Raw genomic sequence first — 259,118 nt, forward strand, 5'->3', positions numbered from 1 at the left:
AGGAACGGAGGCGCTTGTGGTTAGCAAAGCTTAACCAAGATCTACAGGGAAAAATCTGGACAACATCCGAATTTGTTCGACACATTTCTTGTCAGGTAAGTGAAACAGAGCGCAACGGTTTAAGCTCATTAATGACTTCATATGTTACTTTGATCATTCATAAATGTTTAGCTTCTACAGAAACTTGAATTTTTCTGTCCCCAGCCTTAAGAGATGTGTTACTCCTGAAGAAAACATTTTGTGCTAGATTTTTAAAGTATTTTATGTAAAAAAAAACAACAACACATATTTCAGCTATTACACTATTTGTAGCCATCAGCTTGGTAATATTTGCATTTTAATCAATTATTTAGAACCCCAACCCCCACGAAAGTGCTGGTCCCCAGTGAGGGTCCAGGAGGTGGGAGCCAACTCCTACGGATCTTTACCACCAATAAACCGTAGCTTCTCGAAATATCAGACTTTCTCTTGTAACCCAAGGCCTTCCCGATATTCCTTTGCTTCTACAGTCCGTTTTGCTTTCGACATGGCTGAACGCACTCAAATTGTTCTATAACACACAATCGCGACTACTGTCAGTATGATTGTTTACACTGAGTATCTCCAATATGGCGGCGCAGCGAGGGTACTGCCCAAGTCGTGACGTCGGTGAAAACCGTCTATAGTAAATTCACCTCAAACTGACCCCAGAAAGACAGAACTAAATGTGATTTACAACGATCAGAAAATAATACAAGGAATCACAAAGAAAATGAACAATGATACATAGAAAAGCCAAAATAACCATGATGAGACAAAACCATGGAAGCTTTGTCACAACAGCAAAAAACAAAAAACCTGAAGGCACAACCACAAAAACATGTTTTATTGTCAAACATGCAAAAAAAAAAAAAAAACTTACAAATGTGACTGTAAAAAGCAATATCTACTGCTGCATTTACAGCCAAAAAGAGTGACTCAAAGGATTATTATCAATTATCATTGATGAATAAAAACCACAAATAATAGAACAAAAGTCAGAATTCAACAGTGAAGCAAAATGAGAAGTTCTGCTTAAGAAAAACAGATGTGCCACTTAATTATGACAAAGTCATCTGAAAGAAAACTCTGAGGAATGTTCCAAATGTGCCCCCCCACCCACCCACCTAAAAAAAAAAGTAAAGCAGGCAAAATAGATACATAGGTTACTGGAGAAAAATAACTTCAATCTGGAAAAAGTGACAACCACAAAAAGTAGAGAGAAGACAATCCAAAATAAGATCCGGAGTGTTATATCAACAAACATCCAACCAGCTTCTCTATCCACCACAGGGGGAAAACACACACCTACATTCACACATCCAGGTCATTCATGGCCACTTGGTCACCTCACACACGTGTTTGGACTGCGAGAAGAAACTGAAGGACCAACAAAGGGGAAAACATGCAGACTTGACCCTGATGCAAACCCATGACCTTCTCATTGTGAGGGGACTGCTCTAACCACAGCGCCACCAGTGATTACAAACAACAAATTGAAGGTCGTCAACTATTAAAAAAAAAAAATTTGATCGATCAAAATGTCTATTTCATAGATTTCACTTTTACCTTTTCTCTTGCCTCTATTACAATTATTATGTTCTTATTCTTTTTCACTTGGTCCTCATTTTCACATAGTTTTACAAACATAGTTGTTATGTTATAGATATGCTTCCAAGTGCCACCTGACTCACTGTTCATGTATGCAATGTTTAACTTTCTGTAGTTATTTTGAAAAAAAATGTGAAGAAAGGAGGAAGTGATTAAATATAACAGGGTTAGGGAGAAAATATGAGTTATTTTGCAACTTCTGCACACCTAATCAATTTTCTAAAAGCTATAAAGAACTTCTTTTTCCCTTTGTGTTTCATGTTTGAACGATTTCACCTTTGGTGTCGGCTGTGCGTCAGGTCAAATCAATGTTAGTGGCTCCGCTGATTAAAACACTAACTACTTTTTCTTCGACCTGTCAATTCGTGGTGTGAAATCTCATCTCTCTCCGCCGTGGAAATGCTCATGCTCAAGTATTAAAAGTAATCAGCGTCTTAAATAACAGTTCTGATCGAATCAATTACGGGTGCTTGGGGGCCTTGTAAATAAACATGAAAGTACACTCTTTTCCTCTGCCTTCAATCCAATGTTTCGGTGTACTGCACAACAAAGTCCCCTGAGGGTAAGGCGCATCCAAGCCATCTGTGTCACACGTTTCTTTAGTTTTTGACCACGCTTCATTGGCAGTTCATTCAGTTGATTGATTGATTTCCTAACAATTACCCCTAATTATTTTTCTGGGTGAGAGAGGGAAAAAAAAACTAATTTACTGCATGGGCGATCGCACTAATTGGGAGAAATGACATTGTCCAAGTTTCAGAGTAAATACAAATTATTGACTTCATTATTGTTATCTGATTGTATATTGTCCCAAGTACACTTCACTGACAAAGGTAATTAGTGTCCCGCTTCTTTAATGGGGCAGCCAACGAGCGCAAGGTCACCACCACTTTTTTGACATGTACAAATCAAAGACCGCCTCAAACAAATAAGTTGATGCCTGCTTTGCCTCCATCGACATTGAGACAAACTGTCTGACCCAAACAAGAGTGCAAATATCCACACCGCTGCCTTTGTAATGAGCTTTCTTTTACTTTTCTTTTTTCTTTTCTTTTTGTTTTTTTTTTTTTACACCTCCATTGATTCTTTGGCTAATCAATTATTATGACCTTGTTTGGTCAAACAAATACACTAATGAATGTAATTAAAATGGGGAGATTGGATTACCTAATTGAATATGTGACCTACTGAAGGTGCAGTTCAATTTTATTTGGAATTGTAAGCAGTTCAACTGAAAATTTGTAGTTTTTTTCTTTGTATATTTTCTCCTCACGTGGCAGTGAGATCTCGCTATGGCTTTTATTCATTAATATTTAACATTAAATGCAAGTTTACTGGAAAGACAATAATGAAAATTGACTACTTTCTAAGCAAACTAGAAGTTACATATAAAATCTAAAGCATTTGAACAAGAATAATCACATCAACATCTGATGATTTCTTTTTTTTTATAGATGTAGATGGAGGTCAATGGTTTCCACAGTATGGTATCACGGTTTTCATCTCACAGTAGGGACAATCCCCGTTTGATTCCAGAGTCAGGGACCGTGTAGGGATGTCCCCATCACACCTTTTTGTCCCTTGACACCGATGTGATTTTTCGGATTTGAGTATCAAAAGATACCGACTCTTTCCTGAGCCGATATTTACATTGTTCTTGCTGTATTGCGAATATTCATATAGTATACTGTAGTAGCAAATAAGTTGTATTAAAACTAAAAGCTCAACTGGGAGATGCTTTGTTTTTGCAGAACTCACCTGTTGAATAACAATTCTTCTCACAATTTATTTTAACTTGATTCAGTCATAAAAAAAAAATCACAATTTCTCTTTGTTTCCTTGGAAAGAACAGAACATTTTATTTTAAATCTCTGATCCACTCAAACTGTTATAAACAACTTGAGCTGAATTGTGAAAACAAATGAGCATTCAAAAACATGAATTACACTTAAAAGTGAAAAAGTTTGACTAAAATATACACTCTGAAAAACTACAACGTAAACAGTAGTCAATTAAAATGATCAGAAAATCATAATTCCACTTCAAAGTGGCTTCCACGGGTTAGACACGCCTTCTCATTCCACGTTTTTTTTTTTTTTTAATTCTCATGTCGACAATGTAGATTCTCACTGAAGGCATCAAAACTATGAATGAACCTATATGGAAGTATGTAATAAATAAAAAGGGGTACGTTATCCTTTTTATCTTTAAGTTTGTTGCCTCGGTGCAGCCCTTTTGTTGGTTGTTGTGTAGTCCGCTGTGTGTTTGCGTTTTGAGTGTCTTATTAAATTAGCTCTGGTGCTCCTGCCTCTTGAGACTGTGGCTGTACAAAGATTTCAACTGACCTTTGAACGGTTTTCGTTATCTCTCTTAATAAACACTTCCAGACTGCTGTCATGTCAGCCACTGGCTTGTTAATGTTTTTTACGGTGTGGGTGTTCGGCTGGATTTCCCCATATTCCATCAATCAAAAGCATCAATAATATCGGACGCAATCCGATATCCTCTGATCGAGACTTCTCTACTTTTAGGTGTTGAGTATGCATGTTCTCCCTGGGTGTGCATGAGCTTTCTCAGCGTGCTTTGTTTTCAACCAATAGTCCAAAATACATGCATTTGAGGTGAATTAGTGACAGTAACCGCTCTGTGGTGTAATCTACCTTCACATAGATTCTGCTCTGGTTGTCTCCAGCCGACCACTACCCCAATGAAAAGCTATTAAAGGTGAATGAATGGAAGCTTGTATCAATTATCTAATTTCACAGAGCAGAGGTGTCAAACAAGTTTTAGCCTAATTTCATCTTGAGCGGGCCAGATCGGTAAAATAATGTAATAATAACCCTTGAATTTAAACTTTAAAGTTTTTCTTTGTTGTGGTTGAGAGGATGTGCGATGGAAATGTCACAAAATCAAACAATTACTCCTGAAATTACTACATTCTCAACATAAAGCAAATTTCATTGAAATCCAGTGAAATGTCCCAAAAGCATGATGTTGCATGATGCATGTTTTCACAAACTCACCCTCATGTGTACGTGGCTTCTTGTTTGCTTTCCAAGGACATGCATAGTAGGTAAGTTAGTGTTTCTAATTTGAGTGTGAAAGCGAGTGTTTGTGCCCTGTGATGGACCGGCAGCCAGTCCAGACTGTCCTCTGCCTCTGCCCACCATAAGCTGGAATTGGTTTCAGCCCTCCCTCGACGCTGTGCGTTGGACAAAGCGGTATAGCAGATGGATGCATAGATCAGTGGTACAACGGGATTTTGTTTCATTGCCACTGTCTGAAAGATTTATACATTGCGTTTCAGGCAGAATTTCCCATCTAGCCACCTTCAGCCGAAGCCAGAATTCAAATTTAGGATGAAATATGCGCTCCTCTGTCACTCCATATCTTCAGAGAATTTTAAGCCGGCTGATTCAGATCTACAATCTGGTTTAAATGACAGTTAAAAATTACAATCGGCAGTCCCCGGTGAAGCCCGTCTTGACAGCACCTAGATAAAAAAAAATTGAAAACTGATGACTGCACAGCCGGATAATATGTAATAACAATGTTAGTTTGAATAAAGAAAGCCAAATCTAGATTCAAATGTAATATTCATTTTAGGGATATGAACAACAGGGGAGTAAAGGTTAAAAAAAAGAAAGAAAAGAAAACATCATTCAAATCCTTCATATAGCAATAGTCTTTCCTTATCCCCGAGGCTGGGGACGGGCTAAAACCTCAATGCAGCAATTATTTGCTGTAATGACTGCAGTTCAAATAAGCCTGGAGATTTTATTAAACCAAATGAGAGAATCATCTGTGTATTATCACCTGGTGATTGACAGTGACAAGTGTTGGGCAGACTCGGATGTGAGCATGATGAAGAAGCTCTCAGCAAAGCTCTCGATAATGTTACCCCCGATGAAGTTGCCGGGAAAACCTCAGCCAACATACGGAGACGGAAAGCTCTGCGCATATTAATTCCAATTGTCAGATCCCTCCGGTGGGGTAAGGGGAGGGGGCGTGTGGGAGGTGGAGGAGCAGGAAGGGGCCAGGCTAGTCTGGCAGGCGGCCCCGACTGCCCCCTCCATTCTCTGACTGGCATTTTACACAACTAATGAAAAAGAAATCCATTGTGCTGATCATATGCATAGATTTCACTCTATAATCACGACGAAATAGAAATATTCATATTAAAAGGAAAGGTCACTCGCCGATGCAGCTAAGCTTCCTAAGCTGCAACCTTTGCAGGAGCAGTTGTCAAGTTCCAGGAACCCAACAGTGAGGAAAAAAAAAGGGAAAGGCGTGATGTTTTAACCCTGCGGGGGCCAAGGGGTGGGGCGCGGCCGCCAAGCCACTGCCACCGACCGAGGCCGCCCGCCACGTGTTTGTCTTCCTCCAACTCAGCACAGTTCCAGACCCACCCCGATTCCAACAGGTCCGTCTCCTCAGCGTCCAGCGCGATGGGTAAAGGTCATCCTCGCTGCTGTAATTTACACAGTCCCCCCTCTGACATGCGGTACCACAGCTAGTGTATACACTGCTCGGGGATTTGTCTCGTCTAGTTAATAAAATGCAGGGAAATATGAAGAGCCGCCTCTCTTCGGCTCCCCCATCCTTAGCGATCTCTGCATGTCGGTCACCCGGGCTTCTCCGGGAATATGAGCGGCGAAGCACAAGAGGTGGAGAGAAGTCATGTCTCACCTCTGAAGGACACTCGCAGCATTATTATTGCCCGCTGCCACTTCCCGTGCTGAGCCCCCCGTCTTCATATGCATCGTACATTGGCATTTATTAGTGCCATGCACTAAGTACAGGCCATGTTATTGAATTTGAATATCAGCTCCTAGCCACATTCTCAGGCCCTGGAAATATATTATATTAAGATGAAGCAATCTCATTTAATAACGCCCAAACTAATAAAAGGAGAGCAGATTGGAAATTAAATTTATGAATATTGCTTGGCAGCAGCAGTGATCCAAAAAAGCTCAGCTTGGTCTGTCTTATGCAGATATTTCTCTGGCTGTAAAGCCCAGGTGTTGGAGGAAATTTCTGACTTCCTCCCCACGGGTAACGTGTTGGGGAAGCAGCAGGTATGTTTCCGTTCCTTTTCGTGTTTGTCTTTGTTGGAAAGTAGAGAGCCGCGCCGGCTGCTACCGAACCAAACAGGAGCGTTTCCATTTAGCAAACAGCGGGAACTTTGAGGAGAACCTGCATCACAAACACAACAAGACAAAAGCCAGGGTGGGAGCAGGATAATTAATGGCGCGTCGTTCTGCGCGCGAGCTCCCACTTTGTTCTGGTTTAAGCATAATGCTGCTCAGATTTGGTAATGATCGTGTTAGCCTTGTTAAGCTGAAGGTGTACATCTTGTGAATACAAAAGTTATATTTAATCAGTGACACAATATGACAAATGTACACAGCTTGCCACTTTAAAAACAATTTTTGTCAAAAAAAAAATTGAGAAACTAGCGTTTGGAGGTGGCATTCGCCCAGCAGCCGTCATATCAGTCTGTGCCAGAGCTCAGCGGCTCAAATTATGGAGTGTCACTCCGTCACTTTACAGATTCGGCTTCCCACAAGCTCGTAATTTTCCCCTCTTGTGTCATTGATGGACAACATTCTGTCGGCCCCGTGCTCTCTGAATCACGCGTGTCGCTGCGTCCACGTGCGTACGCACCGAAGCCTTTTTTGCCAAGACATCCGACGGGCCCGGCCCATCTGTGTGTAAATGTTGACTCCCGGCGGAGCAGTGACTGTCACTCACTGGCCAGTCAGCCCGGTGCCAGCCATTGATCGCTACATATATCTTGCTCTGTACTTCCCCAAAACCTTCATCAACAGATGCGGCTGCAGAATTGATTAGCAGCAAGTCGATGACCAAATCTCTTTGGAAACATTTTTATTTATGTGTGTGTTTATGTGGATAGCTTAGAGGGCCATTAGCGGGATTACCTTTGAGGCTTGGCTGAACAACAGATGTTCAAGGACGACTCAATCAATTTGACTTACAAGAGGCTGCAGTTGCCGGAAACAAGTGATAAGTCTGAGTGTGTACGTGCGTGTGTGTGCGCGCGCGTGCATGCATGCGTGTGTGTGTGTTAAATAAAAGCAGTTCACTGTGGTAATGAGCAGGTACAGCAGAAGAACAGCAGAATTAAACGTACAAGAGGTCCATTATTTAGAGTGAGATCAGCGGCAGGTTTTCTAAGACGAGAGCACACAGTTAATGAATTGAAATCCTCTCGACGTTGACAAAATGATCAGAAGATTTGGTGGTGCCATTTAAAGTATTTAACCTGATTCAAGTTCCTGCTTTAAGAGATTGAAGCTGTTTCTTATTTTCTTCCAGATTTTGTAAACAAATACCCTTTTTTCTCCTATTAGAGTGAGCAAGTTCAAGAGCTTGGATTGGTTTTTGAAAGCTGAGTCATAACAACAAAAAAGACACTTTGGCCTTTTAATAAAGCAAATGTGTGTGGTGCTAAGCAAATGTAATAAATTGATTTCAGCCGAAACAGAACTGCATGGATATACATAAAGTGCTTTCAATAGGCAGCCTCCAGAAAGTCCTGTTTTAATTTGTGCAGAGTACCGCATTCAATTACACAAGCATCTATATTGAATTCAAATTAATGTTTGATAGGGATAATTTTTTTATTATATTTAAATAATCTCGATTCAGCAGAAAAATTGATTATTTTCTCAGAGAAGATCATGTTCTTTCATTCTTTTCAATTTTCCTTTTTCCTCTCATGAATCAAGTAGCGAGTAAATGTGTCGCCGAAGACTCGCGATCTGCCTTTCAAGTCCGTGCTTATCTGCAAACTTATTAAAATTAAGTCAGAACACAAAATGCTATTTAAAAAGTTTAAGTGAAACAATTTGCATTGGGAGTGTGCGAAAATGCTAATGCATTCTCTCTCTAAGCCTCACAATCGCTGTCATCCACTCTGAGCTCTGATTGTTTTCCACATGGATGCCTTCATTCATTATTGCAAAATTATAAACATAAAGAATATCTCTGTATTAATATTTCTGCTTTTTGTTAATGCTCAATCAACCATAATGTCCTAATTTTTTCTCTGTGAACCTCATTTTATATTATCTCACTACTCAAGGAATGGATGTCCCAAAAGGGATTTATTTCATTTATCAGGATTATTGAATTAAATTAAACCAGACACTTACCGCAAGCCCAACAGAGGTACCTTATCCACTTAAAAGGTAGGGTCTGATCTTCACTGCTATTTAGGCAAACACATTAGGCAGCAAATGCTTTTTGTTGGCTGAGCCTAGGTTACTGCATAATTCATTTGTTCATTAAGGAAAAGTGTTGAAAGTGCTTGAGGTAAGTGGAAAAGGTCACGTATTGAATGGATCTTTAATTAAGGTACTTTACAACCACAGTTACAAGACTGATGACATGTGCATCATGTTTGTTTACAAGTCGAGCTGAAAGACAATGAGCGCAGGAAAAAGACGCGAATGAGAGGAAGAAAGCTGATATGTCTGCATCGCAGTAGTATAAATGTAATAACCTCAAAGGAATGCGTGTATATGTAATGCACGTTTGGATTTATCGCAACATCAGATGGCTTTAAATAAAGATTTCTTTCACATATATTTACTCACGTGCAGAAATTTCATGCGTCTGTCATGAAATATTTGTCTCAGAAGGGTAAACATCAGAGAAGCAGAATTCTGAAGGGGTTTTTCTGAAAGCGTGCCTGTTATACTGGTGTCCAGCAGCAGATGGCAGGCTGTTTCCACACATGAAGTGCCTCTGGCCTCCTGCACATGCTGAACTTCTGTACCCCGTCGCTGTGATGTTGGCTTCCTAGACCTCGTTGCTCTCGCCTGTGAAATGCATTCCCATTAAAAAGGCATTTTTAAAGCCAACGCCAGTGCTATAACAATCATCTCCCCAAAGCCAAGCCTCCACACCCGGGAGCGCGGCGCTGCCACACAGGCAGACATGTGGCGGCTGCCACAAACAAAGGCCCCGTCCCCTCTCTCTCTCCCCATTCCCGCTTCCCCCCCTAAAGTCCCCACATGGTTACAGGGCCCGGCCTGCCAGGGCCAATTACACCCACAGCCCCTGTGTGAGGTCTCACAGAGACCCCAATCACCACTAACAAGATCAAGGCTAACTCTCTATCACATCACACGGACTACAAACACACATACACCTTATGTGTGCAAACAGTCTGTCCCCTCTCTCGTCACCCTGCCTCGCTCTCTCTCTCTCCCTCGCGCTCTCTGGCACGCTTTGAAATTATAACACATTTTGAGTGGCTGTGGAAAGTATATAGCTTTTTTTAAGAGCAACAAAAATAACAGGGTGACAATCACAGTGTCAGACGTGGCTGTCTCATTTCTCCATATGTCACCAAGTTCAAGACTCGGTGACACTGCAGCAAAAATGTTTCATGACATGTGTCCATGAATATGTGGACTACTGAAAGATCAGAGCCTCTTGATTTGCTCACACTAAAAAAGACCGAGTTACAAAGTCAGAGTGAGGCCCAGCCAGGGAAGCCTTCAGCTGGAACAGATCCATTTTTTTTTTAAAGTTAGTGCCAAATAAATAGCTGTGTCGACTTTAAATAACAAGGTTAAAGGAATATGTCAACATTTTAGTCAGTTTAAAAAAAAAAAAACAATACGTGTAGATAAACAATATTAATATTCTCTTGAAAATTTAATGTCAAATTTTTCTGTTGAAACTGAAAAGTTAGCCAACAAATCCCAGTCTGTCCAGTCTTGTAATTCCAGTTTTTATCCAATGTGTTGTTGCAGTGACTCAATCTAATATTGATTTGTCCTCAGTCCGAGAGAAAAGAAGAGGCAGCAGGTGGAAACACAGAGATAAAGAGGCCATTTTTAGGATGTCTGAAACCTTCACTGATGATGAACACAAAGTGAGTGCAAACTGGACTCTACAGCAACCACACTGAATGGACAAAGGTAAACTTGCATTCATTGTTCCTACAAATAATAAAATGTAATATGTTTTGATAAAACATAAGTGTTGATTTTTGTACAAGTTAACACAAGTTTGTAAGTGTGAGTAACTTTCATTATCCCAGCTAACATGTATGTACGGACATCATTGTGGTGGAATGACAGAAATCTTCTTCAGTTGCTAACGTTGCTCAATTTAACTCAGATTATATGGAAACTACTTAAATTTCAGTTTTATGGACACCGAGTTCTGAAACCTGTGTGTGCATTTTTCCAGTGTACTCTCACTTGTGGTGTGTCAGTTTTTTCAATCAGGGGGAAGATATCAGATTTTGTTTTGTCCGAATTTGCCACAGTTGATTACAAGGGCGTACATTTCACCTCTCTTATCAGAACAGGCCGACGCGGACAGGCAGGATGGGTGACAGGTAGGGAAACTGTACCTCCGTGCACTGATACAGCCATCAATACCCATGAGGCAGTGTGTCATGCGGTGGGGAGACTGTGCGTAGGTTCACATACCTCCTGTGGTAGGCGACCTCGGTGTGAGCCCGCGCTTCATGTACTCACACCAAGCGCTGATGTGGCAGCTCGCTAAATAATTTGTGCTTTTTTACTGGGGTCATTGGATAGAGAATCTGGCCCCTGAATAATTAATTGAGACACAATCTAAGCAGCCGACTTCTGTTTCCTCTTCGCTTCAGCCAGATTGTCTGCCGCTGTCCCTCCACAATCACTCCGACTCGCCACCTAATTCATCTGGATTTGAAGCCTTCATCACAATAACGCTGTGAGCAGACTAGTGTAAAGAGGATTGTGTCCTGAGTGTGACCCACTCGATCTCCAAAAAGAAAACCACACACACAGCCACAAGAATCTATTTTCATTCACTGGATAAAAATAAAACAACAGCCTATTACCGCCATGGCTTTGTTTAGCTACATAATTGCTTTTCATTATTCAGTGCACAATTGATACCCGCAGTGTAGGTTGAAAGAGGCGCAGTTGTTCGAGTAAGGCTGGAAATGAGATCTTTTATTGATACCGCTGTGTCTCAGATCTGATTCTTACAAACGCTGAGTGATAAAACTGGAGCCTGATTGTCTGTCAGTCTTTGTGAATACTAATGGCTCTCTTCGGGCTGCTAAGATGGGCTCATGGTAGCCCAGAGGCTGGAGGCAGGCTTGTTACTGAAACATTTCCCGTTCAGGGCACCAGACTGGCTCAAAAATCTGGAACAAGCGAGTAATGAAAATCCTAACTCTCACCATCAAGAGCAGCTGAGTGTTTTTGAAAGTCGGCTCTCCAGACTTACATTCTGCTGAATAGCAATTTAGACAGCAGAGCAATAAAACTATCATATCTTTAAGTAAATAGAAGTTCGCTCCAAACTGGTATTTACCTGAGTGCAGCTATTCCTCAAACTCAAGAAAGGCAAGGCCCACTTAAAAACCCTTCATTCTTTTGGCGCCCACCCAATATTAAAATCTCAAACTTGATTGAATACTGAGACTGAGATGGTTTTAGTAGAACAAGCCTATATACATCCCATTTCTCAATTCTCTCTATTCAACTATTCCCCTCTTACTTTTTTTTCCTCCATTCTAGAGCAAGGTGTGGTTCGAGATCAGAGACAGCCTGACCTTCTGATGGAAAAAACCAAGCTCAAGACAAACTGAGTGAGTTTAGATCAGAGAAACGGAGAATGACGCTGAATCGCCCTGTGTCAGCAGTCCGGATGATTTTCTGTTCAAAATATGCATCTCCTCTTATAGTCAGATCAAACTCATTCACAAAGTTGTGGGGGCACGACAAACAGATGGAGTTGACGTCATCACACAATATCCAGAATATTAAAACGCAGTTGTTGAATCTAAAAGTCACTCAGAAATATGTTGCTTTCATTTCAGATATAAAATATAATTTTATGGAGACAGTCATTCACTGATAAGTATTACACAATGTTAAATCATGTTGAAGAAATGTTGTCCTATGCCAAAAATGTCCAGGTTAAACTTGGAGGCCTATCGGTGTGGAGTTTGCATGTTCTCCTTGTGTGTATTCTCTGTGCATACCAGCTTACTCCCACAATCCAACTGAGGTTTTTTGGGGACTAAGTTTCCCTTAAGTGTGAATGTGAAATAGTGTTTGAGTTTGTGTGATTGGTAACCTGTTCAGGATGTAATCTGTCCCTGGATAGAGCAGAATAGGCGACGGAAGAGATCAGGCTAAGCTATAGCAATCTTAAAGCTCTATCAGGGTCATTAGTGAACATCAAGTTTGGTATTAGTTGGTTATCTATTTCCACTCCTTGTACCAATTCTAACCAACCAGTTGCAGTCTTTAGCTTCTTATTCACCAGATGCAGTAGGAGACAGTCAGGTCAGAGGAGCAGGAAAGCAACAACTTTTGTTACAAGTGGTGAAAATATGAGAATTAGACAAATGCACGAAACAACAAACTTTAACGGTTTAATCATCACAAAGTCACTCTCAAATATATTTGATGAAACATGAAGCAGCATACAATGAGTTCGGTGTTTTATGAAGGATTCTTTCAGGGGAATAAGCAAGATGCTATTTCAGCCACTCGCTCCAAAATCTGTAGAAAATATGACTGAAAATATATAAAAAGGTACATATGCACTGTGTCCAACCTGTCTTGTACTAGAAGCAGGGGAAACCTCATTAAGCTCTGAGGGATTGTCCCAGAAATTTTTTTTTCACTTTTTTTTTAATATATTTTTAACCTTCTGCAGTATATGTTTCTCAGTGCTTAAGGTTGTAAAGTTCGTATTCATCTCTTTATACATGTTGTTGATTTGATTTTGCACAACTGAAATAAATCCATGTGTCCGGCTGGCACTTTTCAGCAAGTAAATATGCTGAAAGCGAAAAAAAAAGAAAAGGAAAAAAGTGCATGTATTTCCCTGCTGTACATTGAGTCCGTCAATATGACTGACCTCAATGGGAATAACACTTCTAAATCTGGTGCATTTCAGAGGCATGCTAATGGTATCATCATTGAGGAATCAGACCCCGACAGTCAGACCCATGTCAGCGAGGCTTAGCTTCATTATTTTGGTCTCCGGAACCAAGACTGCGGATCTCGCGTGCGCGTTCCTCAAATATTTCCCCGTCACTGCAAATCCCGCTCACACTTAGCTGTCGCCGTGCTCACGGCTGATAGCCCTCCATGTCTCTTCAAGTCCCTCACACTGATTTACGCTCCAATATTGTCCTTCTGCAGTTGTTGTGAGGAGATGTGATGTCTGACCAGGGCCGCCAGCTACAGATCATACGCCAACATGGTTGTCAGGGTCTGTGTCCTTTCAGAGCAGGCGTGAGAGATACGGCTATAAGTCTGAGGCATACGGCAAAAAGGACAGTAAGAGATAGAGCTCTTTAAAAAAAAAAAAAATACACCAAGACAGGAAGAATGACACTTAGCCCTTAATCATCTCCGTGTCTGCAGGGATCCCCTGTACTTTTGTGTCTATTGCAGATAATGGTCTTTCCTTACTTGACAGCATGTCTTTGCCGAGCCGGAGCTCTGTAACCAATGCTTAAGTGTATCAGGGTGACAAAGCGTTGCTAGATTCGGCGGTGTCACAGCTCATCATGTACTGACACCGCTGACAGCTGTGGTGTTAAGACTGGGAGGATGTTGAATGGAGTCAGAATAGATTCTAGTGCAGTAGACCCAACTTCCATAACAATGCCTCCCTCTAAGGATCACGCTGCAATATGCAATCCAACAACACCAGCTGGAACCACTGGAAGACAGGGAGGGGAAGTCATGGAAATCTGGGGGTGCAAAAACCGAAATGCAGCTTCAAGTTATTGGAACACATGGGCGCTTGTGTTTCGGGAGAAAAACCAGAGGCGAAAAAAAAAAAAAAGGCCTACAAGAATGACAATGTTTTTTCGTGGGACGACGCTCTCACGCGCCGCAGTGGCTGGCAGCCTGTCCAAATGTGCTGGCTCCCTCCTCAAAAAAACGAGGAGGAAAAGTCCCCACCATCACTTATAACCACACCATCTTGAATCTGTCGAACCTCATCACTGCTTTTCTGTGTGCTCGTCGGAAGAGACGCGGCACTGCCAGTTTCCTCTCCGAGCTTTCAAGGACTTCCTGTTTGTTGAAAACAGCACCGACAAATTGTATAATGACAAATGGTGGCCCAAACATCATGGAAGCATGCTGCCTTGGGACCTCAAACTCAGTTGCAACTAATTTTGCCACAACCCCAAAACAAGCAGAACAACATGACAATGACCAGGCTTTGTCTGTTTCCACACAAAAAATGTTCTGAGGTTTGGCTGCATGCGAGGAGAGCTGTACTTGTTGCTATCCGCTTTCTGCTACGGCTGTGAACAACGTTCATTCATCTTGACCAAGAATTGCACATTTTCTTCCTCTTTTGTTTTTTTTTTTTTGCACATGGATCATTTGTACAAACTATAGCTGAAGGCAGAGCGCCCAGTTTGGTGTCTTGAAATACTTGAGAGTGCTGAACTATTAACTGGATTCCAGTGTTGATGTTTCTCATCAGGAGTCTGGATTAGATTACTGTCATCTTCTTTTCGAGAAGATGAGATACAAATGTTGAAAATCAAGGTTCTTAGTCATCTTTCCATCTCAATGTATCAAATGATAGAGTCCTGCGTGTGTACTTTGTGTGTGATTTATCGTCAGCTTTGGATTGTTTGCCACATAATTCATAAGAAAGGCTGCTGACAGGAATGATGTCATGCAAAAAAGCCCGACGGCGTCGGCTTTTCATGTTCATATATCGTATAAAAATGTCACACATAATTTTGACCTAAACAGCATGCTAATATCGCTCGTGTGACATGAATATATACGTATATCTTTGGTCCAGTAATTGTTAAGTATGAGACAAAGTACTGAACATACCAATCGTAAAAAGGGTAAATTATTCAACATCTGTGTTTGCGATAAAACTTGTTAAATGGGATTCGGCGTAATATTTTAGATGTGTTCAAGATGCATCCTGATTTGAAAGGCCTCAGAGACTCAATGCAGAGGAACTAAAGAGCTACATGTGGCAGGCACCTCGACCTCTCGCAGTCATAAACAAGTTCTCTTTACTGCTCCCCTTGATCCTTTGATTAACTATTTGCAAGGAACCGCCACTATCAGCAGGTCAAAACTTATCAATATTCAGTTTGTAATTTGACTCCAGCATCCCAACTCATAAGCTTTGGCTGCTGTATCAACAGCATATCACTATGTAATGTACCATACGTTTCAGGTGGAAACGCTTCTTTTTGCATTTTCACTTCAAGAAAGTGATGTGTTTACATGGCAACGTGTTGAAAACAATATCTGTTTACACCAAAATGACTGAATTTTTGAAAACAATATATATTTAGCCTGCCAGGTCACCAGTGGGTGTTGTTGGTCATTTTTGTAACGAAGCCAAAGTTCAGTGTAGCTTGAGAAATCGTGAGGACGATATTTGAACTTACATATAATCTTTAAATGAAAGACTTTATGTGTCTCGTCTGAATTTTGAAGCAAGAGTGGCATCAACATTACAGTCATACTATGTTCGATTCGAGCCTAATTCTGTTCTCTGGCTGCTGTTTTACCAAAATATCTAAGTTTGGTATCAGTTTTATTTTTATATGTTGAAACATTTGAAAATTTTCTCATATTTTATTTAATTATTGTATGTATATATATATATATATATATATATATATATATATATATATATATATATATATATATATATATATATATATATATGCAAATAAATGTGTCCTTTAACTGAATGCTTGAACATTAAATAAGTGTCCTGATGTGTTCAACCACTAAGTGGTGTGTGATGTAGCAACAGTACAGCAGCATAAATGTCTCCTTAGCGCAGCGCCGGGGCTTCCACGCCACAAAGCGTCCGTCTCCTGAAGCCCGATGTGTGTTTAAACAGGTCTGTGTAATGACGGTGCTGACCGTGTGCTTATATTTGGCTGCTGAACTGTAATGAATGTTGTGGTAATCTATTTCATCCCCCAGCCATTAGCAGGCTGTGAACACTCTCTAATACCGGTCCGTGCCTCATTTTCCAGGCCTCTGATCGCACCGAGCAGTGGGCACCTAATTCGCTCAATGAAATGGGGCTCGCGATTACTGAGGCAGAGATTTAATATATCACGGAAAATTAGGTCGATTTTAATAAATTACCCATCCCACTGAATAGTCCACATATGCTTACGGTGGCGGCGGGAGGGGAGGGGCTGTTTGTGCTGGTGGGAGGCTCTCTTGTTCTAACATGTGCATTAAAGGAGGAGGTGGTGGTGGGTGTCCCGGCAGTGGGGTGCCTCCTCCCAAATAAGGAAAGTCACCAATTCCTGGGTGCAAAGTGACTTTGTAGTACTTGTAAACAGGAGCAATTAAGACCCTGGTTTTATCTTCAGTCGTCTTGTGCACTACACGGACCTCCACGTCTAAGTGATGTTTATTTATAGCTTCCTGGACCTCCCAAAAAGCCACTGGACCTTCTATTGGCACACAGCAACTTGTCACACAGTGCCTGAGTAAATAAAATATGAGTTAGTACATTTTCACCATGTAGCACAGGGTGTATTTTACTTTTATGGCAGCATATTTTGCACATGATGGAGGGCGAGCGCGAGAGAAGCCGAAATGCCTCCATAAATCATTCCCCTGCGTTCTACCTCAAAAATAGTGCTCACATGATAAATGCGAGTTTACTGGAAGCATTTTAGCTCCGAACAATGAGTCTGTGTGTGTGTGTATGTGTGTGTGACAAATCTGGAAGCATTTTATGGTCAGCCGCAGAGGCCTCTGTGATTGGACAAGCTGTGTCACTCCTGGTCTTAAAAGGCTTTTGCACAACAGCGAGGGCATCCGCGAGTCATCCCGACATTTGTGGGATGAGAAATTCCACAGGATTCACCACACAGCTCATTTCTATCCAAACTGCTTATTCTGTCTGCAGTCTCTTTGCAGACGCACGATTCAGCTCGGTAATTTGTGATTGTGGTCCTTAATCGATATCCGCGGATTTCTGGAGCTTCACACTGGCTAATCTTGAAATGGATTTGTCATTGTTGTAGGAAGATAGCTTTGAATCACATCAGTGATTCTGTAATGTGTGTGTGTGTGCGCGTTACTCTGAGCCAAGTACAGAGAACCACAGCTCTTCCACTGTGAAATTTATCATTTTTATGTCAGAATAACTTGGATACAGCACTTTCCAATGTCGAATGTTGTGTTCATGCATTAGCTATAGCTCAGCGATGGCTGGCGTTGCTGACCCAACAAGTCCCGTTCTTCAATCACATTTTCACCATGAGTCAGACTGTCTACGTCAGGCGTTCTCTGTTTCTTTACCCTGTGAATCTACATTACTTCTCCCATCTTGTGATTTCACTGTATGTACATTAGACAACGGCTGTAAAGGTTTATCATAACCATAATATCTAATAGCTAATTATTTTGTACTATATTTTATCCAAGCCAAGTACGATGCATTGTCATTGGAAATGTTTAAACGTTGGCTAAAAATCACAAACAACACAAGACCAACTTCAAACATAGATGTGAAAAAGCTCAACTTGTCCTTCATCTGTGTTACCGTGTTTAAGTCTTTTGAATAAGGTGAAAAAAGCAGCAATAAGAATAAACAATGACATTCAGATGAATTGATCTCTGTTCCGACATTTTAAACTGATGATGTTTTCACCCAGTTCACTGTGTCAGTGGTCCTCAAAGCTGTGCTTCAGTAATGCAAGAATCATCTGATAAATTTATGCAGTCTCTAAAGGTTAAAGTTTTCAACTATTAAAATGGCCTTTTGTGTTTGTGTTGGTGTGTGTGTGTGTGTGTGTGTGTGTGTGTGTGTGTGTGTGGGGGGGGGGGGGGGGGGGGTGTCACAAGAATCTGTGAATATCTATGGCCTCATGAAGTTTCTGTGTCAGCCTTAGTGACAAATAAGAGTTGAATTTCAGTTTCAATCAATTTCAGCTTAAAGTACTAACTCTCAAAAATATAATTGGAGCATTTGCTTATAATACTTATTTAGATTCATTATTTTGTGAATTGCATGGAAAAAATAAAGATTTTCAGTTCTCAATTGGTTTAGGAATGAAAACATACTGTTTAATCGTGCGTGTAGGAATGAGTTACAAAATAATTTACATGGCAAGAGTGTGTGAAGCAGCCTGCATTCTGCTTTCAAGTGTATGTATATGAAAGGAAGTGGAATTGTGTGTCTTTTTCATACATCCCAGTTTTTAAATAAAACCACTTTCATGAAATGTTGACACATCCTCTCTTGCTAGTGGATGTTTGGCGGTTTCTTATAAGCTCTGTGAAAGGCACGCAGGGCTTCCAGAATTCTTCATATCGCCACATTGCTCCTTCTGTATTTCACAAACCCATTCCAAACAACACCCCCCTCCCCTCTCCATTCAAGATAAATATGAAACCAAAAGGAGAAATTCATGCTTGAAGCAAGAGAACTAATCTCCCTCCTGCCTGTTTCACTCCTCTGTGTTTAATTGATAGAAATTGCACGCATCAAAGAAAACGCACACTGAGATTTAATGGGCATAAAATGGACATTAGCATTTTAAAGAGGTGGATTAACACATTAATCCGGGCAATTTTCATCCAGCACTTCCAATGAGATCGTCACAGCGCGCGGGCTCCTAATGGGGCTTAACTGGCTTTCCGCTTTAGTGCTGCTCTCAGGGATAACACCAAAACTTTTAGTTTTTGGAGAGGGAGGAGGGGGGAACCTAAGGGGCTTAATTTGCGTGACGGCTCTTTCAGAAGTGAGCTTTTACTTCCAAGCGAACAGACGTCCACATGACACATTACACAAGTTGCAACAGTGCCACGGGTGTACTCTGTGTTTGTGCTGAGCCGAGACACTCGAGAGACGCCGGGCTTCAGATGGTGAAATTGCCCGTGCCTAAAAAGCGGCAATCAAAAGAACAGTTGTTGGACGAACATCACGGAGTTGACTTTTTTTTCATCCATGCCTAACATGTGTGGTTTCTGCTCAAGGAGACTCACTTTGATTGTGGAGCACAACAACTGTACGCACAATAGGGAGTGAGTGTATTTTTTTGCCGTGATGTGGTCTTGCTTTTACCATCAAAGGGTGTCCAATGTGTTCTCCATCCAGCCAGATGAAACTCATTTGGGTTGATTTTTCCGTGGATCACATCTACAGATGCACGCTGGTTAGCGAGTCCCACGCCCAGCCCCGGAGGTACCGGGATGCTTCGGATTGTTGTGACATACAACTTGTCAAAGCTCGCCGAGGAAAGTGGCTGCCGGTTGGTCCCAGAGGAGTGTTAGCTGTGTTTCATGTGTGAGGGACGAACTCCATGAGCATGTATGCCTTCGTACACATGCAGATAAACACACACACACACACACACACATCTGTACGTGGTAACCAGCACATCATCAGTGACACAAACCCTCAGTGGTGGGTGTTTAGATTACACCGCGCTCTCTTGATGCTGTGCGTCCCCCTACAGTGGTACACACTTTCATTTCCGTCCCCGTACGGCTGCTCCTTCCCTTTTGTTCGAGTCATTTACACCGCAGTTTATGCACACACCACATGTAAGCCCGCTGTACCTCCACGCAAAGAGAATGTAATGTAGGTCATCAAACGGAGCCGGCTGGGAGAGTGCTGTTGTTTGTGAGCAGCGAGGCAGCCTCCAGAGTGAAAGGACTGATGTGAAAGGGAGGAGTGTTAAAAAAAACAACACAACCCAAAAAAAAAAAAAGAAAAACACAATGGAACAAACAAAAGCTCCTTCGACAAACTGTTAAAACGTAGAGTGCGTCTGTTTTGGGTGTTGTCGCGAGCGGATAAAGGTATGGAAATGCGGAAACACTGCTTTCTCTCATTCCCCCTCCACCTGTCTCATGCTCTCTGGTGAATAGTTTATGCCACGTACCTCCTCATTCACCTCTCCCGTACTTTCCGTCCCATTATCGCTCTGACATGAGATTGCACTCAAGACAATGTTGGAATTTTTGATAACACGGATTGTGAAACTGAAACACTGTTCTGAATTAATAAACAACATAAGTCTGGAGCTTTTAGAGAGGAATCCACCCTTTTCCTGCCTTGTCGCTGTATTATTAGTAATATTACTTTTTCATTTTCTGCCTGCTGTCCGGTACCATCTGAGTACGATTAGAGAAAGCTCTCAGCTTCCTGGACTGGGAATCCGGGATGGGTGTTTCCTGAAACATGCTCTGGCAGGGTGCTGTGATTTGAGTAACCCCTGAATGTGCAACACAAATGACATCTGAAGAGACGGGCTGCTCTCAGGGCCCCCATTCTCCTCTCTACCTTTGTCTAAAAGCCTGCGACATCTCCAGACGCAGGTGCTGTGCTGTAAGTGTCCAGGTCGCACTCTGGCCCAGATCGCGAGCGGAGAGGGAACATGCTATTCTCATCCCCTGTTCACTGCCGTGGACACAAACATGTCATAAATTTATAGGGGCTTTATTAAGCCCTTGCAATCTGAAAAATTGATCATTGGGCCAAAAAAAAAAAAAAAAAAGTCTTTCTTGGATTTTCACATTTCTTTTCGCCTTGGATTTAAACTCTGAGAACAGCGATCTGGTGCATTTGATAGAGACTTTCCCTGACATATCAGCCACAGTGACTTTAAGTTTTTACCCCCGATCACCATTCATTAAAGGTGCTGTAGGCAGGATTTTGCTAGTCAATGCTAATTTTTCTGTGTTTTCTTTGGATTAAATGTTAGAGTATCCATTGATAATCCTTTAGGAGTGTAGCATAATTGCTCTACCGCGAGGGCGCAGCGTTTCTATCTGTCTCTGTTCTGAGCTGAAAAGGAATCTCGACAGCTCCAGGTATCTTTGACCAATCAGAAGAGCCTATGAGGCTCTAACCATGATTGGTCGAGGGGCGTTCGTTGCACGTTCTTGTGGGAGGGGCTTAACTTGCGTGAGGGCGTGATGTCAGAGAAAACAGGACAGGATTGGCTGTGCTCGGTTTCAAATCGCCATCTTAGATGGGTCAAATCCCCATCTTGCTTAGGTAACCCTAAGCAAGATGGCGGAGATGCGGAATCCTGCCTACAGCACCTTTAATTTCAAAATACCGCCAAAGTCCCCAAAAAATACTGAACATTAGCTTCTTTTTATTTTCCTTCAAGAAAAGTAAACGGACAAACAAAGTGCAGTGACAGTCTGTTTTAACTTTGAAAGTGTCATTTAAATGAGGCCTAAAAGTAATACAGCTGTGACGTGTCCCACTGCTGTCACAATGACGTTCAACACTCACTGGCTCAACCAATCAGATTCTTCATCAGAACTGACTCAATATCTATCAGAATTTGATATACCTGTTACCTACGAGTGCAGGGTATTAGGTGAACACATAACAACACACAACCTTTGTAATAAATACAGACATAAGTCCAAGACATTGTATTTTTTGAACATTTTATTCTGTTTAGTTTGTGTTTGTATTCTTTGTGCTTTGAGACTTGTTCTTACAAATAACAGTGCTCTTTCTCTTGCCTCTAATTTACAGCAGTTATGAATGGGTGTGTTTCAGGAGCAACCATCTGTTGTCTTTGACCATCTCCCCTGGATTATTGTTCTTGTGATTTCTGCTCTGTCTCCTCCGGGTCTGTAAAAAAATATGAGCTTGTTGTAGAATTGCATGGAAACAGTCAGTCTTTTGCTGTATTTACGGTACATTGCACATGTTGATAACTATAGAAATCTGTGATATATTGTGCAGCCCATAGATATATATAGAAACACTAGATGGCTCATGCGCGCTGTAACCCAATGGGGACTAACGTCGTCACATGGCGGCCATCTTGGTACAGGGCCGCTCACTCACTCATCATATTAATGTCAATTGAGCGTCAACTTTGAAATAGCCAAAGATTGCTCAATTTTCAATCGATTTTCAAACGACTTGGTTTGTTATAAACGTCAGACATGTAGGCATTTAACTGCATGCAAAAAGAAAAGTTTTGATATTAAAATTTAATCTGCATCATAGCAACGTAACGTTAGTAATGAATCAAACTGTCTGTAAATCCATGAAGAATTCAGTGAGTTGAGTATTTTAATTAGTGTAAATCACTCACCTTCCCTTAGATTACACAGAGCGCCCCAGAGTGGTCCACTGTCCGAAGATGGCCGCCAGTGAACGACGTTGCTGACTCCGCCTTAAGGCATCTAGTTTTTATATGATATCTATGGTGCAGCCCTAATGACAGCAAATTTTATTGAGCTAGGCTAGAAAGTATCAATCACAGTTGCAAAATCGCCTGTATTTTACCCAATATTATCACTATCGAGATTGTTTTTAGTGTTTGCTCTGCTTCCTGTCTGTGTAAATCAAACTAGCAATTTGAGCTAGACCAGACATAAATAATCAGAAATGAAGTTCATTATACAGAAGTCATTTTGTTTAGACAAACGTTACAAATCTGTTTGACTTTGTTTCAACTTTTCTATTTTGTTTATTGATCAATCAGTGAGTTTATGTTCGTACAAGACGATTGTTTGTTTGATGAAGTTCAGTCATCAAAATTGGTCTGAAAACATCCAAGCACTGATTATTTTTCCACAGTCAGAATAACACATTTATGTCTGAGTTGGCCTGACCTATTCCAGAACCGTTTTGAACGTCCTCCTGCCATAACCTCACACATCCCATATAAACACAGCCCCTTCAATCAGCCTTCTATTTCCAACACATATTTACCAGATAAAGAGAAAAAGACCACTTGGCCCCGTCTGTCAGAGATAATGTCCACATTCCTGTGGCAGCTGCTGCGTCATGCTCAGCATTTTCCTCTCAGGCAATGAAACACACAAGTGTATCGTCCTTACAGCAAATAACATGAGAGGACCTTTCCCTCAGTGCGAGTGGCACCTCTTACTCCTAATTTTATAAAAAATGAGGACTTTCTGTTTTGAAAAGGCAACGTAGCGTTGAACTGTACCTAGTGAAAAGAGATTTCCTTGATTAACAAAAGAACCCAAATAGAACATCAAATATGGGGTTATATTCACCCAGGGTTTGAAACAAAGTCAAAGATCTGTCCTCTGTCCTTTGAGAATAATTCCACTTACTGTATCGGCTGCTCGGTCTGATTCGTGTTAGTATCCTGAGAGACAGCCAAGACACTTGGACGGAAAGGACTGAAATTTATAGTGCAACGCTTGTCTTTTCATTTGCCTTGGCCGGGCTTTCGACAGCTCGAAAAAGCTGGTAAGCTGCGATACTTTGAACCACGCGATAAGGATCAGCCCGAGTCAGACAGACGTGAGGCAGAGAAGAATCCAATTTTACATAAGGGCTTTCAAAGAAGTGCGACATCTGTAATTGAATATGGAGTACCCAGATAATGTGATCAAAGCAGGCAGCTTGCAAAGTTAATGAAAATAAATAAAGCTAAAAGTGCATTTCTCTTTACTGACAGAAGGGTTTAAAAGGATGCTGTTTTATCCTCAGCACCGAGACCTGTTTTTTTTTTTTTTTTTTTTTTAATAAGGATCATTATGAGGGGTTTCCTTCTTCCTCTTCTTATTTTTTTCTGGAAGGAAAATAAAAGAAAAATCACACGACTGCGAATGGAATTTGATTAGGACAGCCAGCTCTGTTCGCTGTGTATGTGCGCACGTGTATGGATGTGAGTGTGTGGAATAGATCCATCCATTCCTGATGTGGCTCCCAGCAGTCGACAGCTCTGCCAACCGTTGTCATTTTCTGGCAGCCAGATTACTCTTGGGGTGGCATTTTCACAGTTGTCAAGTGAGGATTTAATGGCCAATTATCCTCAGATAAATATATCTCTGCCGAGGAGAGGGAGCCGTCGTAGCGAGTGGGAGACTATCGCTTCTAATTGTGGGGCTAAAGAAAGAGGAAAACATGTCTGGTCAGAGCCTCCAGAGACTGGCCGACTTCCTATATCCCCGCGCTGCCACTTCATCATCACCCGGGAAGGCAGTCCGATCCCTGAAAATAAAATCCACTGTACTGTAAATCAGGTGTTACGCTTGTGGCACAAAGTACACCGTCGTCGTTAAACAGGGTGTCGCCATCCTCCCTTTGACCAGAGCCATGCTGCCGATTGCTTTTTTGTTTTTTTCCCCCACTTCCTCCCACACTATTGTGCATGACAGGGGAGAAAATTGCTCACTGACGAGACTGTTTAGGCCAGCAGGATGGCTGAGAGGAATGAATGATACGACTGTGGGACCAAAACATGGAAAAACAGACTTGGCAACTGGCTGCAGTGGCGACAGAGGCGACATCCCCAAACATGAAAACTACAAGATCACAGGTGATATTAACAGCTGCAGTTCGTAAATTATGCCTTTATAAATATGTTTCTCTTTTATCTTTTATTAGGAAAGGTTGAATAATCACTTGTTTCTTTTGGCGTATTTTTTTGGATTGATGTTTTTGTGTTGTCCTTCCTAAAAAGTTTATTTTTTTTAAAAAATTTCTCATTGTTTTATTTAGGTTTATTTTGATCAAGGATGATCATATTTATATATAAATATATACATCCCAATTAATAAATCAGGCAGATATTCAGAACTAATCTCAATAAAGTCTATATGTTCAATTTTTATTTATGTCGTCGTAACTCAATGACTTTCTCACATGACACTCAAAAGGATTATAGACTGCTACTATTACACGCATTTAATATCTGCCTAAGACCCCGTTTACATGATATTTCCAGAGGAAGAGCATTGTTTTTGCATTTTTGTTTCAGAAAAGTTTAGTGTTTACACTACAACATTTTGGAAATGATGTCTGTTTAGCAGAAACCCTATAAACAACGTAGTTCTCCTGTAGAGCCACTAGTTTGCTACAGCCATGGTGAATATAGCAGTAGCAGCATTTCTACTGTCAGTGATTTTAAAAGAATATATACCAACCGATGCGTGGTGTGACAATGTCAGTCATTCCTCGTCTTCCCTTGCCGTGATCCATGGCTCCTATAGGGTCTGGCTTACGCTGCTTTTGACCAAGGAACTGAGCAAAGTTTTGCTCAAGACTGACAGCAACAGGATGGTCTCGGGCTTCAGCGTCATACAGACACATGTCTCTGTTGCTGGCAGGTTAGCGGAGTGTAGACGTCAATGGGGATCGGGGCTAACAGGGCTGAGCGGCCCGTGCCGACGTCACCTCAGGTTAATGACAGCGACAGTCTCAATCGCCCGGCTGGTGGAGGAGATTTAATGCTTCCCCTTTGGCACCAGGAAGTGCTGATAATGATGCTGGGTGGCATGGAGCGTGTCTCTTCTGACACCAGCAATGATTTAAACCCCTGCAATGGTGAGAAGGTTCTTATGTGCACAGCACACACTCACACACACATACATGGAAATGGGCATGCAGTCATGATACCTCCCCTCCTCTTTATTGTTTTCTTGAAAGACCCCTCACTGTAATCGACAGAATCTACCCGCTGAACTTACGTTAAAGTGAAGAACCGAATGTGTAATATTGAGGCATGCTCTACCACATGCTAACAAAAAGTAGCATACGCTATAGCATACCAACAGTAGGAATATTGAAGATTTCTGTGTGATGGCTCTTTTGGATGGATTTCAATAGAAGTAATTGGCTTTGTGACAGCAGCCTTCAATTTTTCCGCAGCCTTTTTTTGAGCTAACAAGCTACCTTGCTAACCAGCTATCAGATACAAGCATGTGCAATGACCTGTGCTACACATGTCACAGTCTAAGCATGTCAAACCCGGAGCCAGACATATTTTATGCACATAGCTCATTATTTTCAGATTGTAACATACAATTCAGCGGTGTTTAAGGAAAAAAAAATCCTCTTCCAGTTCAACTTTAGGATGTCATATTGCACATCAATATGCTGTAATTTGACTTATTAAGCTACTTTTGCTGTCAATTATTGAACATTGCCAAGTACGGTCAAGCTAATATTAGCTTAAAGTAATACCTTTGTTCATTAAACTGCCAGTGGTGCACAGTAGACTTGATGGCAATTGTAGAAGATGACCTATTGGCAAACAGAATAAGGAGGCAGACTGCGAAAACTCTGGGTTCTAATTTAGGACAATAGAATTGTGCTTCATGCTATGGTCTTTTTCCGGTTTTACACTGACACAGTTGTCATTTTTCTTTTCGTAAAATTAGGTGTGGTTAGAAGCATTGACAGTGCATTGCAATTAAAAGCAGGCCAGCTTTTGCCCTGTTAACACCAGATTTTAAGCCAGTAGCATAAAGCTTTAGTGGTATTTTAAAGGAGTCGTTCACAACATGCATACACTCAATGCGTTGTAAGTAGCTCGTACTGTTTGCTTATATATGATACATTTTCTGAATCAGACAGCAGATCTTCAAAGCAGTGGATGTGTGCAATTACATGCATGGCAGTGGTAACTTTATTAGTCACCTATAAATGCGAGGCACAAATAACTGGACCTGACAGCGGACAATTTTGAGTACATCTCTTCATCCACTCAAGCTATCACTCGGTCACAGTTTATTTGTTATACAGTGGCTGTCTGAAGTCCTATGCGGTGAGCTGTGGGTATGATTGGCTATAGATGTCAAATGGTGTTTTGCCTCATGCATTCAGCATGTCATACAAAATGCACACATGATGAATTGATGATTGCACTGAGCAATGCATTAAGATGAACCACCCGGTGAAACAGTAAAAGTGAACTTGAATCTTCTCCAAAAGAACATACTTTTTTTTTTTTTGCTTCACTTCTGCCTTCTGACCAAATGTAGCTGTTGGTGGATTTTCCTCAAAAAGTTCTGCCCAACCTGAAGCGATCTGTGACATTTCCAGGCGAAAACAGGTGTGACTCATGTCGTCTTCCTACCAGCCGATGTGAAGTGTAACCCCGGTGTGTCTGATCAAAATCAGACTGAGCATTTTTCCCTCCCTATCATTACAATGTTCATGCTCGCAATCATTGTTTCCACTCTGGAAGTTGAGCCTTTGCCTATCATTTTCCTGCCCTACTCGGCTTCCTCTTCTTCTCTGCCTCCACTCTTTATATTTACATTATCATCATTGACACTGTAATGATCGGTGTGATTATGCATGCGGACGGGGCTGTGAACGGGTGTGTTGACACGGTGTTGACAGGCTGGCGCGGTCACATCTCTCCCACTGTCTCAGGTGGGAGCTCTGGTTATGCACAGTCTTCATTTAGATTCGATTACAGTGATGCACGCCTTATGGGTGTCACTTCTCTTCCGCTTCACAATTTAGGGAGAGAGAATGGGCAGTAATTGTGCTACCTGGGCGCTGAAGCCCTGGTGGCAAATCAAGCAGTGTGCCGCGCGGTGGCATATTGTCTGGCTGCCTTTTTCCCGGCTCATTTATTTGCCTCCAGTTGTCAACGCGGGAATATCACGGTGTGCAAATTAGCTAGCCAGGCCTTCAAGGAGGCAGAGCGACTCTTTCCACCCACTCTGCTCGAATGAGGCCTGTTATGTCCCATTACACACCCAGTAGCTGTGATTAGTACGTATAAACAGCAGTTCCAGCGCAGGCACTCTGTGAGTCTGAAAAAGGATCAAACTGATGCACAATAAATACGCAACTTTATCCAATTCTGCTTTTATTACTCACAATTTCTCCCACTCTCAATGTGGAGTTGTGTATCCCCTGAGTTTTTAGCCTTATTCTGTGCAGTAAAAAGCTACCAGATATTATATGAAAGACTATATAAACTACATGTATTCAACATCCTCTCTTATAAATGTTACAATATAAGTTTGTTTAGAGAATCTGAAATTAAGCTAAAATATGTAATAAAATAAGGCAAGACTGGGGATAGGAATCGAGAACTAGTATGATGTTTGTTCAATCCTCCAAAGATTCGTCCTACTCCTTTTCAAGCATTTCGTGGCAACGGTTCACATCCTGAGACTGGAAGTCCACAGTGACAGAAAGCATCTCCGGGTGGGTAAAACTGATGGTTTAACAGTTTATTAGTTTAAAGTCTTAACTCTCAAGAGAGATAACGCTATGCTTCATTAATGTATAATTGATTTTTTATTTTTTATAGAAAATTCTACTCCTTAACTATGGCATCTCAAAAACAATTTTGTATTGTGATGCCATGTTGTACCATAAGACAGTGCACTGATTCAGAAAAGCTAGAGGCAGCAGGTACCAAAACTGGCAGGTAAAACGGAAAATTCTCAGCAGTGGCTGAAGTTCTTGGTAACTTTTTGCTAAAAACATGACAAAATTGTGACAGCTGGATTTGAAGATTGATTAAATACTGCTGTGACTCACAGACACACAAAAGTGTGAAAATTCCTACATTCTACACTTTTAAAACTGATTCCAACATGCACAGACATCATGCTAATAATGCCGTTATTTGACACATACCACAATGACACATATTCCCAAAGTAAAGGAATCTGCTGGGAAGCGAAAGATCACAGTTTTTCTTTAGTCAACAGAGTGAATTCTCATCTTACCAGTTCCAAAGCCTTTGGGTATTGCATATTGCAAATAGCCTACAGCGGTGCAGTTATGTGGAACAGAATAGGAACGCATGCACGCTGGTTTTGCATGGTTAAAAATGAAATGTCAGATCTGTAGCGTTTACTGTCGTACAGTTGTTGTTATTTCGGTCTGTGGATATTTGCGGCACGGCTCGAGCGGAGGCAGAGCAGCATTACTCAGGCTCTGGCCACATGTGAGCCGCACATTACGACAAGCTGCGCCGGGCCTCTGACCACCTATGCTCTTAAAACTGCAGCGAAAAACAAAAGAAGGCGAAGAGTTCAAAGCCTGGTCTGTTTTGTGTGTAGTCATGGTGGCCTGCCGTCGGAGGCTTTCATCGCATCTCCCGGCTAATGCCGCAACTGCCCGGAGAGGGGGCGGTGTCACGGCGGGGTCACTGTCATATATGAAAGAGAAGAGTTTCGTCTGCCAAGGACTTTTTTTGGGGGAGAGAAACGTTCAACCACAAAATGTCCTAAGATTGGAAGCGAGAAGGCATCAATTTGGCACGTTTTGCAAACACGCCTCCGCCTCGGCCCGTTCACAGTCAGCCAGAGGCGGGCCTCAGCGTCCGGGGATGCAGATAGTCAGCCACATGCTTCCGTTTATGTCTCTGTCACTCTTTGTCTCTTCTTCTCAGTCTATCTGGAACACAGTCAAATGGACAAAGTGCTCCTGCGAACAAAGGGAGCATTGGTATCCTCAGTGCGCCGCTTACCGCTCGGAGCAGCTGTGGAAATGTCAAACAGGGCTGAGATGAGAGAAGTGTTGCGAGTGGGATGAAACTGCTGACACCTCATTTCCTTTCATTCCCAGTTCTGAAGCTACTTTTGTCACAGGATGTTTTATATATGTGCGGGCCCCTATCTCTCGTCACTTGTGCTTTTCACCCAACATCAACCGTAGGAACACAGCACATGCTATCACGCAAACGGCTCCTTGTGAGCCATTTGTTCTGCCGCGGTAGCGTGCTCTTTGTTTGAACCCCATGCCGTCTGTTTCTCTCCAAATTTACTTTTTTGGAGGAAGTACACAGAGAAGACACTGTTTTTCAAGACTGGCTGAAGGTTTTTCTTTTGTGTGTGTGTGTGTTGTGCCAGGGTGTGTGTGTGTGTGTGTCTGTGTGTGTGTTGTGATTGCTGTCTCTACTATCACTATTCTTTTCTTCCTGAAACGTAAATCTCATGTTTTAAAGATTCCTTTAATGGGAATCAAAGTCTAAATATTTCAATACAGCTATTTTATTATTCAGTAGACTCACAGGCATTTCCAGCCATCTGACTTTGAGAAATCCGTGTGCCTCACGTCTTAGCGGTGCAGGTACATGGCTTCAGCTGGCAATATTACAAGGATTAGTATGGCATATGAAATATTTAGTGGATTTTTTTTCTCCCCTCCTTCTAAAACCTAATAAATCAAATGACTGCCAAATGTCATTAAAGTGATGGTCTTTGACTGGGTAGGAGAGAGTCGCTTTTCATATTCAAATTTTGGGCTGGAAGAAATGAAAGAGCAGAAAGGTTACTTGGTTTAGCTGACAACCCCCAGCGCCCCGACGCCGGTGGGTGAAGACTTGAAGAAGGGCAGATGGAAGGAGGAAGAAGGAGAGCAGTCCTGGACGCGGTGACAGAGATGGTATTGTCTGACGTGCCAGCCGGGCGTCCTTGCGGCGGCACTGGTCTCCTGTTGGCACAGGCGGGGAGTCTGGCCTGCCGTTTTGATTAGCCTAAGATATTTTTCCCCACTTTCCTTTCTGTCTTTCTTTTTTTTTTTTTTTCCTCTCTTTTTTTTTCCTTCGGAGGAGGTGTCACCTCACAGTGGATCACAGGCAGGGGCTAGTGGGACAACCAGCTGTCTCTGTCACCAACTGTCACCGGCATTGTCTATCCTCCCTCACTGGCTGAACAGATGACGGACATTTGAATGGCAAGCGCCCCTCCCCAACGTCTTCCCGCTCCGAGGCGAGCAACATACAGGGGAATCATCGATATTCATCCCCTCGCCCACCTCCAGCCTCCCCTTTCTCTGTGTTTTCAGTCATTCATATGTAAACTCCGAGATAAAACATATGGCGCTAATTTGCAACAAATCAACAGTGACCCAGGCTGACTTTTTACTCCGGATGTTCATAGTGAGAGTTACGAGACGCCCAGCACCTGTCTGCGTTTGAAGCGTTGCCTTATTCATTACCAAAGTGTGTTGGCAAAGAGTGTCAACAAAGGCACAGCGGGCCTGTAATTTGCATTCTTCCTACAAGGTGACATAATGATGTAAATTATCAAAGAAAACTGATTTCATGTAAGATGCCGAGGTTGTTGTAATGGCATTGGCGTTGGTCTCACGAGACGATTTGAAAAGGAAATTATAATAGATACACAAGGCACTGTTTGTTACCTTAACTCTTTTGGGAAATCAGCTTCAAAATCAATGTGAACTCCTTGAATGGCAGCTGTCCTCATGTCGGCACCTCATCAGAAATGACAACGCTGATCTAAAAGGATGCAATAAGCCAAACAAACTTTGATTTCACTTCACTTACATCATTAGAGCCACTCGTAAGGTCACAGCGTAGGGAATCAGATTGACGAACATCATGAAAAACATCGCCGGATTAGAAGGGAACAGCCTTGACAAAGTTAATATCCATTATACATCAAATTGATAATGTTAATTCTGAATAAGTCAAAGGTGTGAAATATTCATGCGATTCATGTGGAGCTGTCCAAAGTTTTTTTTTAAGTTCCTCTTCTCTCCTCCTTCTTTTTCTCTTCATGTTGACTTGACTTTCTTCTCCATTAATTATCATGCCCAGGAGGTTTTTCAGGGAGAGGAGCAGCCATCAGGCTGAATCATCTTGACAAGGCGGCATGGCCCAATTACACCAGTGCTCCGCCGGGCTTTGATGTGGCGGAAAAGCAGAGAGATAGGGGCAAATTGCACAGCCATATTATGGTAATGATCTGATTTAATCCTGCCACTAAACTTTATGTAGCTTGTTTAAAGAAGATGCTAACGCTAATTACAGAGGTGTGCAGAGGTGCTGGGTGGGATCGGGTGGAGAGGGCTGAGCCGAGGCGCTGGAGGCGGTGGCGGCGGCGAGGCTGGTGCCGCGGCTGGTGGGAGTTTCAAGTCTACAAAGTGCAGCTCATAAATGTTGTAAATGAAAATGAGACAAAGTGGACTTATTTCTGTTTAATTATAGATCTGGTACGGGTTAAAAGGTCAGGGGTAGAGGAGGGCACGCGTGCAAGCTCGAAACCTGTTGGGCTACTGTTGCTAATTAACACGTCTGAGGAAGGGAAGTGGAGTCGGTTTGAGACGGAGGTTGAGACGGGGAGGAAAGGCAGAAGAGGTGGGGGGGGTTTCGGGATGGGGTGTTACAAGGAACGCACGATAATATCAGCCTGTAATTAACTTGTCACTTCAATTACAGCCCCTCAGATTGGAATTGTCTTGGGTTATGGCGCCGGGCCCTGTCTGTATGGTTAATTAGTCTGATGAGTAGCCACCACGCTCCTCTTCGCTCTCCACGCCGTCACGCTGGCAGCAACTCGGTTTATTGTTCCCCATGATTGACTAGCATGGAGCGGAGAGCCGATCGAGCTCAAGAGGAGGAGCGCGACTGATCGGCAGTCAGAGGTAAACCCACTCCATACTGTCCTCTATTATACTTTAATGGCTGTTAGAACTTCAACCTCTTTGCTTTTCTTTTCTCTATCAATTATTCACTGCTGTGTGAAATGCATTATGACTCCGAATGTGCTTGAACTGAGCAGAAGTTGATAGTATCTTCAAACAGGAGGAGACAGATGAGCGGCGGCGCCGCCGAAAGCGAGTTCGGTCGGGGAGGAGAGGTGAGCTTACCTTGAAGTGAACTCACTTGTGGACCGCTTTCTAATGTTCGAAAATGACTACCTGCTCCCGACACGAGCTGTGGAGTGAGACCGTGAGAAACAAAACAAGCACATTAGAGATTGCCACTCTTTCTCTTGTTTATCAGACCACAAGCCATTAGTGCCGGCGGATATATCAAAGCGAATATAAATATCACACTGACAAATTGCAGACTAGAGAGCAGTCAGAAAGCTTCCTTGTAGGAACAGGCTTATCTTTGATACTGTCTGCTCTGTTCATAAGGAAAAGCGTGTATATATCAATAGACAGAAGAAAAGTAAACACAATTATCTATTTGCATTAGGCTCAGAAGGAGATCAAAGATATTTAGCATTCTTAGATAGGTTTTTAAACTTTTTAAATGCCAGTGAAGTGCTATAAATATACATTAGAGAGGCAGTTGCAGGATGTGGTTGGGTTTGTCCTCTCCGTTACCTCTCTCTCTCCGTGAAGATGAGGACATCTCCTGGGATGCTGAAGGCCTCTTTGTGAAGATTCCTCACTTACACAGGCAGTTGTGTGTACTATCACAGCTTGTGGTGTAACTCTTTGAAATCGCACTGTTATGCAGAACTTGCACTTGTGAAGGACTTGTGAAGATGTGTCAGGCATTTTGACACAGGTATAATCCGCACTGGGCCGGAGTGAATTGGTTTTGTTTTTTTTGTATTTTTTCTCTCCTCGGAGTCTCAGAGGAAACTTTGACAGCTCTTCCTCCACCGGATACGAAATGCATTTATTTCAAGAATAAAAAAAAAAAAAAAAACTTTACAAAGAACCTTAAAATGACAGTTGCTAAAGGATTCAGGCTCAATTACTGAGCTTTGCTTAATACTTAAGCAACAATTCTATCAGATGTGCCTTTTTTTTCTCATTGCACTCAGTCCTGTCTCCGTCAATTCATGTGCAGCTGTGCGCTGAATGTTCCCGCCAGCAGAACGGCACTGCTGTGATGCAGCAGCATAAATCCCCCAGCCACATTTCTGCCTTCCAATTTCTTTAACTTTTTGCTTCCTTTCTGAACTCTGAATGTTTGTTCTCGTGTGGTATTATTACAACCCACAACTGAGGAAAATTAAAGAAAGACGACAGCAGTATTGGCAGAGTTAAAGTCTCGACACTGACAGGCACAGAAAAGTGAAACTGCTAACAATTAAATTCATGCAAAGATGGACCAACCAAGCATCGTTTGAACGCATGGTCATGTCTTTGTCACTATTAAAGTGAGAATATCTTAGCGTACATACACAATGAAAACAGTTTTTTTTTCCCTTTCCGCTCCATTTACCCTCTTGACATATACCCACAATGCACTGAGAGGACGCATTAGCTGTCCACTGCTACAAGTGAAAACGATCCTGCATGGACACCTGTTTAGCCCACACTCCAGGTCAAGACTTACCTTGATGCACCACCAGGGAGGAAAAAAAAATCTATATTTTACAGTCGGCTTTACGGGCCACACCGATGTGTTTAATCTGCAATGCATAAAAAAATACAGTGTCTGGAGGGTAAATTTCAAGTTGAAATGTAGAGCTCACTACCAAATACAGTAAAACTACAGAATTTTTTTATCTTTGAGGAATTTATAAAACATTTTTATTGTTTTTATGGTTTGGGTTTATTGCAATAGGGGCTTAGCTGGTCCAATAAATCATCAGTACAGGATGCCCGGTAATCCTACACATGGGTCCCTAAATGAGGTACAGCAGGTTGTTCCCAGTCAGACGCTAACAAATAAACTGCCTCCAACATTAAACTCTGAATGACTTTCTCTTCACTCCTGAGGTGACAGCATACACATGGTTTACACAGTTTTGCCTTGTATTGCACATTTTTATTGCTTCACTGGGCTTGCACTGGAAATGTTTTATTCAATTCATCATTCACAAAAATGTATACACACATATTGTTGTGACTTCTACATCGCCTGCTGGAGGATTTCCGTCCCATGAGTCCAGTGACTTTTGGGCCTTTTCTTGCTGATGGTGCATCAATGATATGATAGTCTGACATGCTATGAAGTCAGATTCAGGCATGAAACAGAGAAGTGTCTGGCTCTGTGTCAAGCGGCTCAATGACGGAAGTGAAGCACGGCTGTCTTCTTCCAGGCCCAAGACCTCCATGACCCTGAGCCGAGACATGGCTGAAGCCCCGCTTTTGACATATCATGTTTTAAACCATTAAGCTGAATAAAGCCGGCCGTAAAAGTAAAGACTTTCAGGGATCAATACACGAGCGATAAATCAAACAACATGAAAATCAACTGGCACATTTGATGGCATCCAAGTCTGTTCTGCAGTAATGGTAGCATGACGAAAACGGCCTTTTAAGATCCAGCATTAATCCTTTAATCCCATTCAAACAGCTCACACATGGTAATGCATTTCACCAGACTTCATCAGTTTGAACTCGCAGAAAACGACCTGGAGATTGATGGACTCCAGTCGCTGCGGAGTTGCCGGTGATAAAACATAGCAGTTACACCCTTGTTCGAAAAAAACAACATTGTGTTTGTATGAGCGTTTGCCATGAGGGTATGTCATTCGCCTGAGGTTACTGGAGCCCGGTCACTGAACAAGTCTTGGCTCACGAGGGGCCGGGGTGGCGGTGGTTGCATGCAGCCATGATGAGGCTCCCACTCTGCCTTGTTCTCCGGCGTGTATCTGTCAGCTTGCGGCCTTCAGAACTGAAGCCCAGAAGGCCCTCTGGGGCTCGTTCTGTCTGACACTGTCATTACTGGACAACATACAAATGTTGTGGTTTACAAGATTGAAAACACAAAGAAATTGTGTCTCTCTTGCTTTTTTGTTTCACTGGAGAGAGGCAGTGTACATATTTACTGGAAACGAAACGATCCGTGAAAAGAAATGCCTGAACTATCAATCAAATCTGGCAACAGCTAGTAGATAAAAAAGGCTCGCTGATTAGTTTCAAACCCCAGAGAGGATTTATGATTCCTCCGCCGTCCGTTGCAAACTCATTGTTTGAGGGGTTCATGGTTTTCCTCTTTTTTATGATTGTTTCCATATTGAATTTCTTTACTGTTTTCTGCCTCTTTTTTTTTGGTCTTTAAGGAAATTAAGTCCTATCAGGTTGAAAGGGTGATAATTATCTGACTGCTCTGGTTTTGATAAACATGTAGTCATCCGTGTGAAATAAACTTCTCCTGAAATGACACCAGCGGTGGGGAATGCACACCTCACAGTTAAAACTGGCACGCCGAGACTTGCGCTGCAAGAGGACTAAAAATTTAAATAAGCTTCATTATGAAGCAGCTTCATGGTCGGCTGCTGCTGGCATGGTCCATAATCCACAAACAGCAAACCTTTGATCAGTCACAACCCAAAGTGGCAAAACTGCTCACAGTGCAAGTAAGATTCTTTTAAAAGTGAACGTACTGATTTGAGTTTCTTTCTTTCTTTGAGTTTAAAAATAAGTATGTTTCTGAAAAGTATTCAACCTCTTCTGGAATCACTTATTGAGCTGCATTTGAGAATGAAAATTGTAACCTTTAGTTTTTTTATGATGGGATGATTAAATTATTTTCACAGTTGTGATTCTATTCCAGGTCTTAAATATATACTATAAAATCAGTTTTAAACTTTAAAATGGAATAAAAGGAAATTTATTCCCTAATTTGCAGCGGAAAACCTCTAAAGAAAAACAATTTAATGTCTCATTTGCAAAAAAATGACCCAGTTATGACTCACTAGAAGTACGAGGTGTATCACAGTGCACCCAATCAAATATTCTGTGAGCTTTTCCAACATTTTTTTAAGCAGTAGGAAAGTTTAATGCAGAATTTGTCATATTTCCATGAATTTTCCAAGTTGTACATAAAAATTTGGCGATGCTTGAAAAGAGAGAAATCGAGGGAAGCACCAGACAAGGTTACTTTACCTGTAGAAAGTTACAAGGCACAAAAGTAAAATGATGAAGGTGGAGTTCTGGATTTTTTTTTGATCTACCCCAATATAAATGGAATTTTTATGCTATTTATTACAGTGTTAACTTTTTTTGTTGTTCGAGCAGGTAAAAGGTCAATACATTTATTTAAAAAAGATAAAGACAAAAGTATTTATCTTCATATAAAACCATTCATGTAATTAGCATGATAATTGTAAAGCAACAACCCCCAACATCTGCATTTTGATTAATATCAAAATCAAAATGAAGCAAAAACATGAAAGAGTTTACATCCAAAAAGCGTTGACCACCTTCCTGATTCATGAACGCATATTTGCTTTGTGCCTTGTTGCTTTTCACAGACAAATACTTCACCATGTAAATTGTAATAGTTACAACTGTAAGATGCAAGATTTTTGTTGCTGATTTTTGAAGGATTGGTTAAAAAATGAGGCTCACTTTTGAAGCCTTTTTTGAATACCCGTTAAAAAGTCACTTTGAATGCCTTGAAGATTTTAGCCCTGCTGGTTTAAAGCAGTCGACGCTCGCAGCACTCAATACCTTCTTTTGCCAAGTTTGAAGAATGGACAGAGTAGAAAATGCATATATTTGTGCAAAAAATAAAAAGTCGTCAGTGTACAGTATTTGCACTTTGTTCCATATCCTACGTCTGGTAAAAATCAATACTGTAGCGGCACCGCAGACTTCGTACTGTTCTTTTCCATTTTGCAACTTGTTTACAAGTTATTAAAGAGCCTCCTCCCTCTTTGTAGCTGTCAGTCTGCCTAATTTTCTCTGACAGTACAGTTTGGCCCGCGACACTCGGGACATGCCTGCGAAATGAGTTGAAGACAAGGCTTTGGAAAGATTCGAAACCTGCAAGGGAATTGGGTTAAAAGGCAAAATTAGCCTGACAATTACTTTGTGTTATGGTGCAGTTGAGTCGATGCAAGAAAGACGGGAAAGAACCCCCACAAAAAACAAAAGGTACTGAACTGATTAAAGTGTTACCCTTTATTCTTACTCCCTGGGAGGATCAAACGCACCAGTTCAGCCAGATTCTTTTAGTGCTGCCATAAAAGTGTCCCTTCCCTCGCAGACATGATGTGAGAGCGAGAAAAGCTCAATCCCTCATATTGTTTGAAGATTACAAAATATTTATGCGAATGTACCAAAAAAAAAAAAAAAAAAATGAAGCGACAGCTCTTGTATTAAAATAGCCACTGGTGTTTGAACCCACATCATTTTAGTCCCACACGTCTCATGTTGGTGCCGTTTGGGTTGCGGCTTTTTATTCATGCGCTGTTATCGTGCACGAGGACAGGAATACTCCGGATATTCCTTAAGTTCTCCTGAAGAGACTACAGGACTACATAAAGTTGTCACAGTTCACAAACTGTGTCGATCCGCTTTATGAGACGACGCCACAAATACCAAACCTGTCCGTTATTGCAAGTGACATTGTCATTATGCACTGACACAGCATCCCTGCTCTAGTGGGGCATAAAAATGTCCTACTAAACCGGCAACATAAACACGCTGATAAATTACATTTATATGCCATCAAGCTGCGACATTTGCTGACACCAAAAATGTTTCTCTGGATCTGCCGTTGCGATGGTTCTCATTATCCAGCCGAGGAGCGAGCGCCGCTGGGTTGTTAATGAAAAATACACAGACAGTGACCTTTGTAAAGTCTCCCTGCAAATGACAGAGTTAACAAACTCCAGTCAGGGAGCAGTGGAAGCTGGAAGCAGGGAGAGAGGAGAGAGGGCCTCGCGGCTCCGGGCGACATGGAGGGAACGGAAGGTTCCAGCCGCTCCGATCTTCAGGTTGTCGTGTCGGATGGGCGCTGATGGGGTCAGAGAGGTGCCGGCGGTCGCTTAACTCATTCGTCTGCTTCAGAGGACATAGCTGTCGAGGGTGGAAATAAAAAGAAAGAAAGAAAGAGGACTGATCCGAGGCCGGGGGAGTTGGAACAACTCAAAAGACTATGGTTTTGACTCCACAAAAGACTGTGGAGGAATTTCTATAATGGCTAATGTCTTAATTAGCTCATAAGATATAATAGAGCCCAGGACTGAAACGCAGCCCGCCAAATCATGACAAAATGGCAGTTACGGTTCACTGAGATTCCTGAAAAACATGCAACTCATTAAGCGTCAGGGCAACAGGCTAATTTCCCATTTTGCAGACAAGGTTTATAGGAGACAAAATCAAATGCAAAACTTTATTAAACAAAGGCGTGTCCAGCAGACAGAACATAAAAATGATATTTTGTTTCCTTTTATGTATCCAGATATGCAAGCTAGTATTCTTGTGGTATTATTGTACAACTGTGAAGGCACATTGAAAAACAATTAGAGGATTTACTGCCAAGTATCAAATTAAACCGCCTGTGACCTCTGGGTTCACTCAGTCATTTTCATAAATCCTGCCTTGGACTGATTTATTGAAAGACCTTAAGACGGGTTACCAGACGAACTGTGAATTCGCTGACTTGGTGATGGCATCGTGTTTTTTTTTTTGTTTTTTGTTTTGCTTTAATACCCCCGCCTATTAGGCTCCCTTTGGAGCTTAGCTGATCGCTGCTGATGAAAGGGTCAACGCAATGACAGTTGCTCTATGAGATGCAATCAGCCCTGGGACCATTAATGCTGGGGTAATCATCCTTTATAGCGCTAACAGTTTATAAAAGATGTACACAGCAATACCAGCAGACTGTGCTGAGGGATTATTGTAAGTGCAATAAACTCAAGACAAGATGTAGGAGGAGTGCGGTACACTGGGATCACTGAGTGCAAGTACTTAGAAATGAGATCTGGTTTTTTCAGTCGTCCTGTCTTTGTTTATGTGCATAAAGTTGATGATAAAAATGAAGAGAAGACCTTATTTTGGTATTATTTTGCTTGGTGGAGTATTTGGGGCAGCAGTGGTTGGCGCTCTCGCCTCTCAGTGAGAAGGTCATGAGTTCAAATACTGGCCGGGCCTTTGGAGGGTGTGTGTGGAGTGTGCACGCTCTTCTCGTGTGTCCCAATCCAAGTCTGGGCATTGGGACCTTCAGTGCACGTTTCCTCCCACAGTCCAAAAAGATGAATTTGAGGTTAACAGGTTGCTCTGGCGACCTGTTGGAGACGTGCCCTCAGCCCGCTGGGACCGGCTCCAGCTCCCTGCAGCCTGAAGCGAAGTCAGATGGATGAATCATCTTAGAAGAAACAAAATACTGCATGGATTTCCAGTGTCTCCCTTCTGGACCTTTGAAATCATCGTCATGGTTTCCAGTCTTCTCTTTGCCTCTCGCTCAGTAAAGATACTTTGCTCATATTGAAAAGTAGTGACAACCAAACATCTTATGGGCTTTATTAAAAACACCTTTCTCTGACCAAAAAAAAAAAAAGACAGAAAATGAGCTTTTTTTTTATGAAAAGCAACATTTCAAGTAGGACAATGATTTTGATGCAAATGTTTTTTTGCTTTAGGGACACCTCAAACATCTGAACAGTGGCTTCCTTCTAGAAAACAAGAAAAACAACACAGAGAACGTGATTTTGACAGCAAATCATTTATTTACATATATACATGTTGAAAATGTCAGAACCGTTTACACTTATGTATATATGCTGTCAGAGTGTGTGTGTGTGTGTGTGTGTGTGTGTGTGTGTGTGTGTGTGTGTGTGTGTGTGTACCACGACTCAGACACTGTTGGAGTGTGAGCTCTGATGGTGTTTGTTTATTTTGTGTTCTTCTAATGCGATCGCCGGCTCATCTCTTACCCACTGAGCTTACTCTGCCACCTACATTTTCAGGTCTTCAGTGCACTAAATTCTCTGTTTGCAAGTCACGAATTTATGCACAAGGTCCTCCAGGCCGTCTCCCGGCCCCACCCGCTCAAAAACGTAATGGCACTCAGTGAGTTAACAAAGTCATTCATAGTTTATTTCAAAGTTAAATAACCAGGGCTGTCAATCGATTAAAATATTTAATTGTGTATATTCGCATGATTGTCCATAACTGTTGATTAATTGCTAACTGATTGCACATTTTTTCATCTACTCTAAATGTACATTAAAGGGAAAATTTTCCAAGTTCTTCATACTGTGGATAAATATGCTTGTTTTATGTAAATGCATGTTTGCTGTTGTTGCCACAATCCAGAACAATATCAAATACTGTCCAGAATAATCTCCACATAACCTCAAACATTCTGCAGGCTCAAAAAATGGGCTGGAAGAACATTTTGACCTGAATGAAACATCATTTCGCAATAATCTGACCACATAGTGTCTACATTTCCAGTTTTCCGAACATTTTTCAGCAGAAACTGATTGAGCTCATGCGTCACAATAACAGACTCCCAATCCAGCAAATCCTCTTGGTCAGTAATCAAATAGAATTACCTGGAGCCTTCATAAAAGAAAAGAAAAATAAAATCAACAGATGATTTACTTGAAAATCATAGTCTGGTGAAGCCAGCACGGTTGTAGAAACTAGTGACAGAGACGAAAAAACATGTCCTGAAACCAGGTGCTTTATATGTTTATTTGCACTCTGAAAATCTGAATTTTTGAATGGGTTCCTATGAGACCCTGGTTCCTTTTGAAGCCAACATCATCGTCCCCTGCTGGAATTTCCTTGGAATTGCAGCTTTTGTTGCACTCGCACTTTATTTTCATGTTTTAAGAGCGGAGGTTGGCGCTTGGAATGAACGGAGACGCTGCATTCACGCTACAGCGGCCATCTTGTGGAGGGGCCACTCGCTGACATAGTTTGCCTGATTTCTCCTTCTTCTTTTGTTTTGGTGGATCACAAACAGCTTCAAGGTGCCGCCACCTACTGTACAGGAGTGTGCAGTATCACATCACGTACCTCTCAATTTCCCAAACTAGGGTGCAAGATGACGGTTATAAAACGTGCGCAAGTTAATCGCGTGCCAAATAAATTAGTGGCGTCAATAGGAATTTGATTAACTCATTATTATCGTGCTAATTTTGACAGCCCTATAAATAACATCACATGTTTGATAATTTAATCTTTTTGCTGTGTATCCAGAACACTGCTGTGTTTCAACGGAACTGAAGAAATGGCGTTCAGACCCTCGCTGACTGGGCTTGTACGCACTGATACTGGCCTCAGACAGTTTTTTTTTTTTTCTTTTCTTTTCTTTTCTTAAACTACTAAATGTTTCAGCACTGCTCTCTGCTCCATGGCGGGTGCCCTTTCTCACGCTCTCGCCGGGACCATGTGAGCCGGTCCAGACCCGGCCCCGGCCCGGAGCAGGCCCGCCGTCTGCCAGAGCCCTGTCGCACCTGAGCACCGAGATCAAAGCGGCCCGCGGGGCCCGGCAGCCACACAGCTGCTGCACGTGCCGAGCCTCCCTCTCTGCTCCGCTTCCTTTGCTTTCAGCACATGTGTTTCCAAGGTTGACCACTAATCCTCCATTTATGTGCATTATCGACTCTCTCGGATTCGCCGGAGTGACAGCTCTGGAAACCCTCAGTTGTGTCGTTTGCGTCCTCTGGGATGTTCTCCCCTCTGCTCGGCTCGACTTCTGTCTCCTCCTCGCTCTCGTTCTCTGTTTGTTTGTTTGTGTTTGCTTGTGTGTTTCCATTTAACTGTGGAAAGCCACATTCGGAGAGTGGGAACACGAGGAGAAATCTGGCCTAATCTCACCCGGCCAAACCGAAACCAACGAGGCATAATTGTCGTTGGGGTTTCCACTTGTAAAACAATGGCTTTGGCCCGGGATCGAGCCAGCTGAAGAGGCGCGAGTTTTCTGTTCGGTGCTGAGTTAAATCTCCAAACTGGGACCGTCATTAGTGCGTTCCACAGGGACTGCTAATGATGCAAAACGCCGACCCACTCAGAAACCTCTGGGGCGAATATATATTCTACATACAGCCATGTGTCTGAGCAACAAACAAACAAATTAAAAATATCGCCGTCTGATTAAACAGGAGAGAGAAAAATATTGATTGGCGCTCGGCTCGCAGTTCTCTTTTTAATTTGAGTCGACCACTTAGTGTAGCAGACGCTGGCTTGCGGAGGGACAACTTGAAATTAAGCTCTTGACTTGTGCAGCTTAGTCATTACCCTGCAAGCTGTGTTTAAGTGATCCTATTGACTTCTGCAGATGCATTCTGTCTAAGTTTACTTTTTGTTGCCAGGATTGATTGAGGTCTCCTTAATACTTGAAGCTGCATTTATTTCCACAGGGAAGTCTTTCTTTGTCCATTTAATTCCAGCGAAAAGTGGATTTCTTCACTTGGCTATCTCCTTAATGAAACCAGCCACAAATTAATTGTTGATAGAAATTTTTAATCCAGGGATATTGTTCATAGTTGTCCTGTGGAATGTGTAATATTTTACTATATCTGTTAAAACAGTGAAAATAAATTCAGAGAATACACTATTGTGACACAATATGATGTGAGGTTAGCCAACTGTGAAACTTGTTGTGGTGCAACTTGAATTGTTAACATGGCTACCCAGAATGCTTTGTGGATTTACCGGCAGACGTAGCTGTGCTTGTTTTCCTGTGAGTTCACAGTGTAGCAGCACCGCACGGTTCATCATCACCAGGTGAAGTTATTGTTTCAGGAGCGTGAAAAATGCAATTCTGCAGCTCAATGGGAAGTTCTGAGCAGTCAAGGCACTAAGTGGAGACTAAGAATAGTTTCAATAGCAGTGAATTAGAGTATTTTGTGGTTCCCACTGTCCCTAAAGTTTCTGAGCAGGCCCAGGATACCCATTCACAGGCAGGTTCCAGAGGTCAGATTGTACCTCGTTGACCACAAAGACACACAAAGCTTCCACAGAGCGACAATAGATGTCCATAATAACAAATTGTGGTCACAAATAGACACAGAACATCTGGAAAGAAACACAGTTCACCACAAAGTGACACAATATGCCACAAAAGGATAGAATAAATCGACAAAGTGGGAGATGCGAGTATAAAATGAAAAGACAGAAAACAATTACAAAATTAGTATAAAGAAACATTGTTCTTGCAAAACACAAATCACCCCAAAGCATCAGTACACATAGAACTAATACAGAGGCACAAAATGGGCATTATGAAAAGACAAGACATTCTTTATTTGACCAAAATGAAAAACAAGACAACTTCAAAGACTGAAGAAACTAAATGTCTGCAACTGACAGAAATCACCTTCAATGAGATGCAGATACACAAAATGATCGGAATAAAACAGGAAACAACCACATGGATGACAGTAATGAACACAAAAAGACATGAGTTACCACAGACATCACGCAAAACCCAGTGTTTGGAGGCTTGGTTTGTACTTTTACATGTTTTTGCCTGTTGTCTCATAACCCGCCCCATGTACGCACTGACCGAGGACAGATGTGATCAACAACTTGCTTCGTTTTGCAGGAAAGAATGTTGGAAGAAATGAAGCAGATCATAAAATCTGAACATATTCGTTTGTGATCCAGGCAGTGGCAATCGTGTTTACGGAGCCGCGTAACAAAGAAATGCTGCAATTATGCTGATAATTTACTAATGATCCTGTTTAAAATGTGGAACTCATGATAGAGCGCCGTCGGTCTCTGCCCAATATTTTGTATCAGATGCAGCTGTATGCTTTGAATAAATCATAACTCGACGGAGGAAAAAAAAAAATCAAAAAACAACGCAAAGCGCTTGCTCGCATAACTGATACTCACTGTACCATTACCGAGATGCAAGCAAGGCCACGCTTGCGTTTTATGATGCAGATGTTTATCAGAAATGAGTCACAGCTCCTTGGCACTGGAAAGGCTGCGCTGTGATGCAGCGGCGCTGTTGTCCCCCTGCCAAACGCAGCGGCCTCAATCGAATGTTTTCATGACAACTGTTAAATCTCGGCGAAGCCACAGCGTTAACATATCCCTGAGGTCAGCTGTGGACCACCGCTCCGGAGTTTTCCGTCCCAGAGTCGCGTTCAAGATGTTCCAGAATTCCCCCCCCTGAAATGAGATCTGCAGGGCCTGTATGAAATGATGCCGGTCCTTGATCTGCCTGCCCACAGCTCTGACAGCAGGATGTAGGGATGGACGGACTTGGAAGAGGACTGTTTATTCTGTTTTAGTAGAATATCAGGGCAACGTGGAATGATTAACTTCCTTTGGAGTTGGCGATAACACCAGCACCCTAAGTTGGATGAAGCATGTGTGGAAAGATGAAGGGATCGCAGCATTTTCACATTATAGCGCGGGGAAAAGACATGAATTCAGTCTTAGCGTTGACTTCTTTCTCACCATTTGCAGACGCTGCTCACACGTGTAACAGATCCCAGTTCACAGTATAAGGCCTACGCTGATTTACAACTTATCACTTCAACATTTCAAAGGGTTAACTTCAAAAGTTGTTGAAAAATCACTGAGAGGCAGCGCGGCCATTTATCCGGGCTGTTACTGGCAAGTCGCACCACCTCCGTTCATTCAAATGATGCACTATAAATCTGCGGGGTGCTGGGATTCCAGAGCGGATATAAGTTCAAATACCACAAACCTGGCTGACAGGAAAGACTTAGAAAAAGAATCCCGCTTGTAAATCTGTGGTGTCTTAATTAAACATTCTTGACCCAAGGAAAAAAAAAAAAGAAAACTTTCTCACTCGGTAAATTTAAAGTCATGTAATCTGGTAGTTTTAACCGTCTCCTTCACATTCTGCGAAATGGAACGGACCAATAAGAAGGGGTGCTTGGAGCCAGCTTTTATGAGGGGTTGTAGTATTGTATCTCCAACCACAAGCAGTTCTTGGAGAGGCTGGATGCATGTCACCATGAGAAAATTGGAAACCAGGACATTTACGGCGTTGTTTTTCTACCAGCGACTCGTGCAGATGTTGAGGGAGAACAACAACTTCTCCGAGGTACGAGGACTTGAGAACAACTCAGGCAAGCTGGGCTGAGAATGTCAACAGACAACATTTGTGTCTGTCGTTTGGACGACGTGTTTCCTGTGGGTTTGTCGGCGGAGCTGTGAGAGGGGTGGGATGGGGATGCACCAATGGGATCCAGAAGGTTTGGGGGTCATTTGGGGAATAGCGACAACACGCCACTCACCAGATCAGCTCTGCTCTCTCTAATGTAAGAATTAACCGTTCGCTTTATGCCGACCGCAGCGGATTTGAGAGTGGCCGGGCTTACACGGTTGTGCAACGCTCCCTTCATAATTCAATAAGGATCGGTTTCACTACAGAGAGCGCTGGCGTCAGGGAAGGGAAATCTTTAGAGCAACACGACGCGGAATGAAGTGCAAATGCTGAAGCCCGTCGAAAGGTTTCGATTTTGGTTGTCATGCGCTCCGTGTTAGACCGGGGTTGAGAGCATTTGGTCCGTCGCCTAATGTGTTCGTGTTGGCACTCGCCGTCTCACCCGAATGGGTGCCAGATGTCCGCTTTCCTTTTGTTTTTCAGTTTTTTTTCTCTATTCATGCACCGAGGACCCGAAACACAGTGGTCTCGTGCTGCTCCGACAACCACCAGCAACATTCACAGAAAAAAAAAAAAAAAAAAAACTGGCACCATTTAATGAGTCACACAATTGCTTCAAAGTGAAATTACATCCATTTAAACCTGTCCTACACATCACCCAGAGAGACGCGGAGAAAAAGCGTCCACCTTCAATTTATAGCCGAATGAAAACCGCAAAGACAAAAGTGGGACATGTGCAAGTTATTATGGATACACTCTATTCACAGTGATGAGAGCAGCATGTATAAAGTGGGGGCTGCTGGGAGGGGTGGCATAATCTTTGCCCGGCATATTTGTATGATACCAGACTTTGAAATGGAAAAATCAAAGCAGAGCTTTTTAGAACAAAATGTGAACTTTCTTGCTGTCTCCTCATGACCAGGCACTGTATGTAATAATAGTTTCAGCTGTATGTTGGGGCCATCAAAGCCTGCGTTCTCCGTTACTGTATCGCAGGTGATCACAGGCAAGTCGGGAGACATGCTCGCCGAATAAAAGCAGGCAGGGGGAAAAAGTAAAGTCGGAGCTGCTGACAGAGTACAAAGAGAGCAGATTGTTTTGGCACGTTGAACCTATAAGTGAATATAGGCCTATAAAGCCTTAATACAACACTTGGGAGTTATGGAGAGAAGCTGGTGCGTGGCCCGTAGCTGGAGGTGCAGGGCCACCGTGTCCCAACAGCTGTCCACAGCTGCGTGGGCGGCTGAAGCGGCGGCGACGGCACTCACGCTGACATCGAATTTGTTCGCAGTGCTACAGAAATGTACAGCGACTGTGCAGTCAGTGCTCGACACGCTGTGTGTGTGTCTGTGTGTGTGTGTGTGTGTGTGTGTGTGCGCGCGTGCGGTGGTAGTCCTTGTAGCGAGTGTCAGAGACATTTCCCAGAGACAGGCAGCATGCCATGTGAGTTTCTATTCTTACCAACGGCAGAATGAACATGTGATAACACCAGCTGGTACGAAGGGATCTAATAAAAGAAATTATTAAACACCAAATGCAGAAGAAACTAGAAAAGCTGCCTCGCGGTTGCTCTTGTCCCCCACCCAGTAAAGTTGTAATTGAAAGTTTTGTTTGTCCAGATTGTACAAAAACATGAAAGACATGAATTCACGTGGATAACAACTTTTGATCTTTTGGGTCTTTTGGGATGTATGAATAGCTCATTTTATCTCAGTTTTCAAAAATATTATGCTAGCAGGCTGCAGGATTTTAACGTATGGATCAAAACTCAAAGAAACTTAGTTTCAGCACATGTTGGGATATTATAAGATGAGTTTCCTTTTGATCTTTGGCCTCCAAACTACATTGTGTTTATAAGCCACTCTTTTTGCAGTAGTTTGGCTACTCTCGGGACAAGAAGTGACTTGCATATGAAAATATACAGGTGCATACCGTCTGTCACCACTAGGTGTCACTGTGTGTCAACAGAATGCTGCTACAGCGCCAACAAAAAACCACCATGCCATTCAAGTGAAGGTGCAAGCAAAATGTTGCCAAAATGAAAAAGCTACGCCTAAGAATTTTTTTTTTTTTATCAAAAATGATCAAAAACGCAGAAGAAGTGGAAACATCGCAGCAGAAAGAGAGGTCAGAAAACTGATAGAGTGATGAAGAAAACAAAGAAGAAGTACGATGAAAACATAACAGTCTGAGGAACAAATTCAGAGATGGTTCTCAAAGTGAGAACTGCTGCCCGAGCTTCATCAACTGTGCAATTATGTTTGTGCTTGAAAACCAACTATGCATTTTTTTTTTCTCATCATTTCCACTTACCCTCAGGTGGGACCTGTGGTCCAGAAAATATGGTAAGCAGCTAATTGTTTAGTGAAGCTCAACGTGGCAACGTTTCCTTTATAATAAGCTCTGGCGATAATCTCCTAACAGGAACGGGACGGACTGAAGTAACTGCAGACAACCTGAAGACACGGTGCTGCTGCTGTCGAGACAGCTGCAGCTTGGAAGCACAAAAATAAAATGAAAAAAGATCAAAAGGTGACAAAAACAGAGGAATGCCACAGTCTAATTCTGTTTCTGTCCCTGACCAAATACAGCAAGTTCAACACAAACAACATGTCATGCAAAGGCACAAGGCTGATTTATGCGGCTCCTGCTTAAACAAAGGAAATACGCTATAAGAAATGTGCTGCGAGGCCTTTGATATGACTTCTGGTTTCCTGAGACTTGCCACGCTCTCATGTCTAGCAGCTGGGCAAATAAGTTGACTTTAAGGGCTGAAGCTGGACTTTAATGCCTTCCATGCCTTCGGGCGGCAGCGCGGCCTCCATCCTGCTGGAGAAGAGGAGAGGAATGAGAGCTGGAGGAAGTAACACCTGGGTCCCCGGAGCCCCATCGAGGGCCTCCGGCTGGGGATAACCCGCAAAGTGCCACTCCCGAGTCGCCCGACGCTGAAGTGTGTTAGCAGAACGACCGGCCGAGCCGGAGATCTGAGGCCAGGCGCGCCTGACGGTGACATCTGAGCGTGGAGGTGAGAGGTGGAGCGATACGGGGAAGAGAGAGCGAGTCGAAGAGCGTGCTGTGAAGGTGTGTGAGAGCTCGCGGGGTGAAATCAGGTAACCTGGCCGCTAATAAATCTCTGTGTCCTTCGCATGTGTGACGCAGACAGACCGTCTTTCTCTGGCAGCCGCCGTAAAACTATCAGCCGCAAGACGGGAAAGTCCAGCCAACACCTTCTCTGGTACACACGCGTATGACATGCCAGTTGAAATATTTGATGTTGAAGGTGGTACCAACACACACACACACACACACACACGCAGGCACGTGCACGCTCGCTCGGACTCTGCTCATCGACTTCACAGGCCGCGTTCCCTCTCCCACTGCGTTAAAAGTGGAACCACACAGAGCTGCGTCCGCACATCTGGAGGAGCTGCCGCTCTTCCTCCTCCTCCTCCTCCTCATCATCCTCAGCCCCGTTATAAATCCCATCTCACTGTGTCCGTAATTATTCCGCACATGCTTATGCAACAAAGCAGTAGCCGAGCCAAATGACAAACAGACCCGAGTCATAAATTAAGACCTATTTCTTATTTTTAATGGCTGCAACTCTCATAATGTCTGCCACTAATTCTGCGCTGCAAAAAAGTGGCAACAGTGCACTTTTTCCCACCGTGCATCACTCTCATTAACGCCACGTATCTTAGCAACACAGCAAATATAGCGTGCGTGCGCAGAGCATAAAAAAGTGAGAAAACATTTGTTAGCCGTTTGTAAATCAATTTCTGAGAGGAGATTGAATGATTCAGTGGCTTTAAAGTCACAGTTAGCCGCAAGATTTTCATAATTGGTGTCATGAATCCTCACACACAAATAAGCAAATGTCAGTCATCTCGATCAAGAGGAGCATTCAGTAAATCAGCAAACAGAGAAAAAGAAAGAAAAAAAACCTTTATTTAGATATTCAGTGCTACAAGTATCACATAAATTTCTCAATTATTCCAGATCTGTGCGAGGATGAGTAGATGCTGTTGTGAAAATCAAATCATTTTTGCTTCTTTTTTTTTTACTTGACACCACATTGAAGGGTGAAGAATGAGATTCTTGATCTGTTCTCACTTTGCAGATGTTCACTTATTCAAGACAGGAGCGCTCCTGTATATCAAACTTTGGTATCTGCAGCGTTAGGATCGAAGAGCCAAAACCACGGACTAAAAACTGAAATTATGTGACTGACATTTTTTTATTGCATCAAAAAATGTTTATACTTTCTGAGTTATTGTAAGAAACCAAAGAGAATACACAGTGTAATTTTTTTGAAATTGTGAAAAAAAAAATCTTTTGGGAGAAAGTACCCTGAATTCTTTTAATTTATAGTAATTTGTTCATTTTCATGAATAAGGCGACTTCTTTTTTAAACGGTTTTGGGCAAGTTATCTTATAAAAGTGCTTGTATAAAGCTGTTACTACTTTACTTCTTCTTCTTAAGAAAAAAAAAAGCAGAAGAGTCACTAAAAAAAGTTACTGTCAAAAATAACTATAATTTTATTTGCTTCAGATGTCTTGAATAACAGCAAAAGGTAGCATTGCACACAGCTGAGATAACTGATTTACGAGTATTACATTCACCTGAATTTTGCTTTGGAAGGGAAATGAAGGAGCGCACAGGCTGCTTTATTTTTAATTAATAAGTTGTGTTTTCTTTCTTATGACAAGTTGATAAAAATTTCAGCCGTGAAACGGAACTAAATGTGAACGGCTGATCTTGATAGAAATGTAATTAATGAAGATGGACGACATGAAGAAGCAGCAAGAAACAGCTGAAATGAACTGCTGAAATCAGGACAGCTTTTTTAGAGGTAAGTTTAATAAGTTTAGTAAGTGGGAAGTTTATCTCCAGCTAGGTTGGCTAATGTTGGCTAATGCCAATAGTAATCAGTAACATTACTGTATTGTGTTTTTTTTTTTTCAATGCTGGTTTCCAAGTTGAACATTCAATAATTACCGTTGTTCTGTACAGATTTTCTCACTTATTTTTGGGGGGTATTTGTGATTCAAAAATAACGTGTCCATTATTCAAGATGGTCTCACCAAACATGTAGATAAGTACATTTTCAGTCTTCTTTCCTGCTTGGATCTAAAATTAAAAACCCGTCAGCTTTTTCCAGGAGGACCATAAAGGTGACTCCTCGGTAACTTTCAGGTCAGCCAATAATAACACGTCATCCCCACAGCACTTTGTAAAGAAAGGGAAAAAAAAGTGGCCTTCTGACGATCTGCTACAGTTTACCTCTTTATTCGAAAAGCCTGACATGCGAGGAAGCCGGATGAAGGACGGGGAGAGGAGTTCTTCCATCCCGAGCCCGAGGCCTGTCATTCAGCCGTACCCGGCACTCTCTTAATCAAGCAGGCATGCGGCGCGGTGCGGTACTTGTGCCTGGGCGCATAAGTACATGTCTTGTGGTTTACGCTGGTTTGAGAGGGGACGGATGTGGCACTCGTGGCAGCCCGTCTCAACTTGTTCCTGGCATGTTTGTTTTGACAGTCAGCTAAGACCCCGTGGGCAGGCCGTCCTCGGCCCGGCCGATCCAAAAACACTCGATTTTCAGACACAGACATGGAAGCCACGTTATCCTTCAAATATGGAAAGTTGTTGCCTGGAGAAATGTTTTTTTTTTCTTTTTTTTTTCTTTTTTAAATAAAAGTCATTAATTTTTTTTCTCCATTCCTGCCTCTTGCCTTCTGGCTTTTGAAGAAGAAGTGAGACACTTGCACAAAAGCAGTTCAGCTGAGCGCGCCATATGTACGAGTATTAATCAAATGTTTCTGGGCCTTGCCTTCAGTCACCAATTCGCAGCAGAACAAATGCTCCTCGGAGCAGCACATCTGTAGAGGATGTCAATAAGGGACTTTGAAATGTACACCGACGCCGACACTCGGTAGACAAGAAAAGGGGGCTTTGGAACAGCTCCCACTGGAGGTGCTCAGCAAAGGAAAGACCGGCGGGGTATTGAAAAGATGTCCGTCTCCCCAACTTTTTCTATATGTAAATCCACGCTCCCCACGGGTTCCGTTTCTCAGCGAGGTATCTATATATGGAGCCACTTTATTACGGACAAATCCTCTTTAATGTTCTTGTCGGAGGAAGAACAGCTGGAGCGGAGATAAAAATGAGGAAGCAATCTGCACCAGCTGTTGAAGTATTAATACAAAAATTAACTACTGTGTGTTGGTTAATTGCTTTCTGCTTAATGTGCTTTCAAAAGCCTTGATTCCTCTTTTCTGTTACACAATCGCGACTGCGGCGGGATATCAAGAGGCCTGTGAAATTAAAGATTCCATTTAAAGGAGCCTCCCTCCTCCTGTCCCCCCCTCCCCGCCGTTCTTCTCACGGCTCAGCGGTCATAATGGACTCATGTGTTGAATAACCAAAATGGTCACATTAGACACCTGCTACTGTGGTCCTGGTTGAGACGCGGAGAGGGAACTCTCTCAGAGCGCGGCGAACACAAGTGCCGCTCATCCGTCAAGAGCCCGTGCAAACATTTCCATAAGTGAGGCAGCGAGTTTATCATGCTCCACTCTGTCCCATCCCGGCCATCGCACGCCCCCGCACAGCCGGCCGAGCGGCGGCCGGCCGCTTCAAACGGCGCAGCTGGTAGGTCCGTTTTAACTGCCGCGTGTTTTATTTGCATTATTATCTGTTGCCACCTCACTCCTCAGATCTGCGCTGACGGAGGCCACATGGAAGCAGTTAAGAACAACGTGTCCCTTCACGGAAAACAAAGACTTTTTTTTTCCCCCTTCCACTTCTTTTTTCTTAAAGAGTCACAGCTCTCCTCCTGCGCGGCCCCTGGACATGCATGGGCCGTATCACTGCAGCGCATTTAATTCCGAGCTGTAAAAACGTTAATCAGAGCCAGAAGTGGGCAACAATTCGAAGACATTATGTTTTTTCTTTTATGGGCGATTTGAGGTTGTTTATGCAGGAAAAAATGCGAAAATAAGGAACAAAAGTGCACAAGGCATTAATCTTCTGTATTTCCTTCATTACAAAGCTCTAAACTTCATCACCTTTGTGATAGATAGATAGATAGATAGATAGATAGATAGATAGATAGATAGATAGACTTAACTTTTTTCCACTCTTGTCCATTAGATGGCTTACTTGTACCATTTACGCTCGCATTTCGGGGCGGTCGGGGGCCCGTAGTTCACTATCGGGCCGCAGTTGACGTCTTCCAGGAAAGCAGCGCTGGGTGAGAGCGCTGTGTGACATACGAGAGGTCAGGGAGAGGGCTGCCTCTGCAGAGCAGCGAGCCAGAAGATGGGGAAGGGGGCAAGCCAATTTGACTCACATTATCGCTCTCTCTTTTGCGCAAACACAAACACACACACACACACTGGTTTGTCCATCACTGTATGCTGCCAGTGCTACACTCACAAAATGCTCAGTTGTCAGTGCACATAAAGCAAAACGGTCAGTTGAAATAATTGATCAGATGCAAGCAAGTAAAATACAAATTCACATTATTTACATGCGCATTGAGGAATGTCTGTATAAATACCAGACGATGCACAAATGGAGCAATGTTGAAAAATTATCACCTCGCTTTGTGTCTTGGATTCATTTGCTCAGTCTTGCTTTCCACATGTGGAGAACCCAATAAAAATTGACTCAGACACATAAAAAATAAATATTCAACATCCTGCATTTGTTTTTGTTATCAGAATTTTGACAAATATTCATCCCAGTTTCCAAAATAGAAGCTTGCTAGAGTGGCTAAACAACATGTGACACGTTTCTAGAAAGTCTGAAAATTGTCACATAAATGCTTCTACTCATCCGCCATCGATACAGCTTTTTCTAATTCAAGATGACTGGATGCTGGAGGTGCACACCATTCGGGTGCGTTTGGACTGTGAAAGAAATACCCAGTGGCTCAGTCTGGACTTGAATCGTGAGATTTTCGCCTTCTGCTGTATATATGACAAATGCGAAGCGTCTAACAATGAATAATTGTGTTTTGTCCTAATTTTCCATGTAAGCTCTTCAGTATACAGATGTACATTGTTGCATTTAACATTAATATGAAGCGTTTAGAGAGGATTGCTGAAGTGATGCAGCCAAGGGAACATACGAAGAAACCAGCTCATCAATGTTCTGTGTAGGAAGTTGTCAGCACACTTGAGATATTAATAAGAACATTTATAGTTTATGTATTTGGACTCCAACCAAATAAATCCATGATTCATAAATTAGCACGACCTGTATGAATACTATATTTAGGTTAAAAAGAATGGAAAACAAATCCCTTGTGGATGAGCTTAGCTTGCAGACACGAACTCGCCTGAGGTCAAAGTAGCTTGTTCTCTTAAATAATCATGCTTGAGTGATGTATTTTTGTTTTATGTATTTTTCATTTATTTTTCCATGCAGTTGCATACTCAAGGGTAAAACAAGGACATTCTGAGCGGTTGCTTTTGAAACTTCCACGTCAGACGGACAGAACGTGAAATTTTCCACCCTGAAACAGAGCAATAACTCAGAGCTAGGAAACAGTGAGAGGGCTGTTAAATCAGGGAGGAAAAAAAATCAATTTTGTACATGTTTTTTTTTCTCCCAGTGAGGTGATTATACAGATGATAAGATAGCAGGGAATCCTCACCTTATCATACAGGCCAAGTTTTATATGGAAAACTCCCCTCCTCCCCTCTGCTTTGATATTGCATGTGTTGCAAACATGGAGTCTGTATCTCTGTTCCAGCGGCACCACCTCGAACTGTCATTAAAGCGCATGTCCTCAGGTGGAAAATGACTTCTGTGGGGGAGCTTCTCCAATGATAACATGGATTTGCTCTAAAATACGCTGCTTTTCTCGGAGCATCATGAATAAGTAAACGTTGACGAAAACCTTTCGCATTTTCACTATCGTTCCTAATGCTTTTGCTTTTAAGATGCATATTGCGGCATGCATAAAACATCCTCTTTTTACCCCCACCTCTCTCCTGCCGCCGCAGTGAATGATGGAGGAAAGTTATGCACACATAAACCTCTTCATGGCAAAAAGAAAACAGACGAAACAGACACAACCAGGAAGTCTGAGAGTGTCCTCGGCCGCAGTTTGCACCCCGCTGCTCGTCCATTCAGCTGTAGGAACCGCACGGGTATCACTGCAGTTTACTTTGGCTGAATGAACTTCATCAGATCTTTCAATTCATCCAATTGTCACTGTTACCCTGGAAAACAGGCCCTTTCATTTTAAGTCCTGGCATTGATAAGTTTTTCACTTTGCATTGAGAGGATTAAATCAATTATGTTGATTCTGTATTTACTGCTTGCATGCCCACAGTCGTTTGTAATTAGCTTATTGCTTTTGATCTGATGTAATGTGATGAAATGCCTGGAAGCAGCTCTGGGAGCCCGCTTGGCTGGAGCGACCGGGGTGGGCGCCGCGTCCAGGTCCCCGCTCAAGCACATCCGATTGTCCGAGCAAGGAGAGAGGAGGGGACCTGGGGGCCGAGGGCCGGCGGAGGCGGGGGGGGGGGGGGGGGGGGGGGGGGGTTGGGGGAGGACGGGGTCCTGGGCGACTCGCGTGAGCAGCCGCAGACAGAGAGGCAGTGGGATCGGTGTCGGAGTGGAGGGAGGGACCACCCGCTGAGATGGCAGCATCCTCCAAACCTCATTACCCTCAGAGGCCTTTGCTTCACATGCATGTGTAATTACACCCCACCCTGCCCCGCCAAAGCTCCCACAACACCTGATACCCACAGGTAGAGTGCCATGGGGCGGGGAGAGAGATGGAGGGGGTGGGATGGGGATGGGGGGGTGGGGGGTGTTCCTTTGCAATGATAGGGCTCCGAGGCCTCGAGGGCCCGCTTAGAGTGACTACCATTTCAAGTCTGGCCACCCACATCAATCAAAGACCCCATAACACAGAGAGTGATCATCTGTTTTGGAGAGAAAGAGCTGTTTATTCATGGAAAGCTAATTGTTGTGCCTGGCCACTGTTGTGCATCCAAGACGCTACTACAAAGCACAAAGGGATGGGGGGACTGGATTCAGAAAATTGTCCAATATATTTGGAGTTGCCTGAAGGACTGGATGTTGCCTGACAGTTTAAGGACAGAGAATCCTTTTCAAGTAAATTCTGTCAACCTTCTGGTGAACAGACGGACGAAATCTTTGGCTTAGCTCATACAAGAACGCGCTGGACCTCAGTTGAATGCAGTTTCAAGTGCTGCCCATCTTTCTTCAAAAGGAAACGGCTCCAACATGACTTCCATTCAAAGCACCCCAATAGAAACCCCACCAACGCCCCTCCCAAAGCGGCACATTCCCCCCCCCCCCCCCCCCCCCCCCCCCCCCGCCAACACACACACACACACACTTCTTTTGCTTTCCACAAACTGGGGAAACAGACCCGTGGTGCTCTGCAGACTGTTCTGTTTATGAAAGAGGTCAGAGTGCCACATATGGCCAGCGCGTTAAAATACACACGGCTGCTGCCGCGGCTGCTAAAAATGTATTTGCGGCTGTCTGTACACGCTGGAATAAAATAAACTCTGGATGTTTCGGCAAGCAGCGCTGAGAATTTAATGATTGAGTATTTGAAACTACGGTCGCATTTGAACATGAAAAAGCAGGAAAAAAGACACACACGCCTTTAAAGGTCCAAAGATATTGGGTTAGACGTCAGTAATATGCAGAGTTGTTTGACTTGGCAGGAGGGGACGCTGCAGATTTGCCCGGGATAAGTGTGTGTCACACGCCATCCGAGAGGATCGCAGGGCCGCAGTAAGCCGTAGGAAGCTCGCGGTGAAACTAAACACATGCAATGACAGCCACAGGCGGTCGATGCGAGCCAGGAATTCTTAGTTCCCAAAAGACTGGCCCGAGGCAGGGAGAGAACCGGGCTACTGATAAGTGGAATAAAGAGCAAATATATGAATACCTTTCCCTTCAAAGAAAACCATTATGCGCCACTAAATTATGATTGTTTTAAGTGCGATTCGGGCGGTTATTTCTCTTGGCTGCATGAAGCGCTTCTCTGGCCGCGAGTCAAATTTGTGGCTTTACGTTTCACCTTGGCAGCAAACAGAACGTGTTTAATAAGGCCGAGGTTAGAGATTACACCATAGATTGTGCGGGTGTTAAGAGCAATGCTCCTCGTGGGTTTTTATGATCATCACGCCATCAATAAAACCTCCTCACACGCCAAAGACAAAAAGCCCTAACACATACGTGCGCGACATCTATGGGCGCCAGCGACTGTGACAGGAAGGTCAAGAGAGTCTCGGGGCTTAACGTGGGGTGTTGTTTGTGTTTTTATGACAAAAACGTAAACTCGCGAGTTTGATTCCAGCGTTTCGTCCGTCACTGAAAAGATTGCGAGCACCTTCCTGATCCAGCTGGCTGCTGATTCCAGCCTGCGGGGCGCAAAGCACCAAGTTCATATTCTCTCGGCGTCTTTAATTTGAAATGAAATATTAAATTAATGGAAGTCCCCATACGGAAAAAGAATGAGAAGTTGGTGTGGCGGTAACACGAGGCGCCAGTTGGTGCGAACACAAGTTCAAGAGGGCATCGGGAGGCGTAGGGCTGGGTGTTGCTCTCCGACGCCCTGTCTTTATGAGATCAGGCCTGGTTTTTTGCGTGATCCACTGTGACCTGCGGCGGGAAGACCGTGTCCACTTCTCAACGCCGTGATCCCTTCCCTTACACCTAGCAGTTGTGGGCAGTAACCAGCCATAATTCCATCTCCTGCCGGGCAGTGGAAACCTCTGCTGCTGCCCCTTCATTTGCTGCTCTCTTGTTTTTTTTTTTTTTTTCCATTGAGGGTCATGGGCTCAGCAAAGCATTGTGGGAAGAGAGGGGTGACTGAGGTGGTGAAGGAGGAGGAAAAGTTTTGGGGTTGGTGGGGGGGTTTGGTTGTAAAATAAGAATAAAAACACGTGTAATGAGAAAACATGTGGTGTGTAACTATTGGAAGTCATCAACAGCAGAAAATAATAATTAAAGTGCAGGATGGAGAGAGAGGGGGGAAAAAAACTGAAGCTGTCTTTTCGTGGCTGGGAGACCACTGTCATCATGTCTCAGGAATTAGGCAAACATATGCTGGTCTGCTGCTGTTGAAACCGAGGCGCCTCGCTCAGGCTGCGGTTTGGGAACATGAAAGGCTTTGTGGGATGAGCAGGAGGACTGGCCCTAATTCAAGGCCTCATTGCCAGGGAAGCTGGCAGCGAACTCCGATTGTGGGACAGGGAAAGGAATTTGGTTACATATTCCAGCAAGGACCGCAGCTCCAAACAAACCAAAGCAACAGGCTGCTGAGCAAACCATTCTGTCTGCATTCAACCCCCCCCTGCCTATAATGCTGCTGCCGCAGAGACGAGGGACTCTCTCCCACCTGACCAAGCCTCCCGGAGGAGTCCGAGGAGGGCAGAACGTCGTGGCACCACGGGAATGCAGGGGGTCAGGAGGTCCTCATAACTGAACTTGAAGCTCTGCTATCCTGCTGAGATCTCGGCACGGGATGCTGGCAGCAGACTCCATCATTTGGACGGGAGTGTTTGGAAAACAAAGCAGGCTTTGTGTCGTTTTATTACAGACAATTAAACTCCAAAACTCGATAGCTATCTCCGAGAGGATGCACAGAGGTCAACCTGAGATGTGCAAGGGGGAACCAGAGAAGTGGGCAGACAGTTAACAGGTCTGAATAATCCCCCTGCTCTCCCCAGGCTCCAGGTTCCACTGGGCTTCACGCAGCGTGCCTTCACTGTAACCTGATCAACTTAGCAAATTGGATAAAACTCTTTCACTTCTATCTTTTCACAGCTGCTGCAATGTATATCCGCCGGGGCGAGCCCGTCTTGATTGGCTTCCAGCAGGGGAGACGTTTTCTGGCATTTTCAGACAGGCAGGGATTAGATTAATCATGTCTCCGTTCGGGGCACATATGATTATGGTTGACTGTTTACAAGTTTCCTCAGATGTGCTCGCCATGCCAGGACATGGTGGTAGAGCCTGAAACTCATTCACGCATGTGGTGGTCTTGTTTTAAAAGCGCGCAGCAGAGAAAAATCATTCACTTTTTGACAGTGGAAAATACAGATGTGAGGCAACATTGGATTTGCACCTCCTTGTTAGCATTTATTTAACTTGTCGGGGGTTCCAACGAGTTCAGGCTGCGCCTGTGGAGTGATTTATTATCGTTCTGTGGCACATGAATTCTGCAGTTAACTCCGAGCGGGTTAATGCAAACGTTAAATGAATGACTTTTTTATTAAATGTTTGCTTGAGAGTGAGGATGCAGTCGCTGTCAGTATCGTGCCCAGCCAGTGGGAGGCAGCACAGACTGGAGGATCAAGAGATCCACACACACACACACACACACACCCACACACACACACACACACACACACACACACACACACACACACACACTTGCATGCATACATGCATGTACACACAGAGGTTAAGTCACTGGAGTGGTTGAAGGTGACCATATTTCACATCTGGGGTGCAGCCCCAAATGTCTGATGGCGGAGGAGAAGAGCAGGATCGGTGGCCAGAGGAGTGGTGACATGTGGCAGGCAGAGAGAGAGGAGGGGAGGGAGGACGAGCAAGACCGCATCCAGTCCCTGCCTGTAATCCTCCCGCCTGCACAGAAATGTTTGGTTATGGTTAAAGGCACTGCTGTCCCACATTTTCATCCACTTCTAATTACAACGTAGCCGAGGCTCGGCGGCAGCCAGCGTGACTGTTGTTGTTGTTCCTGTTTGTTGACATTACGTACCCGGCACACACACATGCACACACTCCGCAACACACTTGTCACACACACCCATCCCGACCGAGCCATTTGCACCCATGTGCGACACCACTGCACGTGTGCACAGACACACACAGACACACAGACACACACACAGGAGACCACATGCCATTTTTAGTCACTCTAAAACTAACACGCTACAGGCAGCTTTTACACGCACACACAAAGATACACACATCCGTCCACAAAGTGATCAACATAGTTGAGCGGTAACCATCGCCGAGCCTGATATAGAGACTCAAATCTGTTTGGTGCCACTGGGAGATTAGCCGAAACCACACCGTTAACCTAAAAACACTATGTAGACATTCTGGTGGACCGGATATCACAACTTGTACGTATGTGAGAGAAATCTGGTGTGGTGTGAGTCAGCTATGTGTCACATACTAACGGCACGATGCAAAGGAGTTACTGCTAACTAATACGTGCCAGACCCAGAGAGACCTGATTCACAGTCAGTGCTTAAAAGTCAATGCAACGTGTCAAAAAATTTTAAAAAATGAAAAAAAAAAACAAAAAAAAAACTGCACACTACAAAGGCCCAGATATGACATCTGAAATAAAATTTAAAATTTTGGCCACAGATTAAGATTTCATGGGCATAAATTAATATTCGGTTTGCATAAATTAGCCCAAATTTGTTGGCACAAATGTGTTATATATAAATAGATTAGTGCACAAATAGTGCATTGGCTATTTTGGCTGCTATAATCAATCTGTCGCACATCATCGGTTAGTATGCTAAACTGCAAAACTGACAGATTGATCGTGGTTTATTTCAAGCTAGGAATGGGTTACAAAGATGCTCTCAAATGCTTGACATTTTTTATTAAAAAGTCAGAAACAGGACATCTTCCAAAGCATGCATTACAGTTTTACTGTGGTCTTTGCTTTGAGTTGATCAGCCACCATTTCAACGAACTGAAAATGCTTCAATTTACACCGAATGTCACTAAATACGTGTTTGTATGAGTGTGGAATCTCTTTTGAGACTATAGATGACTCTCCAGATGTTGTTGTGACAATCTCAGCATCATTCCCTGATGAATTCGGTCACAGGAAAGACCTGCTGTACGCTGTAAAGATTTTCCCAGTGAGATATCCGTTCAGTAACAAACCATCCTGATCGTTTCCTTTCAGACTGAAGCAGAGCATTCATCCTTTCACTGAGTCGCTCCACGGATTCAGCAATTTCAGCTTTAGTGACTGTGTAAAACTTTAGCCTCCAGTTTTGCCAGAAAACGATGAATTGATGCCTATCCAACCAAGTTCGTACAAAGGGTCTTAATTTCTAACACAACACAACTGTTACTTGCCCCCACAGTCCTGTTTTCATTCCCATTTGCTCGTGCAGTGTCTGCAGAAGCTACTTTTCTTTCCATCGATGTGACAAATTGCAGCTGTTCATAATCAGATTGATTCATGTCTTCGCGTGACGTCCCTGACAGCCTTCTGAGGGACGTCTTGGACACATTTAGAAGTTACAGTTATTGAACTTGAGCCCTTCCTCATCTCCTCTCGCTCGAGACTTTAGACTTTAAACTGTCCGTATCCTCTGGCTGAATTCAGTGACTGGAATTTTCAGTTTAAGTTGTGAAATGTCGTTTGTCAGGAACATATTACAGTGAATTTCTAACCTCGGCATGTGTCATCAGACTGACTGAAGACATAACAACAGAAGAATTAGCTTCACTAATACGCAGCTGCAGATCACACCGTCTACATGCTCACATTCACTTCTCCTGCTTGCTGATTGTTGTTGAATTTGACCTTATTTTAACTGACTGGACAACGCACCAATGTCCCTCTGCAACCCTGCGGCATCAAACACCTTCTGCAGCTGCACGGGTGTGCAGTGAGGTTAAACTTTAAAAGAACTAAAAGAGTGAAGAAAGCTTTTCTTACAACATCTCCTCCTCCAGATCCAGCTCTGTTTTGGACTCCATTGGTTTCTGGAACTTCTAGCTGGAGGTGGAGCTCCTGTTTCTTGTCAGCATTTGGAGAAAAAGAAAAAAAAAAAAGCTTCATTTTGACCTGGTATTGGTGAAAAATAGATAAAATAAAAAAGCCAAAAATATTCATGGTGAAGATTCAAAATATAACGATTCACAAACAGCTTGAACATATTGAAATGAGTGAACAGGATATAAAGTTTAATACTGTCCAGAGTCGCGGGGCCCTTGAGCCAAGCCCAGCTTACTGTGTGTGACGGCAGGATGCACCCTGGACAGGTCTGGATCAAAATGTATTCATTTCTTTCGACAATTCGTAAATTTCAAATATTTTCACTGCGATCTTTGACTGAAGTTAATACAGTTTCCCACAGGTCAGAGTAATGGGAAAACAAGATTATACAAACATTCAGAGGAAAAAAAGATGACACCGAGGCTCCAGCAGCGAGTCTGTCTAAAATACACTGTACAGTGTGCGCCGCAGCTTCTCAGTCTGTAATTTAATGTTAGCAATTAAAAACTCATGTGCCGTCACACAGAACGCACAATTTACTGAATCAACGCCCTTAAATCAGGAGTTTCCCTGTGTGACAGACTCGTGTCTCCCGGAGGAATTCGCCATTCCAAACCACAGTCTGCGATCCCCGCGCTGTTTTCGCTCCCAATCACATGCTCCATCTCCAATTGCTGACTAATTACCCAGAGCTGAGGGGTTATGGGAAAGGCCCCAAAATGACAGTGTGACGGTTGTTTTTGTGGTTCGGCATTTTAGATTGCCTTCATTTTTTTTTGTGTGTGTTAATTTAGAGTGAAGCTGGGTTCAGATGTGAGCTATAGGTCAAGATGAGGTCAGGTTTTCTATTTTTTTTTTAAATACATAAAGACAATGGAGGAATGGGGTATGATAGGACACAAAATATAACAAACATTTCTCTGTTTGGACAAAAAAACTCCCAACATCTTAAAATCAAAGTCCCTGACATATTTTAAAGTCTCATTTCGCCGCCACTGATGTGCGTGCGAAACACCTGAGGTGACTGACTCATATAGAAACACTGTGCGGTGTGACATGTACGATTCTCCGGAGAGGGGGAGGAAGGGGGGGGCGCCTAATGCCTCTGTTCACCATGAAGCAGCGAATTATGGAGACAGGGTGTGTCATCTCATTCTCTGCTCCTTTCATCATAATCTCCCCCACTACGTTCAGAGAAAAGCCCACTGGAGGCCGTCAGCCCCCGAACCGCAGCCGGGGGAGCGTCCCACTGAGATCTACCTATGGCCTATTTCAACAGTTCACCAGACAGACAGCTCGCGGATTTAACAGCCCGCCGTCTTTAAAGCCGGCGGAGTGAAAAGTACAGTCGGAACGGAGGAGTTTGTGGAGGAGCGTCACCTCCGTCGAGCTTCTGTTATTTTCTGCACCGGCTGGCCAGCGGCTGCTCGCGCTCAGGAAAAACACACCAAAATGTGAAAAACACACACCCTAAAAATTGTGGCTGCAACCAGGAATCTTTCCGTTACCTTGTTTGTTCAGAATAACTTCACTACTCTCTAACTTTGACTTCATAAATTTAATAAAAAATGTTTTGTTTTTTTTTACTTCAAAACATAATAAGCTACTGATAAAAATATATAAACACAAGGACTTAAAAATAACTGGTTACTTAAAGTACTAAACAACAGTTTGACATCTAAAACAAGTACGAATGCTTTTCTATGCTTGGTGATATTTTATTTGTTGCAGGTAGATACTTACACAATATAAAATATAAAATCTGCATCAGGTTTTTAATCTTCAAGCATTTTATGCTTACTTTAAAATATATTTAAACATGTTTATGATCTTTTTTTTGTTTTACCTCCATGTGAAGTAATTTGAACTGTGTCATCTTGAGTATGAAAAATGCAAAATGCAAAACATTTCATTTAAATTTAAATGTAATTTAAAACACTTAAAACACTTCATCGATACAGCATTTAGAGATTTATGTTGGGAATTGTGAATCAGTGCAACGTTAAATACTAGTTGCTGACTTTTCTTATACATATTGCTTCAATATTCTGAAATCTTTTATTATCATTAGAAAGAATAAATTAATCTTTATTATTTAACATGATACAACAAACTGTAGTTGATTGAGGAATAAAAATACATTTTCCTGTTAACTCCAATGGAAAAGACTTAGATTTGGACTCTTTTCACTTACAGAAAGTCCCCAGTGAAAAGGCGCGTACTGTATTTTTGTGTGTGGCCATACCCTGCACCACAGTTGAGCCTAAAACTTGGCCAACTTCCATCACAACAAAATTGTTGCCTGCTTTTAACATAATTATATTTCTGCTGCTTTGATTCCAGTCCGAAGTAATAAAACACTTCTAACCCAAACCCCTGAAATCTATCCACAACTACAATTAAAGTTAAAAGTGCAGTTGTTTTATGATAAGAGCTGTGGGGTTTGCAGCCACCGAGGCCTGTTCCACCTGCTTCTGATTGGCTGGCGGCATGTTATTTTCCCCTCACACATAACCCAGCATGCACTGGGGTTTATTTATTAGGAATAAAAAAAAAAATAGGAGTCACTAATCTGTGCTCGGTTCAGACAGCGGACTCCCACTACACACACACACACACACACACACACACACACACATCTGTGTACCAGCTGAGCAGGGAGCAGTCCCACTGTTAGGCTTTCACATATCAAAGACAAACAAGCAAAGAGCTCGGGATGCGTTCCAGAGCCGCCAGTGTTGAAATGGGGATTTGGCTCAGTGACATATATGATCAACGTGTGTAAAAAAAAAAAAAAAAGAAAAGAAAAAGAAAAAGAAAAAAGAAGTTAACGGACACTTTTTTTTTTTTTTTACAGTCAGCATTTCAGCTCGGTTCCTGACACTCCAGCCTCACGGGGATGTGACCCGAGGTAAGCAGCCACACTTTTAGTTTTAGTGATGTCCTTCATATGTTTCTCAGTGTGAAGATAAAGGTCATTGACGTACTGAGTACTGCCTCGGAAGTCTTTAAATTCAAAATAAAGTGGAACTTGAATACTTAAACAATCTCGTCTAGTTAAAATCTGCAGGCGAGGCCTGTGTTAAACTGAAGAGGCCTTTTGTGAGGAAATCATCTTGAAATGATGAAACAAAACTTTCACCATAAATGTTACGTTGATGTCATTTCTTCATTATCAAATTAATAGTTAAATTTTCAGATCACATGATGAATAGAAGTTAACTATCTAAGTTGCATAGTTGAGATAGTAGTAACAATGATGTTATTGCAGTATTGGCAAGCAAATTTATTTTTAACAGTACTAATTTAGTTTTATCAGTTTTTATATATATAAAAAAAAAAATCTGCTTTTCATTGATTGCTGTAATTCTTTGTCACAATGCGCAGGTTAAATGTTTTTGCACTGTGGATTCTGTAATGCTTGCAAGAAAACCCAAGTTTATTACATGAATTTGATTAATGAAAAAGAAAAATATCTTGAAATTCCTATGCAACATGACTATTATTACATTTATTTTTATTTTGTTGGTTCTTGTAAAAGTCATGCTGACTTTCTGGTGTGAATGTTGTTGACCTTCTGACATTTGTGAAACTGCTGGAACATGTTAGGTGCCACATTTTAAATTGTTCCAATGGGAAATTTTATGGAAAGGCGCACACTGAGTTCATTGGCTGACATGCCATTGAAGCTAAACAACCAACGCTTACCCACCTAGTATCTTTACATCGTCTTTGGAAGTCCAGCAAAATGTTACACTGATGTTTTTAATTACATGTACGTCAGGATATTTCAGCATCGCAGCTTCATTCACCAATCGTTTTGGTTTCATATGATCTGATTTGATCGATTCCACTTTCATTTGCTTCAGATCAGTTTAAAGTGTTTCAGCTGTGGGATGAGAGAGCTTCAGAAGGTGTTGAACACAACAGACAGACTCACCAGTGAAATGCCATGTGCTTGCATGCTTATAATTTGCACCAAGAATCCTTTTTTTCCCTCTTTTTTTTTTAGAACGGATGCAGGAAGTGGTGACATTTACCCGACCAGCAGTGAAATCATTAGTTCCTCATGCGACCGACACTCATTAATTCATTCCCGTGCATCTTAAAATGATCACAAAAGACATGGTAATGCCACACATAGAAACAAATCGCACACATCCAATCTGCGCACCGCAGCACAAATACAAAACACTACTTTCAGCAAATGGAAAACGAGACCCATTTGGGATCAAAGCGCCTAATGGGTTCTGGATAACCAGAAGCTGCTGTCAGTTTCTGGCCAAACCAAACAGACATGCAAACACATGTGGCTCTGCATCCAAAAAGATTTTCTATCGTGCTCAGAGAATTATAGCTACATTACATCTAATCTGAGTTTCCTCCGCTCTCACAGACCTGCTGGTCGGGACCGTGGAGTTTAACGGAACGACGGCCGAGTCTCGAGGAGTGAATGAAAGCAGTTCTCCGGTTCACCTTGGTCTCAAAAAGGAGAGGATGATGGGCAAACAAACTGCCGAAGCTTGAAGTCACTCTCTTTCAGAGGGTGTCTGTACTCTCTGAGTGTCGAGTTCCGATGTTCAACTATAAACCACCCTGTCATTTATTCAGACGTTCAGTAATCAGACATGAAGGCGGCCTCCAACTGGACGTTCCGGGCTCTGTGGACATGAGGCTGGGCGCGATTTCAACTTTTCAACCGGTGTTAAATGTACCTGTCACCATCGGCACGCTCCATAACGTCAACTAATTTGGGAAATGAGGAGAAACGTACATGGATAAATAAACACATTTCAGCGTTCGTGTCCGTGGCGGCGGGGGCGGGCGGGTTTTTTGGGGGGCACTTTGGGCTGTCAGATGAACTCTTGATCAGCTGCCAGGCCCGAATCAGTCTCACATTCATCAGTCTCACATTTATTAGCAACAAATGGAAAGATTAATTCAAAGAACGTGTGTGTAGCCTGTAAAAATAGAGTACAATACAATAGATCTTTATGAACCAGGAGGGGAATTTTGATTTGCACATAAAAAGACGCCGAGCCGCCGTTTCCCCGCAGCACTACCAATATATGTCCGGAGTGTGTACTGACAACTGCCGGCGTATGTGCACCGTATGTGCATCCTCCGACGGACCAGACGAGCGGTCACACAGCGAGAACTAAACCTGGCAACACTGACTCAAGGGGAAAACATGCACATTAAAGACCAGAAAAGCCCTAATAAAAAGTCTCTAATCCGAAACAGTCCCCATCAAAGAGATCGCTCTCAATATTTGCTGCACTCTTACATATCATATTAATACCATTTCAGCCTTTGTTCGCTCGGGCTGCGTTTGATCTGCGGGACTGCTATAACTCTGGGGTAATAGGAGTGCTAATGAGAGGAGTTGGCACTTTATAAACACTGTCAAGAGCAGGTGGAGCCACGGGGTCACACGGGGCCATCGTGTCCACCTCAGCTGGGCCCATTCAGCGGGACTTATTTTCTTAGATCATGGAGTATTTTGACAAATCAGCATATTTCAGGCAGATGTTTTGTTGAAAGTTAAGTCTGGCGTGGGTGATCGTATCGCTCCGAACAAATGTGCAATTAATCTGCTGAGCTATAAGAGACAGGCTTCTCTCTGAGCGTCTCCCTCCACAAAAGATATCCCCCCCCCAACCCCGACGGTGCGCCAGGCCGGGACACACACGGAGGATGTATGCTTCTGTATAGAGTTTTATAACGTCTTTCAGCCCGACAATGTGCGTGAGATTTAAACAGGGGCTCTTTTGTATGTCAAAACCTCTTTTTTTTTTTAATGGCGTTCTTATAAAAGCGCTCGGTGATCATGGTATTCAAATCACGGCAATAGCAAAGCACTTCCTCGTTTGGGTGTCTGGAAATGATCCCAGTCAAAGAGGTGTACCACATCTTAGGCTGAGGCCGCACGCTCTCTCTGTTCGCTAACCAGAGGATCCCGTCCTGCGGTGCTACACCATCATTTATTGAGGCTTAATCAACATGTATTGAATGGTGCATGTACTTTAAGAAGCAGTTTGAAGGCCCCTCAGGGTGCTTTAAGCCCTGGCCTCTGGGTTGTAAGGATTTTAACAATTTAAGTTGGCCATAAAGTGAAACTTGGTTTCCTGAAGTGCTTTCATAGTCGCTGGAAGAAACTATTATTTTATTTCCTCATGCAGTTGAAAACAGTTTGTCATATGAGTCCATTTTCACAGTTGAGGTGAAGGACTGAGGAAAAAATGCAAAATAAACTGGGAAAGGTTAAAAAAGTGAAGTAGTCTGTGCATGTATTTGAATTATAAACTAAAGAGCACATATATGTCAAAATATAGATAATTTTATCATCATGAAGACAAACTGAGTTCTTATTTACACAAGGATGTTTTCAAGTTAAAAACAGCGTTTTGGGTGAAACGCTGCTACTGTGCATATGCACCACGACGGTAGTTCTCCTTCACATGTGCAAAATAGATGGACAACAACAGCAATGGTGGCCTCCAGTTCATATTCTTGGTAGTTTTAGCGCTGACAGTCATTGTAATAGCAATCCAAAGTCTTCTGCCCATACAAATGTCTGCCTGTTCGCCATTGTTCTCTGCTCGCATGTGTGATTTCATTACAAACAAAACCAACAGCCGCCACTAGTGGCCCTACATGTAAACAATGTTGTTTTCGAAACTTTGCTGTGTAAAGTGTGGTCATGTAAACTGGGCCTAAAATTACAATGTAAGCTATATTGACAACAACATGTGCAACAGGTCTGACTGGTTTGGGTCTTATATCAGGACCGGCCCACAGAACCCGCTCTGAAAGTCCATCTCCTATAATAATTTTTTAAAGATGCCAACAATCAATAGCTAAATATTTCACTCTGAAATTAATTACGAAGTAAGAAATCAACCAGACTGTGTGGTCTGCTGGTTAGTTAACCCACACATTTCATTACGTCAAGACTTTAAGTGATTATTCCATAATTGACCTGAAGCCCAGTGGAAATCCAACAGTTATCAGACACTTTTTAAAATGAACTACTAAATTACAATCAAGCCATCCAGACAGAAAAAGCTATATTAAAAAAAGAAAACATGCAGAAGAGCAAATAGTAATCTTGTTCATTACATTTGCAGAGCTCCTCTTAATGCCCTGCATCTGGCGGGCCACCGGGCGTGAGCCACACAGGTACCCCGGTGCCACAGAGGAGTCTGTACATGAAACGTCTGGGGCGCTTCAAAGAGGGTGAAGTGGAAAGAGTCAGCAAGAAAAGAAAACCTTCCTCTGAACGAGGACATAATGGTTTGGAGGACTCCAGCACGTAACCTAAATAATACATTTCAGGTTTTGATATAACTATTACTGCCTGTGAAGAGCTCTTTGATGCTAATTGAAACCAGTGGGCAGCAATCTGCTTTATAGCAAGGACAAATAACAGTTTCCTACGGCTAAAGAAGGAAGGGTAGGGAGCAGAGGAGGCACATACTCGCTCCATATGCTCATTCCATATAAATAAAAATTTAAAAGAAAAGAAAGGAGCCTGTCTTCACGGAGGTTGAACAGTGATGGGGATCGTCCCTGGATGAAGCTGTGGTGAGTGAAAAATGCTGTTTACAATTCTTACCAGTACCTTCAGCAGAGGTCCTGTGTGGTGCACGACAATGCTTCACTGTATTGTTTTCCCCGTTCGCTTCCTCTCTTTCATACACAAGCCACAACTTGATAGCACAATAATAAAAATCTTGGTGGTCCAATAGAAGCTTCTGCATCAGAAAGATATCATTATTTGCCAAAAAAAAAAAAGAAAAAAAAAAGGCCTGCCTATTGTATTTGAGATTCAGGTCGAACAATAGTTTGAAGCAGGATGATTGCGGGGCCGTGGGCTCTGGTTTTAATACAGAGACAACACAATAGTCTCTGTCTTCCTTTACCGAGCTTTACTACATTCTGGCACCGTGTTTTCTTCATCTTTTATTCTTCCTTGGCTGTTTTAGACGCTCATTATATGACAAAAAGGGAGCCTTGTCAAAGGGTCATCCGGAGCTGATGCAATGTGCAATAACAGAAAACATACCGCCGTCGTGAGCACAAACACATTGGCCAGATCAGTGGAGAGGGCTATATAATGATAGAAGAAGTTCAAAGTCTTTCTTCTCCCCCTCCCGCTCCGTCCCATATGATACCACATCAGAGTGCGCACAGGAGCGACCTCGCCTCCCGCCGAACCCCACAGGTCATCATGTGGGGGGGAAAGAGGTGCCCGCTTCAGAGCCTGATTCACTGTCGGACAAATGACAGGCATTGTTCAGGGAGGTAATTGGCTTGTTTCCATGTAAAGAGGCTGTACAATATGATTGTTCGCAGAGCTTCAAATCCAAGCATCAAACGGAGAGAGAGCCAGGAGAAGTTTCCCATCAGGATGATTGACAGCGAGAACATGTGAGCGATCGCTTCACTCGGTCTGTAAAGTCACGCTCCGCAGTAATGGATCGGACATGAAAGAAGTGCCACGGGCCCCAATAAGGGTTCGACATCACCTCCCACTAAAAAATGGAGAGGATCTATAATGTTCTCCACTGAGTTACAAGATGATAACATACAGATATTTAGACAAATTCTGTCTCGAACTGTAAAATAATAAAAAAATACTTTCTGGGAAATTGGTCTATTAGCTCTCATGCTAAGTGGAAGGGGAAATGAAAACCACTTGTTCATGCATCCAAACACATACTGTAGATTGGAATAGGACAAAGATTTATGTATTTCAAACTGTATGAAAGCAAAAACTAAAAAAAAAAAAATCTAGCAATGCGCTCTATCATACAATCACAACAGAGAAGTCAAGTTAAAGCAGCTGTTTGTCTGTCATGACTTTATATGTCACTTTTCTTAGTTTAATTAGCTAAATAAATCAAAACCATGATTCAAACAATGTGATCACAAACCACCAAGTTTAGCCATCCTTTTGTGAGTTACTTCATTCATGAGCACTGATTACTATAATGCAAAGGTCAAAAGTCATCTGATTAATGATCCAAGTGATTTGATTTTACTTTTTCCATCTTTAGAGTGAAGACACCATGCGAAGCCTCAGGACGTGTTTCATACACGAACGCATATTACCGGTACAATTTTTTTTTTTTTTTTTGCGTTTGTTTATCTAAACACCTGAACAGTTCATCCATCTGTAACACACGACAACAGCCAACCACACACACGTACTCACATTTAGAGCAGTTTAGAGTCACCAGTTAACATCAGGCACATAGCTCTGGATGGTCAGGGTTTTAGAAGACACAGAGAAAGCCCACATCCAGCAAGGGAGAACTTGCAAACTTCACTCAGAAAGGCCTGGTCCAGAAACTCACTATGAACAGAGTGCTAACAACCACATCACAGTGCAGTCTGACATTAGAGTTTATCTTATAAATGATATGTGTGCTTTGAAATGTGGCACTCTTTGTTTGAGCTTCTTGAAGGAGTCCCTCAAAAACAACGCAGCTTGGTGGTTTCACACTATTGAATAAGTGTCAACTGGCATATTCAGTTAGTTTTAGACAAAATGAGGGAACTCGTCCCATCATGGCCTCAGTTTTTTTGGTGAGATAATTTTATCTACATGATCAAAGCAACACCACATTTCCCCACCTCTGAACCGGCACCAGAAACCCCCATTATCGAGGCCTAGGTAAGATGATTTGAACGATATGTATGTATATGTTGTGAATAATTCAACAAAGCCTATATAATTCTAGACCCATGGGGATTGTGAAGACTTTGATACCAATCCATTAATGGGCCACCAGTGGTGGAAATGGGATTAGAAAAAACAAAAAACAAAAACAAATTCCTGCAGGATTTGTTTGACAAGGTGAGGTGACTGTCTGCCATTAAAGACCCTATACATTCTGTTGACTCAAAGAATTTCCCGTCTGACTTCTGACTTAGTGAGCCAGAGATGTCAGGTGAGGAACCTCCTTAGAATGTGAACCATAAACATGATTGGCAGGTGGAATATATGAATGATGGTTTGACACTTAAAAGGAACGCGGCGCATTGATGGATTGGGGTGATCCAGGTTGGATGTGGGCTGATTCTGACATTGTAAGATTAAAAATGGAGAAATTATTTACAACGCCATAAGTCTTTGCTTTCCCTGGTAGTAGCTCTAAAAAGGCGCCACAGTCTGGCATATGTTCATGTAAAAAATGGTGTACATGCGTGCACATGGATCTAGTTTTCACAAAACGATCTGGAGGATATTTTTCAAACATGGAGGACCAGTACAGGGGAAAGGAAATGTAGGTTATAAATAGGAATCAAAAGAACCCCCACAGTTTATTAGTAAGGGATGCCGAAGACACTGACATTTTTTAAAGTGGGAAAGCTTTTTGAGTATTTTACAAGACAGGTGAAAGAAACATGTGTGTTAAATCACTGCACCCGGCTCGCTTGGGTCAGCTCCATCATAAAAGAAGAGAGATTACAAAGGGAACTAATGAAGACACTGATCAAAGTCTCTAATGGTAATATGTAGCAGGTGGTTCGGACCTGCAGACCGCCCTCCCACTGCCACCACCACTCCATCCGTGAAAACCTCTCATGTATTTCACATGTGCTTTGATAGAGAACAATGGACAGAACATATTTCAGCACCGTTTCAGATGTTACGAGCAATCTGGTTCGACTCTCACAGAGGGCAACTGCGGGGTGATACACTGAAGGCAGCCGCGTCGAGGTGCATGTGCGTTTACGGTGCACTTTCATGGTCGGCGGTGGCGAGTTGAAAAGGGCTGACGTGCATGGCTGAAGCCCACACCGACAGAGGCGGGCACCTGGAGCCGAGATGCATGCTAGGGTTCAAAGAAGGTTGAACTGGAGCACGTTCAAAGCATGATTGCTATTTTTACACATAGACTGAGATGAAAGTGGTTCTGGTTTTGATTTGTGAAAAAGGGGAAGACATGGAATATAGTAGATGGAAACAAGCATTGGTTCTTATTAACATTTATATCATCTTTTTTTTTTGATTTCGCAAAATAGCACTAAAAGGCGCAAGTGGTGCAATGTATTTCATTTTGCATTCACATATTTTATTTGCACTTTGTTTTTATGGCACAGCCATTTTAAGGACAAACTCTGAAATCACTGATCTACAAACGTTCTGCTCTGCCTTTTGGCTATTTGAAACTCTACACCTGCGCAGGACCTGCGCAGCGCAACATCTGGAGCGTCCCAACGCTACTTCCGCCTCCACCTCGCAGCCGCGTTGGGATTTGTAGTTCTCACTGCACCCCTCTTCCTGTTTCACTCCACAGCCTCCCCGACAAATATCACTTTCCACAAAAAATCTCGACTGTCTGTCCCTCAGAGAGATGAAATAAAGAGACTTAAACGCGTTCGCTGTTTCTGTCACGGAAACGGGCGGAGGCGTCGCTCGTTCGTGCACTACAACGACCACCATCTCCCCGAATGAACGCGAGGCGAGTGTAAACACAACTCCAGGAACATGAAAAGATCGGGTGACAGTGAGGGGGAGAAGAGAAGAAAGGTATTGATGGCGTTTTTCTCCGGTTAGGTCGGGCATATTTGTCAGCCCTGTCGCTCGGTGAATGTCTGTCGCTCCGGATGCGGAGCCGCTGGCCGCATTTCGGAGGCTGTGGAGCCGCGGATGTCAGCGCATACCTCACCTTGCTTGTTTTCTTTATTGTGTTTTCCATTCCCTCCCCTTCACCTCCAGTCTGCCACAATGGAGAAAAACAATCATATTAAAAACAAAAAAATGTGTTTTTTTTTTCTCACGTAGATGTACGCTGCCCGCAGCTGTCAGGATTGTCAGCATCCCATATGTTAAGTGAGAAATACTGTATGAATCACAGCTGGCAGTGGGGAAACATTTAAAGTCACAATTATTTTATTAGGGGTTCGTCATTTATTAATTCAAAGAAACAATAAAACAGAGAAAGAGGGGAGGTTTGATTGTGCTGATATCCTGGCGTGGTGAATAATGCGTGAGGTAGTTGTTGAATGTGCTGCAGTAAGTACAAAACAGCTGAGTGTAACTTTAAAAACAAACGGTAAAGTTGGAGTGTAAGTGGGGTTTGGAAAGCTGCCAGCCCAGCAGCCTCCAGCTGCTCCAGGCTTCACTGCAGATGCAGCCCATAATGACTGATCGTCTGACGTACAGTCAAAATGACCTGATGAATGTGCAAAGTGTAGGAGCCCACTGGATCCAACGCTGCTTTGTACGGGGATGGGTGTGTTTCCATGCGTGTGCTGATGCACCGTCGAGCCGGGTTTCGTGCTGACCTGGGCTTAATCTGGCTTTTTAAGTTGCTGTGTAATCATAACTTCTGCGGTTTGTGGAGACGCCGAAGGAAGGGAAGGAATCAAGTCTTGTGTGCCTGGAGGCTGTTTCACCTTCAGTCATCTCCCTCACTGTCTGTCTGACTTGTCTGTCTGCCTCTCTGTCTGTTCCTGCTCTTATCTCCTGACTTGGACGCCGTCTGCTGCGGCACATGTGTTTGGATCATGTCAGACAGCAGTGAAACTATGTAGGACGTGGTTCCTCCTGTTTATGAAAGCAGCTATGGCGGCCAGATGAGCGGCTCAGAGAGAGAACTCATTCCAGCTGGCCCTCAGGCACTCAGGCAGCACGGCATGGACCTAATGGCTGAGCTTCCTTTCTCTTTAGATAAATAAAAGGATGAGCTAGAGAGGAATTGTAATTGCAAAATGACTGTATGACTGTTTTGCAGCCAAAGACGGAGCCACATGCATTTTGGCCACATTTCATAATATCAGCAATTGAATAATGACACAGTCATTATGTTAACTAATACCTTGGATATGAGGGTTGTCTTTTCCAGTAACTGGAGTCTGTTTCCAGTGCTGCACAAAGTGAGAGACGCACTGTGATGGGTGCACTGTCTTTCTGAGTTATGGAATGCAAGCTGCCTCAGATTAGTGCCAAATGAATACTCAGTCTCCATGGGAAAACCCACCCCAGCAAGACGCTGTAGCTAAGACAGGTGGACTGCTCTCCATGTACAGTATATATATTTTCAACTGGGATATAATATTATAGTTTTTTAAATGCATTAAGGACATAGCCACTCGATCACATTAGCTCTGAATTGGCATGATTATATGTTATTTATCGCTAAGGCTCATTTGAAACACTGGAGACATTATGAATTAAACAATCTCTAGATATTTTGACATACAATAAAGTTTGTTCCTCATAACAACATTCAACCTACTCTGTGCCCTAATAATTTGAAAAGTTTGGATTGTTGTTGTTGTTTTTTTATCAGTACTGTCATCACAGGATGAATTTGCACTTATAGTTTGGTGAGTGTGAAAACAGCTCTGACCCTGTTCCGTAACCCGATGTCCTTAATGCTGTGTTTGATGTGAGCTTGCCATTTGGACTGTGACGACAAGTATAAAGTGCTGTGCTGAAACAGGAAGTGTGTGTGTGTGTGTGTTTGTGTGTGTGTGTGTGTGTGTGTGTGTGTGTGTGTGTGTGTGTGTGTGTGTGTGTGTGTGTGTGTGTGTGTGTGTGTGTGTGTGTGTGTGTGTGTGTTTGTGCATGTGTGTGTGAGTGTGTGTGGAGAGAGAGAGTGCAGCAGGCTAAGTAATGATCACACAGGGTCACCAGATGTTGTGAGGTCCTGGTGCTAAGCTCAGCCCCATTGCTTAGATCAGCCTCATTGGTTTGCTCTGGTTGTGGCACCTAGTGCAAGCTGTTTAGGGTATTTAATTTCTAAACACTCATTAAAATGGTTTGTGTTTCCCCCGGCGATTCTGTTAAATTAACAACTAGCGAGGTAAAAGCTGATTATGTGGCCACACATCCAGACATGGTTAATCAATTCTCCCCCACAAAAATGTTAGCCAGTGAATTAGTGTAAAGGAAACGATTTATGGCGACTAATGCCGACGTCCTGTCATGTCAAGCCCGGTGTTTTACCAAGAGGGGGGTGTTGGATTCAGCACATTCAGCAACTTTGTGCTCTGCCGGCCATCTTTTTCTCTTGCTAAACCCAAGCTACATGCTGCTTGCTCTATTAATGAGCCAATGATGGAGAAATAATGTTCGGTGCTGACATAAAACATGGGTATGGATACCTAGGGCAGGGTATCACATAAGCTCCAGCAGAGCTAGATTTACACCTAGGCTCAGTGTAGAATGGCAGAAAGGCTAACACTCGGCATGGGGGCTCCCGCAGCTTCATCAGACCCCCGCCGGTTGAACTGTGGAAAAGCCAGGGCTCAGAAAAATACGGCTGTGGCAGATAATGATACCATTACACTAATGGAGCTGGCAAATGAAGGAGAACCCAGATGCCCTGCTTTATTACCAGAGGGGGTCATTTCCTCGCTGCATTCCTAATGGCCTGAGCACACAGTATTGATCAGGCTATCATTCTGCTAATCCTCTACAGAATTACTTATCGCGGGCTAGGTGTCGATCCGCCGAGAGCCCTGCGCTGGCCTTGCCGCTGGGCGGCCGCTACACGTCCAGTGGGGACCCACTGGGCCGCTCACCCGTTCATGATTTAGGGCCAAGCGGGGATGGCGTCTGGGAGGTCTTCAGCGGTGGGCTGGTTCGTTCAATGTAAAAAAAAAAAAAAAAGAGAGAAGGCAAATGAAGCTAACAGCTTTCATTTAATTAAGGAGCAGGCAATGATGTGGTTCCTCCCTCTTTATGGCCCCATTGGCCACTGCCGAGCAGGGGAAGCTGTGAGGTTATGTGTTGTTCTCGGTAATTGTGCTGCGCTGTAAATAAGAACGTCTGCCGTCAACGGTGGCAGCAGCATGTGTTGGCCTGGTTTGATTACAAAGTGTTCGACCTATAAGAGCTCCGCCTCAAGAATCCCTCCTGCAAAGTTATTTTCTCCAGCTGTGATTATGACAGAAAACAGATTGTTGAAACGGTCCGAGGTAGACATTATTTGAACGTGACAAAGAATGATCTCGCCCTGACCCATCGTCATTAAAGCCAAATGAATTGGACTGTTCTTAGCCCAGGGCACGTGACCCATCATATCCGTGGTCACTTTACTGGGCCCCTGTGTGTATCAGCATCCTCAGGGCCGTTGGAATCAGGCCATCTAAGCATCGGCAGACCTCTTTTGTCACCTCTGGCCTTGGCTAATCAAAGAGTTTACCTTAAGGGGGGCATTTAGCACTGTTTGTTAGTGCCACGCCAGTAGCCATGAAGACGTATTTATATATTTCCATCTGAAACAACCTGTCGTAGCTAGGGAAACGAGCTATTGATCCAGATATTTAGTCATTTCTTTCTGCGTGCACCATCAATATTGCGCATACATCCGTCCAGGCGTCCGTGTGAGAGTTGACCTCAGCCCCTGCCGCCATCTTTCACTCCCATTGGAGTTCAGTGATATACTATTCTGAAAAGTAAAATCAATGAATGAATATGAAGTTTTGGTATGTAATATAGCGCGGGCCCAAAGCCCCAGGTCCTTCATTGATCGGGTGCGTGAGCGTCGGAGGGGGCTGATTAGTCTGCTGCTGAGCTTTTCTTCTACACGTCTTTACCTTGTCTTGACTATTTGATCTTTGCTCATATATTTGGACTGAGGTGTTTACACATCAGAATGGTTTGTGAAGCCCTGAAATTAATTCAGCAGGAACACTAAAACTGTTTCAATGATTAGAGGAATCCGATACCAGCGCAGGAATGCTTGTGCCATTATGATTTTATTTAATAGCTTAATGGTAGAAGTTTAGTTTCAATCAAATTGTAGTGTGTTATTAGAGATGGAAACTAGGTCCTAGCTTCATAATTGTCATCGACGAAATAATTAATTATCGTTTAAATGTACATGTGATGAAATTATTGACTTCAGTGAAATCGAAGTGGAAATGTCTTTTCTCTTTTGGTCCTCTCCAGAAAAGTTGTAGAGCTCTGAGATATGTTGTTTTCTTCGTTTTGTTTCAATTCAATTGAAATTTGGCACAAGTGTTCCTGTACTCTTACCCAAAGATAAATTCATTAGTGATTGAAAACTGAAAGTCGAAGGTAACATCAGGATTCTCATTAATTCAGGAAGAGATTTGTGCGACATTTCCAGTGATTTTCTTGGACATTGGCACATCAGCTGATGCCCACTGAAAAATGAACTCCCTGGATTTTTTAGTCAAAGGTCAAGGTCACAACAATGACACACATGTCTTACTTTTTTTAATGAATTGTTTCCATTCACTGTACATTCCTGCCCTGCAAATTCAAAAATGACATTTATAAATACGAAAGAAAAGTGTTTTTATGGGAAAAACCCTAATTTTTGCAAATAACTAATTAAAAAAAGTCACCCATTTACTTTATACCATGTCCAAAAACATCAAAATAGACATGCTAGTTAAAAGACATGATCTGTTTGCATCTGTCCGAATTTTAATGTTATCACATATTGTATATTTACCTGGTATCCCACAGACTTACTCTAAAGAGTTTTTAGAAAACACTGTCATTTAAGCATTTAATGTTCACTTGTGCTCAAGGACAAACTCATCGCATTTTGGTTAGCAAAGGTCAAAGTCAGTAAGATTTAGTTGGTTCTTGGGGTCTGTTTTGACAAAAATTTGGCGATACAATATGTATGACGATACGGGGGCAACAGTATGATATATTGCAACATATTTCAGTGCTGTTGGCATGACGATATAGTGAAATAAATATATTGAATGAAATTGATACTGTGCTTCTGAAGATCGACACAGTATCATGACACAAAATATTGCAATATTTCCAGTACCTCCAGTTAGTTCCATTCTTTTGAATAAAATATGTCAGGAAAGTCACGTCAACACTTTCAAAATGTCATTATTTTTTAACTTTCTTGACGACTGCCCTTTGTTTAGCGAGCCTGGATTGACATTCTAGTTTTCACAAGTTTATGATGAAAGAAAAGTTGGACAGCTCTACTTGCTCTTGTTGTTCCGCTGACAGCTTTTGGAGGGTTGTAAACTCACTGAAAATGCCACGCTTGTTTGCACCAGGTGGTGCCACCTTGTTGTTCACCTTGTCATGAGGGAATGTTTCCACTGCCCAGACATTCAGCCGATGGAGTTGGGGTCATGTCCATGCCGCATGCCAAATAAGTTTTCATATGCTACATTCTTTGTAGCTCAGACTGCCACCTCTCCCAACATGGCAACCTGATCCGATGTGTTTTTCCTGCTGCACATATCCTTAAAACAGCTTTCTGCTTTTTGCAATGCTTTCTAATTCTCTTTGTGGTGCTAAACACTGTTATTTTGTTTGTGACTCTGGAACAGTGAACCACTGGGCTTGTACTCCACTGGCGGAAACCCTGGTTTTCTCCTGATTACATGCTGTTATCATTCTGTGTCTGAAAAATACAATCTGAACAAGTTTCTTGTCATTGCCATCTACTTACCCAAGGCAGCGCGAATCATTTTTCACCTACATGCAGTCACGCTTATTTAGTTTCCTCTGGAGAATCCTGGCTGCCATACTTTTACAGCTTTCCACCCAAATCGATGATAGCATGCTTGCTTCAAAATTGTAAACTGCTTACTATACGTGCCGGTTCTTAGCCTGCTGTTTTAGCATTTACCTCCCAGATTGTTTTCTCCTATGGAAGCTGTCAGTGGGACTGTCCAAACAGCCCCTGACAGCTCGCATGTTTGACAGCCCCTACTGAGCACCTCATATTAGTGTTGAGGCATTAGCCAAAGATGTCAGCGCGCTCGCAAACAAGGCCGCAACGTGGCTCATGAAAACTGTCCGACCAGATCAGCCGTCAGATTCAATGAGATTACATCGAGTGTGACCTGCCCACGAGGGTTCATCTGTCATGCATGTGTCCCGTCACAAGAGAGACATAGAATAATCAGTCCAATCAATAGATGGTGGTGGCTCATTGGACTTGTGCTGAATAAACATGGGAGTGACCCTCTCACCTCATACACTGAGGCTACAGCCTCCAGGGGGTTCATTAGCCACAGAAGGCTATGATCCAAGCAAGTCGTTATTTTCTGTTTCTGTTTTTTTTTTTTTTTTTTTTTTTTTTTTGGGTGTGTGCATGTGTTGTGTATTGGGCTTTGACAAGTGTATTCTTTGAATTTTGAGCGGTGTGTGTGTGTGTGTGTAGGACATTGTATGTGTGTTGCGGTTACTGTTAAAAGAAAGAGTGATAAAATTCTTCAATAGGCACCACAGATGCTGGAAAGATTAACAATCGCAAAGGTAATATTGAATCAGTCGGAGTCTCGGAGTACATCCTGTCTGCCCGGCGGTTGGTAATTTTAGCTCGCGCCAATAAAAATCATTTCACCATTCAAAGCCACCTGCACTGGACAAAGCAGTGCTCATGCTGTTTATTTGTGAATTTATTTTCCTTTGTAATGACTCACCTTTCCCCACAAAATAAATGTGCCTACTGCTGGAGCGTTGCACCACATCTGGTTCCAATGGCGAGTCCAAAACCCTCTATTCACAAAAGCTGCTGGAGGCCAGGTTCACAAGGCGCCGTAAATAGTAACCGTTAATTTGTACATCATAAGTTCTCTTCCATAAACGCGGGCCATGAAAGTGTGTTAAAATACCTGGAATTCAGCTGGTTGCTTTGTAGAGGCTCAGCAGAGGAAGCACCTCGTTGAAGCAACGCCAGACTTCAGCGGGGATATTCACCGCTCCAGCTGGAGGTGCCCTTGGACTCCTCTGTGAACCACCATTAACAAAACCCCGCAGGTAATTTGTTCCTGTTAAAGCAAACAAAATGTTGTTTATTAGTTTATTACTGTTACTTTATAGGGAGTGTATGTTAATAATGGTGTCAAGTTTACAGTTTTGTTTTCTTTTTAAGAGAAAAAGAGGGAAAGGAAAAAAACCTTACAGAAAAAGTCTTTCAGTTAAACACATTGTGGCATTTAACAGATTTTTTTTACATTTTCTGAAAGGCAAATCAACATTCGTCTTATTATTCTACTCTTTTGGTACTGGAAATATGCATTCACTCCTAATACTGCATTGATAACTGTTGTATAAACAACACCAAGGTTATGATTGTTTAAGAGAAGTGAAATCTTTTTTGTGATCAATAGATATTGTCAGGCATAAAGCAAAATAGATTTTTACAAAAAGAAAGTGCTTGTTCACTGGTGTTGCAAGGTGTTTGACATCTATAGCTCCTGGCACAACATGGATAGGATTGTTATTTGAGCATAAAGTGCAGCTGTCTGATTGATTGGAGCGCAAACTCATATAATTCCGCATTTCAGCATAGTTGATGCTCCAGACCTGATTATGAACCAGGTTTTGGTGTTTCATAATTTCAGACATAAACACATTATGTTTAAAACATGAAAAAAAAACTTTATGCTGAAATCAGAACTTTCGTTAGCACAGGAAGTTTTGTCGCTGGTGGTATTTAACCGTCCATGAGGATATTTACATTTCGATCCAGTAGTCTCCACTGTCGTGATTTGGACATTGAACTTGTACCTCTTCTTTCTTATCTTGGATTCTTTTGGTAGCCGCCTTCACCTCGGGCATCTGCGCTGCCTCCCAGTCTGAAGGTGTCCTGGTTATTCTGGATTCGCCTCTGTGGAGCTTTTTGTATTGCTCGTTCCAGCATTTACTCTGCATCAAGTCTTTGAGAAGTGTCTGCTCACTTCAGGTGGTCTGTTCATGTCTCAGTGATTCCTGCTCTGAAGCCCCCCGTGTGTTTTTTTCTTCATCAGTCTAACTTTTCCTTGCATATGCGAGGGAGCCAACGACAGCTTGACTGGCATGCTGTCAGCCAGGCGATGCCTTTCCAACGACGGAGCATCAGCCCTTTCCTGAGAGCTCGTATGTGCGGGTGTGTGTTGAGGAAAAAGTGTGTGTGGGGGGGTGGTGGTGGTGGTGGTGGTTTTGTCAGGACGTGACCGGCACACTTTGCATGTTCTCCTCGAGACAGGTGCTCCTGGGCGAGCACTGGTGCATGACAGTTGCCTTTCATCGCTGTCTTCTCTACACTTAACCCCTGACCGGGCCTCCTCCCTCCTTCCCCTGCCTTCTCATCCTCTTCATTTCTCTCTTCCCTTTTTTTTTTTCCACCACGTCTGACCTCTTCTCGCGGCGCTTCCCCCGGCCGTCCTGAGTGACGGACTGCGAAGGCTGGTAGGCGGCTTTGTATGAGGAGGTGGTGTGGTGCGGCAGGCTTGTCACAAGCCCAACACTGTCAGGCCTCGAAAAATCCAGCTGTCCAGACCCAACCGCACACGCACACACACACACACACACACACACACACACTCGCGCCCACGCCCCAACTTTTTTGTTCAGCAGTCCGTAATTCCATCCACCGGTGCTGTCAAGCACTTGATCAAACGTGCATAAAGAATGGAGCCCCTTGGCTGAATCTCATCTTCTCCCTTCCTATCATAATGTAGGCAGATTTTCCCTCCTCTGCCTGTTTCTCCAGCTCTGTTTATTCAGATGAGCCTGACTGGGGGGCAGTGGGTCACATCCACTTGCCTGGCTAAAACGATCCTGAATTGAGGGTTGTCTCCAGTGAGATGGAGAGAGAAAAAACACGAGGAGGGGTTAGGAAGGGCTGCTGAGTGGTCATGTCAGGGGCTGTTTTCGATGGAGGTGGGGGAGTGGAGGGTGGCGCTGGCGTGTCTGTGTGTGTGTGTGTGTGTGTCTGTGCACGCCGTGGCAGGGGGTAGGGGTTGGAGTGTTTGAGGGTTCACTTGTCAACCTCTGTGTCATGCTTGCCCCGGCCCTGTTATGTAGAGGGCATCCACTGTCATTTGTTGCAGGACTGTCTGAAGTGGAGTGAGCCGCAGGAGCATGAGAAGCAGTCGGCGCACGGCGAGCTCTGAGGTGCCTCCACCTTCATTTAAATGTACAAACTGTTACACTGCAGGAACTAATCCTTTATTAGTTTGACACCCTAAAGTTTATGTCTTATCTTGCTCGTTGAGCGCAGGTTGGTTTTAGAAGTTTGCCTTTTAATCGCCATCATTATTGTGTTGTTTTGGTGGTTTTTTTTTTTCCAAGATGGAGACTGATCCTAATGTCTCCCCGCAGCACGGTTAGCATTGTGTTGTTCTTCTCTTTGTTCTTTGAGCGTCATCACGTTAAGTGAAGTTTGTGGATTAAAGTCATTGTCTAAGCCAACTTCTGGGGAAGACATACACAGTTTAAGCTTCTTGCACTTTCAAGTTTTTGTTATTTTTTTTAAGTTTATCCTAGTGTGAGTTGTCGCTGTAGGTGTACGTGCGCGCTTCATCTGACGTACATCTCCCACATTCATTCAAGTGAGGGGAGAAAAAAAAAAGGCAAATGGTTAAGACTCCCTAAACTTGTTGTCGGAGTGTCAGCGAAGACGTGAGCGCCGCGCACAACGTGAGCTTAATCCAACAACAGCCCGTCTTGCCGTACTGTACGCCCCGCTATCTGCCAGCTGAGTGGACCCCTTCCTCGCCACAAAAAAAAAAAAAAAAAAAGGGAAAAGAAAAACCCATTGTCATGTATGGCGGGGTGGAAGGGGGGGGGGCATTGTCACATGTGAGATGGACTCATGTAAATGCGGTGACAGGCGCGTGTCTCGGCTGACTGACAGCACAGAGGGATTGGGCTAATCTGAGTGACTGATTTGAGGCGCGCGGCGGCTCGCCTGTCCCCATAACTCCTGAGAAATAGACAGCTTCGGCGGAGTTATCTGTGTTTGTAAGTCCTTCTGCTGCGCCGGGATGACAATAGGGATTAGTGCCAAGGTTCTTTAAACTGTTTTTTTTTTTTTTAATATTTTATTTTTGGGAGGGGTGGGAGAAAAGAGGGGGGGACTCTTATCGGTGTCTCGGCAGGATGCTGCCGCAGCCAGTTTTCCTTGACTGTCAATTAAAGAGAGGATCATTAACTTCAAGGGTATAAATGTTCTAACACTGGTATTACGTTTGGAAGCTAAGTCGCTGACAGATGTTCCAACTTTAATTCTCCACTTGTTTTTTTGTCCTTTAATTAATTTATGTATCACTCTTCGGGTTTTAAATATTTTTTTCCCCCTGTCTGCTCTTTGTTAGCCTGTAATCTCAGTTACCATGGTAGTCGCAAAGACGATTGGGCCTTGTCACTCGCCTGTGTTTCTTAGGAGGTTCAATCTGCTAATGTATTCAATATCATTCAAACTGAAAGGTAAACAGTATCTAATGGTGTGTGTGTGTGTGTGTGTGCGTGCATGTGTGTGTGTTCCCTGCGATGCCTCCGTGCAGCCAGGAGGCGCCGGGGCGGGAGGAGAACGGCGAATCTGCCTCCGGTGCTTCCGGCTCGTCTCCAGGCCGGCCGGCTCCTTTTTTGGATGACGCCGGATAAAAACAAAACGAGAGCGCAGCTTGTATCTGTGTACATGTGTGGTTCTTTGCGAGGTAAACAAAAGCTAGTGTACTACTTTGGGGTTTTTCTTTCGGGAGCTTTGTCGGCAGGTTGTGAAGCATGAGTGTGACAGCTGCGGCTGAGATTCTCCGGCGCCGGGCTGCGGCGGAGGCACGTATAAGGTGTGTGGTGTAGGTAGCCGCACGGAGAACGAAAGAAAGAAAGAAAGAAAGAAAACGTGAAGGAGGGGATACGTTAAGGGGAGTGGGATAGAGAGGAGTAGGCGCCAGAGACTCCTAATGGGCAAACTCTCTTCATCCACAGCCACTGCCGTCACCACCGCCACCCTCTTCTTTTATGACAGCTCCTTCCCTTTGTTCTCCACGTCGGCCCACTCTCTGCTGGGGATTCGTGACAAGTTTTCGCGGGCTGATCAAACGCCGCAGTGACACCTGATTAGGATATAGCGCATGTTTACAGTCTTGCATGGCGAGGACCCCCCTCACCCACCACCAACCTCCTCAGACAACAAGGGAGACTTCACCTTGACTAATTAAATTTGCACCTGCAATGCCAGCTGTGACAGCCACTGCAGGGCTGCATTTATTTATGTCACTCCATACATACTTCCTGTGACGTTTATGGAGGCTGAGTTTGCACCAGCTCATCTGTTTTTCCTCTCAGTGTGGGTTTCTCCAATAGCCGCCTTTATTGTGTTTATATCTGTGGAGGAGGTGGGGTGGAGGCGGGTGATCGTACCCGCCGATGCGGAGCCGCTGTAGATTCAAGATTGTAGCGCTGGAGAGGGAGGGCTGCATGTACTAAATATCTAAATTTATGCAAATATACAGTATGCTGTGCGTGTAATATCACAGCTTTCAAAATTGCTTGTGACACGTAAACATATTTTCATTTGCACATTTTTGCAGCATTGGGTTTTCGCCTCTGATTTAGTGATGCGTTTTTGTCGGTTTTGCATAATATGCCGCTCTTTGTGAACGTACAGTTAGATGCAAATTTTTAAACATTTGTCATGATACAGGTTTGTGGGGAAAAAAAACAACATTATTTTATGAAAAAAATCAAATAGGAGATGCATAATGAGATTTTTATTTTAAATCAACAATATACACTGAAAAAAATCATTAAGTTAAAATGACAGAATTGTTAAGTGTGAGAGTGTGTCAGTAAAGCAAACATGTTTTGATAAAAAACTGATTTTATGCAAGTTGTATGTAAGAAAGCTTTTATTTGAAATAATAGAGGTAGTTGCAATTTCTTTAACCGGTTTTGTGTGCCACTTAGTTCCAAAGAAATGCCCTTTTTTCACCAGTTTGGACAAAATGAAACATATTTTCACAGCTATAGCCAGACATAGTTATTACTGGTCAAGCTGACTCCCACAGGATCCCAAAACAACCTTGAGACCAACTTGAAAATATCCTGTGGCTGAATTTCCATCAAATTTTGAATTTCTGTTGGTTGTTTTTTGGAATTTTAATGATTTTTTTTCTTTAATATTTTTTACATCATTTTGAACATCACACATTATAATAACTATTAAAAACAAACCCCTGCGCTTTTTAAGAGTGATCAGCTGAAACATATTGATTTGAAAAATACATGAAAAAATGCTTGATCAATTTAAGTTGTGTCATGTTTTGCACAGCGTTAAGCCTCAGATAATCTGATGACATGCCAGTTAAATTAAATCTCCTCTTGTTGTGTCCTGACGAGTTTAGATGTTATTCTGAATTGCCCTTCGCTCCCTTGTTTAAAATAATGTGATTTGTTCTTGGCTGCGGCGTGTGTGTGTGTGTGTGTGTGTGTGTGTGTGTGTGTGTTTAATCACTCATTAACTTGTGCACATATTGCATGTGCGCCTGTACATGATCTGCCTTTCAGGGCCTGCGTGCGTGTGTATCTATCTAAATCAGTGTTGAGAGTGTAAAAGGCCACAGCTGAAGTGAGCAGGACATCAGTCACCCGGCAGCAGGAGACAGGGCCCGGTAATTTGTGGCTCTGCCCCCTCTCTTCTCTCTCCATCCCTGTCTCTCTTTCGCTCTCACTCTTGATCTCTCTCTCTCTCTCCCCTCTCTCACCACAACGACCCCCCCCCCCCCCCCCCCCCCCCCCTCCAAAGCTGCCTCCCCAGCCTCAAATTGACCAGGCTCGACTGCTGGTCATGCTGTATTACATGGGTTAGATGAAGTAATTATTTCTAGGCCACTGACTACAAGCAAGATTAATAGTTTTTGAAACGGCCATAATGGAGGGCTGACCCGCCGTGACATAAGCATTATTTCAAGCTCACCTCCACTCTCATCCCTCTCACCTCTGGGCACCAGCGGAGTGTGATTTATACCTGGGCTAATGAGGGGAGGGGACCTCGGCGCCCCGGGCCGCCGGCCTATCAGTGCAGTGTTACTGGGTGCTCACAGTGAGGCCGGTCCACTGCGACCAGTAATCAGAATACTTCATTTTGTATCTGTTTATATCAACTGATCACGTTCTGGAAGTTTGCATCAGAGAAGATCGGTGCCTCCTTTAAAACGTTTCCTGTTTGTACTTAATCGCGCGGTCCTGTGCCGATTCATGTGCGCACCGCCTCTCACCCCTGATGCTCAGTCGCCGGGAAGATCAGAGGAGCCGGAAAGTTGTCACTAGGTGGCACTTGGACATCATGTTATCAGATGCGGTCTCTCCCCCTCACTCCATCAGCCGTCTCTCCCTCTCTTCCTCCCCCCTCTGTGCTAAGTACACCTCAGATGTCAGGGTGTTTTATTTTTATTGGATGAGGGCAGTGTGTAATGCATTCACCTCCGTTCCAGCCAGCTGTTAAATGCCCCGGAACATGGCTTGGCTAGGCTCCGCCCCGTTAACCCCTCTGATTGGCTGTAATAATTAGCAGAAGTGAACAGTAACTGTGGCGCCCGGTGAGGGTTTGGGACAGCTTGCGACGCCTTGATACCTACGTGAGAGCGGCTTCAGTAACTTAGGTCCGGCCAAATTTCCCCTCCTCCCCCTCACTTCCCGGCCGGGGTGTAACCTGGCTTTAATATTAACCCTTTAACTTGAACACATGCCTGTAGCGTGGCATCAGCAATTACATTTTCAAATGGCTGGGTTTGTGAACCTCGAGGATGTTAATCTGTCACCATTCAGGCTACCGGGAAGAGTGAAAAGAGGATTAAGCCATTCAGTTCCTGGTAGAATATTTCCCTTTGTTCAGAATGAGTGAAGGGAAAATAAATAAAGAAATGAGGCGGCTTCTCAAGCAAGACAAGTGCTGTCTGCTATACTTCAGGATTTGGCTAATGCCATTATTGCAAACTTACTGGCTTCATGACTCCAGGAAGACAGACTGACTGTAGTGTAAACAGCCAGAAATGTAATGTAGCCTTTAATTTAATATTAATCTGAGGTCACATCATAATGCCAGCTTATGTGGGTCAAGAACTACATGAGACGGCATTAGGCCTGTCCTAGATGTCCAGCCCACATCTGTTTTACGCCATATGTTTTTTTTTTTTTTTTTTTTAGTGGCTAAGATGATTGTCTGGATTTAACCTAACACCATTGCTCTGGCTTGTAAATAATACCTTGTAGTAAGAAAATCAGTTTTTTGCTAAATAACGTCAACTGATAATTCGAGAGGTTATTCCAGTTGTTTGTGGAAAACCTTCAATCATTTGATGCACATCCTGCTTCATCAAACAGATGTCCAATTTCTCATGATACAGCTTTAACCTTCAAACTGTTTTCATCTAACCCTATATAATGGTCTAATAATGCTTTGTCCTCTAGATACAGTCCAGTGGAAAACTATGTACACCTCAGTCAACATCACCTATTGCAAATTTGAACGATGAAACTCTTGGTTGTCCCTGAAATGTCTCATTTTAAACCCCACCAAAACATTTTAAATTAGTAATGCTGTTATTATGCCTTATCTGATGTGACCCTCAGCTCCTGTATCCAGTGCAGATGTCCAGACTCTGTTCAGGAAATAGAAAGTGGGACCTTTCTCATTGAAACGTCTGACATTTACGCCGTGCTTTCACTTTCCCTTTGAAGCGTGTGGTGTCACTGACCACTGTGAGGCCTTCAGGAGCGATGAGGGGAATGTGTTTGAGGCTGGTAAAGCATGCCAGAAGATCTCTGCCGTCGGGTACAAAGTTGATTCGTTTTTCAGCTCTTTTCTTTTAACCTGCAATTTTAAAACAGGATTTGCAGGGCACTACTATCACTTTAAAACTGTTGTGATGAAAGTTCACGTGTCCATGGTTAGAAGTGGATTACACAAGTTTGACGTGTCCGTGTGAATATGACGTATGGAACGCACAGAGAGACGCGATGCTTTCTGTTTTTGATGTGTTCTGTGATCATCAGATTTTTTTTTTTTTTCCCCTGAAAAATGGATCTGTCTTGTGTGGGAATGTGACGCACGGCTGAGTTGATGGTATAATATCCTTGATGTGTTTTGTCAAGCGACATACTGTATCAAATCTTATGTTTAGCATAAGGTTATAATATACCACGCGATAATTGTCACAGCTGTCAGCCAATCAGACACGCTACCCTTCGTCTCAGCCCCTCGTTTACCCTTGACTCGCGGCCTCTCGGGTCGGATTGCGCGTCATCTTTATCCCCAGATGAAGTACCAGACTTGGTAGTGTCAGGAGATGATCTAATATGGAGCGGAAAAGGACACAGAGCTGGGAAATCGTCGTTATTTGAAGAGGTTGCTTGTCACAGGATGGGTTTGATCAGCTCGCGCTGCAGTACACAGAGCCGGGTCTTTGCACTGTCTAACAGTGGTACTGGATTAGAGACACAAGCCACTTCCACTGTGATCAGTCACTCACACTCGGAGACATGCGGCAGGACTGAAATCCTCCTCGCAGGCTTCATCCACATCATGTGCAGCTTCTTCCTCAAGCCTACTGTATGGAAATGAGGACCACTGCTGTTGACAGTGATAGTCAACGCCGGCATTTTCTTTCTTTTTTGAAGTCGAATTTGAGACTTTATTTCTCTAACTTATGGTAAATAGCTGCAATAATGCAGGTGCCGCCTTTGAGTGAGACGCAACAGCAGTGTGTGTTGGTCTATAAAGCTGCCTGACCTGCCCGAATCCCACTGATCTGTGACATGTTGAGACAGTGGCAGCGTGTGTGAAGAGCCTGGCTCTACAGGCTTCAGACACTGTGTATCGCTAAGTGCTATTGAATTGTTTGCTGTCACAAATCACAAACCTTTCAATGACCAGGTGCGACCAGCGTACACCCACTCATCTACCCATCCAGCTGCTCCGCCCTGAGCGATGCGCTGGTCGGCTGGGCCCTGAGGAGCGTAGCGCCGGCTCCCGGTGCCGGGGGATTTTAAACGCTCCACCTGATTATCGATCTATTCTGGCTGGCTGAGCCGACCGGGGCCGCCGAGAAACAGAGAGAGGAGGGGAGCGATGTGGGAGAGGGGAAGGGCAATCTGGTGGCCTCTATCCTGCAGTCCTCAGGTCCGTCCTTGACACCGCCTGTGGGACAGGCCTGGAGGACGCCTCTTGTCCCCGCTGTAAGCGTTTGCAGCCGGCCCTTACAGCTCGCCGGCCCTCCCCGTGGGCCAGCCTGCACTTTGCACGGCCGTATTGATTTTTTTTTGGAGGGGCAGGAAAAGTGTGGCTGGATGGCAAGAGCAAAAGAGGGAGAGAGAGAGAGGGGAGGGGCAGAAAAAGAGGGGGAAATGGAGGGAGCCTTCTAAAGCACTGACTTCTCCTTGACTGCACCTCGAGACGCGACAACCCTGTTAGAACAACTCGGTGGCCCTGATGCCCCGCTGAAAACTGCTAATCTCAGTCTTTCAATCAACGCTCGCCATCCTCTCCCCGCGTCCCTCCCTCCATTCCTCCCCGCTCTTCATTTTCTCACTCCTTTTTCCCCTGACTGAACCTGGACCCCGCCTGAATACCAAAGGGACTGTGTCCGCATTAAAACCGGCCATTTCACATGGAAAACAGCTGACCTCATGAAAGCGTGGCGTAATTTGAAGGTGAAAACTAAAAAGCTTTCCTCCATCGACATAATCTTAATGGAAACATTACGCCTTGGCCACAAACTAACAATTAAGGCAAAATGGCCCCTGCGTATCGGCGGCTACAGTCCACTCGCTTCTCAGGAGGACACAGCTGCTAGTTAGAATCCTGCAGATGCCCTTGAACCAGACTTTTTTTTTTTTTTTACACCTAGTTACCTCAGTGGAAGAGCAAAGAAACTTTTTATTGTCCGTCAGAAATCTTCAGATGTCCTGAGCCGTTCCTCTGTGTGAAACGGAGCAGCCGGCGTGTTTCTGATAAAAAGCGTGCTCAGTCAGTCTCTCCCGGATAAATAAAAAGGTTATGTAAGGCACGCCATCGACAGATCTCTTAAATCCCTCTTCTCTCCTTCTCCTCTTTCCCTCTCTTCTTCTCTCCAGATTTGACACTTGCTAAAGGTCACAGAAACATCTTTTTTTTCCCCCCTTTGAGGTGTAGATAAGTGTGAAATAGATGTTGACACCACAGACACATTGAAAAGCACTTAAACAGAGTGGCCATGTGCCAACCTGTCTGAGTCTGGCTTTGTGCATTTGTAAATACTTTTGAGTGATTGATCTGGAAACCTGGGTCTCTCTGTAAGCCTGTCAGGTGCAGTGAGACAGCCGGAGAGAGGGGGAGTTCAAAAAACAGATGAGGTCCGACACTTTTTTTTTTTTTTCTCCTCTGTCGGACACACGTGCGCACACGCTCGCTCCACCTGACGGAATTTCATGTAGCGTGGGATGACTGGAAGAGTAGCTTTGACCAACTGCGTGTGTGTGTGTGAACGTCTGCACACGGCACACAACAGGAAAGGATTTTTAATGTCGAATGGTTACACCAGCTGTGTGTTGGTGTACCTATCTGCATGTCACATTTTTCAAATGTGACTGAGAGCCAGTAAAGGTGGTCATATCGTGTGTGTGTGTGTGTGTGTGTGTGTGTGTGCGTGTGTGTGTGTGTGCGTGTGTGTGTGTGTGTCTAATTAATGACTGGCAGTGGTCCCCCACAGCTCTGGTAATGTGCTTAGATCGGTGTTATAAACAGGGCGTGAAAGGTCTGCCCAGCACCAGCCTTTTAAATGACTGGCCTCTTGTTCAGATAGATGGATGGAAATGTTCTAATATTAATGATCGCGTCCCCCGCCGACCTGTCGCGAAGGTGAAATGAGCAGCACAGCCTTCAGCCTCCAACGACAATTAACGGGGCGCGAGCCGGGCGCGTCTGCCATCCGTCATCACTTACCCCACCTGTGCACCCAAACCGAACACATGCTCAGCATGTCTGTCGATACATACAGAGTGTTCCCTTCACTGATTTAAACAAATATGCAGTGGTTAATGGCAGGGCGGTTCTCTTTCTCTTCATTTGTTTCAAAACAAAAATTAGAAGCAAAACTGTGAGTTTGAATAGTTTAATGTGATGCAAATCGTGAGAACTTCGTGTGCAGTGATTAGACATTTTGCCTGAAAGCAGTGTGTGTGTGTGTGTGTGTGTGTGTCTCTGTTCTCCTCCCACCATTCAATAACGTTAAGGTTAAACGGTGACTCTGAAATGGCCTCTATATGTAAATGTGTGTGATTGTCCGTGTTTGCCATGTGATGAACTCACAAACTGTCCCGGCTGAGCGCCGCCTCTGCCCTTTGGAACTGTTCACTCATTTGACGCGTTCAGATCTTCCTGCAGCTGAAGCACCAAAGCCTTCCCATGGCGTGATGGCAGCTCCACACTGTTCTACACTAGGCTGACTGGACTGTTCTGTCTGGGTTCATTAACAACGTAATGCATTAAATAACTGAAGAGATTTAACCCTCAGGTAAATAAATTTTGAATTATGTATCCCCAACCAACATGGTCACTTCATTCACATCGGAAAACCCAACTTTTTCACATGAGAAACTAAAACTGTTGCATGTTGTCTTATTTTATTCATTTTAAGTTTGTTTATCGGACCATTGTTTTTACCAGACTGTCCACCTATTTCCACTCTGACTTTGTGACGTCTGCCACACACATTTTAACCTCCGTGTCGTGAAGAATTGTACATATTAACAGGAAAGTTGTCGAAATCAAGCTATTTTAGGATATGTCTTGAACCATCCCACAGTTTAGCCTCTGGCTCTCACTGTTCCAATTCATATTCAGAGACCGGTCCTGAGCAGGAGTGTGTACACAAAAGGTTACACATTACCACTCGGAGGTCAGCTCTCACACATTCCTGTTAGCCATTGACCAGTCTGCCCAGTTAGCCATCACACACACACAGTCATCGAACACAGACGCGGTGTTCCTGAAGAGGAAGGACGAGAAAAACAGTAGCTGTAACAAAATGTTGGATGTGAGAAATGTTTTTTTTTTTTTCTTTTCACCATAGCATTATTTATATGGAGTAAAAAAACCACATTTGTGACATTGTGACGCCTGTTTTTAAGACATTTATATTTGCAGCCTAAATTTGTTTTACACTGTTTGGAAAAAAAAAAAATGAATCCAAGAAAACCCAGCCACAAGAAAAAAAAGTGAAAAAAAACTGTATGTTCTTTGCATGTGTGCGTGTGTCTCACCTTAAAAATGCTTATTTGTCAAGGAACTCCTTGTGTGCGGTGGCACCTAGGTGGTGAGTTTTCTCACCACAGCTCTAGTCAGTATTATATCCTGTAGATGAGGTAGTCCTCCACCCACACACACCTTTGAAAGGACACGCTTGACCACATCGGCCAAAATCCTTTGGGGTTCCCGGTGCAGGTATTTATCGTGAAATTCGTATAGGTATGTCTGTCTGGTTTTCCGAGTTCAAAGCTGAATTTGAGACTCCTTCACACAGATTCAAGAATCACACATGTAAACACAAATGTTCTGGTGGAGTGGGCACACCCTGCTCTCCTCCGCGGCCCGTGTCGCTTCGCACAGCCTCGCCACATTCTCCGATCCGGTGCCAAATGGGCCGGGGCAGGAAGCGCCTTTGATGTGCGTGGACGGCCCGTCTGTTTGAATCTGACGTTTTACAGTCGACTTGTCAAAACTGTTGATTCACAATCACTTTGGCAGAAAGGGACCAGTTCTGAAATGGGTGTCTGACATGTTTCAATGGCTCGCTGTTTAAACACAGCGCTCTATTACACGGCGATCTGCCGGCTCCTCGTCCGCGGCGCTGTGGAAAGCTCCTCTAACGTCCAGGAGTGTTTTTTTGTGTGTCTGGCGCCTGAAATGAGATCATTTGCAGAGGTGCTGCCCTCATTTGGCTGGAGGTTTTGCAGAATGTTTTATCTTTAGCAGTTAGCTACTATTTTCCTTTACATTTAGACTCTGTGGTGTTGCTCCAGGAAAATGTCTAATAGGCCCAGTATGCAACAAACGATTAGATGTGGGTTGGTGAAAACAGGACGTTTCAGTCTTCTAATAGAAAAAAAGTCTGCAATTGCATCTTTAAGTATCTTGAGGAAAACCTCATAAATGATCAGGTTGTGCGTAGAACGATTTGCACTTCTGCATGCCAGGGTTCAAGTTTTAATATTTATCAGCCAAATCCTGTGACTTCCTGTTCTGGTCTCAAAGGAACGTTTTTTTTTTTCAAAATGGAAATCCCTTCAACGTTTCATACAGTCATTAACTCGTGCTGTTATTTATACATTTTCAACATGCTTTGTTTCTCTTCTGATTTTCTTTAGCATAAAGTGAAATATAATATTGCCTTTAGATCCAGTTCTTTTGAAAGAACAGCTACAAAAAGTTACACAATATAATAGTAATATGTAGCTAAATATGAAAAACATAAATATGTAAGTGTAAGGATTAAACAAAGTTTTGTTGAATAAGTTTTTTTCCAGATGTGGTTGGGTCAACCTTTCCTGGAAAGTGCAGCATAGACTCAAAGGAATGCAGCAGCAGAAAAACCAGGAGGTCAGGAGGATGTCCAGTATCAATCCAAGTTTTCAGAAGCATTGATGACAAAAAGAAACAAGTGTGAAGAGCTTCAGTGCAAAACCTGAAGTGCCATGCTATGACAGTTGCAGACTAAGACTGATTTTAAATGAAAAACATCTGAGCTTGGATTCAGCCCAACATTTCTTTCTTTTATTTTTTCTAATTTGCACAAAATAAGAAAATAATACAGAACTACAAGAAAAAAAAAACTCTCTGTTGCAGAAGAAGAAAAGAAGCCCCAGGGGTTTATATGAAACCCTCCATCAATAAACATTACTGAAATGGAAATAGAAATAAAAAAGCATCAAGGAACAACAAGCAGAGAAAACTAACAAAGCAGTTAATAAAATCAGTCACTTAAACCACATAACATAGAAACTCAGAATCAGTGGGATACTGTCTGGACTGGAGAATATAAAATCATTTAGCCTTGAAAAGAGTCCAATAGGAAACTAATTTAAATGACTGGTCCATGAAGTTCTACAGTTGGGGCCCATGAAATTTGATGAAAAGTTGGAGCTTGGAGGTACGACTAAGCATTAAATGAAAGTTTTTGTATTCCTCGCTGCTCAAGAGTAATCACCTGATGATAATAATGTTTTTTTATATCATATTTCAAAATAAAACTTGAACATTAAAAGTGAATGTTTTATAAAGTGGCTAATGAGCACAACCACTTTAACTATGAAGATTTTTCCGCCATGCATCAGCCAACACAGAAGATCTTAGAAAAATTTCTGTTCTGGTGAAGACGAGTATTCATGAACCACGCACCCTGGAAAACACAAGAACTTGTCTTACTTGGGGTGACACTCCGTGACACAGCTTACTGAACACTGAGGCTTTTATCTGCAGTTTATGATGCATCAGCCAAATCTAGACAAGCCCGCTGGAACGCGCGCGTCCTCCGTCAGCAGTCGTCGCACATGCAGTACTTTGCAGCCGAGCCTCTGGGGCCGGCAGGAGTCAGACTGGAGGTGTTTTTATCCCCGCAGCAGTGCAGTTATCTGGCTATTTTGAGCTATTGATGCTAAGCGCCGGACATTAATCTACTCTGCGAGGATCGCTTTGAAGAAAGTGTCCGTTGAAGTGTCACAGATGGGAAATAAATGAAATTAATAAATATATGGTACACAGTTTGATATCTCTTATAGGCCAAGATCAAAGCAAACCAATTGAGTTCTATTCTACCTAATATGTTTTTCTGTGATAAACAGTCCGGCTGAGGGAGTAATCCCATCAAGGAAGAGAGAGATTAAAAACTGGGGAAAAAAAAAAAAAAAAAAAACCCATCAGATATATCACTCAGCACAGACGGTTGGCACAGCTACCGTGAAGCGTCCACGTTATTATGGAATTGGTAATCTCGTTTCTTGGGTCTGAGTGGAAACGCAGGCCTTTCTTTCTCCCCGCTCCTTCTAGAATCAGGTGCAGACACAGAGACAGGGAGACAGACACAGCGGTTCTCTGATACCGCGAGAGTCCATCTGCTTCTGAGGACTCGGGTAACTTCTTGTCTTTCGTTTTTTCTGTGGAATTTCTGAGTAGCTTGATGTATTTGACACGTGTGTGACAGCCCCGGTTGTGTGCGATTGGGGCTGAGGCATCACGCTCACATACCCCGGCTGCGCGTTTTTTCAAAAAAGGGCATGCATGTGTGTGCGTGTGGAGCCGCCATGTTTTTTGTACACAGCTGTGGTTTGTGTATTAGGAATAAAGCATGCTGTAATAATATTGCGTATGTGTACTCAAAAGGTAGATGGATGGAGCTATGGATTTGTACAGTCTCAATAAACACACACACACACACACACACACACACACACACACACACACACACACACACACACACACAGATCCACATCCATACAACAGTAGCCCAGAGCCTCACCTTGATATCTTCAGCTTCTGTCATGAGTTCGAATTTGACACCAATGAATGTGTGTCAGGTTGTCAATTTCTTCCTCTGCAGCCTTTGAATGCAGTCTGGCCATGAATAGTGCATGTTGTTTTGTTTTTCAGATTCCAACTGTCTGCAGGTCTGTTTTTGTTTGTTCCAGAATAACTTGGAAGGCCTGTACACTCAGGCGCATCCTTTAAGAAAACTTTCAGCAGGTGTTGTGTTGTTTAGCCTAAGGTAAAGATTCAGCCCTGAAGGTAAATTCACCAAACTGCCTCAGATCAGATGCCCTCCCATTTCTTCTACCTCCGATATTGGGTTGTGTTTCCTCCCTACTGTCTTTAATGCTCTCGCTTTCGCCGCTTGCTCCGATTTTTTTGATCCATCCCAGAGTTTCAAGTGAGGACATATCTTTTTATACCGGTATTGTAATAATAATATGAACAGCCAGACTTGTAAAAGTCAGAATATATTTCAGCAGCCAGATCCTGTATTAGTTGTTGCATGCCGCACGAGGCCCCTGGCATTGTTAGTCTCATCCATTGCAACTCTTCGGTTGATAATGTGTGAAACACTTGAAAACGATGTGAAAAGACAATGACTTGTGGTGTAAACAGTAAGGTACGAGCCCCCACACATCCAGACGTACACTACCCACACGACGCTTTTTTTAAATCCAGAAAGAGGCCGGCCTGAGAAGCGGTTGTGAAATTTATTTGGGCGTATAGTTTTTATGCCGGTTGCCATTGGATTTACAGGTCAGAATGGAATGTGGCCCAATGAAAGGTACTTTGATCCGTCCGCCCAGGTTGACGGTTTTATTGACGGAGCCCCGTATGGCGCAGGGCATCTTTTATAAGGTAGCGAGAAACCCACCGGCAGCTTTCACAATATCATAAAATCAGGAGACGTCCATGAAAATGACTGCTTACCACTTTACTGTAATACTTTGGTCACCTCTGAAAGCGTCATTTGTTTGAACCAGTTTGCTGATGTAAGCTGCACCGACCTGCAGATTCAGTTTGCATGATTTGATTTGGATATTCTGATCCTGGCTCAAGACAGCCGGAGGCTGGAGGCAGTAGGTTTTTGTTTAGACTTCCCATTTTCATGGAAGATGCTACTCTGGATGGTTTTCAAGAAATTCCTTCAATCTTTTTTAACTCTCATTCAATGATAAACGGATCAGAACTCAGGGGTTAAATTTGAAAGCTCAACAATCAGTGTAAATGTGGCAGTGTCCTGTCTATGTCCTGTGATTGGAACAGATTGAAATGGCTGTAGATAAGAGATCAACGATATTATGATCTGTTTATATCAAAAGCAACCAGACGGATTTCATTTAAATTTCACATACAGTATTTATTCTCACACAAATCTAAGTTTTTGATTGGTTGAAGTCAAAGGTTACCGTCAGGATTGACACATTTTATTAGTATCTTTGAGTTTGTAAAGTCTTTTAATACCTTGAGCAGCTTTAACGGTGTGCGTAATATGTGTCTGAAAGACATTTGTCAGTTTAACTTTATTGGTTGGCAGATGCAAGACTATAATCGCAGTCTTTAGCTAAGTGATGCAGCATTTTGGTCTGTTTGGTGTTCATGCTGTTTTGTCTTCAGGTCATAACGTCAGATACTGAGGACTGAAACAATTTAGCTCACTTTACTCATGGAAGTGTATTCTCTTGAAAAATGGGTTTCTTAAATTAGAAAAGCAGAGTTCAGGACTCTCAGTTTTCCGTGCTTGTAGAAGGCATGTGTCAGTAACTTGTTGCCTGTTTGATTGTGTTGTGTTCCAGAGGAGGAGGTTACTGCATGAGTTGGGGGACCAAAAGATCCCTTTCCTTGGGCCATCGGATCGAGGCTTTCAGCAACTGGTGAGTCAGCCCCACTTCCACAGAAAGGACAAAATCCAGTCACATCAGGTCACCTACTGATCTGTCTTGAAGAATATTTTGCTGAGAAGTAGAATACATCATACTGATGAGTAATGCTGCATGTTTTCATGTTTCATGGTCTTGGTGGTCAGAGTTAATGCTTCTTCCGCAGTGGGACTCCAGTTACTCCGGCCTGGTGCTGAGGAGATCTTGCTCGCTACCTGCGGAGCTCCACAGCCGGGTGCAGGCAGCTCTGCTCACCCTCAGAGGAAAGGGCTGCCTCCTGAGGGACCTGGTTCGCGTCCGTGACCGAGATGTCTTCACCGCCGTCTCACGGGCCCTGCTGGGCGAGCCGGGCCACACCTATCGCTATCTGGACACGCGGCTCTTCGCCATCCCCTGGCACAGCGAGGACCCTGAGGTCAAAGGACAGAACTGTTGTGACGCAGATCTGAGAGCCGCGTGCAAAGCATTGTGGGAGCTGAACACCTTTTTCTGCTCCGATGTGTCTCAGCTCAAAGAGGGGGACAGGTTAACACACTGCGGGAAGGGAGATGTGGAAGCCAAGCAAGGGGAAGAGGGGGACACTGAGTCAAAACACAGTGAAGACTCCAAGAATAGTGAGGGAGGGGACTCAGAGTCCAGACAGAGCGAGGAGGGGGACACTGAGTCCAAGCACAGCGAGGAGTGGGACATCGAGTCCAGACACAGTGATGAAGGCTGTTCTGGGACAAAACATGAAGGTGAGTGGGAGTCCGAGCTCAAACACAGCGCAGAGGAGGGAGAATCCTCTCAAAGCAAACAGCACAGCGAAGGAAAATGTCCCGCTTGGGGCACGAAGGACGTCAGCGGCACAGAGACAGAACCTGCGGGACTCGGGGCTCAGGAGAAACCTGTCACCGAACTGAAGCACAGCCTGTCGGATTACCACATACAAGACACGGACGAACCGACGAGCAGGCAGGGCTGCTCCCAGCCCAGCCCTCCACAGGTATTCACAGGCCCGGTCAAGTTCAATGTCACTTTGCTCAACTACATGGACCCGGGAGCGGCCCCCCAGCTCAAAGAAGAGCCCTACTACGGCATGGGGAAAATGGCAGTGGGGTGGCACCACGATGAAAACCTCATCACTCATTCCCCCGTGGCTGTTTACAGCTACAGCTGTCATAATGACAAAGGTAAGGGTCACAGCTAAAGCCACACACTTATAACCTGAGACAGATGGATTCAGCAATTAGGACGAATTTTTTTTCAGATTTCAATCCAGAGATGTTATGCTAATCATTAGAATTTTCCTAAGAAACGCAGAATTCTCTTTTCTCGCCACAGCAACTTATCTCCGTTGCTTTATGGCGGATCAGACGCAGCTAACCTTGTGTGTTACAGCCCTACAGCAGCGCTGTGGCAGCTGTAGACATGGCCTCTGGTGCAGCAACCATCAGATCCATCTCGGCGATAGTGTCAGGGCATTATCAAATGTCATCACCAGTTCGCTGCTGACAGTCTTATCGCCGGCCGCGCGTTAGGGAGATCACAGACATTCGGATCGCAGCTCTTAACATGCACTCAATGGCGCAGTATAACAAACAGGCCTTATCACGCACACGGCATCTCATCTAAATCATTTCCCCGAGAAATGATCGATGTGCAATTATCTGATATGGAATAATGAGCCGCGCTTTGATAAGTGTTCCTAGACTGTACTGTATAGATGATACGATGTCTCCTAATTATGGAATGCAGACTCTTTCCAGAGCTGATAGTATTTGCTGATTGAGTTAATGGAATACCTAATTTAGCAAAGTTCGACTTCTAGACAACAAACTTACTAAACTGCTAAGTAAACTGCTGCCATTTCAGAAACTATTGAAACAAAGGATTAATGTAGGTTCCCCAAATGTTTATATATTCAATTTCAAACAAGCCTGGCGATGTAGTATGCTCCAAACATAAATAATATTATACACATCCAGCAGTAATACTAATTTAGAATTTCATTTTGGCTTTAAACATTAGTGCTGTGATGAATCATAGTTGATTCATACAGATCGCCGCTCTCTGAATATTTTAACTGCTGTAGTGATAAATATAATTCTGTTGCTGCTTTTAAATTTTGACCCCTAGATGGATGGATGAATGGTAATCCACTGTCCCCTGTGCAGCATCAGACCAATCCCGACTCACCCCTGAGCCGAGATGTTGACTTAATGCTTTCCTGTTGGGTCCTGAGTCGAGGGTGCAGCTGCAGTTCAGACAAGTCACGCTACGTGTCTGATAGCACTGAAGGTTTCAGCTCTACGCTCAGTCCTCGTCTGTGTCTCCAAACTGTTTTACAGTACGACACAGGTGCAACCGCTCTGACACCCTGACACACTATACAGCTGGGCTTTCCTTCATTGGGCTTTTTTTTTTTCTTTTTTAAGTAGAAACACCTGCTTTAGAGGCCTGCTTTAAGGATTTGCTCCGAGTCGTTTCAACTCTGACCCTGTGAATACAGACTCCCAGCTCTGCAGCGTTGCACCTTTTCCCGCTCAGCAGCCCCGTCTCCTCCAGCTCTGACCGACCCCACAGCTCCAGACTATCAGTTCTAGACTCTCATTCATGTTTCAAATTATTAGACGACTGTTCCTGACAAAAGAGAAACGCAGCGCTTTAGATTGTTTAGCTTTACAAAGGCAAGATGTCTTGTGTGACACCTGCTTTCGTAGCTTTGACTCTGTTTCAGCTGCTTTGTTGTTTTTTTTTTTTTCCCCTCTTATTTTTTTGCTGCAAGACTTGTGTTTTTCCCCGCTGCTCTGATCCAAAGGAATCTGCCACGATGGAGCATTTTCCGGCACAGAGGATGATCTTCCACCATTCCTTAGGCCTTGGGGAGTGCTGTCATTAGCTGGCTCTCAGAGCACAATGGCTGGAAATTAAGTTACTATTTATCCGTGCTGAGCAAAGGAAAAGGCAGCTGTGGGGCAGAGAGGCCCAGAAAGACTTTAGTATTGATTTTGCTGAAGGGTGTTGGCCAGCCGCGCCAAATCTTGTTTTCTTAGCATGGCATGTAAGAATGGAAGGAGAGAGGAGACCAGGGGAGGCGGTTGCACTGAACGGGGCTCAGAAACAGGAATATCATAGGATACATACCGCCCAATAACAGACTCTCACACACCCACTAAACTACATCAGGGGCTTTTATCCAACTATTTCCTCTTGCACAGCATAATGATAGCATAAAGATCCTGTGCTAACAGCCAATATGACCACAGCAACACGTATCATCTTTGCTCAGCTGTTAAGTGATTCTTACTTTCTGGAGACAAAGGCTTACATCTTACATCTATTGTTTGGGTGGTATTGATTTAATCATTGCTCTCCTTACTTTTGAAACCTGCTAATCCTTCATTTAATAGGATTTTATTTCACTTTCTGGCTACATCTTTGGTGATGTATGGATATTGTTTTCGCGCTGCATTACCCACTTGTAACGGTTCCGGATATAGAAGGAGTGTGGTTTCAAATAGCCGTCATTAAAATCTAATAATACACAAATAGGCAGAGGCGCAGTGCAGGCTCGCACTCGTATTCACTGGGTGAAACCGTCAACCCGAGGCCCAAAATGTGAATATGAATGTGATATGCAAATGTGACAGTGAAGTGGGCTGTGTGTGACTGACAGGTGAGAGCGGTGAGGGAGGCAGCGGCGAGAAGGCGTGCTGGAGGATCGGGCTGAAGGTGGCCTGGGACATCCACACACCTGGCCTCATCCTGCCGCTGGAGTCTGGAGACTGCTACTACATGAGAGGTACCGGAGTCTCCCTGTAAACACACGCGCACGTGTAAACATGCAGCGTGCGCTGCCGAACGGCACTCGTGTCTCACTCAAAGGGAAGGAAACACTTTTATTACCCCCCCGTTTGAGCGTTTCTTGTACTTTTGTCCCAAATGACCCGTGCCAGCAGGATGCACTTCACTCCCACTTTCATGCCCTGTCCTCTTCTCCCACCTCTCTCTGCATTCGAAACTGAGCCAAGCTCTGTGTGTGTGTGTGTGTGTGTGTGTGTGTGAGAGAGAGAGAGAGAGAGGTTACTCGGCCTCCACACAGAGCTTTAAGGTTCCATGAAATTCTGTGCATTACAGAGGTTAGGAAAACCAAATGTTATTTTTTGACGTCCTGTGACCCATCGCTGACTACGTCTCTATGGGGAGAATAGACGGAGAGCCACAGGGGTGTAAATCATGGCTTTAATGCCTCTGACTGCAGCAGACACCTCCACCCTCCTCTCGCCGGTCCCTTGGGCCCTTCCAGGCTTTCTCATATTTTCTGAGTGGAAGGACATTTATCCACATCACGGAAGAAGCTTGTGTTACGATGTACAAGAAGTTAGGACCCCTTGTTGGACGGGTGCGGGATTTATTGTTTTTTTAAAGGCACTTTGCTTTCATAAGTATATAAGGATGGACATAAAGCACAATCTTGTCTCCAACAGCTTGATAGATGACACCTCTTTTTGTAATAAAATATGACAGTAAATCCCGCCTTGTGTATCTATGTATAGACAAAATGTTTCCACATTTTTTGTTGTGTCATTTACACAGTTTGCACAGTCTTTTTTTGTTATTTTTCCCCTCTATTAATATATTATGTGTAATCTTCTCATTAGCTGTCCATTTTCATCTGCGTCACACTGCCCCACATGTCCCAAACTGCCCGTCTCCTCACGTCAGCTTGAATTTCACACCGCACAAATGTGGCAATATTTATGTCCAAGTCAATATAAGAAATGAAATTCCTCATTCCCTCATTATTTGCTCTTTACCATCCAGTCTGGTAGCTGCCTACATATGTGATAAAAAATGTGTTTGACCTAGTGATTAGAGAGACTTTCTTGTGATTAAAAGATCACCGGTTTGATCCCTGCAGGAGCAAACAACCTATATCCATCTGGTATACAATAGCATGTGTCAGTGTTTTTTTTTTTTTTTTTATGAAGACACTGAACTCATACTTATTCACTGCATAAATGTCAAAATCAGAAATACAATCTTGATGCATTCCATACAATACAAGGATTTACAACAACTTTCAGCTTTTGGAATTTTTTCTCCACCGTGTCCAGAATTTGAAGGCAGGGTTGTGGAACTGATGTGATCTACGGGTCTGGAGGAAACATGCCTGGGAAGGACGAGCTGTATTTTGTTTGTGTGTATTTATTCATGACTTTTTGTTGAGGTTAATTTTTCTGTGTGTTGTTGGACCTCAAAGCTTACAAGGTGCGGCAGGATTCAGTGTGCATTCACCTGAAGAGCTAGCCAGAATTATTGTTTTCTTCATTTCATATTTATAAAACAAATTTGGAGCTCTAAAGAATTTGGTAACTAAATCTGTATGAAATAGATTACACCAGGAAAGCTTGAAAGAGAAACCAAAAAATGTCTTCTTAATTCAAGTTATTTAGTTTGCTGTATTCTCTCGTGACAGTTTACTGTAATAAGCTTGTTCAATGTAGCATTTCATCAAGCTTATGGTGTTTCATTCATTGTAGTATTACAATGAGCATGCACAACCAGTTATTTTGATTCAAAAAGAACTTGAACTTCGACTTGGCTGTATTTGAGACACTATATCTGATAAATCCTCTAGTATTTCTATTAGCAGGCAAAAAAAAAAAAAAAATCAAATGTTCTGACCAGTCTTGAAGAAATCTGTCCATTTCATTGTCGATTTGGAAAGGATTAGTAAAAATATCCTATAGACTGAAGGCAAAACAATGAAACATGCACATCTGGATGAATAAAGCAGGGCTCTGTTTCACAGGTGCAGGACAGGTAAACTACCTGTACTGTTGAGATTATTGTTTTGTGAAAAAAATCAATGTCCAAGAAGAATCTGAGCAATCGCTGTTTTGACAGTATCCAGAAAATGTGTAAATTCTATAAGCTGCTTTCCTCTGCAATCTAGTTTCACCTATGTCTGCCTCCATAAGCTCTAAGCTCCTTTAACAAACAGAACAACTCCTTCAGAAGTCGTATCATCTGTCAGGAGTGTGAAGGTTTGATTACTGGGTCATCAACCGATGCTCATTTCCAATATTGATTTTTACATTTGTTTTCCAAGCACAGATTAATTGTGTTTAAAATTGCAGAGAAATGTTTCCCAAAGCTTCACATGTAGCTTCTAATCTCAGCATGTAACATGTAGCTTTAAGAAAAGACGGATATCAAAATATTATTGTCTGTTGTCAATTCATAGCGAGCAGTTTGTTTGGGATGTATGGTTTAAATAATGAAAAAAAAACTAGCGCGTAAATGAAGATATAGTGATTTCTAGAGGTAGAAATTAAACGATGTCGACTAAATGAGATTAAAAATTCGATGTTTGCATTTTACTTTCTATAAAAGGAACATAACTCCTGTGATTAGGTGTTACAGTTTCATTTATACTCTCTTTATATGAAATTGGGTTGAATAGTTTAAAATAGGCCAAGAACAAGTCAGAAAAAGGAAAGGTTTTAATGAATTCCTGACGTTGCCTCTTTGAAGAAGCTATGTTTTCATCTGCGAGCAGCAGTGTCTGTACCTAATATTCAGCTTGACAGGGCTTGAAGCCGACCTCCTTTAGCTGGATAAGATTTACAATAGAACAGTCAGTTTCGGGCCAGCCATGATAATAGAGTGATGGGCTGTTGTGCAGACCATTCTAATGGGACTTGACTGTCGCGGATCAGTGGGGATTTATGCTCCACTTGGTGAGCACGCCCTTGAGAGGCCAACTGCTCCGCCACGATAGCGGCGGCTCGCGCCGTCCTCGGGCCGTCTGTCGCTTTGTTGGGTCCACCTGAATTAAACACTTGGCACAATGAACAAACATATGCACTCGCCTATAAATTTGCTCCGAGTCGCGTGCGCAACAAAGCACACCATCGCACCCGCAGGTCCAGGGTGGAGATCCCACCCCGAAACGTCCCAAACACACACAGCCGCCACTGAACCGAGCGTTAAAATATACGCTACCTGTGTTCGAGTGGCACACACCGTATGATAAGTAGCTTTGTGGTATTAAAAGGGAAACTACGACGGTGTATAACCACAGACACCTTAATGTATTTTCAGCACCATTTGTCGGCGGCCGGCCCTTTTGAACTGCTAATGTCTGAGCTGCTGGAGGCAAATTGAATCACCATCATTTCCACCCAAATGGAATTTCAGTGGTTAAAAAAGAACAATGCAAGTCTTGACACCAGGCCTGTTCAATAATCAGATTTCCAGCTCCCAATGCACGGGGGGGGGGGGGGGGGGACTGGAGAAAAGAGTTGACCCAATATATTTAAAAGCCTGCTTCCTGGAAAAGGAGGACAAGTGGCAGCAGGCACAGGGGTTGAAAGAAAGATAAATATTTATTACAGTTATCGAGTTTGCCTCTACTCCCTCCTGATCCCACTGACGCATCAGACGCGCCAAGAAAAGAGCAGATTGATGGAGATAATTTGTTATTGGATATAAACAGTTTTAAAGACGCAGAGTAATTCTGCCCAGAGACCTAATCCTTCACAATCTCATCAGGGTGAAGAAAACACCGGCAAGTTGTTTTGTTTGTCACCATCTTTTTTTTTCCCTCCCACCAAACAATAATATCCTCCTCCCAAAGCATTTGGCTGTTTGACTTTCAAATCACGGGCATTAGCCGGTGTACTCTTGCTCAAGGCGGGTGTAAATATGCACATGTGCTGTGAATGACAGCTCTGTCATGGCTAAATTAATTATTGGTATGAGGCAAATAATGGCAGAGCTGAGAAACATCTATACACACAAAGAAACACATGGAGGGATACACAGGAAACAGCAGTAAGGCCTCTTTGTAAAGCTTGTGTGATATTGGACAAATGTTTGTTGGTATGGCTCTTCCATCTTGACAGATTGAGCGCGATCTGGTTTTGTTTGGTAATTAAAATTATAGTACAATGCTGCTCATTCTATCTGATGCGGTGCTGGACCGAGCGCGATCTGTCTGAGGGTACATGATGATTTACTTGTCGCGTTTGCTTCACTCATCTGTTTTTCCATTGTAATCTCTCCTTCTCCTTTTATGGTCCGCTCAATTCTTTATCGTAATTAATCAAAACCACACAATCAAAATGAGATTTACACTCCTGTCTCTTCTGGTGTTTACTCTCCCCCCCTCCTGCTCTTTATTTGATGATTCTCACTGGCATTGTTGGCGAGTTCTTATAATTTTGTCTCCACTGTGTTTCGCCAGATGACCTGAACAGCACACACCAGCACTGCGTCCTTGCCGGCGAAGCCGCGCGCTTCAGCTCCACGCACAGAGTGGCCGAGGTGAGAAGTCAGAGACCGCCGTGTTTCCGATGTGTTGTGAAAATGCCGTATGCCGTGCCAACAGTCTCCTCCGGTTTCATTCAGGAGGATGGAAGGAGCCGTTTCAGGGGTAAAGAGCTGTGTTGTTTGGAGCAAAGTACCGTGCTCCTACAACCCATTTAACATCCATTTGAGACAGAAAACATTTTAATTTCAAACTTTAAACAAAAGGTGAATAAACTTAATGGAATAAACAAAAAAATGATCCATATCCTTGAACAATGTTAATGAGTTCCTCGCATTCCGGGAGCTGTTCTTCCACGGCTGCAGCTTCCCCGTTTGGCCTTGTCTTCCGCGGAACATGTCCAGGCCCCTGGATGAACCCCGGCTCTCAGCTGTGTGCGCTGGCTCTGTCTCGCTCCCCTCAGTGCTCCAGTGGGACCCTGACCTACATCCAGTCGCGGTGCCAGGAGGCCCTGTCCAACCTGCACACTGACCCCGAGACGGGCTCCCACAGCCTGCTGGCCCTGCTGCCGACGACGCTCCAGCACTGTGAGGAGATTCACAATGAGGTGGGGGCACGCACCTCTGCACGTGCAAATTCATCCACCACCTTTGGATTGTGTTCATTTCACTTTGTTTTGCTTTCTTTTCTTACCTTGCGTGATTCGACCGGTGTTAGTTTTTGTTTTTCTGCTTCAAAAATGAGACTGGACAACACCGTTTGTGAATTTGTTCCAAACTAAATTTGACTGCAGCGTTGCCAATCTTCAAAAGTTTTGATGTATTTGTGCGTGACTGGGAACCTCGCGGACACGATCTGAATGGTCCTGATGCTGTAATCCTCATCCATCTGGTGCTCCAAAGAGGTTAAACACGACTGAGAACCATCTGTAAACACAGCGAGATTTCATCCGGACAGCATCCGCTAAACTTGTTCTAGAATACCAGGAAGTATTCTCTAATAACACTTTAGATGATTTAAAGAGAGCTAATTAAAGAGTCATTAGCATGTCAAGGCAAACATGCGCTTGTGTGTTTTACATCATGCAAATTTGCACACTATTTGCATAGAGTCCAGGAGACAGACGTAGATGATGATTCATCTATAAGTTCAGCTTTCTTCCAAATGACAGTCAGCCCAAAAGACGACCAAAAACTTTTGATTTTATTCTCATTTAAATGCACTTTGAAAAAAAAAAAAAAAGTATTATTTTTTTTGTTCTCATGCTCTTTTAGGATATTCAGTTTTGGCAATTTATCCTCTGCCACTTTTGACTGAAATTTAAATTTAAATGAATATTACTTTAGAAAAACATTGGCTTTGCTTTTTAATTGCAGTGCGATTTTATTTTGTGGCCCACAGTGGGAGTCGCCTGACAGCAGGTTAAAGCTCCATAAATGGCAGAACGGGAGCTAACCAGCGATCCACCTTCTACTTACCTTGTTGTTTCCGCTCAGGGAAATGCCGACAATATGAAATCCAGGTTGTTCTCATTTGTCCCGGCCTGTGATGGATCGTAAAGCAATAGCTTCCCCATATGTTTTCTAAAGATGGAGTCGTGCCCCCTCTCTCCCTCCCCAGCCCCCCCCCCCCCCCCCCCCTTTTTTTTTTTTTTTTTTAAACAAACGGCACAATGACTGATGCTGGCCTGGTGTACTGAGGGATGGAGTGAGGTCAAGACAAGAGGAGCGTGAGGGGCCGTCCGCGGAGCCGCCGGCCTCCTGCGTTAGCTTTGCCGCGGGCCAACAGTTAATATAGCACTTCACCTCTCCCCCCCTCGCTCGCACCCCTGGGCCCGGAGTGCACATCCAAGCCGGCGCGAGCGCCCGAGCCCTCTCAGCAGGATGCCGTGACAGATGAGTCTGACGTAAGGTTGTTTAAAGGTTGTAGACAATATTAATTATTCAGCACTGCCAAACAATGGGGCTGTCTGTGTTGGGAGAACTGCTGCGCTAGTTGAGCTAGCAACACCTGCTAGTTTTTTTGCCGCATAGCACCACAGGATTAGCGAGTATAGGCCCCCACCAGGAGGGCAAGGCAGGTTTATTTAGGAGAACCGGGAGCTATTTATAATAGAGCAGGTGTATGTTTGTGCGAGTGTTTAACTAAGAAGTGGTGGGGGTGGGGCGGCCGGGGGTTTTGCTCTCAGAGGCTCCAGCCTACCTGGCATTCGCAATGATCGATGTGGCCATTTGTTTGGAGTTGCCCACAAGAGCAGAACACCCACTTAAATGATGTATTGTTGGCGGAGTTATTTATGATGGCGGCCTGCTTCGACGCTTGGTGGGCGCATATTGCGCGGGTCGTGTTTGACATGGACGACCGAGGAGCGAACAAGGCTGAGACGCGCAGGCAGCCTGACCCGAGCGGCGCCTTGTGGGCCTTTCCTCTAAAAACCGCTAAACAGCAGCAGCGGAGCTCATGGCGCCTGACGTTTCCACACATGCCGTACAACACAGCCGGTTGTTGAGGGGATTGCGGGGCGGGGACCGACCCCGATAAGACGGCGCGTCTGCCGCCGATGGAGGGCGGCGGGGTATCAGGTTGAAGCGGGGCGCGATGGGACACGGAGACAGAAATGAGGAAAGGCGAAGATCCCACCTGTTTGTTAAGCGCGTTTCCTTTCGCTGTCTCCTTTTAATCTTACCTCCTGTCTTACGTGGCGGGGGTAGTTGAGCACGTTTGGCTTTGAAATGCTAATCCCAGGCACAAGTGTCTTGTTTCATTTAAAGCCACTGTGTCACATCCCAGGTGGGTGTGTGACAGAGTGCCCTGAGGGACCCCTTCTAATGATGCCAGTCCCCCTCCACACTCCTACAGTAAATATTGAAGGGAGGGACGAGGATTTCCCACATGTTCAGTCAGAAAGTAAACTGTGCCGGAGCAGGTGTGTGTGACCTTCCACTCGCCTGTGTTTGTGGACCGAGATCTCTCCCCAGGCTCTCGGCTCTGTGCTTGCATTCGAAACAACTTTCCCAAAAGAAGGAATCTCACTGTCATCTTGTTAAAATAGAGCAGTTTGTGCTTATTATTCCTGCTGCCTTCACCAGTTTCATCACCCTTTTTGAGTAATGTTATTTATTCGTTTGGTTCTTCATTGACTGCTTCGCTAAATAAAGATACAACCTTCATGAATTGAAATGTATGCGGCAGTCTGTGCATGTACAGTGTAATCTGGCTGCTGTATGACCAGTCAGAAAAGTGTATGATGAGTGTAAATTGCATGCCTGGTGGTTCGCAGAAAGCTGGGGGCGCCAGTTATCCTGGCTGATGTGTGAGGAGGCCGAGAAAGGTAAACAGAGGACGGCAGAGTGGGATCGATCACACTCTCATCAGCTCTCACCTCGGGGTCCGGGCCCCGGAAATTGATTGGACCCGCTCAGGGAATAGCGTGAAGGTGTGGAAAAAAAATAATAATAAAAAAAATTGCGCCTCATTAACCTCAGGGAAAAAAAAAGGGGGGGTCTACTCGGCTTTAGCTGCGGAGTTACCGCGGTGGGCGGCCAGTCGACTAATGTGAGGCTAATGTGTAGTTAGTGTGTCCATCACCTGGAGAGATGACAGCGACTGCCGCAGGGGAGTCACCAGCTCCCCTCTCGCTCCCCCAACGCCATCTCTGAGAAAAAGCTAGGCCTAACAACCGCTCTCTCTCTCTCTCTCTCTCGCTCTCACGCACACTTTCGATCTGTCTGCCTGGATAGGTGGCATTTAGTCAGAGTTCCCCGCCTGGTAACTCTCAGCTGGGTGGCCAGACTCCAAATGCCATGTAGCCGGCGCTCCTCAGTCGCTTCAGATGGCCTGCTTTGTGGCAGCCGCTGGCCCGCGCGGCGGGGGACGGGCAGCCATGTCGGCTCAAAGCAGAGACACAGGTTGGTTTCTTCTCACTAAAGGACAGGCAGACAATCAGAGAGATAGAAGGAGGGACAGACTGGGAGAAAAAGGACGTCCGATATCGGCGCTGCCGGCTTTGTTGTGTGTTTGAGCTGTTAGTGATCGAAGGGGAGTGGATTTGGAGTGTGTTGAAGGGACCATAAAGGATGACATTTCTTTGAAGGGCGGGTTGTATGGAGTGACTGAGAGGCTGCTGAGCAGTGCCACTGGCTGTGTATTCTCCCTGACATGCCCCAGTCCTTGCATGTCATCCCCGCTGTGATCAGAGCCTTTGGGAAGTAAATGGCAGGATGATTCTGTGCACAGCGTCTCGTCTCCCCAAGACAGACTTCACTCAGGTTGTTTGTGTAAATAGTTCTGCTGTCTTTTAAGGGGGTGGGGGGCTTGATGATAGGTTGCCTGCTTCATAATACAGAGCAGTAAAACCAGCAGCAGTTGCAGCATAACCTATTAGACCTCCAAAAGTATGAAAACTATAATCTATAACCAAGCTATAATTATATTACAGGATCAAATAATGGGTCATTTAAGTATTTTTACCCAATACTTTCCGAACTACTTAGTATCTATTATTATTTCAAGCATTAGTTCCAGCTGAACCATGATCCATTAGAGTAAAATCCAGCCTGTCTGACATTTACCAAACAATTAACATATTAATGGAACGTTAACTTCAGTATGTTATTGTTAACTAACAATTTAATAGTTTAAAATTAGTGATTAACTCCTGCTACAAAGAATTATTGGGTTGAGCCTTTTGATTCAACTGATTCAAATTGGTTTGCAGATTGAGAGACAAACTACTGCTCATGCTAAGGGTCCATGTCCCAATGCCTCTCATGCCTCTTTAAGTTCACACATTGACATTTGGGATCTCACTGATCTCCAATGACAATGAAGACGATTCTGATTCAGAATCACGGTGTGAAGTGAATGTAAGTGTTCAAATGTTGATTTCAGAGTCCCACTAACACAACGTTTGAAGGTAGACGTACTCGTTGTTTTTTTTTTTTGTTTTTTGTTTTTTTTGAAAAAAAGTTGACTAAACTTTTGGTCATAGATGACAATGATTGTAAGTGGGTGTAAGTCTCTGTGAAATATCACTTTTCCAAGACAGTTTGACCAAATTTGATTGCTTTGAGATATTATGTTCGTGGAAAAATCAGAATATGCTCTGACAAAGAACTCCAATGTTTAAAACGAACCTCTAATAGTCATTTGTTTCATGATTTTCCAGATTTGGTCAGATTGAAACAAACCCCGTTCTAATAGTGTTGCGAATGCACCTGGAAGTAGAAGGCTGCCATTGGTCAGAGACCCTTCTAAATACAGGACCTGGTTTCTCCATCAGCTCTGGTGCAGTTGAAGTGACATATGAACCTTTACAGACCAAATACTTAGTTTATCAAGGTAATTAAAAATATAAATTTGTTATATGTTCTGATCACATACTAAAAAAAAATGGCATTCAAAGCAGAACAACAACCAATCGAAAAACAATCCAAACCTTTGTGTTTTCCTTTAAAATTTGGTCTGGACGCCGTGCCTCAGCTCAGTATCTCCATTTTATGGAAACAGAGTTGCATTCCAGCCACTGACCGGCTGAAAACATCTGCATCCTATGAATGGATTAACATGTACAAGATGTATTCATGGGGAAAAACACTGGAATCCAAAAATGCATTTTTTCCATTTTATTTTTGTTCAATTTTCTGGGAGCTCGTAGACAGAATTATTATGCTGAAACCTTGTTGCAACTGTTTGCGCGTTCCCATCTGTGAAAAGGCTCGGCGGTGTACTTTGGTTTAATGCTCTGTTTGAGGAACAATAAACAAAATAGTTTTCAGAAAAGGAACAATAGTTCCCCCCGTCCCGTTTGATATGCACACCATTGTATGCAACTGCATTTTGTTGTCGTACAGTTGTCTGCGTCAGTGTGAAATGGAGCGTGCATTGTTTTGGCTGGATGATGCTTTGTAGGACGTTTTGGGGGAGGGCAAGCCTCCGCGCCGCACGATTATGTTGGCGGCAATTGGGGCAATCTTTGACATGCACGTTCGGCAATTGTATGCAGAGACATTAACAAAGCCCCTCGCACCGACACGGCGACGCACAAACGGCACAGACACAAGCGCACGGACGTACACGCGGAACGACACATTTAGAGGCAGATAGGCTACACCTGGCTACGCCAAGCATCCTAGCGAGGATTAAATCAGCACTTCAAAAGAGCAGGAAACAAAAACACTCCCAGTGGAGGAGAGGGGAGCGGCTCGGCGGCAGAGACTGTCATCTCCAGACGGAGCGGGAGGAGAGGGAAGGAGGAGACGGAGGAGAGGAGGAAGAGGGCGGAGCTCTCAGGTGTGCTCGCTGGAAGGTGTTTGTGTCTGAACAAACATCGTCTGTGTGTTTCCTCGTTCGGAAACCGTGATCTGTTCATCCCGTCAGTGTGCCGATGACCGTCACTGGAATTCTCTCCTTTTACATGTAGTGTCTGCATTTTGAAATTATTTTTATGATTTCCAGTGAATGGAAGGGTTCATTAGAAATATATTGTCATTGTCATTTGTTTGTCTTAGTTTCCTTTTCTTGTAGTTTGGAAGGCCGGATATCTTTGTTTTTTTTAAAGTATATTTGCACTTTTTTAAAATAGGTATTGTCATACAAATAAAAGTTTTTCATATAATGACAGAGCATTTCTGCACAAAGTATGTAGTAGCCTTCTTGTAATTTAATTAAAATTATAAATATTTTATTTTAGAAAAATACTATTATGGGGAAGTTTCTGTATTTATTTTTTTTTTTTTAATGTTAGAAAGACTTACCATTGAAGTACTCATTTGTGTGTGTGTGTGTGTGTGTGTGTGTGTGTGTGTGTGTGTGTGTGTGTGTGTGTGTGTGTGTGTGTGTGTGTGTGTTTTATATTTGAAGTAGTTATTCACTGTGTACTTTACTGATACTCAGCCTGCAAAATCATGAGCTACTGAAATCTGTTATCATCGGACTATAAAATCCCTCACTAGTTTTATATGATAGTTCTCTGTAACAGTTTTGTCTTTTCCGTGCCTGTGTGTGTGTGTGTGTGTGTGTGTATGTGTGTGTGTGTGTGTGTGTGTGTGTGCAGGTGGAGTTCGAGTGGCTGCGGCAGTACTGGTTTCAGGGCCAGCGTTACGCCCGCTTCTGCAGCTGGTGGAGCAGCCCGATGGAGCAGCTGGAGCGGGACTGGAGGCTCATGGAGACCATGGTAAGCCCGGACTCACACTCTGTAATCCCTCAGAGGTCAAGTAACTGCACGTCATAGAGGTTTCAGCCCACTTGTACACACTACTATATACTGTGTGTTAAACATACTTCATCAAAATTATATTTCATTGACCGAGATGTAGTTTTAAAACTACAAACTTCATGCCAAGCCGTGCAATTTCCCAATATCCGGCGAAGTTTCCTGGCCAGAGGAGGCACTCTGTCATGTAATAATAAGCGTTTTCACCTTTCTAAATGCTCGACATGCCTTCGCTTGTGCTTCTTAAGCAAACTACATAAGTGTTCTGCTGTCCAATAAAAGCTCCTCATAAGGGTGGGTGTGTTTAAAAATTACATGATGGATTGTCTAAGTTCTCGCTGGCCTCCATTATTAGGGATGTGTCATGTGTTTAATCGCAGCCTGGCAGAAGTTTTTATTACAGAGGAACGTGGGCACGCAGCTATTAGTTAGACACCACAGTAAAGGAATCACTTAGTAATGTCAGACTCATAATTAAGTCACCTTAGTCACAGCCCTGCTCAGTACATATGTGCCACACACACACACACACACACACACACACACACACACACACGCAAATACACACACCGATACCTGCTCGGTCTCACTTTCTTTCTCTTGCCCCCAGACGGGTTCTGTACACAGTCCCTCTGTCATAGATGAATTTCAAAGAGTGTGTATGTGTGTGCGTGCGTGCATGTGTGTGTGTGTGTGCCTTTAACATCCAGACACCAGAAGCAGCAGGGGGCACTCTTGTATCACTGTAGCTGCAGTAGAGCAAACGAAGGAGGCTGTGCTCCTCTTTTTCCCTCTCTGCTCCCTCTCCTCTCTCTCTCTCTCTCTCTCTCTCTCTCTCTCTCTCTCTCTCTCTCTCTCTCTCTCTCTCCCGATGTCTCTCACCCGCTCCTGCTGTCTCTGGGAGCTCTCTGTCTCTGTCAGTGTCGAGCGCTGAGCAGTAATCACATCTAATGCTCAGGCGGGGATAAAGACAGGGGCTGGAGGAGAACAGTGCTGCCGACACTGCTCAGCTCCAGTCATAGTCTCTCTCTCTCTCTCTCTCTCTCTCTCTCTCGCTCTCTCTCCCTCTCTCTCTCTCTCCTTCAGCCTGGCAGAAGGAAGGTGGGTGTGTGGGTGGGTGGTTGAGGAGGGTTAGTCGACAGAGGCTAAACTCATCTGGAGCTCCACCTCCGGGCCCAGATGAAGTGTGCGATTCGGACCTGTATTTAGAAAAGGGCATCAGTGAAAAGTGAGGTCTCTCTCTCGCTCTCTGATGCCGTGTCTCTCTCTAATGGGCAAAGCCAACTGTGTCCACTGTCTGCCTTTGCGCCTGCCCTTTTTTTTTTTTTCTTGTTTTCCTCGCCCATCACACACACACACGCACACAGAAAAATTGCATCAGGCTCATTATGATGCCGTTTATTAAGAAAAACCAAAATCATCCAAATTCATGAATTAAAAATATGCTGAAGTATGTGGATGTACATTGGATGTGCTTTTAGTGCTTTTATATTTTTAATAGCTCAAATTGCATCGACACGTGTTTACCCGTGCATTCACTTCACAGATTAAATTCTTGGGCACAAAATTGCAATTAATGACAATGTTGAATCACACAAAAGCAAGTATGTCTTGTGCTGAAATACATATTGAACTTATGCGAAAATAATGCGCCTGTGTGCGCATAAAGGGAATGATTCACTATTGTGATGAAAGACAACATTATTGCTCTCGCCAGCAATATTTACATACATGCATCGACCTCTGATATGCTGATGAAAAGCACTTTATAGATGTGACTTATAGATTTTCCTTTTGGAGGTTTTGATAGCGGTGCTCTTTTCTTGCTGTTAGATTAAAACTCATTCCTTTAAATTACTTTGAGTTATTTAAATTATGTTCCCCTCCCTCCTTCCACATTTCTTTATTGCATATATTTTATATTTTCAAGCTGGCAATTGACAGCACAGTGTAATTTAGTAAAATACAAGTGACCCACTGTGTGCGCACGCGGCTCCCATTTTATATTTGCGTAGATTTTTTTGTGCGCCTGCACGGCGTGTTTTAATACAGCATTATTTTTTTTTTTTTTGTCCAATATGATATCCACGGGTGTTTTAAAATAAGTATATGTCTCTTTAAATAGGATTTTATAAAATCACGCTGTATTGTTTTATACACGGCGCTGTAGCAATAAAACAGCCTATTGCTTTATCCGGCTAAAATAGCAATACAAACAGCCAGCCTTCCTCTCTTTATTGTCATATTTAGCACACAGTGTTGTGGGATGTGTGCGTTTGTTAGTCTGTGTGAAGAATATTGCAATATTGGGGTGGAGGGCGAGGGCTGTGTTGGGGGGGGGGGGGGGGGGGGGGGGGTGCTAGCTCCTGTTTATGGATACTGTCTCTCCCTGGGGCTCCCTCTTCTGCTCCTCAGCCTGTTGTCATGCAAATGTTCATCCTTCCATTTGAATGACATTCTGATAAAATACATAAATAAATAAATAAATAACGGCAGCCCCGAAACAAAACAAGTCCACTTGCTCGCTCGCCTCTTTCCGGTACCTCATGAATTCACGTGGTTCCTTGATAGAAACAAAGAGGCGAAGCTCCTGAATAATCTTCAAGTGTGGGTAAGTGTGTGTGGCATGAGTGCACGCTCCTGTGTGTGTGTGTGTGTGTGTGTGTGTGTGTGTGTGTGTGTGTGTGTGTGTGTGTGTGTGTGTGTGTGTGTGTGTGTGTGTGTGTGTAGGGTGAAGGTTCTGGAAGGTGCAAGAAAGGGCATTAACTTAAAGGTTTTTACACTCCCTTGTGATCTAGGGTGCTGCAGTCCGTTTAGACGGCGGCTGGCTCGCGGCCGCCGTCTCCCTCAGGGCCCTCGCTATCGCCGCTATCATACAATAGTGACATTTCCTTAAACTAGCCACAATGAATAGCTACCGTCTGAGCGACAATAGACCCAGAGTCTTGGCTTTATGCAGAATATTTTAAATATCGGTGTGTGTGTGTGTGTTTTTTATCTATTCTTTTTTTCACTGTGGGGGAGAAGCGACAGCGAGCCCATGAGCACGTCTCCCTCTGTTTTCTTTCTTTCCCCCTCTGTCCTGTATGCGTGTGTGTGTGTGTGTGCGTGTGTGTGTATTTCGGAGTGTACGTGTGAGCCATTGATGTTAATGTATGCACTCGGCATGACTTTAATTGATTTAGCAGCTCTGCTTGCACAGTACAGCTTTTTCCCTAATTTGTCACTTTCCTGACTTCTGTGGCTGCTCATCTCACAACTTCAAAAGCCGCCGGATGCAAAGAGATTTCACCGCACTCTGTCGCCGTCTTCCTCTCTTTCCCTCCCTCTCTCTCTCTCTCGCTTTATGTTCTTTCTTTCTCTTGTTTTCTCCCTTTCTCGCTCCCAGTATCTCGCCACATCTCTGTCTCTCCCCTCGCCTTTTTCTCCCTCACTTGACAGGAGAACGAGCCTTGTAGATGGAAATCTTTTCAACACATATCAAGGAAATTAATCCACTTTCATAATAAATGGAATCCACTCAGTTGAATACATTTGTATACTTCAAGATGTACAAAACAGGAAGTGGTATCGGGGCCATGTCTTCCCTCTACTCTGTTCACCCAGCCTGTCAGTCCCTGTTTTCCAAAGGTTTGGTCACACACACACACACACATACACACACACTCACATATACATACACACACTCTCTATTTTCCCCTCCTTGCCTCTATGTATAACAAAATTTACTCCCTCTGATTTATAATGGAAGGCTTTCTTTTATGCATGCATTCGGGCATCTGTGTGTGTTTGTGCATGTGCGTTTGTGTGTGTGTGTGTGTGTGTGGAGATGTGCTTTGGTGACCATTTCATCTTCTCCACCTCCGCCATAATAACGGTCTTCGGAAACAATCTGCCTCTGCTCAGGAGGGTTGCGCCGCAATCACACACAGCCCGGCCCGGTCGCCATCAATAGCTGATTAGGTTATTGAGCAAACGTGCCAAGGAGGAGAGCAAGGAGGGATGTAGGGATACGGATAGTCTGTACAGTCAGAACAGAGCCAGAGAGGTTGAGTTAAAAAAAGAGAGAGGGTGTGTGTGTGTGTGTGTGTGTAGGGGCGAGGAAGGGTAGCAGGGCTGGGGAGGAGGAGGAGGAGGAGGAGGGGGGTCAATGTAAATGTTATTGCTGTGTGAGCTCATTTGATCAGAGTCCTGGAAAGGTTAAGCGAATCCAATCTGGTTTTGTATGGCAGAGTGGAGACACAGGCGCTGGGGAAGAAACCCCCAGGACGGAGAATGGATTATCATATTGGCGCTGGAGTAGCAGGGGCCTCCGACGGACAGTTTACTCTGCCCGTAATGCGTTTAGACAGCAATTGGCCTTAATAACCTTTATTGACTTCAGCGGGTCAGTGCCAAGAATCTAATTATCAAAGTGTATCAATTTCATTGGAGTTTAGAGTTGCACCGCTCAAAATAATTATTTTAAGGTCGGGCCGGGGCAATTAATCCCCTCTCCACTTATTTGATGGCTTTGTAAAACATTATAAATGTTATGGTTTCTGTTGTGCGTTTCACTGTAAATAATTTTAGGGAGTGATTTTTTTTTTATAACGTGTGTGTGTATTAGGAGTGTGTTGCATGCCGAGGTCCAGGTGAGAAAGACAGGAGAAAAAAGAAGCAGTATTTTGGAGGCTGCGGTTGAGTCGCGCTGCAGATGTTTACCAGCAGTCATTTTTCTTGCGCGCAGCTGAGCCGACTTTTATTCCCACTTTATATGCACACATGGAACCCAGATTAATTATAAGTGTGAACTAAGCAGTAAACTGTTTAAAGAGGCTTTTTATTGCTCATTATGAAGCCATTTATTATCTCTTACATTAAATCACACTGCGTTTATGCATCATATTGTTTTGTGTGTGAAACTCCGTGCGGCGTAAATAGGCTTAAGCGTATATTATATTCCGATTCTTTGCGGTTCTTTCATATATTCAGTGTGTGTGTCTGTGTGTGTGTGTGTGTGTGTGTGTGTGTGTGTACGGATCGGTTTGTATCCGGCTGTCTGTGTGTGTGGGGATGGTGTGTCCAAAGTGCGAATGAAGAAAGTAAATGTGCAGCTGCACAGTAGTTTATCCTTCATTGACAGTCAATATGTGCTGTTACCTGGATAGCAGCAGCTGTTTTTCCTTATCGCACAACATAGACTAGAGGCCTAATCCATGCGTTCATTATTGCATGGCCTTGTTTACCCGCAGCTGTTTATTAGTGTGCTTGCTTTGCCCTATTTAGACTCGGCTGTATAAAAGAGAAATTACTCACAGATTATTGTTATTATTCATTTAAAGAGGAAATATATGACTGATAATACATTTTACATCGCGCAGCGGCTTGTGTTTGGAAATATAAAATGAAAAGAAGCAGGAAGAGACAGAAAGAGAAGAGGGGGGAGAGAGAAAGAGAGAGAGAGAGAAGAGAAAATGTAGCGGTGCAAAGGTATTTGCAATTCTCTTTGAAGTCCCTATTCAACAGGGTAAGCTGAATTTTCGGCAGTGCCTGATAGTGTTTCTGCGTAAATGCTTAAACCCCTTTAGAGAATTTTCATGGGCAGATACGCGGTGGCTTGAAGGGAGCGTTTATGTTACCTGGAGCCAATGCAGCCCGCAGCTTTGTACCTAAAGATGTACACTAGTATTGAATGGAATCCCACAGAGGTTTGTCTATGACAGAATCTCACAGCAACATCGCTGGTAAGCCGAAGCCAGGATGGAAAAAAAAAAAAAAAGCCTGGAACAGAGTTAACCCTGTCGCCGTATTGCTAAGCTCTCACGTACGTTCCCTTACGAGGACGCAGACATGAGGGTGGACTTACAAACACACACACACTTCTACACTCCAATAACTCCTTCAAAGGGCCTTTAGCCATATGTCAGTGTGTCGTCCTGAGAAAGTAAAGGTTTGAGTTTGGGTTTGTAACGTCCTTCAATCAAGCTTTAATTTTTTGGATTTGGATCAGGAAGGGAGTGTGTTGTTGAATGGTTTTTAAAATCACTGTCACTCACTGAGATACACAACAACTCATTGAAAGGGCTTTTAAAGTACATCAGTTTACTTGAGAATTAAATTTTTGAGTTTTGATTAATAACTTATTTTATTTACCTATATGTAAAAACAGTAACTTAATTTATTTTTAATGAAACAAAAAAATTGTATTGTCGATGGCTTATTAAAATATTTGCAAATACAGTCAAGTTAAGATAATTACTACTCCTTATTTAAAATATAATTCAATATTGTGTTGGTCCACTACAAGTATTTAGTATGACTTCACAAAACTAAAGCAAAACCCTGCACAGATGTGTGTCTCTTTCTATAAGCTGTAAGAGTTTGTATTGTTGAGAGCGTCAGTGTCCATTTCACACAGTTTGGAAGAAGCTTTACAGTGAAGTTTATTATGTAAGTAAAAGTTTTATAAAGAGACTGTGTTGGCATTCTTAAACTTGGATTTTTTTTTTTCAGTGCATTTGTTGCATATATATTCACATTTTGAAGCTGCACTGGAATATTACAGTAGTTGTTTATTTTTGAATGTGATAGTAGAATAAAGGCAGTGCATACAAATAAGAACATGCTCACACAACGGGTTGAGAAAGTTCACAAAGTTACTCATTGTCCTGAAACTTCACCCCGAAGGATTTTTTTTTTTTTTCATGCGCACATCAGACTCAGACCTGAGGAAACTTGTTTCGAAGCTGCGGATGACTGAAGCTAAATCGTACTATATATTAGAGGAACCTGGTCATCATTTAATGAACGCCACAAAGTGGAAGCAGGAGAAAGAAAACAGAAGCTCATCCACATGAGCGCCAGCCGCCGTGTACTCTGCGCCCCGTCTCCCACAATGAGGGGGTGGGAAGTTTTATTGACAGCAGTTTGGATAATTTATTTTGTTTGTCTGTGAATTGTGATGTTGACAGTGTTTTTTACTGTATCAGTGGGCTTTGAAGGCGGCTTGTCTCGTCTTCTTAGAAAACAAATGAGCACTTTACAGAGACTGATCTGCCTTATCCGCTTAGCAGCTCGCTCAATCCCTGCATTTATTTATTTACTTACTTATTTACTTACTTATTCATTTACTTACCTCTGTATGGATTTGGTTTGATTCACCCCCCACCCCCCCCTCACACACACACACACATCCACATACACTCTCCCTCTCCTCACAGCCAACCCCCCCCCCCCCCCCCCCCCCTTCTCCTCCGCTGCCTCGCTTCATCCTTGGCCCCGATCAGCAAGATAAGCCTTCAGAGGAGGGGAGATAACATCCATTAAAGTGGTAAAGAGGAATTATGGGGCAGCCCAGATTAATCACTGCTCAGCTTAATCGCATTCAGTGCGGACGCCGGGGTTGGCTGCAGGGCCCGGCTTCTTCCTGTGTCATACCAGCACAGAGAGAGAGAGAGAGAGATGCAAGAGTGTGTGTGTGTGTGTTGAAAAGTGCCTTGATCGGAGAGAAAGTATAAAAAGATGAAAGAGAGATTTCAGAGCGTCTCTCAGCAGAGCCCGCCCCTCTTCTAGCTGACTGCAGACATTACTACTAACCAGCACTTGACATATAATTATTCCAGGACTTTGATCCAGGTGTAATTGTTTACTCTCGCTTGCAATCATGTCAGAGTGGCTCAGTGAAAGATGTTGCCACAGACGCAGGGAAATACACTGATTTGTCAGTAAAAACAAAGAAAAGAAGTTAAGATCACATACAATTTAATGTAGTTTTATGTTGCTTTATAATAATCCTCTGGAATACTTAATATATGGACAGAGTTTGCTCAATATTTCCCGGGTTCAGAAATAGAGGTGCGCATATTGCGATGTGCTGTTGATATCCGCGAGCCGGAGTGAGCAGAAATAGAGCCATCTCGGTGAGCCCGCTTCCAATAACATCATTTAAATCAGAGTCTGGATCCTCATCAGGCCCTGCAGTTTGATATCCTTATTATTGTTTATCTGCACGTCATTTCAGCTTCATTTCACATTTGTTTGTACAGCCCCCTAATCCCAGTCACAGTCTCCCAGGGCTTCGTCTCGCCCACACCTACTCAAACAATAAGTGAAACCAATTAATGAAAATGAAAACAGATCACCTTGACTATAGATCCTCAGTGTGAACCACAGCAAAAAAAAAAAAAAATTAAAAAAGGCTCTTTAAAAAACTAATCAGGCACAACAACAGGAACTTGAGAAAGCTTTCGTTTTTCAATGTTTCTACAAGCGCGTGACGTCCTGAGACATTATGAAAAACTAATTTGTGACGTAGATACAGTAAATGAAACACAGTCAGGCATGACCAATTGAGCTTTTCATCTTTTCATCTGAGAGGCAGACTTCAACATAATTCATGGAGAGCGGTGATAATTTGATCCACGATCAGTCTTTTCTATCTGAACATTGCAAGTAGTAGGAGGAAATAGCAGCTGCGTAACACCTCGCTACCTCGCTAATTCTTTAAAATCACTGAAGCAGCGATCGGGGTTTTTAAGTACCTAAAGCCCTCTTTGAAAACAATGAGCGGAGAGAATGGTGCGATTCTGATGGGAAGACAGTGTAAAATTGTCTGATTCGCTTGGAGAATCGCGGAGAAAAGGGGGAAATATGGAAGGAGATCTTTGATGATAATTTTTTTTTTTTTTTTTTTTGAGTGTAGGTGTATTGTGTGGATGGGGCTTAAGGAGGTGGAACAAGACGAGGGAGGGCAGAGGTTCCGCTGAGGAGAAGAGAGAGATCACGGCGGAGGATTAGCTAGAATCAGAGATTTCGTGGTGAAGTAAAACAGAAAGAAATAAAAAAAAAAGAAAAAAAAAAGCTGATGCTGTAAACACAGGGCTGTGAGCACAGTCAGGAGGAAGTACAAGTCCTTGGAGCATTGTGGGAAGTTTTTGTCTGCACACCTTTCAAAACAAGACATGTACAGTATGGAGAGGATAACCCAGCAGAGATCAAACCTGAGATGTGTGTTCTCCAGCTAAACAAAACACAGCCTGAAAGGAGAATCCCGTCTTTTTTTTTTTTTTTTTTTTTTTTTTGCGCTGCCTGTTTTTGCAGTTTTAGCCATCAATCCTCTTCGCAGCGCCCGGAGCGGCCTTCCCTTCGAGGCATCTTCCTTCTCCTGCAGATAGAGCGATCTGATGGGTGGTGTTAAATGGGTGAGATGTAGGACAGTGTAATTAACGCCAGTCCTTTAGTCGGCCCCGCCTCGCTCTGCTGGGAGCACCCGATATAGCACTCATTAATTCCTATTTGTGTGTAATGAGAGGGTCATGTTGGATGTAATAAATGGCTCTTTTATTTGGGCGAGAGCTGCAGGGCGGCATCCTCTCCTGGCTAACAGTCTCATAAACACCCTTTAGCCGCTCTCGTCAGCCTCCCTCGGCGAGGAGCAATCACACGCGCACGCACACACACAACACGGCGGGAGGGGAGGTGTACTGTGTTACAGTGTGTGCAAAAATCAGGTGCGCTTGGAAAAGCTTGTGTCACGTTGAACGTGTGCTTTTTGTCTCCGGCCAGCGCTGTATGTTAAAAGTCTGGCAGTTGCAAAATGAATTGGTTTTCTTTAAAATTCAATCAGCAATCAGAAAACACAGAGATTAGCTTCATCTCAGTCGTGTTTGTTCTTCACAGCACCGTCAATTGATAAGGTACTTGATCTCCATTTATTTGAATATACGGGATTGTATTTGAAACAACAGATTGTTTGAAATGTCCTCGGGGGGACTTTTTGAAAATGCTGATCAAAACGCTTTCAACGAGAGTTGGCCACGGACCAGCGTAATAATAATTAAGGGCTATTTTGTGGAGAGATGAAACCAAATGCAGAACCACTGAGCAAACCCAAATGTCACATAAAGAAAGAAAGTCTGAACTCCACTGCCTTTTGATGTTAGTCTACAATGTAATATAGATGTTTGATTCATCTCAATAATTAAGCGGTGTAACTCAATCCAAAGTGAGCCGTGTTCACTTTTAATTCCCTTTGCTTAATTAGATTATATCAGTGTTCTCCACAAACTCCTGAGACCGTCCGCCGGGCTGCTGAACACGTGTTGCTAAGGCTAAAAGCTGCCGGGGCGTCTGTGACTTCCTGGCTAGATTGAAGTAGACAGCATCTTATAGAGTACGGGAGTCCATAATCCACTTTTATGTAACTGCTTCATGGTGTGTGCCATTGTCTATTACTGTACAGCGGCGTGGCGCGGGGAGAATCGTCTGAGGCAACAGGGCCGCCGTTGGTACGCACGTATAGGAACACTGTGAGTTCATATCTCATCTTGTTTCTCCTACCTGATCTTGGAAGGAGAATGTGAGTAAAATCCAAACCCTTCAAGTAATGAACGTCTCTAAACCCGGGGCTGCCAAAACATGTTGGTTGCAATTATGTTTAATGAATGTAATAAACGTTATACGGCTCTGAAGAAAACAAATCAGTTAGATTTCACTTCATTTAATTGAAATCAAAGCAAAACACGACTTTTCTTAGTAAGAACCTATGTGGCAGCTCAAAGAAAGAAAGAAACAAACAAAAACAGGGAAACAAACATCTGGCAGGTTTTCACTCATGTTGGCCGTTGTCTGCTCCAGTCGCAGAAGTTGGAGCACAGCGTTGGCCTTTGAAGCTGAAGATGATATTAATAAGCATGTGATCAGGATAATATCATTGTAGATGCACTGCAAGAAGTTTTACAAAAGAAACAAAACAAATCAAACTTTTCTTTCATGACTTGACCATTGAATCAGGTTGAATCCAAGTTCGTTATTTATAAAAATGAATGAGTTGATCGTCATATGGCAGCTTTTATACAAGCATTTTGAGGAATGCTGCTTCAAAAATCAAGAACATAAATTATAACAAAGAAAGAATAGAGATGGAAAGAAAAGCTTTGGTAATATATGAAGTTGACATTGTTATCAACCGTGCAAACTGAACTCTGAAAAGTCCAGTGCACCTTCACGTCCATGCTTTTCTCCATGTGAGATCTCAGGACAGCGCTCAAATATGGCTGTTCAACCTCAAATAGAGAGGCCAGCTATCAGCTGTTTGTTATGGCGTAAACACTAGAAACTTTTCCTACACCTTCTCCTGTTTTTCTTCTTCCACTTGTGGCACACAGTGAAACAGAGTGTAACCTGGTCAGTCTCTCTAACAGGAATCTCTCACTGCGTATTATCATGAGTATTTTTACCAGACTGCAAAATCTAAATTATTAATGAACAATTTGAAATGAACAGGCCGTCTCTTGTCTATACCTTATTTGGTAATAGTTCGATTTGATGTGAACTATAACATATATGAGAATGTTCGGGTAAAAATGTAGGAAAAAAAACCAAACAATAAATCATTTCTCTTCAGGCTTCTGGTAGTCAATCAAAACTTGGTGAGCAGAGCACTTCAGCCCCTCCAGGCCTACCCCACTCCCTAAAACAGCCCTTCTTTATGTGAGCACATCTAGATGGATAGCAACCCTTTTTATTGGTTTAGCATTTTTAAAGAGCTGAAGTACGGTGCCGTGTGTGTAACAGTGTAACTGCGGGGCTTAGGGAGGCTGGCTTTGGCCCCAGTCAGCAAAAAGCTTTTTACTGGCAGCAGACTGAGGTGCTGATCGCAATCTGCTATCTCGCTCGAATCTATACTCAGCTTTCATATAGTGAAAGAGAGAACGGCGGTTTTAACAGAACAGAAGGTGCTTGAGTGTCACGCTCATCGCAAACATCTCTGTCCAGCCCTGTCTTCATTGTCTTGAATTAGTCAAAGCGCCTCTCAGAGCCTTCTTGTGATGGATGGATTACACATTCAGGCCGGGCCGGCGGAGGAGTGCGTGCGTAGCCCCCCGCCTCAGCGCCGGAGAGCTCATTCAGGCCCAGAACTATGTGGTTTAGCCATTAAGGCCAACTGGATCCACACCCCTTATCATGAGACGGAGACAAAAGCCCCGCAAGGAAACAGACCGGTGAATTTTTATGTGATATTTGTGGCCCCATTGGACGACGACTTGACAACAGATTTGCCTTTTCTTCTCACCACCAAAAGGGAGCAGCACAAAAGCCTGTGAGTTCTGCTCCATTTGACCCCGTGCAAAGCATATGTCCTTCCATCCTGCTTGTATTCTGTCCAGAAGATGGACTGCCGTGGGGGCCATAGAAAGCATCCCTGCCCACTTGAGTGTGCTACAATGCCTTCAAACAAAATCACTTGTCAGGGGTCTTCCCTTTTTGGGACTGTCTCTATTCCCCCCCAACCTTTTGTCACTTCAAACATGTTACTCTGATGTTTCAGACACATTTTTCTAATGTTTTACACTCCATATAATCTGCTGTGTGTAGCAAAGCCTATTTTACTGGCTGACATAATTGATGGTGCCCGCGACCTTGCAAGGGTCAATCTGGCAGAAAGGCCTCGGTTTCTGTCACCACGGAGACACACACACACACACACACACACACACACACACACACACACACACACACACAGACACACACACACACACACACACACACACGGAATACAAATAAGGGTTCTTTAATGTTCTAAAAACAACATTTTTCCTCAGAGCATACACACACACACACACACACACACACACACACACACACACACACACACACACAGAGTTATGCAGACAGGCTTTCAGCAGCTTCATTTTAAACATCTTAGGTATTTCCTTGTGTACTCACAGGCCTTGATTGAAGTTGTGATCTTTGCGAACAAAAGCGATTATGTCTCTCTTTCTTCATTATTTTACAGTTGATTTATTGTTAGTAACTATAAAGTATTGGGAATTGATTATAAACTCAGTGCTCTATAGGTTTTTGTAGTACAACTGTTTAAAGTTGTACAGAGAATTCAAAAAGACACATAAACGTAACAAAGGAAAAAAAAAAAACATCTTCCCTGGTTGATCTTTGAGTGGACATTTTTATAGGATTTGCTTCTCTCATTTCTTCACTGTTTCCTCTGATAAATCAGAGCCGTGGGCCTTCCAGGTCTGGGAGACAACCCTGACCAGCAGTGTTGACACCCTTCTCACTCCACGCACGCGCGCACGTGCACACATGCACACACGCAGAGACTTTCAAGCAATCTTACGTAATGGGAACTGAGTAAATTTAATTTCAGATACGCCTCAATTTTGAGCCATCTGTAATCATGTGACAGCAGGCAGACAGCAGGAAAAGAAAACACATATGTGGACGTACACACACACACACACACACACACACACACACACACACACACACACACACACACATACACACACATACACACACACATCTTTATGACTTTAACTGTGATGTCACCAAAAAGTGAATGTGGTGTGGGCTTATTTCTTTCTGGGCTAATATAATTTTCCACTGGTAAAGCCCCCCCCCACCCTTCCCCACACACCTCAACACCAAGTGCAAAGTAACTCAGCAGTGGCACACACACACACACACACACACACACACACACACACACACACACACACACACACACACACACACACACAGATCCCCTTGTCCAGACTGGAACTGGCCATGGCAGGATCACAGCTCCCCAGTTGTTTATATCAGTGAGTAGAAGCTATCCATTACAGAGAGCAAGGTGCCTGATGCCTTTTTCCACCAGCGGTCAAAGTGATATTAGTTTCTCGTATTAGCTGGAAGGGGGGGAGTTGCCGGCAGCTGAGCGTCTGCCAAACTCCCACTCCCAAGGCCTGTGAAATCAGGTGTCAGAGCAGCTGAGCCTCAGCTGAGGCAAAAGTCCATGGAGTGTCCGGAGATGTGCTCGCCGTGCGCCTATAAACTGCTGCTGTGTGTGACGGAAGGTATTTTAAGTAGGGCTGGATATTCACTTAAAGGATTTTACTTCATCACTAAGTTCTAAGTCGTTAGTATAACCCCAACTCAAACTCATTTTCAAACTGTTTTACTCAAGTGTAATCTTTTAGTTGATTTCTCACATTCACCTATAATCCTCAGATGTCACCTTACAGATAGATATGATTAATTTAATTAGGAATTGTGAAAGTTCAGCTTTGTTTTCAGAATCCAGAGCGACGGATCAACAGTCTGAAACAAGCGGATGGATTAGTCATCTCCTGCCTCGGTGCAGGCTCAGAGACGAGCTGGCAAACGGGAGTTTGCTGGCTTGTTTCTTGGCTCTTACTCGTGCTGGTGGCAAGCAGACAGACTCGGAGGTTGCCAGTCGTACAGTCAGAGGTGCACTCAAGGGGGAGGCACCAGCAAATTAACACCAGTCTGAACTCTGTAATGTTTAGTGTAGCAGTTGCCTTTGTTTACCTCTTTCAGATGATGTGCTCCGGTGCAAAAACTGTGGCTGATTATCAAACTGGTTACAGAAAAAAAAAGGAAGTCAGCTCTGGGAGTTGTAAACGTTTGTGGCCAGCAGACGTAAAAAAAAAAAAAAGTTTCCTATGTAAGAGAGTGCCAGTGATCTTAAGAGTACTATGGGTCCCCTGAAAGTCCTGCTCTGGAGTCAGCGGAGGCATTTCATGGGGTGTTAATAGTTTCTCAGACACTCTGGTGGTCAGCTGGTAGCTCTGTTTTATGGAGTGTAAACTTTCAATTCTGCATGCATCTTTTTTTAGCCTCCCCGCCTTTTAGCGTCTCGGCTATTATGTGATGGGTGACAGCTATTCGGTGGAGCTTCAAAGGGATGCAGCAATCCACCTATTCCTTACTGTATTTTCCTTTTGCTGAATGAGTGACATGTTGTTATTTGATAGAAAAGACAGATGCTTGTTGGTGTTAAGATACAGTCCTGGCTGGAGGTGTTAGTGAGCTGCCCCAGGCTTCCCTCCAGCCAGGCTTCACTTGGAACACTATCATCACTCCAACTCTCCACCAACCAAAATATCACCTCAGTCTCGCCGCACGATTGTTTACCTACCCTGCCTCTGCACAGGCCCGGAAATGTTTATACCTATCTGTAGCAAAATAGACAAGGTTGGATTGAGAGCCTGGAACGCAGGGGTTGGGGGTACCCATGTTCTCCCTGTCCTCACGTTCACCTCGGGATGTGGCCTGGGTCAGGAGGACATCTGTGGTCAGCGTTGGGCTGGGAGAGGTGGAGGCTGAGGACAGCTACTGTCATCGAGAGGTAAATAGAAAGAAAGAGGGGGCTGATTAGTGTTAACACAGAGCCGGAGATAAAGGGACTGTGGTCTGGCCGAGGCTGGCTGAGGCCGGGCTTGACCAGTAAACAACCAGTGGGGTGTGTAAATGGCCTGGGGATCAGCCTGGGGCTAAACCTGAAGGCTTCTCTCAGCACCGGGTCTTCTAAACACAGGATCATACGTGCACACAGCTCAGGCACACAGACACGTGCACTCATTCTCACAGCAGAGAAACATTCAGAACTGGAAGGCGCATCGCAAAATGTGCGAAAAAGAAACGCTTTCATGCACATTCACAAATGTCCAGACACAAAGCAGAGGTCACGGTGTGTTTAAAGCACTTGACAGAATAGGAATATGCAGACTTCAGTGGTGTGAGTGTTCATCTCAGTGTCACTGATAAATCTCATCACTTTTAGTGAATTTATTGAGTGGCTATTACTGTATTAGACGGGTGATGTTGTTTGGTTCATTTCTTTTCTCATCCCTTTATTTCTTGCAAAGTTCCCCAGAATTCCTTGAGGGAGTTTCTTCAGGTTTACTGCATACATAGTTCATTAGATGTTTCATGGTAAATCTCATGTTTACTGATGCCGTGTGTGCTTGTGCATGCATGTATGTGTGATTTTTTTTTTTTTTTTTTTTTAAAGGAAAAATCATTGAATCGTGAGTAATGTCCAGCAGTACAAACTGGAAAAAGCATTAAAGAGGATTTCTTGTTTATTTGTGTTTAATTTTATGATCTTGTTGTGTTATGACAGCTCTGGCCTCCACACCAAGGTTAGGTTTGTTGAAGGAGTTGTATTGAGGATGCAAGTTATTTGGTGACTTGTCTTTTTGGTAGTTGGTCCTGGTCTTCGCTTCCAGTTAGTCTTTGTTCCCCCAGCATCAGCTCCAGGTCAACAGTGTTCATCAGAAGATGGCAGATTAATTGAAACTAGCTGGATTTCTGGAATCAACAGGTCGAACACTAACAGTATAACCAAAGTTTCCTAATGCTAGTTATCAGTAACTAATTTTCACCATTCGTTTGAATTATGTAAATATTTGCTTTGTATAGAAAGTGAGGTAAACATTCTAAAACTGCCACACATTTTAATTTTAGTATCAGATATATATTTATATAAAACAAATCACTATTTTTGTCCATTTTAAATGTCCCCTGTTATTAAGTGACATTTGAAGGTAACTGAATTTATTTTTTTATTTTTTTGTGTCAAACATGACCTGTAACACTATACAACTGTTTCAGATTTAAAAAAACAACAACAAAAAACTCTCTTCTATTGTTGAACATTCATTTGCCTCCTTTTTCCACCTGTCCCGTTCTGTCCAGGATGCACAGCGTTTTGGTCTCTTCTTCGCCTTCCTAGAAGATTCTAATAACTTGTGTATCTTTTCTTAGTTATTCCATTCATTCATTCATTTTATTCAAGCATGCTCAGGAACATGTTGGAGCAGGTCTCAGATCAGCTGTAGGATCACTTTCTGCCCGACGTGGTGCTGAAACCTTGAAGCCGCTCGGCCGGCATGGCAATGCGTCGCCTCGCAGCCGAGATGGTGATACAGTCTGAATGCACTTTCTGGCACTTTCTCAGCCTGCCACTCATCCCCGGAGGACGGGGTTTGATCCAAACCGAAAGGCACAGCTTCCATAGGGAGTACAGCCGGCCCTGCCTCCTCCCTGGTCACTGTAATCTTTGGTGTCTCCTCCGAGTCAGGTGTAATCAGTCACACACTGCCACATGTTTTGACACCTGTCCTGTGCGGTGTAGAGGAAGTAAGCATATTACTTCTCTCCTTTGGAAACACACACACAGACAATCAGACCCATCTTCACATGAATTAAGACAGACAGGTGGATTGTCAGAGAGGGATTAAAAAAGAGGGAAGAGGAGGAGAAATGAAGGTTCCCTTACATTGTGGGTTTTTTTTGAAGAGACGGCTGGATGACTGGGGAGGCGAGTGACTGTTAATGGGAAGAAATGAACGCGCTTGACTGGTGGCTGTGACAGGAAGAGACTGTTCTTAACAAGGCGTCAGAGTCAGTCAGAGTTACAGATCCATCACTTCTCTGAGGCTGGGAGAAGGAGGAGGGGGGGGGGGGAAGACATTTAAGGATATTCAGAGAGGGAGAGAGTCTGTGAAGGGTAGAAAAGAGGAGCGAGACGGTGAGGGGAAAGAGGGATTTGAGTGTGGCTGACAGCACTGCATTTAATTTGGGCTGCCAGATCCTTTTTCATTTGACTCTCTCTCAACCAGCTTAGAGGCTGCGGAGGACTTGGAGGCGAAGGTTTGCCAGGATGTCTCCGATTAGCACTGATGTGCCACGTCACACTTTAAGCCGGCCTGTAATTCATGTTCAACAGGGGGATACTCACACATTACACTGTGCTGTGCAGGACGTGATTAATTGACTCACACTCTAATATTGGGTGTAATTTGCCCGTCCTCTGATGTGAAACTGACTTTATACTAGACTTACTGTATGCAGCCGTCCCTGGGATGTTATAATTGAGTCTCTGCTCAGAGCTGTGTGATTTCTAAACTGAGGATAGAAGCTGGAGGACGGCGGGCATCGCTTCAGGTAGTCGTTACTCTCAGATCTGTGTTGTTAAATGTGTAGGGTAAGATTTAATAGAGCCAGACAGTTTGGATGGGCCTTAGAGCTGGATGTAATGAGAATTCACCAATCAGTGTCCTACACTGTTCTAAGAAAAACGTTTTCCCTTATAAATAGTAGGAATTAAAAGTTCAGAAGATTTTTCTTTTTTTCCCAGTGCTGTGGTTTCCAGCGGTGAGGATTTTATTGAACGTCAGTCCACGTTTGATATTTTCTACCTAATGATCCAGTTTTCCATTTCTGCTTCTATTTTTTTTTTTCTTTCTTTTTAGACGATGCTCTTCCTGGCTACGGTGGAGGAGGAAGGCCGAGCTGGGGAGGGGAGGAGGGAGATGGCAGAAACCCTGCTGTCTGCCTTGACAGACAGACACCAGCAGAGACAGACATGGAGAGACAGGTAACACAGCGTACCACCAACTTTGTTCCTTCCGTCGGTCTCCGGAAAATAAATTTCAGACTCGTATTTGAAGGAAACGGAGAAACTCAACGAAGTCGGAGCTCATATTCAGAATGGAAACGGCATCACGCACACACTAAAAAAAGTTAAACTACAGACACTGTGAAGGAAACTAGCTGCTGAATAGTACTAAATATTACTCATAGTTTTGTTAAGCTGTCACATCTACATAAGCAACAACATTGATTGCTTATACAGAGAGTTTTTTTTTAATTATTTAAATAACTAGCGAAACTAGACTGGGCTTTTATTAGGAGCTGCTTTTTGAGATGTGTTTGAAGTTTCAGTTGTGCTAATTTGCAATATGCTAACATGAAGTCAGGCACCAAGGGGAGATCAAGATATTTTTGTTTGACTTTTCACAACATTGAAGGAAGCTTCTTATTCAGCCTGTGGGTAAAACCATTTCCCAGACCATTGTGATTACTTCGCCATCATGAATTAACACATGATAAATGAGACTCGGCTAAGCTTTGATGAACCCAATAAACAAAACAAACTGAGGATGCAAACAAGCATGCGACAGCTTTCACTTGTAAAGACAAGAGGCACTGACGTATTGAACCGATATACTCTTAAGAAAAGCCTCATTTCAATTACAGGTCGCTGATTCTCTGATCATGTCATCAAACAGAAATAATCAGGAACAATCACATTTCTCCCGCTTTGATTCGCCGTCCTCCTGAAGAGCTTCTCAGCGTTGCGGTTTGTGTTTGAGCTTCTCAGGCCTGGCAGCTATCGCAGCGACACGTGTGTCTTGGATAAGGCCGGTCGCTTCCTTCCTCCCAGATAAGGGCCTGAGAGCGGAGGGATTAAGAACACTGGCCATTCATTCAGATAAAGGAGGGCCTCACACATGAAACTCAGTGTTATTTTAACTGTTTATTTTCATGGGCACTCTCCCCAATCTGTGCCAGCAAGGACACAAGCACAGACGCTAGCGTTCACGTACACGCTTGCGCAGCGTGCCCTGCTTATTGTCTCCATCAACAGATTTGACCTCGGTGTCTCACACACACAGTCTGGACCAGACATGATCCAGAGCCTGGAGAAAAGCTAAAGTGCCAGAGGCAGAATCCACAGACTCAAACATCTTTTCAGTTGAAAAATATGTGTTAACTTCCTGCAGTGGTGTTGCCCTCCTCTTTCGGTGACACCCCAGTGGTTTCAAGTCGTCCCCTCTGGTTGACCTTTAGCTCGGTCCCATCCAGATGAGCCGTGTAAACAGGCTGTTTCCACACACCTTGGTTTGCTTTGTCGACGCCCAGCGCCTCACGGCTCTGATGTAGGGCTCGCTCTGATAGCACATTCCAGCTCCACGTGCTGAAAGCTAGGAACCATCCCGCTGTGACCCCCCACCCCCCGAGCCCCTCCATCAGCTGAACATCAGCGCCGTCCCTCCACCACCACCCACAATGCAATGTTACCACCTATCCTAACCATGTCCCACTCTAGACTTTGCTCAGCCCACCCTAAGATCCCGACAACCGGTATCTCAGGCCGGCACAGGAAATGCTCCGTCCTTGTCGGCAGGGCACACAGACGTTTACTCTATCAGCAGTGAAAGACTGATTAGATTAGCTCTGGCGGAGGGCAAGCATCCCACACAATGTGTTTGAACTCCAGCTGCTCCCGATACCTCATCTTCCCTTTACACTCATTTTATGTCTGCTCCGAGCGTCCAGGGCCCCCACTTACAAAAAAGCCAGGGGTCATTCTGTCAAGTGGCTGTCAACAGATAGCATTTGCACAAAACTAAACACATGGCCGCATGTGCAATGTTAAGTGGATCGCAGTGGTCTGGATACGAGATCACATGAAGGGTCAAGAATTGCTTTTGCAGATTTTTTTTTTTTTTTTTTTGTGATGGGAAGAAAAGGTTTAATTCCCTTTTAGCCAAGAGGCACAGCCATTGTTTTGAATTAAATATACGGTATATTACTGAATACGACGCATTCTCAGGGTATTCAGTTCACCTCCGTCAGACGTACTCTTACCGTCATTTATTTTCATGAAAGCACTCACCAGAATAAGACTACTGAAATTAATTTGCTGATTCATTTTGCAGCTTTTTTTTTTTTTTTTCATACATATATATTTTGCGTCCTAATTAGGTTTCCACACAATATTCAACAGGCAAGCTTTTATCATAATACTGCCTTTTGTTTCCATGGTTTCCATTCAGCACATAATACTTGCAAAAGGATGAAAAAGGAAAGAAAAAAGCGTGATTGATGACTCCTGCTAGAGGCCCATAAACATAAACAACCGCACTGATTGATTAAGTTTCTCACTGACTTTTTGTTTCTTAAACACCAGTTAAAGCTGCACTCGGGAACTCGGGCCCGCTTGCTGCTATTTTCTACCTCCGGGGCTTTTTTTTTTTTTTTTTTTTTAAGCACCAGCCAAAAGAAAAGAAAGAGGGAGCGCACCCGTTGACCAGCGGTTCTTCAGGAGTGACTTATAGGCACTCAGAGTGAGTGATGCTTCGACTCACCGTGCTAGCGGAAGCAGTCCATTCATTCACTCCGAGCCAACGAAGTTATGAGAGCTTTTTTATTCTTATGAGCTTTTCTGGTAACTGGGTTTTACCCGATGCACACGGCGAATTCTTTGATAGATGCTTGCCTCTGCGTCCCTTCGGTAAATGCCCCGCGAGTACACTGGAAATAGATGGATTATTACGTGGGTGGGTGACTGTACTGCAGCAGAGCACTTCTGCGTGCCACACAAGGAGTGCAGATTGAAGAGCAGGCGCAACCTCCCGGGAGCGGCCCTATTAGGCTCGGAAATGGTACATCCCAGCGGCGCAAGGGAGGTTTTAGGCTTTTAAAAATTCATAGATCATGTTTTATATCTGTGTAATTACAGGTAGAGACCGCACTTATTAAAAATGGACAGTTTTCGTCCCCCTTATCTGCTAGTTTACAGTATGGCTACCCTTGAGATGAAGTAACCTAATGCTGACCTTCTGAAGCCTAGAGGCCACGGCTCCGACCAGCAGAAAAAAAATACAACAAAAAAAAAAAAAAAGCTTTGTCACAGCCGGCGAGCAAACACTGAAGGGAACAGCTGCGAGTTTTGTACTGACCATGCAAACTGCTGTAGGCTTTGTAAGGTCATTATATGATAATGAAAATCATTACAGAATTACATGGGGGTTTAGGACATGAGAGCAGCAGGGAGGGGAGGGGAGGGCCACATTGGGTTTGATAAATGGACTGTGAAGGTGCCCATCTGGCCCTCTCTATGGCTTTTTCTTCCTGCGTTTTTATCCACTCTTGTCCTTTACTACCCCTCTTTCATTCCCCTTTTCTGTTCTCCACTGGGCCAGTGTGAAAGCGAGCCGGCCCGTAGTGAAAGATTAACAGAGTGCCAGCCTAACTTATCGCCGTGGAGGGGGAGACAGGCAGAGGTGTTTATGACCCAAAGCGGGGTTTTGTGCCTGACTTGACAAACCCTGTCCTCCCACCTCCCAGTGTGTGTCGGTAGGAGAGTAGGCAGCCGCTGACCTTTGGCATCAGAAACAGTTGGACTGCTCCGGATGTGTGAATCCGTGCAGTTTCAGGACACTGGGTTGGTAATACATTACAGGGTTTAAAATAACCCTTTGAGTTAGGGTAACAGACCTTGTCCTCCTCAGAATATAATGACAAGAAAACAAAGATGGCAAATGGAAACAAACTAGTTACCGAAAAGGACTTTACAGTGCTGCTAATTTGTATTTTTACCGAGAAGAAATGAAGGACAAGCAAGTGGAAACACAGCTTAGCCCAATAAGAAACTCTAAAACTTGAATATGTCATGTATTTTGTTTTATGTATTTACATTGTTTTTGCTGGTACAGTTGTCAAGACATGTGCACTGAATATGTTTTAACTTTTCAAGTTATTCAGTGTTACTGTGAGTTTTGACTGGGAGTTATAAACGTGTCATAAATGTTGTCAGTTGTAGGTTTTTCTGTGGACTAATGTAATATTCCATATAAACTATGCACCCATAAACTGTAATGACTATTTCATGGTTGTAGAACTCGATTCCTCTGCTTTTTAAAGTGGTCAAGGCAATACTTACGAGAAGTTTGCATGTCACATACGGTCAGTGGTGACTGAATGTCTAAAAAGAAGTTGTGCACCTGTTTAACCCTCCGATCGCGTATGCTGAATGTTTAATTTTAAATTTAGACTTCAGCTGAAGATTTTTATTTTATTTAAAAAAGAAATCATGTAATTTTCTATTTTTTTGTGTAATTAAGCTAAAATTTTCAGTTGCAGTTCTGATCCAGTGACTTTTGGACAACAGGGAGTTGACCTCTAGTTGGTTAGGGTATGGCTCTAATAGCAGTACACTCCATTCGGCGTTGCTGTACATCTGTTGCCTGTGTTGATGACTTTTCTTCAACGTGTTGAGAGTTGGTGAGGTCTTTATCCGAAGACAAAGGAGCCATCAGCTGACATGGCAAGCAGAACCAAGGGATAGAGAAGGAGGTCCACGTGTCTGCAGCTGCACCCATCACTCAGCTGTCCGGTCTGACCCCTGACCCCACCGGGGTTGTCTCCCAGCCTCCGTCGGCTTTATGTTTCCTGCCATTGTCATCTTCTCTTGTCCTCACCTGGACAGGCCGCTGTCACACAAAAGATCCAGTCTGTCATCAAAAGCAGGGGTCACTGGGGGCCAGAGGGGGACCAGAGAGGCCGAGGTTGAAGCTGTGCCCAGCCGAGGATGACCCCAGCAGTGTTGTCAGCTACCAGTTGCACCCCTGTGGAGATGCATAGTGACACAGAAAAAGGAAGGAGAGAGATCCTCGTTGGTTTGCCGTTTCATTCCAGGAGTGGTGACATTTCCTTTTGTTGTCCCTGACAGACCCCGCCCTGATTCCTGCACCGGGGCGGGAGAGGGAGCCGGGAGACAATGGAGGTCCCTCTGGCCCAGATGGGAGTTGGAAACATTGTCAGTGGTGTCTTCACAATAAAGATGGACATATCACAACCCCGTCTAATGTAGAGGATGACCTCCTTAAAACCTCAGAAATGGTGTCACCATGCTGCATGGGATTGCTATTGTGCAAATCACTCTTTGTAAACGCTTGAGGGTTTGCAGGGAACAAGTTTCCATATGTTCCTTTCAAAGTCATCTTCTGTTCATCTGTCACTTTTCTAAAGACTGTGAGGAAACTTTTAACATGAACACAAAGTGTCATTCATGAACTTCCCTCTCATTATGTGGAGTCACATATAATTATTGAGCTGGAAAATCCAAAATTATAGGTGTTGATTTCCTCCCTGCCGGTCAAGCCGACTGCCAGACGTTCAATGGTAAATACAATAAGATGCTGCAGAACCTCAACAGAAGAGCCGACCAAGATGTAATTTGAATGATCTCTAACAACCTGGATTAGTTTAGAAAAGAAAACCTGCCTGTAAAGATGGGGTGTTCCAGGTGTTCAACAATTCCCCTTTCACTGTCAGGAAGGTAGGATCTGACAAACCAGCAGGACTTTTTGCCAAATAAGCCCACCTTGAGTCGTAGCCCACCACTTTGCCATTCAGTGCTCACACAGCCAAAATACAAGCCCACTCAGCTTCAGCTAACTGGCCGATTATTTCTAATGACAGGTTACAAGATCACTGCACAAGCGCTTCTCCTTCATCATGCCCAAAGAAATCCTAGAAAAACAAATTATACTCTTGATTTAAGGTAGACAACTCAGTTTGAAGCATCAAGTCAAATCTTGACCTTGATTATGTGAGAGGGAGGTTCAGATCCTGCAAAAAAGTCTCACTGCATTCTCTCAAGTTGCATTGAGTTGCTGCGATCACCAATGTAAAACCAGAGAAAGGAAGAAAAAGTAGCACTCAAATAAACAATCCCCAACTGGATTTGCAGCAAATGTTAAAAGAAATAAGAAAACTTGAAAACATGCATTGCAGTGTCTGTGTCCCACACCAATCCACGAAGTAACAGATCTTGAGGTGTAGCATTAAAAGTCAACACAATTTTTTTTTTTAACCTTTTGATTTGACAAGACCTGTTAATGAGAAAGTTTAATTAACGACGGTATCGATGGACTCCCAGCTAACTTCTCTCTGGCTGTGCTCAGGTCGGCCTGGACTTGTTGTCAGCAGGCTTGTGTGATGTTAGTTTCAACTCAAGGTGACAGGTTAATCAGATTTCCCAGACAGCAGCCCCACACTACTGTTTTACAAGCGGAACAGACAGGGCTGCCTCCTCGGCCTGTTTTCCTTGGCATGAATTAGCAGTCGAAAAGTTTTTTTTTTTTTCTGGCTGCAATCTTTGTTTCACTTTACCTCAAGCGGTTTGTTCAATCCAGTTGTGGGCAAACACCTGTGTGCGGTGGGTGGAACTCCCGGCCCACAGCCGTGTTGTCTATGGCTGTTTTCTTTGTGTGTCTTTCTTTGTACCGCCTTGCTTTTGCCGTCGTGTACGTGGTTGTGTTTACTTGGTTTGAGGCACTGAGGGAGAAAACAAATAAGGACATGTCATCTGCCTCTTTCATCACTGGCCAGCCTGTAATTAGCGCAAGCGCAGTGGTTAGCCTTAGACGCTGTCGTCTAATTTGTCTGTCTTTATCTAAAACATGTCTGTGTGGTCCCCCTTAGCCTGGCTGAGTTCGTGCAGCTAGATTGCCTGTGGCCTGGGTGTTTGTAAGGTGTGTGTTTGTGTGCGCTTGATTGTAAATTATGAATTCTTGTCTCGTGCACCCACCCCTGTTAAGCAATCAGTCAGTTATGCATGACATGCCCCGACCTCAGCAGAACCTCACAGCTGCCGCCGCCGTCACAGTCGTCCTCCTGTCCCACTTTGTTCCCAGGCTTGGGAAATTATATCGGCGTATGTCTTATTTTAATGGGAACGCTCTTTGAACAAAATGACTGATGATTTCATTTTCTTTGCCTTCTACTTACTGCACAAACAAGTTCTACCCATGTAAATATGCACTTACCTCGATCTGGCCTTGGTTCTCAAAACAAGTCAGTAATTAGCCGTTGAGATACATGCTTTCTCTCGTTCCGCGGTCGGCTGTGTGGACCGAACGCCTTGCGACTGGCGGGGATCGGTATCACGCTCACACACTTTCTTTCGGTTGAAATCCTCATCTCATCCTCTACTGGAGTCGCAAGTGAATTAAATTATTTACAGGTTTTAATGGAAACAGCCATTTCATAATGATCCTTTTCACAGTAAAGAGTTTGGCAATGAGATGTGGCACAGAAAGGGAGAAGGAGAGAGTTGAAAAACGCCATTAAAAGTCCCACACTCGTTTAAACCTCGCACTTGTTGCTGAGACAGTTGCCCATTAAATGCTGCCTTTTTGTTTAATATGGAAACAAGATTTGCGTTTGGAAAAGACACTGTGGTAACGTGGTGGGAGGGGGTGCCGAGATGGTTTGGGCCCCGTTTTACTGGTAGTTAGAAAAACCAGGACATTCTTTCTGGTCAAACCCAACATCCCAAAGAGCTGATGGAGCATGATGGGGTGAGGGTGTGTGTGTGGCAGGCATGGGAAACAAATGAGAGTCATGGGACGACAGCGGCTGGATTCACCAGAATCTCATCTCATTCCTGTTTCTTCTTGAAGTTGAGGGAGACTTCTGTCCTGCATAAACGTTACAGCGAGCTAATGAGCACAAGTGTAGCGGCCATGATGGAGTGTGATGGGAAGTGTGGGCCTCAGTAAACACACACACAGCCTGTAGACCAGATGCTTATAAAGTTTCAGAATTCCTTGCATGGTGTTTAATGCAAAAGCAACTGCAGCAGCGTTCAAACACAAACACGTGCACATTATACATGCATGTACACCACATGCTCCATCCTTTTTACCTCTATGCGCACACATTTCACATAATCAACCCACTTGGGCAGCCCACCCTCCTCCCCTCCTGACACACACACACCTTCACCCCTCCTCCCACTCCATTTATACACACACACACACACATCTTTCTCCCCTTCTCTGTTAATTATAACCTACACTGCTGGAACACTTCATTTCATAGCAAGCATATTGTCTCTTCAAGGCTGGCAGGCAGGTCATAAATTATCCTGAAGGTGAGGATGGAAGTTGGAGGAGATAGTTATGAAAATTTCATCTGTCTGCCGTAGCGGCCGCAGCTGCTCCTGTCACTAGCCGGTTGCTGGAGGAATTACACCGGGTCAGCATGTGCGCACGTGCGCGTGGGTGTGTGACAGTGTGTGCGTAAGCCCGAAACACATGTGAACAGGTACAGGGCGGCCATGCACGCACGCCTTTGTGTGCCTGCGCGTCGGTCGGCGCTTGTTCGTCGCGGGGCCAATGTGTACAGCAGGTTGGCCAGGTAAAGACCTGCCTGTCAGTGTGCAGAACATCTCTGGCGCTCCTGTCACCCCGGGGCCCCCGGCTCTGCCCCGAAGCGGGGAGGCTCGGAGGAAGGAGGAGGGGGACAAACTCTCAGGGCGGTCCCCAAGCTGTCTCTGTTCATTACAGCTACAGAGATGGGACGTGGCCGGCAGGTGGCCAGACCTTTAGTCCCTACCTACTGTGATCATCTGCTGCTCCACTCGCTCTGCGTGTGTAAACGGGCGGCTGTGCATGTGTGCTCCGGAATAAAAGAAAAAAAAAAAAGACAGGGAATCCATAACTGATGTATCTGAACAGAGAAGTGCATTTTTTTTTTTTTTTTATGTCTTAGCTGTGAATTTGTGTCTGTGACAGATTATTTCATTGTGAGCGATGTGCCTGTGTGTGCACATCTTTAAATGCTTATGCTTACATATTTACAAAATGTACTGTAATTCTGCCTTCGGAGAGAGGTGGAGTGCTGCTGTGGCACTTTCTTGACACAGCGTGGAGCGCTCCTTCTCCACAGACAGCCGCTCAAAGTGGCAATTAGTAAGAAGTGAATAAAAAAAAAAAAAACACTCTGAAAATCTCCTCTTCATCCCGCAGTCAATTCGCAGTTTCCAGCTAAAATTCTATTAGGGCCAAAGTCCAGAGCTGTTAATTACAATTCTAACTAGCTTGCCTCCTGACGAATGGATGGCTTCAGCAGCGATGTAGGATAAAAGGGATATCAGCGATTTCACTTCCCCATACAAAGGCTGCCTCTGAAATGGGTCATCAATCCCATAGTGATAAATGTCTGGTGGAGTAATGACTCTCTTATCGGCGCCGGATTACTGCAGATATTTGTAATTAGTGTAGCCACACAAGTCCCCAACAGATGTTTTCCAGGCGGCACAATATTGGAGCTTTAGTTTAGTGCTAAATGGGAACTTTCTGGAAATAATAGGGATAGCGAGAGCCATTGTGTCGCAGCAGACATAGGTGAATCCCACGAAGATGTGCTCTGCTGTACAAACACACACGCATCACACACAAATGTATGCCATATTTAAACACACACTGACATTCATGACGCGCTAAACACACAGCCCGCGGTCCATCCTTCAGATATTGTGCTGGGTGGTCACATGATTTGGAGAGCCAGGGGGCTCCTCTTCTCCTCCTCTTCCTCCTCCTCCTCCTCCTCTTCCTCCTCCTCCTCCTCCTCCAGCCCTAGAGGTAGGCACTGCTACGCCAGGGGGAGTGAACGATTCACTTTTAACTTCCATTTCTCCTGTTTTGGGTCGAGAATCACTTGCCGCCCTGAAGTTTTTTTTTTTTCTTCTTCTTCTTCTTCTTTTCCCCTCCTCCTTCCTCCTTTTTCCAGCGCTCATGAAATTGCAATGTGATGTATTCAGCCTGAGGTGTAGCTCTATTCACAATGCAGTTTGACACTACCAAGCCCTGCTCCCTCCTGTTTTCACAATACATCCGTACAGATGGACCACCGACAAGCCTGCGCCTCTAATAAAACCGTCCTCATTTCACTTGACAGGTATTTTATAAAGCTGTTTAATATCCAACTGAAAGTCCGGACACCTGTGTTTGGGTGTTTTCTGTGCCCTCTCCTTCATACGTGTATATAAATACAGAAGCACTGTGGAGGCCTGGTGTCACTGAACTCTTTGTGTCTTCAGGCCTGCGTTCTGTTGCCAAAACACACTCCCAAACCCAACATCCAACATACACAGACCCACACACACAGACACACACACACGTGCTGGCCGGCACTGACAGACGTGTAAGCAGATGCAGCCAGAACTGGTAATGGCAGGTGATTATAAGTGGCACACGTGCCAAACTAATTAAACCCCTGGGTTGACAGCAGCATTTGGTAGCACTGGCATTCTGGCATGCTGGCATTAGAATAATTGTAGCAGCAGCACATTTCACCTGCGAGACTGCAGCTAACAGCATCATTTATTTTACAGCAGGCTGCACCGGATGCTACGGCACAGTTCAAGTTTGCTTTAGGTCTGACATGTATGGCAACCTCTGGTGCAGCTGGGACAGCCTCTCCATATTTAAGATGCTCTCTTTCAACACACCCTTTGCTTGGGGTTACAATATTTTTCGTAGATTACAAAGTGCAAGACTGTCTCACTTATTTCATCTTTAATTAAAAAAAATAAACTATACACTTATTGTCTAATGAGTAGATATGACTCGAAGTCTGAAGGCAAGCAACACAAACACATAAAACCCAAACAAATTATAAAACATAGAGAATAGAATATATAATATAAGCAGGAAAAAAAATATTTAAGCAAATCCACCAATTTGTTTGTGGTTTTATTTTAGCAAACTGAAATACAACACCGCTGAAACATTGTTTACTGTGTTTTACACATTTTCAACCAGTTTATCAATAAATGTCATTGGAGTTGTTTTGTATTTTCACTAGTTTAGACCAGTCCAAACAATGGGTTAACTTGGATTACTTGGATATAATTTCTGAAACAGTCTTCTCTTTTTTCTAACCATGGATAAATCATAGTGGTGTTTGTATTCATTAAACATCATAAGATACCTCTCAGTCTGAACCTGAATAAAATCCATCATTATTTTTTAACAACCAACGTTGAAAATAATAAAGTATTAAGTTTCTTTCATTGATTAATTATATGTAAATGCTAAAAGCATCGGAAGACTCAAGCAAAAATAAACAGATGTAAAGATCCATGTGTGTATGTACACAACTTTTTCACTTATTTGATCTAAAAAAACATCAAACCATTAAATTGCGACTTTTTTAGAAGTGATCTGAAGGATAACTTCAGTCAGTCTGAAGGCCGGCGGCAGCCTGACCCGGCTCTGCGTGTCCCCCGATCAGGACACACTGCAGCAGGAAGGAGACAAGGACGGGAGGACAAGTCTCCGTGAGCTCAGCCCCGGGGTCATCAATCCTCCAGCTGGAGGCCTGGAGCGGTGTGTCCTCCTCACAGAGGTCACAGCCGTGTCAGGAGGCCAGAGACTGCAACAAGAAACCCACCTGCACGCGTTTTGTGCATCTCCCCACGTACACCTATGCCTTCCTTCCCACACACACACAGACACACAGACACACACCTGGATAATTGTGTAAGAATTCAGACATACCTGCTGCTCTGTGGAAACTAGTCTGGTTGTAACTGACTTGACTGATTCATGCGATTGCCTTGCATGACGTTGCAGGTGCGGCCTGGCCAGGTGTGAGGCCGCCGCCGCTGCATCTCGAGGTGTGTGTGTGCTTTTTCTCGGGGCGAAAGGTTGATCCGATTCAGTATCTGTCAGGGCAGCCGAGTGCAGCGTGAGGCGGGATATGCCAGGTATTTAGGGTCAATGGATGTATTGTCAGATTTATGGGCTGCGGTGTATCCACACTTTGATGTGATCTTCATCTGAAACCGGCGTTTCTCTTTCGTATTTCCAGGCTGTAAATCACAGCGGTGACAAATAGGGCGCATGCAGCTCCCACACATTTCTCCCAGAGGCTGCACTGTCTTGTCCACTTCCACATAATTGCCTCTTTGCACTGCTGCATATATATCACTTGCTTGAACATCGCTTACTTTTTTTTTTTTTTGGTCAGGTTTTATTGCACTCCCTCAGACTGCGCGCACCCTCGATAGCTTCTGTGTTAAGCTTGTTGTAGAAGAAGTGAAAAATCAGCTCTTTGAAGGCACAACTAAGTGGCCGATGGCAGCTGATAGCTGGGGCTTAGTGGATCCTCATTATGTGCTGTAGCAAGCTGATTAAAACGTTTGATTCCCTCTCAGAGTGCATGCGGGCGTACAGTGGAGCCGATGTGTGCGCGCCAGCATACATGCGCACGTGCTCGTGTGAAAGCGTGGGCCTTCGGGCTGCCGCGGCGTGTTATCTATTTTTTCAACCTTGTCATACTAATTACAGTCCATATTTACTTACATTCTCTTTTTGTTTTCTGCCCTCGATAGGCATCTGTGAGCGCCTCTGTCTCGGCTGTTCTCATTAACAAACCGATGAAGTGTGATAGGTCTATCTCGTGATGATACACGGAGCTTTCCCCAAAAAAAGAGGTCACGATACAAATGTTGTCAGCTTTTTGCCACCACAAAGAATTACGTTCTCGTTATCAGTGACGCTGTGATTGCAATTTTGCCAGCGAGTGTTGGCGGGGAAATGCTGCTTGTTTGAATCAAAGCCGAACGAGAAAGGTATCACCCGAAGCTTCTGTTGTTACCTTATTAAATTTGATTTCTGCCCATATTAAATCAGCAGCTTGCGACTTGTTGTAAAAGATGCAACAAGAGAAGGAATCTATTCCTAGTAATGAATAAAAGTGGCACACATTGCAGTTAACTCTACTCCATATAGCAGAATGGTCCAAGTCTAGATTTGGAGTATGTGCAGTTTGCATGTTCTTCCACTTTTTTTTTTTTTGTTTCTCCACACAGTAAGTTACTTTATTTATATAATCTATATTTGTCATTGAGGGCGAGTTCAATGAAGCTGCTTAGAAGATGTGGCCTTTTCCCTCGTTTAGCTTTTTCATTTGTGTTGCACTGTTGTCATGTAAACAGTCTCCCAAAATTCAACGAAAGTCTTTCATTTTTTTCACGTAAAAACTAGAACATGGAGCCCAAATAATGACTTTGACAACAAATTAATCTGAACATGTGGCTTCAGTTTAGGCATCACTGATATAATTTTTTTGCTCCTTATTCAAGTTGCTTCTTCACTTCATCCTGTTAATTTGACATGACTGGATAGATCAGCCCAGCCAGCTAATATAAATTAATACTGAAGACATAGTTAAGTTAAACATCTACCTATTTATGAAGAATTTGATTAACCCCCTCTGTTAAAAACCTGCTAAGTTCCGATTGAACCCTGGTTTCTGATTAACTGGAAACTGTCTAGTGAGCTAAACTGGCCACAGCATGATCAGGGACATGATTCTACGTGGGTTCAGAAGCAGAACTCGACTGACTCTCAATAGAATTTGTAAATGGTTAAACTGGACAGGAAGCTGTGTGAGTGTTCATGGTGGGGTGAGCAGGCTAAATCACAGACAGCTGAGTTTTATATGGCAGAGGTGGGTGGTAGGGTGTTTCAGGCAGAGAGGGGGGAGTTGGTGTGAATGGGTTTATATGAGTGCGAGTGACTGATTCCCAGACACGGAGCACAGTGCATCCTGAATGGTTAAATGGCATTTATTCAGCCGGTTAGTCTGGGAAAACATATGGTGCCATTTGGAGGCCCAGACTGGTGCACGCTGTTCTCCTGTAATTAGACTGGCCCAGCAGAGCAGCTACATAACTGCTTCATGATAACCACCCCTACTGTAGACGACGGTGCCGCTGCCACCCCGGCCCCGGCTGCCTGGCTGCAGCACAGGACCGGCACACCGCATTACACATCCTGTTAACACTCTGTTCGACACCAGTGAACACCAGCGACACCGCAGCTTTGGCAGCTGCACGTTTCCACTGCGGGCCAAATTTACTGTACATATTTGATGGCAGGAATAAATATAGCTAACGTACCTTTCGTTGTCTTTGCACTTCTGCTTTGCATAGATGGTACTTTTAGTGTTTGTGATCATAGACTAAAGCTAACTTTAACTACTGCTCGGATACATTTGGACTTAAAAAAGAATTATGGTGAGGTCTTCAACCAAAACTCTGATTATCAAGTTAAAACGAACCTTTATCATTCACAGTTCATTGTTTTTTATTCTGCATCACACACACTCAAAGAGCTGGACTCTTCACCCACTCTGCACGACTCACCTGAGTTTAGCTTGCTCTCTTATTTTACATTGTCTTTGCTCTCCTCCCTGCTTTTTTTAATCACTCCCCAACCCTCCCTCCGGCAGGATCAGGGGAGCAGATTGTGGGTCGAGCGACGAGGGTTGTGTTGGCAGAGCCGTGGGGGTGTCAGCTGGGCTGTTGTCCCGTCAGAGGGGCGAGGTGGGGTGGAAGACAGGCTGGCAGCCCGGCGGGAAGGCCCTGTTAAAGATGCACTGCTGGGAATCGGACTGAACCAGTGGCTGGTCCAAACAACGCACACACACACACACACACACACACACACACACACACACACACATACACACACACACACACACACACACACAGTAGCTTGTCACACACTGGGAGGGATTGGTGAGGAGTTTGGTGGGGGCGGGGATCCAAACCAGGGATAAAGATGTTTCCTCCCTCATTTATAACATCTGACACCCCGAGTCTGCCCACTCCTCCCTCATCAACTTCTCCTCCGAAAGATATCACACACACACTCACACACACACACACACACACACACACACACACACACACACACACGTGCACGCGCAGGGAAAGAACTGCACTTCCTCTCATGACCACAAGATGCTGCCTCAAAAAATTACAGATATAACTTAGAAGTTACATTAATTATCTTATCCAGTGCGATCACGAAAGTTCAATTTGCTTCTAATTAGTTCATGATTTCAACATTAGTTTTTTAAATAGTATATTTCTACTCTGTGTGCTCGACCTCTGCCCCACACAGGCCCCTGCTGGATTTTATTTAGCCTACGTTGAAGTGATCACGTCCCACACCTGACACTCAGAGGTACCGTAGCTTCACAGATGTCCCTGCTTGGCTTTTCCATGTCGGCTTGTACACAATTTAAACATTTAAACTTGACAGGATGTGGAAAGGCACGGCGAGCATTGTTGCTCTACTCCCCACATTGAAGGCCTGCAGTAGTATATGCGGCTGACACCCCCTCAACACGCACCCGTAGAGTTACATACTGTACTACATACCCTCTGTGTCCAGAAGGGCCTTTCTACGTGGCATGCTATTCTCTTGTTGTCTGTTTAGCAGCTACAGCATGTGAGCGGACCGCCGGATTTGCATATGCCGCCATGTATATTTCAGTAGCGTTTAAGACACACATCACCGGCAGTGAATTATGCATGGGCCTGCTACAGTGGAGGTGCTTATTTTATGCTCTCATGAAGGGAAATTTAACTGTGTTTTCTTGTGCTCATGACACTCAAGGCCCAGGGCCCCATTAAAGTACACGGCGCAGGCAGCCTGTAAATGGACTGGCAGTGTACATCGTATTCCCGTCTAACAAAGGGGGCCCGGCACGGGGGAAGGGAGTCCAGACAGGTTCTGACGGCTCGGTAATAGGATTCCCACCTCTCCAAGGGGACCGACCGAGGTGCTGTTGTAGTATCCTTGTAGACCACGCTTGTCTTTTCATATGTGAATGTGCATGTGTGTTTGTTAAATGTGGCTCTGTGGCAGAGATGAGTGACTGAATAATTCAAAACTGGCATGTCTCACAAAATGATGCAAACCCGTGCATGGATTGTCAGTGGGAGGAATAGAGTGTTGCAGTAAACACAGCCTAAAAGGGTCTTATGCATTATAGACAAGCCTTTTGAAACAGTTTTCTCATATGCAAATGGAACACACACAGCTGCAAAGGCTTAATATGAATCTCCCCCCATTCACTGCAAATCCAAATGAGGCCTAGGACTGTTTATGTTTTTATTGTGTGTCTGTCCGTGTGAATATGAGAGGGTGTTGGTCGAAGGACATGGAAGATACAATAAAAGACACAGTTCTGCTGCTGTCTCTGTTTACTTTTGAGGAACGAGTAGTTGGAGCTGTGAATTCCTCCTGCACACAGCAGTTGTGTCCTCGTGAGCCTTTTTTTTTTTTTTTTTTTGTTCTGGACTCGGGGAATAGACTGCCTGGGATGAGCATCATTAGATATGTCATTTAAGACACCTCTGCTCTCCCACTGCTCTATATTTATCCACTTGCAGGTCTCTAACAGGCCCTCGGGTCAACACATTGTGTCCCTGCCTGTCAGCTCGGCGGTGGACGGGACATATGTGGTGGATCCAGACAATATGAAGCCACCTGCGAGTCACCCTGCCCTCGTCTCTCTGCTGCCCGCCTCCTCTCCTCCTCTCATCTTTCCCTCACCTTGCCACTGGATGCATTTGTGACAATTCGTGCTTGCTTTCATGATAGAGCGTCCATATTCTTCTTTCAGCATCCTTGTGTAGCTTGGCCTAGCACCAGTGAATCAGCTGTTTATAGAGTTCGTTTTAGCCACCTCTGCATGGTAAATGATGATAAGCCTAGCCTGTAATAAACAATCTCGTAAACAGCTCTGCAGCTCAGCTCTTAATGGCCTTAGGGGCTTGTAAGAGCTTTATAACACATTTATTACCCTTTTAATGGCCTAGCAGCTTTGAGCCATAACATAAGCTAACGCTAATTTAATTTCTTGACGTATATTGACTTTACGTTATCTTTAGGATTTGGTTGTTTTGCCACCTTGATTGATTTGGTACCCATTCCTGTTTAGGACCTTCTTTAATGCATTGCAACAGACAAAAGAACCGTATTCAACTCTTGCCTCAATTATATTGCCACTTGGTATTCAGAGTCTGGTAAGAGAAGAGGAGAAACCATTACTTTGTTAGCCAAAAGCACACATCCACTCCGAACAGACGAAAGGGCCAGCATGGGGAATAGAGATATTTGATGTTGAATCTCCCCCTATTTACAGTAGGATGCCTGAATAAACGTGTTCAGAAGCTGGAAAGCAGCATTATGACCCATCACCCCAAGGTATTTGAAATGGAACAGCAGGACTTACTTTGAAAAAGAATAGGAGATGTGCTCTGGGCTCACTGTTTATACCTTGATGTGATTTGGACGAGAGAAAAAAAAAAATCAGTGTGTGTGTGTGTGTGTGTGTGTGTGTGTGTGTGTGTGTGTGTGCGTCCTTTGAGTTTTAGTGTCTAAATCTGGTGAAAAATTATTCAACAAGTAATATCGTTTGAAGTTGTTGTGACTTTTGTTTGCTGCTTTTCTTGTCACTGTCAATCACTGATCAAACCAGGAGAGTCACTCAGTGCTCATTTTCACAGCTGCTTTAAAGACATGTTGTATAAAACAGGGCTTTTTTTACAAGGTCCACATTTTCCATCACACAACTGCCCTTTCTGCACCGCTTTCTCATCATGGTTTATTGAACTCACACTCTCACCTGGCTTTTGGTTCCAGTGCTTCTTTCTCCAAACACCAATTTCACCCCTTCCTTAATTATTCTTTTGTCTGCGGAGAAGCACGGTATCAATCTTTCATGTTTTTGGAAAAACCTGATGAGCGCTATTTGCCCGGACCTCCTGCTCAACAAAGATTGTGGCTCTGGCGTGTGGAGAGATACACCAAATTGCTGAGTAAATCAATACTGGGCCAGTAATGCTGGGCGGGATCCTCTTTCAAAGAGCAGGGTCGAATTTGTCCGCCTTATGTTTTTGATCTCTTACTGTACTCATTTCATTCCAGACGCAGTTGTTATCATAGTTGCTGTTGTTTGTATGTTATTCCAGCTTCTTTCCCAAGTAGCTATTTTGCAATTTGGACAAAAATACAATTAAAGGTCCATCTGTTTCCAATGGTGCTAACGTCAGACAGATGGGGCTGTCTATTGAAGCCATACCGGGATCTTTGGCAGGTCAGGGGCTTCAGTAATGAACATGCTAAATATGCGACCAGGCTGATTTCATCATAACAAGGTCTGCACGGGATAGAATGTGTAAATATTCTTTTACATTGAGTTAGGCAGTTGCACTTTAGCCTTGGCGATCATCTCAAAGAAATCCAGGACCTGTGTTTATAGATGTTCGGCCTGACAGCGTAGCTTTCATTTGCAGTTGGGACTCGTCTTGGTCGCGCTCCTAGGCCCCGTGAGACGGCTTCAGTCATGATTTTATTGTTGACAAACCAACGTCTGCGTACAACTCAACAAAAATTGTCTGGTATGCTACCCTGACAATTTGTAATGTTTATGCAGACGGAGCCAGTTTTTAGTATTTCTACATATGCGACAACATATTGTTTGTGCTAATGGAAGCACATTATTTCCATCATTGCATGTTATGCTTGATCTTTGCGTTACACCTCTAGACATATGTTTTTTTTAGCATTACAAGCTTAAGTCCTAATTGAGCCTCCAGCCCACTAAACCTGACTGTTATTTTGTGGGACATGCAATTCGAGATTTGTTTGAACTGCGCCGGGCCACTGAAGGCCACAGTACCTCAACTGCAACTGCAACTTTTGAGGGATCATGGGATTTGTCACATGCTTTCACTTCCAGACTCCTCACATTAAGCTTCAAACCACTGACCTTATGCTTGCCCAATTATAAATGTCAAAGTTAATCTCACAAAATACATAACACTGGTCCTTCATGTATTGTACACGTGCACAGCTTGGCCAGAGACCTGGATAGACTCGTCTTACCGGCCTGATCATGTTCCATCTTGGGTTAAAAACAAAAAACAGTGAATGGTATTTGTTTAATCATGTCAGACTACACAGTGCTGAATAACTTGGTCTCTAACATTTGATTAAAAATAGTGACTGAGTACATTGAGCGGGACATACTCAGTGCTTATCATTCTTTGTTGATGATTCCATTGATCACCTTCTTTGCCCTTTCTATGTAATAGGAGTTTGTATAATGATAAAAACAGAGCTATTTTCCTCAACTATCACAAGCTACCTTGATGCTATCCATAACCCAGCATGCAGAGTCATACATATAATGAAAGCCCTTTTGGTTTTAACAAGCCATAGTTGAATTGGAAGCTTCTTCTCCCCCCCCCCCCCCCCCCCCCCCCCAAGCATTCAGTGCCTGAAAGATTGCTCGTTAAGAAAGAAAAAAAAAGAGATAGACTGTTTCAGAAATGTTTATTGTGCACTAACAAGTTGTTCTAGAAATAATAATACACATGACTGACACAGTGTCCTAAAACGTTTGGATTAATTGTAATAAACACCCTGTTCTGTATGTGATGCCAAATCAGCTGAGGATTTCCTGGGAATGAAGCCTGGCCTGGGTGTGTCTGATGATCACTTTTCATTAAGACAGATGGGCTCAAGTCTAAAATACAAGCACCTGCCTACTTGTCTTGCCTTCCTACCAAGCATGCACAAACATTTCTAATCCAGTTCTTTTATTTAGAAACCAGCCGGAGGGCTCTGACCAAAACACTTCTAATATGGGAAAATTAAACAGCTTTGAACTTTGGTGTTTTTGATTACTACTTGGTATGCTTCCTGAAGAATAACCTGTGGGTTCGGCATCCCAAGCTTTAATCCCTTTGATTAAGTGCCAGGGCATGATAGCTTGGCGGCTCAATTGGCCTTTTCCCTTCCTGATATCTTGGCTGTCCCGGGCCTTAAAGTCTTCATGCTTTCAACTCTCAGTAGGTGAAGTTCGATACCTCCCCGCTCCAACGACTCCTTTGCTGATAGTTGTTTTTGAAATGTGCTCCGATGACCTTCGTCCTGCCTGTGCACATTCCCCCTCGCCCCTCATCCTGTTTGAGGTCACGATGCCCTCTGTTCCTCTGCTCTGTTTATACATTATGATTCATCGCAGCGTGAGCGTGCGTGGTACAGTGCTACGCCTCCCTTGTAGTGACCCAGCAGAGGTGAAAGTGGAGCCACAGCCGCCACAGATTAAGTCAAGGCTCGGAGAGGGAACCGAGCAGCAAGGAGAACCAGTGGATTGTCATTTACAGAAAGATGCTTAAAGTTTAGTATCATATGAGTTGATCAACACTGGAAAGCTGCAGCTTAATGTCGGTTTATCTCACTCAATCAATACAGTGATCACTGTGAGCTGGAAACATGTCGTGTAAATATATATTGATGCTGCAGTCATTTGGACCATGTTTTGTTGTTTTTTGTTGAAAAGATTCAGCCCTAGAGGTGGTTTAACACAGATTTACAAACTGCTTACTGAACTCGTCAACTCATCTAACCACTCAGTATCCGTTTCATAACTTGACTTCTTCTTCAAAGCGAGTGATTTGTCTTCACTCTACACTGGCTTTAGGTCTTGGCGCTGGGTAGAAATGAAGATTGACTGTTGGCAACAATATTGCATGTCGATGGTTTAATTTCACACATCCATACTGATGCTTACAGTAATTCCTTCACCAAAGTCAAAGTCCTGAGGTTTTGCTTTTTACCAAGCTACTGCTTAGCTGTGCTGTATCTGTTGAAGTCAGTTCTTCTGTTTGTGTTTCCTACATATTTGAAATGCTTTAAGATCTGGTTTCAAAACCTAAACAATTTTGTGAAACTTTTTTTTTTTTTTTTTTTAATGGGAAATTGACATAAACTTTACAGCTTGAAAAGTAAATGAGCTCGATTGATCCTCGAAAACCTCAAACTTCAAATAACTGGCTCATATTTATGGCATCTAGTTCCTGATGCCTGCTTTGATTGGCTCAGCATTTCTCGAGAAGAGCTTTTGTTATGTATTTTGCAGCAGCTGCCCAGAGAAAACCACTGGATTTTCAATGGAGATAGAAAACAAGGCACCCTCTAAAATTGGCTGACCCTTTTCCCAGCAGTCCGTACCCTCTCCGCCCTCGCCGCAGAGATATGAGGGCACTTTGACATACTTCTGAGGCATCGTTTGTTGTTTCTCATGGGTAAATTCTGCCCACTGTTATTCCATGTGAACCCCCTCCACACATACACACGTAACCCAACCCAGTCCACGGCAAAATATAGAGCATTCAAGTTTTCTTTCACACACATCAAATACTACATAATGCATTCTATAAAAGATCCCAGCTGCCACTGTACTTAGACCTTCGCTTAAAATTATGGTCCGAGCCAACTTGAAACAAAAGACTTCAATCACTGTTTTTTTTTTTTTTTTTACTTACAAACTTTTGAAAACTTTACTTCATAGACTGTAAAGCTACCCTAGCATGTCATTTGGAAAAAGAGCTCCACACTGAGCACCATTTAGTTAATGCACATGTTTGGTGTGCTGTCAGAAAACTAAGAAATGTCAGTGCCTAGAATTACTCTTGTTTTCAATCTGAAATCATTATTTGATGTGGGTTATATGCCAATAAGAGACTCATGACGCTCTTTGTTTTTTCCAAAACAACCAGATGATGGTACGCCAGTAGATGTTGAAAAAAAAAAAGTTTACGAAAAGTCTCTAAGATTATTTAAATACAGCTCAAATGTATTGTACTAGTCAAAGTAGTATACAATGTATTTTTTTGACAGCTTTTGTTATGCCAGTGATTCTAAACTTCAGGCTGATTCAGGACATATTTGGTTTCATGTCGTGCAATTGATGTATTGTTATCATCCATGCCCAATACCAGTGGTTGTCAAACTTTGCACAAATGCTCCAGCTTCCATTATGATCACCCTGAACATACATTGGTGGATTTTTACCAGATCCTCTCAAAACTCACTAGCGATCTTGTATATGCATGAAGCAGACAGCAGCAGTGACAAATAAGGAGAAAAGATTATACTGGTCCACCCATTTTCAATCCTGCTTTATCCTGGTTTGGGTCTTGGGGGGATGGAACCAATTCCAGCTCACTTTTGGGAAAGGTTTAGCTAAATGCAGAGAGATGGACATTGATACAAACTCACTCTTACAGTTATGGTCACTTTAGAGACACCAGTTGACCTGCCATGCATGTTTTTGGACAATTGTAGGAAACACATTTTTGGAGTGTCCTAAAGAAACTCTGCTGGCCTCTCACTCTTACCCATGTGTTATCAACAGCTAGATTAACTCCCATCTTTGATACAGACATATAGGCATGGCTGTCCTGGCAGTCGCCTTATCTTTGTCACTTATCCCATGCCCTGACATGCTTTCCAGATGTCCTATGGCATCTATAATTGTAGACAGTTGAGTCATCCACATTGGCAGATAGCTGCTTGACTGCCTGCATGTGTGTTTGAGTGCCAGTTTGCATAGTCGCCTGTGTGAAGAAAATATGTGCAATACGCAGGATGGGCTCCATTTCTTACTTCTGCAGCAGGGTATCTCTTAACTCCTATCTTTTTAATTATTTATTTCACCAACAGTATATGTATTTTGTTGGGGGTTATTGGGGCATGAATAAGCGTGTGTCACGGTCTTTTCACAATCCCTTATGAGCAAATCCCACCCCCATCCCTGCCATGCCCCCAGCAGGCCCGGCTCAGAGTTCTTCTGATAGCCATGAAGGGATTTGGGCTGGATGGGCAGACCCTGACTGGGCTGATTGCTTTGAATGGCACTGGCTAAAGCTGCCTTTGAAAGCAGGGGCGTTGATGAGCGCCTTCTCAGAAGAGCCTGTGTAGTCACTGCCTCTGGGAGGGACCCTCACTAATACCCCAGCATAAGATATACAGGAAGAGGCAGGGATCACCAGTCACCCCCAGCCATACTCACACACATACACATGCACACACCCACTTACTTAGACAACAAACAAAAAAGTACTTCCAGTAAACTTTCTGACTTTTACTTATGTTTGGCTGCTTGTTGAAATCACTCAAACTCATTTTTTTTCTTGCCTGAAATAGAGTTGATAGAAGTTCTTCAAAAATACTCAAACAGTTTGAAAAACAAACCAAACAACTTTCGACTTGTGCTGCAGCTCACTTGGCCACAAGCTTGACGCGGTTAGCAGAGACAAAGAGGGCGGATTTCCGGAAGGTGTACGTGGGCCTGCTTGTTTTGTTCGCTGTTTCACCTTGTCCTCTTGTTCTCATAAAACACCTTGAACATGAGAGAAGACAAATTACAGCTTCAGACGCAGGTGTCCTGGTGAGTTTTTATCTCTCAGTGGGCCCCCGGGGGCACATTACCTGTGCTCCACCGGCCTGGATGTGACATGGGAGCTGTCACTGGTTGGACCCCCGAGGCTTCTGGGTGCTGTTCTGAACAGGGTGGCCTTCTTTCTTTGATGGCACGTCCCCCGGAGCAAGGAGCTCTGAACTCAGGACGAGCCTGCACCCGGCACCCCTGACCCCAAACCCACTGACCCCTTGACTTTGCTGTCACCTCAGTCATGTGAATAGGAAAGTCCGGCAGAAGCATCCTCGGTGATTAACCCCAAAACACAGGTGAGGCTGCCTCGTACTCACTACGGTGACTGGTGCAAGTTAAGGCATGGAGTCATCAGTGTTTTTAACGGCTCATCTTTACAGTGTTCGAATATATGGAAAAATTCCTTGGTAACGCTTGTTGATGTCAGTAAACCTTGTGTCAGAGTCAGAGGGTTGGGGATACGTGCTTTTCTTTCACAGCAGTCGGATGGCTTCGGGCGAAACAAGCTCATTTTGTGTGAAAGAGAGACAGAAAGAAGGGGAAAAGAAGTAGCAGTAAATTACTGATAAGTGACAGAGAGGGCGGCTTATCGTGTGACAGCATCAGTGTGGAATGAAGGCCTGGTGTGTGTAAGTTAACCCTTTGACACGTCTCACGGTGAGGCTGAAGGTGAGCGAGTCACAGACTCAAAGATGAACAACCGTGGAGAGAAGAGAGGCCGTCGAGGGGAACGGGGAAGATGGCAGGAGGGGAGTGGGCGGTGCCTGCAGCACGCCTGGCTTTATTTTCAATTGCAGTTTACAATTTTTCATGGTCATGTCTCCCTGCCTCCTTTCAAAATAATCTGCTGTCGGTTTTTGCAAGTCTGGCCGCCTTTCATTTCAGAGGTTTGTTTTGAAAAGGTTGCTATTATAGCCAAATGGTTTCTGTGCTTCTCTAAACACGGCGAGGCATTAGGCCGGGCTCCGGTTTCAGGGCCTGGCTCCTAATGAGAGACCCAATCACACAGAGGGAAAACACGGATCAGCCCTGCTGCACCAGACCCAACCTGTGGTTTACCTCTTGAAACATAACCACACTCCCTCGCTCTCTCTTTTTCCGCATTTCTTTTTTCTTGCACTCTGTCGTTCCCTCCGCCTCCTGTCACGAGTCTTCTTTTTTACAACCGGACTTGATCAAAGCTGATCGTGCAGCTGCGCTGTTCTGCGTGATTCTGTAAAAACAAAAGCAAAGATTAACACCAGGTTCAAATCTGCCTGACAGCTCGCGTGGATTGTGTAATTTTTTTGTTTTTTAGCAGAAATATTTCAGTCGAATACAAGGACTGAGACACAGCAATGATGACCTGAGATGCTGTAATAATGTAAGAATGTGCATGTTGCTAATTTGTCATAGGCATGTCCTTCTTTGCTGTATCAGAAAAATGGCACTTTATTGAAAAAAGACAATCAAATAAGAAACTCTCACAGCAGTTCCAATGGCAGAAACCCCACAGAGTGCAATTCAAACTGCACAAAACCAGGATTCACTCGTGGCCACACAGACTCGTCTGCTTGCTGTTTGACAAAGGAAACTTCCACTTCCAATGATTTGGAGAAGCTTTTTACCAGCATGTGTACCTCTGTGGCTGCAGCTCCTCTGCCCTCTTTCACAATGCCTCATCATGTTTCATTTCTGCCACTAGCGGTGGGCCGAAATGGAGCTGAGGTCTTTCCAGCCTGGTCACACTGCAACTTCAGTTCCTGTAACTTATCTTGGATTACGGTTAGGACCAAGGTTAAGGTTTAGTCAACTTGGATAAATGACATTCCATTGCACACAGAAATCACCCACACAAACATAGTCTTCATGTTAGTTCTTCAAGCTCACGGCGGTCTCAATCTTTAGTGCTCCAGCTGAGGAAGAACTATTTGGCCATCGTACATAGATGAAGAGTCATTACTTGTTGTGTAGGGTACCAGAGCACGGCACTGTTTGTCATTGGCGAGAAATGTCTACATCGTACTTTGTCTAAAAGTTATTTTCAGTGCTGTCATCTCGGATGAGGCCAGCATTGGTAAGCAATTCATGTCATATATGTGAACCCTACTTCTGCTTAACCCTGCTGCTCTCCACTACTATTTTTTGTTTTTTTGTTTTTTTTCTTTACCAGTGCTCTGCTGTATTGTTCTGTGGAGGTTGTCTGTTCTATACCACCGAGTCACAAGACCCTGTCAGAAAGACAGTGGCTTTGACTCCTGTAAAGCTGCGGTGGAATGGAGGATGGAGAACAGACGAAGAGGAAGAGACAGAGAGCAGTAGGCACAGAGAGCCAGCCTTCTGTCACTCTGACACTCTTCAGTCTCCTTGCAGTGGGGACTATGATTTATGGAAGAGTCTCCATGTTGTAAGAACCTGAGCAGGATCACTCACTTCTGCGGGAGGAGAGGAGGAGGAGAGAGCAGTCTCCTCTGTCCCTGGTGCTTCCCTTACACACCTATCTTAGCTCTTCTTATTTCAATTTCTGTTTATAGTTTTGACGGATTATAAAAAAGCAATGCTGGATGGATACCTTCTCTCCCCCCCCTTCTGTACTTTTCCCTTTTTTTTCAAAGTGAGTGATTGTTAAACAGTTTATGTATTCTCTTTCTGCCTGTGTGTTTATTGGAGGTTGTGAATTAGGTTTGAAACCATCACCGGAGGTTGTGTTTGAAACTTGAAAGGAAGCCCCCATAGCATGGGTCCCCTCCCTCTCTCTCTCTCTCTCTCTCTCTCTCTCTCTCTCTCTCTCTCTCCTCTCTCTCTCTCTCTCTCTCTCTCTCTCTCTCTCTCAGCACAGTTGTCACACAGTGGCGCCGCTATCTGCACATTATTAGTTATTACTTTATCGGCTCCCAAAGCTGTCAGAAGACACCCTCCTGGAATATACAGCAGGCATAAGCCATCAGTCCTCATTACGCCAGACCCGAGTGCAATTTACACTCAGCTGCCGCTCACACACCCATGACAACATGCTAATGTGTATGTGTTTTGTGTGTGTGTGTGTATGTGTGTGTGTGTGTGTGTGCGCACACAGCCTCCTATGCAGATGACAGGGCTGCACACATATGATACGAGCGCACCTTTGAGGGAATGCACCGGCATGTATGCGCGGGGCTGGGCTAATGTGCGACACGATAAAAGCATCCACCAAGGCCTTTATGTATGCGTTTGAAGAGAAGCTCGGGCTTATGTTTTTTCATGTTCAGCGCTGCTGCTTCAAGCCAGCCACCAGGAGGCAGAGGGGGGGGGGGGGGGGGGAGAACTACTCAGGACAGCTCGAGTCCTGTTCGACACACAGGTGTGCGGTACAACCCTTGAAGGCAGCCCGGGACAGAACAGGGCCCGGCAAGTCAGACTGGTTGAGTTCCTGCCTGTGCCAGAGACAGACTGTAGATCACCACCGCAGTCATCTCACCTGAAAGAGGATACGCTTGTGTGCAGGAGGTGGAGGGGTTGTAAAAATAATAAAAAGCGTCAAATCAACATAATGAATTATGTTTTGATTCAGCGCTTGCGTATTTTGCCCGAGGTGGCTGTCATGAGCAGATGTACAAGTCAGGTTCTCATCATTAGAGTGAGCGTCTGTGCAGGAAGATTGTGCAAATCAGACCTCCTGCACCGACATGCCGATAGATGCTTATTACACAGTCCTGTGACTAACCTCTCTATCGTTTGATCTAGCAAAGTGGCCACATTAGCACTGACTAATTCCTCTGGCTGTGGGTTTGGAAGCAGCGCACGTTTCAGGGGCCTGCCGTCACCCTGTGATTTTAGGATTCGGGCCTTTGAATCCTCCTCTTTCTCTCAACACGGTTGTTTCTTGAAAGACAAGAGCTGGGCACGTGTGCTCACCCGCCTGCCAGTCACGGCGTGGAAGAAATGAGCCCCGCGTCTCTGTTATTGCTGATGTTTGTTTGAACTTCAGGAAAATATCTACATGGTGTCAAACATAAACAATACGGCTCGACTTTTACAAGTGAACACACATGTTGCAGCAACCCTGCTGACAGAGCTGAGTCACAGTCGACGGTTATTCTTGTATTTACTGTATAATTTCATTTTCAGCTGTTTATACAGCAGTAAGTCATGTTGTTTTTCTTTGTCAGTCGTTTTCAACAAAGTGCGTGCCGCAGACAGTTTTACGTCAGGCTGGCTGCGCAGCTGTGGTACCAATTTTATAGAGGACACACTCTTAAGAAGGTCATGCATAGTAACACTGCGACATGCGAGCCTTTGAAGCAACGATGTCTCCAAATTGGTTATTGCGGGAGCGAACGATGTCCCTGTTTGTCTACCACTGCATTATCAAGAGAGTGCAGGAGTATGGATGGCCGGCAGCAACAGGAAGGATTTGCTAAGTTGCTCTTGGATAGTTGAGCCTCCATTCCACATCCACATAATGCTAAACACAATTATGCAAACTTTTTTTTTTCCTTTTCCGAGAGAACAACGCAAAAATAATGGCTTTAATATATGCCCTTACCTCCAGCAAGTGTTTTGTATGCAAATTAGGTGTGATTTCAGGGACGGAGAGGCGGAGTGTCTCTTGCATCCATCTTTTGTTGCTGGGCGGATTAAGGGAGATCTGTTATGGTTTGTTAACATGAGAGCTTTTGATTCGGATTGAAACGAAACCATGTGTAGAATTAGATTAAAGACAATGTGCAGTGAGTGGCGGCTCAGACATGTTGCTGGACTTCACCCGCCCGTTCCGCCTGCGCCGCACCGCTGTGGTCCCATTGTTTGGCCCCGTCTTCTGTTGTGAAGTGGGTTTTTGTCCTGTTTTTGTTCTGTAATGGGCTATAATAACTTATATAAATCACAGTGACTGAGCCGGAGCTCCTCGGTTTGGGGGCTCTGGCATTGATGGAAGGCCCGGTTCTCCGGAGGACTGGCGAGCTGAAAGTCTTGTGTATGGCGAGGGGAAGTTTGAAAGTCAGCTGGCTTTAGGTTTTGACAGTGTTGTTTTGCTGTGAAGGGAATCGACCTGAGGTTTTTCTTCTGGGGAGGAAGGTCAAATAAAGGGGGAGGAAAGCTTTGATAGCCGTCTACAAACAGTGTGTTCGACCAGGACAGGTGAAGATACAAAGAATATAAAGAAGAAGCTGAGTTTCTGCGAGTTTCTTCCCCCGTTCCTTTGCCTTGCCTGAAGGGCTGTATTTTGACATCAAAAAGAAAGAGAGAAAAATAATGCTGGATTACAAAATCAGACTGTTCTCATTAAAGAGAGTACAGCAACACTAACAAAAGGCGGGAACATAAATAATGTCCTCTTGGAAACTCAAGTGGAAGTGAGTGCGCGCTTTTCCGGCGTTAACTGATTTTAGCGAAGGTGTGCGTTCGTGATAATGTGCTCGGATGATAAATGAAGGAATCAAGAATTAGTTAAAGCCCTCACTGTGTTCATTACTAGTCAGTGATGTTTTGTCAATAGCAGGACTCGCATCGTCTTGTAAGCTTTGGGCGGTGCGTTTAGTTGCACTGCTGGGAATTGTCCGTAACCCTGTTTTACATTGAAAATAGCCCAGAGGAAATGGGGTAAGAGGAGGGAGAGTGGGGAGGGAGGGTGCAAAGAGTAACCACTGATTAATTATGCACATCCCTGATTGTGACATGCTATCTGCTGCTATTAATGGGCAAGGATAATCACTCTGGATTGTAATTGCAGCCTCTGACTTCGGCAGTGTACTGTGTCCAACATCAATCTTCATGCAGGAGCAGCCCGCACTTTGGCAGAGAACTTCGCTTGCTACTGTTGCCGAGTCTCCCAACTCATTTTTTAAGAAGAGAAGTGAAGTGTTGTGGAGGAGTGGGGGCACGGAGAGGGTGGAGGTTGCTTTAAATGGTGTCAGCTATAGACAGGCAAGTTCGAACAGGGAGCCACGATATTACTGTACACTGCTTGAGGTTATGAAAAATAATTAGAGATCTGTGTGGAAGGGGGGGAAAAAAAAAGTGTTTTGAGGTATATGAAAGTTTTTCACAGCCTTCATTGTTTGAACTTTTAATTCAGCTCTAAATGAGTGCCATTATTCTCACTCACGCGGGGTGTTATTGTGGAGGAAAATAAACCAGAACTTTGGGGGAAAAAATATCACATTAAAATATGAGTTAATGAGAAAAATAACGCTCACCAGCGGATTTTAAGGCATCATCAAAGCTGCCGCAGAGTCGTTTCAGGTACAGCACGCACTATGAAAAGTGTGTCTGTAAATATAAATGTCTGTTTCGTGTCATGTGCGTAATAACTCTGCCTATTAGAGGGACATATAAAGAAGATAAATGGACAGTTTATTCCCTATTTTATCCAATTTCAACACATTTTTTTCATTACAAACTCAAACCTTATAAAAAAAAAAATGAAAAAAATAAAGTGAAATTGAGCCGAGCTTCTCTGTCTCTATTTTTTTTTTTTTTCTTTTTTTCTTTTGCCTTGTCCAAAAGCTTCTCTGGCAGTTTGTCTAAAAGCCGAAATGAAACGAAGAATGTAATTAGAGGGGAGGAAAACTTTTAAGGGGAATTTCAGAATCCCGAGCAATCAGAGCCTTAAAAGCAGCTTTTGGTCCCCCATCAGAGAGTCTCCTGCCCGGCCAGACAGTGTCAGTACAAACAGTGTAATAGGCCCCTTTTTCCGCATGTCTTAGTTTTTTTCTTTCTTTCTCTTTTTTTTTTTTTTTTTTCAAAGTCTACCTTCTGTGGGTGCGCTTTGGTGCTGTCACACCTCCCTTATATTAACCTCATCATTGGCTTCCAGATCCAAGAGGAAAACCACAATATAGAGGCTTTTTCCTTGCTGGAAAGACAGGAGGGGAGTTTGGTGCTGAAGGAGTTTGAATGGTAGGTGATGGGACAATAAAAAAAAAAAAAGAGAGGGAGAGAAAGCACATGTGGGGAAAACCAGGTGTGAGAATGATGGGAGGCTGAGCGAGAGAAATGCATGAAAAATAGCATGAAAAAGTGTGTCCTTTGGTTCTTTCAGGCCTATTGGCGAGGCTAAACAAACAGCGAACGCTTCGAAGAGACACATTAACTGTAACTGCCCTTGATCTGGCAGTGTTTAGAGTGCTGTCGGCACGGCTAATAAACACTTCATTTAGTTTTAATGGTGCCGGCGCCTCTCCGCAGCCTTCAAAAGTACCCTTTATTTGGGTCATTTACGGCTCTTCCTCGAGGAGCACCCAGGGGACGGCAGATCCAGTCCACATCACTGTCTGACGGAGCACTCCAGGCCTGGGGAAAATTAATAGGGCTATCTGGGAAAAATAAATAAGTGATGGGCTTTACCCCTGCCAAACAGCCCTGAGAGCTTATTAAGGCAAAGTGAGGAGAGATGGGGCACTAGAAAAAGAGATTTTAATATGAATTTTTCACCTTTTAATGCAGGGCCACGCTACTTTCTTTTTCTCGGTTTCGTTCTTTATTTCCTCCCCTCTTTTATTCTGTTTCTTTGTGCACCCTCTCCTGTCGTCTTCCTGCTATGTCTCTGTGTTCTTCGTCTACAGTAATTGTAAACACAGCAATTATGGATTGTGTGAGACTTAATTATAGCTTGTGCGGAGCCCTCGGGGGAGCTCTGGCGGAGTGCTGTGGCTGATAAAAACGCCAGCTCATCAGCACCCCTCCAATGGTGGCGAGCCCCAGCGAGAGTGGACCAAAGGGAGCCGTTCCCCCAGGGCCCTCCCAGCTGAAGGACCAATTAGTATTAGGCGAGAATTAATCTTAACGGGACACAGCCACTCAAACAGGTCCTCCCAAGGTGAGGAGGAATTAATGCGGTTGTCTTATTGGTTATTGCTGCTGTTGTCTTTTAGGTCATCCCCTCACCCACAAACACTCGGCGCACGGGCTTAGAAGTCTCGATAGACCCGATCGCCCTGCAGACATGTGTTCTCCTGCACGCGTCCTATCGAGACACAAGTTGGAGGAGGCTCCTGAGTTCCAAAACAAATCACATCAGAGGAGAAATTGTTGTTTTTCATCTAGTTTTTTTTTCTTTCTGTTCACTATGGCTCCAGCGTATGCATTTCTGCATCGCCTTTGCATTTTAAGCAGGAGCCTGTAAATTCTGGGAACAGGCTTCTTGTATTTAGACATTCAAAGCTCAAGCCTCTTGTCAGATCCCATCAGGACGGGGGCTCATATTGTGATCTATGCCCAGTTTGAGTATTGATTTCTGGAGAGCATGGCTCCATTAAGGTCCTGCCCGGGGGTGTGGAGGGGTCAGCAGGGGAAGTTGTGGGCTGCCGTGACCTCAGCTGCAGTTTACAATCGATTAACTCTGACTGGGAAGGGAGAAAGTCCTGGGGAAGTAAGCGCAGGGCCCCACACGCGATTAGGCTACATTAGCCCTCTGGTCAGAGCTGTTCCAGAGGTTGCAGTAAGTTAATTAGCACTTTCTTATGATATCAGTGATGACAGGGTTAGAGCGGCGAGCATTGATTTGGCTTTACTCCATTTCAGCCTTGGAGACCAACCACCAAAGTGCCGCTTCCTCTCAACTTCCCTCTTTTCTAATCGAGCACAAGAGGCATGTCACTACCTGGAAACGATTAGTAAGCACTAACTCTTCATGACAGAAAGAAATGCACACTAACTGTAGGAGCTGATTTTGATATTTAAAGTAAAATATATGAAAATCAACTTTAGAGGGATCATAAATTTACATTTATAGCTTTTGACAGTTTGCAAGGGTTTGACAAGAGGGAGGTTACCTCCTTGAAATACCCTGACGTAAACCGACTTGAGAGGTTCCTTACTTTGACATCCCATCATGTGTCTTCCTCATGATATGTGTGTTTTTTTCTTCCTGCGACTGTTCATTGTCTGCCGGATCTTTCTGAACAGAGAACAAAGAGCCCGGCACTAATTTCTTATTTCGTCAATTAAAGTGTAAAGGTGTCAGAAGACGATCGTCTTTGTCTCCCTCGCTTACTGCATAACGAACATCTCCCCGTCTTATCGTGTCTCTCCAGTAAATCCCTTTGTTGTTCTGCCTGCCATTCTCTTTATTTGGCCTCCTCCTCTCTTCTTGTCACTCTTCTTTACTGCTCCATCATTTCTTCTTCCTTACGCTCCGTCTTTCACTCTCCTTCTGCTGGTCTCACAGTACTCCCTTTGTTAAATGAAAGGTTTGCCAATAGATCACTCGCGCTCTTTGTTCTTCCTCTTTTTGCGGTACACTGCTCTCAATTTTGTTTGTTTTACCAGCAGCTAAACTGCGTTACACCTTCTTTTTTCTCTCTGTCTGGTAATGCTTCGTCTCCGCCTGTCTGTTATTGCTCGAGGCCCAGCCAGGCAGGAGAACAGCGACAGATGAAGCACCTTGTCTGTCAGCAGCGTTGGAGGGAATTAATCATGATTCAGTAAGTGCTCTGATGAGGATTCAGAGATGCTTGTTAGAGATAGAGCCATCAGGTGTGTCTGATCCGTCATACGCTGACAGCAGCCCGGGGCGGGACACCGAGCCAGATATTAAGGCCTGTTTAGGACCCTGTCCTGCCCTCAGGTGCTAGTGGTCATGAGTGCACAGGACTTTAAATTAACATCGCCAGCCCACTGAGTGCGGTGCACATTCTGGCTGGTGGCGTTCGTCAAAATGTCTTCCAATCTGGTTCTAATAGTTAAGGCCCAGCAACGTCCAGCGCAGGGTCCTGGATCCGTTCCTGAAGCAGGGACAGTGCAGAGGCAGCTGTATGAAACATCGACTAAAGCAAGGACAGACAAATATTTAAAGGTTTTCAGTTTTTTTTTTCTTTTTCTGGGTTTATTTTTGTGTGTATCATCACGTTTTTCTTAAAATTGGACTACATTGGAAAACAAAGAATTAAAATAAATGAAAACGGTTTTCAGTCACACATATCCACACAAACAAAACCATATATATAAAGTGTCACTTTCATACATGAACCTCTGTTATTGATGGGGGTGCACAGCGTCAGCCATTCCTCTGCATATTGCAGGCTATATGCGGCCTTGTCTTCACATGCCAAAAAAAAAAAAAAAAAAGTGGTTCTTCTTTCCATGGAGAAGACAGAACTGTATGTTATGGCTACGTGACAAATCTCTGACATGACACACTAATCAGATAAGAGCTCAACCCTGAGGCCAAAGGAGAGGGGGCACCAGGGACAAAAGAGCAGGTTGAAAAATAATAAATATCTCGAAAATGTTACAAATTTTCAGTGCTCCGTTATTGAGGGAGCCCTAAGTGACGTGCTCTTTGTGTCTGCACCCGGTTGCACATTCCTCAGGGTAATTTACAACATGGCTGCGAGCGGCTTGTTTAATTTCGGAGGCCAAATGAAAGCGTTTGCGGCGTATTGGCATATTTTTCTTGTTAAGCAATGTTTAAGGTAGAGATAGACATGGCAGTAATTGCAGGTTTGACTGGGAGTAGGAGTTGAAGGCGGCAGACATCAACACTCCCTCCTCCTCCAGCATTTGAAAGAAAATGAGAATAAAAAGATAATGTTGCAGATAAAGCATGAGTGAGGTATGTCATCCACTTAACTATTTCACTGTTGGAAACATCGTGGAGGGAGGTTCGTGTGGATCCCGCTGAAGATGCAAAGTAAATCCAACAAAGTATGATGGGGAAACATTTGAGTAGAAGATAAACAAGAAAGCAAAAAAAAAAAAAGTAACTGGGACAGAAATTAAGAATGAGGACGCATCAGCCTGTAATAGCGGTAGCATAACAAACACAAGCCAAAATTAGTCTCTCACAATAAACTGACAGGGGTATAAAAACAAGCCTGCGTGCATGTTGTGAGATTATAATGAGGCATTGATTGTTTGTCCTCAATTTCCATTTCAGTTCCCTCTCAAATTGAAGGCAGACACTTGTAAACACCCATACCTATGTCTTTGCTGTTCTCATTAGCTTGTCTTTCTACTTTCCCCTCGCGTTATTGCTTGGAATCTTGATGAGAAGATTCCTGTGTCACTTCCTGTGTGCGCGAGCGCTTCCTGTTTTTTCCCCTGACCATGTTCTGGTGTTTATCGCCCAGTTTGCAACGATCTGCATGTTGCAGCTGAGCTCCTCTGGGATGTTTGTTTGCACTGTCTTTTATTATGCCGTGTTTTAACTGCCATTGTGGCAAGACAGGAATGTGCCATTTCTTGTCGTTGGCTGCTGAGACTGAGAAAGCCCAATTAACGGGGGTCCCGGTGCTTGGTTGCAGTTGCAGTTTGGGCTGTGTGTGTGTGTGTGTGTCTATGTGTTGAGGTTGCTCTGGTGAGCAGCTGTCCCAGGCCCCACTGGCAGTGATGGCAAGGGGATGGTTATGGCTTACAGCGGTGACAGCAAGGAGGAGGAGAAAAAAAGGAAAAAGCAGACAGGCTTATGAGGGACTCCTCATGTGTTGTGTGTGCTGCTACCTTGCTCAGCAGCCAAGCACTCCCTGTCTGTCTCCTCGCCACTTTTAACTGCCGTCTGATGTCGTAAAAATCCCAAATGCAACACTGCGACTGAAGTCGCACGCATTTCTCCCAGTTTACACAGCGTGTGTGGCCAATTAGAGCTGGGGTTATGAGGCTGATGTATGGATTATAGTCTATTATTCCTCCTTCCCGAATGTTGACCATTAACTGCTGTGTCATTAGTTACTTTTACCAACTGTGGTGGCAGCCCCAGGAAGGCACACAGTCTGTCACACACATTTCTCTATGGGAACATGGCATGGGACACAGGAATGTGCCTGCAAAATTGTGACAGTATTCCGGGGGAATTTTAGAAAAACCATGAACCACATTATGTGACTGCCATCTAATTAAAAGAAAAGAGCAAGTACATCATTTTCACTGTTGCTCTGGCTTCTTGCATTTTAAAAATATGCTTCGTTTGGCGGTTTGAGTTTGCTCAAGACAGCATAAACCTTCAATTTAACTCGAGAGACAAATGTTTAAATTGTGTGGGGTTTTTTTTATTCCTTCAGCCATAGCTCTGAGGCCTGCATCCTTTTTTTTTCAGGTTTGTACGCACATACAAACAGGGGTTTCTGGTGTGGGAGGATAAGCCTCCTTCCACAAAGCTTTAACACAACACATGCTTTCTCTCACGCCAAGTGGTTATTTTTGGTAGAAATGTCAGACTGCCCTGATTTTACGTGATAACATATTGTTAATGGTTGTTAGAATCTAAAAGCAGTAAAAGTATAACTCCTCTGCCTGTTAGAGACATAAATGTTTTACATATAGTCTGTAACATCCCCCTGACACCCAGACCCCAGGCTCTCTTGAAAAACTGGAGTTTTGGACATTAATGTTTCACCACCACATTGTGCAAGTGTTTACTGTCAGAGTAAGTAATTTGACTATGTTTACTTTATATGTCATTCTTCCATCCATGCTATTTATAGTTTCATATATTTGTTAAAACTCTTAATTATGTATGTATAATTTTTGCTAAAACTATATATATATTTAAAATTTCAGTGGTTTGATTTGCACAGAATCTACAGCAGGTGCGGTGGCATTTTGGTTTTCTCGGCCGCGTTGTTCCTCTGTGGACGGCGTTGTGTGTGACACAGCACTGAACTGCTGTCTGTCTCATATCCAGCGTGGCAGCGTAGTGAGCGGTGTCTAATGGAGCCTCTGATGAATAATGAGTCCATACACTGGTAATGTTCTGTGCCGAGTAACGGCTGCATTGGTTTCTGTCCTGTTAACTCCGCTGCTGTAAGATTGATTGTGGTGTGCTCTGCAGTCATACAAAGACACTTCATTGCTTGGCAATGAAAATAAAGCTTCTCCCTCTGAAATGAAGAGCAATGGCATGAGGGCAACGGAGGCGGACCGGCGCCGGGCCCGGAGACGGCAGCAGCCCCGCGTCACCGGCGTGAGTGAGTGACACACCATGAAATAGGCAATGCCCCAATAAAACTTATTTGTTTACACGTTGCTTTCTGCTAATTGAGGTGTGGCAGAGTTTATTTTTGCCTCAGTTGAAATGAACCTAAGTCGCCCCGATTAGGCCTCTCACTGTACGTAAAGATCCTCCGCCAAGACTCTCCTTCAAATTACACTTGACACTGTGAAGAAACATCTAATAGAAGTGTGTAATGGGCTCTGATGACAAACTACACGGTTGGAAGACCATGTAATCTCCCCGCAATTAATTAAAGTGCGTCCTGAGTGTGTGTGCGTGCGTGCGTGTGTGTGTGTGTGTGTGTTAGTGTTCTTTTTTCCCCTCTCTTCACTCCCTTTCTCCTCTCACACACAGCCTAACCAGATGCCACCAAATAACTGAAATAACATTGCCTGTCAACGGTAAAAAATGAAGACCCGTACCCTAACAAAGGAAGGTACTTAGAGCTGGCAGAGGGAGGCAGATGCAGGGTTATTTGTGCTCCACTGCTTCTCAGTGTCCCGGTAAGGGTCCTCCACAGCTCAACATCTGTACCTCCACCCGCCTAATTACCCACAGCACCCTTGCCCGACCACTTCCTTGTCTGTCACCGGCTCAAAGCTCGCTGGGGAGAAAAAGGAGAGGAGAAAGAGAGAGGAGCCGGTCCTGCCGGTCTTCACGCCACATTTGCAGTGTACACCATTTTGTCCTTTAACAGTTTAATTCTTACCTGCTTCAAAGACAGTTGCCCACACTGTTTGGCTAAGGCACACTCTGCTAAGTGAATATTTGTGTACAGTTGTTTTCTCACACCTGTTCCTGCACTTTTAACTCAACAGTCGTTTCTTTACAGCCCAGAAAAGACGCCATGCTGAAGTAGCGAGCTTGCTCTTTCTCACTCTTTGGCCCTTTTTGCACCTTGTTCTCACACTTTACTTTTCCTATTTATCTTTTCACTTATTTATTTATCTTCCACCACAAGTATTGATTTGAAGACAGACAACAATTAGGTCCATTTTGGGGATAATTCCCCCGTCTGCACTTATTTTTAGCAGTAAATGAAAAATTTGCCATGCTTTTTGTAAGTTTTGATGGGAGCCATCAGTTTGGAGTTGCTTGTGCCATTGATTTGATTAAAGGCATTACGCATTGTCTAATGAGTTTTACACATGGCTGAGTGGTGAATAATCACCCGGTGGTTTCTGACCCAGAACTCCTCTTCACACCTCCTCCTTTCCCCATTTTTCTCACTTTCTCTCCTTCTCAGTCTCTCGGAGAAGAGGACCAGACACTTGGTAGTTCACAGAAGAGGTAACGGAAATCAATTGGGGCTGTGATTTGAAGAGGGTTTTTTTTTTCCCTCTCTCTTTTCCCCCTCCTTTCAAGTCAAATTGATTCCTTCGCTTGTTTTGCTTTAATATTCATTTTAGCTAAGTGTTCGGTAAATGTGTGGAGAATATGAATATTAGGCGTCGAGTCTCTTTGCATGAGATCAGTTTGGAAAACTATAAATTTCGCCCGGCTGAAAATTGTCTGGCAATTAAAGCGTATTGTGTGTAATAAGCGGTGTCTCTATCGGGTGTTTAGCTTTATCGAGCCTGTCTGGAGATGGAACTCATACCTGCTGCTCTGTGAATTGCAGCACATAAAAGATGGACTGAATATGTTCCCGGGGAATATTGCCCTCTCCAAAAGACCAATCCGTCTTGCTTAGGGAGGCAATCTTAGGTGCGGTAGATAAACTAATATTTGTGTATAACCTCAGTCAGACAATACAAATGATCGGATGATTTTTCATCTCCTTATGCATACAGGGAAATATGAAAAATTGAGGTTTAGAAATATTTGCGGGGTCTGCGAGGCGGCTGGCTGGGCCGCTGAGTGCCCTGGGCCACGCTCCTCACCAACGACTGCGGAGTGAAGAGTGATGAGAATATTATACCCGTCTGTTTCCCGTCACTCTCCATCCCTCCCCCACCCCCCCACCACCTTCTTCATTCTCGCCTCTCAACACACTAATTCACACGGCCACAAGATGGAGGGAGAGAGAGCAGGCGAGGCTAAATGAGAGATGGAGCGAGACGCTGGCCGGCCCTCGGGCTCGCCGTCTCTGACTCCCACTGTCTGTCCACCGTCAGCGATTGACTGTCACTCTGACATAAATCTGCCCGGTCGTCTGGCTTCTCTTTATTGTCTATCTTGCTAACGCTGTCGCCAGCAGCAGCGCTTTCTTCATCCTCTGGCCTCTCGACTCCGACATTGCTAAGAATTTCTTTTCGGGTAAATCTCCCGACGCTGCCGGGTCAAACGCATCGTCACACTCGGAGATGTTGGGCAGAGTCATTCTAAGTGCTCAGGTTTGTAGAGATGCCAGAATGGCTGTAATAAGAGAGACCTTCCAGTATAAATTCAGTAGTGTCAATGCAAAGCCTCGGATTAGTGGCTTTAATATGTGTGTAGTTTACTAAAATATCTCCAGCAACCACTTTCACTCTACATAAGTTCTTTTTGTGTGGTGACCAACCTGTGGGAGCAGAGCTCAGTGTATTTCCTAGCAGGCTCAGTCAAGACAAGGGCATGTTAGACTGTAAAAACAGAGCACATTTAGTTGCCTTCAGAATGTGGCTGCCCAGTGTCCCTCTCTCCATGCCTTAAAAAAAAAAACAAAAAAAAAACTGCTGAATCCCAAAGAATCAGCCGTCAAGTGCAATTCCCCTCACTACTACTCCCTGACATGGAGATGGTGACATTTACCCCCAAGCTTCCCTCTCCTCCTCATCCTCCTCATCCTCCTCCCCAGATTTGGGAGTTTTTATTTTTAGTTTATTGCGTTGCCTCACGCCAAGGCCTCCATGTTTTCCCTTGAAAACCTTTCTGTTTGCGCTCTATATTTCTGCATTATTTGCCTGTGCCCTCTGCTTTTCAATATGTCTTACCCCCCCTTCCCCCATTTTATTTCATTTTCTCCCACCCACCCACCGAATCCCTGACTCTCAACCTCTTTCCCTCTATTTTCGCTGCGCTGTGGCGAGGAGCTTCTCCCCTCCCCTGTTCGTGATAAATCAGGGGTGTGAGCAGCGGCACTCGGTCAGAGGCATCAGTCGCGGGGCTGATGAGATAAGCGGCGCTCATCTCGCGGCCCTGTATGGAGATTTATTGGGCCGGGATAAGCAACAAGCTAGCCATCACTCTCAGCCAAATAGACTCCCCGCCTGCATGTGTTTATTCTTATTGCACTGCCACGACCACTGCCACTGTCAGGGGTGGAGTAGCCCCCCGAGGCCTGCTCCGTGGTAGAGGAAGCCGAGCCCCTGCTCTCTGGATCATTACCTTCTATTAGATCAAGAAAACAAGGCTCCACACTGGGGCTCTGAGTGACACTGATGACCCAATTTTTCTCTATCTCTGAGGACCACATAGGCATAGATGTATAAATATATCGAAAATAAGGTTATAGCGTATATTGGCTCATCACATCCAAGTGGCAACATTTATATGCTTCTCTTCTGTTCTCTCGGCCTGGAAAAGACCATTCCTGATTATTCAGTGTTTGAAGGTTTCACTGATAGGGTCAAATGTCAAAGGGCATTCAGGGACAGGTAATGGACAGATTTACATTTACTGATATTTCTAAGCATTGGCCAGTTTCTGGATTTTGGAAACTACAAATAGATTCTGACACTTCTTATTTGAATATTTTAAACGTAGGCTTTTATTTGCCCTATATATGGTCATGGTTGTAGGAAACTAGTTTGTTGTATTCCCAGTCTCTCAGTAATTTTTTTTTTTTAAAGTTGATTCACACTCCCTTCAAGCTGACGGTGCCAGTACAACATGCTGTTAGTTGTCGAATATTAGCAAAACTCAAACAATTCAAAGTAATGACACCATTTGAAGGCCCTAATACAGACTAGTACAATGCACATTAAAATCTACAGATCTTTTGATATGCAGTTCATTATTTTCTTTAAAATGTGTTTGTTTTTTGTGGATGACATGGTGGTTATTTCTGTTGCTTCATCACAAGATCAACACATCGGGCTGCAGGTTTGTGTGTGGATTCATATATTCTTGTAGTCATGCATGCTTGGATTTGACCTGCGAAGTTAGCTGCAGCCTAAATTGACAGTAGGTGTGAATGTGAGTGTGTGACTGTGTTTACATTGTGATGGCCTGTTGACCCGTTCAGGTTGTTCCTGGCGTTTGCTCATGGTTAGGTGACCTCCTGTGACCCTGAGGTCAAAGATGTTTACTGTTATAATGTCTATAACTAATGTCTGGTTTCAGAAAAGAACTGATTAGTTTGATGTTTGTTTTTTTTTGGACCGACTGTCTCTGTTTCCTTGGACAATTTCAGTGGTTCTCTAAGTGTCAATCAAATATGCTTCAAAAACATCGAAAATAAGACAGTCCTCAAAAAAAAACCTTTTGTATTTTATTACCTGTGGATCGCGGCAGCAGGTGATATTGATAATCTGATTATGTGATAAAGGTCATGAAACCTGGTATTCAGCTCCCCAGCCGGCACTTGGTTTGAGGGTTTTTCGGGGGTTGTGTTGGTGCATTGTTTTAGTCTCTGTTTAACAGTTTACAGTTGCATTTATATGCATTCACTGATGTTATGAAACTGTATATTGGTTGCCAAAATTTTGCAAGAAAAAAAACCCATGAAAGCAAATTAATGCATATTAATTGAAAACTGTCCCAGCTCACTCAACAAGCTTGACAGTCTTGACCACCAGTGTTCTGTGACGGCAGGAGTGTCTGTGACTTAGTTGAAAGTTCCCTCACTTAAACTCCAGCTGCTGATGACAGCATTAATTTCAGGCGACCAGGAGTCTAACACATTAACCGTTGCCCTGCTGGTGTCAGAGAGCTGCGGGCCAGGATGTGCGCGTCAAGCCGTTCACTCCCCCCACCTTCGATATCACAAAAAAACATACACTCTGCTCACCCAACAAGTTCTCCACAAATTGCTTTTACCCTCCTCACCCCGGGAGTGTACACATGCACACACAAACTTGGGCCCTCGCGGGGTGGTGGGGGGTTAGTTTTGCAGCACTCAGGTTATATTTAATCACGGCTGGCGGATGAGGAGGCTTTTCTCTTTATGAAAGGTATTAGAGCAGCACTGTGTTTTCACTCAGCTTTACACTCTGCCCCCATGCTTTTCTTCCCCTGACCTCTGTTACCATGTGCCAGGGAAGAATTTGATAAAGTGACACTGGGCTCCCACTGTCGCTCGCTCGCTCTCTCTCTTCATCTCCCATCTCTGTCTCAGATTCTAATAGTGTGTCTGGCAGGTCTGGACTGCCTCTCATCTCATCAGTGGGGTCGCACCTTTGGGCCGGCCTTGCTCTCTCTTCACCAGCACTTGCCTTGTCATTTATTTTGCTGCTGAGGCGGCCGGCGAACCGGCAGGTCTGATTCAATCTCCTACATCCTCGGGCTGATGTAGTGGACGGAGCCTCCACCGCCTGCGATAGCGGGAATGGGGAGAGGAGACGGGTGCGGGGTTTTACAACATCTCGCCCTCATGTCTTGCAACTCTCTGCTCATCCTTTGCTCTTTCCTCACTAACCTGAACCTTTGGGGGAAGATTTTCTTGTGTCATTCATTGTTAAAACAAGCTTTCGTTAGCTGAGGAATCGCACTCTGACAGAATACTCGAGCATCCGGCTTTCCCTCTGCATCCTTATGTGACTTAGCCCAGCCCTAGTTGATCTGTACTACTTCTATTTAAGGGCCCAATTCTCTTTGATCTATCTAAAGTTACAGAGGAAAGTGAGAAGCATTGGGAAAGCTCCAGCAGGGGGGTTTACATGCCCTTTCAACACTTTGAGAAGCAGGGGATGCTCTCCATTCTGCTTCATGTTGCACCCGGGGACTCTTCCCACTTCAGTAGCATGCATCAGCAGACACTTGGTCATTAGGTAGATTGACAGTGATTGTCTGGCCTGCAGAGCTGAGGCGGCTCACATGCCTGCTTTGAAATGCACACATATAGATTTTATGTGGGTGAACAGAATTAACAGAAAATGTTACAAGCAACGGTAATCGATAATGTGTGAAAGATGCGGCGGACAGTGTGGAAATCACATTTTGGACAGGTTGCTGCTGCATAATTGATTGAGCATAGCTTTAAGAAGCTCCTGCTTTTTTAACTTAACAGCAGATGGTCAGTGCCTCGGTGCTGCTCGTACCCTGAGCGCTGAACGAGGTGAAAGGTGTGCAGTGGAATACGATGTTACGTTCAGTGTGAGGAGTTGTTAGTGTAGGTTTTTCCGCTTTACAGAAGTGCTTGTTGTTTTTCTTTACAATTTCTTAGATTTGTCTTATTTTCTGAAGGAGCAGAGAGACTAATTTGCTTTTTTCAGGGGCTGTGTGAGCTGGGCATGTTGAACAAAATGCTTTAACATCTTCTCTGCCTCTCCTTTTAGATTCAGCTGCTGAGTATAGAGCAGTTGCTGTTCCGTGACTTGTAAGAAATCATTGATTAAATGCATTTGGCAACTAAGATTGAACTGAATTTGACTCCTGTCACATGTCTATTGCCTTTTTTTTTTATGTGCGCTCAATGAGAGACAACAGGAATCTTCAGGAGGTTGAGGGTTGTCCTCTATTATTCATCAGTGGTAATGACGGAGAGGAGCTGGGAGGATCTGTGGACATATTGATCTTGTCCTCTAGTTTTGTGCGTCGCCTCCAGTGGGGGAGGACAAAAGGGAGCTGCTTCCTGAACGCTACAGACGACTTTGACGTAGAAATCAGATGGCTTTTGATGAAAAAAAGTTTTCATTTGGAAGGTAATGAAATGACTGGCCCTGCTTCTAGCAGTTTTATCCAGAATCATCAAGCTTTGAAGTCCCTGAAAAAGAAAACCGACAACAACCACATGCCCAAAAAAAAAACAAACAAAAAAAAAAAAACAGCTGTTGTATCGTTGCAGTAAAGACACCTATAGTACAAAAAAACTCTAAAAAGCAAAGCACATCTGAGCACACACATTAGTTTGTGTTGCAATAAGGCTGGATTGCATGAGGGAGCTTATAGCCCCACATGGTTTAAAAAAAAAAAGTTACCTCAGACTTTATCAGAAAGCTAATGACTCAACAGTTTCTTATGAAACACCAAGCAATTATCCATGGACCCAAACAATCCACCTTGACAGGTATATCCTCCATTAGCACGTATAAAACATCAGGGCTGAGTGAAACAGCTTCTTGCTGTTATCCCAGCATTAGTGGCCTGGGTGAGCTTGTTAGTTGTGTCGTAGTGACGGCTATTCATACATGTGAAGTCTGGGAGTCAGGACTGGATCGGTCCGCTGGGACACTTGTGTTGACATGACTGGTCAATATTCGACTGCTCATAGCACCAATCAATCAAACACATTGCAACTTGGTTTTTTAAGGACTTCTTTCCCTTCTGCAGGTTAATTTTCACTCAGTGAGAAAAAGATCGACAGAGAGGCCTCCTAAACTGGGAATGGCATCATTTTATATTTTAATCAGAGTCACGGTGTTTTCCCTCATGAATGTTGTGAATTTTGTGCTGTGCAACTTGTTGGATTTTATAAAGGATGTGTAAAAACACCATAAGGCAGTAACTGGCATCTGGCCTCTGGACCATATCGTATATTGGAGCTTTGCAGAGGCCTCCATTTCGCTTCCTGTGCCTATGTATTCCCTCACTCCACCCATTTTACTGCCTTGGTGCACAAATGCAAGCAGGCTAAATTAGGCCGGCCCCCTTTTAATACCGCAGAGAGGGGAGAAGCAGCCATTATGAATTATCCTTAATTACAGCCATTTCCTAAACTAATAAAGCTGCTAAATCTTTACTGCAAAGGTTAGTTTACCCAGCATGCATAAAACCACTGCGTGTGTGTGTATGTGTGTGTGTGCGCATATGCAGGTGTGCAAGCTCATGCATCCAAGCGTATATGCTCATGATTGGTGTGTGCGTGTGTGTGTGTGTGTGTGTGTGTGTGTGTGTGTGTGTGTGTGTGTGTGTGTGTGTGTGGGCGCAGGAGAGCTGGCTGGCTGGCTGGCAGCACCCATAGTCCCATTAATTTCACGTGGGCTCCCTATCACCAGCCACAGATGCCTATAGACACGTAAATGAGTCTCCAGCGAGCGCCGGGCCGCCTCAGCCAGCCAGCTCGGGCCTAATGGTCTGGAAAGCCAGCGTATGTGACGGCAGGAGATGAGGGCCTTATTTACACTGGCAGACATTAGTGGATGGACGCTGATTCACTGATTAACACGTCAGGCTCCCCAGCACCCTCCCCTCTTATGCCTCCAGCACTTCTCTTCATCTCGTCTCTCTTTATCTTTAAACCCTCTACACATGAATACATAAATATGAATACACACACACACACACACACACACACACACACACACACACACACACACACACAAAAATCACAATTCTTTTTCCTCGTACTCTTCTCCATTCACACGCTGGCACCAATTGACACACACACACTGAAAGACACAGCAGCACAATACCCAGTGTTGGAAATGCATGGTGGCAGGCTGCTGAGAAGGTGGAAGCCATCTGTGAATGATAGCTCCTGCGGAAAGATAATGTTTCTCATGCAGCGCCGAGTGAGGCGCTGATGGAGGAAGATGACTTTTTGAATGGTTAAGTGGGTAAACGTCAGATCATGGCCGCAGCGCTCCCATTCGCCTCACCCGCCATCAATCCCTCCCTCTCCGCTTTCCCTCTGAGGCTCGCTCTGCCTTTCTCTCCTTCCCCGTCGACTAGATTGTTTATTGAAAAGGCACGAGGAGGCCGCCGATAAGAGAGGCAAGGCTAATGCCGTGATTTGTGTCAGTCACGCCGTACAATTTGTTACAATCGCGACACTTATCACAATATAATATGTTTATTCTGGTCAATTAAGTGGCGCAGGAAGGCTCCTGCATTTGAAGTGTCACATGCGAGATGGGACGGGGTGAGGGCGATCAAAGGAAATGGAACTAATCTAATTGTACAGCATCCCATGCTGCCGCCACCTCCAGAGCTGCTGCTGTCGTCAGTCAGCCTATGAAGCGATGCATTTTGGCAGAGAGGAAAGGACATCACTGCACGTTGATCATGATGGAGACGATCAGGTGTGTCTCTGGTAGGTGAACGCATGTGTGCGTAATAAAATGCAGCCAATTATTGCAAATATATGCACAATTAATCTATCACGGATATTACTTTAGGGCTTAACACATCAGTACTGACTTCAGTGTTGCAGTTCAGACCTTTATTACATTTCAGTACATACTATCAAGAACTCTATTTTTAGAAATCATAGTTGTGATTATGATACACACACTTGGACTCTCAACTGTTTCTAAAGTGTTTTCAGTTTTTCAACAATGGAGAGAGCTTTTTCACTTATGCACTGAAAAGTACAGCATCTAAAAAATATGTTTACGTGGGTGAGACTTCATTTGCTAGAAGATCAGCAAAAACATAGCGTGTATGTTTGCGTGTCTTACTACGGTTTCATTCCCCAACTCAAAGAAATGCTTCTTACGTTAATCAGTAACAGTCCAAAGTTGTCCAAGGTGCAAATGTCTCGTGGTTGAATGGTTTAACGCATCAGTGGACGGATGTTGAACATAAAAAAAAAAAGTGTCCCATGCTGACACACCAGCTTTCACTTTGATTGTTTATTTGTAAGCAGTAGCAAACAAAGAAGGCATTGAGTCGTAGACATACATAATCACACCCACATACACACACGCTGAGATGTCTCAGCGAATAATATAACAAGTATGACAGAAATGCAAACAAGAAATGTACAGAACGTGCAGTGATAATCACGCTATTGCAAAGGTCTGCACTTACATCCACGCGCGCAAACACACATACAAGCATCATCGATCAGCTGTTGTCGAGCCGACGCCTTCACTTTATAACGTCCGCAGAATAAATGGGTCCATCAGTGCACTTTTTTATTTTTTTTTTTCCGAAGGTGTTTACAGCTGCACGCACACACCAGCACCAGGACACGTCTGGGCCTGGTCCACCGTAGATCCCAAAAGAGTAAGAGTATACATAAAGAGCAGGCCCGGCAGTGCGGGCAGACTGTAGCAGACCAGTGCTTCCATCGATCTGAGAGGGTTCATTAGGTAAGTGCTGACATCACAGATTGATGTCTCTTTAAACCAGAGCCTGCCGAGGAGCTGACAAGGAAAATCAGCACTATTGACTCTCTTAGTGGTATTTGTGTGAGTGCACGTGTGTGTGTGTGTGTGTGTGTGTGTGTGTGTGTGTGTGTGTGAGTCCTTGCTATGTTCCGGTGTGTGCCTACATATCTGACCCCATTCATATCAATGTCCACATATCTGCCAATACAATGAGCGTGCATAGCACAGGTGTGTCTCTTTGTTCCAGTGTGTGTGCATGCGTGTGTGTGTGTGTGTGTGTTTGCCACATGTGTGTTTCCCCAGACGCCACGCTAAAAAGCCTCGCTTTGATGGGTTTCTTGGGTGTAGGTGTTCACTAATGTTGCTAGTTATACACTCAGCCATGCGGCTAAGGAGCCTGTCAGCCTGTTTCTGGCTTTACGCTGCCATCCATCCATCTGCGATCACTGGGAGGGGAAGAGATGGAGTGGAAAATGGAGATGAAGAGGAAAAGAAAGCACACGGGGTGGAGGAAGTCAGACAGGGACTGGATGGAATCTCTCTCCATTTATATTTCATCAGCACATTTAGGAACTCTGTTTGGCAATTATGTTGTGCAAGTTTCTGACTAATTTGCAAGCCAGGGAGAAACCATGGCACGGACCAGCACACATTTGTTCATGAAGCCTCAGAGCTTTTCTCCATTTGAAGCTATTTAGGATTTTCAAAGTAGTGATTGTGGACGGGAAAGCCAGAAGTCGTCGTATGAACCTGGTCGCCTCACCGTGTTCTTGTCGATTGATTTGAGATGTCGTTTGTATCTGAAGTGTTTCTCTAATTAAGATCAGGGGAGAATCATTGGCATTGAGCGGCTGCACACGTCCATCGATCGGACTGAGGTGGGAGTCGCTGTTTGTGAGGATAGTGTGGACACAAATGAAAGGACTGAAACGATTGGTAAAGCTGCAGCTACAGAGACACCAGACCTAACAAGCTGGACCAGGGAAGAATGTAGTTTTAAAATATAGAACTGCTGACCCTCGAACTTCACAGTCCTTCACTTTAAGCCCATCAATTCACTGCAATCGTGCTGCAGCTGTTTGTTAAAAAGTGTTTTTGTTTTTTTTTTTGCATTGCTGCTGCTCTGCATCTTTTATCTACAATACTTTGTCATAACTTTCAACAGGATACCATTGACAAGTGAAGATCAACGACACAAACTCACCAGTCTCGAGCCGTGATGATAATACGATAAGTGTACCTTCTGCCAAACACCACAGCGCTGCATCTTGTTTCTCTAAATGAGCCATTGATCAGCTCCTCTGGAACATAAACCCAGTGTCTTCATGTCAGGTTGAAATGTCTTTAAGCGATCTATAGCGCTGGAGAAAACAAAGGGAAATGGATTTATCTGGCTTTCATCGTGTCGATGCTCAAGATGGTGTATTTTCACCAACGGAGAAAAAAGTAAAACAGTTGAGAAAGTTTCTCTGCACTTTATTTTATCCTGAGCTGAGCATAATGCAAAGTAAGTGTGAGGATTGAGCAATGTGCAGAAGTGAAGGCACGAATCCCTCCCAGGCCTCCAGCACTGCAGGCACATCGCTATTGGCTGCCTCCAGGAGATTAAAGAGAATAATTGCCAGCTGATTGGCTGTTTAATTTTTTATGGACCTTTGATGCGCGGGGTGTTTGTATTACCTTTATCAGCAGGCATAGTAATAGGATAGTGTTTGACTCACTTAAGTAAAACAGGCGCTCTTTTTTTTAATAAAAGGAAGATCAGCTTCACTTCTTCTCAGCAAAAATGAACACCGTGGGGTGTCGGTACCTCAAAATGAGTCAGACTGCTCTCAAACATTTATCTAAGAAATTACAACTGAAGGTCAGTGTTTGCTAAATTTATATTTTCTTGTGGTAAAACCTTTTTTAAAAAAGCCTGGCTAGAAAAAAGGCTAACCTGCACATTTAAGACAGGCATTCATGAGGGGCAGGCCTTAAAAATATCTCACTTATCCAGTTCAGCTAAAGAAAAGTGTACAAAAAAAATGTCTTTTATCAAATTTACTAATAAACTTAACTGTCTACCAAAAATCAGTCCATTCATTGAACTTGAGGAGCGAGATGCAAATTGATACATATCTGACTGAAATGATGGAACTGAACAATTCTGAACTTCAGAAGAAAGGAAGGAGCCGTTTCCAACTTTGGTGTGAATTCTTACCAAGCATGTATACTACACTGATAAAAGGGAATTATTCTTTAAAATATACATTAGAATTGAACTAAAATCTTGAATACTGTATTTCAGAGTAAATGAGCTTCAAGTGTGCTTGAAACAAGGTATTGCGATATGCAGTATATATATCACAAAAAGATCAGAAACACAAAAACATAGAAAAATGACCTATAATTAAACATTCAGCAAACTGGTCAAGAGAATAGTGCAGTGATATTCAGTAGAACTCTTAAAACACTTCATCATTCACATCATCTACTCAAGTGTTAGTGTGTATTGCAAGTCATATCGTTACATATAGTACTCCACAACACTACCATGTATTGTATGTTTAACTAACATAATGCAGACCTACTTAAAAATACTTTCCATCTCCCAAAACCTGTGAATCCAAGAACGAGGCTTTAGGTGTTGATACTACTGATACGGAAATGGTCAATACTTAAATGAAAAATTACACACCTCTGCTTTCAGCGTGAATGTTATAGACAACTACTACTGGATCATTTTGCAATATTTCACTAAGATTAGGAGGCCGGGATGCATGGTACATTGTGATGTTTCAGTTCTCAAGACAGCAGCAATTGTGAAATAGGTGAGTTAAAATGAATATTATGTCTGAAAGTCTTTTAAAATATATGAACCCCCCCCTCCAAAAAATTGTTAACTTACCTTAACAAACCTTTGCGTGTTTCGGTTGCATATCTGTATGCATACCTTTGGAAACACTAGCATGCTTGCTATGCTGACCTTACAATAAGATCATGGAAAGACATATGAGGGCTCATAACGTTCATAATCTAAAGCGTCATGTGGCTTGACGCTCCTGTTTGAGCATTCACTTTTGATTGAACTTCAAATGTTTAAAGACTATTTAAAGAACAATGAAAGGTTTCATAAGATCAGTTATGTTCCTGTTGTTTTTCTAAATATCACAAATACATTTCTAAAAGATGGTTGAAGGTTTTCAGTTTATATGTTATGAGTATTCAAAACCAGAAAATCTATTTTTCAATCTTGTATACATTTTCTAGATGCATCTGTGCTCATGCATGTGCCACTGCTCTGCCGTACACAGCCAGGCGCTGTGTGTTGTGGGGCTGCTGGCTTTCTTCGCATTACCAAATTACATGTGTTTAATTTTCTGTGTGATTTGTGGTTCCGTATGTCATGAAAGGATCTCATTTTCCTCTCTGCACATTATGTTTAATTTCTAATTTGGGAAATCCTCTGGTCTGAACACCAGCTTCAGCTGGGCTCTACCAGTTCCGTGAAAGCGGTGGGAGAGTGTGTGAGTTGTGCCAGCCTCTTCTAGAACAGGGACGGCTGCCGTTGACAGTCTCATGTTCATACCTCTGCCTGGTGACACTAATCTCTTCCTGTAGGTGACCTACCTCCTCTTTCCCAGTCTGCATGTGTTTAGGTGTGTGTGTGTGTGTGTTCATGTGTGTGTGTGTGTGTGTCTTGCGGTGGTTGCGGCGGATGTCTCTTCTGTGGTTCCGCTTCGGAGGTCCGGGAACGGTGAGCCTCTCATGGTTGTCACTTTGAGGTGGGAGAGCAATCATTTCCTTGGACAACAGTCCCGTCCTCATCCCTGCTTCCCGCCTGCTCGGATTAGTTCCTCTTGCTGAGAAAATTTGCATGCACAATGTTTTCTTCTAATTTGCTTTTTTTTTCTTCTTCTTCTTTTTCTTCTTCTTTTGCTATATTTCGCATTTTCTTTTCTCTTCTGCCACGTGTCTTTTCTGCCCTTCTCTGTTTCCTTCCTGCTTTTCCCCCGGACGCTGTACAGCATTTTATTACAATTGTCAAAAAGAGTAACAATTCTATTGTGGGGTGATTACAACAGGGTGTTTTACCCACAGATCACCAGAGCAATTAAAATCTGTAAATAAGGCTACCCATGATGCCTCAGTCCAAACAATGGGGTCCCGTAGGAAGTGTTTGTTTGAAGGAGAACTGTGGAAGAGAGACTTTCTCTCCCTTTGACTCCCTCTCTCCGCCTCCCTCCTTCATTAATTAGGAGACGCTCCTTCAACCCGACACGGCTGTGTCGATGGGCAGCTCCGCACAATCACAGTGACACATATTTCAGACACAAGATGAAGTTGTTTACTTTTGTGTGAGACCCCGCATTACGCCACTGCACTTTGTTTTGAGGCATGCCAAAGATAATGCCGGCCTAATTGTGCCAGCTACAGCTGTTTAGACGAGGGAAGCGAGCGGTCTGATACAGACAAGCCGGCGCACTCAGTCACGGCCGGCACACATGCAAACAGAATGCGAGCTGGGACAATTGTAGTGGGGGCTTCTTCAGAAAACACATCACTGAGTGTTGCAGTGAGTTTAGAAATCTGCCATACTAATTTACAATAATATTTATACAGTACTTACAATGGTCTTTTTTTTTTTTTTTTTCTCCAACAGCAAATGTCTTCCGGCTAATCTTTTGGCCTATACTTGTTTGAAACTCTTGGCAGTGCATCGCGTTTGTAACCTGGCATTACTAGAAGACCGAGCTGCCAGGTAACCAAGACAATGCTGCCAGATACTGTCATCGTCCTTGAGTGAACAGCTTAATTAGCGCCTAAGCTAGCTGTTAGCGCAGCTAGCCATTCTCACTCTAGTTCAGTCTCATTTTCTTGTTTGATATCACCCATACAGTTCGTATCAGTTCACAAAGTGATGCAAGCACCCCCAACTACTTTTTAATATTTCTATTTCTTTGTAGAGACAAAAGGGCTCTTTGTAGTTTTGTGGGAAGACATGTGGAACATGTCATGTATTTGGTGTCAGGATGTGTGCGTATCGCTTCCGCAGCCACCCCCACCACGCTTCATAAATTACTCACAAGCGGAGTTCGGGCAGGTTGAAGCAAAGGAACCAGCAAGAGTTAGAAGGAGGGACCGTGGAAGTATTGCAGCTCAACATAGCGCCGCAGCGATGCCAGGCTCCGTGGGCCTCACCAGAGGCTATATGCCTTACCAAGATCCTGTTTACAGTCAGCCAAAGAAGCTGCCAGCCACCCATTTCCATATCGCCGCCTGCGGTCCTCTGCGGAAACTAATTTCTCTGTGCCGGAGATGTGCCGTGATGCTGCCTGCTCTGCACCTCACTCACTTTGCATTCTCTGCCTTGTGTTTCTCCCTTTTGTTTCCATCTGTTTTCCTCTCATCTCATTTTTTATCGCTCCGATTTGCTTTTGCTTTATTGTCTTACCCCCTTTGAACTCTTGTTTTCATGTATTTTTGGCTTTGACTTCTGAATGTGGTCCTTTTTAGTTAAGTTAAAGTGATGATTGTTGCCAATTTACTGTATATGATCAGTATGAGTTGGTATATAAGTCCCTTATTGTCTGGCGTGTGTTCATATGAAGTCTGGTTGAGACTTGGACAGAACTAGCCGTCCACAGGGATAATAGCATTGTGTGTTTTTGTGTCACTGCCTGAAATGTGCATTCCTTCTTTTTTTAAAGTTACTGGGGGTTTTTTTCCATACATCATGTATATGGGAATATTTATTTTATGTTTTTTTTTTTTGGTGAATATTGTCTCTATTTCACGTTCATCTCTGATACTGCATGGTGCCTTCCTCCGTCTATGTGCATGTCAGTGTGCCGTGTCCACTCCACTGTGTATTTGTGGTCATGTTTCCACACTCAGACACATCTCTGCGTGAGCCCTGCCATCTTCAGCTTTCCCCCCCCTTGTACTTTTCTGTCATATGTTTGTGCAGATTTTTTTTTTTTCAGCTTCAGCCACTTGTGTAGTTGCCATGTTCCTGTGCCTGTACATCAGTGAGCATCTGCTCTTTCAACAAGGTCCCTATGGCCTCAAATGTCAGACCGAGCAGCTGCCAGACAAGTGCATTGTGCAGCAGGCTTGTGTTTCGCCTCCTCCCGTCCCTCCACTTCTTGTTCTGTGATGTTCACTGTGATTGAATGTAAGTAGGCAGCAGCGAGTAGAGGAGGGGACGAGGAGAAAGGTCTCTGCTTTTTAGAGTCTTGTAGGCTTGCGGTAAGGACGGAATACAGCTTTTACTTTTCTCTCAGACCCGGGTTGTTCTCGGGGGCTTTCTTGCTCAGCTGGGGGGTGGTTGTTCGGATGTGCATTAGGTACACTGTCCTCTGCCCCCTTGTGTGAAAGGCCATTGCAATATGAGGCCATTTGTAGGCTGTTGAGATTGGGGTTTGTGTACCATGAAGTACCAGGGGACCCACAACGTGTGCACTGGCGTTGTACCATTTTAGGCAATGCGGAATCCCCACTGCACTTGATCGTATAGATAGTGCTACAAGATGTCACCGAATGCCTGTTTCGGGAGTATAGCGGCCTTGTTGCGTATATGTCTACTTGTGTGTGAGCAAGTAGTTGCAGGATGGAAGCACTGAAGCAGAAGAGATGGAGGCTGAAAAGACAGGCAGGTACCCCCCAGGAGGGCCCGGGGGGGGTAGCAGGCCAGGGGTAGCCCCTCTAGCTCCCTCCCAGCACACACTGCTCTGCTCTCAGACACTGCTATTGATTTGTCCGGCAGATAAGACCACAGGTTAGCTGCTTTGCTAAGTACTGCTCTTTTCACCTCTCTGTGCCTGCAAACAAAGACGGGACACCGGTTCCATTTGATGTCTGGTGACGTTGCTTCTTCAGCAGTACTTTCTCCAGCCATGTAGCTCACCTCCACTTTTTTCTTTCCTCCCTGGCAGAGAGCGCACATGAGCCATCAGGGGGCACTGTGAGACTCGCTCTCTCGCCATAAAATGCGCCCAACCCAAACCTGGCATAGTTCTCCATTGTCTCCTCCTCGGGCTATAGGAAGCCCTGAGTTCACAGCTGTGGCAGGTCTACAAGCTGTGAGAAAAGGCACTTTAGTTGTCAATCAACCCCCCGCCTTCATCTCGGGATCCCGGAAAGTAGAAACTCTGTGTTAATTCAAGCCTAAAGTAGATTAGTCTAAACAGGAGTCTGAAATTGTGCCTGTACTTTGCTAGATGTGATCAACATGTGCAGCGAAGTGTAAAGTTAGAACCTGACAGATGTAGATGGAAGGCGAGGCAACTCTTGATCAGCTTAAGACAGTTCATCTCATTGCCAAGCTCTTATGTGATCGGAAGTCATTCGGCAGTACCTCAGCGCTCAATGACAGATGGATGAATCGCGTCTTCAAAAGGCTTCATCGGTGACACATTAACATGAGCCGAGCTTCCTGGAGGACTCTGAATTCTGAGCTGTCACAGGTGGCAGATGAGATAAAGCTACTATGCCGCTCTGCTTGTTTCGTAACATAACCTAACGCATGTTGAGAAGAAAATTGGCACCTGCTTGACATCAATTAAAAAGCGGTTTCTAAGATGTGAGGGAGGGTTGCTGTAACACGTCTTGTATTTTTTAATTAAAACAACCTCCTCTGAGTCATCGCCGGCTTTTCATGTGTCCGAAGTCAGAACAGGTGTGAACGTAAAACAATGCGAAGAACAAGAACACCGCAAGGGCGTGGGTGTAATACAACTTCTCACGCTTTAATTATGAGTCAGTATATCCTTACAAGACATTGCAACATGCTTTATCATTGTTAATCAGAAAACTGCAGTGTAGGACAGCATAATACCAGCTCGTCATATTGTTTGTTTTTCTTCTTGCGCATACTTGCATGTCATTTATCATGGCGGCGAGCCAGACCTGTTAGTGTGTGTTAAACTGGTTCTCTCTCAGATGAGAAATGGGGGCCATTACCAGCAACGTCAGTCATAAGAAACAAAACGCTTTCAGAGCAGAGGGCTGCCAACGGAGTTTGTCGGAATGAAGCAGGCGTTCCCAGAATTATCAATCGTTCTTATGTTTGTATTTTATGTTGAACTTATTTTTTTGGCGCAGTGAGAAAGTTATTGTTGTACACCTTCCCTCTGGTTATGCGCGTTTCTCAGAAGTTTCTTTCATCTTCTTAATAGGTACGATATTAAATTTTCACACTACACATTGCCAAAATTTTAACTAATGATGGAGGCCTACCTTTTTTAACTACAATTTATTTATTATACAATTTCAATTAAATAACATTTAATGAAAATCTCCTACAGCCTTTAGGTGTTTGGAAAAGGATAATAGAGTTTATAGCATTTTTACGAGACTGTCTAAAATCCTCAAAGTTCAGGTACATCCTTTAAAAATAATGAAAAGCTAAAAAAAACAACTAGCATGCAAGTCAGTGCAGTAATTACACACAAAACAACAAATACCATAAAACAGACTGAATAGCCAAAACAGAAGGAAACACAGTAATAAAAATTCAAAAGCATTTTAAATAGGTAATTTAATATATCCTGTGAATTAAGACTTTGATTGCTGGCAGTGCTTTTGGATAACATGCAACCTTATGTGACCCAGTTCCCCTCAGGTGTTATTGTGTTTCCCTCCTGCTCAGAGATTGATTGATTAATCTGTAGAGGTGTTGCCAGCTGCATATTTAAATAAGAAAGATGTCTTTGAATTGCACAAGATCAACACCTGGTACATTTCACTTCACCTCACACTCCGATCTGCGAGGCGCTCGTAGCTGTAGCCGCTTCGCTAGCTACCGATACCGCTCACCTGCAACATGAGCGGGGAGGACAGGGACTAATTGCAGGGACAAATGTTTCCGACTGCGGGGTTTGCAGTTGTCTGGGCCCGGTCCAGGCCCTGTTTATCTCAACCTCTGTTGGCAGTCATACACACACCACACACGCTATACTCTGATTTAACCAGAGGCAAAGCCCCCGCCAGCCCCCACTCTCTCTCATCAAAGATTCATAAAGGCAAGGTTCTCAATGATTTTCTGTCTCTTCCCGTATTCACAGCTTGTTGTCCTCACCCTCCCTGTCTCCTGCCAGTCAGACAGCGGAAGTCAGGCGGAATTATGGCTGAAGTGGCCGCTGGCTTCCCAGTGTGTGCCAGCGTCTGTGTGTTTGCAGTGCGGTGTGCTGTCGCCTGTATGGAAACATCGGGGCGGCGTGTGGGCAGCAGGGCAGGCGGAATGGACAGTGGCATGTTGATATTGTACAAATAATATTTGGTGCCCCCATGCAGGGAAGTGGAGTCTGATCCCACCCTCTCATTTCTACCCCTTCATGCACTGCTTCCGCTGTTCTTTGTCTTCCTCCCCAACCCCTGAGCTCTGTGCATTGTGGCAGCTTCCATGCTGGATCCCAAACCAGCTCAATCAGAGCCCCAGTCACCAGGCCCAGGGCACACCATCTGTAGCCCTCCGAGTCCTTCCCGTGTGTGTGTGTGTGTGTGTGTGTGTGTGTGTGTGTGTGTGTGTGTGTTTGTGTGACTATTTCAGTGTGCGTTTGTCTCCTTATTTATGTGTGTGTCCATTTGTGTGAAAGCTTAAATGCATGTGTGTGTGCGAACTCAAGCCACCGTGCCTCAGCCTGTTAGTCTTGCTACTTACCAGGCTTAGCCAGATGAGGGCCACTCAGCCCAGATCTAATTCCTTCGACTCTGGCAGCACTTCACTCCTGGCTCTTTTTGCCTCTCAAGTGTGCATCTGTGACCTTGGCTGACATCAGAGGGGGTTAAACTGTGGACTTGGAGATGCGGCCACAGTGATTGAGTTGTAAGCTAGTTTTTGGATCAGAGCTTCCGTGCAGCCATCTGGGCTCTCGCGGAAGCTCAGAAAGAGGTTATCCCTCGCTTACTCCCCACAGCTGACCCTGGATGAGCTGTAACGGCAGAGAATTTAACAGGAAGCGTACCCGCCAGGATAGGTGGCGCGGAGTCGGGATGCCTGTGGCGGGGAAAAATCATTAAGAGAGGAAACTAATGGAGTGAGTTGATCTCTGGTACCACTCCAGTTGTAATCCCTCTGTTCTACGCTGATCTCTGCCTGTGGCTTTTGTCTTACGCCTGTCTTTGTGGCAAACAAGCGAAGCCTGCTTGTGTCACCTTCGACTTTTCTTATTTTTATTGCTTAACTTCACAATGAACACTTTGCTGTCTTCCCGACAAAGGGTTGGGTTTGAAACAAACGTACTGACACTGGCACAGTTATTACGTCAAGCCCTGATATTGTCTCTACAAACATCATGTTATTAAGTACCAGTTAAACCACAAAGAGCAGCTTTTTCGCCACCCAGAACATTTCACAAAGAACTATTTATCCCCACGCCTAGAAATCAACCTATCCACACAACAAGGTAGCTACATACCAACGCCCGCACACATCATTGTGCTGCTGGTCCCCGGCTCGCTGTGTGAACCCTTTGCATCCTGTTCGCCGCGATGCCTCAGGGCCCAGCCTGGCTGCTCTTCCAAACAAATTGCTGGGCTGTTCACAACGCTTTAAATGCCGAGGCCCTTTAATTACGCTATTTACTTAATAGGGTGAAACAAAACTCGTGTTCACGCAGCAGGAATACCAGGTGATGCAGAAGTTCAAACACCTGGCGGAGAGAACGCCGCTCTGGCACGGACGCGCGGCGCACACATGTGTTCGCTTGAATGCACACAACGCTCACATACTGTGCCGCAAACACTATAGGGCTTCTTTCATGCCTGAATAATAAGCTTCACTGAGGTTTTCTGGGGGTGAAAAGAAAAGTGCGTCTGCAGAACTCGTAATAAGTTCATCCTGTACGGTAAGCACAGTGAGTAAGAGGGAATGTGATCATCATGTTTAATTATGCCACTCCTTTGATTGTCTATTCAGAGCTTAAATAAAAACAAATGAAACATATTAAAAAAAAAAAAAAGACTGAAAGACCAAAGTCCTGCCTTGAACGAATAATTACAGCCAGCCTACCTGCATTCTGATACACTTAGCTGTTTGGGTTTGCTCGACTCGCTTGTTGATCGTCATCTTATAGCCTCCACCTGGACCTGTTTAATTTGCGGGGCTGAAGATTTATGACTGTTTCTTTGGGTTGTGTTTATAATCACTGGCTTGCTGAGCATATATTACACGATCTCATAATGACTGGTCGTGTCAACAATGAGGTGACTTTCGGTTTGAACAGTATGTCGTATTTATTCAGAGATGCTTCAAAGACTTTCTTGTTTGTTCTCATGCTTTGTCTAAATTCAGCAGGAACTTAACTGTCTCTTTTTTTCTTCTTGTAAAGTGGTTTAATATGCACATTTCTGAAACCTAATATATGTTGTGCAACAGTTTAAAGCTTCTGTCTCACAGTTTAGCTTCATCCAAAGGCCTCTGAACTTAACACCACATCGCCCAGAGCTAGAAAGATGACTTGTAACTCGGCAATTTAAGTTACAATAGACTATAATTAGTTGGGCCAGTTTGACCTCTGCCATTGTCACCTGAAGACAGGTGGGAATTGAGCTTATGTCGGATCGGCCCTATCATGTGACCGGGGTCAGGTGTCATCCAACGGTCTCAGCTGAGGCAAACCTCATCCATCACCAGCTTTATTGCACCGTTCAGACGATGCCCACAGGGCAGCAGCCCTTTGCCAGTGGGGAAGGAACGCACGGTGACGGGGGCGAGGGAAGACTGCTGAAAAAGAAACACGATCACTCTGAGCACGACAGGTTTTCACAGCAATGGTATGCCATGTGGAAGAAAGAACTCACAACGGAAAGACATCTTGGCTATAACTAAGTTGTAGGTACGAGATGGAAAAAAGGTTATTGCTTTTCTCCAGAACGAGCAAACACAGTTACGGTGCACGTGGGTTAGTCCAACTCAGGCCATTCACGGACACTGATTGCCTTTAATTGTTTCAGTTTAACGCCTCGAACAATTTAATGATCAGCGATGATTTGATTTGAGTAATTTTACCTTCACAACTTCAGTGACTCAATTACACAGTTTTAAGTAGTTCAAAATAAATGACTACCATCAAATATGAACCATTTGCAGGATCGTTAAGAATAATTAAAGGTTGCGTTCATAATTTTTCCTCCAGAAAACTCAGTTCCTTAATTTCTTTTATTGTTTCCTATTCTCTGCTGGGTTTTTATAAATAAACAGCTTCATCGGAAGGAACTTTACTGTCTCGTCAAAAGCAGTTGTACTTACTTTTGCCTGGATGCATCGAAATGTTTCACTCTGGTTATGCGACTTCGTGTGGCTCGTTTTGGGACGCCGCGTCGAGCTCGGCAGCCATTCCCGCTCTGTGTTATCCGTGGGGCGTTACAGACAGCTCAGAGTAAACTTTTTTTGTTTGTGTGGGGTATTTTCTTCTCTCCACTCTCACTTTCCCCTCCAAGCTTGCTTTGAACAATCCTGCATCCTGGCACAGGTGGCCAGTGGGCCAAAAGCCTCAACCCCTCTCATTCCTCCCCGGTCTGCCTGAAGCACACAAACGCTTATTCTCCTGAAAGCGCGCACAAACTCCCTCTTTGACTTTTACTCTCTCATACATAGACAAACACATACAAACCTCGAGCCTGAGGGGGTTTGTTATCTCCTCCCTTTGTCAGAAGAGCAAACAGCATGTACGACCTGTTTGTGTGTCCCCTGCCCTTTCTTTAAAAATTATTGGAACCTGATTGCTTTTGAACAGGACTTGTCGTATATTTTGCGCCTGTGTTGACATTAGACCACATTCCATCCCGTAGCCTGAGGAGGAAACGAAGAGGGCCGGGGTGTTCAGTAATTTGTTACACTGTTAAGTACCTAATGGACGTCCACCTGGTTTTTTGAGACCAGTAGCTGCAGTTCAGAGACTCGCCTCCTTTGCACTTCCAGACTGCAATAGTGTTTTTATTGCTTCCAATTATGAAGGCTGTTTGGAGGCCAGCTCTCTTTGTGTGTGTGTGTGTGTGTGTGTGTGTGTGTGTGTGTGTGTGTTTTTCTGTTACATCTGGTTTGCCCAGCTCTAACTGGGGCAGTCAGCCAGGCCACATCAAACATTGCAGGGTGTGAAGCGGACTGAGCCTGTGCAGGTACAACCAGACTTCTCTGTTGATGCTGGAGGTTCCAGCTAAGTCCACTAAAATTTACGTAGCCCTAAATGCAAACCCGCAGATCTGTTTTTTTTTTTTTTTTTACTGGCTTGAGATGCCAATAATGAGGCTTATTTGTTTCATGTGGTTTAATGAGCAAGCCAGACTGCAGCTGGCGAGAGGGAGACCTCACAGACTCTGAAGAAGGGGCTGCCCCACCCAAAGGTACCCACGCCCCATGGCAGAATCATTGTTCCCAGCAGCAGCAGCAGAGCTACGGTGGCACGTGGGTGGGTGGGTGCGAGTTCAGAAGGCACCACGCGGCACCCACCTTCTCCTCCACCCGCCTTCCCCTTTCTTGCTAATGCATTTTTGTGCGGTTTCCACAACCATTAATTAAAGGGGAAAAGAGTGCATCAGATGTTAGTTTTATTAGCCCAGGCTCCTTAGAGGGAATCAAAATGAAAGGAACATATGTCATGCATTTGATGATGCCCCCCCCTCCTCCCACCCACTCTGTTTCTCTCTCTCCACAATTGCCCACCTCACACACTCACAAAGTGTACAGTCAGCAGCTGTCTGCAGACACAATAGCTTGTGATTGATCCTGAGGAAACACTTACGACGCGGCCCTGCCCACGCTTTCTTTCTTTCTGGCTGGCTGGCTCACATTCTGCACCACTTTATATTTACCCCGAATGTGGCAGTGATTGGGATAATAGGAGCTGGGACTGGTGGTTTCAAGGATCTGAGACGCTGCTCAGGCTCTAATGAGGAAAGCCCTTTGTGTTCGCAGGACCCTTGGAGTCCTGGGAGCTGTAGGTAAAGATCCAAACCTGACAGTTGGCAGGTTGGGCCTTGCTCTGAATGTCTCCAATATCCTGCAAAACACAGTAGTGAGATAAGTATGTAGATAAATGCTCTCTGTCCATCTTCCTTTCACACTTTATAGAACTGCATGACATACAAAAACAAATGTACTCAATCACTCATTCTTACACAACATTGCCTATATGCAGAACGTGCACGGATAATATACTTCTGTCTTTCTTCCTTCTCCTTCGGACGTGATTGCATGCCTTACCTTCAGGGTTCGGCTGATTTATGAGACACATGCCTGTTTTTTCATGACTTGTTTGATTGCATTCTCAGCTATCGGGCACTCAGGCTGCCAAAACCATAAAAACTCACACCTGCACAGAATTTCTTGAGTCAGATGAAGCGGTGGGCCGCACATGACGAAGCAGGTGAGCGGAGGTATTTCACCTCCATCAAGACATGTCATACAGATCCAAACTGACACCAGAGATTGATCGATTGATTCTCATTGTGTTGTTTCATAAGTTTCTCATTAGGTCAGCTCTGGAAAATGTGATGGCCATGGTTCACACCAAATGATTCTCAGTGAACACATTGTTCTTTTAGCATGTTTTTTTTTTGTTTTCAGTTATTATCGAAAAAAGAAAACAATACCAAACTTTAGTGACTGTTGTCAAAATAGATGGAAAGTGTTTTAATCACTGCACAATTTCAAGGTCACAATAGAAGTCCACTTGGGACGCCTTAATAAAAGGGTGGTTCCTAATCTTTTGATGAGTCCAAAGGCAAGGCAGGTTTTGGGTGTAACGTCAAATAAACAAATGACACTGCCTCTTTGCATTCTATTAAAGATGCAGGTGTGCTTGCAACTTGACACACTGCTATTATGTTGTGCCAGCAGTACAAAAGTTGGCTTGCCGTCGCGCATTTACTGGTGCTTGAAATGAGTTTGACAGCTCGGGAGGTGACAGCTGAGGATGACCTCTGCAAACTGCGTCTGCTTGACAGCTTACATGTTTGAACTGAAGAAAGGTACATAATATCATCTGCTATCAGATCTGCTGTCACCCGCTCCTACTGGTAATTGCCGTGAGCATAAATACTTTGGAGAAAAACGTGGAGACTCTGTTGTTGTCTCAGGTGCAGGTGCTGAATGAACTTACAAACAAGTGGAATCACAAACACAAGAGTGTAAAAAACCAGTTATGCATCAGTAATGATTTGATTAGAGTACTTTTGCTACAATAGTGCAATAGTTTCACTGTTTTAAGTTGTTAAAGATAATTGAAGGTTTTAATATTTCCTGAACAAAAAGACAATCAAGACTAAAATGATCTTTGTTCCTCTTTTTGCTCAAGCAATATTATTTCTATCAGTTCATTAGTCACCTTGAAGAAGTTGATGAAAGTCACAAGAATTGCATTACTAATGCCTTAAAATATTCAATTTAGATGCACTCAATCCATTAAGTTCTGCTTTTAAAAAACAAAACATTTTGTTCAATTACATAAATGCAAACAAGTGACCTAAATGTTTTTTTTTAATCTTAGTATCAGATTTTACAGTACACTTCTCATTCTACACCCAATAATACATGATTGATTTTGTAAAATTATTAACTCACATACTTTTTTTTTTTTTTTTTTCATATTTATTGAGGCAACAATACACCAGTCATTTGCAGAGATTCTACTAAAAGCAGCATGCGGACAGCGGACATGTCCTAAGTGGATGTTCTGAGTCGAGCAACCCAGGCTGTCCAGTCCCACATGGTTACAAATGACCTCTTGCACCAATAATGCAATAAGTGTTGTCTCCGATCTACATTCTCGGGGTTCTTTTTCACTTGGCCTGACACAATTGTGCATTTATCAGTGTAATTGCATGAGTCGGAAGCACTGATGTTGTCTATTAGGCGGATTTCCATCCTGTTAAGAGCAGAGGGCCTTTTAATGTATGGCCCTGCTTGAGTGTACTGCTACACAATTATGCACCGGCGCAGAGATTGAGTGGACTGATGGCCGGGATGATCGGGACGGTTGGGATGGCATCAGACCACCTGGCTTTCTTCTAACAAGCCTTTCAGAACGAGTCGCAGAGTGAAACAAAGTGAAACCGAGGTTAATCATTTTATTTAGCCGTTATTTACTCTCTCTCTCTCTCTCTCTTTTCCTCTCTCGCTCCCTCCCTCCCTCCCTCCATCTTCCTTTCCTTTCTTTAACCAAGTGATGGAGCCCGGACCACAGAGCAGGGGAGGGGGTAAATCGATGGGGAGCGCATTACAGTAAAACGTATTGATTAGGAGACCTGTGAGCAGTGTGTTGGTCGCGGAGATGGTGGAATGATGCAATGCTTAAAGGAATTTATCCTTTGACTTTTACATTAACCTTTTATTGACTGCTTTGCCTGTCCATAATTAACACTCACTTTAGCTAAAGTGGTTAGTTTGAGCGCAAAGGGGGCTCCGGCCCTTATTGCAGCGAGGGGGCCGCTGGAGCTCCCGCCCCAGCCGCAGTTCAAGTGCACTGTGCTGCGTGGAGGGAAAGGCCTCTGTGGAATAGAGGCGATAGAATCCAAGATACCTTTCACATTAGCATACCATTTGAGCGGGGGCCTGCCAGGCTATAAGGTTTCGGGGCAAATTGAAATGAGTGATTGTATTGCCAATCTCTCTTGACCGAGCGCCAGATGGGATAGTTAGGCCCATATCTGTCTGGGGTTAATCCATTGGAACAGCCTGGACTCACAAACACATTCTCTCCCTCTTTAACCCCCCAGCCCCTCCCCGCCCACACCCTCACACGCACACACCTCTTTGTCTTTGACCTTAACTTTAAGGTGGACTGTTCTGCCATGGGAAAGTCTTTTGGTGAGCCTTGTTTGTACGCCACCGCGGCTTACACAGAATTTCTCGCACGAGTCCCGGAGAGCTTAAGGCCCCTCGCTTGATATTGACTTTTTGTTTGGTTCCATTTTAGCAGTCAGGGGACGGCGCTCTGTGAACAGTGGTAGACTGTGTAAAAGTGTGTGCTGAATTACCGACAGTATATTATCTTTGATAGTTTCCAGTCTTGATATCTTTTATATCTCTGGTAAACCAGGAGCCTTCTATTTGCAAGCTAATGTTGCGAGATTCCTTGTCAAATAAATGCGGCAGCTCTGTCAGAGGCGGCTAGTTGGGCTTTTTACGGCATGTAGCCTTTCATTATGAGTCAGGACAGCAGAAAAGAGGCAAGTGTTTTCTCTCATAGCTCTACTGCATGAATACTTAATCAGGCCAAATCAAAAGCCCGGGTTCCCTTGGCCTATGGTGTCCTCAAGCTGATGTCAGCAGAACCACACAGTGTGTGTGTGAGTGTGTGTGTGTGTGTGTGTGTGTGTGTGTGTGTGTGTGTGTGTGTGTGTGTGTGTGTGTGTGCGCTGTCTGGGTCAGTTTGTGCTCACACACTCTGTAGATATGTATGCCAGCCATGTCTTCCTCCTCCTCCTCCTCCTCCTCCTCCTCCTCCTCCTCCTCCTCTTTCTCTGAAGTGGTGCTTCCTTTAATTCGCACCCTAAATAAATGATGAGAACATTTAAACACACGGCTCGTCGCAAAGCCCCAAGGTCGCCTAATCGTATTATTTATGAAGTGATGTGCTACATAATGGTACTTAGTGCATGTTAACAGATGCTATTATCAGGCCCTGATCCAGAGCGCTGAAGATATATTGGACAGTGGATGTTAATGCCGCTCCTCACCACCATAATGCAGCAGCTCTTTAAAGGGCTAACCGCACCAAAATGCAGCACTTAGGCCGCGAGCCAGCTCAACATTAAGTGGCTTCGATGAAAATATATAACCACAAATTGTGGCAGCCCCTGGCTGTCCCCTGACAACTTTAACATCCCCTCATCTCACTCATCACCAGCTCCCCATACCTCGCTTCTTTGGCTTCCTCCTGTCTTCTACCCATTTTTCTGTGGTCGTGGACGGGTTTCTCTGTAGGATTGATTTCAGTTGGCCATCAATTAGGACATCATACTGTCTCCTAGCTTATTAACACGTTTGTATTTAGGATTAAAGTTTGTCTACATTTGGTGTTACCTTGGTGTTCCCAGTATTGTGTTCTGTCCAATCGGTCTCCGCCATTTTTAGATGGGTTTCGATGTTCTATCCAGCCGGCAAGTGCAGATAATGAAACCACTAATGTTTTAACTCAGAGTGGATAAATCAAAAAACACTTGGTCAGTCTGTCCCTCTTTCCATATCCTGTCTGTCCGTTAACCAGCAAGTGGTAACAACCAACAAAGAGATAATGGTAGATGATAGGTTTGTTTTTCCTGTTTCAGAAACTACCGAGCTTTTACTGCAAATTTTATCATTCTATCGTAATCATCCATTGAGATCAAAAGTAAATGTTATATTGTGTTTATTATGTTTTTATATATTCTATTGTCGGTCCACACAAATTTCTGTTTCAACGCTCCTGTGTCCTTAAAAGTTTTTGTGAGTGGAAACATTTTTGTGTCCGTGTGGACTGGGTCTGAAGTTCCTGTGAAGGTGTGTGTGTGTGTGTGTGTGTGTGTGTGTGTGTGTGTGTGTGTGTGTGTGTGTGTGTGTGTGTGTGTGTGTGTGTGTGTGTGTGTGTGTGTGTGTGTGTGTGTCTGTGTGTCTGTGTGTGTGTCTGTGTGGATAGGGTAAAGAGATATGACAGGATAGACTCTGTTATAACGACTGAGTGGGGAATATAAGCAGTCCCGGTATTCTTGAGCCACTATTCCAAAGCAAACACACACACACACACACACATACACACACACACACACACACACACACATCCAACATACAAAATGCCATCCTCGGCCTCTCTCTCCCTCCTGCCCCTCCAGGTCAGGGGTCAGGCTCATCTGTCAGGAGGCAGAGGGGGGGCAGATTTACAATGACAGCGCAGAGCAACATGGAGTCACAGCAGTAAATATTTACACAGGTCTGACAAAAGATGTGGCCGAGGTCTGCGGGGGCTCCCAACACTAGAAATTACAACTTCCCCCGGATTGTTAATCATACAGAAATCATGCGGTGACACGAAGAGGCTGGATTCCTCCGCGCTCTGTCACGATTGCGACGACTTAGAGTGATGTCTGGGTGAGAGCGTCCCGCTGCGTGTGCGTAAGACGAATGGGGCATTAATCATGATACATGATATCACGGTTTCTAATCGCCTCGATAATGTCGCGGCCGTCCGTCGCTTTCCTGACGCATCACTTTCTCCCTTTCTCCCAGCTTTTATTTGGCTCATTCAGTTTCACTGGCTTTCAGGACTCGAGGTATCTGTGCAAATCAAAGATGAATTATAAAAATATTCTTAACAATATGAGAGAAATAGACTGCAGCACTGTTGCAGCGAGCAGTTAAAATGCTTCCAGGCAGTCCGACTCTCTGCTCAGCTAGAGGTTATAGCTGGACGCAGTGTTGTTACAAGAAGTCGTAAAAAGAAGAGGAAACACACAAGCCGATCGCCTCCTGGTCAAACACAACACGGTGATTATTGTGTCTTTACGGAGGATTTAACACGCACATAATTCACTAAACCGCTTGTCCTGTCTGAAGATTTATTTGTCTCATCAGTCAATACCAAAATAAGATAAAACTGTTCCCAGATTGGAAAAACTCTGTTTCCACACATTTGTCTTGATTTGACCTAAAGTGATCAATGCAAATCAACTTATGTAAAGGATTATCTCCAGGAAGAAAAGTTAACTATTACCACCTAAAGTGATTAATGTAGCTCTTTGTGGGTGAAAAAACACAGTTAAACCCATTTAAAATAAAATATCAACAACGTCTGACAAAGCAAAGGTTTTGTGGGTGAAACTGGACGCGTGTCCTAATTTTGACGAGTGTCCAGCATTTGGCTTTGATAGGAGGGAGGAGTTAACGGGCTCGTTTGTTTCCTGTGTCCTGTCGCCTCAGGTGCCACTCCAGTCTGGCCCAGACGTTGCCCCCCGAGGAGGCCCCGGTGGACCGGCCCTTCTGGGGCGTGGACGACCCCAGCATGCCTCTGCCCTTTGATCTGGCAGACATCATCAACAGAGTGGAGTCACTGCTCTGGAGGTGTGCTCAACAAGTCAGACGTGTGTGCCGGTGTACAACGTGTGATCGATTAATTAACTTATTAGACGCATGAATACCAGAGTCAAGTTTCAACCTCGTCAACGATCATTTTCATGTTGCACATCACTTTTAAATAACGTTTAAATATGTCTATTGGTTCTCTTGTCGTCCTCCTAAAAGTTCTGACTTGGAATAAATGGACAGTGAGTTTAGAAAACCCAGAACTTTCACTGTAATATGACAACATTAAGGTAAATAAAAACATGACTTTGTGGTAGTATTGAAAAATATGGCAAAATTTTCTATTATATAGTATCATACGACCATGCATCATACTGATTGTGTGTTATTCTATTGTGTTACTATGTTGTGTGCTATAGTGTCTCATTTTATGGCGTTATATCATACACTGTAGCATCTGTTCCTGCTAATCATCTAGTTATAACTTATAACAGGTTGCTAGACAGTTTCTTATGTTGTTGCTGTTTATATTCAGTGTATTTTTCAGTAATACTTGATGAAAAATGTATAATTTTGGAACATTAACCACAAGAAGTTGCAACTTTGGCTTTATTTAAAACCTTAAATGTCATCCAGTTATTGTGAAGGGCGATCTGTGGATCATAGCCTAGCCAGCTGTGATCTGAAGTGCTCCCACCCTGACACTGAGGAGGTCAAAAGGTCAGAATGATGTATCATTTTGTGAGTGCTTTCAGGCTCCTGTAAACCTCAGTGTGCTCCGGTAGTAGCACATACGGACGTGTTGTGCGTATGCAGTAGAGGCGTTTCAGAAAAAGTTGCATTATCAGGGGCTTTAAGGACTGTTGTCACGCAAACGGACATCCAAAATGCAGCAGGAGTTTTCTCTTTTCACTTCTTGGCTTTTTGCTCACGTTACAAATCACTGACCGCTGTTTGTTGTCTCCGGTTCAACAGGATGTGAAGGATGGGCAGAGGAGGCACGAGGAGAGGAGAAACCCACCAGCTATTCTGAATGGTCCCCACATCAGCCGAGGGGACGAACCACTGATGACACCTTCTGTTGTCACTCCGCCCAGATTGATTTCCTTTCGATTGGAGCATCTACACCCTCGTCCTCCCTCCTACTCACCCCCCACCACCCTCCGCTACCCCCCCAACCCCGGCCCGGCCGGCGCCCTGACCCGCCACGGTCACCAACTTGACCGTGGCTGGATTCGAAATAGCCCTGTCTTATACACACACACACACACACACGCACACGCACACGCACACATACGCACACACACACACACACACACACACACACACACACTTACACGCCAGTAAATCCAGAATAGCGCTTCAGTAACATGCTAACTACGCAAAAAGGCTTAGCGCCAAGCTACTAGTGTCACAACGGTCTAATGAAGCATACCTGCATTTCAGTGTTAGCATACATTGTACAACTATTTATTATTTCAGTGTACTCTGTTACTTAATCTCATGTAACCCAGTCATGCTTTTATCAGTGGATTGACTCATTCTCGGTAGTCACAGTACAGCACATACATATATGCTTTCTACTCGTCACACAGTGTTATGATACAGTATAGAATGGTAAGAAAACTCAACTTTGCTCGACATGGTGTTCATTCTTCATTTGTGTACAGTGTAGCTACCCCCACCCCTCCACCCCCCCCCTCCTCTCACACCACCCTTTGTTTTTATTGTGTTCAGAAGGGGAACGAGCCTGAAGAGACCAAAGAAAGATTAGGATCAGAAAGTTATGAATGTCACCCAACGGAGAACATGAAGAATGTGATGTTTGCTGTGTGTGTGTTTTTTTTTTTTTTTTTTTTTTTGCGTGCTTGTGCCATATCGACTCGTGTGTGTGTGTGTGTACGTGAAGTCATGTCAGTATACATGTCATACATCCAGCCCGTCTGAATGTGTACGAATGTGATAATGTGTGCGTGCGGGTGTGTTTGTGTGTGTGTGTGTGTGTGTGAGAGAGAGAGAGAAAGCCTGTAGGCAGCCTGCCAGTTGTTTGTTCTTGAAGATGTGCATATGGAGAAAGAGAGACGAGCGGCGGGGCCCCCGTGCCTCTTGCTCTGATGAAAGGCAGCACTGATAGAATGACCCGGAACACAACCGCCGTTTCTCATAATTACAGCTGTTCAATCGCTTTTAATTACTCTTAAAGTGTGTAGAGCACCACATTCCCCTGTTATGCTGCAGGCCATCCGAGCGAGCGAGAGAAAGATCCGGCGCTTCTGACAAAAAAAAAAAAAATCCACTTTCAAAAAAAAAAAAAAGCTAGAAAGGGTGGAAAAAGGGGGCCGACGTCAAAGCAGTGTAGCAGCCTTCCTCGTTTGATTTCTTTCTCTATCTAGTTCATGATGAAGTAGAGATGCTGTTTACTATTAAAAATGCAGAATGCACTCCTTTTTTTTACTTCAGAAGTTTTTTTTTGTTGTTGTTGTTGTTTTTTGTTTGTTTTTTTTTCCAAGATGTTAATGGTTGCCAAATGCTGTTCTTCTTGCTTCTTCTTTTGCTGCGCCTTTGTTGTTTGTTGTTGTCGGAGAGATTTGTTTGTAGATCGGCAGTAGCATTGACTTGTTTGAATCACTCTGTGCTCCCTGCGCCACAGCTTGTCTGTCTGAAGCAATAGGAATGGCAGTAAATAAAAAAAAAACAAAAAAAATTGTGTTTTATCCAATGGTCTGCATCCCTTCTCATTTTTCTTAAACACATAAAGTTTCCACAACCTTGAATGCTGATTCATTGGGGTTTTTGCTGACAAATATGACCTGAATTTAAAAGAAATAATCAATTGATATCCTCTCACTGGGGCATCAATATTCACTTACAATCCCTAGAAGTATGTTTACACTGTCAAGAAGGTGGTATCCAGTCACAAACTCCACCGAGTTAAATAGTAATCACAGATGGAAACCCACTCAGTTTTGCACGTATGCATTCAGTTAAAAACTTTCCTTTTGAAGACAGACAAATTACATCAGAAAGAGTTTACTTTTTAGTATTGCTTAATTTAAAGGGCCAAAAGAGCAACAGTGGCAATTTCCTGAAGTCGTAGGTGTCAAATCTGAAGAGAAAAAGGTGAACCTTACCCTACTCAACCCACTAAAGTGTTTTAAATGTCATCCTACAAAGAACAGCAGTGCATCTTAAGGTGTGAAAATGTTGCATAAAGACAACACTGACATTTTTCTCCTCCCACTTAATTTTTTTTTTTTTTAATTAAAGTGCATAATAGTTTAAGACAGATCGAACATACAATGAGAGTGACTGACAATATGCATGCTGATATAACGAGAGACAAATCTGACGGGAAAGACACACTGACAAGTGTTTTTTTTTGTTTTGTTCTTTCCAAATTGGGGAATAACTGAACATTTTTGAAGTGTTGTTCTTCTTATTTGCACTATATGCTATGGTCCTAAAGGTGAAGATCTACTTCACTTGGGAAGTAATAGAAAAGTTTGCGTATTGCTTTAAAATATAAAAACCTTGTTTGGAATTAGTGTGTGGCCCCAGAATTCACTTCCATTTCCATTTTCCCCATGCACATCCATTCAGGATCAGCAATAATAATGATCTAACATCCCTGTTTGACTTTCAAGTCTTTGTGTACAACACATGTTCACCTGCTGCACACTGGCCTTTGTGCCAGCCGCCTCTCGCCGCCTGTTTACTCTAAACTTCAAAGCTCCTGGCAACGACGGCCGAGCAAACATCTCCTCTGACAGTTTGATTGATGGTTTGATTAATTGAGTGGTGTCGCTCCCTGTAATGAAGCGACGGCTAATATTCTCCAAAAGCTCAAATCCACACCCCTTACCAACCGCCACCCCAGAGGTCGGCCGTGTTAACTACTTCCTGTAGTGGCTGAGTGACTGAGTGATGGATGAGCACCCAGCGCCCGAGACAAAAAAAAAAAAAAAAAAAGTCCTCCACTTGAGGAGACAATTACAGAGCGCTGGCGAGAGCCACAGGTATGCATTGTTCTGACCGAGGTCAGCCGCCAGCCAGCCAGTCAAGCCACCGTCAATTAGGCCAACAATGGGCAGAGCGGGAGATAAAGTAGCCAGGTGTGTGGCGGGGAAAGGGATCGGTTTGGGGTCAAACCCCAGTCACATGACGTGATGCGAGCCTTTCAGGCCGTAACGCAGTGAAATTAGATTGGAAAAGTGGATGTGGATTCAAATCTGAAAACAGTGTATGAACCTCTAAAGGTTTATTGCGGTAAGCAACACTTAAAAGATGAGAATGAAATATGAGCTTAAGCTGGATGTGTTGACACTCCTATGATTTTTCACCACAATGAAAAGAAAACCCCTTTGTTTCTGAACTCATGAAAACAAGAGTTAAAAGTGTCTGCGAGTACAAATGAATAGTTGTGTGTAATGTATCTGTGTGTGTGTGTGTGTGTGTGTGTCCAAGGCTCCTGAGCGCAGCCCGGCGCTGGAGGCCCCGGGGCCACAGAGGCGGTGGTAATTGAAGAAGCAGGCGGAGGAGCTGAAGATAGCATCGCCGCTCAGGGGCGGCTGTCAGCAGCGGGACGGGCCGCGCTCATTTGTCACCAGCACAGACAAACAGCACTCAGCACCGACAAAACACCGGCCTGATTGACTACATGTGGAGCAACACTGGCCGTAATGTTTTGCAACTGTTAATTGCACTAAAGGTCATAAAAAAGGCACGGCGAGAGCTTCGGAGTCAGCATAAATGCCAGGCGGCACATAAAGTGATGGCTGCGTCACTGTAAATTACACTGAAGGTCACCGCTTCTTTTAGCTCAGGCATTCTGCCCTAGTTCCCTCACAAAGGTTTAATTCACACCTCATTTAGATTTATTAATGAAAGCTTCCTGTTTTCTGTAATAAATGCTCGGTGGGGTCAGCTGGATCAAAGACTGGGTGGGTGTGACCGATTATGCTTGAAAATTAGCGAGCTGGTGCTCTGGGCTGCAGATGCAAGCTGAAGTTTAGGGCTTATGATCCTTCAAGTGCAACACTTTTATGTGAATAACTATATGGAATGATGCTGAGCCCCCTTTGCCTGTGGATGCAGTTAACAACAACATGTGAAAAAATCAATAAAATGCCAATTGATTACACTGTATCGGGAGCCTACGTTTGCTGATTTCACAAATGAACTGTACGCATGCTGGCCAAAAGTGATGAGTATTTAGGTCATTTTTTTTTTTTCGTCAGCTTGTTTACAGTCTTGTTCACATGACGTTTAAACACAGAGATCAGATTGATGTTGATTGATATGCACAAAGAATATAATTTTATGCAGTCACTGAATCAATCCCATCAAGCTTTTTGCAACTGAAAGCAGCAATGGCTAATCAGACACTGACACGAAACACCGACGCGATGTGTGGCCTTTCAAAAACTGATGGAGAAATGTAGCCGTCAGCAACGTGACGTACAGTGTTCATGGAGTGTGTTTGGACTTTACGCCTGCTAACTTCTCTTTAAAGAACTGGATTAGTATTGTTTCGATTTCAGTGATACTGACTTTGATTGAACTCAATCAGAAAGAAGATCTCATCACTATTTGCTGTTTTTTTTTGCTCATTAACTAAACCAGTTTCAAGCTAGCATCCACAGTGACTTGGCTTCATTGTTTTCTACTGTTGACCTGCATGTGACTCCTGTCGAGTGGTTTTAGTGCTGGTATGCCCGGGGTGTAGCGGTTCAACTAGCATCAAACCGGCATAAACCAGCAATAAATCATGCTGTTCCCTGTTAACATCAGTTGGGTTTCCTCATTTAGCCTCGACCAAAACCCCCTGGTTCCTCTCCTCCTCTCAGACCGTGGCCAAACTGAACCACATCTCTCTCCAGCTGCTGGAATCTGAAGCGTTTCATCTCACGAACCCCGCTGTCCTCCGTCTCCGCAGTCTGATCACCGCCGACATGCTCCCCGGCCCCCCGGTTCACTCGCTATTAGAGCGAGAGGGGAGTGACGGCGGAGTCTCGATGCTGATGTCGATGCTGTCAGGAGGCTGGCAGCTGAGCGGCCCTGACGAACACGGAGGATGACGTGATGAGTCTGTGGGTATTTATGTGTGCGTGATTGAAGAGTTGCAGAGGACGTCCGGGGGGAGCCGGGCCTCGCAGATCAAACGGCGGCCTGATCAAATGTGGAGCGTGTTTATGGGTCGCTGCCGCGGCCCTGGCTCTGGTGACCAGCGGCCCCCAGAACCGCAGGTCCTGCAGGACTTCGGTCTCTTTATCTTTTCCCTCTCATGCATTTGCAGCCTGTGACCCACTTCTCCGTTCACTCCTAATCTGAGGCTTCCCATATTTCCAAATGCAAACTGCAGGAGCCTCTTAAAAGGTCATCTCTGTAGCATTTCCTCGCCGGTTTGATTGTGATTGCTACTGTAAACAACAGAGTCTGTGAGGGAGAAGATTGAAGGCCTGTATAGACTAAAGTGCCTGTTCCATTGTGTCATTTGATCTGATAACAGAAATCACCTGCTCCGCCTCGGGGCACCAAGCCAGAGCCCGTTCCTGCTCGTCAGCCAACGCTCGGCTTCATCTCTCTCACTCTGGCTTAATTTCTGCTCCACCTCTGCTGGCGTAAACTCACATTAAGTATCACAAATGGTGACATAAACTCGTGGCCGGTATGGCGTTTCTTAGCTCTGTCTCCCCTCCACCTGCACCGAGGCCTGTCGGTGTGCGGCGTGGCTGGCCGGAGGATCCCTCACTCCGACCTGTCTCACTCTCTCTCCGTCACCGGCCTTGTTAACGCCTCTTCCTTCATATCAGTGGGATTAAATGGATCGTTTTGCAGCGTTCGCGGCTCCTTCTGCCAAGTGGTCTTGATGTCAGGCCAAGCATAATTGAGTCATCTGCATCTCATCTAAAATGGATGAAAGGACTTTTTGATACACCCCCCCACTCCCGCCACTCTCACCTCCACCCGCACCCAGCAGGGGGGGAGAAAAGACTTAGTCGAGCATCAGTTCTTTTAATTGAAGACGAAACAAGTCAAGGGTCTTAAATAAAAGGAAAATTAAGATGATTTAATCTACAGAGTTAATCTTCATATAAAGATTGTAAGTAGGGTCTAGTTTTGGTCGTAGTTAAAATATTGCTCTCTGTTGTTTTTAAACGGGTTGTAGCATCATTTAGAAGAACATTTAGAAGGAAGAACATCTAGAAAAAAAAACATGAATTTTTTTTCAACAAATTTCTTAAGAGTAGAGGTCACAACACAACACTGAGCCCCGAGATGAGTGATCACTGATGCTGCTATAAGAGTTAGCCACCTCGTTGCCATCAAACCGGCCTCAAAGTCGTGCTGTCAGGGAGATTTTATAAAGTATGCATAACAGCTGTTGGAGAAGGGTTTTTTTTCTTCTTTTTTACATTTCGGCATATTTTGCAATGCCAGGTATCATTAGAATCGGTTTTCTGTTGCTATTGTAGCAATTTTTGGTAGCAATTGTTTGGTTTTTATGGTATTATGATTTTAAATATGCACATTTGCATCACATACAGATACATGTCACAACAAAGAACAACTTTAAAGTTTAAAATTAAAGTTTATTAGAGCACTACTTTACCTGCTCAGCCCACTCAGAGTGAAACTGGGCTTCATGTGGCCCCTGAACTAAAATGTGTTTGACACCACTGGGCTGGGTTTTACTAACACGTCACACTGCGAGGACATGTATTTACTGTCTCAACACTGTCTGAGTTTCAAACTCACATTTCTAATTTCTCGTCGGTGACTCTTTTATCTCCACACCTCAAATATCTGAAACAAAATCATAATCCTAATTGAATTTCTCAGGACATGTCAGGGTGAACAACCTTTTAAACAACTGTTCGTCCTCCTCAACGTCTTTGCTTCGTGAAGCTGTTGGCACAGATCATCAGTGCTCTCATCTCTATGGAATTTTTGAACAATGCATTGTGGTGCAACATGCAAATTTGTCCTAAGCATGACAGTAAATATCTCACCAGGAAGTGTTTCCTTGTCCCTTAACTGGGCACAGAGAGATCGAAGGTAAGAATGTAAAGGCGACACTCCTAAATCTGGGTGCAGTTTGTCTGCTACTTTTATCCTTTAGTTCTTTGATGATTACACCAAATGGCTAAAATGCTGCATCACGTCTTTCCTGCTATCAAAAGTAAAATTTTTATCTATTGCATACATTTTTTTTTCCACGAACATTTAATATTATTTTGTTTTGCCATTTATCATCAGAGCAAGTGTTGGTGTCTGTGGAGATTTGTGGTGTTTTCTTGCTGCTCAATCAAATAAATTCTATCCAATGTTTTAACATATCATATAAACATGTTTTGCTACTACAAGGCGAAGTTCAGTTTCTGTTTCAGAAGATTTTGTATTATCTACAGCATAAAAGTTTTATGATACATTAAAAGTAAACTCGACTATAAAGCTGATGATTGAATCTACTTGAGGATGCTTGATGACATGATATAAACCGTGAAGTGACAACAGAAAAATCTAATCAACTGATTTCAAACTTTTGGATTTATTTAAAATGTTTCTTGATATATTTTTGGGTTTTTTTGTACTAAAAAAAACCCAACAGAAATAATTATTTGAAATGTCCTCTAAATCAGCACTTTTATTCCATCCTCTTTCCAACACTTTTGTTATTTTCTTTCTGTTTAAAACACTATTAATTGCTACCATACAGAAAACCAATCTTTCTGTTTGTTTTTCGATGGAAATAGACTGAATAAATAAAAAGTAGATTTTAAGACAAATAATTAAAAACATGATGATGAGAGTTTAAAAAAAAATTATGAGAAACCCAAAGTGGTTCATGTATGAACTTAAAGGGTAAGTTATTAAGTTTATATTACACTATTTGTGATGGACTGCAGAGGCCATCAGCCTCATTTTCCCATTTGATAAATGTCCAGACAAGACAAAATAGTGGCTCTCAGGTCATTTCTTCATATGATTTGACAGGCAGCGATGCAGCGGGTAAAGGATGCGTGTGAGGGTTGAGGGATGGTTCAGGAGGGTGTGATGTATTCATCAGGAGCCATGCTCAGCTTATCTGCTCCAACCTTGAGGATGAATTGCCGCCCACCCCCCCTCAACACACACACACACACACACACACACACACACACACACACACACACACGGTAAGACACACATGTCCTCAGCAGCAGCACTGCTGCCCTGTGATTGACAGCTCTTCAAATGAGTGTCTGAGTAGCACTGGGCTCTGGCCCCTCCAAGTAAGTGGGCCGTCAAATTACATCCAGGGGACCGGCTGGCCCTCTCTCCCCTGGCAGAGGAGATCTATTTATTTGTCTGTTTATTTGCTTGGTTTAAATATTTCGTGGGGGGAAAAATATTGAATTTTTGTCCCCCGGTCAAAGTCCCCTCATATTTAGTTAATAAAGAGCAGAGGAGGTTGTTTGCCCAGAAAAGTGCAGGATAGGGGACTTTATTTAAGGGAGTCCTCCGAGAGAGCTGGTGACCTTCTTCTCATGGAGGAGAGGCCTGTGTACACTGAGAGCGAGACTCTCTCTCCCCGCCTCCACCCTTCATCTGAGCTGTGTACTCAGACCAGCTTCTCGTCTCTTCTCGTCTCTTCTCCTCTCTTCCTCACCCTCCTCCCTCCCCCCACTCTCCCCCGGCCTGTCTTTCTGGCAGAGCACTGCTCTATTTGACTAGAGTCTCTCTCCGGATTCCCCGGGCTGCATCCAGGTTAAACTCTTAATTGCCTCGGCAGTGGGTGGTTTAAGGCTCCGGCTCACTGCAGCTCAGCTGCTCCCTGTGCAGGGGGATGCGGGGGGACGCTACCTGAGGGGGGGTTGTTCAGTGTTCGATTGTGGCTGCTGCGTGCCGGCAGACAGTGCAGGGAAATGGTAAAGACTTGTTATTAGAGATGATTGAGATGACCTCTGACAGCAGATTTACAGCAAGACTCTGCAGCAGGTTGGAGATGAGACACATCTATCTATCTATCTATCTATCTATCTATCTATCTATCTATCTATCCTTAAGACATGGATCCATTCAATGTACATACATTGACCTCATCCACACCCCCAAAATCAATACCCACTAGCAGGATGAAGTTAGCAGCGACACGCTGTTAATGTAAATGTGGACATCCCAAGCGCCTGTCTTCTGTCTCTGCTCGCCACACTCCCTACATCTCTGCTGCTGCTGCTGATGCTGCTGCATGTGTGTGTGTGCATGAGTGTGTGCACATCAGTCAGTCTGAAGGCTATGAGGCCCTCCCATCTTGTCACACACAACCACAACACGTGTCCTTGTTGATCCGAGATCCGGGGCTACCAATCAGCTGAGCGCCGCCGTGTTCTTAATGCTTTTCTGTCAGTGGAATAAAACCTGCAGCGTGCCTGCTCAGCTAATCAATGGGATCAATGGCGCGCTGCGTCCGCTTATAAATATGTTGACAGCTGTCGGGTCCCGTGCGTCAGTGGTGAAGTCGTCTTCCTGCTCTGGCCGTGACAGTGGAGTGCGTATACCGTGGTGTTGAACGGCGCTCTGCAGGCAGCGGAACCTGCAGCTTGACGATGTGGCTCAGGCTCATTTCATAAGGCTATATTAGCGAGTTAATACCCCTTGTCTCACTGCTCCACCCCTGCCATTGATTCCTGTTTAAAAGGCTATGGGTAGTCAATACCACCTCCTCATCGCCATCTGTCTCTATTTACTAATAAATAAAGTGGAGAGCATTGACTGCTTTGGCCAGGCCTGTAAAAGCATGAATGCTAATGAGCGCTGGGCCTCTGCGGCCAATAGAGGAGGCAGAGGGTGGGATACTCCACCTCTCCGCTAACTCCGACTCTGTCTCGATCGCTCGTGCAAGCCACAGCACTCCAATCATGGTAATTGCCCGCCGGTCCAGTTGTTGTTTAACATCGCTCATCAGACCAAATGCAGTTTCACTTCAGCTGCATAGATTTTTCTCCTCGGCTCGGCCGTACGTTCCTTCTTGTTTCGGTTTTTTTTTTTTTTTTTTCCACACTCCCCCTCTCAGAGTAGTGTGTAGGTCGGCTCTTAAGGTCGTGTCTAGTCGTTTGTCAGATGTGGCCCATGAGCGCTGCCACGCCACACTCCGTCACACTGATCAATTACAGATCACACAGATGGGCTTGTTTGGAACAGCCCCTGTGATGCATTCAGCCTAAAAGGTGCTCAATCTTTCACATTCCTCTGATTTCTGTAATATCTACATACAGAGGGGTTGATGTTTGTGGTAATGAAGATGTGTGAAAGGAAAAACAATCAATATTTAGAAAGAAAAGAAAAAAACTTGCCGGATAACACACCAGCACATAGAAATATGCAGCATCATATTCAGCAGATGACTCCAGAGGAAGAGCGTTTGCAGCCGACGGTCTGACACTGATTTCCTGAGTGAAGGAGTGGTGCTGATGTGTGGAGGCTCTCATAGCTCAGCATAACACAGTACTGCTGTGTCAACTGTGACCCCGCTGACCCCGCAGGAACCAGAGAATGGGCTGCGGACTCGCTCCGCGACTCAGGTGAAATGAGGGGTCGGGGGTCAGCTGTCCAGTGTGTCAGGCTTGCTGATCAGGAAGTGTAGCCTCTCGCTTCGGGGAGTACACAGGGAGTGTCATGTTTTGGACACATATTCGCACTCTGACATAAATCTTCCATGCTCGCATGCAGTGGAGCTCCCTGCCAAGTCGGAGCGCGATACAGACGTGGCAAACGCCACACAAGCAGCTGATGAGAGTAAGATAAATGGTTTTATTGCTGATAAATGAACAGAAGACACACAGTACAGCTGCTAATTCTAATGAATGGAGAGAGGAAGTCAGGCTGTCAACCCGGACATAAGAAGACAAACTTTCAATTTATTTCTATGCCAGATTTCTTGAAGAACTTCACCTTAAAATGTGTTGTTGATAGAGCTTATTTGGATGGATGCAAGGCAGTAAAATTAAAGATGTGCTATGAAGCAGTTCAAAGCGGAGGTCAGCTGAGTGTGTCCTAATGTAGGGCTGCAACAGCCGTGCTGGGTACTTGCTGTTCTTTTATCTTTTAAGCAGAATTCCTTGAAAAAAATCACAATGCACTGCAACCAGCACCTCTTTCTCTCTGTGAAAGCCCCAGTGAAAATACCCACTCCACTGGTTTTTCCACCAGTGTTGACAAGTCTGTTTGTTATAGATATATTATTTCTCGTTTTTCTGTGAAATTTGCTTGGAAATATCAGAAGCTGCATGTCGCAGCATTAAAACATTGCATTTCACTTAAACCTATTTAATTTGATGTCTAACTGTCACTGTCTTTAAAAGCAGTGTTTGATGCAAACAGGAGCTCCTATAACTGAAAGGTGTGAGAGGGGAAAAATGAAGATAAGTCAGTTAAATGGCAAGACTCTGTAACTGACTGTCACTGCACCCAAAACTACACCATAAAACTTAAACCAAAGTCTCACATCCACCTGTAAATCACATTTTTCATGTTTGGTACAAAACATTCCCTGAAAATAACAATTATTTTTATTTTTTGCAAATTTGACTTCATCCATAGTTTACTGGTTCTACTTCAGCCTGAAGAAATTCCTCAAACCTTCAGGCGGCACTACTTAAAGCATTTCTCCCCCCTGCGGCGGCGTCCTACTGAGTCAAACAGTGCAAAGGTTCATGTTTGTTTGTCCCAACCCCGGCGCTCCATGCGCAGCTCGCTCCCATTGTAGACACATCCAAACGGACCCCCTACCTCCCAGGCGCTCCGGCAGTCCTTCCTCCCATCGCTCACCCAGGGCCTGGGGTTGGAGGGCTCACCGTTGCTCTGAGTCGCCCCTGCATCCTGGCAGCGCTATGAAGGGAAAACAGCAGCGCCGCAGTCGAGTTTCCTCTCCCGGCCTCATCTGAAGCGAGCTCTGCTGGCCGTCCGGATCAAGCTGGCCCGCAGTGCGGTGCTGAGTCCTCTCTGCAAACACGAGGAGGCCGGCGCATTAAAGACTCGCTGTGGGGGCGCCCGACCTAGAAGTTTCACTTTTCAACAGCCGCAGAGAAGCTAATGTTACTGAAAGAGTTCCTGTGTGTGTGTGTGTATGTGTGTGTGTGTGTGTGTGTGTGTGTTTGAAGCTGAATGTGTGTATTTGAGCTTATCTGAAATTGGAAATGACATAAATGCAGTTGATCAATTTCTTATTTTTCATTTGTGGATGATTAAACAAAGTCTTAGAAACCTTTCTGTCTTCCTTTAGTTGTTTAGTTTCTATATCTAGAAAAAAGATCATGATTAAATGTGAAAAGAGAAAGGAGTTCCACTCTAAATAACACATTCACTATCAGACAGTCATCATGGATCTGCCAATGTTAAATGAAATAAAAAAACAGACTTTGATGCTTATGATTTTACAAAGAAGGGAAACGTCACCAGAGTCCAGATAATTTGCTATTCTACTGATGTATATTTTATTTATTAAGCATTTTTCTTTTCCTGTCAAAGTTTTACTTTTGAACATAATGACCAGTTGGTTTCAAATTTACTCTTCAAGACTACTGAGGCTACATCAGTCGTGGCTGTGGGGCGGTGACCTTTAAACTGAAACTGATGCTCAACGTCAGATCAGCTTATAAAAGAAATTATACATTTAGTATCTTTTTATTTGAGTTCTGTAAATCGGTGTTTGCCATGAAAAGACTCAAGTCAACAGTTTTGGGAGGATTTCAAGCTCTATTAGTCATGAAAACTAGCTGCGACTAAAAAAAATAAATCAGTCACCTTCAGTATAAAAACACTGCCGTTGGATTGCATGCATGCGTCAGTCACTTTCAGTTTAATTCATGATTTCGCGTTGACTGGTCACAACGCCGTCCAACGCCCATTTCTGCCTCACGTTTTTAAAACAGTCTCGCTACTTGTTGCAGCTTAGAAGGTATTTAATGTGTTTTGTTCGAAGTCCATTCAGATCAGTACCTGTTTATCTCCTTTGGAAATGTTTCTGTTGTTTGACTGTGATACATGTTGAATCATAATCAGTGTCATTGTTAACAAACACACTGATGTATCCAGGGTGACAAAACATAGGCTAAGAACCAATAGTTACGCAGGGTGTGCGCACACACACACACACACACACACACACACACACACACACACGTCTTCCTGCGTGCATTTATCTGTTCTTTTGTGTATGTGAGAGAATTCTTACTGTAAATCAGAAGGTCAGGCCCACATGTACTAATTCAGGAAAGAAAGTTAATTCTTTTACTTCCTCTGTTACTTCCTCCATATTTAAGAGCTAGGATGAAGGGATTGTGCCTTTGTGACGGTATTTCACTCAACATTGGTGTACATTAGTAATATACTAATTACAAAAGCTGAAACTCTCAAACATTTTTGTTACTGTGCCAAACAGAGAAATGGGAATGGTGTTTTACACTCAGTACCACGACCCCTCCTGTCTTTTATCTTTCATTGAGCGAACAACAACAGAAGTTGGGAGCTCTCAGGTCTCCTTTTGTTCATCCCGGCTTTAGACAGAAGAGAAGACAGGCTCTCTTCACTCGCCCGTCTCCCTCTCCGTGCTCTTTCCCCCTCCTCTTCCCTCTTCTCGCCTTCTTCCTCCGCTCGCTCTGTCCAGGGAGTCATTATTGCTTTGGTAAATATTTCATAGACCTCAATACCTTTGCACACAGCCACCTGCCAGCTGCCTCTCCTCAGACACACACACACGCACACACACACACACACACACACACACACACACACACACACACACACACACACACTGGATAGACAGATCAAAATGAAAGAGAGCATAGTCACAGTGGTGATGGAACGACAGAAACAGGAGAAGGAGTCTCGTCTTTTTTAATTTTTCTCGTCTTTTCTTTCCCACCTCACACACGTTCATTTACATTTTCAGTGAACTGAGGGTTCCCACTCTGTATCCTCCTCTTTCTAACACACTCAGTCCTCCCAGAAGATGGAACCGTTCCCTGGATGTTGTCAAATCTATGCCCAACACCATTTTGTTTTTTCCGAGGGTCTTATTTTTTTCGCCTTGAGCAGTTTCTTTCCTCCCCGCTCAGCACATGAAAAGGTTCGGGTTTAGTGTGCGAGATAGTTGGAAAAAGGAGACGGATGAAGCAAGGGAAGGAGCAGGAGACAGAAAGAAGCAGCCGATGCTCACTCCAGACACGGCGGAGAGGGAGAATACTAAGCTTCTCCTTGGAGTGACCTTGAGGAGGCCTGCGAGCAGCAGCCTCCCTTCACTCTCGCCTCCTCTCGCCGCTCCGGCTCCACCTGTTTATTTTGACTGGGTTATGGAGAGGTCTTGCATCACCTGCAGCGTCCTCTCTTCCTCTCCCTTCTCTCGCCCGCCCCGTGTCATTCCCCTTCACTTTCTCCTCTTGAAAAACACTCAGAAGGAGCAGCAACACGGGGATGAAATATTCAGCCTGGATATAAGCGCTTTAAGTTGTTTCAGAGTGGATAGCTTGTTGCCACAGAGCTTTGACTTCATAAATAAATGGTCAGCAGTGGCCTCTTCCACTGGCCTGTCTCCTGTATATATATGGCTGAGTTGTTCGTGTGCCCGGGGCTAGGCCCTGCCGGTGAGTTCCAGGCCTTAAATATGGATAAGCTGTGAAACGCCTCTGGACACACGCCTATGTAGCGGGTATGATGCCGAACGGAGCTCAGCCCAACGCACGGCCGGCGGAGGACCTCAGACAGAAAATGGACAATCTTTTTTTTTGCCATCACGGAAGAAACAAGGCCGCGAGCTGAAAAGTGGCGGTGAAGAAAATTAGATTAAGCTAGATTTTTACAAGAAGAACATCCCCATGAGACGAGGAGACTCGAAGGCAGGAATTAATTATTTCTATGAGTTTCATTTTCGAACATGTCATCTGTGTTGGGAAGCTGGTTAATATCAACTTCATGCAGCATGTTTACACATTTCACTTGCTTTTCTTTGCATAAAAATTAAATAAATCCGATATTTCCACCTTGTTGACATCACCTGTGGCACTGTAAAGTAAATTATACTGTGTTTATATATTACATGCTCACACACCACTGGGAGAAACTTGGGCTCCAGTGTTTTGTTCTCTGCAAGAACTCTGCAACACATTGATAAGGAGAGACGGGGATTTAACCACAAAAAGATTGGAAGACAAGCTGCTTTACAGCCCAAACGTGTGGTTTATCACCAGGTACTCTGGTTTCCTCCCACAATCCAAAAACATCCTTTTTAGGTAACTTTAAATTGTTCTTGGGTGTAGTGAGTAATTGTATGTTTCTCTGTGTTCGACCCTGTCATTTGCGAACATTCAGCTTAATTTGAATATAGTGGGTATGAAAGATGGATGGAAGGTTGTATGGATGGAGAGAAGGTTGGCACTGGGTAGTGCTGCCACTCTTGTACAAAGCCGTGCTTAGATGGAGAGTAAAATAGAGACCATTGGTAATTAGGGTTAGGAGAGCTTGGAAATTCTAATTTGTTGGGTACTTTACCAATTTCATTTGTTTTTATACATTTTTTTTTACTTTAAAATTGCAATGCAGTTTTGAAGATTTAATCCTCGGACATGAGCCAGTCATGCAAAAAATAAAAAAAATTAAAAAAACATGCAAAAAACACCAAACCATATTTTCTGTGATGAAAAACAGACATTTTCATCAACCAATTGAGAAGCATCAATCATTTTACTTCAAGAGAATCTTATAATAAAAGCATTTGGTGTCAATAAGTTGTTTTTCAGACTTTCAACTTTTCTTTGCTTTCTGTTATTTTCACACGAAGTCATTGTGTTGTCAAATGAAACAAACTCATGGACATGCAATTACACCACTCCTGCTCGCTTGTGTTTCACAATATCACTTGCTAACAGTTCGCACCGCCCCCTTTTCCCCAAAAGCTCCCAAACAGCTCTTGTTTCTTTTCAGGGAAACGTTTGACACTTGGTTTCCTTTGAGCCTTCCTATGCAAACGCGTGTTCTCACATTTGCCTCGCAGTGCTGGCCATTTCAACCAGGAAATGAAATGAGTCCGTAGCAAATGTTTTGGCTTCTGTTGAACTCTTTAGCGAACGGCGGCTTGCCAAACTGCAGCAGTGCTTTAGCGTTCCCAGAAACCTCCTGGGATGGTGACTCCCTGAGCTTCCTGATGGAGGACCAACACTTTCCCTCTTTGATTTAAAAAAAAAAAAAAAGCTGAAATAAAATGTTTAACAGAGTTGCATAAGGTATTAGGATAAGAGGGATTGAAATAAAGATTTTCTTTTGTAGAATCACATAAGTCCATTTGTATTTCATTTGTGTGAATGGAGATAGGGTCTTGGTTGAATCAGGCCATTTAGGCACGTGCGTTAATCTCCAGGTGAAAAGGGTTCTGTGGGCGTGATAAAGACGCCCTTGAAGACAGGTTTGGCCTCTGGTGCAGCAAGTGAAGCTCGGGTCATGAACAATTTGTGCCTCATTGATTTTGTGTGCGCCTAAATGTGTGTCTGTGTGTGTGGCACTCCGAGAATATGCAGTATGCTATCACCCATGAGCCTTATAGCCATAAATCAGCAATAGGAAGTGGTGTGACACAGGCTGTGGGGCCTCGCTGATATGGACTGAAGCTATAATGGCCCCCCATTTCAAGTGGAGGAAGACATCAGCTGTAGCGATCTTTACCACCCTGCAGGCCTCTGGAGATTATGTCTGTACAAGGAGAAAAACACAATTCGAGGCAAAAAAAAAAGAAAAAAGAAAAAAAAAGATGATGGTAAAAAGTTTTTCTGTCTACACGCCTGTACCCCACGCATGCACGCTCACTTCTGCACTGTACCGGTGTTAAAAGCCTTGACGGTACTGTACGGCTGCATGAGTGATGAGCCGCATTCATGGTTAGTTCAATGTGTGTGCGCGCAGACAGCGGTGTTTGTTATTCTGTCTGTTTGTTGCAGATAGGGCCCGGTTCTTGTTAGCTGTCAGGCCGAGCATCCACAAAGCTATTCTTTCACTTATTGATGGGGATCCACTAAATTACAGGCTCAAACAAGAGAGGCGGTAGCAAAAAAAAAAAAAACAAAAAAACAACCCTTGTAAAAGTTTCCTAAGAGCCCCTCATATTTCAGTGTTGTGCTTGTGTACACAAAGAAAAAAGAGAATGAATGTCAAGAAGATCCCAAATGCATTTTTCTTTATTTCACTTTCTCTTTTCTTTAGGCTGTCATTCTTTGGTCAGACCCTGTCTAGTCTTGCTATTATCCAGGGGCATTATCAGTGTGTAGCTGCCTCTTCAGATCAGGCCTGCGATAAGGGCTAAATAAATGGAATGCTTGGCTAGTGGACACAGGTCAAGCCTTGTTTCGCCCCTGTTTTTTTCATGTGTTGTTGTGTTTGTCTGCAGGGGAAGTGGAGGGTGCAGCGCGAATGGGCTCTGCAGTCTAATGAACTTATTGATTTCAATTTCAGGGCTGTTCTCGCCCTGCCTGATGTTTCAGAAGCTTTCATCCATTGCTGGACATAAATTAGTAACTCTGTCTCATGTTCGGGGACTGTTTCGCTCTCTCTCTCTCTCTCTTTCTCTTGCTTGCTGGCTGAAGTCTGTCTCTTTGAGACAGGCTGCTATCTTGGAAATGCTGTTTTTAAATGTGTTAAAAGCTTCCGCGGTTAGATGGATGCTGCCTCTGTGTGGGTGATTTTCTGTTTCGGCTTAGCATGCACCTGTCCCTGACAGAGATGGAGCTAACACACACACAAACACACACATGTGTTTGTGTGTGTGTACCCCATCAGTTATTGGGGGTCACTGAAGATGCTGAGTGACCTCTTCCCAAGAGGGTCAGGGAGCAGCTGACAACTGTTTGTGCATGCGTGTGTGCGTGTGTTTGTGTGTGTACATCCACTACTAATCCATATCATGTATCACATGCACAACATGTTTTCCCTGCAAATTTGCGCAGACATCCAAAAGACGGAGGGCCAGGCCAGCAGAAGAGAGCGCACGCACATTCCCGGCTGGTGGAAACCGAGAGGCCACCGGTTACTGGGACAGGAAGCCGTCCTCTCGGCCCGGCCCTAACGAGCACTGTGGGAGCCTCCACTCTGGACCCAGTACATCCGATATCCCCGATGATGTCCAAAGGCTAAACAGTTAAAAGGTCCGGTTGCTATATGTAGATGCGCAGCGGCCCCCCCTCCCCGTCCCGAATCTGATACTCTGGGAATCACAACAACAAGGCTGTGAGCGCTGGTCAGTATTCCACAGCTACCAGTCGGCCGCCCACCAGCAGGCGGTGGTCATGGAGACTCAGCGAGAGAGAGAGAGAGTGAGAGAGCATGAAAAAGAATTGATGCTGAGTAGCACAGGTTTTAATAGGGCTGTCAGAGTCATATTGTTTATGTCGTGTTCCAGATTAATCCATTCTTCCTTTATGAGCCTCTGCAGCCACCGTAAATTGCGAGCACGAAACCAGTCCACTGTTGAGTTACGCCTCGGGGATCAGTGCCACACATGGGCGGAAAATAAATCATTTCCCCCGGATTTAACGCCGGGCAATACCTGGACCCTTTGTAAATAAAGCCATAGATGTTTTTACACCCCCCTGTTTTCTCTCTCCTGCCTCCAGGGCTCTTATTGAATCTCAAAAGGAGAAGGAGGGAGAGACAGAGGGAGAAACATGAGAGAATAAGAGAGAGCAGAGTTGAAGGGGGACCGGGGGAGAAAAAGGGAGGCGTGAGAGAGAAAGTGAGTGAGAAAGAGAGTGAAACAGAGGAAAAAGTCAGAAAAGAGATTCCAAGCGGGGAGGGATGAAGAGACACAAGCCAAGATAGCTTCACAAAACAGACAAGTAGAGAGAGGAGAATGTAGATGCTGGCTGGGGGTGATGTATACGCCGAGTGCCGATTCCCCGGGTTCTCGGGGTGTGCAGGTTGAGATCTGTCAGACTGTCTAAACACAGGGCCCGACTGTAACGCGGCGCTGCGGAGCGGTGGGCACAGAGCAGACAGCCAGCTCCACCAGCGCAACCAGCAGGGCTGGCTGTGGCCCGAGCGCCGCGCCGCGCCGCCTTCCCCTCGCAGAGCTTCCTTCCATCCTCGTAGCCTCCAGCCCAGGGGGGGGAACCGTGCCAGGGCCGGGGAAGGAGAGAAAGACGGACAGAAAAGAAAGGCCGGAACAACTTGTTCATCCCGGCTTGTGCAGTCTGCCAGCAGGAGACAGCCAATGGGAATGGGGAATGCGTTGCGCTGCTCTGTCAGGGCTTCATGAGTTATACATGACGTGCTATGTGAAAATGCTTCCTGTGTACCGTGTGTACCATGCTTCGCTTTTTTTTTTTTCATCTTTGCTTTTTTCCTCTTCCATCTCGAACCCCCTCCTCCGTTCTTTCACACCCTCTTTCTCTTTGCTTTCAAGACCTCAAAGTTTGCTTTTCTGTTCTGTGACAAAGTATTCCCTGGTTGTTAAATGTTAATCAATGGCAGGCAGCATGGCGACATGAGAGGTTCCACAGCTTTTGGTGGGATACTGCAGGCCAGCTGGATCTCGCCTTGGGGTAGCACCGAGGCTGCTGTAGACGTACGCGGACCACGGCGAGATCAGAGCCTCGCCGGATTGTAATATGACAGTGTCTTTGTTTCCCTTTGAACAGGCCAAACCAAATAATTACACAAATACATCCAAGGCGCAGACCCTATACTAATTCATTCCTAACACAAGCATTTAACCTATCCATTATTCATATCTCCAACAATGCCAGGGGGCAAAAATCAGTGCTCCTCTCGCCCATATATCTGCCCGGCTACAGAGAGGGTGATGCATTATTCAGGGCGTGCCAGGCTAAAGACTGCTCTTCCTGTTCCCAACTGCTGGAAGCAGCAATCTTCTCGCTGCGACACTGTTCTCAGTCTGTAACTCTCCGTCCTCGCCTTCATCTGTCTGCGTCTCTTCATCTCTGTTGCATCCTGGTAATTTTTCAATCTGAATGTTTATTACTGGGATCCCACATGGCATTGATGTCTTCACTCTATCCGAGCGCAGGTGCATTATACTTCAGTTATTCACACTTTTGATGCTGACCTTAGTCACCTTTTCTCATTTCTCTCTTTAATCTCCTCAACCACATGCGACTTTTCTCTTTAATCTTTGACTGCTTTCTCACAACTTACATTTGTTTCTTGAAATATGATAAACATGAATTAAATATACATTCACATGTTTCCTGGGCCTGTTGTCCCGTCACTCTGCTCACGCTCGGAGACGACATTAAAATTTGAGCAGAGAAAGGACACAAAGAGCCGGAGAGATCCCGGGGGTGTTAATGTACTGCCGTACACTTTTTTGTCCCAGAAACCACGAGTGCGGACTGATCAGTTGTGGAAACTCTGGATGGTTTGTTTGTAGGGGATGGAGTGAGACTGTTTCTGCAGTCTGGGGACATTATGAGATGGAGCTGTTTCAGCTGTAACAGCTGACTGCGACACTCACATGCAGCGATTCGCGAGCGGCAAGCAAGGCGACGATAAAACAGACAAAACCCTGGAGTGTGTGTTTCGTACATGGCAACAAATGTCAGTGCTAAATGCCGACGCCTAACTTCAAACTTGAAAGAGTTTGGGTCACTTTGCATGGAATATGAGATGCTGAGTTTCTGTGACATGAGCGCTACTGACTCTCCTCAGAAACGTCGGAAATCAAAACAAAGAAGAATTGCTTTGTGGGTAAAGGGACGAGGTTGGTCTCATTTCTTATTTAAAATCAGCTCCATAATTTGATCTTTGTAAAACTTAAGTTGCTGCAGGTGTTCGGCAGAAGGAATGATAGCCTTAGGGCTTGGAGCTACCGTGAGGCCCCGCTGAGATTTCCCATCATCCCTACAGTCTGGCAGCAGCTTTTCAAAAAGCGCCCCTTCTGAAGTTGCCCTTGGTTCTACATGTGTAGCAGTAATTATGAATGAGGGGGACTAAGATCTGTACAAAACCATCAAACATTTTACAGCTTGCTGCTATTGTAATAAAGATCAATAGACACAGTATCAGCCCTGGTTTTGAAGGAGAGGTGCTGCTGTACAATTTCCCTTGCACACTTCCTCTCTTTCTTTCTTTCTCTCTTTCTTTCCGTCTCCCTCGCTCATGTCCCCTCTCGTTCCTTTTGTGTTCCTCTCTCTATTCTCTCTCCCCATGCAGAGCCGGTGTTGCACATCCGTTTTAATTGCCGTTTGTGGGGATGTGTGATATGAGCTGCTGAAAGACACCCGTCCTGTGAAAGAGCAGGAGACGGAGACAGAGCGAGAGAGAAAGTGAAACGCATCCACTTCAGTAGGAGCCGGGTGCGCAGAGAGGGCCAAGGGCCAACTTCAAGCGCGGGGCGCGCATGTCGTGCGTGTGTGTCGTAGCATATGTGCTGCATGTACGTGCATGTATACATCACACCTTACGCCACTGAAGTGTGGTGTACTTCTTTGTGAACGGAAAAGAACAAGCGTGCACGTGTTGGAGTGTGTTTCACATTATACGGGTTGGACCTGGCTTGAAAAGCACACAACTGTGAGGCGTTGTGTACACTGCTGGGCTTTTTCTCGCTCTCTCAGCGAACCCGGAAGTGGTGGGACTTGTTAAAGCAGATTCCTCTTGCTGGGCTGAGGTCGTCTGACCAGAGACAGAAGCTGCAGATCAAACAGTATTCTGTCTGACAGAAGAAGATAAAGAGACTGTCAGCTCGGCTTCAGAACAAAGCAGCGCCTCACCTCTCTGCCCCACAGCTGCTTCCTGACGGGCCGTGATGCAACGGCAAATCAAAAGGCGGGTAAACTAAGTTGAATGCAAAAGGATTAGGCCAGAACCAACACCCACCATTATAAAAAATGTATAGTTGAACTATACCAGCGGTTTCTGTTCAACTTTTTATAAGAGTGTTGCTGCCGAGTGAAGATTGGTAATTTGACCAGAAAATGTGCCGCTCCGCTCTCAGCCAGCGTGGCGTCACTTTGATGAAAATGTGAAGCCTTCAAATAGACAAAAACACTCAGTTTGATGAAGTTTCTTCATGCTTAAGTACAAAAAAAAAAAAAAAAAAAAAAAAAATCAATTGATTCAAAATGTAGCTTTCTTTCATGGTGAATATAAATGATTTAACAGAGTATCTGTGGACACCCGGTAACGCAACAGGCATGCTCTAAAAACGATGGTCAGGACGCAGAGCTCGGAGCTGTTCCTTTGAAGAAGAAGCTTTCTTTGGGTGTGGACTTTGCATATTATCCTCGTGCTTGTATGAGTTTCACTTGATTAACTGAGCTTCCTTCGATGATCCACAAACGCAGGCCAACTTGTTCAGCTTGTTTGTGACTTTAAATTGCTCTTTGTTGTTTGTTTGATTTACGAGTGATGCGCAGGTGCTGTTTGTCACTCTTTTGAATATAACAGCCTTTCTACAACGACATTTGTAATTAGTACACCGCCATACGTGTTACTGTAGCTGATACACTTTTTTTTTTCATCTTTGTCAGATCCTGATGTGGATCTGACATGATGAAGATGGACAGTTTAAAAGAAAATTAATATTTCGATCGCACCATTTCCCGCTACACAAAACAGTAACCCTGGCATGCAAAACAGCATTTACAGCATTTCAGGTGTTTCTATGTGTACGGCGATTGTTGTCAAAATGCCACCATTTGAACATGAAAGTTTTCTGGAGGGAAAAGAGCAGAGATGATGCCCTGTCGAGTCGACCATTCTCATGTACGTGGGGCCTGCGATATTTGCCAAGTGAAGGCTGGAGTAAGAGGGACATGTTTGATACCTTATAAACTACAAAATGATGGTCTGATGAATTAGCTTTTGGAAATGATACACACAAATGTTTTCAAGCATATTGCAGATAGATGTTTATGCAAGCACATTTTAATTTTTTTTCCATCTATTCATCACATCTCTCACCTCAGAGGAGATCCAGCTGAGTCTGGACAAAATGGAAGCTAAATCCTGCACAGCCTGCCAGCTGATGCAGTCCACATGCACCACTGAAGCAAAAGTCATCAATCAACCTCCCCTGGATCGCTTTAGATTTTCAAAGGAAGCAGGAATATCCCAAAAAGCCATGCATGTAAATATGGACCATGTACATACAAAACAAACCGGCCTCAAACTGGTTATAGTTTATATTAATTCATATATGCTATTATTGACATAAGTCTTTACTGGCTCAGAGCTTTAATACTGAAATCACAAGATGCGGAATCACATTTTCTATACCTGCTTTGTAGAAACTGTCTCATGACTTTTTACAGTGCAAGCTGAGGGTCACTCCAAAGTGAGGGAAGTGATCCGGTGCAACTTCATTCTCTCATCGCCAAAAAAGAGGCCTCACGTGACGCGATGATCCCCGCAACACATCACAGAGCTCGTTCAAGCACCGGGACTTTGCAAGTATGATGGTTTTCAGCTGTGATCTTCTGTCAGGCGGCAAAAGTCTGACTGATGAGACTTTATCTGCGACGCCTCCTTCAGAGTGGAGTTACATCCGCCGCCTTGTCAGTAAGTGATTAATGGATTCAAAAGGACACGATGGCTGGGATATCAAACTGTACTGCACAGAGAATATAGATTTTCTGCTGAGCCCAAGTGTGTCTGTTTGTGTTGATAAAGACTAAATCGTAATCTGCCTCTTAATATATGGATATTTCACTTCCTTGAAGGGAGACTATGGATGATTGCTTCTGTGTTTTCTCTCCCACTCATTGAAATAATCTTCTACAGTTGTCCTTGATGATGCTCAGCTCTTGCACGTAACAAAAGCAATAATAAATAAGATATAAATGTTGAGTTTGTTCAACTGCAGACAAGGCGTGCCGTCGGGAATAAATGCACTTTTCGACTTATTTTCGGTTTAGCATAGAGAATAAGAGGAGCTTCTGACTGTGGTGATCGATGAGGTTTGGCATTTAACTGTAAACTTCTGAAGACAGCCATAATCTGGCTGCATTGTTTTTAATGGCCACATCAACTACTTTGGAGGATAATCATTTTATCTGATAAATGAGGATTTCAAACACTCTTATCAGCCGTGCACTCGCAGTTGTTTTTTAATCCTTCCATTCTGTCTCGTATTTTAATTGATTCTGCAGCACGGAGGCTTTCTTTCAGAGATAATGCACTTGTGAGAGCAGGTCATGATCTCTAAATGAGGGAATTTCACTCCGGCGTATTTTGCCACGCCGTATTTGCCGTCCCTCTGAAGCATTTCCAAACTGCTGCAAAGTACAGACTGAGTTTGTTTTTCAGGAAAATCCTACCGCCTCCTCCCTCGCCATGTGCATTTCTTTTCCTGCCACAGCAAATGTACCTCGGCTAAGACCCGCCGCTACTGATGCCGCTTGGAAACTCTTCCACGTGCAGTATGTCCTACCTCAAGGCTTGAACCAAATCTTGTGTATTAGGATAAAAACAGTGTCGACTTCTCTCCCTATGTCTTTACATAATTTTGTAATGTGAGCCGAGCCGAGCGTGGAAAGTAGACCGCTCTGATCGTCCAATCGTGTCGCAACAGAAGATATGAGAGAATGTAAATAAATAAAAACAAGGAGTGTTCCAACATCTGTGCTGCTGTGTTGGACTGTGATAACAGCTCCTCATCCAATAAGGACCTCCACTCACCTCTCCCATCCGCTGGCGATTGCGCCACCGGTTCAACTCTCGGGGCCTTCGGAGGAAAGCTGTTTATTCCACAGGCTGCTTAAGTAGTGGTCTTGGGGTTGGAGCGGCTATGTAGCGCACGGTGAAGACAAACAGAGGCCTATTTAGTCTGGTAGGGGAAACCACGGTAAACAGCACAGAATGGAAGCAGCTGGGGATTTTTGTTTTTCATGGGTTTTATTTATTTTTTTCACTTAAATGTTCTTGTTTCTACACCATCAATTTAGTTATATAATGGATTTTTTGAGAGGAACAAGCTCTGCACAGTGGGCTCTATTTCTTTCTGGTGGTGGAGAATATTACAATCAAAGCATTTTTTTCCCCCTCCAAGCTGCTTCATACACACTGTTTTGCATTGACCGCAGTATATAATGACCCAAGTGCAGTTTGATGTTGAGCTTTACCACGTGTAAACTCTGCTGGATGCAGGAATGTCATTATGTATATGGTTAGAATTAGAACGAAAGACTGATGACTCCAACATGTTGGGATCAACAAATTTCTCTCTTTCCTTTTTTCTTTTTCTTTTTTACAAGACTGGGACATTGGTCTGCATGCACACGCATGCACGCACGTACGTGTGACTGTGTTCTGCAAGTGTCCTTCAAGACATGCTTGTTGAGAAGATTATTTACAAATTAACTGTTCTAGTTTAGTGTTTGCACGTCTGAAAGTCACAAATGTGTATGGTTGATATCATATTATACTGTTCTGTTCCTAATCTAAGCACAGGGAGTAAAACTCATATTATTAGAGTAAAAATGTAAAGTGCACAACTAGATTTCATGAAAATGTGAATCAAACTTGTGCATCTAACACTGGCTGTGGTGACCCCAAAGCATTCTGTAGATTATCACCGAATATTTGCAAGTTTGTGTGAATGCATGCGTGTGTGTAATTGTACTTTTTTCCAATACCTGTTGGATAGTTTTTTGCTGTCTGGAGCATATCAGTGTTTACATGTTTAACAGTCACAAATACACAGAGTTATTAAAGTGTAATATTATGTTTAGGGTGTATTGAGACATAAGAAGGAATATCTGTAAACTGCAGTAGATTTGATTAAACTCTACTTTAAACTTGCACGTCTGACACTGGTGGTTGTGATTCCAGAGCGTACCATCGATAATTGAAGGGTATTTGGAGTATGTGCATGCCTGCATGTGCGATTACAAAGTGGGAATGTCCCCTGGAATGGCATGGGGAAGCCCTGTCCGGCCATTAGCCCTCTGAATCCCACTTGGTATCATGACACGAACTCGCTCCCATCCTTTCTGCGGGCACCTGTCTGAAGGTCAGAGGTCATCCTGTTAGGGGTAATCCCCGCAGTAACCTGACCAGGCCGGGGGATCGCGGTAACCAAACGTGCGACGCTGAACCGAGCCGTCCCCCTAATACTCCCGCTAATCACATTTTAATTGAATTCCAGCGAACATGTAAAAACCTGGTTCAGTTTTGTTATTCCATTTTCCTAACAGATGTCCCTGTGATCCCTGTAAAGTGATCCGCGGTGGTGACGTCTTCTGTTTGGAAACACATGAATTGGTGGATCTGGAAAGGAGAAAGCAGAACCATGTGCTTGTCCTCAGGATGGATCCCATCATGACTGAGGGGTGGGGGTGTGCAGAGGGCAGAGTTGAGGAAGTTGTAATATATGGAAATTTGTTGGGATATCATGGAGCGATTAGATAAAAACACATTGTTTGGTAAATGCCAGCAATCCATTAGCCTCAAAACATCATTAGCAAATGAATTGTTCCCGGTTTCAATGAAGGGCCTACCCATATTTATTAGTAGCAGATTTGACTGCAGAACATCAGAAGGGCTCCGCTCAGCCTTTGAGAAAATCCACATGGCAACTCCTCCGCGAACATGTGTGCACTGTTTGCAACCACTCATGTAGTGTTACTCTTATTTTCATCTGGAAGGGTGTTAGCGCCATGCTTTGGCACTCGGGTTCATATGTAACCTCACGATGGACAGCAAAAACACAAGCAAGCAAACCACACAGCTTAAAACTGGCTGCAACACTGAATTCTTTTGTATGCTGTCACTCACACTGGTGTCACTGAAATAAAACAAATCTTTTTTTTTCCACAGTTAAAATTACATGCAGGACTGGCAGATTTGATTACATGATTAAAATATTTACAGTCGCTTGTCACAAAAAGCACAGGCCAATTCATCAAAAAAAAAAAAAAAAAAAAAAGAGCTGCACGCTTTTTAAAACAACCAGTAACCTTGATGAGTCAACAGGCAAGTCTGCACACTCGCTGTAATTACACCAACACAGTGTTGCAAGAAAGGGTCATAAAATCTGGAGGGATGTTCTCAGTTTTGAGCTTCTGGTTGTGCTTTCCTACGAATCAGTGGGATTTGTGCAAATGTGTTTCTGGTGAAAAGCTCAATGTAAAGTCCTGATAACAGGATCGATACAAACAACCGTCCTCTATATATTCAACCCTAAAACCAACTGTTTGGGGATTATTTTCTGTTAAGTTCACGTTTTCAAGAGTTAAGAGCTGCACTTTCATGTTTACCTCTTAACTTAAAGAGAGAAAGGAATACCTTCAAATCGCTAAGCTTCATTGAACAGACCCTGTAAGTCACATAACTTATACATTTCTATTGGTCACTGACCTTTTTTGTTCTCCAACAATACAGAAACAAGTGGAGAATCCTTGTTAACTTAGCTGTAGATGGAATGGATTGACACTAACTTACAGATTCGACGACAAGTATGTGATCCTTGCAGGTGTGTATATGTGTATAGGGGTGATATGGGGCTCAGAAGTCATGCAGAGCTCAATGTTAGAGCAACATAATCGGATAAAAAACTATGGTTAGAGATCTGCAAGAGGACATTCTTCATCCTCTCCACTGCTACTATTTTATCCAATTTGATCAGCCACGCAGCAGCCTGTCTGCCGCTGCTGTGTGTGGAGGACTTGGTCATAGGATTTGATAGTCAGGAGTGGAACGGATGGTGGTTTCTTTATGGAAGGGCAGCGATGGGGCCAGGTCCTGCTGGTTCATGTTTTATCAAACCCATATATGGTCTTGACACATTTTGTTTAGTTTTTTTTTTTCAATCATAATCCTCATGGATAATCAGCGGTCTACTTTCCATGTTTGGTAAAAGTACCTAAACGGAAAAGAAATAGAGCAAGTAGCTGACACTGTTCCTGATTTAACACACAGGGATTTTCTGTCTCTGACATAGGACAGATGCTTTCTGCACTTTCCTGCACCCTCAGTAGTTGCAGTAGATTCTGGGAATTTGTCATAACCACAAGCTTACAAACCCACTGTGGTGACGGATGAGTAACTTTTTCATAACATGACTTTCAGCGCTCTCCACTTCACGTCTCACAGTCAGTGGAACAAATGCTCGTGTCCCAGTTTGGAATATAAACCATAAAAGTGAGCAGTTCTAGGGATCGAAGGGATCCATCAACCAACCTTGGACCACCTCAGACCCAGCAGCACCCTCCAGCCAAAGAGAGGCCTCCACCCACACGCTTCCAACTCTCTGATTAACCACCACAAGCAGCACAAAGTTCTGTGTCTGCAGCCCACTTACCAGTTGCTGAGAGTTAAATCAAAGGGGCCTCTCTGTTATTAGAGCCAATGTGCTTTTGAGGAAAACAAAATCCGACTGTGAGCTTAAAAAGGAGTTGTCTCATTTGATCATTTATTACACATTTTAAGTGGTTTGGAAATAACTGAGGCCGGAATGGTCTAAATCCCTAATTGGTGCTCTTTTTCTCCCATTAGTGCACCCAGACTTGTGATCCCACTGAAACATGCAACAGAAGAGAAAAACTTTGTTTTTTTTTTTTTTATTTCCCCCCCGAAACAAAGTGTTTGTCATCGGTTTGCAGTTGCTCTGTTTGCGAGCATGGTTCAGATTTGCTTCTATGCGCAGCTGTCACTGAGCCTGTTGGACGTCCTGGACCCCAAACACACAAACCAGAAGAGATTAGTGTGCCATGTCAACCCACTGCTTCCGCAGATGGCACGGATGCTTTTAGCTTACTCCCTGTAGACAGCCACTCATTGATCTTTCATACTAAACTCCCCACAGCAGGACTCTTGATACTGTTTTATTTATCATTCTGGCATTTACCATTAAGGCCAATAAAGTTTGACATGTGTGGGTTTTAACTGTAGGGGGCACTGTGGTTTCTGTGCATCATGCTGGGGGTGGAAGGGGTAGATTTATATCCTGGCAGTCAGAGCTGTCACCCACAGTAACGCCTCCCCCCGTCTCCCTGTCTTTCAGTCTGCCCCTCGCCCCAATTCCCCAGGTCCAAATACAACCCATAATTCACTAGTGTTGTCTCTCACCTTGACGTACACCTAGTAAACGTGTAAAACATTCCGGTGGGATTTGCTCCAATTTTAATAACAGAACATTTTGGGCTGTGCAGAGGTGAAAAAAAGGAGATATCAGTTTCTACTTTTTAAGGATCCTGGCACCAGTTCCAGGAACCCCAAAGCTCCAGCCCAGAGCCCTCATCCAAAACCAACACAGGGGACAAGCAGGCAATTTTGGAAATGCGGTTTTTAGTTTCTGCACATATTTTCCAAAGCTGCTACACACAGGCTGACCGTGATGAAACTGGCCTTGGCTCAAATCCAGGACATTACCTGTGTGAGTGTCAGGTGATAGCCTCCCTAATTACCCTGGAAGGCAAACAGAGAATCTTTTCGTTGATATTTCACAGAACCCACCGCTCCCGTAAACGTGTTCCTTCTGTGGTAAAATGCGATCGTTCGGCTAATGAAGGACACGCTTCGTTTCCCCAACTGAATCACCTTCTAGTTTTGGCCTCTAGGGGGAGCTTAGCCCATTTCTTCTTGTTTTTCCTTGCAGCCGGCACTGGCAAGGGTTTAGCTAAACCTTTGTGAGTTAAGTATTGATTTATGGCCCCGGCTTGAGGTGTGCATCTCCCCTGGGGCAATCGGCCGGCCCGGACAGAAGCTTGTGTGAACAGTGGCTCTCAGACATCACTGACACTCTGTCCAACCACTGGACCAAGAACCAGTGATTGGAGTCTGCGGTCTGTGGTGTATGAGTCTCTCTCTCTCTCTCTCTCTCTCAGTCAAACACACCACAGCAGACTAAAGCCCTCAATCACTGGCTCTCGGTCCGGTCCGTGCCCCCGTGTTCCAGAGTTGAGTGACGCTCAGCCTGCAAAGCACTCATTAGAATCTGCGTTTCACAAGCGGAGCCGGGATAGTAAATCGTTCAGGCCCCGGTGTTGTTATAGCTGGCCCTAACAAGCCACTCTCTGTCTGCTTTATTGGAGTTAAAAAGTGGATTTCATGTAGTTTTTGGCAACTTTGAAAAAATATGACAAACAATGGAAACTATTGCTGTAACAGACAAGACCGCAACACGATGAAAACTTGTTCAGCCTTTCAAAGACGCCTGCTTGGTTTTCAACCCCTCTGCTACTTGGAGACTGACAGAAACATCATTAGACAACGAAAACATCCCATTTATGTTTTCAATAACATCAAAAGGAGGACGTGTGCTGTGGGAATACGGCGCTGTTTTGGGAGGGTGCTATGCGATCCCTCATCACATGGTCAAGGCCCCTGCTCCAGCCTCGAGTTAACGGATTTTCTCCCTACGGCCTCGCTCCTAAATCAGATCAGCTTTTTTTTTTTCCCCCTAAATGCAACATCTAAGGGCCTCCATCCCATGTCTAACTACCTAGTCTTTTGTTTGCTCATGTTTTCCTTTTCCTCTGCGGATCGGCTGGCTCTGACCGTGTAATAGAGTGCATATTGGCCAAGCGAGGCGGCCTGCTGTGACCAGATCAGATGTGTGCTCCTGATTATGAAACTCCCTTTTAGTCACTGACAGACATGGTAATAAATGTGTCCATAAATTGAATTTGGGGCTTTTGAAAAGGAGCAGGAATATCTAAGGAGCATTTCAGCTGATTGTCTCCAGCCGACATGGCAGCGCTTCAGTGGGATTCTGGGAGGAAAGCTGATCCTGCTGCGGTGCGGTTGGAGGGCTGGGAGTCGGAGGGGGGCGAGCAGCGGGGGGATGTACTGGGGTGCGGGACGGATGCCCAGCCAAGCAAAATAAAGACAGCTTTATTGCTGTTCAGAAAATCATTTGATTGAGCCTGCACAGATAGGAAGACAGAGAAGCGTCTGCACCGGTGCGTGTGTATGTTGATGCGGCTGTGTGTTTTTGTGTTTATACATGTGTAAGCGGATGTGCACAAACTTTCAAGTCTCCCTTGTAGAGGTCGCCTGAACAGCAGCAAGTTTCTTCAAGCTTGCAGGGAATGCACGGTGCTCTTACCTCAATGCTCCCGTTTACGACATCGCCGCTGAACTTAGGTGAAGTCGTGCTGACAGCAGAAATGCAACGTCAAGCCAAAGATTTTTCTGCTTTTATTGCTCTTTGGATCTGGCGTCGGACGCAAGTTCACACTTGGTTAAAAAAAAAAAAAAAAAAAGAGTGGAAAGAAATTTTTATATTCTTACCTTTCACTTGTTATAATAAGACATTACCGCCTGAACAGCCTTCACTTCAGCTTGATGCTTACTTACATTCCAAACGAATGCAACAGGAAGAATATAATAATAATAATAAAAAAAATACATGCTTTTAATGATTTTCACATGTATGAATAAAACTGGCATGGTCACTGCCACATTGAACATTTCCTAATTGATCTCATAGAAAACAACTAATAATAATTTTGCTGCTCATTTTTAAAAGGACATTTTCATTTCTAACTCCTGCTCCTCTACTTGTGGACATAACCAATCTAAACTATGCTAAACTAGCCCACTGAGACCCCACTATTATTATGAACCCAGCAGAGGAAACAGTGTGTAAGTGCTTGCTGAAATGTGTATATTTAGCCTGGTCAGTCATGAGGGAGGGACTCGACTTCTCGGAGTGGTGCGACACACGTAACTCAGCCACCAAGAGTCACACATCCTCATGAGTGTGTCAGGCCTGTCCTAGCCGGGCTTGATTTTCACGGAGATGTGAAGTTAGGGGTCTAAAAGGTTCCCCTGGGGCAGAGGGCAGCCTGAATCACGGCCGGGGAAACAGACAAGGAGCCGTCAAAGCCCCGGTTTAGAAGTGGCAATTTAACGTGATGTTGTGAAACTGTTCCCCTTCATTATTTATTCACCATAGACATTTGTCTTGGCAAAGAGAACGGGACTCAGCGTTTGATTTTTATCTCAGCCCTCTCACCTTTCCTTTGCTTCTGTCTCTCCCCTCCTTTCTCACGCCTCTCTGTCTAATTTTCCTTCATCTATCCGTCATTCACTCATTCTGTCTCCTTCCATCTTTTTTCATCTGTCGATTGTGATTTTCCTTTGAAATGTTATGATTCACTGGCTGTGATCTCCTCGAGCTGTCTCCTTGAAGTCTGTGCGTCTCCTGAGCGCAACCACAGAATGGTACATCACTTGTATTCCATGTAATTTCCTGGGTTTTATAAGGTACATTTACTCACTCTACAATGGTGAAGACTGTTCCTTTCTGCAGAGTTCAGAGTATCTGTCTCTTAAACCACGGCCTTGTTCATGGAAACCATTATCTGGTGTGGGAACGTGCCAAGATTAGGCTACAAAGTTTTGTCTCTGGATAACATTTTCAAACTTGGATCAATGCGAGAGATAAAGAAACCTTCCCAAAGTTGCTTGAATTATAACATCAGTACAAAAAGATAAAAGACAGTACATTTCCCCCCCCCCCCCCCCCCCCCCGCCATAAATACGCTGTGGGGCATCCAGCATGGTAGTTGCACAATGTTTAAGGGAGATCCATCATGAAGTGATTGTCTCTAATGAAGGCATAACAAGCAAGAAAATAATTCTACGACAAATTAAAGAACATGTTTTGTTTCGCCGCAGGAAATCTTGTTTGACAACAAGAGTTCTCTCTTATAACTCTCCATAAAACCTAAGCCCGTTTAAATGCCTCCACCTGTGTTACCTTTGCACCGTGCAACATTGCAGACGGGCTCAATTACACTGTTATTCTTACTTATGCTTTTCCTTCTTTCTCCCTTTCGCCCTCTCAATAAAAAGAGGCCAATAAATCACTTAGCTGTCTCTGTGGGTTTGGGGTATTGGTGTTGGAGCGAGCTGTCCTACCAACCCAGCTGAGCAGACATGACTCCCAAAAGCAGCACAAAAAAAAAAAAAAAAAAGGAAAGTGGAGAAACCCCTTCCCCACTCCCCTCGACTCCAGAAAACCAACATGGTGAAAATTACATTTTGGTTGAAGAGTCTAATAAATCTTGGCCGAACGTGGCTGCAGAAGTGGAAAAAGGCCCTCGGTGGCGGCTGGAGCCCCAGTGATGTGGATCCCGTGCTGGGGGAAAGGGGGAAGCCACATAAGAGGAGGTTTGTGTTAGCGCGCAGTAGATGAGGTGCGAGGGGAGTCAGTGGGAGGATACAAGGCCTAAAAGTGCTTGTGGATTACAGGGGAGTGATAACTTGAATGTCGAACGTGTGCGTGTGCGAGACGAGCGGCTCTGGAGATTTGTGAGCAGATAACAGACGGTCTATTATGATCTATAATTTCAAAGGCGATGCTGAGATGATGTGCGCTCATTTCGGGGAACGGAGAGGCTTCCAAGTCGCTTCTCATGAAGAAAGGTGGTGCGTTTGATCGTGCAGCTCAAGAAAACATTTGAGAAGTTTTGCTTTTTAAATCAACTTTTTTTTAATTTATTTTTTTTTCTTACTCCTAAGAACTGCGTATATAGTTTTGAGCGAAACCTTTCAGAATGACCTCATTTACAACATTTTTGGGCAGCCGCCCCGGAGTGCGGTCACTCATCTATAGTTACTATTAGCATTACCTTGTGGCTTATTTCATGCTGCTGCAGCGCGTCCGTCCACGTGCTCCATGTCGGTTGGTTTTCCATTTCTGGGGCCCGCGTGACGGGAACAACCTCTGTAATGCCATCAGCAGCCTGTCCAGGCTAATTAAAACACACGTCTACAAATCTGCCAGCTATTACGACACCCAAAAACATTTGGTGGCACTCACAAATTTTCGGCTGTGTTTACCATGTTAGCTTTTCATTTCTCACTGCATTCCCACAAAAACAAATACTGGTTAGTGCCTTGTTTGATACGGCGACGTTCGTATTTATTTTGCCATTTAAATGTTACAAAAATGCAGGCACTGAGAGACATGATAATGGAATCCAGATTTTGACTTTATTTAATTTGTAGCTCTGCACAGAGTCATCTTATTTTAGATTATAGCCCTCTGTAAACCGTGCTGCTCGCGTCTCTCGGGGTTTCGTTGTGTAACAGCGGTGCGTCCCAGTCATCTGGATGTGTTTTTGCTGTCCTCAGTGCAGCACGCGCCTTATCTGCATCACTCCCGGCCCACAACCTCATGATCATGCGGCCCATCGACTTCGCCCAGTGACAAAAAGTGGGCCATTTGTATGCAAATGCGGAGGTGCAATTTGAAGTTCCCTATCTTTTTGGCATACTGCTGATATCTCAGGTAGAAGTGCATCCATGCAAAACTACGTGATATATCAGTTGTCTTTTAAGTTGTTGATCAAAATAGGCACACGCTCACATCTCAGTGTATTATTACTGTGAAATGTCTTGAATATGAATGTATATTACAGCCAGCAAGCATCAACCCACAGGCAATTATGTGTTTACACCGTACACACACACACTCACATCGCAGCCCCGTACACTTTGTAATGAAACACACGCACAGAAAATGTTTCATTGTTGAATGTCGAGTGTTTATTGAAACCGAGTGTTTTAGTGAGAGGTTCAAACAGAAATGATCTGCACTGCAGTTTGCTGCTGAGGACACAGAGAACGCAGGCCGGCCTGATGCAAAGTTGTTCTTACTTTCACCAGAAATGAGTTTATTTGAATTGCAGTTGATTTATCCAAAAGAAAGTCACTCATTCACAGTGGCTGTGATTACAATTAAAGATCAGCTTTTGTTTTTTTTACTCTGTACTCCTTTTTTTCACTTTTTTTTAAATCAACATCACTGCAATTTTACTTGGAAAAAAAAAGAAGGCACAGATGTTCCGTAGTGTGCGGAGTGATGAATCCCACCAGACTGTAATTCAGAACGCCGCAGATGATTGCGAATACCACAGTTAACACCCCTTGAACGGCAGAGAAAAGCAGATGTAGTCTTATTGCTTCAATTCGCGCCCATACCAGGTGAACGTGTTTCGCTTCAGATTCGCTCTACTGGAATTTCAGGAAAACCAGCATCATCAAACAATGATTATGCAGTCAAAGCTATCAGGAGGTCACACAGTAATTAGAAGTTCCTGTCAGAACTCTGTGACCTCAATAGGCGCATTCACCTCTCATGGCTGGATAATGAAAGTATTTACAAGTACATCAGATGAAAGAACGTGAAAATATTTTATTAGTGCGTATTGAAACTCGTGCAAAGACAATAGAAATTCTTTCATTGGTTTCGAGCAAGAATGTACGGATTGTACAATGTGCTTCAGTAAAAAAAATTAAAAGTAATGAGTTCTCGACTTCAGTGACAATTTTTTCAAAACATTTTGAACCTTCACACACACACAAAGACGCATGCAAGCATATAATCATACAACGTCACCACTGACTGCAAAACTATGTATGTCAGATTTGACAGTAGATATGCCTCGCAAACTCAATCATTTATTAAAAAGTAGAAATTAACTTGGCGTGGATTCAGTGTCAAACACTGTTAATATCAGCTAAAACCTTTGTGATGTCTTTCATTTTTCTAAGTAACAGGATTTTAGTAAAGCTTAATGTAATAAATGTAATGAGAATAAGTTACAAGGTCTAAAATCGCCTCTTATGCCTCATAAATACAGAATTCTGGGAGATTTTAACTCCCAATTCAGATCAATATCTTTGATTTGGGGTCACAGAAATGTATTAAGAATTTTTCTCTTGATCCCGATTAACGGTGCTTTGAAAAAAATGGATAAATATTAATAAACAACATTCTCACAAAATAAACACACATTATGTTTGTGAGAGAACAGAAACTGAGGTCACATTTTTCCATGTTTGCAGATTAAAACATGTTTGAAACCTGAAGGTGAACCACAGACTGTACTGTCGCCCGTGATAAAGATCTCTATAGATCCACTTCTCAGTAATTCTCTTCAGTTGTTGTGTTGAGTCACAGATTCAGATGAAGTGCAGAACGGTAAGTACATTGTTGCTAATTCTGGAAACCGGCGCCAGGGGACATTTCCCAGGAACACCTCGCCCATCACCAGGTGTTATCAGAACGCAATGAAAAGGCCTTTATGACTCATAATGTAATAGGCTGAAGGTGTTGTGTTATATATCACTTGGCAGAAGACAGTTGCAAAACAGGCCGTTACGAATGCGAGGGTGTCATGAATCAATTCTTTGACAATGGTAGATACAAGATGGTGGCCTGATTTCAAGATGTAATTACCCGCCTGCTGGATCTGTCAGCTGACTCACCTGATGAAATCATTTCAAGTATGAATTCATGCCTCACATTGAGTTTGGATTCCCATGTGCTTTCTCTATGTACAATATCATGTTATGTATTATTTCAATGACCTGAATACCGAATGAAGCCCGAGGGAATCAGTAAATCTGTCAAATAAAGGAATGACTGTAATCAAGACTTAATGAAGCCTTTTCCCTTTCAGGTCAAATCGCGGTAGACAAGACGCTGTTGTACCGTTTCGTACGGTAGTACACCAAGAGAACTTTAAGTGTGAGAGGCATGTGGTTTTATCTATTTGTTTGGATTCTTCTACTTCGAGAAGAGAAAGAGAGACGTGCTGCTACGTGGAGGAGGAAGTGAAAGAAAGGAGCTGATCCCTGAGGGCTGCAGAGCGGAGGGGCTGGGACTGGATTAGTCTGAGGAACACCTGTCCGTCACTGACGGATCCCCTGCTACCAAACAGACCCAGATGGGTCGTGGGTGTGGTGGGCCCCATCATAACTTCCTCCTTCATCCTCCCCATTAACGCTAATGTTTTTTTTTTTCTCCCTGTCTTAACCCTCTTCCCTAGTATTCCCTTACCCTGCATGTCTGGCATTCTGCAGAGGGGCTGGGTGGTGCTGGAGGAGGAGGAGGAGGGGGAGGAAAAAGGGGGCTGGGGCAGTTTAGCTGGATGGCCAGCTGTGTGCCAGCTGTGTGCCAACGGAACGCTGAGCGGCGTGGAGAAAGGCCCATTATCTCCCACACGCACACACTCTCCCTCGCCTTTCACACCCCGAGCCCCGGCCCTGCGAAATCAGGAGGACAGACTCTGCTAAAACCATCACTCATCCTTATGCATGCATGCGGCCCTCTCAAGCCCACTCACTGCCACGCACACACACACACACACACACACACGTATTTTCCCTTCTCTTGCCCTGTCTGTGCGCCCACAGACATGAAGTGGGCCCGGAGCCTCTGTACCATGTGTCACCGCTTGTGACACCGAGGACTAAACAAGTCATTAGAGCATGGGTCGAATCATCCATACACACAGTCTTATCTGCCGGCTCTCAGTCAGTGGGCCGACTGCACAGTGGCTGGACGCCTCTGACTGCTGCTCGGATATGAGCAATTAGCAGAAAGACCTTTTCGCACTGCCAGCTGATATGTGGCCAGCTTTCTGCATATGCCTGTAATTCACTCTGACATTTCATCTCCTCACTTGTCACAGTCTTTATTGTGTATTACCACAATATAAACATTAATGATGAAGTAATAATCAAATCGGAGGCAATATAATCGTTTTGTTTTCCCCGGCGCTGATGTCCACTGGTTGAACCTGTGGGAGACAGCTGATAAGTGAACGTTCTCGTGTGGAGCGGCGGCCTCGGGAGAGCGAGTGGAGGCAGCCGGGGGGAGTCTTCCCGAGTCAGCCCAGGGGAAATGGATGACAGTTACACTACCCTCCGGCCAATTAACTGTCATTCTAGCTGTTGGTTTAACTTGCTGACCTTACCTCTTCTCTGCTGTTTGTCTTATCATTTCCGGAAAAGAGGGCCTCATCTGTGTATGTAAAGTGGACCGCTGACCTTCAGGAAGAGGGAACAAAGGTCACAGTTCATCCACTGTATATTTTTTTTTCGCGTGACAGCAAATATGCCAAGACGTCCTCGGGGAATTTGTGGGGGTGCGGCTGGAGCGAAGTCCTGTGGGATTGAACGAGAGCTATCTGCTATTACTTCCAATTACTCCCCAATCTCTCGCTCTATCTACCTGTAAAATGACATTAGATATGCCTGTTCTCATGGTCTTTTACAGATGAAGGCTGCGCTTCTCGGTGATGAGGCCCATGGGAACTGGAGGTCCTTAAACTCATCAGCTAGCTGAGCATATTCACAGATCCAAAGGGAGCAAAGTTAATTTCCTCAAGAGCTGCAAGGGTTTTTGTCTTTGAGAGGAAGTGTTGACATTAGGAGGAGGAAAGTGAATGCGGCTACCACGTTTGTCGCTGGGCAAGCGTGGGCTTGAGGTTGATGTGTTGAATGGGGGTACAGTTCCAGAGAGCGATGCTGTCTTAGCATGACAACAGAAGGGGGCGGATTGTACTGGCCCCTTCCAGCGAGCAGAGACAGTGACACAGTGCCCACCCCTTTCTGTTTGTGAGAACGCCACTTCATTGTGCCCAGTCGCCACTAAGGGACAAAACCTTGAGAGTCGACACAGCTGGAGATGGCAGGGAGCATTCAAAGTGAATGCTTGGCTTGTTCAGACACTTTTCTACCTCATGTCTCACAAGAATCCACTTCCTACTTCCCATCCTCTCTCTGACAAGAGATGGATGGACAATCTCACTTCATACCACCTCAATGCAGTCTTTGCTGGAGTGTATAAAGACTGCTCGGGGTGGTCGTACAATTAGCGACAATTAAAGCACGGTAGAAAGACTTGTCTGTCCCTCAGTCTCAGACATTTAATGACTTTCTTTCACATCCCAGTTGCCATAACTATGTAATGTATTTTCTGACACTGAACACATTGTTCAATGCTGACAGCTTGTTCAGCTCTGTCCCTTGTAATGGCCCGTCTCCATGATCTAAACTCTTCCAGTCACAGCGAGATGTATTATTGTTATTATTCTACTCTACAATTTAGGTTACTTTAGTTGTGACAAACTGTCACCTTTGGTTTTCCCCCGTGATGTCTTCTAGCAACTTGTCTTGACAAGACGAGGGAGATTTCCCAGGAGTGGATGAACGAGAAGAGATCTGGTGCAGCGATCCTCCTTCGACATGCATCTTCGGCTCCTCATCACAGACAAGGCACGAATACATCACCATGATACTGCTGGATGCTCTATAACTGTTACCCACAATTGAGTGCACACACACACACACACACACACACACACACACACGTGACCAGTAACAGTCCTAACCTCATCATCAAAAATGTCAAACTCAAACCCTGATCTGACAGTAAGAATGACCCAGAAAAACACACACAATCCTCAAAAACACGTAACAGTTGGTGGCAAACTACACTGTTGCTTCTACAGGTCAAATCAAAGCCTGCAGTTCGAGTGTCCTTCCAGTTTTTGAGCCCTACAAAGAGAGTAATACAAGACCACACACACCCGCACACACACACGGTGGTGATACAGCTCTCCACATCGCACATTTGCATGGCAATGCCATTATCTGGCAGTGAGGTGTCATGCTGGAATGGCTGACAACAAGTTTATCTAAGCACAAAGAAAGTTGAGAAGAATAGAGTACTTTCTCCGTCTCCCCTCCTTTCTGAGGCTGTAGCTCACATACTTTTAAACTCCCCATGGAGTACGTGGAAGGATGTCACCCACCCTCATCCTGCACGATAGATTGGCAAATCAATTATTTATACCCCTAGTAAAGCCCGTGGTAAACACTTTGTATAAACATATATCTACAGTTTTAGCACTGTGCCTTTCTTAGTCTGTCTTCTCTTTCTCTCATTCTCTGCCGTGTTCCTCTGCTTTCTATTTTCTTTTCTCCCTAATATAAAAAATGTTTATTATTCTAAATTTGCTGTGAATTACAGCAGCTGAATGTACTGCCGCGGTCTTGGCCCAGTCCTCCCTGGAAACAGGATCCGTGCTCTCACTGGGACTAACTTGGTTAAATCAAAATAAAAAATACAAAGGTTGAGCTCCTTGTCGGTATTCATTAATAGTAGCGGATATTGGATTCTATGCAGACACATTACTGCAGACTTTCAAGCACGGTGGATTGTGGCGAGGTATTGGCTGAACTGACGAGAATCAATAACTGGGTTTACAACTTAGACACCGGTAGGCATCATCATTACACAGCGAAGCCCTCTCACCTGCTGTTATCGACCCCCCTCTCAGGTTTACATGGCTCGTCTGGTGATGTCATATATGGCTGTGTGTGTGTGTGTGTGTGTGTGTGTGTGTGTGTGTGTGTGTGTGTGTGTGTGTGTGTGTGTGTGTGTGTGTGTGTGTGTGTGTCTGGTCTGTAGCAGCAAAGCAAACAGAACCCGTCTGGGTCATGCAGTAATGTGCTGGGAAGTGAATGGCCCTATCTGCGATATCCGTGTTTGAATAAATCACTTGTGGTGGTCTATTGCAAAATACAGCGCGGCGATAAGTTGCGGGGCGACCGTGTCCACCGCCGCTAAAGTCTCTGTTGTTCCTGCGTTGTGCTGATAAGCAGGCTCGGCTGTAGGTGGCTGAACAATTTCCTGTACACGGTTTACCCCCTACCTCACACAACACCAGTTCTTGAGAACAATGATTAGCCAGCAAGCTGTTTGGATACACATACCTACTGCAGAGCAGCTCCAACTTATACACTCCAAACATACATTCACACTGCGGGGTTGTGTACACACCCTGAATGCCTTCACAGTTGAAACAGTTAAGTTCTGGTAAGATAAAATTACAATTAAAAAAAAAATCCTTAAAATGTAGAAATTTACAAGTAGTCAATCTGTTAAACTCGGAGTTGTAGGTCTCAGTGTTGTCAAACAGTTCTACTAGACAATGAGAGAGAGAAGTAAACAAGATACGAAATCTAGTATTGTTGGAATTCATACAAACATTGTTGACATTGTTGACATTGTTATCATCATACCCACAAAATGTACTCCCATTAAAAGTCAGCTTAAGAAATTCCTTTGAAAGGTGCTGCTGTTTTTTTTCCCTTGGCAATGGATGCACATTCCATGCATGTGTATGTGATTTGATATTTGATGTGATATGTATGTGCTATGTCATTTGGTCATTGACTTTAGTTTTATAACTATATATATTACTATCATTATTGTCCTAATTAATCAGAATTTTATTTAAAACGACAAGCTAAATATTAATATACTAGGTGTTGGATTTGGTTGGCCCTAAGACATGTACCCATGGTCACCTTGAGGTCAATAATTCGTCCTAGAAGTGTAAATTAATATGGAGTGTGCATTAGGAGAAAGATATGTACTTTAATTACCTTCCTGTTTCTGACAGTGTGTATCAGAATGGAGTTATTGTGCGCACAGTTATACAGTCGTCATTAAATTTCTGAAATTGGCTCCATTAAAAAATGTTCCATTGACACTCAGTCAGTTTCATTTAGCCGTAAAGTGTTAGTAGAGATTTGAATCAATGCAGCTTCTCGGATTACCCAAGAGAGACTTTTAAAAGAGCTTCATAATGGCAGTGAGCAGGCAGAAGAGTGAAAACAGTATATAAAAAGAAGCTCATATCGGCGGCGTGCGCCTCTGATAGGCCGATGATGGATACAGCCAGTTGGAGGCTGTGAAAATGAACTCAGACTGAACGGGATGTGGACCACAGAGGGGGGGGGGACAGCACCAGTGATCATCGTTAGACTTCCTGAAACACCTCCCCCTCCTGCACCCCCTCCCCTCGCCTTCCTTTACATTACCATTATTAAAAAGGAGAGGACTCTCTTAATAAAGTCTATTAATCACACCGGGGGAGTCGGTTCATCGGTTCACCCTCTCGCGAGGGTCTCTAATCAATCAAGCTGGCTGGTAATGTATTCATGGGAGATGTAAGAAAGGACTTGTTTGACAGTGTTCCAAGGAGGAAGAATTTATTAAGTTCCCTTCAGCAGTCAGCCAATCCTTAGAGTCATGAATGCCCCTCCGCCACCGCCACCACCTCCTCCTCCTCCTCCTCACCTCACCCTTGTCCTCTCATGCCGGGCACTGTGAATAAAAGGGCCTTCATAATGTATGAAGTCTGTACAAATATTGGAAACGTCCAAAATATGTCCTCTCATTAACAGTGATGAGTGAAAGCCGGAGTATTGGCATTTGTCAGATACGCTCGGAGTGTAAAGGCACTGTTGTACAAGGCCTCTGCTGTGTCGGGCGATGTCGAGACATCACTCTCCTGCGATCCTCTCAAAAGCTGCGGAAAATGTGTCTTATTAGTTCACGCCGAGTGGCGAAATTCTGTGCTACACCGCTGACTAATGTACAAAGCTGAGAAAGCACAGCGCTGATGGTTTGCTGGGCCTCTGTTAGTGACGTGTGAGTGGAGAAGGTGAGGAGGGGGAGGAGGGAAGCCGGGGGGGGGGTGGGGGGGGGGGGGGGGGGGGGGGGGGGGGGGGGGGGGGGGCATCACGGTGGTAAAACTGTGCAGCTGTTGGAAGTAGCTATAAGGGCCCGGCATTTTTTTTTTCTTTCTTTTCCTAAATAAACCCACCCCTCTGCTCATCTCCTCGGGAAATGCAGCCAGACTGAAGGTAATGAGAATTGCAAATTTGTTTTTCGATATTTCAGTTACAAAAAAAAAAAAAAAATACTCCTTCGATACTGTTTTACATTGATTTTAAAAGCGCGACTGTAATATGGCTTGAGACAGAAAAGAAAAAAAGTTAGGACTATACACACACTGCGGCTGGAACGTGCTTTATAGAGCAGAGGGCATGAAAACCCTTGCTGCCTTTGCTTTGTCCTGAGGAAGAACTGAAAGGAGGCTATGCTCGGCTTCAAAGCTGCATTTCCATAATTGCCCTGTAACTCGGGCCTGTATGAGGGATCTGAAAGGGGCTGAGAAAAGCACAATCTTTCAGCTGGGTGAACGGCAAAAGCCCCAACGCCTCTCCCTCTGGCCTGTCGCCCTGTCGCCCCCTTCCCCACTTGTTGCCTTTCGGATCCAGTAAAAGAATTCCTCTCTCTAACCTCCATCAACAAAAGGCATGAAATCAGTGCCCTCCCTCTCTCCCACTTCGGCCCCAGAGAATGTCACTCCTTCTGGGCCTTTTGTCCTCTTCGCTCAATCCAGGGAAACACAACAACCCCTCTCTGCCCCGGCTCCCTGGCTATTCTTTAACATGTTGCCGGTGCACTTTCACTTACATTCTCAATAATGGATGTGCCATAAAACATGCAGGAGACACAGAAGTTGCATATCACTGGACAGGAAGGGGTGAATTTGAGCTGTCCACTTTTCTCTCCTTTCAGCTCCGGAGTGCTGGAACAAGTTACGGCGGAGCGTCGCGGCCTGTCCGGCCGCCGTGCGGCGGGACGCGGGACACGTGTTTTCAGGAGAAGATCTCAGCTCCTCCTGCGGTCAGCTGACACACCAAAGCTGGTGCCACAAAACAAAACAAAAAAAAAACCCAACAAATAAACAAACAAAAAAAAACCCAGCAGCCCTCTGTGTTGACCCTGGCCGGCGCGGGGTGGGGGGGCGCGGTCGACAGTGGCTCATAAAAGGATTAGTCCATTGCACAAAGACAGTGGGCCGCTTCGCAGCCTGACTAGGTCCACAAAAGAGGTGACATTTGTCTGTCTCGCTGGCAGGAGGAGGAGTGGCGCAGCGGTCCGGGCTGCGGGGCGCAGGAGGTGGAGGAGGAAGAGGTGGCGCTGGTGGAGCCGGGGCTACAATGACATGAGGGGTGGATGAAAACACAAGGCTGACCCTCTTTATTTGCAGCGGCCTCTTCTTTGACGGGGCACCTACGGGCCCCCTCCAATGGGCCGCTGCACTGTTTATTTACTCCACGGTTTCCCCCCATTAGCACTCGGCCCTCTGATGGCTCCATCGGCCGGGCCTCTCACAGCCGCCCGGTGCCGCCGTCCACCTTCCCCCAGATCAATGAACGCTTCGGGAGACAGATTAGATTTCCTTTTAATGATTCCATCTTTCTCCGATTTTTTCCCCCCCGTTCTAAATGGCTGTTTAACAGTGCATTACTTTCTCCACCCTTGTAGCCCGTGTGCCGTTCTGACGCAGGCTGAAAAGGGAAGCAACAGTGAGCAGCGCGCGGGACAACATCTGCAATGTGATTACTCGGGAAATGAAGTACAATTTATTTTTCACTGTGTCAAATGTATCCGTGTCTCCCACACTGCAGAACTATCAATTAATTAGTAAATAATTACGAGACAGAGAGTGTAATTGAGAATCTATTGCTTTACAATGTGGGAAATTTGAATGTGAAGTGAAGTCAGTTTTATTTATACAACCCGGTATCACAAGGTCAGCAAACACTCTTGAAACAACAAGATTTCACTTTTCCTTTTTCTCCTGGCTTTTGCTTTCCTTACTGTCTTCAGCCGAGGAGATTAAACTGTGCTTTTTAGGCAGGCAGGCGCCGCACATTGTGTGACAGGCTGAGCGTTTAACACAGCGTGGACCTCAGAAGTAAGAAGAGGAGTCAGTGTTGATTATTGCTCATTAGCCCAGAGAACATCCACTTAACGTGCAGGGAGACGAGTGACACACCATGCCCCACTGGAAATGGTCCCTGTGTAGCTGCGAACAAAATGCTAGCTAATGCATTCCATTTGCTCTTTGTAACTGGGAGCAGGTTGGACACGTATGGCGACATAAGCGGGCATGATTACTTTGTTTCTGCCAGAGCATTTTAATCCCTAATTTCATGCACTGATCAGAGGAGAGGCCCTGAGCTGGAGACATGATCACTGGCCCTTCAGTAGCATTTCAAATGAATCCTCCTGATCAAGAGGGGACTTGTTCTGGGCCCCCGAGGAGCAAACATCCTGTGAACTGTGAGGAAATGAGCATCCTTATTTATGATAAGGCCCTCTGTTGCTCACATGCAGCGAGCTGCCCTCACAGCCCACCATTTAGCTATGTGTGTTTTTATTTATTTATCTGAGCTCACAATAAATCTCTCTCACATTAATTTATGGCACAATTCATGCCAAGCGGGATCAGATTTGTTTTTACTCAAAATAATTTATAATGACATTTATTGTAAAGGTTTTGTTTTTGCAAGGAAACCTGGGCTCTCTAAATGGACATATATATATATATATATATATATATATATATATATATATATATATATATATATATATATATATATATATATATATATATATATATATATATATATATATATATAAAGTAAAAGTGGAAAAGTGGACAAGCATCTCCAAAAAATAGTAAAAAAAAAAAAAAAAAAAAAAAGGAGGCGGATGTTAGATCAATCAGCTGGCTGACTTATGAATATGCATTAGATGGGGTTTTCAGGGAAGGTAATTGATTAGACAGGAAGGCAACATAGTGAGAGCAGCTTTCAAAAGGCTCCAGAGTCTCTCCTCTCGGCTGAGCTGGGGTTTGTTTAAAGCACATCCGAAACCTTGAGAGGGAATCAAGGCTTTTCATCCTCCTCTGCGTCCCTGAATGGTGGACATTAAAAGATATTGTCCTCATTGACCATCAGAGTCTGTTGTCGAGGAATGTCAGAGATCAGTGTGTGTGTGTGGATGTCTGTGCGTGTGTGTATGCGTGCGCGCCTGTAAAATAATAATAGAATCGCAAATTTTTATCTTTTGTTACCTAAAACAGCATAATGATTATAATAATAGTACAATTTAAAAAATCCTGACAAAAACAATTAACAATTTTTTTCTGTTTTGTTGCATCTTTGCAGGAAAATTTTGTCTCAGTAAAAAAAAAAAACTTTCACATTTTAAACATTAGCATTACTTTACATTTAAAACAATCTGGTAACATATGACAATGTTAAGTGGAATTCCGACGGAAAACTGAATTGTTTTTTTTTTATTCAGTGTTTTATTTGCGATTTGTCTTCTGTTAAATATAGATTTTTTTTTACCAGCTTTGGACCTAAAAACAGGAGACAGACTTGACGCGCTTTCAGCCACATTTAGAAAGTCCTGCAAAGCATTGTGGCGATTTTTTTTTTTTTTAATACAGTTTTAAGATTTGTTTTTGATCTGGAAATAAAAAGTAAAATTAATTTTGCTTATTATAATCTACTCGCTCTGCTTTAATGTTTCTTTTCGTGGGTATTTGGATCACCATCTGCTTATGAGCTTCACTGAAAATGTCTGTAAATTCAGTATTTTTAGACTTTTCTCTAACAAAAATTAATATTTTACGCTTTCAAAATAATACGTCCACTACTCTTTCGGAGTCACTGACAACAAACGCTGCAGACTTTTGACAGATGTTTCGTTTGAACCTGATAAAATACCAACACAGGCTTTCAGCCACAAAAGACGCAAAATCATCCAGTGACAGATTCAAAAGAGCAAAATGTGGCAATCGATCTGTTCTTTTTTTTTTTTTATGACGGACTGATCCCACGCGCTACTTTAAAAAAAAAAAACTCAAACAGTACGAGTGTGTAGTGTGTACGTGTATGTGTGTGTGTGTGTGAGTGTGTGAGAATCAGAGCACGGCCGTCCGCTCGTGACTGTAGAGGGAGCTCCAACACTAAGTTTACATAAACTTCCTCTGATAAGAGCTCACACATGCAAATGATCACATCACGGGCAAACAAAATAAATGATGTTATTATTAGTTATCCAGCCACGATATATTACAATTATAGCAGGGAGAAGCATTAGTTTAGGGGAAGTATGATATATGTGAAGCGCAAAAGCATTACAAATTGGGCATGATGAGATCTGGGAGTTTGCAACTGCAAAGCTAAAATCCATCTTCAGGCTCAACTGAACCAAACACCAAACGATGCTTTAACGCACATTCATTATCCAAAGTCTCTTTAATATTATCATTACTGTGATTATTTTAGGGTGTAATTTCAGAGGGATATTGATGGAGAAATGATTCGTTTTAATGCGACCGCTGCGCCTCTATAGGGATAATCCCACAACATTAATATCCAAATGCATGCTGCAATGCTGGATAATTAGCCCTAAAGTCCTTCCATGAAAAAACAAAAAAAAAAAACCCTCTTCTATATTTACTTATCACAGCCACGGAGGATGGAGTGTGCCTGCCCCGGGCTGTCCACTAACACACATGCAAAAAGCAGCCAAAGCAGCGCACTTCAAGCTGCAGTGCGCAATAACAGCCACCATCAAAAGCAGCTGTCAAAACAGCAAGGCTAAAAACCCCACATGTGCACACAGATATAGAGATTTTCTCTTTTTTTTTTAAAGTTGCAGCAGTTCATTTATTAGCCAAAATATAGACTTTCTTGTACAATTTGGTTCACAAGTATGTACATATTCTTAACTTTATATACAAAACATTTTAACATCAAATCCTCACAGAACTTACAAAAAGAAAGAAAGGAAAAAAACTCACAGACTACAGGTTCATACATTATTACATTAGCAGTTTTACACAGGACATGCTTACAATGTAAGTATACAGAGATGTATTATTCTTATTTTACATTCCATATTCAAATTAAAATTAAAGGAATTGAAAAAAAAATGAAGGATGGGTGAGGAGGGGTTGTGGTGAGAGGAGAGCCGAGAGAACCACCGCTGCTTCAGTTGGTTCTGAGGCCTGAAATACACAGGGGAGGAGGGGGAATTATCTCTAAAAAAAAAAAAAAAAAAAAATAGAGCGGGAGAAATAAAACACTAATAATAGCTTCGTGAAGAGCTAAAAACACAAAGTGATATAAAAGTGACAATTGCCTTTCAAAAAAAAAAAAAAAAAAGAAAGAAAGAAAGAAACACCGAGCCTGAAGTGAATTTGCATTGAGCTCATTTGCATGACCAAACAAGTAAGTATAACGCAGGCCTTGACGAAGGAACACGAGCGCACACGGAGGGATGAAGAACAAAAAAAATCACGAGAATCAAAGCTAATTTGAGTAAATATGGCATTGAGGAAAGAAAATGTGATATGGCATCAAAATGAAAATTCCCAAATGTCATTAACTGACAGCCTCGCTCCTATCTTTGAACTAGAAAGCTGTTTTTAATAACTTTTTTTTCCCTCCTCCGCATTCAAGGCACTAGATCTCTCTGAAACCGTGGCAAAGAAAATTAAAACGCTTTAATTGAACTTCCTATTACTGGAGCCCATCCTGGGTTTCTGCAGCCCTAACCCTTTATTTTACTGTTGAAACAAAGCAAATCTAATTTATTTATTTTATATGTAAACCATTAAATGCATGCACATGGACCTGATCATATCAACTGAATGCAACAACAGCAAAATGTATGAAGAGAGGGAAGAGAAAACAATTAACAACAGTTTCCAGCCAATTCTGTATTTGAGGTTTTTTTTTTTTTTTTAAGTTTTTTTCACCCTTTAAATGCTTCTGATTTTTTTCATAATCTTTTTGAACAATTTTCAAAGCACGCACGCACACACACACACACACACACACACACACACACACACACACACACACACACACACACACACACACACACACACACACACACACAGTAACACTGTTTATCTGTGTGGCCTAGGCGGAGAAATAAATCCATGGACAGGCAAGAAACGCAAAAGGGAAGAAAAAAAAAAGAGGGAGTAAAAAACATGAAGAGGGGGATGAGGGTCAGGTGAGAGTGTCTCTGCTGTTCAGGTGAGTCTACATGCGGTCTCAGTGTCGGGGACATGTACCTGTGACTGGAGTCTCTGAACTATGACTCTTGTCCTCCGTTTGCCTGCTGCTGTAGAGGGCCAGGCCGGTGGCCGTGGCCTGGTTCGCCAGTCCCAGGTAGTGGTTCGAGTTCAGTAAAGCCAGCTGGTGCGCAGAAAAGGCTCTGTTCGTCCAGTTCTGGATTTTCCCAACGGGACACGAGGAGATGAGTCTGTGGGGGGTGATGATGGTCTGCGCGGCGGGCCCCGCGGAGCCGCCCCCGTTCATTTGCGGGGACTTGCGCGGGTTGTCGGGGGCCGTGGCTGTCTCTGCCAAAGACCAGATCTTTGGCTTCTGGGCTGGGGCAGGGTTGTTTTCTGAGGGCGGCGAGCTCACGGAGCCCGGGTTGAGTTTGAGCTGCTCCCCGTTTGGCTGGGACGCCTTGATGTCCAGAGGAGAGTGGTGATGGAGGTGGTGGTGGTGGTGGAAGTGCTCGCCTCCCCTCTGCACGTCTTTGCCCTCTTTCCCCACAGCCTTCAGAAACCTCTGGTCGGGCCCTTGTAAATCCTCAAAGCCGTCAGAAATCTCTGAGTCACTCCTCCCGTCGAGTTTAATATCTGAATGCAGGTCGTCCTGGTCGTCCAAGTCGTCCTTGTTCTCAATATTCTCCGTGTCTATGTTCTCTAAGTCGATCTCCTCGTCGTCTTCCCTCTTGTCCCCCTCCTCCCCCTCGTGATCACTGGTGTAAACATTCCCCTCTTCGTCGGTGCGGTTCCTCGGGGCCCAGGTCATCTTGTTCTCCTTCTTTAGCCTCCTCCTGGCGTTGGCGAACCAGGTGGACACCTGGGTGAGGGTCATCTTGGTGATGATGGCCAGCATGATCTTCTCCCCCTTGGTGGGGTAGGGGTTCTTGCGGTGCTCGCTGAGCCAGGCCTTCAGGGTGCTGGTGCTCTCCCTGGTGGCGTTTTTGGGTCTGGACGGGTCACCGAACTGATACTGGCCATATGGGTAAAAAGCAGGGTGGTGGTGGGCGAACCCTGGGTGCTGGACACCGGGACTGTCTTTCAGTTCATACTGAGCTCCCTACAGAGACAAAGAGTCAGAGCGTCAGAGGAATTAAAAAATAAATTATGGCAATTATAACAAAATTACTTTCTTTGTGTTTCTTCTAAGTAAAATATATAATAATGTCTTTTACTGAGAGGTGCGGATAAATAAAACACAACAGAGTGCTAAGAAAAAAGTGTAAACAAAGCAAAGATTGCTGTATTTCTGTTTGAAATAATTGATCAACTAGTCGAGGTCTGCTATTTGTAATAAAAAACAGTCAAAGGAAAAAGTCTTCACTCTTAACTTTTCATTTTAATTCTTTAACCTGTAAGCCTTACGCAGCATTATCTAATTAGATAAAAATCATTGTTTCTGGAAACAATGCCCTCAGAATAAACCACAGCGCCTTAATGCGTCACTTTTTAACCACTTTTAACGACATTTCACTGAAGCTTGCAGAACTTCCCCGGAGACGCTGCTAAAGTTTGACTCAAAATGCGCCAATAAAGTTCTCCTCCACACACACACTCACACACACACACACACACGTGCTTTTTCTTCTCCCTTTTCTAAAAAAGTTACAGATCAGAAAAAGAGCGCAGCGAGACTCACCAACTGATTGAAAATGGATATGTCGTTGGAGTAGGGGAGAAACGCTCCGTAGCCCTGCGCCGCCGCGGCGAAAGGAGATCCATACATAGTGGAGAGGACGTTGGAAAGTGCGCCGGACGGACTCAGCTCCGTCCCGGCGCGGGCATTGCTGGCGATCCCCTGCCGCTCCGACGGGTATATCGGCCGGATGTACTGATATCCCAGCTGGGGGAAAGACATGGTGGCAGGAAAGGGGGGAAAAGTCTTCTGCAGTCACACAAAGCAAGGGGAATTGCCTCGATATCCACTTTTACAGTGTGAGCATGTGAGCAACAAAAGGTGCGAGCAAGGGAAGTCTATATTTCCTCGGGAACAGCCAGTGTAAACGATCCGGTTGCGCCCCTTATTTCTTCCTCTTCTTCTCCTTTCCACCCTCACTTCCCTATTGATCTGGATGGACTAAGGTCAGGTCCTTACAGATTGCTTTAGATTATTGGGACTCCCTTGCTCAGATTGACATTTCTAGTCGTTTAGAAGCCCCTCCTATTTCTCAAATCTCACCCCTCTCATACAAACCACACACCAAACAGCGCTCTCTCTCTCGCTCCCTCCCCTCCCTCTCCTCCTTTCCTCCTCCCCCTCTCTCTCTCTCCCTCCCTCTCTCTCTCTCTCTCTCTGGATAAGTGTACTGACGTCGGGAGCTCTTATTTGAATGGGGTTTCAAATCTCATTTAATGGCTCGCCAATCTATTCCTTTTATTTGTTCGCATACCACATTTTTGGTGTTAATTCCCACATTTTAGTAGGGGCGGCATTTTCTTTAGTTAAATCTACACTTTCCTTTAAAAAAACACAACTCCAAGAGAAAGTTTTCAGACTCTCACCTACAGGAATGCATCGGATGAAAAAAGTAAAACCCAGAGTAATAAAACGAAATCTTAATCATTTCGAAATGTAGAAAATGAAGTTTACGCACGACTTGGAGAATTTACGCAGGATTATACTTTAAATATTGAACCGATCAAACACTTAATAATAATGACAAATACTGATGATATTTGGGATTAAAAGTGCGTGCGTAACCAGCGTGAACCTAACAGCCGGATCTCAGGTAATGCGCACCTTTCTGCTGTTGTTTGTCACTTGGTCGCCGGGAGCGAGCTGCTCTCCTCCTCCGGACAGACGGAGTCGAGTCATTCTTTAATTTGAGACAACAAACGAACATGCAGCCACCTGACATCAAAGAGGAGGCTGCTGATGGGCCACATTACGCTGCTAATGAAGACTGGGTGTAAAGCAAAACCGGCGATAAGTAGCCTAATAAACATTTTCAGTCGACTGGGATGAAAAGATGTTTATTCTGGGAAAACGACACGCTCACATCTGAATATTCAAAAGGGGGACAGAAGAAATAAAACTAAAGAAAACACAATAATAATAATAATAATAATAATAATAATAATAATAATAATAATAATAATAATAATAATAATAATAATAATAAAACAGATTGTCCTAAAAAAATCAAAGTCAACAAATAATTGAGTGATGGTTTTAATGCAACACTTTTAATCTCCTGATAAACAAAACAGACTGCATCTTAAATAAATTATTTTGATAAATCTGATACAACCTGATGTTTCTTGTTAATGCTGCGGATTAGAAGAAAACACGAGAGGCAAAATTGAAATTCCACGAATCAATATAAAAGTGTGTAGGGGACAACCATAATCGCATTTCCAGCGGACTCTGTACCAGCATCTGGTTTGTTAATCGTTTGCAAAACAACTGCAGAAGTTGAATTATTATTTCACGCACTTCATCTGAACGTGGCAGAAGTCTTATGGCGCATTATTGACAGCAGGCTGAAATCGTATCAATCTCAGAGTAGTTTTTTTTTTTTTTTTTTTTTTTTTGATAATGCGATCCGGGTTTCCAAGAACTCTGAACTTGTATAAACCTTTAATCTTCTTTGGAAGCAGATAGTTATCATTGTCTGGGAGGGATAATAGTAGCTATAATTTCTCATATGGAGCTACCCATAAGGATACGCCTTGTTTCTGTAAAACTCTGTCCTGAATCTGTGTGTGTGTGTGTGTGCGTGTGTGTGTGTGTGTGTTCCTCACCGACATCCACCCCAACCCCGGATTATGGGGTTATTAATTACAGCGGCTTGCTGGTGCCATCCGACCGGAATGGTAATCACTACATAGCAGTCAATAGCGCACTTCACACACAGACACGCGTGCGCGTGCACGCACACAAACACACGCGAGGGGCTAGACAGTGAAGAGTACTTAAAGATAAGTGACATTTAGATTCACTGTAGTGGTGCGATGGGGAAAATAACTGCAAGTTAAAGAGGAGGAGGAAAAAAATGAGAGAGAGAGAGAGAGAGAGAGAGAGAGAGAGAGAGAGAGAGAGAGAGAGAGAGAGAGAGAGAGAGAGAGAGAGAGAGAGAGAGAGGGAGGGAGGGAGGGAGGGAGGGAGGGAGTAGACGTGGCCTGGCAGTGGCAGCCAAACATCAGAAGTGTGAGAATCAGTCCGGGTGCAGCGAGGTGTTTGCCCGCTGAGGAGCGCCCCGAGTCCGGATGGACACGTGTCTCATCCCCGGCCCGGCAGGACCACGTAGCCCGGACACACACACACACACACACACACACACACACACACACACACACACACACACACACACACACACACACCGAGTGTCCACCCGCGCGCGCGCGCCAAGAGGACTTGTGTTGATTTATTGCCTCCAATCAAACACACCACGCACTAACTTAACACTTTCACACCGACCCGGGAAACCAACGTGGCTATAAAAGCATTAAGAAGGCTCTTTCTATCGCTCGTACACACACACACACACACACACACACACACACACACACACACACACACACACACACACACACACACACACACACACACACACACTTTTATTATTATTATTATTATTATTATTATTATTATTATTATTATTATTATTATTATTATTATTATTTATCTTTCAGCCGCAGTAAGAAAAAAAAAAGGAAAAAAGTCCGTCTTAACTTGAGGGCTGTTTTGTTGGGAGCTCTTGACGGTAATTATGCAGATGACACAATTTCACATCCTCATAAGCAAACATGCACGGCCTATCGCTCAACAGTGGCTCCTTACGCAATACACAGGGCACCAGCGACATGTCGCAAATGATGAACCCAGCCTCTGCAAAACAGGGGAGATCAAAGGCTTCAAACGGAGGCACTTCAAATTACGCATTTGGATCTTTTCCACATCGAGCCGGTGACAGAAAGCAAAACCACACATCTCTTATCACACGGGGAATCAATTGGAAGTGGAGCTCTTGTTGATCAGTGATGGTTAATTACAACGAGCAATGAGGAACAGGGAAGAAAACGCAATTAATGACCCCTGAATGATTGTGGTGGGTTTTTTTTCTTTTCTTTTTTTTTTTTCCAACAGAGAGATTTGAGATTGACAAACTGGCTTTAATAGTTCTCCACTTGTCAAAATGAAGCACAGTTTTGCGTCCTCACTTTACGCACAGCGCGTAAAAGGCACCATATGATAAAGTGCAGTGGATAGATTTATGGCTTTTTCAATATGATCAACAAAAGCTACTGGTCAGCTGAAACCACAAATATAAACTAGAGTTTATTTGACATATGTCAGCATGATAAAAAAAAATAAGTGACAAAATATGGAGGGGAAAAAGTCTGAGAGTAATTCATATAAAAGTGACAACTGGCATTATCCTATCTTATTACAGAGCAATTATTCCGAGCTGTGGGGAATATAGCTGTTGTTGTTAATCGGAAATGTTCCTCAGCGGGTTCAAACTTAAATCTGTTGGTAACCTAAAAAACCAACTGTGCAACACATTCAATCACCGAATGCGCTCTTTCAAACTCGTGTCCCATTAGGGTGAAATAAAGGGCCAATAAATCTCACAGTGTTTAAAGAACAGTGAAGCTTAATCCAATAAATGAATTAGTTTCTAAAATTAATTGTTCTTAGCATCAGAAGCAAGTGTACTTTGAAAATACATTTAAAGTTTAATTTTTTTCCCCTACTGTTAGGATAATTCAAACGGTATGATTTTAATTACATTACACCAACCAATCATGCATATTAAAGAGATAGACTAAGTTTGATTTGCATTACTGGCAAAGTAAAGCATTTTGGAACCATTCCTCCTGCTCACACCATTTGGAAACAAATTAATAGTCAATGGACTGCAACTTATTAAACTGGGTTATGACAGCGGATCAAGCCGTGAACTAATACATTACCTTGCAAATGTTTTACATTAACTTGTTAACTTTGGCTTGTGGGCTACTTCTAAATTCAGTCATTCATTCATGGAGCTAAACACATAGATGGAGCAGGCAATTCATTTTGGAATTATAGGCCTTGGGTGGAGCTTTTGGAGAGCAGTCTGCATCTTATAGGGTTCGTAGATTGAGCACTGGGCACAAAAATGTGAACCGAAAAATGTATGCAAACCTGAAGTCAGGCTGCCGTGTGTTTACAGTCATTCACAAGTCTATCCATCATCCCTGTCAAATGTTTCTCCTATGAAAAGTTTGTTAGTTGAAACTGTGTTCACCTCAAGAGCTTGATCAACATGTATATCAACTTTCATTTTAAAAATTATAATGCATTTAGTATTCATTACAATCTGTATTTTAAAAATAATACAATTACAACTTCATTCGTTTATGTTGAGAAATGTTAGAATTATGACATATTTGCCATTGCGGAGCCTAATATTGACACAAACATTCATTTTCCTGGCAGCAAAGCCCTTAGAAGTTCACACACATGCAGTTTTTCTTTTGGCGTCATATACAACCAGAGCACGAAATCTAAATGAGACGAGATGTTTATGTGTAGGTTATCACTCTGCAATGTTCATAATTCACAATAAACGTCCTCCCACAGCATGCTGGTGAGAAATCCTGACTTAAACTGCTCTATAATAACACAATGTTCACACCACACAGATTTGTTATGCTTTGAGTGGCTTCAACAATGCTGCATTGAAGGTGAGATGTAGCTTTTTTTTTGTTTGTTTCCTCTCTGCCCACTCACTCTCACTCCATCTGCTGCAGTTTCCCCTGTATCAGTAACACAAGGCATTGATTTTACGGTAAAGTCACTTTGTAAAGGGAATGAGTAACTCTGGGCCCCACTATCACTGTATTACACGGGTATGGCCCACGTAACAAGATGAACATTGATTCAGCATTACGGATGATCGATAATGAAATAAGTAACTTCAGGGCCAAATTAAAATGCAAGCTGGCTTGATGCTGCCAGGCTCTGTGAGAGGTGACAGCAGGAGAGAGGAAAGAAGAGGGAGGGAGAGGGAGAGGGAGAGAGAGAGGGAGGCAGAGGGAGAGGGAGAGAAGCAGCAGACACTTCTCTGTATACAGTCGGACCATATTTTCAGGACAACAGCGACAGCATGGAGAGTCTGTGCTGATCACAGAAGTTTCATACAAAACTATCAAGTCTCCATTGTTATTTCTTTACTATCAAATTAATTAAAGTTCATGCAAATGTTTTTTTATTTAAACTGAATCTCATTTTTGCCCTTATGCAGGTTTAGAAAATTTTAATCTTTTTTTTAAGTCAAGGAAAAGTTTAAAATCTGTTGAAAATGAATCAGTTTTGTGAATTTGAAGTAATCTCAAAAGTCTTGGAAATATTAAACTGACTTCCAGACACATTTAAATTTCTACAGCCTGGTGGAAAGCTGATGACGTGAATGACCTGTTATACCTGACGTATGTAAAAGTTTGAATTAGTTTCTACGGATCGGGAGAAAAATCTGTGTCAAAATGACCTGAAAAACCAGAAATATACTGAATTTTTAATCTTTTATGCGACCCTCGTAGGGTTTCCACAAACCGTCCCTTATCTGCAAGCTGAAACTGTGACTGTTTCCCAGAGTACAGGCATCCACTGGTCAACTTTCCCAGATTTCTACTCAGCGTTCGAGAAGCCAAACCATCATTCACTCACTCACTCAGAGACACATCCTCAAGGAAGCACCAAATATTTACCATATCCATCCAAAAAAAAAAAGCACTTTTGCGGCCCACTATCTGTCTCTTCCATAAAACCATGGGATGGTTTGTGTATTACAGTGTCTGGATCCAGTGGTAGCCACCGATGCCCTTTTGTGGCCCCTCGTCTCGACAGTGCGGCCAGACCAGTATCAGTTTCCCGGCACTTTGGGCCTACTGAGCCAGACAAAGCCTCAGTCCTTCCAGCTGTTGCCACTGCTGGTTTGAGGCGAGAGAAGCGGCAGCTGTACCAACATGGGCGATCAGAGCCCAGAGCTCATCCGTGCGGCGGTCGGCGCTGCGCGGGGAGCACGAGGTGAGACGGTGAACGACGTGACGATGAAGACAAGGAAGGTTTCAAAAGCTGGACGTTTGGCTGTTGAGTGAAGAAATCTCCCACAGTCACCGTGGCTAATCAAAGATGAGCGGCTCACTAAGGACGAATGTTTGCTTGGATTACAGTTTCCAGAGAAGTGGAGTCGCTGGCATCAACCATAGCTCACAAACCACGATAAAAGATTAAAGTGTTCAGAGAGTATAACATTACTAGTGTTGCAGGATGTGTTTAGGATCTCCACTTGTGGCGTATGAATTATCAATGGTGTTCCACGTATTAAATTTTCATTCTTAAAGGTGCAGTACGCACAATTTAGAGGCTTCTTAGTGGTGAGGTTGCAGATTTTCACGCCTCCCTTACTCTGGACTTTAAACCAGCCACGATGACACATTCACTTGTTCAAAAAAAAAAAAAAATGGGAAAGGCTTTCTCAAGCGCCAGGGTTTGTTTAAAGGAGTCCAGGGAAGAAAGCCGGCTACCCTGTGCAGCTCTGAAGGCCTCATTCTGAAGTAACAGAAACACAACAGCACTTATTTGCATGTGATCAAACACCGACGAAAACGTACAATCCAATACAATATTCTACCGCTGCTGACAGAACTACGTAAAAATAATGCACTGGACCTTTAAAGTTTAAAGTTCAACAATGACCTGTCACTGAATAACAGCCACATTAAGCTGATTTGGAATAAGTCAAGCTACTGTTGAGGAAAAAGCCCTCGATTTGATTTGCTTTGTCAAGTGGCCAACTTTTCTTGAGGGGAAAATAGACGAGCCCCTCACACACAAGCTTCCAACACCAACACAGTTTATATATCAAATAAATGACCATATTTGAGCGAACTGTCTGTGTATCCATTAGTATAATAATATCACCCCAGTGAAAACGCTGGACTCATTTGTCTTTGTTTTATAATTAGCATTTTCTTATTAATTATTTACCAAGTGCAGCAGAAATTTCTTCTTTGTTCTTTTCTAGATTCAAATGGGATTCAGTCACCACGGGAGGACTGCGAGGTTATGACAGATTTTGCTTCTCATCCATCCAAAATAACATAAATGAATAAATAAAACAATCCAACAAGTCTCTGTGGTTGAGTTAAGCAATTATTGTAAAGCGAGAACTGTTGGGACTGTTGGCAAAATACTTTGTGAAAATACTATTCTGTGACGAACGGGATGCGTTGATACTTCACGCCTCTCCTCATAAGTTACTATCAAACGCTCAGTTTTCCATGAAGAGGTGGAGCTAAGGGAGCAGATCTGGTGGAACAGGGTGTGTGTGAACCTGGCTGTAGTAAACAGCTCCACTGAGTGGCTCGGCACGCCAACAAACTGAGGCGAGAGAAGACGTCACAAGGCGTCACTTCAACCCCAGCAGGGCAGCGCTGGCAAGAACTTAACCTAAATACGACTCATGAAGACAGCGCCGATCAGTGAGCGGCGTCACGGATACCTGCGAGTCGATTTACGCATCGCTGCACACACACAGGTGTTGAACTAGCTCATAAAACACGCTGCACTGCATTATTGTAGTCATTATAATAGGTTAATAGGCCTCAAAAGCCTGAGGGTGAAACAGATGTTAATAACAATGAGGATGATGGATGTGAACTTCCTCCCACAGCAAAGTGAACATACAGTGTGTTTCCACTCTAAACAAAGGCCAGTCAGCAAAGCTGAAGCTGTTTAATCCAAAAACAAAGTGCCAGCAACAGACTGTTTTTCTTCTACCGGTTTGACCCACACTGCTTTCTTTTAATTTAAAACCAACAGTCAGTCATTGTAGTTTAGAAAACTGGAGGTGATGAGTTGAAAAGGAGCAGCCACCGGCCAATTTTCTCAATCTGCAAAGCGTATAATGCTAATGGGCGTTGCTGGTGTCAAACATTGGCTGCTCATGGATCCAAGGACTCCGGATGGGGACATTAGAGCTATTTTTGTTCCGTGCTATGATAAGGTTAAAGCAATTGAAGCTCACCCTAGCTGTGAACTGAGGATTAGCACGCACAGGCTAAATAAAATGGGACTTTTTTTGCAGTCTGATACAGTTCGACTGAATATGAAAGCACTAGGTTTTAACTAGCATAGCTTACATTTGTCCATTAGTTTCCATTTTCCCAAGACAACTCTGATGAGATTAAATAACATTACTTTTTTATTAGGTTTTTACAGTCTACGTGTGCTGATTATTTTACGAAGAGCTGCTTTAATGGAAGATAAATATGATCTCAGCTATATTCTGATGCTTTACCATTTTAACACAACATTTGGCCCACCAGCCTCATGTGAGTGTTTGGGTTGACTAGCATGGTGAAAATGTCTCCTAATATTTCAGAGAACAATGTTTAATGTTTTAACAGTTGCATTATATATTTTAAAGAAACATTAAAGAATATAAATACCATTTTTTCAGCCTTTTTTTCCCCATTTTACCAACATCTCAACTTTTCCTCCAGCTGTATTTTCTGTTATTACCCATCTTCGGGGTAGAAGACTGTAAAAATACCTGTATATTGTCATGATGTTGTTCACTCAGTGCAACAGTTTCATATTTTAAGGTGTAATGAACACTATATTCTCCAGGGTTCGCCCAAGAAACAGGATCAACAACCCCAAACAAACATGTCTTTTAGTCTTGTTTGGGCCCAGGATGTGTGGAGGCCCATGTGTGTGCACAAATTGAAGATATGTGTATGTGTGTGCATGCAACTGTGAGTGCCTGAGCCTATCTGTTGTACAACAAGCACTGGAGCAAGACTGGACCCAGCTGTCAGGTCACTGCTGTCACAACCAATAACGATTACCCTCTCCCGGCTCCTCAATTGCTGCTTCATAACCACCAACGCTGGGGAGATACGCCCCTTTTAGGAGAACAATGCATCCATGAGTGGGCCTCATCATCGCCCACGCCTCCTCTTATCAGCCCTCTGAGGGCCAGCCAGACCCCATCTCTGTGTGTGTGTGTTTGTGTGGATATCTGCTAATCTTTGTGTATCTGTCAGATTTTTTTTTTTTTTTCCAATGAGCACCACTGGCCCGACATTCTCTCCTCAGACCCAGAATGACTCCAAACCCTTCTGGCGCTGTTAGATTATACACCAATCGATACATATGGAGCGCAGATTTTTTTTTTTCTTCAAGTGATGCTCCATCACAGCTGAGATGACATAAATCATCAAGTTTCTTTCAACTTTGCACTCACTTCTTTATTTATTTTTATTTTTTATTAAAAAGGACACCGAGTTCAGCGCACACAGTACGAGTCCTTTCAAAACAGCTCAAGCAGCCCCATTAGCAGACTTAAACGATATGCACATCGCTCATCAGCATCATTTGGTGGGATTGGGCAGCCATTAGAGCATATATTAAAGAGGCCTCATAGCCTGTCAGCCTCGCCTGCCCATGTCTAATGAAATGAGTGCCCCAGAGCAGCAGTGGATTAGGAACACAGGCAAGAGAGTATATATTCATGTATATATACGCATGATTATATATCGGAAAAGTGTCTGCATGCTATTCCCCAGGTCCCTTTAAGCCTCCTGACCAGCAAAGCATTCAGGCCCCGTGTGGCAGGGCGGAAGAGGAAAATCACTAATGCTCTTAGCATCAAACAATAAATCCTCAAGTTATTTGCCACCATGTTTAATTAAATATTTGGAGAAGAAAACCCTGTGATTGATTCGCCTTCTGCATTGATCCAACATCGATTGTGCTCCGTTTTGTAGCCCCAGCTGTGTTAATGCTAAATGGTGGCTGAGTTGCTGGAATAAATTGTTCGCAACCACTAGAGCGGAAACAAAAATGTAGCATGATTTGAGTAAAGCGAGTGTTGATACTTCGGACACAAGTTTCCAAGTTGGAGACGAGTGCACAGTGCAACACGAGTTTGCACACAATAGAAAATATATTAATTTTTCTTATGTGTAAGATTTTTTATAAACCTTTTCTCATTTATCAATGATGATAACTTTGTTTAACGCAT

The 259,118-nt window shown here is 43.9% G+C and overlaps 2 protein-coding genes across 2 annotated transcripts; one reads left to right on the forward strand and one right to left on the reverse strand.

The window, feature by feature from the left end:
* Nucleotides 1-71,638: 71,638 nt before the first annotated feature.
* On the forward strand, nucleotides 71,639-199,912 carry fto (FTO alpha-ketoglutarate dependent dioxygenase). The gene is made up of 11 exons (XM_030094142.1): nucleotides 71,639-71,645; nucleotides 73,164-73,231; nucleotides 97,739-97,816; nucleotides 97,989-98,994; nucleotides 101,481-101,606; nucleotides 106,059-106,138; nucleotides 106,546-106,689; nucleotides 113,137-113,256; nucleotides 131,343-131,467; nucleotides 197,468-197,608; nucleotides 198,545-199,912. Exons 1-11 carry the CDS (start codon nucleotides 71,639-71,641, stop codon nucleotides 198,549-198,551), a joined length of 1,902 nt encoding a protein of 633 aa, XP_029950002.1. The 3' UTR covers nucleotides 198,552-199,912.
* Nucleotides 199,913-246,856: 46,944 nt separating this feature from the next.
* irx3a (iroquois homeobox 3a) lies at nucleotides 246,857-249,245 on the reverse strand. The gene is made up of 2 exons (XM_030096556.1): nucleotides 248,735-249,245; nucleotides 246,857-248,155 (listed from the first exon to the last, which is right to left on the reverse strand). Exons 1-2 carry the CDS (start codon nucleotides 248,951-248,953, stop codon nucleotides 247,094-247,096), a joined length of 1,281 nt encoding a protein of 426 aa, XP_029952416.1. The 5' UTR covers nucleotides 248,954-249,245; the 3' UTR covers nucleotides 246,857-247,093.
* Nucleotides 249,246-259,118: the final 9,873 nt, after the last annotated feature.

The sequence above is a fragment of the Salarias fasciatus genome, chromosome 1 (genome assembly GCF_902148845.1).
Source record: "Salarias fasciatus chromosome 1, fSalaFa1.1, whole genome shotgun sequence".
NCBI lineage: Eukaryota > Metazoa > Chordata > Actinopteri > Blenniiformes > Blenniidae > Salarias > Salarias fasciatus.

What these genes read in the sequence shown, in the direction of transcription:
- fto (XM_030094142.1), top strand. An exon ending in AGACTGCTACTACATGAGAG is followed by an intron (nt 101,607 to 106,058) that starts GTACCGGAGTCT and finishes GTGTTTCGCCAG; the next exon opens with ATGACCTGAACAGCACACAC. An exon ending in GTGAGGAGATTCACAATGAG is followed by an intron (nt 106,690 to 113,136) that starts GTGGGGGCACGC and finishes GTGTGTGTGCAG; the next exon opens with GTGGAGTTCGAGTGGCTGCG.
- irx3a (XM_030096556.1), bottom strand. Translation starts at nt 248,953, where the DNA reads ATGTCTTTCCCCCAGCTGGGATATCAGTACATCCGGCCGATATACCCG. An exon ending in TATCCATTTTCAATCAGTTG is followed by an intron (nt 248,156 to 248,734) that starts GTGAGTCTCGCT and finishes TTGTCTCTGTAG; the next exon opens with GGAGCTCAGTATGAACTGAA.